The sequence below is a fragment of the Chanodichthys erythropterus genome, chromosome 18, assembly GCF_024489055.1.
Source record: "Chanodichthys erythropterus isolate Z2021 chromosome 18, ASM2448905v1, whole genome shotgun sequence".
Taxonomy (NCBI): Eukaryota; Metazoa; Chordata; class Actinopteri; order Cypriniformes; family Xenocyprididae; genus Chanodichthys; species Chanodichthys erythropterus.
The window spans coordinates 22,048,251-22,281,920 of record NC_090238.1 but is presented as its reverse complement, the minus strand read 5'-3'; the positions used below and the strand labels follow the sequence as shown (position 1 = coordinate 22,281,920).

At 38.0% G+C, this 233,670-nt stretch overlaps 12 protein-coding genes across 21 annotated transcripts; 5 read left to right on the top strand and 7 right to left on the bottom strand.

Moving 5' to 3' along the window:
- Positions 1-4,361: 4,361 nt before the first annotated feature.
- Positions 4,362-13,262, bottom strand: qrsl1 (glutaminyl-tRNA amidotransferase subunit QRSL1). The gene is made up of 11 exons (XM_067366618.1): positions 13,115-13,262; positions 12,623-12,782; positions 12,443-12,541; positions 12,249-12,345; positions 9,202-9,363; positions 8,701-8,876; positions 8,505-8,617; positions 7,701-7,893; positions 7,408-7,525; positions 6,027-6,232; positions 4,362-5,559 (listed from the first exon to the last, which is right to left on the bottom strand). Exons 1-11 carry the CDS (start codon positions 13,175-13,177, stop codon positions 5,342-5,344), a joined length of 1,605 nt encoding a protein of 534 aa, XP_067222719.1. The 5' UTR covers positions 13,178-13,262; the 3' UTR covers positions 4,362-5,341.
- Positions 13,263-13,290: 28 nt separating this feature from the next.
- Positions 13,291-23,577, top strand: rtn4ip1 (reticulon 4 interacting protein 1). Of its 2 annotated transcripts, none has more exons than XM_067366619.1 (9): positions 13,291-13,675; positions 15,814-15,965; positions 16,094-16,162; positions 16,315-16,439; positions 17,252-17,300; positions 19,869-20,005; positions 20,090-20,273; positions 21,557-21,649; positions 23,400-23,577. In XM_067366619.1, the coding sequence occupies exons 1-9, from the start codon at positions 13,444-13,446 to the stop codon at positions 23,520-23,522; spliced, it is 1,164 nt and encodes a 387-aa protein (XP_067222720.1). In that variant the 5' UTR covers positions 13,291-13,443; the 3' UTR covers positions 23,523-23,577. The 2 variants fall into 2 exon arrangements, with proteins under 2 accessions (XP_067222720.1, XP_067222721.1); XM_067366620.1 differs by lacking the exon at positions 13,291-13,675 and adding an exon at positions 13,975-15,527.
- A 6-nt stretch (positions 23,578-23,583) lies between these two features.
- On the bottom strand, positions 23,584-70,942 carry crybg1a (crystallin beta-gamma domain containing 1a). Of its 2 annotated transcripts, XM_067366616.1 has the most exons (22): positions 70,557-70,942; positions 47,401-47,548; positions 41,000-42,207; positions 35,643-39,831; positions 35,122-35,160; positions 34,807-34,925; positions 34,537-34,711; positions 34,223-34,362; positions 33,549-33,675; positions 33,403-33,438; positions 32,345-32,523; positions 32,072-32,198; positions 31,747-31,892; positions 29,431-29,557; positions 29,281-29,310; positions 28,922-29,034; positions 28,668-28,800; positions 28,011-28,150; positions 27,743-27,866; positions 27,171-27,329; positions 26,881-27,043; positions 23,584-25,612 (listed from the first exon to the last, which is right to left on the bottom strand). In XM_067366616.1, the coding sequence occupies exons 1-22, from the start codon at positions 70,856-70,858 to the stop codon at positions 25,524-25,526; spliced, it is 8,013 nt and encodes a 2,670-aa protein (XP_067222717.1). In that variant the 5' UTR covers positions 70,859-70,942; the 3' UTR covers positions 23,584-25,523. The 2 variants fall into 2 exon arrangements, with proteins under 2 accessions (XP_067222717.1, XP_067222718.1); XM_067366617.1 differs by lacking the exons at positions 47,401-47,548; positions 70,557-70,942 and adding an exon at positions 44,237-44,575 and having other exon boundaries at positions 23,585-25,612.
- Positions 70,943-71,757: 815 nt separating this feature from the next.
- clic4 (chloride intracellular channel 4) lies at positions 71,758-97,656 on the bottom strand. The gene is made up of 6 exons (XM_067367624.1): positions 97,286-97,656; positions 79,669-79,778; positions 77,313-77,438; positions 77,101-77,207; positions 74,735-74,916; positions 71,758-74,080 (listed from the first exon to the last, which is right to left on the bottom strand). Exons 1-6 carry the CDS (start codon positions 97,352-97,354, stop codon positions 73,916-73,918), a joined length of 759 nt encoding a protein of 252 aa, XP_067223725.1. The 5' UTR covers positions 97,355-97,656; the 3' UTR covers positions 71,758-73,915.
- Positions 97,657-100,285: 2,629 nt separating this feature from the next.
- On the bottom strand, positions 100,286-113,361 carry srrm1 (serine/arginine repetitive matrix 1). Of its 3 annotated transcripts, none has more exons than XM_067368451.1 (17): positions 113,246-113,361; positions 112,680-112,769; positions 112,186-112,308; positions 108,976-109,146; positions 108,718-108,812; positions 108,149-108,337; positions 107,745-107,936; positions 107,523-107,636; positions 105,346-105,524; positions 105,126-105,200; positions 104,738-104,824; positions 104,424-104,565; positions 103,681-103,773; positions 102,778-103,581; positions 102,515-102,698; positions 100,835-101,011; positions 100,286-100,667 (listed from the first exon to the last, which is right to left on the bottom strand). In XM_067368451.1, the coding sequence occupies exons 1-17, from the start codon at positions 113,264-113,266 to the stop codon at positions 100,557-100,559; spliced, it is 2,847 nt and encodes a 948-aa protein (XP_067224552.1). In that variant the 5' UTR covers positions 113,267-113,361; the 3' UTR covers positions 100,286-100,556. The 3 variants fall into 3 exon arrangements, with proteins under 3 accessions (XP_067224552.1, XP_067224554.1, XP_067224553.1); XM_067368453.1 differs by having other exon boundaries at positions 100,286-100,660; positions 113,246-113,360; XM_067368452.1 differs by having other exon boundaries at positions 105,346-105,521; positions 113,246-113,360.
- tdh2 (L-threonine dehydrogenase 2) lies at positions 113,256-134,126 on the bottom strand. Of its 4 annotated transcripts, none has more exons than XM_067368457.1 (10): positions 133,553-134,126; positions 133,200-133,356; positions 132,439-132,481; positions 132,140-132,210; positions 131,127-131,276; positions 130,778-130,950; positions 129,679-129,769; positions 122,611-122,891; positions 122,203-122,393; positions 113,256-113,395 (listed from the first exon to the last, which is right to left on the bottom strand). In XM_067368457.1, exons 2-10 carry the CDS (start codon positions 133,345-133,347, stop codon positions 113,350-113,352), a joined length of 1,194 nt encoding a protein of 397 aa, XP_067224558.1. In that variant the 5' UTR covers positions 133,348-133,356; positions 133,553-134,126; the 3' UTR covers positions 113,256-113,349. The 4 variants fall into 4 exon arrangements, with proteins under 4 accessions (XP_067224558.1, XP_067224562.1, XP_067224561.1 ...); XM_067368461.1 differs by having other exon boundaries at positions 122,622-122,891; XM_067368460.1 differs by having other exon boundaries at positions 113,269-113,399; positions 122,622-122,891.
- A 156-nt stretch (positions 134,127-134,282) lies between these two features.
- On the bottom strand, positions 134,283-143,925 carry zgc:154055 (uncharacterized protein LOC556036 homolog). Of its 3 annotated transcripts, XM_067368454.1 has the most exons (11): positions 143,457-143,924; positions 142,972-142,998; positions 142,275-142,383; positions 140,572-140,697; positions 139,741-139,914; positions 137,520-137,737; positions 137,267-137,428; positions 136,285-136,426; positions 135,889-136,109; positions 135,197-135,348; positions 134,283-135,013 (listed from the first exon to the last, which is right to left on the bottom strand). In XM_067368454.1, the coding sequence occupies exons 1-11, from the start codon at positions 143,639-143,641 to the stop codon at positions 134,832-134,834; spliced, it is 1,698 nt and encodes a 565-aa protein (XP_067224555.1). In that variant the 5' UTR covers positions 143,642-143,924; the 3' UTR covers positions 134,283-134,831. The 3 variants fall into 3 exon arrangements, with proteins under 3 accessions (XP_067224555.1, XP_067224556.1, XP_067224557.1); XM_067368455.1 differs by lacking the exon at positions 142,972-142,998 and having other exon boundaries at positions 143,457-143,925; XM_067368456.1 differs by lacking the exons at positions 142,275-142,383; positions 142,972-142,998; positions 143,457-143,924 and adding an exon at positions 140,918-141,007.
- Positions 143,926-143,952: 27 nt separating this feature from the next.
- On the top strand, positions 143,953-147,512 carry LOC137006274 (protein FAM167B-like). Its single transcript, XM_067366909.1, has 5 exons — positions 143,953-143,976; positions 144,062-144,203; positions 145,446-145,635; positions 146,942-146,966; positions 147,249-147,512. Exons 1-5 carry the CDS (start codon positions 143,953-143,955, stop codon positions 147,510-147,512), a joined length of 645 nt encoding a protein of 214 aa, XP_067223010.1.
- An 8,920-nt stretch (positions 147,513-156,432) lies between these two features.
- Positions 156,433-167,297, top strand: LOC137006107 (tyrosine-protein kinase Lyn-like). The gene is made up of 11 exons (XM_067366559.1): positions 156,433-156,589; positions 161,357-161,444; positions 163,482-163,583; positions 164,122-164,225; positions 164,682-164,831; positions 164,982-165,134; positions 165,375-165,465; positions 165,668-165,769; positions 166,232-166,335; positions 166,869-167,018; positions 167,174-167,297. The coding sequence occupies exons 3-11, from the start codon at positions 163,501-163,503 to the stop codon at positions 167,287-167,289; spliced, it is 1,053 nt and encodes a 350-aa protein (XP_067222660.1). The 5' UTR covers positions 156,433-156,589; positions 161,357-161,444; positions 163,482-163,500; the 3' UTR covers positions 167,290-167,297.
- A 2,978-nt stretch (positions 167,298-170,275) lies between these two features.
- On the top strand, positions 170,276-173,988 carry LOC137006108 (protein FAM167B-like). The gene is made up of 2 exons (XM_067366560.1): positions 170,276-170,981; positions 172,117-173,988. Exons 1-2 carry the CDS (start codon positions 170,601-170,603, stop codon positions 172,378-172,380), a joined length of 645 nt encoding a protein of 214 aa, XP_067222661.1. The 5' UTR covers positions 170,276-170,600; the 3' UTR covers positions 172,381-173,988.
- Positions 173,989-176,251: 2,263 nt separating this feature from the next.
- LOC137006106 (tyrosine-protein kinase Lck-like) lies at positions 176,252-199,767 on the top strand. Its single transcript, XM_067366558.1, has 13 exons — positions 176,252-176,562; positions 178,818-178,921; positions 181,313-181,376; positions 181,464-181,554; positions 181,757-181,858; positions 182,341-182,444; positions 182,841-182,990; positions 183,141-183,293; positions 185,859-186,038; positions 194,618-194,694; positions 198,511-198,664; positions 198,827-198,958; positions 199,071-199,767. Exons 2-13 carry the CDS (start codon positions 178,823-178,825, stop codon positions 199,274-199,276), a joined length of 1,512 nt encoding a protein of 503 aa, XP_067222659.1. The 5' UTR covers positions 176,252-176,562; positions 178,818-178,822; the 3' UTR covers positions 199,277-199,767.
- Positions 199,768-206,543: 6,776 nt separating this feature from the next.
- vsx1 (visual system homeobox 1 homolog, chx10-like) lies at positions 206,544-208,459 on the bottom strand. Its single transcript, XM_067368188.1, has 5 exons — positions 208,075-208,459; positions 207,537-207,615; positions 207,329-207,452; positions 207,063-207,243; positions 206,544-206,797 (listed from the first exon to the last, which is right to left on the bottom strand). Exons 1-5 carry the CDS (start codon positions 208,457-208,459, stop codon positions 206,544-206,546), a joined length of 1,023 nt encoding a protein of 340 aa, XP_067224289.1.
- Between the last annotated feature and the right edge of the window lie 25,211 nt (positions 208,460-233,670).

The following is a 233,670-nucleotide window of genomic DNA, read 5'->3' as shown; positions in this document are numbered from 1 at the left end:
AATTTCACCAAGCAATGAAACATGTGACTGCAACTTTACTAGAAAGGAAGCAGAGCTTATCGGTTCTGTCAAACCTCCCATATAGGGTCACCATGGTGTTCTAACCAGGGCCTCTGTTTTCATGTTTTACTGATATATTTTTAAAAAGAAGAATTTGATCACCATCATCTTTTTAAAGAAAACAGAATGACACACACTGACGTGTCTTCTAAAGATATTATTACACTGATGTCACTAACGGTTGCAAGTGGTTTTGTTTCGGCCTGTTGAAACTTAGGATCTAATTTGAGTCTGTATGAGAAAAGAAGTGCAAAAAAGCATTGACACACCCACAGCGGTCAAAGACAGTTGTTAAATCACCATGAAATCAAAATAACCCTCTCTTATTTTCACCACTTCTTATACCACTCTTATTTTTTGTAATATTGCAGTATTTATTATAAATGATTTATCCATGCACAACTCTTTCTTTAATTAATGTGCCCCCGTAATCTTTAAAACAAAATAACTTCCTCTTACTCTGCAAAGACATCTCTTCCCTTCTTTGTTAGATCATGACAAGAGCAAACCACAACAATCCAACCAATTTTAGATGGACAAAATCAAGTCCCGCCCAACATTGTTTCTTGATTGAGAAGCAATTTCACTTGAAAATGTGTCACAATAGCTCACAACAGATGTCAGAAAACTACTTATACATCTTATACACAACATACCCCTCCCCACCCCCCATTTAAAGGGGTGGTTAATAATGATTTCACTTTTTTAACTTTAGTTAGTGTGTAATGTTGCTGTTGGAGCATAGAGAACATCTGCAAAGTTACAACGCTCAAAGTTCAATCAAAAGGGAGATATTTTCTTTTAAAAAAATTCTCTGTTTAAGGACTACAACAAGCTTCTTCCCAGGTTAGTGACATTGTTTGTTTTAGTCGCCCAGTCCTGCCCGACCTTTTGCCACCCAATGAAGCACTGCATGCCAGGCCTCCCTGTCTTACACAAACCCAAATTCATATTCATTGTATCTGTGATGCTACCTAACCATCTCATCCTCTGCCTTCCCCTTCTCCGTGACATTACTAACCCTACAATTTACATAAACCCTGCCTCCCAAAACAGCTGCTTTAGAGAAGAGGAAGAGTTGTTGTAGTAAAGTGTTGCTGCCATGCCGTCATTTTACGCCAGACTGCTTCACAAACAAGGGTCAATTCAACGCTGGATTTGCACAAAAGAGTAACATGACAACACATGCTAGTCGATGAGTTGAATCAACTCCACAGCAATTACATTTATCCACTAACCATTCAGAAATGTCCAAATGCATTCTATAAGTTGTAACTTCTTCCTGAGTCTCTCCATTAGTGTCCGACTTCGGTTTGAACAATGTAAGGCTGAACACCAGCTTTGTTGTTGTTTGAACTGAAACTTCAATGACACATTCTTTTACAAGTCACCAATTCCAATATGACTTAAAAGTATCTGATTTTAAGAGTACTTAAGTATTTTACTCATACTGAATGTGCTCAGAGATGCACTAGTCCTCGATACCTAAGAGACATGCTGGTGAAAGTAAGAAACAATTGATTTCTAAAATCAAAATAAAACTGAACATCTCAATATTGCAATAAATCAAGGCAGACACAACAGCCTCTTAAACATCTACAAGTCTCAGTTAAGCTCAAGTTCTCAAAAATGAGTAAACCAATATTCTTCAAAAAGGCCTCTTCAACATAGCAGGTAAATAAAATAATGTTAAGTAAAATAAATAGTCAGTCTACATGCAATGTGTTGGTTTCGGACTCATGGCGATATCGCTTCTTTATTGCAGAAACAAACTGCTGCAGAAAAAGTTAGGTGCCATGTGAAATGTAATGTGTAATTGCATTACTCATCACAAATGTATTGGAGTAAAAAGTACATTTACTTGTTCAAAAATGTAGTCAAGCAGAGAATAAAAGTTGCTAATATATTTGATACTCAGTAAAACTACAAAGGTGCCAAAAAGATACTTAAGTACAGTAACTAATTGCACTGATTTACTCAAATGCTTTACACCACAAGTTGTTCAACTGAATTCACTGTGATGACCAACAGAAATTTCCTTTCTTTGAAAGCAACTTCTGTGTGAGCTATGTGTTGTGTGTGTACATTCATACTTATGACACTGAGGGGCTACAGATGGTCAGTAAATATATATATATATATATATATATATATATATATATATATATATATATATATATATATATATATATATATATATATATATATATATACACATACATATATATATAAAAAAAAAAAAAATTTTGCCAATGGAAATAAGCGTGCTTCTTCATTATCTAAATTAGACACACCAGCTTCCTGTTGTGCTGCTGAGAGAGTCACATTAAGTTTTTATAAAATAAAGAGCATAAATAATGAGTCAACTTGGGCTATTGTGGGAATGCATGTTTTTTCTGACTGCGATGTTAAATCTGTATGTGTCTGTGAGATCATTAGCACCTCGTCTTTCTCTCTCTAGACCACAGTTATGAGTGGCATCATGCAGAGCAACAGCCAGCAATGGCAGATACACAACATTAAAGACTTCTAACAAAAAAATAGAGAAAACAAAACAAAATTTTTTACCGATTTCAGACTTTTGAATGATAGTTTATATCCTTATATATTGCATTCTTTTTTAAAATTAATTTAAAGATTAACTTCCATGCTCTTTTGTAAAATTCAGAGCTCAAAAGATACTGCTGAACAAAAAATGACTTTCATTCCAGCTTCATTATACAAAAGACAACATTAAGCTTTATCCTGTGATAAATCACATTCTTTCATTTGTGTGAAGATGTTGTTTATCAGTGTTGAATGTTATATATATGCCGACAAAATTTCAACACACTATTTTGGTCTAACTTGACCATAACCATCTTAATGTAAAAATAGAAGTAAACATGTTACACTTTAATAAGTTTTAAAAAATGTGTGATGGAGAAACACTAAACTCTCTTTGTTCAGCCATAAAAAGAAATGACACATAATGTACAGAACTGAAGCTCGTTTCTAGTCTAAGAAAGCTTTACCATTCGTTAGAAACAGGATGTGTGCACTTTCATACCGTGGTTGGTTACACGCCGCCACAACAGCGGTTTTGCTTGTCGTGCAAACTTCTGCTTTGGTTGTGGTGCAAGCTGAATTCAGTACAACCATTCTTTTTTTTTTTTTTTTTTACAAGCTTGCCCATATTGTTTGACTGTATAAATGAGGATTATTTTACCTTCACTCAAGATTTTCCTCCCTGTATTATTTTCATGCTTTCATAAAATCTGCAATGTGACCACAGTTGTAGCAAAAGCTACAATGTAAGGATTACAGTAGATCATTTTAAGATCACAATAAGTTTATAACACAATGCTATATTTAATTTTTTTAAATAAATTATATATAATTGAATGTCGTGAAGGTGAAATATTACCACATGCATGTTTCGCAACCAGCTCAAGTTGTTCACACAAATTTTACCGGATTGACCAACAGGAAGCTCTGCTCAATACATCGCTACACTACTGACAATAAACCTTTTTGCCCACAAAATTTCACCATGAGTGCACACATGCTTTGATGACGAAAAATATAAAAAAAAGTTTGTGCTAGAACAGCTATTTGTGTTTCATATTTAAATTTTAAAAATACAGCATAGCAAAAAAAATAATAAAAAAAAAATAAAATAAATCGATGGCATGAGTTGTGTTGAGTTGAGTTAATAAGTTTATAATACAATGCTATGTTTCATTTAAAGCTGCTGTCCACGATTTTTGGCCCTCTAGCGGTTAATAAACAGAACTGCACGCGTCTTGCGGAGGAACATTCTAGCCGGAGCTACTTTTCTTCTTAACTTTGTGTCAGAAGTGGTGAACATTTATGTCAGATATGGGTTTCAGAATTAGATGTAGATGTAGCATGTAGAGGTATGAAATTCGGTAGACACATGTAACAGCCCAATACCTACAAAAAACTCTCATGTGGAAAATCTGAAAACCCAACAGGAAGTGAGATATTTTGAATTTTCTCTTCAAATTTTTTGCAGTTTTTGCTATTTCCAGACATTGTACCTTAACTAACTCTTCTTAGAGATTTTATCAGATAAACATCATATTTGATCAGTCTAATCTAAAGGCATTTGCGACGTTAAATTGCGAAAATCTAGAGTTTTCACTGAAGGGTGTGTCCGTGGTGGCATGACAATCTTCGATGTTTCGCCATGAAACAGGAAATTGTTGTAACTCAGGCATGTGTGTCCGATCTGCCCCAAACTTCACATGTTTTATTAGAGTCCTGACCTGAACACATCTACATGCCAATATTAAGTTACAGTCATAGTGCCACCTGGGGGCAAAAGGAAATGTCCTGTTTTACACTGTGATTAACTCCTCATAGAGATTTAACCAGAAGCACATCATATGTTATCAGTCTAATCTTAAGACATTAGTGATGATAAATATCAAAGATCTTGAGTTTTCGTTGAAGGGGCGTGTCTGTGGCGGACTGACAAAGTCTGATGTTTCGCCATGAAAGAGGAAGCTGTTGTAACTCAGGCATACAATGTCCGATCTGCCTCAAACTGTACATGTGTGATAAGAGTCCTGGCCTAAAGACATCTATATGATAGTTAGTCATAGCGCCACCTGCTGGTAACAGGAAATCACTGTAATTCACTCCCAGTAACATTTCATAATGCCACTAAGTACCAAACATGCTATAAACATGTTAAATCATGCAACACTTGGCTAAGTGCTAATGTGTGCGATTAACGGCACAAAACAGGAAGTTGTTGTAACTTAGTCTTTATGATGTCTGATCTGCTCCAAACTTCACACGTTTGATAATATTTCTGGCCTGAACACATTTATATCGCAATATTCAGTTAAGTTCAAAGCGCCACCTGTCGGCAGCAGGAAGTGTGGCACTTTGAAATGACTTGGCCATGATTCTGCTGTATTTACTCGCTTACATGCATTTCACCCACTGTTCGCCCGGGTGCGAGGGCCCTTTCATCGCTGCTCCCAAATATCATTTATACTTTATTGACTCCATAATGTTTGACAAATAAAATAGTTACAAAATAGGCTCTTGATACATTTGCAATTTTCCTTTTTCTTTGCCACTGCTGAATAAATGTCACTTAATAAATGATGCAGCCCACAGTCCAAAATAGAGACTCATATACATCCAGTGTGCGGTTACAGCATTTGCACTCACTTATGCTCTCACTTCATGCATCCTGATACTGAATTTAACTGTCAAAGGTTTCATTTCCTCTGAACTTTACCTGTTCAGTCTTTGTGTTTTGTTATAATCCTACTGTATGTGTCCTTTCGCTAACTGATCGGTCCAGCTCCCTCTCACTTGAGTTTTCATGAAAACGGATCATTGGAAAGTTGAGTTGTTGCTCCATCCACTGGGCTACTGTCAACAACTTCCAGTCCTGTAGTGTCTGACCAATCAGCTGCAGGCCAATGGGAAGACCTCGGTGTGAGAGGGCTGTTGGCACTGTCACAGCAGGCAAACCTGTGGCAGAAAGAGAGTAAATACATATTAATAAGGAACCATAATTATATAAGACATGGCTGAGAAAAAGATCAAAAGAATTGGATTTTTGTTCCCTTTCAATATGGTTCACTCGCATTGCATTCCCTATCCACGTCAGTTACTGGCACAATGCAAATGAACCGTATCCGAAAGGGAACCAAGGTTACGTTAGTAGCCGGAATGTTTTGTTGGTTTATTGATCCATTAAACTCAGCTGTGAGTTTGTTTATACTGCTTCAGGAAACAACCCTGCTGTACTCAGAGGTCATTTAGCTGGAGATCACATGCCCTTCATGTTTGTTGTGATCACACTAAACTCCCCGATTTACCTTAAATCAGATGAGACAAACTACATCTGGACAGGTAAAGGAAGATAAGGACATGCAGTGGAATCTTCCTCCACTGAAAGGAGTCATTTCTTTCTCATATCCACTTCCTGTGCATACCTGCCATGTTGACAGGCTGGGTAAAGACATCCTCCTGAGCGCTGCGTGTTCGGTTGTCTTCTAGTATGAAGTCAGAGTAGCGGGCTGCATCGCTCAGCGTTGTGGGTGTGAGGAGAACGTCTATGCCAGAGCGGAAAACGTTTTTAAAATCTTCAGCGATAAGACGGCGTATTTGCTGAGCCTTTACAAAGTAATGTTCGTAGTTCCTGAGAAGACAGAGAGTAAAGAGTGATTTGACACACTGATATCTTTAACCACAGAGCAAAACCAAGGCACAACAATTGATACCAATGTTTGTTTGTTTTTTAAACAAAGAAAGATATTATACCATGGTAAAATTTTAGAAGTGCTACTTTTTTGTACTAGTATACAGTATAAACCTACAATGTTCTGTCTATTGAAAATCTCTGTATAAGTGATTGACATTTCCTTTTTGGCATACTGTTGCTTACCAAAATTATTTTGCAGGTAGCTAAGACTCAAATTGAGAACTAATGTACACTACTGTTCAACAAGATTTTTTAAGGTCTTGAAAGAAATCTTTAATTCTCACCAAGACTGCATTTATTTGATCAAAAATACAGAAAAAACTACAGAGCCCCTAAAGGGACATGGTGATGGAAAAAATATGACATAGGACAAAAAAAAAAAAAAAAGTCATTCCCATGAGAACCTTTGCATTAGGTCACAAGGAATTCAAAAGTTTTGCAAGCATTGCATTGCATTACATTGTAATAACATTGACAAATAATTTTTCCCCCCATCTCATATTTTTTCCATCACCATATCCCTTTAGGGCTTCCATAAAAAAATTGTAATATTGTGAAATATTTTTACAATTTAAAATAACTACTCTCTGATTTAATATATTTTACAATGTAATTTATTCCTGTGATCAAATCTGAATTTTCAGCATCATTACTCCAGTCTTCAGTGTCACATTATCCTTCAGAAATCATTCTAATATGCGATTTGGTGCTCAAGAAACATTTCTTATTATTATCAATTTTGAAAACAGTTGTGCTGCTTAATATCTTTGTAGAAACCGTAATACATTTCAGGAAACTTTTGTCACAATGTAAAAGTACTGTCATTTTTGATCAGTTTAATGCATCTTTACTGAATAAAAATACTTATTTCTTAAAAAAATAATCTTACTGACCCCAAAGTTTAACATCTGTATAACTATAATATGCCAGTAATAATGTAGTACCAATGCAGTAGTAGAAATAAAGCAAGTGAGCAAATTGAAATAACTTACAACAGTTTACAGAGATTTGAACATCTTTAAACAGACTGTGTGTGAGAGGGGCTATAAAAACTATGAATAAACTGTACAACGGATCTGAGAAAAGTGTAGTTCTGTTTTTGAGGCCCTCACGATTTCAGTAGGAAGTAGTTCCCCGAGAGGATTCTTCTGCGGACCACATTGTTAAAGCCTTCATGTCGTGTGGTGGCGTACATGGCATCTGTGGAGCTGTCAACTGCACTGCGGTGGCCTGAGGAGAAAATTAAAAAAAAAATAATAATAATAAAAGCACTTTTCAAATGTAGATGTTAAAATTTTATTTTGTAATTGTAACTTTACAAATAACACCTCCTTTTCAAAACCCATCATATAGGTCTAATTGTTACAGTATGTGATAGTTTTGGGAATGTTTAGGCTTTAAATACCGTATTCAAGCCCATCGAAACGTGCCATGTTTGATGCAACCTCAGAACAACATAGGACGTGGTAACAGACAATGGAGTGCTGTGTGTGTGGAAGAGATACTTCTTGTACTCGTGCCCCCGCCTGCTCAAACATGGCTGCGACTCGACTCCACTGGGCCAGAGTGTCCTTAGACAGGCCCGGAGCATGATATTCCTAAGATCACAGAAACTCTATTACTCTATCCTAACAAAAAAAATCATACAAACATAGCTAAATCTTACAATCAAATTTATGGGCCATACTTCACCCCAAAATCAGAAAAAAAGAAAATGAAGACCATTTTTTTGTGACCATTATTATTATTTTTTTGCATTGTGACAGCATTATGACAGTCCATTTCAGTAATCCTGCCTATCATGATATATACTTAGCATTTTAATTTATAAATTTACTATGCAAAAATACTATGCAATTTTTTCACATTACAGTTACATAATAAATAAGATTAACTTTATGCAACTTTAAGTAAATAATTATTTAAACATAATCAATATTATATTAATAATTACTTAATTTAAACAATTGATATAATTAATACATTATAAAAACATAATAATTAGTCAAATTAAATATTGACATGAAATTTCTTATCCTTTTTTCACTTGACAGTGAGATTCTTTCAAATGCTGCATGTTAAATTGATGGTTACCTAAATATATCATTTTTTTGTATATGGTAAGATAATTTGTCCAGCTTTACAAACAATGCTTGTGTGAAACTTTGAGTTATCAGCCTAGACCCTGTTAACCACACTGAGCATTTACCTTTGGTATGCCAACACATATGTCTCTAATGTCAAAGTGTTCAGGAAGGCTAGGTGGGGTGCTGGGTGCCTGGACAGTCGTTGAGTCTCTCTCGTCTCGGCCCTGCAGAATTCCTGAAAAACAAAACCACCCGAAAACATGAAGTACAAATTTAAATCAGTGACTCTCACATGTCAATCAACAAAAGTTCTTCTACTCAAGACAGTGGCGGCATCATGGACACTCCTGGTCATGATTCCTGGCACGTCCATTGAGTTGACCAGAGGGATGAGTCCGTGACGAGAGAGTAGGCCATAAGTGGGTTTCAGAGCCACGACCCCACAGAGAGAACCAGGGTTTCGTGTAGACCCTCCTGTATCAGATCCCAAGGCTCTAAGAGAAAAAAAAAACATTGAATAAAGCCTTATGTAATAATGTTTTTTTGGTACATACATACATGCACGTGAACATCTCTTACGTAATAAATCAAATGCAGAGGACTACACTCTAATGAATTATGTCTACATCTGTTCTGGAATTAATGCTAAAATATTAGATTGTATAATATATTGTTTCAGATATACAGAGAACTGTTCCTCTGCTTTCATTTGAAAAATAAATATGCGAACTGAGCTTTATGAACATGCTTGTTTTGAAACAAGTCCAGGTGTATTTTTTGACTGATGAATGCTGTAGGATTCAGAATTATTACACTTACAGGAAGCTGCTGAGGGAAGCTACTGCCGCTGCACTACCTCCTGAACTTCCTCCTGTGATTGACCAGTCAGAATCTGGATGTTCTCTGCTCTGCTCACGGTATTGTATTGCATAGCTCCATGGGTTACGAACTGGACCAAACACCCCATCTGTACTGCCAGCTCTTAAGAGGGAGAGAGGGGAAATGCTCACTTGCAGACACAATCTATTCAATTGAAATAGATAAACAGGTTCTTATAAATTATTTAAGCTACAGTTTTCAGTTTTCAACAAAGAATTTTTCAAAGAATTCTCTTATGTTCACAAAGGCTCCATTTATTTGATCAAAAATACAGTAAAAATACAAAACAGTAATATTATTACAATTTAAAATGATTGTTTTCTTCTTTAATATATTTTAAAATGTCATTTATTCCTGTGAAAGAAAAGCTGAATTTTCAGCACCATTACTCTAGCCCATTGTTTCCCAACCCTGCTCCTGGAGGCATTCCAACAGTGCACATTTTCGATATCTCCCTTATCTGACCCATACATTTTTAGGTCTTGCAGTCTCTACTAAAGAGCCGATGAGTTGAATCAGGTTTGTTTGATTAGGAAGAGTTCGAAAATGTGTAGTGTTGGTGTGCCTCCAGGAACAGGGTTGGGAAACATTGCTCTAGCCTTCAGTGTAACATGATCCTTCAGAAATTATTCTAATATGCTGTTTTGGTGCTCTATTACATGATCTTGTGTTCTTCTGGTCTTGTGTGGACTGTTATTTCCTGTTCTGTGCCATGTTTGTAGTCCATTGTAGTTTTTCTTGTTGATTAGTTCTTTGATTGTTCCCAGGTATGTTCTGTTTAAAAATTACCACTTGTGTATTTAATCCCCAGTGTTTCACATGTTCCTTGTCTGGTGTTGTCCTATGTTGGATGTTTCGTTGAGGTTCTCCGTTCTTCTCCCTGGTTTTCTCGTGTATATTTTGGTTGTTATTATTTTAATAAAGTTCTCCTGCACATGGATCCTGCCTTCACTCATCTCTGAGAGCACTTGGTGTTACAGAACACCAGACCATTTATGGATCTAGCAGTGAGACTTATGTGTCTCCGACAAGATCGCTGTATAGAGAACTATATTGGATGTTATCGAGATGGCTTATTTGACAAACATGGACAAGGTATGCTTCATGATTTTTTTTTTTTTTTTAAGGGGGGCTATCTGAACTGTTTAGGTCAGTCATGCCATTGCACAACCCTAATTGGACCCTGGATTTTTACATTGATCTTGCATTGCAACTGAGTGACTCTACTTATACTGGGAGTCGCACGGCACTCCTGCAGTATCCAACACACCAGCGTCTCTTCAAAACATGGCCACCACACCAGAGTTTCCAGGCATCATGGCCGGCAAGTCAGAATTTTCAGGCATCATGAATGTTGCATCTGAGGCTTGCAAGGTGGTTCCAAGGTGTTCAAGACTGGCTTCCTGTTTGGCGGAGACGCCGTTAATGTCGGTGCGAGTCGGGGCCGCGAACGCTTCAGGTTTTTTCCGAGGTGGCGGCACCAGATCTAGTTTTGCTCAAGGTGGCGGCGTCTGCTCATGAATTTTCCGTTTGCCCATATACGACCACAGCGGTCACCCTAGAACCCTCTGCCCTACCTGATGCAACCACGGATGTTGTTCATAAACTTCCTGATACAACCTCTGGGCTCGTCCCTGAGTTTCCTGTCGTCCCGGACATGACCACGGAGGTCACCCTTGCCTGTCTTGTTGGGACTATGGAGGTTGTCCGTGAACTGCCTATCCGTCCTGTTATGACTAACGAGACCTTGTCTGAACCATGTGTGTTCCCTGTGATGGCCACAGAGGGCATTTCTAACCTCTCTGTGCTCTCTGTTACAGTCCCGCCTGCTCCGCCATGGTTGGCTTCTGCTCTTCTGTTGTGGTTTCTAGCTTCGCCTGCTCCACTGTGGTGGTCACCAGCCCTGTCTGCTCAACAGTGGGGTTCTATTTCACCACCATGGGGATCTACAGTCCTGTCTTCTATGCTATGGTGGTTCATAGCTTCTGTCATGATTCCAGCCTGTGTTCTCCTGTCCTGTTTTCTGTTTTGTAGTCCATTGTAGTTTTTCTTGTTGATTAGTTCTTTGATTGTTCCCAGGTATGTCCCAAATTACCCTTTTGTATTTAATCCCCAGTGTTTCACATGTTCCTTGTCTGGTGTTGTCCTTTGTTGGGTGTTTTGTTGAGGTTCTCAATTCTGCTCTCTGGTCTTATGTTTATTTTGACTTACTTTGGTTGTTACGGTTATACAAGTTCTCCTGAACATGGATCCTGCCTTCACACATCTCTGAGAGCACTTTGTGTTAAACTCAAGAAATATTTCTTATAGACCCTTTTCACATGTCCAGGTTTTTGAAGTGGAAGTCGTCATAGTTGGGTAAAATTCTATGGCGGTGAATGAGAGAATACATTAAATATATTTTTTGTGTCTCCATTTTCTCAAGTGGCAAAAGAAAAACTCAACAACATTGTTTCCACAACTTTCAAAAAGAGGAAAAAAATAGAGAGAGATTGATAACGGAGGTCATAATAGAGAAAGATGTCAACTTTACCCAGAGCCGCTGTATTAGAAACACCCTCACAGCAGTGTTAACTAGTTTTTTGGGGTTTTTTTGTAATTTAATGAAAAGGTAATACAATACTAAGTAAAGTGCTATAAATACAAATACAAACATAAAAAAAAATATATATATATATATATATATATAAATAAAAACTTGCAGGATTTACGATGTTGATGACCGTTCAAATGCACCATCACAGTCTGTGAAGGTCCATTATCAATGTTGAATTTTTTTTTTTTTTTTTTGTGGGAACCGATGGATTTATTCAAGATTCTTCAGAATTTATTTAAAAACATAAATATCTTTACTTTAATCAGCTATGTACATTATCCTTGCTGAATAAAATCGTTAATTTCTTTAAAAAAAATCTTACTGACCACAAACTTTTACAAAAACAGTATCCGTAAATTGAGATGTAGGTGCACACGTGGAGAGATCTTACCCCATTGCAAACTCATCTAAATTCGTTTTTCCAACAAGAACTGCTCCTTGATCCAGCAGCTTCTGCACAACTGTAGCATTGAACGGAGGAACGTAACCTACAAATCCAAACAGACTAAATGTAAAACGCTCACAAATCATCCGAGATGCAGTACATGATTCTAAGCTTCAGTCTTTTAATGTATTTTGTCTGACCTTTAAGCATGTTTGAAGCACAGGTGGTCTCAATGTCCTCCGTGCAGAAGTTGTCTTTAACAGAGAAGGGAATGCCATCCAGAGGGCCAAGAGGTTTACCTTGCAAGAAAATACATAGAGCACATGTAAATTATTATTCAGTCATGAATTAAATCTACATTTTATGTGACACATATATACCTGTGCGGAGCCTATTGTCTGCTCTCTGTGCTTGTTCCATAGCCACCTCCTCTGTAATGGTGATAAAAGCATTCAGGTAACGTGTCCTTTGTATTTGGTTGATGCATTTTCTGCAGAGCTCAGTGGCAGACACCCTTCCATCCCTCAGTGCCTGGGATACCTGTAGAAGGCATAAAATTTGGCTTATTGAGACATGTAAAGTGTTTTTTTTTTTATTATTTATTATTTTAGTAAGTAGTTATATAAATGCCATGTATCTGGATATTAAGCTAAATCTAAAAATCTCATTACACCCTGTTGTAAAACAGCATAAATTGCTTTGCTGGTCCTAGAAGGTCTACCAGTCGTGTCAGACTGAATTTAGAGAGGTTTTAAGTTGTAACATTACGTAACACAGTGCCAAGAAAAAGATCGCAGAGAATCCTCATAAAGTTTAATTCTTGTTTACACGAAAGCGTTATAAATTAATTTAAGGTTAAAGTAAGCACAGACCTCTCTAATGGACAGGCCGAGCATCGCTGTTGCCGGACGAAACGCCGCACTGGAGGCTGACATGACACTTTCTGTTGACCTGACCTCGCTGACGTTCCATTGTCTCTGCTCTCTGATTGGTCAATCGAAGAGAGCTGCAGCTTGTGATTGGTTCAGTGCGTCGTGTGAAAGTTCATCGGATTGTTTTGACTTTGCAGGACATGAGATGCACTGAACTTGTGAGTGTTATCAAAGATTTGTGTTTTATTTCTAATCGATGACGGGCTTATGAGACTGTCAGCGATATCCCCAGGAGGAGAGCCTTGGAATATTTTTATGATTGATCAACCATGCTAATGTGTAGACGGTGGTTGGTGTGCTCGCTGAGGGGTCAGTATAGGAGCTTCAGTTTCTCAGCCTCCCGCAGGACTGTGATGCCCGCATGGGTCATCGACAAATACGGGAAAAACGAGGTGTTGCGGTTCACCAAGAACGCGGCGCTTCCGATCATCCACTATCCCAATGAAGTGATCGTGAAGGTGCACGCTGCGGGTATTAACCCCATCGACATCAGTATGAGGGGTATGTGACGGTGTCTTAATGTGTTTATATCGTGTTATGTTGTGTAGAATAAATCAGAAAATTTTGACACTTTCATATAACTTGTGAATGAGTGACACATATTTCACATATTTCATGAAGATGTTTGAACTCAGGTTACTATACCATGCAATATATCATAATTGTGAATTGCCTAGTCATTTTAAGCTGTCATTAGTGTGGTGCTTGCTGAATACAGTCATTTTTATGTGCTTTTGTCATTTGTATTATATTTATATTTTACTTATTAGCTAATTTATTATTAAGTTTTAGTAATGTTATTACTTCAATTTCAAATTTTTATTTTATTTCAGCTTTATTTCAATCAATTATTTAATTATTTTTTATTATTTATAATCAATTAATTAAAAAGAATAATTGATTTTTTTTTGTTTTAGTTAACTATAGCTACACTGCTTACAGTATTTCAAAATAAACCTCAACACAGTGATCAGGTAATGTATCAACCTGTAGCAGTTCTTTTCCCCCCAAAAAAAGCTAAAATATATTCAAATTAATTATGTCAAATTAATATGAAAAGAGACAGACCGTGCAGTTGTCTATATGATGATAAATTATTCCTGAAAGCCCTAAACCTTGATATTTGTTCAACTTTAGCATTTGTGTCAAAACACCTTAGTAATGCCCTAGCAACCAGCAAAAACACTAGCATCTGCAGAGCAACAGCTTTTTGAAGAGGTTTGCATAGCCATGCACTACTTCCATATACTTCAGAAATGGTATGTACATGCACAGATTTTCTGAACTCTAAGATGAGGTGTTTCATGCACAAGCAAGGTTTTTTTTTAAAGTATCTTTACAACTGATTTATATCAGTGGCTTTTACTCAGCTGCTTAGTGAATTCTTCCTCACCTTTACACTAGTTTGCCTATATGCAAAGTCATGTAAAAACATACCACTTTATCATGTTATTTTGAAAGGATGGGTCACAAGGCATGTTGAGACCGGCCTGACTTTGTCTTTAACGCCATAAATCTGTATTACTCATTGCGCGGCTCGCAAGCCTCCTGTGGTTCACAAACTTTAATTTGTGGCTCGCATGGCAGTAAATAATACGGTGATATGATCATGCAGTCAATGCAGATATTTCATAAAACATTAAAAACTAACAGGGCTATAACATAACCCAGATAGCAAATGACATCTGGCCCAGTTGTGGCCCACATCTCCCACATTCTTCTGGCCCACATACCACATGAAATGGCGGCGATGACTCAACCTGAGTGTGCCTGGCAATAGCATACATATCCAGGCCTCATCAGGGCCAACTATGGCACAATTGGCCCAGTTCTGGCAGTGGCAATGGTCACATGGGCCACATCTGGGCCATAGACAGCAAGCCACAAACCCACATTAAAACCGGCTTGATGTGTGTGGGCCAGATACGGCCCATATGACCATTACCGCTGCCAGAAGATCTGAGCCATATGTGCCATAGTTTTAACTTTGGTGTGCATATGATACACATATGTTTGATGTGCATATAATACACACTTTTGACGTACATATAATACGCCCCCTACCCCACTCCACTACCACTATCTACCCATCGCGTATCATATCCACACAAAAAGTAATTTCAGTGTATAAATAGCACACCAAATACAAACATAAACTCTCAACCATGAACACCATAAAGAGGAAACAGAGAAACAGCCTCACCAATGAACATCTTGCATGCCTTACAAAGATTGCAACAACAAGCTACAAATAAAGTAAAGAAAATGCATGCATGCTTCCACTAATCCCAGGTAATCCTGCTTTTTTTTGTCATTAAGGGAAATCATCTTGTCTCAGTTACAGATTTGAATGGTAAATGATAATTTGTATTTATTGCATTGCATATTGTATGTTCAGGCATGACAGGTTGATTAGCAGACATGCTATTTATGACTGGATGTAACTTTTGATACTTTGCGGTAAAAGTGGCTCTCCTATTGACTTTGTCTTATCAGTGCGGCTCTCATGAAAAAAATTGTGAAGATTACTGGCATAAATAGTTAAAAGAAACCTATTTAATTTTAAAATGTTTTAAAAATATTTTCTAGGAAGAGCTTATGGTGTACGTAATAAAGTCTTTCTTTCGTGTTACTTATAGGTGGTTATGGAGCAGCTACTATGGCTATGAAACGTGACCCACTGAACATAAACCAGACAGGCAGTGAGTTTCCTCTAATCCTGGGGCGTGATGTATCCGGAGAGATCATGGAATGTGGGCTGGATGTGAACTACTTTAAACCAGGAGATCAGGTGCTCTATTCGGTTATTATTCCATATAATGTCATATCTGTATATTCAATGTCCAATAATTACCCTAAAATCATCAGTTATTGAGGCCATAGTCTACAATGGGATTTAAAAGTGTTTTTCTCTGTTAGGTGTGGGCCGCTATCCCTCCATGGAAGCAGGGCAGCCTTGCAGAGTTTGTAGTGCTTAGTGCCAATGAGGTAATGTTCAGATTCATGTTTTGTAGTATAAACATATAAAAGCATTCATTCATATATGTAGATAACAGTACAGCAGTTTTGACACGTCACATGACAACTGTTGTCCTTTACATAATTACATTACTCCTACATTGTTAATTTCTATGATTTAGGTGTCCCATAAGCCCAAATTGCTTAGCCACGTTGAAGCAGCATCCATCCCGTATGTGGCTGCAACAGCCTGGTCTGCCATCGTCAACACCGGTGGCCTGAACAAAGACAACTGTGCTAAGAAACGGCAAGTACTTCAGGTTCATCTTTCAGTGATTGCATCACATTGTCCAATGCTCCTATTGAGTCGAGTAGGAGCAGGTCTTAATTTCCTCTGATTAATAGGGTCATCTCACATAGAATCACATTTTTGATATTTCCTTGTTATAAAAACTATTTATTGAAATTGAGCTGCAAAAATTTCTTGTTTCTTTATTTTTTGCAACAGTATTGATAGTGATAGTATTGTTCCTAACACCAGAAGAATTAATGACGAGTAAAATGTTGGAAATGTTTGAAAAACTTTGAAATGCACAGCAGCATAAAACAATCAATTCAATCCTAAACGACAGAGAAAGCATGTTTAATAGTCATTATGAGTGTAAGCATTATAATATATATAATATCCTTTTATACTAAAACTACTTGTTCCTTTCTCCTTTTTGTTTTGTCTTGTCTTGTTCTGTCTCTAGTTTTATCTCCAGCATCTAATTGGTCTGATTTATTCTGTTAATTATGTCCTTATAGTATTAACTGAATTAGCATGTAACAAAATTAGATTAGGCATCCCAAAATAATCAAAAATGACATTAATTACCAGATTGAAGCATGTATTTACAAATGTGCTACGTTATTTAGCAGATTATTCTTATTTAAAGACAACTGTACATTATATGCAGAAAGTTCTGCTTTGCTTGAAACACAGTGATCTCAGCAATACTTGAACACAACAAGGGTGATTTTAAATAATTATTACTTACTTTAGAGGCTTAGATGAATCATAATAGATGTGCATTTGATTAAGGCTGGCTGTAACAGATCTATCCTTTCTTCATACAGTGTTCTTATCCTGGGAGGATCAGGAGGATTGGGAACCTTTGCTATACAGGTGATGATGATGATAATTTTTTTGCATGTAACATTACAAATTACTTTTCTAATGGGTAATAAAACATATAAAGCTCTGGAAAAAATTAAGAGACCACTTAACATTGATTTCTGAACTTGGAGTGGTCTCTTAATTTTTTCCAGAGCTGTAGGTCTGTTTTCACAGACATGGCTTAGATTAAAGGGTTAGTTCACCCAAAAATTACCCTCATGTTGTAAGACTTTCGTTCATCTTCAGAACACAAATGAAGATCTTTTTGATGAAATCTGAGAGTTTCTCCATAGACAGCAACACAGTTAACTTTGACGCTTCAAAATTTTAGCAAAACTAACTAATCCATAATTAAAGCTGCAAACAGCTGGCACCCGGTGGCCTTAAGGCCAGAACACACCAAGCCGTCGCTGACGAACTAGTGGCGATGAAAGCAGACTGCGGGGTTGGCTCACGTCGGCAGCGTCTGTGTCCAAAGTTGGCCTGACACACCAAACCAACGCTAAACAGCCGAGGGCCAAGCAGCACGTCGGTTCTGCGCCTGCATGAAATGCCTTTCTGAACCATCAGGTGGCAGTAGCTGAACAGCCAATCAGAATGATCAGATGGGCCGACGGACCGACGAGCTCCAACGGCGATTCAACATTTTGAATCGGCCGAAAAAAGCAGACGAGGACTAACTTCAGTCGACGGTGCGGAACACACTGAGAAAACTTAGTTGGCCATCAGCTTGGTGTGTTCTTTCCTTTTGGAAAACAGTGAATAGTGGCTGACATGCATGTAAGCGAGTCATTTCGACGTGCCACACTTCCTGCTGACAACAGGTGGCACATTGACTATTACTGAATGTTGCCATGTAGATATCTTCAGGCTAAGACTATTATCAATCATGTGAAGTTTGGAACAGATCGGACATTGTTTGCCTGAGTTACAACAACTTCCTGTTTCATGGCGTTAATCGCAAACATTAGCACTAGTCAAGTGTTGCATGATTTAATGTGTTTCTAGTATGTTTGGTACTTCCTGGCATATTTAAATGTGTTTCTGGGAGTGAATTATTGTGCAAAGCATGCCATTTCCTGTTGTCAGCAGGTGGCGCTATGACTAACTGAATATTGGCATAGAGATGTCTTCAGGCCAGGACTCTTATCACACAGGTGGTGCCATAACTGTGACTGAATATTGTCATGTAGATGTCTTCAGGTCAGGACTCTAATGAATCATGTTAAGTTTGGGGCAGATCGGACACACATGCCTGAGTTACAACAACCTCCTGTTTCATGGCGAAACATCGAATTTTGTCAGGCCACCACGGACACACCCTTCAGTGAAAACTCTAGATCTTCGCAATTTAACGTCGCAAAGGCCTTTAGATTAGACTGATCAAATATGATGTTTATCTGATTAAATCTCTAAGATGAGTTTGTTAAAGTACAATGTCTGGAAATAGCAAAAACTGCAAAAAAATTTGCAGAGAAAATTCAAAATATCTCACTTCCTGTTGGGTTTACAGATTTGCACAGAGGGACTTTTTTTGTAGGGATTGGGCTGTTACATGTGTTTACCGAATTTCATACCTCTATGTGAAATGTAGTGTGAAAGGCGCTTAATTGAAGTTTTGGAGGTGGCGCTATCAACCCATTTTGCCACACCTGACCATTCTGAAACCCATATGTTACGTAATTTTTCACCACTCCTAATGCGTATGCAAAGTTTCATGAGTTTCGAGCATGTTTAGGCCCTCAAATGCGATTCATTTCGGAGAAGAAGAAGAATTGACCGAGCAATTACAATAGGGTCTAAAAATTGAGTGTTTTAGTCCAAATTTTCGGAAGAGACTCAATCGCTTTTTATGAAGATCAGATTTAATTTAGGCTTTTGTTCGCATAAAAACATTGATCAGCGAACATAAATCGAGGCTCAACCGAACCTGAATGACACGCGAGAACAAACCTCTTCGGCAAGCTCAAACGTGCTGCGTAACACACGAGAATGAACCTCATTGGTTCTCGCACGTAATGCGAACATGCTTGAGCTTCTGTTTACCACAACTGATGTGTGATGAATGTTTAAATGTGAATAAAAGCCTAAATTCAATCTGTTCATCATATAAAGTGATCATGTCTCTTCAAAAAATTTGGACTAAACTGCTCAGTACCTATTGATTAGTTTTACGATCTCTTTATGAACTTTTTTGAAGTGTCAAAGTTTCAATTGTGTAGGCTGTCAATGGAGGCACAGAAAGATCTCAGATTTCATCAAAAAGATCTTCATTTGATGAAATGAGGGTGAGTAATTAATGACAGAGTTTTCATTTCTGAGTCAACTAAACCTTTAAGCCAGGATAAAGGTCTTAGTTCAATAAGGGTATTTAAGTAGCTTTTATAATCATGCCTAGAAGAAAAAACATTACTGGTGTGTATCTTGAGTATCTTGAAGTTGCTTTCAGCTCAAACATGCATTTTAGTCTAGGACTAGTCTAAGCCTCATCTGTGAACCCGGGGGATAATCATCTGTGTGTTACACTGCTGTATGATTGACATTTTGATTAAGATTTTGGTTTTTACTTCTCGACAGATGATAAAGGCCTGGGGTGCCCATGTGACTGTAACGTGTTCCCAGAATGCAGAGCGGCTGGTGAGAGATCTGGGCGCTGATGATGTCGTGGACTACACTGCTGGACCGGTTGAAAAGCAACTACAGACTTTAGAAAAGTTCGTTTTTGGGCAACTAGCCTGTGACTATTTTTTTGATGGAACTTGTATCAGAAGTTGAGTTTATTTCTTTCTCTCTTTCAGGTTTGATTTGATTCTAGACAATATTGGTGGTGAAACTGAGAAATGGGCACTAGATCTCCTAAGACCCTGGAATGGTGCTAAATATGTTACTCTAATAACACCGTTCCTGCATAACACAGACCGACTAGGCCTAGCAGACGGAATGATGCAGTCTGGAGTCACCATAGGATGCAAAGTGCTGAAGGTAGGGACTTCTTGTCCATGTGCCGGTGAAAAAACATCTAGAATGAGTTTCCTCTGCCACAGAGGCTGGAACCATTTTTTATGGTTTATCAGTTTATAGCCATGACCTTTCATACAGTAGGTCATGTATGTGCGTGAATTAGCAGTTTGTGTAAATCACTTAAGTTTCTTAAAAAATATTGAGAGACTTAAGGAAAAAGAACCTAAAAGTAGGTGAAAGTAAGTGAAGTTCCCCCACCCTACAAACCAGACTTTCATAGTCACACACACACTACTGTTCAAACGATTAGGGTCGATAAGATTCTTTAATGTTTTTGAAAGTGGTCTCTTATGCTCACCAAGGCTACATTAATGTGTTCATAAAAATAGTAAAACAGTAATATTGTGAAATATTATTACAATTTAAATTACATTTTCATTTATTCCTTTGGTGGCAAAGCTAAATTTTCAGCAGCCATTATTTCAGTCTTCAGTCTCACACGATCCTTTAGTTGATTTGGTGCTCAAGAAACATTTCTTACTATCAATGTTGAAAACAGTTGTGCTGCTGAATATTTTTGAAGAATAGAAAGTACAAAAGAAATAGCAAGCTTTTGTCACATTATAAATGTCTTTAGTGTTTTTTTTTTTTAACAATTTAATGCATCCTTGCTGAATAAAATTTTTTTTTTTTTTTTTTTTTTTTTTTAATTGTGCTGATGTCTTTGTATTCTGCAATGTATAGATGTAGCGATGTATTTTGTGGAAAGTTTTTTTTTTTTTTTTTTTTGTGGTTTGTCAGAACACCTTACTTGCAGTGGTTCATGTTTCAGCAGGAAATTCACACTCCTGTCCCTGTTAGTCTGGCATTAAGCCCACACAAAAATGCTTGTTTTTAATGTTTCTACTTGAGTAAACATTTCAGAAATTCTCAGTTGTTGGAATTTAAAAACTTTAGAGACCGGAACTGTCAAAATGTGTCATTTTCTCAGGGGACATTCCCGACATAAAAAATGAGCAGTGATCTCACTCCAGTGAATGGCATTCAGTTATCAAATACACTTTCCTTTCACTGCTGTGACCCATTAATGCTTCACACCACCCTGTCCTGTGGCGTAGGGACAGAAGAAATGATTTAATGAATGAAAATATACTGATCCAGAATGAAAGAACAATGGAGGATATGAAAGTATAGAAGGGTCAGGAACCTAAACCTGATTACCTGACACAATTTCATTCTTTTGTCAAGTTAGAGATGTGGAGGTAGAAGGTTGTTCAGTGCTATTTCTCTCTCTTCTTTCTCAGCATCTCAGGAAAGGAGTGCACTATCGCTGGGGTTTCTTTGCTCCAAGTGGCCCTACGCTGGACGAGATCAGCGAAATGGTTGATTCTGGAAAGGTACATCAGACTGAGTGTATTTCATGTTTGTGAGACTCTAGCTGCGTCTGAAAGCTGAAAAATGCTGCCTCTGCAGGCAGCATACGGAGGTAGTAGGACAACAAGGCACATTCAAATCCAGTGATCATGTCACATCCTATCTACTGATTGAGATACCTTCATCTGATTGATTTTTCATCTGATAGATATATCATCGCTGCCTTTGATATCCCACTATCCTGTGTTTTTCCTATTCCATGACATTTACTGTGTAAATGTATGTTTTTGACTAACACTTTCCACTTTAGATGCAAGTTCTAGTGAGAAATTAGTATTGCAGTAATTAAATATTTGCTTAGTTATCACCAAAGCTCTATTTTCCTGTAGCTCATCAAACCGTTAAGCTGCCTCAGAAGTCTGTCTGAAATCAGTTTGCACACATTCACACTTCCTGCAGAGTTATTACCTGATTTAGCTACAAGTCAGCTGCCTAAGATTTCTCCTTCCTGTCTCTTCACTTGTATACACGATTCTCAGTTGTGGCACATTGGATTGCAGATTTTAACTTTTTTGCAGGAAGAAAAATTATTCCATATCAAAATAGAATGACATAGATGTATTGCTGGTAAAAGATTAGATTCTGTGATCACAATTGCACATTTACCTGTGGTACCCCTAAGTCTTGTGCTGTTTATTTGAACACAGAAATGAGAGTCATCAGGCGCTTGTGTTATGACAACTTGACAGTTCCATGGTGAGAACAAAAGTGTGAAGGGCCACTAACCTCATGAAAGACATCAGATACAGCAAACACTGTACCAGACATATACACAAGACAGACACGTCATCGAAAGACTAGTTATGGAGCTGTGGGATTTTAATATCAGACATTACAGAAGAGAAAAAAACCCCAAAAGAATGTTATTAAAGTTACTATAATATTTCAGTATATCCTTTATACTTAAATGTTAAGCAGCATTTAAAGGAGCTTTTTCTATATTTGTAAGCAAAAAAGTTTTTCAAGCTAGAAACCTTTAACATATCTAAGTAAAAAAAAAAAAAAAAAAGGTTGTGATGCAGAGAGCAACAGACAGGAAATGTATCTCATCTTTTGTTTCCTTTAAAGCATTGTGCTGTTGTGCCTGCATGTCCTGTTTGTTTGGTAACCAGGTTTGTTTGTTTTCGCTCTCAACTTCAAGATTGTGGTGTTTTAGACAAGATATTCAATACGATAACTTTTTTCTTCCTTTTTTTTTCTTTTTTTTTTAACAATACAATATGATGTTTGGACAGACTTTTGGTCTTATTTGTAAGTTACATGTATTTGAAGTTTAATGTATTTATTTGTTCTTTTTAGTGTTATTAATGCTTCAGATTGTAGTTGTAATTGTAGTGAATCAGTTCACGTTTGGTAATAAGTTGAGATAAATCAGTTCAGCAGATTGTATATCTTTTCAAAGATGCCATAAACTCTTTCCAGAGACAGTCCCGGAACAAATTGTGCTCAAGGGCATAATGGTGACGATGAGAAATTGGTTCTTATGTGGGTCAAACCAGCAGCTTTCTGTTTACTAGCTCAGAATACTAACCTCTACACCACAGTGCACCCAACTTGAACTATTACTCACTCTAACATCAACTAATGCAGTATAAGCACACTTTATTTTGATTTTCAGGCTTTATATTCAGTGGATTTGTAGGCATTTTCAGTTAACCTGTAGGTCTTATGTCCTTTTAGTTTTAACTTTTGTTATCTGTTGTATCGTTATAGGTCCGTCCTGTGGTGGAGGAAGTTTTCTCATTTACTCAGGTGCCTCAAGCCTTTCAGAAAGTAGAGCAGGGTCATGCTCGTGGCAAAACTGTGGTCTCCATCACTGAGGAGCAGAAAGAGTAACTATGGCAACCAAAAACATACTTAAGCTGTTAAACATGGCACTTTTTTTAATGTCCGTTGAATTAAAAACATTTATCTAATGGCTACCGTGTTTTTATTCAGCATTAGAAAATTAGTAGGCGAACCTCAAGTTTTGTTTGTTACTTCAAAATATTACTATATCTTACTAATGAACAAGCCAAACAAACAATAAAAATGTTTTATTCTATATGTAACAGTATGGAAATCATGAACATATAAAAAAAATGCTAAAACAGATGACTAAACCTAGATGTATAGAAAATGTACAAACATACACAAACTACTATCAAAAAATCTTTATAAAAGAAAATAGAGAGAGACAGAAAATACTCTTGAGAGCAGATCAAGGATCAGCTGCCTTTCCAATAAATGCCAGTTTGTGACCGGATTGAACTGATGCCAGATCAGCATGAGAAGGAGATGGTATATAATGTTCAATGTGTGTTCAATATGTGCAATGGTGTTTTTTTTTTTTTCCTGATTTAGCAGAATAGTCTGACATGACATGTTAAACACTTAGTGCAGCAACTGTAAAATGGTATGAGTAAACATTTAGTTTTCAGTGAGTTTGAATGGCATATAAATGCTACCTTACATTCAGTGAAGTCTATAATACCTGGAGAAAACTATCCATTTGTATTCTCATTCATCTCAACAGCAGTTGCTCATCTGGTGCAGGAGACTTTGAATGTATGTCAAAATTTTACTCATGAGAGCTTAGTTCTGCAGCCAGGTTGTTTTGAGCCAATAATGCTGATTGGCTGATAGTACTTGCACAAGCCCTTTACTAGCAACCATCCTGAGATGTGACAAAGGCTTCAGACGAGGAAAAATAGTCTATTTAAAGCTTTTAAGAACCCTCAAAAAATAAGGCACTTGTAAAACATTCCTATACTATGATGATTAATGTAATTCTTACAAAAATAATTTAGTCAGAATACACAGCTACTTATGATTTGGAGGAAGATGCTTTTTGCTCAAAGCAAGGGGTTAACTGGGTCAAACTAACTAGCCAAACCATTATTATTTTTGCTAGTACAAGAAATGAACAAGGTCATCTAAAGTGCAGCTACATACAAATCTTAATGCTAGTGCTCCCCCCTTTGGTAATATCATGGCATTGCAAGCAGGATAGTTCTTGGTGATGCTGGGTCAATGGAGAGCAACAATAAAAAAGTGCTAGCACAAAAGACAGTGTGTGCGTCTCAGTCAGCTCCCTAGCTTCCGGGGGCATGAATCAATATATTGTGTACATGAATCTGGGCACTGGTAAGGACAGTAAGAAACGTGGCTCACTACACATTGGGATGCTTATGGCTCCATTTCCGACAACATGGCAAGATCCTTATTGTAAACTACTTGGTATTTGTGAAAAGCAGCAGCAATGATATCTTTCTCTCATTATTTTTTGATGTTATTTAAAGTACATTAGTACAAATACTTTGATTGTTACATATACGTGCAAGATTTCGTCTGTAAACAAATGTAAATGTTAGCCAAATTATGTTCATTACCTGTCTATGCTGAAATATAATGGATTGTATTTATTAGAAAAACTAAAAAGTGAGCATCAATGCTCCCTGGTTTTCACGGTGCATTGTGGGACTTTTTAGGAAACTAATGTTTCAGTGCACTGGAAGGATTTTGTGATTGAGACAGCTTTTAAAATGGCCGACTCCTTGAATCAGTGCCATGAATTCTGAACTAGGGAGCTGATTGAGACGCACCCAGTGAAATTCACCTTGATGTAGTCGAACTTCTGTTGAATATTCAAAGACACATCACTCATTCAGAGACTGATATAGATGATTCCAAGAGATTTGGTCCCCCACACATTCTCATCTTGGGATAAAATCCATCAGAGTCATTTTTGGGGGTTTAGATTCTCATCATCTTGAGGACTCAGAACAGCCTCAGATCTTTTAGGGTTTCTGCTGAACATCAGGAGTTACAGAATTGGTCTCTGTTGTGACTCAAGCACTAAAGGATTTCCACGGTCCATCTCTGGTTGGTTTTCTGCTCATCAAAGGTGTTGAGAATCACATGGTTTTTATCGTACTGTTGCCCACCTGGATGAAGAATAGATTAAGAAGTTCAAATATCTCTCAAGATTTTAAAGAGTACTAACTTTATTTTAAATTAATGCTGTTCTTTTGAACTTTATATTCTTCAAAAATAAAAATACTAAGCAGCACAACTGTTTATAACATTGATTATAATAAGAAAATGTTTTTTGAGCACCATATCAGCACATTAGAATGATTTCTGAAGGATCATGTAACACTGAAGACTGGAGTAATGGTGCTGAAAATTCAGCTTTGCCATCACAGGAATAAATTTACGTTTTTTTTAAATAATATATTAAAAATGTAAAGTCTTACTGACTCCAAACTGTTGGAACAGTAGTGTAACATGTACTTTATAGATGCTTTACGTTTACATTATTGCTGTGAGAAATGTTTTTTGTGTGATTTGAGATTCGAGAACCAGAACTGTTGTATAAGTATATTGGGTGTCTATATAATATATTATATATACACATACATACACGTTTTCAGCACTGAAATGGCCAAGCCAAAAGTGTGTAACACATTAAGTGACCACTAGATGGCAACAAAGTTCGGCTTCTGCTGAGCTGACTGATGTCAGGGTGGTGCTCAGGTTACAAAGTAATTTGAACCACAAACAGACTTATTCTGAATTCAGACAAACAAAAGGAGCCATACAGCAGTGATCTTTCATCAGAGATTACTGTCCCAGTCCAAATAAATAATTTACCCTCATCTTCTTGTTTGATGCCCCTGATCTCCTTATGCTTTACATGTAAAAATTAATTTACAAATTGTTCCCTTTCAAATGTTTTTAGCACCAGGAATCCAAAATTTTTACTTTTCTAATTAATTGTGATGGCTGTATACATAGGCAACTCATACTGACCAAATAATCTTTTTAAAATTTCATGAATTATACATTTTTAGAATATATTTTAATGCATTTATATTAATATTTTACTATAATAGTTTTCAGAATATTGTAAACTTTTAGTTGATATTCAGTTTATTGTTAAATAGTCACCATCTGTAGTACAGATTCAGACATATCTTTGCCTCTGACAGGATGTTGTGGAATGCATGTGTGAGGTTCGATGTAGTTGCCCAAGCAGATCGAGCACAGTTGCTAATAGAAATATCACACAGGTATGATGTGACATCAGAATGTGTCATCACTAAGAGATTATGAGCTTGTCAGTGGAGGGTGCAGTTTTATGACTGACAGACACACACGCCCCATGTGCATGTGAATATTTCTGTCTTTCTTCTTTCAAGCAAGTACTGACCTTTGACCTCCATCACAAGGTCGGGCTTGAGGTTGTTGCGTATGATTCCGTCTCCTGTGATGCTCCAGAACTGATTGTCTTTGCCTGGTTCAGGTGAGATATTCAACCTGCAACCTGCCATCACCACACCTCCAGATGTCTCCACACAACAGTCCTCTACCAGCTGAAGAGAAATTGAGAAAGATGGTGGTCATGATTAATAAACAGAGCCGGAACAGAGATCACACTTGTACTCAAGTTCAGGTGGAACAGTGTTTGAATCTGGAAAGGTGATTAAAAGTCTTGAGTACCTTGCAGCGCAGTAGTCCGTTCTCATAGACCCACATCTGTTCTGGACCACCAGATTCCTCCAGCACTTGAACCCGGAGCAGCTTAAAATCATCCAGGGGTCCTGACAGAGACATCAAGCAGCCTGTCTCTGCACTACGCAGCCGGAAATAAACACGTTTCTGTTGAGAAAGAAGATACATGGTTACGTTTGAATGAAAATTATCTACGGGAGAACTACTGTTGATATAGTTTGACTAAATCTTATTTAATAAACTCCACTAAACCATGTATTATTAGGCCATTATGAGGATTACTGATCTCGTTCCGGATTTACTGGAGTGTCTTTATGTGCACGTGTTGTAAATGTGTTGGGTTTGCCCTGCCTTCATATGTGCTGTTCCCAAATAATTAACTCTCACGCCTAAAAGCAAAACTATCCAACACCCCTGTGCATCTGAACACACACACAGCAAAGCACAAGTAATAACGCTTTCTGAGAATTAGCGATGTGCTAAATTAGTTGTTGGGTCATAATTTGCCATCTCCACCTCTATGAGATGATCTCCAATGGAGATGTGCTGGTGTTTTATACCTGTAGTAACGGACGCAGAGAGCCAATCTGCTCCCAGCCACTGAACTTTGGCCAATCACCGATCTCGCTGGGATGGAGCAGGAATTGTCGACCACGGAAGTTGCTGTATTCATACAACACCCAGCTGACAACAAAAATAAATAAATTACTTTTATATTATTTTCACATTCAACAAATTAATCATAAAGGAGACTAAATAACACTAACTTAGTGTTCACACTGAAACCAGACTGACTCTTGAGCTTTAAATGTGTCAGAAACCACTTACATTCCTCCATTGACCAATAGAGAGTTGACCCGCCCATCAATGCCAGCCAGAGTAAGGTTCAAAACGCCATCTGTCAACACTACTTTACGTCCTCTGAAGCCAGATTTACAGAAGAGTGTGATGGAGGGCATAGAAAACTCCTGACGCAGACAGAAACAAAGAACATGTTTATTATGAAATAAGAATCCTGTATTTAAAATGACATGACCGAAAACAAGGCTGTCCTTGGAATATGTTGTACTGTTGTGTACCAAGGTTTAGATCCTTCAGCAAACAAAACACTCAAGATACTTTATAATCACAAATTCCTCAAGGCATATTTCCTGCCAACCACAAACATGATCTATATTTTATCTTATGCCAGAAAAATATTTGTCATTACTTTTTTTTTTTTAACCAAAAAAGGTACAATGTAACTTCATGAAAAACTACTGCATATGGCGCAATTTAATTTTTTTCATTTATCATTTTCAAATTCATTCTAGATGTTTCCAAGACCATTGTTCGCTTCATTCATCTCTTTTAGCCAGATACATGTAAATAAAATGTTCAATGTTTAATTCCAAATGTTGGCAAGGTTAAAAAATAAAAATGTCCTCACAGCCTCATTTACAGTCGGATCAAATTAAATATTAATCTGACAAGCCTAGTACTTACATGTCCTACAGTGTGGACAGAACTGATTTTGCAATCTGAGTTGAGTAAGCCCAGAGCCTCAGGATTGGGGTATTCTCCTTCCTCCAGTACATACATGTTTTCAGTAAACTGTGGGCCGTCGAACACCACCCAGCTTCAAGCACAAACATGCACAGAGAAATGTATCGGTATTTTGAAACACCATCATATCCTGTTGATTATTTTGAGAAAAGTCCTATTGGATTTTCTTTGATAGCATTGAACTGGGTTCTCACCTCCCAGCCAAAACCTTGCAGGACATGGGCTGGAAGTCCTCTGTCAGGAACGCCACACTTTCATCTAAGGTCTGTACTGCTCCCTGGAACCCTGACTCAGCGAACAACTGCACCTGAGAACCAACAAGAGGTAGAGAGTTTCATTACAACATCCCATGAATGATGCATTCAAAATGGTGCTTCTTGCGTTTGTGGTCTGATGCATTCCCATGTGTATGAATGGAAGTCAATGGAACGAAAAGTGTGGTGTGACTGCCCCTTAACTGATTAATTAATTCAGATTCACAATCAATGCAGAAGATGTATATAACATGTGGAGATTTCATGTGGAACAATAACAGATATTCCATTAAACTCACCATATATCTGGACAGACCTTCAGCCTGATCCTGAGACAGAAAAAAAAAAAATAAGACGTCATGGGAATACAAATGCAAGCATGGTTTTATTAAGTAACAATGTAAGTATAACATTGCAAAAAAAGGGCAGATATTGCAGATAATGATTACCAAAATCACAGGCTGAAGAGACAAGATCTTGAAGTTGTGTGCTCCCCAATCCTCTGGACTGCCGTAGAGACCCTTCTCTAAAACATACAGCTCACCTGAGAAGCGTTCCTTCTCGAATGCTATCCACCTGTTCAGTCAGATGTTAAAGAGTTTCACTGACAGGCTTACTTTTTAACACACCAGATCTGGGGCCTGATGTAAAAACGTTGCGTACTCTCGAAAAAGCCATTGAAATGTGGGTTGCACTTTAAATTTACAGTATCTGCACTTACATGTACTTACAGTGTACTTACCTAAGAAAGTACTGGGTAATATAAGATAAGATAAGTTAAGGTTAGGTTTAGAGGTAGATTCAGGATTAGTACCTTGTTATTACCCAGTTATAAAATGTAAGTACATACTGTGTACATGAGGAACAGGACTGTCAAATTTTTTGCTACTGAAATGTGCTTACGCAATTTTCCAAGCGGAAAATTTATAAAAAATAAAGTGAAAATATGTGTGCACTGTCATATGCAGATGAGGATATGCATAGTAAAACTAGGCTTGTAAGCTCCATACATGGTTATTCTGGGGAGCAGACGGGGTGGAGATGCATGTCTGCATAATCTTCCACCTACTGGGTTTAATAAAGGGAATTTTGCGCAGGGCCTGGCGTATGCATGGCTTTAAAGATCCAAAAACTTTTGGGTGTACACAAAGTTTATATATATGAGGCCCCTGATCTCTAATATAAACCAAATTTACATCCACATTAATTTCCACAAAACTCACAATATGCCAGTGCCACAAATTTCACATCCAATAATGAATATACAGACAGTTGAATGAATCAGTCTCAGACAGTAGGCAAAATGTCACTTATTAATAAAAAGATAAAAAAAACAACAAACTTACAGTAGGCTATACAGAAATTTCTGTGATAGATACATAAAAGAGACACAATGACATTGTGAATCAGTGATAAATATGAATACTATTGTTTTACTCATCTCATAACTGATTTATTTAATCAAAGTACTTTATCTTATCAAAGTCTCACCCTTGACACTGACACTACAGTGACACGTGTGTACGTTTTGTTTGCATGTGAAGAGGAGAGAGATGGGGGTGTGGGTGTGCTTGCCACACCATGACTAAAAACTTTGTTTAAAAAAGATATCTAGAGTATGATTCTGCCTCAGGATATATGACACCTCACACTCATGTGCCACTCCTTTCATTAACACCAGAGCAGGTATGAACTTAAACCATAAAACAGCTTTAAAACATACCATTTATCAGAGTTACAGACAGAATTAGACAGCTGTAGTCCAAAAATTGTTTTCAGATCTAGTTTATAGATCTTACAGAACTAACTGACACAATCATCCTCCATTAATCATAAAATATATCCACACACTACTGTTCAAAAAAGTTTGTGGTCAGTAAGATTTTTTTATGCTTTTGAAAGAAATCTCCTATTATTAAGGCAGCATTTATTTGATAAAAAAAACAGTATTATAGTATATTAATTTTATAGGTTATAATTGTATTCTAGATTTAATATATTTTAAAATGTAATTTGTTCCTGTGATGGCAATGCTAAATTTTTAGAATCATTACTGCAGTCTTCAGTGGCAATCAGAAATCATTATAATATAGGGATTTGCTGCTCAAGAAACATTTCTTATTATCATCATCAATGTTGAAAACATTTCTGTCAGAGTGTTTGGCATGGTAATGGGTATAACAATGTTGATATGTTTGGTATTGGCGGAACAGATCTGCTACACTGCTGCTGCAGATCAAGTGCAGGACTTGCTAGTTGCTACTGCCAACACATGCAAAGTCTTTACTGTCACTTTTTTTAAGTGTAATGCATCCTTGCTGAATAAAACTATTACTTTCTGACCCCAAACTTTTGAATGTTAGTATATATTTGTCTTTTTGTCTGATTTCCTAACATCTTTTGCTTCAAAGATTGTAATGTTTTGATTCATCAAGTTGGTTAGTTTGGTTCATGACTCTGTATTAAAGATTTTCTTTTAATCCTGATGAAGAAAACAAATACTGCCAGAACCAAGACTGCTAAAAATGTGAGTGGTGACTGTTACACTCTTGAATAATCAGTTAAATAATGACAGAATTATCATTTTTGACTGAACTACTCCTGATTTAATCTCTGCAAGCAGCTGCCCACAAGAGGTAATAAACATTTCACTGACAGATTTACAGCCATACTAAAAGGTCAAAGTTTATGAAAGAAAGGAAGAAAAAGAGAGAGTGATGAAGATGAAGATGTAGATGAAGCTGAAGGAGCAAACAGACACTCACACTCCAGAGAGGACTTCCAGTGATTGGGTCTTTATGCCAAAGCCAGTGGTTTCCATGCTCATGACAGGTTCCAGCAGGTCCACATTCAGCCCTCTTTCACTGAAATCCCGCTCACTGAACATTCGCACGTGAGGAGTGATGAAATCCTACAGGACAGAAAACCATGAAATGACTTGCAACCTCCTTATTCCAAGAAAACATGAGTGTACTGCAAGTCAGAAAAACACAGTGCTACACATAGTTTATTAATAGGAGGACTTTATACTGTAAATTGTTTGTTTAATATTTATCTCTTTTGATTCAGAAATAGTCTCTGTGTACATACTGCTAACACAGGACGTATAGAGAGGAGCCTGTCTTCCAGTCCACCCCAGTCAGTGAAGTCTGCATACTCTCCTTCCTCCAGAAGATACTGGCGCCCCTCAAATCCTGGCACAGAGTATCCTACCCAGCTGTGTATGAACAATAACATGAATCACTGTCTGAGCCAGCTAAAGACAATACAATTAATAATTAAAGATAAGTGTTGATCTGCAGACTTTGTGAAAAACCAAATCCAACAATGTCAGCCATACTGTCAAAAAATGAGTATACTCACAGGCCACTCAGGATCTTCAATGAGCCGACAGAACAGAGTCTCTTTCTCCTGGTGTTGCCAGGACTCTCAGTCTCCTCTTCCTCATTCTTCTCCTCTTCCTCTCCTTCATCAAAGTTGTAAATGTCCCTTTCGATCTCCATGCACTCCCCTTGGAACATTGGATTTTCAAAGAGTACTGCCTAATTTCAGACAGAGAGAAAAACATTTTGAATTAATTGCACCAGTCAAAAAGATGGAGCAAAATGAACATTTTAAGCATGTCATAGCAGTTCAAGATATCTGTTTAGTGCATGTTTACACAGATAAACGATTAATGAATAGCAGACAGATGTAATAAAGCATCCTGTGTGAATAGCCCTGAACACACCATCCTAGACTATGACCAAAAGAAATGCTTTTCATACAGCAAAATACATGACATGCTCAATGTTTGCCTGGGGTTTGTTTATGTGTGTGCATACACTTGTAGGCAGAATATTCAGAATTCTGGAAATTCTTACTCCAGAGTTGATGAGCCTCTGGCAAATCCGACTCAAGGCCTGTATACTACACTCAGAGCCAGACATGAGTTCAGAAATGTCGGGAACTTTGTCAAATAAAGCCTTGAGAACCTTTGAGGCACAGTTCACACAAACTAACCCAGCTTCCCTAGTCCATTATATACTCTGCCATAACCTTTTACTGCTTCTTATAAGTAATATTTAGATGCAATTAAATCATTATGGGATCACATGCCTCTGCTGTGAGATACATGTTCTGCCAAAGTTTAGAGTGCAACTAACTGTAGTTTTAAAGCCAGACACAATGCCGCTGTTCTTTCACGGCTCAGAAATCAAAAGAACAAATGCTGGCAAATATCAAAGCACAAACCCTGCCTCTGGACATGCTCAATCTGGTCCAGACTACCTGCACCAACAGGTACATTTAATTCAAGGCTGTACAGAAAGTCTTTCACCGAATAAAAGTGCAAAATTAGTCTTTAGTCGTAACATTTTTTACAATGAACTACACCTATTGGCACAGTCAGTGTTCAATGAGATTTAACATGTACAGCTCACCTTAACTTCATTAGGATTTTCCACCTTAATTTCACCCTGTGAAAAGCATAAGGAAGAATTTTATATGAATCTATGTTCATGCATATATTTTGTTTATAAATGATAAAGATGGAATGAGTGTGTGAAAGTGAGTGGTATGTAATTACCATTTTCAAAGGCCGCAGGGATCCGACAAATGGGGTGGGAAAACCCCAGTCCTGAGGGCAGGGATATACTCCTTCCTCCAAAACAGCCAAAAGACCCTGGAAACCTGGATCACTAAAGATCAGCCATCTACAAACACACAACTTCAGTAAGAACAGATCTAAGAGGATTTTAACAGGATTTTTAAAAATAGTTTTAAGTATTGTGTTAAAGCCTGGCAAAGATAACTTTCATTTTGTAAATTAAAATCATGCTACTTGAAGTTTTGGCAAAGAACAAACATGCCAAGGCAGAAAAATAAATATTTCGAAAATGTCATCTCCATCCAACACGCAACAACAAGAAAACAACATTCCATTCAGACACACAGTCTCTTTCTCTCTCAAAGTCTCCCAACTCCAATAATAGGTCACATGCTTTAACCTCAAAATGTTCCACTTGATCATGCAACGAGGCTTGTGTCCTTCATCTCTTATTTTAGCTTTGAGAGATCAAAGTTTTGCTCCCATATACTAATGTTCAAGATTTTTGAAAGAAAGAAATTCAGCAAGGAAGTTTTTACTATATTTTTGATCAAATAAATGCAGCCTTTGTGAACACAAGAGACTTTGAAAAAACATTTCAGATCCCATATAAGCAGGTGTCAGCATTTATTTAAGATCATAACCTCACTTACACTCCACTGTGGACTTTAATGGACCCAGTATTCTGAGGAATACCAAATGAACAGGTTTCTATGGTGTCATCACAGAATGAAGACATTCGGCCCATCCCATTCAGCTCTGTGAACAGGTCTATTTTTGGTGTGCTGTAGTCCTGAGAGGCAAATATCAATGCAAATCAAAGATCAAAGCAGCACATTAGTGTTTCATTTGCATTTTTCAATGCATGTTATACTTTTTATTCAAGAGACTCTTTGGGTAATTTTACTGATTAGTCAGAGTACCGAGGTCAAATGTTGATGCATGTGACTCAAGATTTTAGACTTACCCTTAATGCAAGCCTAATAGAGCCAATAACCATGGGCGTAGTTGGAAGTGGCAAGCCGTTTGGCCCCACCTCCCCACTGGGCTCTGTCTCCGCCCACTCATTTGCTAAGTCTACTGGCCCCTCCTCGAGAGCGATGGATCGGCCCTGAAAGCCTGGCTTTTCATACAGCAGCCAGCTAAAAAGGACAAAACAGGAAACATTAGCAATCTTGCAATTTAAAATGTCACGAGATTTGTCACATTCTGAACACGAGGAAGTGATTACTCTTACCATCCTCTGACGACCTTTACGGAGATGAGCGGAGAGAGTTTAAGAGAGGTGGCATCCTCTATGTCTCTGAACACCTCATATGCCTCTCCTCCAAAATTAGACTGTTGGTATATAACAATCTGCAAGAAAGAATATTTAAACACTCGCCATAAATGTGTTACACCATTTCTCCTTGTTTATTTGAAGCACTGTAAGAATGGATAATAAACTGAAAAGTAACAGTAAACTAGCTGGACTAAAATATATACTAAATAAATATATTACTATAAACATTATAATTTATGATCAATTTTAGTATCTTCAGTTTTACAATACCTTTCCAGGGCGTCTGTGGAAGCCTCTGACACCTGATGTCTAGAAATCAAAAACAAATTAGTTGATATTCAAACATATTGCCATTTTAAACTTAAGAAAATTATGACATTTTTTAAAACTAATTTGAGAGACTGACTGGACCTTTGGTTTAAAAACAGCACAACACACTAAGGCACTGTGATCAGTGGTACCTATAAAAACAAATTGAAGCCTAGAGGGCTTAACATTCCTCTTAAACAGAACAACAAAAATTCCACTGATGACAGACCAGGCAGGTACAGACAACCTAAGAAGTTTCAAAAGGTGCGAATAAACTATAAACAAATGCTTTAAATATATTAAAGGGATGGTTCACCAATGTAAATTCTTTAAAATATCTTCTTGTGTGTTCAACAGAAGAATGAAACTCATACAGGTTCAACTATTAACAAGCAAGAAATAACTTTTGGGGCTCCTATGTATTACTCATAGGACACTTTTTTGAAACAGTGGACATTCAGTATTAAGAATCTCTCTCCTACCTCTGCATATGTTGGTGAGAGGCTGGTGGGTGTGAGAAGTGGAATCTGTTGAGTGCTGTTGGATGGAGATGTTAATCCTGATATGCCTTGCAGACCCATTTTTGAATTTGTGTTGGAGGTAAGACCTATATCCAGTGCAGGGAGAGAGCTAGTGTCAGGCCTTTGCTGACTTATTGTGTTGGATTCTTTGCCTTTATTCATGTATTTCTCCAATAAGTCAGGCAGCTTGACTTCTGTGAAAGTTGGAAGAGGAGGAGGTGATGATGGGCTCTTTACCGAATCACCAAGCCCCTCTTTTGGAGCTGTGAAAGCACGGGACAGCGGTATGCCCTTCTGCTCTCCTGGGGTTGGCACCTCCACTGGTGGTGGTGTTATGGGGGACTGAATGCCATTAATGAGAGAGCTTGGTTCATTTCTTGCTTTTCTTGACAGGTTTGGTGATTTCACAAGGTTTGAGATTATTGACATTCTTTCCAACCTTGAGGACATTTTTCCAGAGCCTTCTGTGATTGTTTTTTCTCCATCATTTTTCTCCTCAGTGATTGTGAGCTTTTTAGCTTTGTCTTGTTCCCGTCTAGATGAAAGACCTTTATAGAGCAGGCTGTCCTCAGCACGTTTGGACAGTGGCTTGGTTTTTGTCTCTTCATTTTTCTTCTTAATAATCATGGCTGGAGAGGGGTCTTTCGGTCCCGCAGTTTTTCTTGTCCCAAACTGGAACTGTTCTGGGTCAAGTATCTTCTCAAAGTGATCTTCTTTAATGGCCGGCATGGCAAAAGGTGGCGATGGCATCTTGCTCTGCCCATGTTTTCTTGGTGGCAAAGAGAAAGGGGAGCAGTTCTCTTTGATGTTACGAATGAAATCATCAAAGTCATTGGAAGTGTCAAGCTGATTGTCATCACTTGCAGAACAATCCATACGTCTCCCTGTTTTCTTTTTCTCAAAACTTTGGTCCACATCTAACCAACTAGATGGTGCCTTGCTATTTTGTGAAAGGCTTTTGGGGTCCAGAGGAAGATTCTGAGATGTAAATTGTTGAACGCTTTGGTTAGGTGGTGGTTTCAGCTTTTGCAAGTTTGTAGCTGGTAGTTTATCTTTAGTCTTTGTAAAATCCTTGAGTTTCAGGTTAGACTCTGTATTTTTAATTAGTACCTCACTCTTCCTGTCCACTTTGAGGGTCAGTTTATCTGGTATTTTTTTAACTGATGGAAGTTGCTGCTCTGAAGTCTGATCACCTTTTTGAACAGGTTCTGGTTTAGAAGCAGCCTCTGGAGTCGTGATCACTGCCACTGCTGTCTCATCAATTTGCTTTAATGCATTTGATTCATTCTGTTTGACACACTCTGGGTTTGTTTTATTTGAGTCTTCAGACTGAACCGGTTTCTGTGATACTTTGCATATACCACTTTCTTTATTTTTAACCTTTTCATCTATTTGTGTAGTTGTTTTTGGTTGTTTCAAATCTGAATTCAGAGCATTTTTCACACTGTGCTCTTTGGTCTCAGTCTTCTGGGTTGTCTTCTGGGATGAATTCTCTGAAATGACTAGAATGATTTGATCCTGAGAAGAGCAAGACTTCTCCATACCTTGAGCGCTCAGATTACTGGTTGTCTCTTTCTCAAACTCAACAAGAGACTCCTTTTTGACAACATCTGGCAGCTCATCGGATGCAACCGGCACATGTGATTCAGTTGAAACTGGTAAATTTGATTCTGTTGGGTGTTTTATGAATTGTAAATTATTTTCTGAAAGCGACCCATCCAGTTTAACTTTGGTTTCAGCAGCACCAGATTTTTCATGCTTCATTTCAGAAGAGGCTTTTGATTGTTTAACTGTCTTGGGTGTTGTAGAAATTCCATCTGTCTTAGTAAGGGCACATGTCTCTTCCTCAAATCCAACACACTTCTCTTTGACAACATCTGACTGCTTATCTGGCATAGTCTGGACATGTGACTCTGATGAAACTGGTAAATTTGATTCGGTCTGGCATTTTATGGTTTGCAAATTGTTGTTTTCTGAAAGCGACACATCCAGTTTGACTTTGGTTTCAGCAGCACAAGATTTTTCGCCCTTTGTTTTAGAAGTTTCTTTTGATTGTTTACAAATATCTTGAATACTCAGATCACTGGTTGTGCCCATCTCAGGTATTGAGGAAATGTCATTTTCCTTGGTAATGCCACACTTCTTCTTGAACCCAGTAAGCGGCTTCTCTTTGACTGATTGCTTATCTGGTACATCCTGGACATGTGGGCCTGATGAAATTGGTAGATTTGACTCTGTCTGATGTTTTTCAGAGTTTGAACCATTCTTTTCTGAAAGCGACACATCCAATGTGACTTTAGTGTCAGTGGCACCAGATTTTTCGCCATTCGTTTCAGAAGATGCTTTTGATGGTTTAGCCGTCTTGGATATTGCAGAAATTTCATCTGCTGTAGCAAAAGCACATGTCTTTTTTTCAAACTCAACAATATCCTTTTCTTTAGCAATATCTGTCTGATTATCTGATGCAACTTGCACATGTGGGTCTAATAAAATTGATATATTTGATTCTGTCTGTCGATTGGTTAGCAAATCATTGTTTTCTGAAAGTGCCATATCTGGTGTGACTTTGGTCTCAGCAGCATCAAAATTTTCACTCTCCATTTCAGAAATGTCTTTTGATTGTGTAAAAATATTTTCTCTTGTGTCAGATTTCAGAGCATCTGTGGGTGTGATGGACAAATTTGTCATCATCTTCTCACATTTGTCTATTTTTGAATCTGAAGCTGCAGTTGGCTCTGCCTTCCTAAAATCTTTCTTGGGTTTAAGTTTAGTGGGACTTTTGAGATGTGGTGCTGCTGACTGTAAATCACCCACGTCCTTAACAGGGCTTTTTAATTTGAGCTCCGGTGATACCCTGGCCACAACATTCCCAGTGGCTTGATCACATTTGGAAGATTTGCCATTACTGACAGGACCGTTAACCGGTGATGACTCATTTCTCTCTGGCTTGGTATGTGGCAGAGAGGCTGGTTCATATGACTCACTCTCTCCGTGGGCAACTTCTTCATCTGAGGGCTGTTTCCGAGGGCCCTGTGGTGCCGTTTGAGGCAGCTTCCTTCCTGTTGGTGACACATCAGTCATGAATTTTCTTGGACTCTTTGGCCCGCTTAGCTGGGTTTCGTTCACTGGCTTCTCCTTTTCATTTTTCTGCTCTGATTGGTCCATGCCAGGTGCTGAGGAAGAAAGTTTTGCCTGTGTTTTGTTGCCAGTGTCACCTGATTTGACTTTACTCTTTGAATAAGAAAAACTACTCTTTGATGTTGGACTTCTGTCACTGACAATCGTTGGTTGAGTTTTTGATTTTTGGATGTCTTTACATGCTTTGAACTCAGAGTTAAGCTTTGTTGAATTAGAATTCTCCAGCAAAGATGGGGAGGTTGGGGATTTATCATCAGAAAGTGATTTTTTTAGACTTCTTTCTCTTTTAGGCTTTGAAAGAGTGACCTGTTCTTTAGTGGGTTGAGAATTTTTGGTCATTAGTGAGGCATCCAAAACATCTCTCTCTTCCACTCTCTTTGTCGGTGACATTTTCTGCACTGGGCTTTTTAATCCTGCCTCATTCTGACGTTTGGTGGACATCTGTCTTTCAGCTTCTGTAGACACACTATACACTGTGACAACCTCCACCACCTTCTTTGGTTTTGTTTGAACATCTGGTGCAGTTTTCTTAGGAATTCTGTTCTTGGTGTCAATTGGTTTACTAAGTGTAACAGATTGGTCTTTTTCTGTCGGAGACCTGATCTCTTTTTGGTCTGTCTCTTTTTGCGAAAATCTCCGTACTGGAGGCACTTCCATCTTTGATGCCTCAGAGAGGCTTTTAATGCGAGACATTACAGCTTTTGTTTTGGGGGCAACTTGTGGTGGAGAGCTCTTTGCTTTAATTCCCTCATTTGGTCCACTTGCAGCTCTGTCCGTAAGCTTGGAAGGCAAAGATGAGTTTTGGTGACTGCTCATCACACTATTAAATGGTACTTTATTCAGTGGCATTTCTGGGAAATCAGCAGCGTCTCTATTCTTGGTTGAAATTTCAAAGGGGCTCTCTAGATCCTCATCGAGAGGCTGCTCTTGCATGAAAACAGCACAATCTCCTAGTGACTCATTTGTCTGTTGGTTGGACTGCTTGACATTCACACTTTTGGGGTTTGGTAATCTGTGAAAAGACAAAGGCAAACAGCAATGTTAAGAGACAGATATGGGAGGATCCATGCATTCATATGCTTTCAACAGCATGCATCACATTAATAAGAAATAATTTGAATTCTTCAAAAGTAAAAAAAACTCTTCAATCTTAAATTATTTCAGATCATTTCTAATGAACGTCTTTGGCATCATCACTGCACACAACTTTAACGGCTTAAACTCTTAACCATGACATAGAACGATATCTATTAATTGCGTAGACTTAAGATTACTCAGCTGTAAAGGGCTGATTAATCACAGGTGAACTTGCACAGAACTATTCAGGTAAATTTATTTTGTGTGAAGTAATGATCGAATCAAACAAAGGTTGCTGTAGAAACCCAAGCGATCCCTATCTTGACAGTAATTCACATGCACTTAATTTTCATTGTACGGGTGTTCATCTTTTATCACTGCTGTACATGATGATAAGATAATGAATGAGATTATCAAATCAAATCATATTACATAGAAACAGCATTTTTTAAACATTAGACAACACTCATTTATCGTTAGATCTATTCTTCCTCAAAGAAAGTCCACAACAGAATATAGCTAAAAACATCCAAGTATACTTTCATAAAAGGTTCAAAAGTTTCATGTGAGTACATTTTTTTTTTTTTTAAGAATATTTATTTAGCAAGGACGCATTAAATTGATCAAAAATGTTAAAGACGATTTTTATTTCAAATAAATGCAGCTCTTTATAACTTTCATCTTGGTTCCCTCAAAAAATATTAAGCAGCACAACTGATTTCAATAATAAATGTTCCTGGAGCAGCAAATTACCATTAATAAATTATATTTTAAAATACATTAAAATAAAAACTCTTATTTTAAAAATTGTAATAGTATCGCACAATATTACTGTTTTATTGTATGCATTGTGAGCATGAGAGACTTATTTCAAAAACATTAAAAAATCTTACCGACCCCTAACTTTTGTTTATACTGTATATACACAGAAACCTAAACCTATGGAAAGATCTGAGGATCATTGTGCATGCCATACTCAAAATCATGGGAACCCAAGTGTCATATTGCACACAGTCATCTGCACTGTACAGAATGAACAAAGACCTCGCTGCTCAGTAACCCAACACAGTCACACAAAAACAACACAAGACAAGAGTACTTACGTTTTCACCCTAACCTGCTGTACATTCTGCGTTATATCCAAGTTAGTCTCACTTTGGGTCTCAGTCTCAGCTTGTTCTTCCCCGTCTAGGCTTGATTGAGAACCAACAAACACTCTTTTAGCAAAGACTTTTTCGCTCTTTGACAGTTTCACGCTTCTGCGTTTCTCTTCATTGCTGTCAGCATGTCGGTGTTTAGGAATAAAGCTCTCTCGAGTTTCCTCCTCTGGTGGTTCAGTGCTGTCTTTTAAAGCATGTAAGGTGAAGTTGGCTGGCTCTGGAGCTTGAGAAGGACCAGGAGTGTTGCTGGCAGCTGCTCCAAGCACGGAATAACTCTCAGTTGGGCTGGTCAGAGCAGGTTCTGCAGAAGAAAGTGAGCCAGTAATGGAGCTCTCACTCTCCTCCTCTGTTAGGTGAGTTTCCGCCCACACTGCTCTGTGTACTTGACCAGGTGAAGGAGAAGATTGAGCTGACCTCTCCTCTGCCTCAGGGGAAGTGGTGTTCGTTGGGGCACGAAGCTCATTATTGCTTTCTTGATTGCTTAGTTTGCGTGATTTCCGTTTGGAGACGTTTTTCTTCCCCATGCTTTCAGTTACTGTCTGTTGTCCAGGCGGAATGTCGGAGGACGATGAGTTTCTAGAATGTGATCCCAGAGTCACCCCGACCAGCGCAGTGTAATTCCCGCTACCTGTGATTGTGGGTTTTAAAACAGTCTTTTTACTCTCCGTCCCACCTGAGGTTGCGGAAAACTTTGGTGTTTCAGGGGTGTGTATAGGGACATCTGCACATTTCTTTATTGTTGTGTCTGTTGTTTCCTCTAGGTACACCTTGAGCTTCCTGTTTACTTCCTGCACCAGATGTTTAGTCTTCTTGTCACTGGAGGTCTCAACCCTGCTCACCTTGATCACTTCCACCTCTTTTACACTTCCTCGTCCACTACTGCTGCTGTCAGCAAAAGGCAAGTCTCCTCCATCTGCGACAATGGAGGCTACGCTACACACGCTGGGACTTCTGTTCCCTGGACCAAACACGGAATCCTCAATCTCTCTGTGTTGAGTCCGTCTCAGTTCCTCTGATCCTGAGTACTTGGTGGGGCTGTTTGCCTCTGGCGACAAATTTTCATCCCTGTCATCCGATGTGGTTCTGCTTTTTTTCTTCCGAATGAAAAAACTTCCGATACGATTAAGAACTCCACTCTTCTCCTCAGAACTCTGGGTGATCAAGAATAGGAAAAGATAGGTAAGAACACCTAAATAAAATACAGATCTCAAATATATAATAACTATTATTAAACTTGAGTATGTAAAGCTCTGCTGATGGGGATTTTAAACATTTACAGCAATTTTAGTTCCAATGGGTAAATTATGATAAACGATCTTGATAAAATAACACCAACAATACACAAAAAATGAAAAGGAAGTAGAGTGCTATGTATTTCTGTATTACAATGGAAAATAAATCTTCTGAGTTCTGACATTTACTGATTTACACTTTACTTATTCAAAATATGCAAAGTAAAGAGTCACTGCATTGTTTGTATTTCCAGCAGTCTTATTTTAGCATATTTATTTCATTGGCTGGTAGGTAAAAAACCCAAATCTATTGAATACTTATGTGTATTTCCCACATACAAAAGCATAAATAGCTATGATAACTGGTATTTGCTTTTCTCCAGGTGCAAGAAGTTCTTCCTTGATGATTATATATCTATACAGCACAGCTTATCATACCTTATTGCTTCAAAATCAGTTATTCATGATTACATACTCACTTGGATATAAATGCACAAAACCTTAATTATAGTGTATAAAAGGATTCAACATAAGATAGAGCCACACACAATCATTAGAGAAAATATGTAAAATGTCTCCACAAGACTTGAGCCAAGTCCCATAACCTCCTCTTTACAATCAATGGATTTCAAAATCTGAACGAGACCAACCCAGACTTGGCGGGCACTTCGATACGAGTGATGTGCAAGAACAGAGAACAAGAGAGAACACCTCAACAGAACATTCAAGTCAGCACAGAACCCTAATCATAGCCTCCGACAAAATACCATATTTACAGTTATTGTTACTTAAACATGTGGTAATTTGGTATTGCTACTGACATCAGTTTTAATATTTTATTTTTGAAAGTGACATTAATGTAAAACGCTAAATATTATATTTTAAAAGAATAGAATATAACGATTGAAAAAACAGAATAATAAAATACATTCGATACATAATTACTTATAAATTAAGTAGCAGTGTTTAAGTTTGGGTAATTAACATCTGCCCCATCTTTCAGATAAACAAAAATATTAGCGGCGCCACGTTGACAAGAACATAAATTCCAGACTCCTGCGGCAGTTAAAAATCTGCATATAAAAAAATTCGTAGCACCCGAGGTGAAATGACTAACCTCATACCTGGCCAATTCCCCAATGATCTTTTCCACTACGGAGCAGTTCTCTCTGAAACACGTACCTCCTTTTTTTTTTTTTTTTTACCTCCACCTAACTTGAGAGACGTCCGATTCGAAAACGAATCATTCTTTGGAGTCGATACCTTTTAATGATTCGGTTCACAAAACACAATTCATAAATCGGATTTGACTGCAATAGCCAAACAATAGAAAAGTTACAAATTTAAAAAAAAAAAAAAAGAAGAAGAAGAAAAAACACTGTCTGGAATACATAAGACCTGACTGAATGATAGTTGTACCAACATGTGAACATGAAACGTTTTCAGCCGACGATGTAAATTAATTTTTATTGTAGTTGATTTGACTATGTTTTAAATCATGGCTGCAACATACCAAACTGGGCAACATTACATTACAATAAACACCATTATTATTCAAACCTAATCGAAAAAAGAATCCGACATGTGAATCGCCATGACGTAAAGAATCATTGAATCATTTTGAACCAGCTCTTTTGAACGAAGTGTTCAAAAAATTGATTCACAGGGTCATTATATACTATCACAAACTAGGACAAAGGCGGTGTCTCAAACCGACTGTTGTCTACTAAGACAGCATTTTGGACACCATAAGCGTGTTCCGATTCAGTTAAGCACGCGTTAATAACCAAACAGCACTTTTGGGAAAACATTACAAAATCTTGCTGGCATCTCACTTTGTTTTAAGACAGTCAAAAACTCTCTCCAAACACCATAAAACACCGAAAACAAACACAGATACTCTGCCTTAACATTGTATCTGTTTTAAACAAAATAGCCATCTCCTTACCATTTTATCCAGCTGATGGTGAGGACCGAGTTTGTCTTTTTTTTTTTTTTTTGTTTTATACAGTATGTACCGAAATCAGGACGCAGAAATCATTGTAAACGATCCAAAGTTCTCAGCAATAAAACAGAAAAGAAAGACATAGCCGACAGGGTATTAATCCAGCTCTTTCCTCGATTACAATCAAAATACAGGCCGTCTCATTCAATCGCTGTTCAGTCGCAGACTGCATGAGCCGAAAACATGACAGAACTTTTTGAAGTTGAAATCATGTTTTGTTTACTTTGGTGGCACCCCTCCAAAAGTAGTGCAGGTTATGCTACATGCAAGGGCGCACTCACTTTAGAGCTCTTGTGCAACTGGAAAAGTTAAACAACATTATTCATCCAGTCAATGTATAAAGACCGACCACATCCAACCAAATGCCACACCCTTCCTCTCTATCCAACGTGACTCTACAGACCACAAGCATAATAACACCAAATAATACAACTCATAATAATAATAATAATAATAATAATAATAATAAAAATAATAATTATTATTAAGTAACTTTATTAGCTATATGCAATTTATAATTAGAATTCAATTAAATATATTCAGTATTAAACCTAATAAAAAGACCTTTACAACAATTAACGATTATTTTACTGATTATTAATTTCTTTATTGCACTTGTCAGCTTGATTCTGTAACTTTATGTATATATCACTAGCATCAAGTGAAACTGCAGTGAATAAGTTAATCAAATATCTAATGTTTGATTATTACATTTAAATGCATGCTCAGTCCAAACTATGCAGTTCATGGGTCACACAAACTGGACTGAGCATGCAAGTAAATGTAATTATGATACATTAGATATTTGATTAAATCTTATTTAATTTTATTCACTGCAGTTTCACTTGATGCTAGTGACATATACATGAAAACTGGATAAGTTTGTCCGATCACAATCTAGGCATTGTTATTTAATTAAGTACAACACTGAACTGAATGAATATTCATTAATTTAAGTATTGCTTTGGATGAAAACATCTCCTAAATAGCAAATAACATAAACCATAAGCATTGCTAATAACTTTTTTTTTTAAAAGGGAAGGTGTGGTCTTTGTTTGGAATCAGGTGGTTATCCATGGAAGGATAAAACCTTGAAGTTCTCTTTGTCATGGACAACAGAAAGGCCAGCCTTCCTTAACACTACTATGAGGATTTTGTTTGACTTCACTGTTGTATGACTTTGACTTTAGTTTTCTCTCAGAAGGTCAAACAGAACAGTCTAATCTTTGGTAAAGAGACACCCAGAATAGAGTGGTGCAGGGAGGACATTTCCTTTGGGGTTTCATAATGGGGTTTTTCAATTTATAATTAAAATAAATTCATGTGGTAAACATAACTTGACAATACTTTGACATTTTGTTCTACAACGTAAACTACACATGCACACTCACACCCTGTCTTATCTAGTTACGTATTAGAAACATACGTTTTCAAAAATAAAGAACTACTTCGAAATTTGCATTTACGGTATGGGTGTGTGTAATTTACGTCGTAGAACAAAATATCAAACATCATCAAGTTATGTTTACTACAAGCTATATTTTACACATAAATTTCGAAAACCCCATAGGAAAATAGGGAACCGAATTAGTCTTCTGAGTTTAACCGTCATCCCTGCATTACTCTATTTCCGATCTATTTAGGTAATGAGCAACCTGACTAAAAGTGGACAGAGTATCATAGAAACATAAATTACAGGGCGTATATATGTTTTTTTGTGTATGGATAACTAACAAATGGACATGTGGACAAACTGACTTTTTAAAATAAATGTAATATATATATATATATATATATATATATATATATATATATATATATATATATATATATATATATATATATATTTGTATAAGGAAAAGTGTACACTTTAGATCTCTATATGATATTGACAATTTATAAATGGATTTTGTGATTACATAGCCTATGTAATATTTAATTATATATTTATATAATTCATTTAATGTTTAATTTCTATCCACATTTTTTTTTTGTTCTTTTGATGTCCATACATATTATAGATCTACTGTATTAATGTCTTTAATGTGTAGTTCATTCAGTTGTTCAGCCTGTGCTGCCCTCTGCAGGCTAATGTTGGAGTTAAAGGTATAGTTCACCCGAAATTGAATATTCATCATTTACTCACTCTATGAGTTTCTTTGTTCTGTTGAACACAAAAGAAGATATTTTGAAGAATGTTGGTGACCAAATAGTTGATGGTAGCCATTGACTTCCATAGTATTTTTTTCCTACTATGAAAGTCAATGGCTATCTGGTTACCAACATTCTTCAAAATATCTTTTTTTGTGTTCAACCAAAGAAAGAAACTCATACAGGTTTCGAACAACATAAGGGTGAGTAAATGATAAATGAATGAATTTTCAATTTCGGGTGAACTATACCTTTAACAACATCTGAAGCGGTTCAAGAGATGGTTACGTCATGAATGAAACTGAAACAGGTCAGCAAATTGGAAAACCAAATATAAATTACCTTGGCTTATATAACTACTTATTTCTCTAACATCAAACCATTTTTGTAAATAAATAGCCTACAATGATTATAAAATGAATGTTTAACAAATTGTAACTGTTTTTATCACTAGTTGCTTTGTAATAAGTATTTTTTGCATTAAGTTAAACCACAGCACAAGAAACAATATAAAAACAATGTCCTTTGTTTGTGAACACATGATTCAACCAAAGAGTGCACTTAACAAAAACCAAAACAAAAGAACCAAATAAAACACAGAGTAAATTTCAAACAGATTCAGCGTCTGTTAGTGTTTGTTGTACAAGGAGCTGTGACTGCTGTAATCTGATCCTCTGATGAAAGTAGAGCAGCAGCTGCCCAAGGCTATAGCAAACTAGTCTCAGCATAGGAAATCCAGTCAACTTCCTCTTCCTTACAGCAAACTTTAGTTATGTAATCAAGGTCAGTATGTTCCTTTTTTTTAACAGGACAAAGTATAAAGAGAATTTTAATATTCATGCAAGGATTAAAAGACATATCACCTCATGTGATGTCCATTTCATGTCCACATCACAAGATCCACAGCTTTACAGTCAGACAGACAGAGAAAGGTAGAGCTACCTGGATCTACCTACCTTCCTGTGTTTGCGAGTAGGAGAAGTTGGGTCTGTAAGGGATGCGAGATCCAGGCTTATTGTGGAATTGGACCGAGAGCGGACAGGGGTGGGGCAGGTGTCGGTCATCACATAGTCTCCCGTTTGGATGCTCACCTCATCAAAACTCCTGTGGAACAGAGAACCAATTGTTTCTGTAGTATGGAATGACTCCCAGATGCCTTAGTTTGAAGTATCATTGCAAAAGACTGAAAGTGGGCTCTATAAGACTGAATTTATTTTTTTCTGTATTAACTTGACAGATAATTTTCAAATTACTTTTCATTACAATTAAAAGAAGAAACAAAATCCTCTCGTGTGAATCACATGTAACCAGTAAAGAACATGTTCTTGTCACATTTCAACCCAAAAACAAAGCAGGAAAAAAAGAAACTATAGGAAAATCATAATATAATATAATATAATATAATATAATATAATATAATATAATATAATATAATATAATATAATATAATATAATATATAATATTTTTTACTCTTAAGAGTGTAGCACAATTTGAAATATCAGTGTGTTTTTATAAGCACATTTATACAGAATACCAAGCACAACAGCTGCACACACTAATAGGTGTTGTGACACTACAACAACAGGACGTCTATCTTTTAGCATTAAAGTGCAATATGAAGAATTCATGGGAACAGTTAAGCATGCAGCATTCAATTCACATTAAAGGGTTAGTTCACCCAAAAATGAAAATTTTGTCATTAATTTCGCACCCTCGTGTCGTTCCACACCCGTAAGACCTTCGTTGATATTCGGAACACAAATTAAAGTATTTTTGTTGAAATCCGATGACTCAGTGAGGCCTCCATAGCCAACAATGACATTTCCTCTCTCAAGATCCATTAATGTACTAAAAACATATTTAAATCAGTTCATGTGAGCACAGTGGTTGAATATTAATATTATAAAGCAATGAGAATATTTTTGGTGTGCTAAAAAAAAAAAAAAAAAAAAAAGACTTATTTAGTGATGGCCGATTTCAAAACACTGCTTCAGGAAGATTCAGAGCATAATGAATCAGTGTATCGAATCATGATTCGGATCGCGTGTCAAACTGCCAAACTGCCAAACTGCTGAAATCATGTGACTTTGGTGCTCCGAACTGCGGATTCGACACACTGATACATTATATAGCTTCCTGAAGCAGTGTTTTGAAATCGGCCATCACTAAATAATGCATTATTTAATGCACCAAAAATAGTAATAGTAATATTGAACCACTGTACTCTCATGAACTGATTTAAATATGTTTTTAATACATTAATGCATCTTGAGAGAGGAAGTGTCATTGCCGGCTATGCAGGCCTCACTGAGCCATCGGATTTCAACAAAAATATCTCAATTTGCGTTCCGAAGATTAATGAAGGTCTTACAGGTCTGGAATGGCATGAGCGTGAGTAATAAATGACAGAATTTTAATTTTTGGGTGAACTAACCCTTTAATTGTCATCTAGGTGTCAAAAGGGCTTCCTTGTGGAATAAAGTTTGACACTATAAAAACTGTTCTCAGAAAAGATTTCTCCATTCACTGTTGTGTCAGTTCTTAAAGAAAATGACCCACACTGGCTTCAAAAGTATAAAGTTAGAAAATCTTGTCTAGGTATTGTGCAAGTTAACTATTGTGCAATTGAACCACTTTGCAACATACTGTATAACCACCAGGGAGCAGTCTAAGATTAGTTTTGCTTGGTTACACAATTCTGCTATTGCCTTTTCCTTCACTGCATCCAAAATAACATACTTCCCTACTAATTAGTAGGTGAAAAACAGTATGTGACAAAAGAAATATGTCGAATTCACAGTACTCATAAAAGAGTGGGCAAAAAGAACCTGAATTACCTACTACTTCTGGCGAGATTATGCCGTGTGCATACGATGAACACTTTACTATCCCATGAGGCCACGGGAAAACTATTATTCAAAGTAATTATTCAAAATAAGTTCCTGCTCAAGAGATTATGCTATACACAGCCTTGGTGTTTATTCCAAATTATTATTCAAGTGACAATCAGTAGGATTGCTGTACAATAAACAGATTCAGATTTTAGTTTTTCAAAGAAAGTGATTTATTTCTCCTATCTTATAAGATAACTGGTATCAATCTCAGACAGGTTTGTTAAATAGTTAGCCAGATTTTCTTAGGTAAATGGAAAACCTACTTAAATTGGTTATTCCACATTATTAAGCAAGTCACAATCCTCAGGTAATATGGGGAGCAAGATCTTTCTGAAGATGAAAAGCAAGAAGTGGTGCAATGTCTTCCAAAAGGCATGAAAACAAATAATGCTTTAGAAAAACTGAATAGAGATTGACGAACTGTCTAAAGATTTGTGATTGATTTAGAGCACAGAAGAACCAGGTCAGATAAAGGCTTATTAAGGGAAGTTTCTGTCAAGTTTCCAGTTGGTGTAAAAATATATATTTTAAACATTTTTTTTGCAGTGGTATTTTTTGCAGCATGGGATAGTGCATTGTCTTGCATGAAAATCACTTTATATCATAATGCACAATCCTTCTTTTTATACCATACTATAGCATAAAATGGTCAGTTAGAAACTCCACATATCATGCAGAAGTCATTTGTTTGACAGAAACTTCCCTTATTAAGCCTTTATCTGAAAAGGTTCTTCTGTGCTATAAATCACTGACCAATCTTTTGACAGTTTGGCAACTTTATTCAGTTTTTGCAAAATATTAGTTGTTTTTATGCCTTTTGCAAGACATTGATTGCACCATTTCATGCTTTTCATCTTCAGAAAGATCTTTCTTGCTCTCCATATTGCATGAGAATTGTGACTTGCTTAATAGTGTGAAACAACCACTTTAAGTAGGTTTTCCACTTACCTAAGAAGACCTGTCTAACTACTTAAACCTGAAATAAAACAAACAAACACTTTCTTTGAAAATCTAAAATCTGAATGTTTATTGCACTAATATCCTACTGATATGCCACTTGCATAATAATTTGGAACACAGTGCATGAAAACTGTATAGGATATGGTACATTCGCCTTTGGGAATCATCATAGTTCTGCGACAACTTCTGTGCCCCATAGTGCAAACATCTGTTAGAAATATGAGGAAGATGCAGAAATGATCTGTATGTTTCCCTCCTTTTTCGAGAGAAAACAGTATCTGAATGAATAGTAAAAGCAAACTTTACAGCAGGAAGAAAACCTGAACACCATTCAGGGGAAAAAGACAAAAATGTTCTTCGACAGGTTTGGATAGTAAACGAAAGCCTCACAAATCTTCAGCTTGCAGCATGTCTGATCAAGTGGTTCTGATGCTTGACTCATCACATTAAAAAATTCACATTAATTCAACTGCAATAAGTGGCTAATGACATTCTGGTTTCTTAATCCAAACCATCAGCCCTGCTTTATCCTGCTAGTATCTGAACTGACAAGATATGGTTGTAGGCTTAAAAATCATGCTTCATATTGTGAATGACACCCATTTGTTTAGCTATGGCTTCAGAAAAGGGTTAATACTTCAATTTCCTCTTTGACTGTTTGAGCCCTCCAGGCAAATACATGAACTGGCATGTGTGTCAGTATGGGAAGCCATGATCTCAGGGCTATGGATGCTGAAAGCAAACAACCTGAGAGGCCTGCGGGTTTTCATATTTAATCTGAATAAGCCATGCTGTTTAAGATTTTGTATCATCTACAGATATCCATGAGTATTCATTTCAGTGCATTTTGAATTCTTTCATTGTTTACGTGACACACATACTGTCAATTTTCTGTCTTTTCAGTCGACCAAGCCTATTTACAGGATGACCCAATAACACAGATTCTGGATGTAAAATGAGATGCATCCAATTATGAAATATCGATACTGTGACTCAAATGTGTACAGCAATCTAAAAATTAAAAGGAATTGCCGATCTACTGAAACTTGTCTTTTCCCTGACTCACACAGATTTGAGTAATAATATGATGTGTGTTGACCTGTCACATACAAAATTTGATTATGTATAAAAAAAAACACGATCTTAACATAAGTGTTCATCCAAACACAAGTGCCGCCTTAGAAGTATAATTTTGTCATTATTACTGAATGATACAAGCATCCATGTGATCACAGCTCATCACGTGTATATTCAGCTTTTGTCCCTGCCACAAATTGTAGATGAGAGCATCCGCCAATTAAAATTAAATAAATGCAGGCGTGGCAGAGTTCTATGAATGACAGGCGTCTGAATTTCTGGAAATCTGTTGTGATTTCTGTGGAATTATGCTACTGTTCAAGCACTGCTTGTCAGTCTCACACCAACATACAACACAATGAACTATTAAAAATATTTTTCGTTACTTGAAATAAAGCTGAAATATAATAGAAATATTAGATGAAAAACTTTTGTGAATCACAGTCTTTAACTTCAGTTTTTGCTGCTGACATCTTAAATATTCAGCTAAATAAATAAAACTTGTCCTTTTTGGCCCGGTAAAATTATCACTAATACAGAGAACAACTGAACTGAATAAATTACTTCCAAATGATGTGAGAGCAGTGTTATTTATGGATTTTGGAAAAAATGATTCAATAACAGGACATTCAAACAATCAAACTTGGATTCTAAATCTATAATCAAAGAGCTTTATGTTATCATTACTTGGGACAATGCATTTGGGAGGGTTAGGGTTCTTTATTTAAGCAAGCAAATATTTGTAAGTGCTTTGCGCTAGTACAAAGATCCCCAGCAGAGGCTACTCTTACTAAGACCGCTGTCTGTAAGGAGCATTGGGCCGCACCTGACTGTTACATAACACTGACATTCTGACCCAAATCCACACACATTCTGACCGCCCCCCCAAAGACATAGAAAACAGTCTATGCTGCATAAGTTGCTTGCAAGATAAAAGTGTTTGTGTGTCGGGGTCATGTGTATATAAAGGGTTTTGTGTGTGTGTGCGCACACAGTGAAATCCAATGCTTTTGTGTACAAGGTCCACATTTTATGTTCATGTTTACATTCATCTGAGAGAGTGTGCCTTTTGTTCTATATATGATTGTGTCTGAAATTACTAGATAAACACATGCCAGCTTTTTTTTTTTTATCCTAATGTATAAATCAATATTCTTCAATACTTGATACTTATTAAAGACTAACACAAGTCCAAAACACATTATTTAAAGTGATAGTTCACCAAATTTCAATTCTGTTCACATTTACTCACACTTAGGTTGTTACAGACCTATGGTTTTCTTTCTTCAGTGGAACACGAAGGAGAAAAGAGAAATGTTGAATGCACTGGCCAATGTTTTTCAAATAATGAAAGTAAATGGTGAGCCAAGATGTTAAACTTCAAAATGACAAAAAGAAGCACTATAAAAATATCATAAAAGTAGTACATACCCTAGTAAAAAAATCTATTTAAAATACATTTATTTCATACTAAGCATACTTCAGATCCATTAACATATTTATTGACATATCACTTAAGACTTAATGATATAAAATTATAATTAAACTTTATTTGGAGTATTTCTTTATTGCGCAATGCACATTTCTTAATATTATGCCTAAAAAGTCTCACTATTCTTTATTCTTATTTGTGTTACACAGACGAAAGAAAATTATACAGGTTTGGAATGACATAAAGGCATATAAATGATTTTCATATTTGCGTGAGTTATCCCTTTAAAAAAACAAACTATAAATACGATTGTTATGAGGATAAATAAATGTGATCAGGTACAGTAAATGTGACCAGAAACTCATCTGATGCATCACTTGGCTTCATGGTACAGTTTCTACCCTAACCTTAAACAATTTAATGTGACAAATTACACACAATAAGCTGTTACACATAATGTTGGGAGAGCCACACCCCTTCATTACATAAAAACAGTTTGCATACAGAGCGTCAAGTGCTTCCATGCATTACTGAAAATTCAGGAGACAGGATGTGTGAAATCAAGCAAGGAAAGGCAACAGACCACAGGATCAGGATAAAATAAATAAACAAACAACAAAAAAAGCAATGCAAAATACAATTTCATGGAATAAGTACTGATGGCCAGTAAGTTTTCTTAATTCACTTAATAATAATGGCAGGTGTTGCAAAAACCTTAAACACAATTTTGAACTGCAGTTGTTATTCTTGAATAATAGCAAAAGTGTCTTCCTACTTTTAAAACAACAGTGCATATGAATACTTTTCAAAAACAGTATTAATGCATTGCAAGCTCATCATAAAAGATTCCTCTGAATCAGTGGTGTAAAGTATTTGAGTAAATATAGTTATTGTTCTTAATTATCTGTACTTTGACTGAGTATCAAGTCAATTTATTTAGCAACTTTTACTCTCTTCTTGACTACATTATTGATCAAGTATACAGTGGGAACGGAAAGTATTCAGACCCCCTTAAATTTTTCACTCTTTGTTATATTGCAGCCATTTGCTAAAATCATTTGAGTTAATTTTTTTTCCTCATTAATGTACACACAGCACCCCATATTGACAGAAAAACACAGAATTGTTGACATTTTTCCAGATTTATTAAAAAAGAAAAACTGAAATATCACATGGTCCTAAGTATTCAGACCCTTTGCTGTGACACTCATATATTTAACTCAGGTGCTGTCCATTTCTTCTGATCATCCTTGAGATGGTTCTACACCTTCATTTGAGTCCAGCTGTGTTTGATTATACTGATTGGACTTGATTAGAAAAGCCACACACCTGTCTATGTAAGACCTTACAGCTCACAGTGCATGTCAGAGCAAATGAGAATCACGAGGTCAAAGGAACTGCCTGAAGAGTTCAGAGAAAGAATTGTGGCAAGGTACAGATCTGGCCAAGGTTACAAAAAAAATTCTGCTGCACTTAAGGTTCCTAAGAGCACAGTGGCCTCCATAATCCTTAAATGGAAGACGTTTGGGATGACCAGAACCCTTCCTAGAGCTGGCCGTCCGGCCAAACTGAGCTATCGGGGGAGAAGAGCCTTGGTGAGAGAGGTAAAGAAGAACCCCAAGATCACTGTGGCTGAGCTCCAGAGATGCAGTCGGGAGATGGGAGAAAGTTGTAGAAAGTCAACCATCTCTGCAGCCCTCCACCAGTCAGGGTTTTATGGCAGAGTGGAAGACGGAAGCCTCTCCTCAGTGCAAGACACATGAAAGCCCGCATGGAGTTTGCCAAGATGGTGAGAAATAAGATTCTCTGGTCTGATGAGACCAAGATAGAACTTTATGGCCTTAATTCTAAGCGGTATGTGTGGAGAAAACCAGGCACTGCTCATCACCTGTCCAATACAGTCCCAACAGTGAAGCATGGTGGTGGCAGCATCATGCTGTGGGGGTGTTTTTCAGCTGCAGGGACAGGACGACTGGTTGCAATTGAGGGAAAGATGAATGCAGCCAAGTACAGGGATATCCTGGATGAAAACCTTCTCCAGAGTGCTCAGGACCTCAGACTGGGCCGAAGGTTTACCTTCCAACAAGACAGTGACCCCAAGCACACAGCTAAAATAACGAAGGAGTGGCTTCACAACAACTCTGTGACTGTTCCAACCCGATCTCACGGCAATTCGTACGTATTTTACGAGGTGGCTAAATCGTATGAATTCATACGACCTCACTCGTACTAATTCATACGTTTTTTGCTAAATCGTATGTATTTTACGAGTTGACAAATTCGTATGAATTCATACGAATTACCTACCCCAAACCCCGCCCCTAAACCTAACCGTCACTGGGGTTAAGACAAATCGTACGAATTCGCACGAGTGAGGTCGTATGAATTTATACGAAATAGCCACCTCGTAGAATAAGTACGAATTGGTCGTGAGATAGCGTTGACTGTTCTTGAATGGCCCAGCCAGAGCCCTGACTTAAACCCAATTGAGCATCTTTGGACAGACCTAAAAATGGCTGTCCACCAACGTTTATCCCCAAATCCAGGTGTGAAAAACTTGTTGCATCTTTCCCAAAAAGACTCATGGCTGTATTAGATCAAAAGGGTGCTTCTACTAAATACTGAGCAAAGGGTCTGAATACTTAGGACCATGTGATATTTCAGTTTTTCTTTTTTTAATAAATCTGCAAAAATTTCAACAATTCTGTGTTTTTCTGTCAATATGGGGTGCTGTGTGTACATTAATGAGGAAAATAGTGAAAATGAACTTGAATGATTTTAGCAAATGGCTGCAATATAACAAAGAGTGAAAAATTTAAGGGGGTCTGAATACGTTTCGTACCCATTGTATGTATTCTTTACACAATGAGCAATGCATGGCACCTAACTTTTTCTGCAGCACTTTATTTCTGCTACAAAAGAAGTTATATCACCATCAACAGAGCACTGAAGGTAATATCTTGTGTGTTTTGTTCTTACCCAAACTTGACAACAGGCCACTTTATGCGAATTGACTGTGAGTGAATTCACAGGTAGTTGCTGAATCACAGGTGTTTCATATATGAAATGACGACATGGCTGCATGTAGGCTTTGACTAGTTATTTTGCTTAACATTATTTTATTTATCAGTTATACGAAGAGACCTTTTTGAAGGATATTGGTTTATTTGTGCCCTTTTTGAGCACTTGAGCTTAACTGTGACTTGAGTGTTTGTAGACGTTTTAGAGACTCCTGTGTCAACATTGATTTATCAACTGATCACATCACTATCAACTCACAAATCAACTGTTTCTTGTTTTCTCTGGCATGTCTCTTGGGTACGAATTCAGTACTGTTAAAATCAGACACTCTAAGACTTTTACTCAAATGGTATTAAAATGGGTGACTTGTAACTTATAATGGAGACATTTTGACTGAACTTTTGACTCTACATTTATTGAAGTGTGGTTTTTAGATACTGCTTACACCAGTGTTTCTCAGCTGGTGGGTTGTTTTGAGTGGGTCAGTAGTGCGTGTAGTCAAAGAAACAACAACCATAACATAATAAATGAATGAAAATCTAAATGTTTTTCTGGTGCGATACATTTATTTTGAAAGAAGTGCATGAAAGCTTTTGACTCAACTTTCAGATATTTTACTGTACTCTTAAATTGCCCACACTGTATATCATATCACTATATGAAGAGTTTCGTTGCAAAACGAGATAAATCCATTTTTTTAATTTTTCAAAAATCTTGTTTTTTTGGTTGTGCATTCCAATTAATATCAATTCAACTGCAGTTGGTTTGTTTTGATTTAAACCTTCATAACTTAAAAATACAGCTAAGTAGCACCATAAAACAAAATAATAACATGATAACATAATAATAAACATGTTTTGACAAAAATGTTAAAAACGGATTTATCTCGTTTTGCAACGAAACTCTTCATATATAAAGTGCAAAATAAATGCAACGTCATAGTTATGTCATCAATTAGTATGTCATGAAATAGACAAAAAGTATCAATAAAGTATGGCTAACGCATGATGTACCACATGGCAGGTATGTCATTGGATTTGTATACAGGTGTGATGTTCATTCTATCCATGATCATTTTTGTTGTGTAGTTGCCATGGTAACTTTACTTCCCGTAACTTTAACCCAAAATAGCATTTTATTTTCATTTTTTGTTGTTTCTATATTTTTGATGACTGTGTCTCATTCCAATGTGACAAAACTAGTTTGGGACTGCTATTAGCTTCACCTTATACTGTTCATCAGTGTAAGTGATATTCTTAAAGTTGTGTGTCATATGCAAAGGAAAGTGGCAGGGTACTTGTTTGTATGTTAACCATTTTTGAGAAATAAATTAGCTTCAAATTCCTAAAAATTTGCAGCTTAATAAAAATGTGGGTTCCATGGCCAAACCAGTTTAGAACCACAGCTTTACACATCTGCTTTCAATCATTAGATTCAAAATGTAAGATGCTGAGCTGCCACTGGGGCTGTTTTCTTTCTTTCTTTCTTTCTTTCTTTCTTTCTTTCTTTCTTTCTTTCTTTCTTTCTTTCTTTCTTTCTTTCTTTCTTTTTCTATAGAGCAGTAATGACTCATTTAAAAAAAAAAAAAAAGTTTTCACCCTTGTTTTATCTTGAGCTGAAACTCCCATAACCTTTCATGATGATTTCATTTTAAACACACACCCACACTAAAAGGTTAACCTAAATATGGTCACGGTATTTAAACAATGTGGCCTGGTTGGTTTCACACAGTAGGCTTTACTGAAAACGTCAAATCAATCATTTTAATTTTTAAATGATTATTATCCAATTATTATTTTTGTGTGGTAATGGAGCAAAGAAGATTGGTAAATGAAAACTTCTATTGTGGCAGATGGAATGGGCATTACTCAGTACACTGTAACTGTCATCATTTACAAATGATAAAAATGAAAGGTTATGGGAGAAGCTGTCATTATATAACTTCAATCAGTATGCCTTTTGTGAGACACTTATTTAATATATATTAAAGGTGCAGTAAGTAGATTTTGAAAAACACTGTTTGGAAGTTAGTTGGGCCGACACCAACAACAAACATGTAACCAGTCAGCATTAGGGGTGTAGCTATAACAGTCGAGGAGACAAAATGAGCAAGGGGGAGATTTGAAAAAAAAAAAAAAAAAAAAACTGCAGAAAGAGAGATGATGAGACACAATACAAAAGAGCTCAAAAGAATATCACTGGAACGAAGGTTTATGTCTGGACAAGATCTTTAGGACCAGCGTTAACATTAGAAAAGCTTTCCAGAGCTGGAGAGAGCTAAGCGGGAAGGCCCGAAAACAGACGCAGAGGCTGCTTTGATTCCGCTTCACATGTGAGTAACATTGGGTTTGAGTGTCATTGATTGTCTGGAGCTGCTATACTTGGCGACAAACAACAAACTCCTGTGTGTATTTACTCTTGTGTACTGTACGTTAATTTTTTATGCTTCCTTGTCGTTCATTCATCAACTGCACTTTATTTTTTGTGAAGCATTTTGTTGCACTTCAGCTGTGATAAACAGACATCCTCTCTCCCATTGTGTGTGTAACAGTTTCCAGATAGTGAGAGTTGAGCAAGTAAACCACTGCACACTGACGACCATAGAGAATGAGGTGTTTAGCATCATTGTTAGTGCACTCGCCTGTCAGCAGCGATCGGGCCGGGGTTTGAGGCCGACTCGAAGCAGGGTGGTTAGGATTGGAGGGGTGGGTTTGTTTGGGTTGATTTCAAATATCAACAATGTCAAACAGTGTTTTTTAAAAATCTACTACCGCACCTTTAATGATATTAATGATATCAATGGTACTAAGGATAATATATAAATATATACTCTATAGAAATAAAGACTAAGGTATCTCTTAGAGTGGTAAGTGGGGAGTGGTAAGAGTTAACAAGTTTAAAGGTGAATCATTGTAATAATGGTTTGTTTGAGTCCAGTTCACCTCTTCTATCCAATGCTATTCTGCTACCTCTGTTACTAATCCGCTTACAAACACACAGTACAAAAAAGGCAGTACTCTGACCCATCTACATGTGTCTGTCAAATGTATGCATGGCTGAGTTCCTAAGCCTTCCAAGATAATTCCTTTAAGTTCCTTTCCTGTAAACACACGTCTCCCTGTGTCTGCATTCATCCCCCTGGGATTATGTGTCTTTTAGAATGTTTCAATTTTTGGTTTTGAATTCATGAGGTTATGGATGTCACTGAGTTTCCCCTCAGGATGTGGGTTTGATATCCCCACTAAAAACGTATTTGATGCAAACTACGCAGGATGAAAATCACTGAATCCGAGCATCATGTGACGATATCTCCTCTTACAGTAAATATGATATTCTCTCAGGTGTTTTGGAAATCGTCTCCAAAATAATAGATGCATTCATCCCAAATACATATTTTTTTGGTCTATAGCCCAGTATATAGGATTTTCATGAACAGAAGAACCAAACTAAATGTCTTTCCACCCTTGATAGATACATGATCAAGGTTTAAACCTCAATTTTGACTAAATTTGCAGTACTGTTCTTATTTTAAAGAATATGATATAAAAAAAATTACTATTAACAAAAAAACTTCCCTGACTCAACATGATTTTTTCCCCTTTATCCACCTTGTCATTAGTGATTCATAAGTAAGTACTAAATACAGTTTGTGAGGTGTACAGAATGGGAATGAGTGGATTCTCATCTTAATATTATAAGAAGAAAGGTAACAAATATGTTTTAGCGCTGCCAAGCGATTAATCGCAATTAATCACATTCAAAATACAAGTTTTACATAATATATGTGTGTATTTATATATACATAAATATACACAGCACACACACACACAAATTATGCAAACAAACTTTTATTTTGGATGTGATTAATTGCGATTAATCGTTTGACAGCACTAATCTGTTTATTTATTATTGTAAATGTATTTAAATTATCCCCTTACATTTGTTCTGAATAACTGCATTTATATACTAAAAGGTATCTAAACAGTGCATGATTAGATTCAAGAGAAACAGTCAGAGAACCATAACTACATTGATGACAATACCGTATTTGTCGAAACAAACTTTATTTATTTGATTTTACACTGTTGCACTTGCCGTGGACCCCCCAAGAGCTTGAACACAATACAAGCCTCTAACAAATAGAACCTTTATTTAATCAGATTTCTGTGAAACGTGTCTGGGCCGGTTGAAACATCTCTCAGTGAGCCTAAAAAGTAACTTTCAAACTCCTCTTAACAAATCTTGAATTTTGACAGCCTAGATATGCATCAGCCCTTCATATTCACATGCAGATAAGACAAAAATATGCATGATAAGGGGGGAAATTACAAGATTAAAATATCAGAAGCAAGTTATCACATTTTTATCAATAGGCAGCCAACTGCAACAAAAAGAGCCATAAATCACCTTGCTTTTGGCAAAAGCATCAATTGCCTTTGCCGAAGCTTAAAATAACAAAGCAGAACCGTTTTTGTGATATGCCAGACAATACAAACTGCATCATCACAAATGAATGAAAGCTGTTTTCTCATGTCTGTAAAAAGTTTGCAAACAGCATAAACAATATCATTTGTCAAAGTTGGAGATAATAACTTCCAGTTTTTAAGTCTGCCTTTATTATTATTATTATTATTATTATTATAAAAGTAGGTGCTGAAGAATCATATTTTTAGTAATTCTCCTCAAAAGTTACATGGAACACTATATTAAAAAAAAACTTCAGAGCAAAACTGGTTTCACTGGTTTTATTAGGAAGTTCTATTAAATCACAGCTTATAGAGTGATGATCACTTTGACAGGCAGACATGTAAAAATACAAAAAACACTGTTTGATATAAACTACAATGGGTAGGAGTGATCAGCTTCTGTTTTATCTCACTCACTGGGATATTTCCCAACCACTCTTTGCACATTCCTGCAGCATGAGTTTATGTGCTTATAGGAACATGCAGAGCTGCCCAAGACAAAGAGCTTTTCACACAAAAAGAGGGGTGAAAGTCAAGAGCACCCACCCTCCAGCACTTTTCACCAAGTTATTAAAACTGATGAAGAACTGATGGTCTGTGATGATCATCTCTGGTAAAAATATGAACCGTTTCATTGTCAGTGGCATGCAAACAAATGAACAATATAGGTCACATCCCCTTCTGTACATGTGTGAAATTTTCCTTAAAATAAAATGGTAACACTGTACATGTACAAGATAAGATTCTGTATATTAACATTGGTAAATGCAATTATGGCTAACATGACATAAAAGAGCATTTATTAATCTAGCTTATACAGTATACATTTTTATCATTTTAATTGTATAAATTAACCTTAGCTAATGTATTTTTAAAGAAGCGTGAATTAAAAAAATGAATAAAAGTAAATTAAAAAAAAGTTTTTCATTGTTACTTTGACCTAATGCATTAATAAATGTTAACCTTATTGTAAAGTGTTAGCAGTAGAATGTATACTGAGATACAGACATGTTCCCTTGATGTATTAAAAAAAAAAAAAGAAAGGAATCAAAACCAAAAGCTATCAACTGTCGTCAGGACTGTGCTGTTTATTTTGTGTGTGTGTGTGTGTTGCCTTGGCAGCAGAAAATTCAAAGCAGAAACATGATTTGTTTATCATGCCAAATCTGTAAAGAAACCCTAAATGTGTCTACTAAACAACATGAAAATATAGGTGCTTCAAGCAAAAAGATTGTTTCATAAAAACACTAAAGCTTTAAAACAATGGAAGAGATTTCCTGGAAGAAGATGCTAAAAAAACATGCTAAAAACTTTCATCTATGACTGTTCTGAGTGGAACAAATCCTTCTATTTTTGCTTTACAAAAGCATACAGTGTTGCACATCCAGATGTTTGCCAACCACAGTGAGTCACTGCTCATCCAGAGCTTACTAATATATGCCTGTTTTAGAACAAATCTGGCAACAGTAACAATTACTTTCTGATCGTGATCCAATCCATGCAGAATTTTCACTTAAAGGTGCAGTAAGCAATTTCTGAGAAACGCTGTTTATATTTGAAATCACCAAAACAAACACGCCCCTCCCCAAAAGGATCTCACCCCTATTTTGATCAGCCTCCAAATTCAAGAAAAACCGATGTAACTGATCGGTAAGAGTTGCCGCTTGCAGTTGGGGAGGAGCTGAAAACAGAGATGTCAAGTCAGACACTCTGCTTCCCGTAGTGATGCTCATACTATGTTTGCATACTTTATCAAAGATGAAAGGAATTAAATGCAATATTTGTCAAATACACAGACATTCAGAGATGTTCAACAAAAAGTTCAACATAAGCCAATAAATTCCATTGAAGTGGGGTCTATGTTTTTTTATCAGTTTAATTTTGATAAACATTACACAATATAACGTTGCAACTACATGAAAAGAGATTAAAATGTTTTATAAAACGGTTAGTTCCTGTGCTTGATTCTGATTGGTCAATAGCTGTGTTTTATTCACGATAAAACACGGCTATGACCGCTTCACCCAACGGTTCTGTGTATCACTACACAACAGCCTTAGCAACCACTCTTAGCAACGTAAACTGTATGTTCTCAATTGATATTGTTCATTATATCTTACTGTAAGCTTACTGTATTATGTGGAAGAGTGAGAAAGAAATTGATTGAGCGAGTTTATTACCTGCATTCAGATTTAGCATTTTCCTTCAGGTCAGTCCTATGTTCATTATAAAAAATCTATATAAATGTCAGATGTATTATCCTGTCCTTTTAACGGTTAAGGGGTTTTCCTGTGACTGACGAAGCTAGTCGAAGCATTTGTCAGTTGGGTCTTGTTCCACGTCTTTTCAATGCAAGTCTTTGCTACTGACTGACACACACATAAAGAGTGTGTCTTTACCCCCATCTAATGGCGTAATAATGTAACTTCTGTTGCTGTTCACGGTCAGGGACTATTTTTTTCCAGCGGAAGGAAGGCTTAAACTAAAAGTTTACTTCATGAAATTTGCATTGATGCATATTTCTGGCTTTAATATTTTTATTGTGTGGTAACCGTTTTATAAATGCAATAAGGTACTCAAGGCTAATGCTGTATCGTTAATAAGTTACGGCTGAAGGGCGTTGTTAGGCTTCGTGTCATGCCTGCAACTCCTTCAGCCGTGAATTATTCACGATACAGCACAGCCTCTCGTACCTTATTATAGACAAAATTTATAACTGGAAATTTCTAGCCTTCAAGTCAGGCACCAATCTGTTTGCGCAGCGCTGCATGAAGTGGAACAAGCCTTATGCAACACAGGCTCCTTCCCCCTAATGAGTTTATATGCCCCTTCCTGATGATTGGCTCAAATAGTGTTTTGGTGTTCAGTCCAATCCACTTTCAACAGCATTTTTCAGAAAATTGTTTACTGCACCTTTAAAACACACAGGTTTGGCTATGATTGTGAGGGTCTAATGTTTTTAGACTCACAAATATAGTCAAACATGCTGAAAACAGACTTTTAAGGACATTTTAACTATTTAAACATAAATCCCAAATAACCAAACAAATTTTTAATGTATTTATTTATTTATTTTAATATGGGCATGTTTTGTGTCTACTGATATTCAATAGGTTTGTGTGATGTTGGGTTTGGGTTTTGGCAAACATCACCTCTGTATAAAGAACATTGCATCTTAGAGTTGTCGCCACTAATAAAGAAAAACCACCATGTGTGTTTGTAGAAATGTGTTCTGTTAGCATGTTTATGTCATGACAACAAAGCTTTCAGCAAATATCAGTCATCATCATGAAGAGCTGGATTTCTCTCAACCCCCACCTGCCCGCAACACACACACAGACATACGCCCTGCCCACAGGCAACTTTAACTAGCTCACAGCAGCTCTTTCTCATTTTCAACTGATCAGTGTTTCCACACAGTGTGGTCATAAACAGTTTGGCCTGAGTTTTTAATGCCCTGAAAAGGCTAATGGACCTGCTGTGAGTCACTTTACTTTTTCAAACTGTCAAAGCTGCCAACTGTAAATGTATATACGTGTTTTTCTTTTAATGTATGCAGTCTGCTTCTGTTGTGTGAGTGACCCTCAATCTTTTCTCTGATCACACAGCTTTTTAGTGTTTAATAGAGGTGTTTAGTGTTTGATAGATGAATCCTGAAAAAAGCCTGATATTTGTGTAATCTGCACACAACAATCCCCTTGAATTCAGCTGAGCTGAATTAAAGGGTTAGTTCACCCAAAAACGAAACTTCTGTCATTAATTACTAACCCTCATGTCGTTCCACATCCCGCAAGACTTTCATTCATCTTCAGAACACAAATGAAGATCTTTTTGATGAAATCTGAGAGTTTTCTGTCCCTTCATAGTCAGCTACGTAACTTTACAGCTATAACACTTTAATGATTCAAAAAGTTCAAAAAGAGATTGTAAAACTAATCCATATTAATTGAGACGTTTAGTCTGAATTTTCTGAAGAGACACGATCGCTTTATATGATGAACAGATTTAATTTAGGCTTTTATTCACATATTTATCAACTCATCAGTTGTGGTAAACAGAACCTCAATCATGTTTACTTGACGTGCGAGAACCAGTTAGGGTCATTCTTATGTGTTACGCAGCACATTTGAGCATCTGGAATAGGTTTGTTCTCAAGCATGAAGCAGATTCGGTTGCGCTTCTGTTTATGTTCGCTGATCGATGTTTATTTTTGTCTCAGATTTCATTAAAAAAAATCTCCATTTATGTTCTGAAGATGAACGAGTTTTATTGGTTTGGAACGACATGAGGGTGAGTAATTAATGACAGAATTTTCATTTTTGGGCTTAACTAACCCTTTAACAATCACTGAGCAAATTAGATTATCAATCAATAAAATTAGTTATAAATCTAGTTATTTCAGAAGTGTCAGTTCATAAAATCAGATTAAGCCACAGCAGTATAATACATATAACTGTCTCTATAAATAGACAAAGTCTATATTTTGTATATATTAGATTTATAATGCTCTTTGTTCAGAAGGCTGTGACTCTTGCCTACAGTAGCAAGAAAATTCTTGCCAGTCCTCTTCATCTGTAGTCAGTGATGGCTTTACTTCCTTTAAAATTTGCCTTTAACAAATTACGCACATAATAATCTATAATCAAATCAAATTAGGCTACTATTCTGTCTCTCTTGCATCATCTGTTATGAAAGTAGGATGATATATCACTTATATCAGCCTACTTATTGAAGATTAAATACAAAACAAACTTTCCTTTCTATTTTGTCCCAGGTTTAACTTGGTTCTGTGACAAGTGAAAAAAAAAAAACTGAAAAGTGTCTAGTCGTGTGATGTAAAGTCATCTGCCCAACTGAACTCATTTCTACTCCTGCAGTGATACTATTTAGCTTATTCATATGAACATAAATTCATTTAAACAGACTCACTGAACAGTGCCAGGTGTAGTGGAAAGTGGCATAAGCATGGAAAAGCATCTCATAAATACTATTAAATACTATTGCAGAAATTGTTCATTATTGACAATAATAGTTATTTTTAGGTTATATGTCGTTATGCTTCCATACATGTAATCGGGAAAGAACAGACCACGGAATTATACAACAGATTTCTTTATTTTACTTACTAAAACAGAAGCACACGTGAGTCAATAAATCTAAAAAAGCACCAAACTTATACAGGAAGAAACCTGCTATTGAAATACAAGGATGTCTCATCCCAGTAAGCAAAAGGTGAGGGCCTAAACTAGTCAAGCAAAATCTTGCCACTTGAAAAAACAAAAGCATGTTTGTCTATTTAACGACATGTACTCTACATCAATTCAAACAAAGCTCCCCATCAATCTTGATTACACAAGATGAAATTAAATCAACAGTGGGATAATGAACACTGCTGAATCTTGTCGGATTCTGCTTTTGTGTCCAAACCCTTGATTGTTCAACACAGACGAAGCCTTGCTAGAATTGTGGGAATAAAGAGTGTTTTGAACACTGGCTCAGTGGAAGGCAACTAGTCTTTAGCGATTAGAAATGTAGCAAATCTTGAAATCACAGAGACGCGGGCTGATCAGCTCAATACAGATTCAACAGTGTTGTCAAACTGCTGACAGTCTTTCTGTCTTCACACTGTTATGTTATGATACAATCCTGAAATATATACAGGATGTCCTACTATTGTCTCCACTATGCTACTGTATAGTACATGGTACAGTACAGTCCACAATGTTGCCATTTTAACAGATAAACCTATGTCTAATTATGTACATATTACATATGTACATATGTACATATATGTACAATTAGACCAATGATACTTCAGTATATAATGTCAATATAGTGTAAAATCGAAGAATATATATATATATATATATATATATATATATATATATATATATATATATATATATATATATATATATATATATATATATATATATATATATACACACACACAGTGGGTATAGACCCACTTGCAGCCTGAAATGAAGACGGACACAGTTTTTGTTTTATCCATATGTATTTACTCAATTTACTGTGCAATTTATAACATCCAAGTAAAAGATATAACTTCAACATGTCATAAAAAAAACAAAAATAAATAAAAAACAGAATCACAGAGTTAGATAAAGGATCACCCCCTTGTGTCAGTATTTAGTTGAACCACCTTTTGCTTTAATTATAGCCTTTAGTCTGTTGGGATGTGTCTCTACTACCTTCGCACATTTAGACTTTGAAATATTTCTTCTTTGCAGAACTGCTCAAGTTCAGTTAAATTTGATGGTGAGCATTTGTGGACTGCAGTCTTCAAGTCATTCTTCAGAATATCGATGGGGTTTAAGTCTGGGCTCTGACTAGGCCATGCAAGGACATTCACATTTTTGTCCTTCAACCACTGTGTGCTCAGTTTTTCTCTGTGTTTTGGGTCATTGTCGTGTTGGAAGGTTAACCTTCTTTCCATTGACATCTTTCTGGCAGATTTTCCTCATTTCCTCATCCTATTGTTTTACTGTAGGAATGGTGTTATTTGGATGGTAAGCTGTATTGGATTTCCACCACACATATCGTTTGGTGTTGAGGCCAAAGAATTCAATTTTAGTCTCATCTGACCATAACACCTTTTTCCATGTGGTCTCAGAATCTTCAAGTTGTGACTGCATGTGGCCTTTCTTGAGGAGTGGCTTTTTTCTTGCAACCTTCCCACATTTGTGGAGAATTTGTGATATTGTTGCCACATGCACACAATGACCACTCTTTGTCATAAATTCCTGCAACTGCTTCAGAGTTGCTGTAGGCCTCTTGGTAGCGTCTCTGACCAGTTTCCTCCTGGTTCTTTCATCCAGTTTGGAGCAACGTCCTGATCCAGGGAGTCTGTGTTGTACCAAATACCTTCCACTTCATAATAATAGACTTCACTGTGCTTCTAGTTATTTATAAAGCCTTTGAAATGTTTTTGTATCCATCTCCTGACTTGTGTCTGTCCACAACTTTATCCCGGAGATCTTTTGACAGTGCCCACAGTTGACTGTTTGCTTCAGTTGCACTACCAAGGACTGAAATGTTCCAGGAAAGCTCTTTTCATGCTGAGCTAATCATAATGACCACATCTGATCACAGTTGAAAGTCAAATGACTTTGTGTGCCATTGAGAAGGTGTTTAGCTACACCTGATTGAGTTTTTAGTCATTTTTAGGAGGGGATGATCCTTTTTCCCACTCAGTGATTCTGGTTTTTAACTTTTTATTTTTTTTATGACATGTTGAAGTTATATCTTTCACTTGGATGTTATAAGTTGAGTAAATACAGATGTATAAAACAAAAACTGTGTCCTTCCTCATTTAAGGCTGCAAAGGCTGATTATTTTAAAAAAGAGGGGGGGGGGGGCTGCGTTCTATACATACATATATATATATTATATATATGTATATTATATATATATATATATATATATATATATATATATATATATATATATATATATATATATATTAGCCTACAGTGGTGATCAGAATTATTGGCACCCTTGGTAAATATGATAAATATGACTATAAAAATAAATCTGCATTGTTTATCCTTTTGACCTTTAATTAATAAAATTAGCAAAAATCTAATCTTTCATTGAAGGAAAAGAATTGAAAGTTGGGGGGAAAATCTCATTATGAAATAAATGTTTTTCTTCAAAACACGTTGGCCACAATTATTGGCACCCCTAGAATATTTATGAGTAAATTATCTCTGAAGTATATTCCCATTCATATTTACATTTTTTAGCACACCAGGGTGATCATGAACATGAAATTGTCCAGCCATGACTTCCTGTTCCAAAGGAGTACAAACATGAGGAAACACAAATGCCAAACTCCCTTAATCATTCATCACAATGAGAAAAAACAAAGAATATAGTTCTGATGTGTAGCAAATGATTGTCGAGCTTCACAAAATAGAAAGTGGCTGTAAGAAAATAGCTGAAGCAATGAAAATGCGTGGTGAGAAGGAAAGTTTGAGTGGCCAAAGACTCTCCAAGGATCACAGCTGGAGAATTGCAGAGATTAGTTGAGTCTTGAGTCTCAGAAAGCCTAAAAAAATGATCAAACAGCACCTACATCACCACAAGTTGTTCAGGAGGGTTTCAAGAAAAATCCTCTGCTTTCATCCAGAATCAATCTCCAGCATATTCAGTTGTTAGGCACAACTGGAACTTCAAATGGGACCGACTTCTATGATCAGATGAAACTAAAAAAGAGCTTTTTTGCAGCAAACCCACCAGATGGGTTTGGTGCACTGCACACATGAATAAAAAGTACCCCATGCCCACGGTTAAATACACTGCTGGATCTTTAATGTTGTGGGCCTATTTTTCTGCTGGAGGTCCTGGACATCTTGTTCAGATACATGGCTTCATGGATTCTATGAAATACCAACAGATAAAAAAAATCAAACCCTGGCCGCTTCTGCTAGAAATCCAATAATGGGCCATGGTTGGAGCTTCCATCAGGACAATGATCCAAAACAAACATCAAAACCAACACAAAAATGTGTCACTGAGCACAAAATGAAGCTTCTGCCATGACCATCCCAGTCCCCTGACCTGAACCCTAAAGAAAATGAGTGAAGTGAACTGAAGAGAAGAAGCACCAACATGGAGCTGGGAATCTGAAGGATCTGGAGAGATTCTGTATGAAGGAATGGTCTCTGATCTCTTCTCATGTGTTCTCCAAACTCATCAGTCATTATAGGAGAAAACTCTACCTTGCTGTTACCTTGGCAAAAGGAGGTTACAAAAAGTACTGAATAAAAGGGTGCCAATAATTGTGGTCAATGTGTTTTGGAGAAAACCATTTATTTCATAATGTGATTTTCCCCCCCACTTTCAATTCTTTTCCTTTAATGAAAGATTCGATTTTTGCTAATTTTATGAATTAAAGATCAAAAGGATAAACAATGCAGATTTATTTTTATAGTCATCTTTGATCATATTTACCAAGGGTGCCAATAATTCTGATCACCACTGTATATAGGACCATGTTGTTTGTGTGCCAGTTTGGTACCAAATTAATCTGATCTTCTCTCTTACCATCAGACCAGCAGGCCTTTAAGTTCATTGAATACTGTTGCTGTCGGTACCTAAGACATGCTTAAAACTTAAGGGGGGGATCGTGCATTTTCAGTTGCAGCTCCCTGTTTGTGGATCTGCCACTTCTGTAAACGTTTTTAAATCTTTGTTTAAGACATATCTTTTTAAAATGGCTTATGGGCTGGAGTAACTGCTGCATATGGTTTTATTTTGTGTGAATTTATTGTTGTCTACTTTTGTGAAATGTTTTATTCTCTTGTTTTATTGCTAGTTTAACTCATTTTGTCTGTGCAGCACTTTGGTCGGCCCTGTCATTATTAAATGCACTATATAAATAAATTAAACCGAAACTGATTTTTTTATTATTATTTATTTAACCCACATAAACAATGCATTTTTTTTTTTTTTTTTGGTAAATGTTGTTTTGCAATTTCAGTATTTTCAATGGGGATTCTTATTATATTCTCATAAAAGTAATTAGTTTTTTACATCAACATAAATAAAGATAGTAGGTGCAGCCAGCATATAAAAATATACATTTTTTGCAATTATTTTACAATTTCACAATGAGAATGAGACATTTTTCCATTATGAGGAAGGAGGAGGTGCTTAACTGTCATGATTCAAAAAATGCTTCATTGATGAATAATTCTGCAGTAAGGCTTCATTATCTTTATGCAAGTTTATATTTTATGCAAAATATAACTTATTTTGAATTTCAGTTGAAATATGACTTATTGACAGGTTTTGTGAAATTCACAAAAATTAAGATATAAATACTTATGAATCAAAGTTGTATATGAATCATGACATTTCCAAATGTTTAAATTAACAAATTATCTGTTGACCATATTTGTTAATGACAATGATAAGAAAGTTACCCTAACGAAAAGTTTTACCAACTCACTACTAACATGAAATACCCCACTGAAAAAAACAAAACAAAAAAAACAACAAACAGCCTTAGCTAGTTGAAAACCTGCCAGCCTGGCAAAGCTGGTGTTGAGTTTGTTTAGTTGGTACAGCTGGTCTCCCAGTCTGACCAGCTGAAAACTGACCCCAAAAAACTTGCGCTAGTGTAGCACCAGTGAACGTGGAGAGATGCATGCCAGCATATGGTCCTCATTGAAAAATTCCCATGACAGATATTTGTCAGAAAAGAGCATTAGAAATTATATGACAGATCACTCACCTGTGGTTGAACACAGAGTCCCCTTCTCCGGAACTGCTGAAAAACTGTTTATCTTTATTCCTACTTTTGGACCTCCAGGTCGGAAAACGTTTCTTTTTCTTCTCCCTGGGGCTGGGGGGCAGTGAGTGCGGGAATGAAGTGGCATCTTCAGGGTTCGACGGTAAAGTCATGGACGAATCTCTGATACTCGCGCGCTCGTCTTCGAGTGAAGTCCGCCACAGACCCTCAGTTCTTTCAGCATCCCTGGATTCCTTACCTACACTCTTTGACTTCCCAAACAGCTTCTTAATTCTAACGCTCATGATTAAGTATTTACGACATGTACAAAGATAAAAAGTTCCCTTTAGTCTAACGAAGGTGTCAAAACTGAAAGTTTGAAATGCGCACGCTTTGTTTGCCGCGCGCTGGAGATTTGGTGTTATTCACGCGCTCCTGAAGCTCACAGGAGCGTGTTGGGCGGAGCGCGCAGTTCAGGTTTGAACTTCGTTGATAATATCTTTCTTTTAAAGCAGAAGTTGGTCTGAGCTGTAAAATTTCACAAGAGTAGATTTTAAAAATGAACATACTGGAACTGGAATATATAAACATGTTCTGAATCATCTATTGTCAATTTACAGTGCTTATTTAATTAAATCCAATCTTCATTTGCAGTGTGAAGCAACCAGTCATTTTCTTTCGAATGGAAAAGGGTTATAGCGCCTTCTGGTGGTCTAAATATATTAAATGAAATCTGAAACTCGCAACTTGTAATTACATCATATTTTTTCACATTACAATCACAATGAAGTTAATATATTGTAGATGTCATATATATATATATATATATATATATATATATATATATATATATATATATATATATATATATATATATATATATATATATAATGTTCCTGTAACCCTTTAAATACGGTTTCATTTGTCAACGTGAACAAACCTTAATGTTTATTTCAACATTCAAAAACACATTTTTCAAATCAAAATTTGTATGTTAACATTAGTTAATGCACTGTGAACTAGCATGACTAATGAACAACTGTATTTTTATTAACGTTTACAAATGAATACTGTAAAAAGTGATGCTCATTTATATTATTCATTTGTAATGTTCATTTATATTAGCTAATGTTAACAATTCACAAATGAGAGTTTATTGTAAAGTGTTAGCAATATTCTAAACAAAACTTGTTTTCTTGGGAATTTGTTTTATTTGTAAAACATTATATTAGTCCCGTCTTCATTTTCACTTTCTTTTGTGATATCTTTTCAACAAAAGCATGTAACTCAATTCCTCAATGAGCAATGGCTAAATTTAGTTCTATATATCCATTCTGAAAGATTTTATATCTGTACTGCAGCCAAAACATGTGGATATCCTTAACATTGGAGAGAAGGACTGAAACAGACATAGTAGGTGGAAACAAAGGGTAAAAGAAATCTGTTGTGAAAGTGATATACTAAAATAATTCATACTCCAAATTTGTCATAGCTGCCAGCAGTTTATTTAATGAGAGTGCGATGGCATATGGCAAACATGCAATGTTTTTATAGTTAATGTCAAACCTGTTCCTTGCACGCACACACACAGGCCCAATCAGAAATCTACTGTGAGCAACATTTTAACACTCATGTTACTCAGAGATATGGGCTAAATAGTATGGAGGGAGCATCTCTCTCAAAAACAAAATAAAAAACAACACACTGCTGATTCCTTTAAATGCACAAAGCTGAAAACAGAATTTAAATAAGGTGGCCCTGATCGAACTTTCTAATAACGTGCCAACAATCTCCTGTAATGAACTCAAAGTGAAAAGATGGCAGGCTGGAAAAACAATCCCTACATTTTCACTCAACCATCCACTCCATTAATGGACTGGCATAAGCAGAGGAGTGGAAAAAGGAAATGGGGCCCCTACAACACATATAGATATATATTTCAATTAAACCATTTACTCTTATCCTGTCTCTTTTGTATTTGAGTTCATGCAAATTTTTATTTTTGTTTTTGCTACCTTGAGAAAATGTATAAGGCTAGAGGTGTCATTACAAGTCTGTATCATTCTGCTACATTCAGTCCGTGAATGTATAAAAGTTGCACGTTAATCTCTGAAAACCAAAAACAGTATTTACAATTCTCTATGATGAGAAGAACCAGAAAAACATATGGCAACAAATTTCGCTCATTTATAAATTTCATTATTATCTTTCTCCAAATCAGAAACATCAAGTTTACATTCAACATTGTATCAACATAAAATGCAGTTTTTTACTCTGAGCCTTTAATCGAACTTGGTAGACTAATCTGGCAAGACTATAAAGCCATTTTTCTGTCTATTTAGTCATCCTTCATAGCACCACATCTTAAAAACAATTCACCTTCTTTAAATGAGATGCCCTTTGTGAACCCCCCAAAAATATTTAGCTACTATTCAAATTGTTAAGGACACTTCATGTGAAGTGCAAGTGATGTAGTTCTACCTCTAGAGCTACACAGGCATTTCCCTTCAAATGTGTTTCGTGCCATGGGATGCAGTTATGATGATGCAGCACTCTTAACGTTAAATAATGAATCTAGAGTGAATAAGGCAGATCTATAGAATCCCTTCATGTATCTAGAGTCTCTGTTAAAGAGGCCTTTCCTTCATCAAAAGGCCACAGGTGCTGCTAATGTACTACATGGTATGTAAGGTGCCATTTCTGCAAACAACTGATGACTAATGTATATGATATGAACTTCATATATGAGTGTCGAACTTTGATATCAACATAAGTCAACATGCACTTCATTTAAACTTTAGTAAAGCGTCTTTTGAGACTTCTGTGTGTTCAGAGTGCTACACTGCTCTCTAAAACTCTCTGAAAATAAACACTGGAGCTTTCAACACTGTTCAAATGCGTTTAGATACAAACAAAACAAAAATGCTTCATAACTGTTCACGTTGCAAGCTTAGAAAAAGCATCGTTTTTCATATTTTAAATCCATAAAACAAAAGGCTGGTGAACCCACTCTTATTGCTACATAGTGTGGGTAAGAGGAATAGATATGCGTGAGCCACATACTCACACGCTGCTAGCCATCAATACACGGACAGTATCTGGCATTTCCTGCTTTAACACTTAAACTAGAAAAAAAAAAAAAAAAAAGTAAAGTGTGATAACAGCCTTTCGGACGCACCGAAAATGTATGATGTGTCCTAAAGAGCTTTAATGGATGAGCGAGAAATCATGCATTGGGTATTTACTCTAAATAAAAAAAGAGAAGGAAAAAAGGAGTCCATAGCTTGTTTTTTTCTCTTTCTCGTGTGATGGAAAATAAACAGTCCCAGCGCAAGGAGGGAAGTGGAGGAGATTTTGAGCCATTATTTGACAAGCCGTTTTGCTACATCAGCGTAGGCGATCTCGATCTCCTTGTCACTGGGGCATGTGTTGGTGAACTCCTCGCGCTTGTAGGCATTGTTCAGGTATCTCCAGATGCCCGTCATATCTTTAGGGATCTCAAAGCCTCTGTACTTCTTTGCCACCACCTGCAAACCGAATGAGAGAAAATTAACCGGTAAATCTTTCTGCTCAGTATCATAGAACATAATCATATTAAAAGATCATTTGAAGGCCAACTACAGTACAGCACATTAGTATTTTAACCCCCAAAAAACGGATTTAAGCCAGTTATTTATATAGTTTGCTGTAGTGTGTCTGTAAGAAATCTATTAATGACATTATTTTTGAAAGCATTCTCACTTTACAGCAATTTTACACTAGTGCCTAAAACTTTTCACAATACTGTAGCATTGGAGGAAGGTTTCTTCAAGCATATTTGAGACATTGCTGCAGTTCTTCTGGATTTAGTCTGTCTCAGTTTTTTCTGCTTATTCATGTAATCCCAGATAGACTCTGGGATAGATCTGATCTAGATGATGGTGAGATCAGATCTCCGTGTGGAGCACCGGCTGTTGTCAGATGCTTGTTCATACAAAAATCTCACTGGATTATTACAAAAGGAAAGTTTGGAAATGTAAACTGATATTTCCTACTAACACTACACAGCAAAAGATATAAATAACTGGCTTAAAAATTTTTTTTTTGTGAAAATAATAACGTGCCTAAGACTTTTGCACAGTACTGTATATTCTAAAATTCTGTTTAATGTTAGGCTGAGGTTGACCTGTTCGACACTTTACCTTAACAATGTGGAGTTTGGGCAGCAGATTGCAGTCAGCCAGCGTCATCTCTTCACCGTCTAAGAACCTGCGCACAGAGGCCTTCACCTCCTCCATGCTGTTGTGGTCGATCTCGTCAGGTAGAGGAGAGCACAGGTACTCATCTAACTTCTGCAAGGTCTTCAGCAGTCCCCTTTCCAATGCTATATGTCAACAACAATTAAGAGTTAGTTAGGTAGAACTTAAAAAAAAAAAAAAAAAGAAAAAAAAGAAAAGAAAACGTGCAGTGTGTTAATGCTAAAGATACTGAGGGGTTTTTTCACACTGTTTTAATTTATTTGCTGTTAACAAAAAGTATGTGAACACACCAAAAGAAATCTAAAGCACACCAAACTATGACCATCTCAGGTGGTCCACAGTACAGTTCACTTGTAGCATGTTGTGGAAAGAATGTGCAGTGAGTCTCAAACTCCATTGTTTCCTCCTTCTTATATAAATCTCATTTGTTTAAAAAACATCTGAAAAACAGGCGAATCTCAACATAACACAGACAGTTACGTAACAGTCGGGATTATTAATATGTACGCTCCCAATATTTGCATATGTCAGCCCATGATCTAGGCATTACACAAGGGCAGCCAGTGTTAACGTCTGGATCTGTGCACAGCTGAATCATCAGACTAGGTAAGCAAGCAAGGATAACAGCGAAAAAATGGCAGATGGAGCGATAATAACTGACATGATCCTTGATAACATGATATTTTTAGTGATATTTGTAAACTGTCTTTCTAAATGTTTCATTAACATGTTGCTAATGTACTGTTAATAATAATAATGTGGTAAATGTAATTTTAAAAATTAAAATTACCATCGTTTATTACTGTATTCACGGAGACAAGAGCCGTCGTTTTTTTTCCCATTATTAAACACTTGCAGTCTATATAATTCAGAAGCACAACTTCATTCTTTATAAATCTCTCCAACAGTGTAGCATTAGCCGTTAGCCATGGGTCACAGCCTCAAATTCATTCAGAATCAAATGTAAACATCCAAATAAATACAATACTCACATAATCCGAGGCATGCATGCAGTATGCATGTCGAACACTTTGTAAAGATCCATTTTGAGGGTTATATTAGCTGTGTATTAACTTTGTTTATGCACTGTTTAAGTCAAGCGCGAGCTCCGGGGGCGGAGAGCGCACGATTTAAAGGGGGCGCAACCTGAATCGGCGCATTTCTAATTATGCCCCAAAATAGGCAGTTAAAAAAATTAATTAAAAAAAAAAAATCTATGGGGTATTTTGAGCTGAAACTTCACAGACACATTCAGGGGACACCTTAGACTTATATTACATCTTGTGAAAAAACATTCGATGGCACCTTTAAATAAATGTAGCCTTGGTGAGAATGAGAGACTTCTTTCAAAAACATTTAAAAATATATATGTTTCCAACCTTTTGACATATAATATAATATAATAAAATAATTCACAAAATTAGAAATAAAACTGATTACAACAAAAGGAGTTCAAAAAAAAGAAAGAAAAAAAGAGAAAGAATAGTAATCTGCCCTCTAGAGGGAGAAAGTTCAAAAACAGAATTGCAGTGTTTGGTTGCACTTCTGCATAGCTGCCACAAAAGGGCATAATTACACTGCAGTGAAAGCTGATCCTGAGACTTCACATAATATCAGCATGCCACTGTTACAGGTTACTTGTTGAGCTCTACACTTTGTGACAAACAAATGCATTCTAGAATGCTAAGGCATTTTCCGCTCTCCATGAGAGGTCTACTAGCGATTCCTCTTGTGGACAGTGCTGTCTGGTCACACTGAGACTATGTTGACAGACTTCAGCTGGAATAGAGAGGCTGTTATCACCCACAGTCAACATTTCACAAGGGTGGAGACTCTTGAAGTTAGTTTATGTTCAGGGTCACTGCCAAATTGTTATTGAGCCGAAGAGTCTTGAGATTGTGTGACATTGCACCAAGGCAAATTCCTAGCGTATTTATCATTCTGATAAAAGTTCTACACCTTCTGATAAAAGAGCAGTCGCTGTTACTTTGAACAAAACTCATGTTTTATGTGAAGAGTGTTTACTCTGGAAGTTGATCTAACTATCAAATTGTAGCCCTGCCTATAGCACTAAAGCATGTAAATGAGACACTGGATCCAAGCCCTGCGTTATCTAAACTAGAGACAACACTGTTTACATACACAACATGAGACATGGCAACCATAACCAGATCTAATCTCTCAAACTAGAGCAATAGAAAGTATTTGTGTGGTTAAACTGAGCTTATCAAATGTGTGATTATTTCATTGAACAATGTACATCTGGTAGATTGTTTAGAGGTGAGAGAGTGTGAAATCTGTCTGGTTACCCTCATTAGCATCAGGTTTGGAGTTCTTGATGAAGGCAGAGAACTTGGCAAATATATCCATCCCTGCAGTGTTGGATTCTGGGTGCCTGGCACCAAGTTTAGTGTACCTAAGTGCACAAATACACACATAAAAGTATAATTTAAATAAATCCTCTGACTGGCTGTTGACAGACATCTGACACTTAAATACACAAACACACTCTTTCGCCTACTTTGGAGGGCAGAGGATGTCCTCTAGGAACTCTTCGATCTTGTTGACATCTGTCTTGACCTCACCATTAAAGGTGATGAAGGGAGGGTGGGTTCCTGGGGCCAGATTCTGCAGATCAGCTGGTTTTCTACAAAAAAGAAAAACATAAGTGCAACATTAATATGGCTATATTCACATTCACAAATCTCCATTAACCGGCAGCAGCTTTTATATCCAGGTGGAGAGTGGAAAATTTGAATCGTGCGTAGAAGAAAACTAACAGGAGCAGCTCATATCTGTGTGATTGTAAGTTACCGAAAGCACACATGAAAACCTCTAACACACGGTAGACACATGTTTGTGTGGCGTAGAGTGGCTCTCTTGCACTGTATGAAGTAACAGACAACTAGTTTTCCAGTCTAGTTCAGTATTCTGTTGTTGTGTGGCCTATGAATTCTTGTACTGATGAAATGATTGATTTTCACAGAGACCTTTCAGCTCATCTCAAAAAGTATGTTCGTCTATAAACTTAACTATGCTCAAACAAATGTGACGAAAGACCAAAGCCATAGGAACTGTAGAAATGTTTTATTACTGAACTACAACAGGAGGTCAGCATGGCAGAGCCCAAGGACATTTAGAATACAGGGCGATAAGATACTCTCGGGGGATGCATACAGTTCACACAATACAGGGGTTTTCCAGAGCACTCAAAGCCCAACACACAAACTTAGCTTTGTATACAACCAGTAGTGATAAATATAAACTATACCCCTAAAAGAAATATTTCTGCATTTACAAAAACCAAAAAAAAAAATTCTACATTAATCGTTTTTCCCAAATGAGGATGTTGCCGGATATCCACTGTGAAATATGAAAACACTTGAGGGTTCAGGAACAGAGGGGGGATATTTCCCATGAGGCCTTGCAGGCAGGAACACTCTGATCCTACCAACTACAACAACAGGAAATGACCTCACACCTCTGGCAAGAGCACAAGGAGCACCCTATCCCTGGGTTGGCACAAAGGAAAGGGCAAGAGAGAGAAGAAAACAAGCAGAAAGAAAGAAAGAAAGAAAGAAAGAAAGAAAGAAAGAAAGAAAGAAAGAAAGAAAGAAAGAAAGAAAGAAAGAAAGAAAGAAAGAAAGAAAGAAAGAAAGAAAGAAAGAAAGAAAGAAAGAAAGAAAGAAAGAAAGAAAGAAAGAAAGAAAGAAAGAAAGAACTGATGACTCAATAGTCAGTTTCAGTTGATTTCAGTCTAAGACAGGTCATAAAGGTCATAAACTTTAATCTGAACTGTGTTACAGCCTCATAAAACAGACTAAAGATGATATGTAGAAAGTCTGAACAGAAAGTGGGGGAGAGAGAAATAGCCCATAGGTGTGGAAGTCATCGTAGATAAATGTGATTTCACTTAACAACGTCACAGATTTCAAAAACAAGATAAAAGAAAGAAAGAAAAATAACCTTGCAATATTCAGACTGTAAAACTTGGTTAATCTATATAACCTCATTTAAAGCATGTAGGACTAACATATCTGCAGCACAGTGGATACTATATAATACTAATAGCAGGTTAAATTCACAACTAATATTAGCTGGCTTAACCTCATTTTCAGACAAGTTATGAAGTTTCAAAATGTTATCACAGATCATCAGTGACACACAGTTTTGCAGAATATAGAGTCTCTGCTGCCTCAACCATCACACTAATGTCTTAAATTCCTCAGTGATATACTTTTTCGAAATATATATAATTTTTTACAAATATCAAATCTCAGACTAGGGCTGGGCGATATATCGAATGCTTTTGTCACACGCATTTCATCAGTAAAGCCGGTTCCCTGATTACCACTAAATCGCCAAATGGAGCGGCATTTAATAGACAGAGCCGTAGTTCACTGACAAGCCACGCAATATCGCTTTCAATATCAACGTCGATTCATATCGATATTGAACGCGATATTGCGTGGCTTGTCAGTTAACTACGGCTCTGTCTATTAAATGCCGCTCCATTTGAAAGCAGGTAATGGCGATTTAGTGGTAATCAGGGAACCGGCTTTACTGACGAAATGCGCGTGACAATCGCATGCGATATATCACCCAGCCCTATCTCAGACTATGAGATGAGATATGAATTTCTAAGACTGTGAATGAAAATGTTAATTATCAGATCATTGTACATGTGACTTAACACGCACACACACACACGTGACACACTTTTGTATGCTAATTAATTTACTTACTTTTTTTTTTTTTTTTTTTTTTTAAATAGTTTTTCCAAATGTAGACAATGCTGTATGTCCCAATGAAACGTTTTAATCAGATTTAAGTCACTTTTGGGGAAATGTCTGTCTACAAACTACAAACACACATACCTCTTAAGGTCCACAGTGGTGACATTGAAGACCACACCCTTCAGCCACAGGATCATGAAGAGACGCTGAGAAAACGGACAGTTGCCGATACTTTCTCCATCACTGCCCGCCTGAAAAAGAAAGAAAACGTGTTAGTCTGACCTCAGAAATGTATATGAAACAAATAATTAAAACTGTCATCATTCCAATGAGTTGCTCCACATCAGCTGAAATTCCAGCAGTGAACATTTTGCAATCACGGGGTCATTATCGTACAACCCCGTTTCAGATTATAGCCAGAGAAAACAACTAAACCGCAACAAGAAAGATATTTTAACTGTTTAACAATCTTTTCCATGTTACTGAGATTTATTTGACAGAAAGACTCATTATAAACTGGTTTCTAACACACAAAACCCCTGACTTGAAACATGTTGTCCGTCTCCAGAATAATAATAATAATAAAAAAAGTGTATAGCAAGAGCTACATCACTCTAAACTAACATGGTGCCCTTTTAAAACTGAAGAGACCAACCTAAGACCTTAAAAGTTCTGAACATGTGTAGACAAACCTCTCTATACACATCTATGTATACAGCATACATTTATTCTGAGAGTAAATATGTTCAATAACAGTGGCTGCTCATGTGATTTTAATGTGAGGCTGTCCTATTGTGTTTTATGCATTTCTTTATTTTCTAACGAGAGAAGTGACAGTACCATTTTAAAATTTTAAAGCATGGTTATGCATGTTAATGAATGCATTTACTGGCATTAATTATCATGCCAATAAAGATTGATCTCAAATCTTCAGATAGCATGTGTATGTGTGAACATTTTTTTGAAAGACATGAATTCCACAGAGGAGATATCACCAGAGGAGCCAACCCTCCTCCTCCACATCTCTCGGCTGAATACCACACTGCGTGTGAACTCCAACACATAACAGAACTTCATGTTTTCTTTCTGTCTCTCATTTGTCCTCCGCCAATCTCCAGAAACAAGATGCGTATGACTCAGAGAATAGAAATGTTCCAGTGTGCTTCAGTAATTCAGCTAATTATGCATTGAGCTGACAGTGAGAATGACCTGACCTGAGAGAGAGAGACAGGTACGGAAACCACTTGAGCTGCCTTATAGGGAGCATTTTAAAGGCATCAGGGTGCTCAACAAAACATTCCAAAATAACCATTCCATAAATACTGTAAAATATTAATACAATTTAAAATAACTTTTCTATTCACATTTTAAAATGTAATTTATTCCTCTGATGGTGAAGCTGAAATTTTAGCATTCACATGAGCCTTTAGAAATTATAAATATGCTGATTTGGTGCACAAGTAAAACAGAAGAAACTTTCAGGATTCTTTGAACAAAGTTCAAAAGAACAATATTTCTTTGAAATGGAAATCTTTAGTAACATTATAAATGTTTTTCTGTCACTTATGATCAATTTAAAGTGTTTTTGCTGAAAAAAGTATTAATTTAACATATAGCCTACATTGACTCCAAACTTTGGATATTAGTGTATATCCTTCGTGGACTAGGCAATCTTACAATGCATTGCAATGTCTCAGTCAAAAATATAACTAGGATATAAATTATTCAATAACAAAAGGATTTCTAAAAATATTTAAATAAAAATTATTTTAACAGGCTCTTTATCAAAAATTGTGTGCTAAATATATTTGTGCTTTTCTATAATGTCTATATTGAAATTAAGAGCTTATGCATGTATCCAATATATGAATATATGAAATGCACAGGAAACTCGACTCAATTAAAGTCACAGCAGCCTAATAAACCTGCTGCTTTCTGTCATGTTAAAAGGTACAATATGTAATAATTTTGTCCGCTAGAGGTCGCTAGAAGCTCATTCAAAACAAAGGCGTAGCTTGATGATGCCAAGTTTTGGAGCAGAATCTTGGGACATGTGGTCTCCACCTCAACGGACGGTGCAAAAGAACAGGGATTTGAGTCGGGAAGAAATCACGCAATTATTAACGTTACTGTAGTATGAAGCAGAGCAGGACCTGAATGAGGCCACTGGAGCGATTGTGCAACACGAGCAGCTAGTGGTTAAACGGATCGTTGTTGATCTGTGATCTGTACGGACCAAGCCCCACGGTTCGGGACGCATGTGATTCACGGATCAAATGCAAGTTTAACGCAATAGAGTGAAAAGGTTATAATTTGAACGTGTTTTGTCTTTCTAGTTCACACATTAAATAGATATAAAACCATTCCAGTGCTAGAAAAGGCAAAAGAGGATTTAATTCGGTATCGCACGCAGCACTGTTATCGGTGTGCACACAGACGCATATACATACAAGGCTTGCGCGCACAAACATATAGAGAGAGCCATTTTTTAGATAGCTCACGATGTCCAAATTGATTTCTCTTTCGCGTCCTCAATGCATTTGGATGGGCACATACACGCATTATATCAGTATTCTCGTAAACACGTTCGGTTATGTCTGAACGAGGTGACAATTCGGATGTGTATCTATCGGATGTGTGCGTAGATGGAGTCTTACTCTTAAAGTGACAACAACCTATAAATACCTGCTGTTGTCTGTCATGTAAAACAACAAAACACAGCATTATCAAAGATTAATCTATATTAAATTCATACAGTGAACAGTGTCATTTTACATTTAATTATTACATTTCTGTAAATGAAAATTAATACTACAGTTAGACCTTATACTTTATTTGTATCTTTTATCTATGCTTGTAACTGTTGTACAGTATTTGTTCTTTTTATAGTCCGTTCACTTGCCTTTAATAATGTATTAGTTAGGCTAGTAGTTTCTGCTGTGGTATCAGAGTAGTTAAAGTGGGCTAAGTAATAAATGCAAAGTTAAGTTACAACCCAATTTATTATTTTTTATTTGTTTGTGCTGATCCGAAAAATGATCTGATCCGTGACTTCATAACCGTGATGTGATCCGAACCATGAGTTTTGTGATCCGTTGAACCACTACTGAATACTACTATTAGACCCACCTGAAAAACTTAAAGCCATGTTTATTTAATTTGTCTCTTTATTCAATTGTATTTATTTGTGATATAACTTACAATTTGTTTGTTCTTATTTTATTACTGACTACTTATGGACTTTTTTTCTTTTTCTTTTTTTAATGTAAATTTAGTTCAATGGTTCAAATAAAGCCTCCCTGTTCTGTATAAGCTATTACAACAAAATTACCCAAATTATCAAAAAATTATGAGATAATAAATTATCTGTATGGCTGTATATATGGCAGTTTTCCCCATGGTATCGAATATCGATATTTTCAAGGTATCGAAGTTGGAAATTCCAGTATTGTGCCACTACCACTAGGGAGTTATTGGATGAAATCCCATTCTGTAGCATTTCAGGAAGGCATTACACAATCATAAATTGTCTGTTCTGGATTCTAGCACATTCTCATTTCAATAAGCCTCACAGAGCACTATATCTGAATCAGCTCTTTTTCTTCAGCAGTGTATTGTTGTTCGCTCTCTTGTTATCTGGTTTTGCATGCTGAAAAGAATCCAACAGTCCAATAAAGAACAGAAGACTTTTCATTTTGCAATCACAGTTCTAGAGAGTTCCCTCTCTCTTTCATTCTTCCTCCATCTCTCTCCCGTCCAGACACCCTGCTGGCATCTCGTGTTCATACACTTTCTCTCTCTCTGGTGAACAAAAGCTTTACTTCTGTTCAGTGCTCATTGTGGCAGGTCCTTCTCCAGTTGACTCAGGGTTCATTAAAACATGCTGATAAAGACTGAATTTGTGCCCCTTTCACATGTATTATCTCACATACTCAAAATAACGTGTCGTTCTGGGAAAGAAAATGGCCATTATTCAGAGAGGCGAGTAAGAGTCAGATTTAATGGCTCAAAATTATTCAGTGATTCCTGGATTCTGCCCAATCAAAGATGCTTTAAGAGGGAACAGGAAGAGTATGTCTCACAGGGACAGGACAACGGTTTCCATAGAGACACACAGATGTAGTTTCTGTCCTGTAGAGTTCAGTCTATCAGTGCTGACAAAAGACTACACAAAACAACCTGTTACACAAACTCACAGTCAAGAACTGTAATAGTACAGAGAAAAAAAATTGGGTTATGAAGAAAACATTAAAATCAAAGCTTCTTTGCTGTGTGCTGCTGTGTGTGTCTGAAACCTTCAGCAGAAATGAAGTTATGATTGAAATAAAATAATGAATGCATATAAATTTGTAGACCAGGGGTTTTACATTTTTTAAATGCAACAGACCCCCAAATATGATCATCCTCGTGTGAGGGACCCCATCCTAAAATTTAAAAAGGCAGCTGTCTTTTAGAAACACCACATAAAATTAATATTATACATATATTTTTTTCTACTCGCTATAGTAAATGTACAATTAAATGTGCATAAATGTTTATTTAATTTTAATCTAATTTAATAGATTAATACTTTTTAATATCGTAATATTATTATTATTTTTTTTTACATTATCAGTGTTTAAAACAGAACATTAAGTTGTGCTGCTTAATATGTTTGTGGAAACCGTGATACATTTTTCATGATGAATAGAAAGTTTGAAAGAACAGCATTTATTTGAAATAGAAATCTTTTTATTATATTATCTATCTATTTGATGTCTTTCGATCAATTAAATGCATCCTTGATGAATACGTTTTTTTTATCTTATTGAACCCAAACTTTTGATTGTGTATATATAAAAAAAGAAAGATTAAAATATTTAAATATGCCTTCCTGTGCTCTAGATATCACAGGTAAAATATCGAAGGATTCCTCTATGATGATTGTGACGATCATTCATCTTAAGTGATTTATTGTCTGCAGTGCAAACATTAGAACATTATGGGCTTGAGATCATTATGGCTCTGTTTGTGTAAAAACAAAACCATTCAAATTTTAAGGAAGTCAAATAAATTGTTAAAATCAGAAAGAGTTTATCACAGAGGTCACAAACAGAGGTTAGTGTTTTCTTGTTGCAGTACCAGTAATGGCCTGCAGGTCACCACAGCTGTGGATTCCCCAGGGTGTGTTCTCTACTAATCTGCTCCTTTCATCACAACAGAAAGCAAACGGTCTTTCCTCAGAGATTTAATAATAAGGCCAACTGTTGGCATTAATGAGGGATGCAGAGAGAAATGCTCTCAAAAGGACATCATCCATTCATGTCCCTGCAGAATTTTATTTAAAAGGATCTACATTTAATTACTCAGGGGTTCTAAAACAACTCAAGGTACTTTTGAATCCAATTTTATAAAATAAGCTAATTCACTAACTACAACACATCTTCATATATAAAGCAACAAGACAAGACAAAAAGCATGAACAAAAGAGTAGGAGCAACAGGTGGGCTTTCAAAAACTTGGATTTGGGATTCTCTCCTGTTTACGTGTTAAACCCCATTCTGTCTTCATTTCTCCTCTTTTTGTTTTTTTTTTACTCCTCTTTTCTCTCACCTCCCCTTCTGTAAGGCCTCTGAGGATGGTGGGGAGGGAAGCAGAATATATTCCAGAAATGTCCGGCATGGGGTGTTGTAAGAAGGTTTTGTTTAGGTTTTGTAGCGTCGGCTGAGGGCAAGCATTTCCTCTGAGACAGCTGCTCACTCATGACTACAGCTCCACAACACAGGAGAATGTCTGTGCTGCATGTTGTTAATCTGCTAGTTTTTAACAGAACTGGTGTTGTCCCGTAAAATCGTAAGGGTCCAAATGACCTTTGAAAGATGCCCATGGCTAAAAATGAACAGCAGCAGCGTGTTTGCATTACTGTTTTCATAGAAGTTGCCCTCTATACACATCTCTCCATTCATGTCTCACTCCCTCTCTCTGATCCATATGGATGACTCTCCAAACACAAACAGAGCCCTTTTGTTCAACACCTCTTAAAAACACATTGGGTGCATCCAAAAGAAAAGAGGGAAAAAACAGATGGCAGTCTGAGGAAGTGAAAGACTGTGTACCTTATATGGCAACACAGAAACCTCTAAAACGGAAAGCTTATAAAAAATAAATAAAAATAGTAATAATAAAAAAAAAGCAATAAACCAATCAGAGATGGATAATAAAAGACTATTTATTGCTTTTCTGTTATAAACTTCCCAACTCTTTTTCCATTTTCCTGCTGAGGTTTGATTCCTTGACAAAGTTTAAAGTTTAAAAAAAAAAAAAAAAGTTTAAACTCCCTGCATACCAGATTTGTAGTAAAACGTTTTTTTTGTTTTTTTTTCTGATTAAATAAAAAATAATTTATACATGTATATTTTTAATAAAATATCTACATATACACTACTGTTGAAAAGCTGGGGTTTTTTTTTCTCCGAGGCTGAATTTATTTGATTAAAAAAGTGAAAAAGTAATATTGTGGATAAAATGTTAAAAAGAACAGCATTTATTTGAAACAGATTTGTGTGTAACAATATAATTGTCTTTACTGTCACTTATGATTAAATTGATTCTTACTGAATTATACAAAAATTAATTATACTAGTCTTTTTTAAAATCCCATTTCTCAGGTATCATTAAAAAGTATCTAGATATAATTTTTCACCTATATTACCCAAAAACCTTTTCACAATGTTCACTGTTAATATGCTTTCAGTTGCATTTTGCCACATTCTTTCTCAGGTGGATGCGAAGTGTTGCACAGTTTATTAAGAAACACTATCAGGGACAGGAGAAAGATGTGAACTCCCTAAAGGAGAAGCACACACAGCTACAGCTGTCCAGTGGAGACAGTGAGTCATGGTGCAGTAGCTGGTGAGCGTGTCACCGTCTCCATCTGATCTGCGCTCTCCATGAGTGATCTCATCTCTTCCAGCACAGTTCTAAATACATCACAGAGGACATCTCAATCTGAATACATGAAGGTGGAGTCTCTCTCTCTCTCTCTCTCAGACGCACACACGCACTTACGTTTGTTTCACTATATTAGTGAGGACATTGCGTTGACTTCCATTGATTTCATATCAGGTTAATGATATTTTCTATCGCCTACCCCAACCCTTCCCCCTAAACCTACCAATTACAGAATCATGTGCAAAACACTAGATTTAAATAAAAACATGTTTTGGCCAATTTATAAGCTTTTTTAACTAGTGAGGACCAGTAAAATGTCCTCACTAATCAGTTGTCATAATAGCATATTAGCCTGTTGCTAAACCTGCACACACACCTCAACACAATCAGACACATGCTCATGGCACAGCACCCACTCCTGCCCTCTATTTCAGCCTCCCTTGTTAGGCCACACTGCGAGATTCCCACAGGACAGAAATGTGTGTGTGTGTCTGGAGGTGGGGCTGAGGGGAAGTGCCCAGCAAACTAAATTTAGAACTTCAACCAGCCAAGCTCTTCACAATCACAATGTGCTCATTCTCCAGCCCCTGTGCACGATCTGACCACGGTGTTACCTTATAAGGAAGAAGGGAAGGAGAAAGAGAAAGAATAAGACATACAGAGAGAAAGTAGTAATTCCAATTTGAGAGAAACAGATTGAAACAAATGAGAGAAAGTCCAAATGATGTTCGAATAAGGAAATATATGATTTCATGTACTGATATGAATGGTATTATGGATGTTAAAAGGCACCCCTTTTAGTAATTACTTAGGTGGGAAGAAAGTCACGCTTTCTGGCGAACTTGTTATTCAATGAATCCTGGAAAAAAAATTATCACCATTTTCACAAAATTATTAATCAGCGTTTTTTTTTTAATTGTTAAGAAATATTTCTTGAGCACCAAATCAGCATATTAGAATGATTTATGAAAGATCATGTAATACTGTACTGGAATAATGATGCTGAAAATTACATTTTAAAAACATTAAAATAGAAAACTTATTTAAATTTTTTTCTAAATCAATACATTGTGAAACACAAATGTACCTACTCTGTTCACATGAAACTAAGAAAAAAAATCACTAAAGGTATATCCAGCTTTCAACTGTCAAAATTGTCTGTGTAACATGTAAGGGAGCTGAATGTAATACACTCGAATTGGTATCTAAAATATATTTATTCAAAAAACTCAGTTGCACTTCAAAACACTTATAATAAAGAAAACAACTGAACATTCAACAGAAAGAAAATTAATGACATTTGAATTCTGCATGTTCCAGATTCCACGCAGGCCTCCCGCACACCACTAAGTTTGTGCAAACATTCCCAGAACATTCCTCCTAACAAAAAAGCAGACCCCAGACTGATGACTCACAGCCACACTCCCAGCCTGTCATTGGTCACCAACAGCGCGTGCACACACGCACACACGCACACACACACACACACACACACACACACACGGTCACATGCAGAGTCTCATCTGACCTACACCACTGGTTACACAATATTGCACCAGCTGAATAAACAAGTGTTTTTCAAATGAACAAAAACCTGGAGATCGCTTTGTTCAGGAGACAAGAGCCAATCAGCTGTGAGATCTGACAAGATTAAACGCATGTAGATCAACGCCACAATCTAGACAAACCAAAATGACCTTACAGGCTAAACGACCACATTCACAGTCAAATCAGTCCTGCTAGAAGAACTTGGTCAAATTTGCCTACATTTAACATTTAAAACAAAATTCAAATGCTGGCAATGTTACAGGTGTCTTCATACAGTGGCAATGTCATAATGGCAATGGCACTTTCGCACAATCCACTTCAAGGGCTGTGAGGAAATCAGAGAGCCAGGCAGAGCTGACAAAGCTCCATATACTACTGAACTCACACTCATAAGCCTGTTACATATGGCGGCAAAAGGCTGTCACACACCAACACAAGTGTTGACCAAAAATAACTTTATTCAACAACTTCCAGCTTCTATGTCAGAATGCCGGCTCATTATTGGCCAGCTCCTGCATCAGCATCACACGCATGCGTCGTAGTGCTAACATGAACAGCGTCGGCCTATACTGAGCCGGCATAAAAGCTGGAAGCACTGTGTTTACTATGTGAACAGTGTAGGAGAATGACAGGGAAGAGAAGTTGTTGTTGAATAAAGTAAAGTTTTGTTTTGGCACACAAAAAGTATTCTCGCCACTTCATAACATTAAGGTTGAACAACTGTAGTCACATGGACTATTTTAACAATGTCTTTACTACCTTTCTAGGCCTTGAAATTGGTTATGATGTTGCTGTCTATTGGGAGGTCAGATATCTTCATTTGTGTTCCGAAGATGAATAAAAGTCTTACGGGTGTGGAACGTATCATGAAGGTAATTAATGACAGAAATTTCATTTTTGGGTGAACTAACCCTTTAAAAGAAAGAAATTATTTCACTTTAGCTAGGACTAAAAAAAAAAAAAAAAAAAAAGGTTTTAACTACCGTACTAATCTGTTTGTCAAATTTAAAAGCACTATCGAAAAACATGCCCAAATACTTCAGTAGTGGTTTCACACACAAAGACAAATGGCCAAAATTTAAGCATGGGGAAATAGCAGATAGGAGATAGCCGATAAAAAAAAATAAATAAATAAAAATAAATTAATTAATAAATATCACACTTTTTAATCAGAAAAACTACAATTAGATTTCTTCCCTAAACTGTGCAGCCATGGCACTGATAGCCTTGTGGGCAGCATGTTGTGCTTCGGGTGACCCGAGTTAAGAGTCTCGGCTCATGGACCTTTTCTGACCTGAAGATTTTATATTATTAAATATTTGATTTTTAATATATATATATCCACTAACTTCCTTGTTTAATTCGAGTTTTGGGGCATTCCCAGTAACTAAATATTTTGCATCAATCATCTGTTAAACACAAACCTCCTAGTGTACTCTGACTCGCACATTCTGTCTGCTGCCATAAAGGAGGAGCGACCGACATGACAAACTTTTCATTGGTTCGCAAATAAAAGACATTCCCACACACAAAGAACCAATACAAGAGGACACAATGGAGCTCCAAACAAAAGGATGAAACTTCATCATGAAGGCTCACTATCCTGAGATGACTGCAATGCAGCTTTCTGTTCAGATTTGAGCCATCTGTGAACATGACTGACTAAAGGACAAAAAGAGAGAGAGAGAAAAGTGGGGGTAAAGAGTTTGAGCATGTCTTTTGTCCTTCAGTAAGGACAGATCTCATGCAGTGAAAGCATTTGACTGGTGCAACTGGAGTAATAAAAGGCAGAGAATGTGTCCGTGTGTCTGCTTTAACGGTCCTGTATCATTGTGAGAACACCCGAAAACACACACAAACTTTTTCCAATCAGTAAACAGACACAATGGCGTTTTCTCACAAACCTTTTGGGGTATTTAAATATGTGTGTTTATCCAAGTTCCCATCTTGGCAGCTGATAAAAGACTGAATTGCATATTTAACAATCTGAAAAAGACTGACTAGTAGTTTGGGTTCAAAATGGAAGCTCTGAGAGATGAAAGGGCACTCTGAGCTGTGCCATAATCCTTCTCGAAACTCTTTATGTTTCAAAAGACATCACACTGTCTACAGCACAGTAGATCTGAACCTATGAACTCCTCATTTATATCAAAAATGATAAAATGAAACATTTCAACTCAGACTCGAGTCAGACTCAGCATATCCTGTTTATCATCAACGGCGCAATTGTTCCTTTAAAAATGCATACAAAGCTATAAATGTAAGGCCAAACGATGGCCTTGAATTCTTAAGCAGTGATTAAACTATAACTCTGCAGTCCACAGTTGCTAACATCAGCTTAAACAAAAATCAAACCACAGACAGTCATCTGACTTCACATCCAGCCTAAACAATAATTAATCTAAAGAGCCAATCAAAGCAGAGCAAGGGTTACTGTGGTTGCATCATCAGCACCTGGACTGTGTAAAGCACCTGAGTGACGGTGTCCTTCTGCAAAGAAAACATCACCACTGTCACATGGTGATCTGGCTGATTTTGCAGAGCAAACTACTCCATGTGCACACTGAGGTAGAGAACTGGATAGATCATAAATGATCTCTAAATTGTAAAGAAAATATGATCCATGAAACTCACACTGCTCGTCACAATTCCAGAGTGTTGATGATGGTTGCTTAAGATCATGTCCACATCTGTGCATTTTCATTTTAACATGGTGTTTTAAAATGAATATGATCCTTGTCTATACTGGCATTTCCACTGCATTTGAGAAAAGATCATTGTCTACACTACAGTACACAACCAAAAACACGCGTCTCATGACCATTCATGCACACCGGGCATGGGCGTACAAGTGTAACAGTTGCCGATTGCCCTAATAATAGTTTGTCTCTTGTGCATGTAGGCAGCAGCAGTATTATAAAATGCAGAGTTTAACTGCACAATGGCTGCTAAAAAGGACAAAAAAAGTCAGCAAAGCTAGCAGTTCCATCTCCAGGTTATCGTTTACATGGTCATCGAGGCTAGTCTGTTTTTGTTGTGTTTTGGTAGCATAATAGTCATATGATAGGGGCTTCTTCTTCAGAAGACCCAATCAGAGAGCAAATGTGGGCAGCCATGCCTTCATTTTCACAAAGTCTCAGTTTTGGTTTGTCTACATTGAAATGCAACCCCAGAGTTTTCAAACTAAAAAGGGGTCTGCAGCGTTTCAAAAACTCTGCTTTCAAGGGCCGAAAACTCCTGAGTAGTGTAGACGCCAGTTGTAACCTAGTGTTGTCAAAAGTACTGAATTCGATACCAAGTCGGTATCTGAAATTTAAGAGTGTGATACTTTGAGTGGATTACCTCTGATTGGCCATTGTGTTCACAGGTTCAACATATATGCCTGTGATTGGCTACAATGATCAACCCACAGGAGCGTTTGAAAGCACATGGAAGTGTTTCATTTTGAACGTTTTTGAAAGCGGGAGAAAGCAGGCGTCTATCAGCGGATGGTCCGCTGATAGATGCCTGATTTCAAACACTCCCATGTGTATCTGTGCAAGCACTCGGTGAAGAGCATCACTGATGTCCATTTACAACATTTTTTTGAAGCTTTGACCATTGTAGCCAATCACAGACATATCTGATGAGCGCATGAACACAATGGCCAATCAGAGGGGTTTATGAATCCGCTCAACAACGCTCAGTGTCACATTTTTAAAATTTCAGTACCAACACTAGTGTAACCGTAGCAAAAGTTAAGCATTTTAAAATGAAAACTCGCTAATGTAAACAGGGCTGTAGTCTCTACAAAAGTCAGATCCCAAAATTTGACTCGGGTTCCTCCTTTAAAAGGTTTTTATCACCAGACTCTGAAAATCAGCAGTTGCTTGATCTGAGCATAACTGGCAATGACATAATATTTGAATGCATTCTAAAAATATATATATATACTCCTTTTGAGATTTGCTCATTTAACAGTGTTTCCAAATGTTTACTGTTTTTATAGATTAACTTAGCATAAGCATTATGTGATGGCAAAGGTAATGCAAGGTAATTTACCACACGTTTAGATGTTGAAGTGATTCAGTGGAAAACCAAAATAAGTCTGACATTCAATAACCATGAGAACTGCAAATCTTCATTACTGCTGCATCATACTCTAAAGAAGTCACATCAATTTATAAGACACTGACCCCATTAAACCTCTGAGGCTGATCTCTAAATCTCAAATCCATTAGAGAACACTTAAAGAACCAACTAAAAGGAAGACAAACTGATCAGATTCAGCCACAAGAAGTGTGTTCAGAGCCCTTTTGAAATGCTTTGTATACTAAAACATGCTGCAGTGTGCTTTAACTGTGATCAAAGCAAAAATCCAAACATGCATGTGGTAAAGATGACCAGCAGGTGCGGCTGTACAAAGGGAGGGAGGAAAGGAGACGACTGCATTATCAGCTGCTTGCAGGGGCAAGGTTTGCCTGGTTTCTATGGCAACAAAGGGGATGGTCCTGCTGTGATGGTGTGCAGGAAGAAAAGGTGGAACAAAGATGCATTACATACATGCTGTTAATTATGAATGAGAGAGACAAACGACAGAAAGGGAGGGAAATAGGTCACCATTATCTATCTGTTGCAGTGTGTGTGCACTTTAAAGCAAATAATATAAAACTCTCTTTATCCAGGCGCTATAGAAACAAAACACACACAGTGTAAGTGTCACTGTAGCTCATCTGATACAAGCAGACTCTGTCAGAGCTGAAAGACTGTGACCTGCGGTCTCTCTTCATGCTGTTCCACATCAAAGCCACAATAGCAGAATTATTTTATTGCTGCTCATGTGCTAATATTGGATGCTGATTTCATATGTCATGATCACTGAACTGCAATGGGAAACACTGCTGTGTTTTCAAGCTGTGTCTAAATACATGACCAGCAGTTACAGACAATAACTTCCTGACTGCCCCATTCATAAAAATCGCATCACATGAGATAAGTACAGTAACACTGAGAATTACATCATTTTATCAGACCAATATCAAGCACTTAATACAGTATGAAACATCACAACAAAACCTTGAACTATACTCTTAAAAGGACACAAGAAAGAGAAAAATATGGTACATTTATATTAAAGAACCCATGAAATAAAGAACCGTGTTGTGAAAAATGAAAAATGTCATCCTTTGAAATGAGAATGACCCTATATATATATATTATTTTTAATGGTGTTATAGAAACACAAATATTAATTTTTAAAAAATATAAAGCATTATTTTAAAAAAATATATATATTTATACAGCAGTTCTTTCTGGTTCTCGAATCTGATCAGGTTTTTCCACTCATGCGGTACCAGTAATAATTAATAATGTAATGAACATTACTGCAGTTTGTCATGTTAGAAGACACTTGTGTAGGTCAGCTCTTATCGGAAGTTGTGAAGTGACCCTGCAAAACGTTAGAACAGACTCATGTATTTTAAATATAGGCTTTGTTTTCTAACAGATTTGAAACATGAGACAAATCCAAAAATCCAAAGTGAGACAAATCCAGAAGACTTGTGCCTACGGCCGAATCACAGCCGTGCTGATAAACAGCCATATCACACGGCTACTCATATACACGGCTCATATAGCTTTTTGTTTTATAAGGGTGTTCCAATCGATTGGGCGCCAATCGTTATTGGCCGAAAATAGCTTTATATAGTTTTATCAGTGGTCTCTACAAAGGCCTCTCTTTGCAGAGAGCGGAGACATTACAATGACAGCAACCCTACAGCAATAATGGCAAGAAGCTTTCCTTCACAGCGTTGCGCATTCTTTCCTCCCTAAAAGCCCAAACTCAACGTCCAAATCAGCTAGATCAGTGATTGTCCTAAAATGCAGTCTACTTTTGCTAAACTGCAGGATGTATTCAATGATAAAATGAGTTATTAAAACTGCATTAAGTGGAGAAAGTGATACTGTTCCTCAAGCAGTTTTCTATGTGTGCTGCGAGATGGAGTGGAACACAGACAAGCAAAGTGAACTTTGATCTTCAGGCTCAGACTTAAATGGTTAAATATGCACAGAAATTTGTCAAAATGCTAGGCTTGGTGAGTATTCTCTTAAACACCGTTGGTTATGTCTTAAGAGAACATAAACAGTTGGGGAATAGTCAGACTTAAAGTGACAGCAGCCTAATATTCCTGCTGCCATCTGTGTCATTTAAGGGGGGGTATAATGCTATTTCATGCATTCTGACTTATTCGCACTGTTAAAGAGTTGGATTATCATGCTAAACATGGCCAAAGTTTCAAAACACAAGTTGGATGTAAGATGGAGTATTTCTGTGCCAAAAATACTCTTTCAAATCTTCATAAACTTCGCTGTCTTTTTTTGGCGCTTATGGTTTCATAAACAAGGCCCAGTTCCACGCTGGATTTACAGATCATTTGAAACTGAAAGATGAGTGGTCACAGCGATAATGATCCAGGCCATGAGTCGGAACCACAGGTGGCGAGTAAAACTGCTTCAAATCTCTGTTTTGTTGGCAATAGGTGCCTAAGTGCATATAATGTAAACAACACGAACGTAGTGAATTCATAAATTCATTATTCATCATTCACTATACGCTATATTCATTGTAGTGATTCAATAGTTATCCAGGGATAATGCGATGTGCGGTGTGTTTAAATACATTTGTTTAGCTGACCATGGAAAGCTTGCAGCCGATCTCTACACAAAAGCTGCGCATGCTCGTCACTCTTTAGCTCCGCTCACGCAGCACGCCTCCAGACGCTCGGCTGTTTTCGGAAAGACTCGGTACAGCGAATGTATCTTTTATAAATATGATAAAACTAAAGACTTTTTGGAGATATGAAGAATGATATACTACTCTATAGGTACTCAAGATTAATATGAGATTGGCAGAAACTGTGTGTGATGTCATGCGTTTTAAGGCCAAAACATTTTTTTTGTCACATACAGCAAACATCTCCTCACTATCCGCTAGCTGCCTGTCCCCTGAACACACTGTAAAAAAAACGCGTTCTCTGTAGTCGCCACAAGCTCCAAAAACGGCAATAAAAACAAACTGGTGCAGCCTGGACCATGAAACATAATAAACATGCTCCAGCCAATAACCGACAAGAATGATTTTAAATGCGCGTTCATGACTGTTTCAGGAACCACGGAGGGGAGGGGAGGAGGAGGAGGAGGGAGGGTCTAGCTAGCCTCTGTTTTGTTTGACAACACTTCGAAAATCAACAGAAATTTACTCCACCCAGGATCACTTACGAGCACCTTTAATGTTAATGTTAATAGATAAAACAAGAAACAAAAAACTCAAGTAGATTCAGTAGGATTAATCTATATTTAATTTTTACAGTGAAGAGTATGCAGTGTTGTCTTGAATATGATTACTTTCTGTTGATAAAGACTGTTTTGTTTTTTATTTATTTCACAGGAATTCTATATTTGTAAAGCTCTAAGCCGTTCCTAATCGCATCTAAGAGAGGGAATGGAATATTTTGTACACGTTGCTTGCCAATAAATAATACTCTGGTGGCTTAAATTTTTTATACTTAAAATACATTATTGTTTAGAAAAGTATTATTTTGGTGATCGGTATCGGTGATCGTACATAGGCCCCAAAAATCCTGATCGGAGCACACTTATTGTTTATATTGTTTCATCTTTAAATAAACATGTGATTATTTAAAAAAAAATGAATTCTGAAATACTTTGATTTTAAATATTTATTGGCTTCTGGATTTGTCTCACTTGGGATTTTTGGATTTGTGTCATGTTTCAATAGGAAATCTGTTAGAAAACAAAGCCTATATTTAAAATACAGGAGTCTGTTCTAACGTTTTGCAGGGTCACTTCACAACATCCGATAAGAGCTGACCTACACAAGTGTCTTCTAACATGACAAACTGCACTAATGTTCATTGAATTATTAATTACAGTCCATTTAATACAGCAGAGGCATCCTTTAATTAAAGCCTAAGGAATCATAAACGCCTGGTCAGCATATTCAAGTTCGAGATCCAAAGTCCTTAGAGCTTTAACGCACTAGTAGTTTAGTAACCATGCGGCTCAGAGAGGAGAGCTTGTGTCGCACATTTCCAAACAGACATCAGACCCCAAACATCCACCGTTAGAAGCCCCCTCCTCTTTCTGTAATTCACTCCCCTCCTCCACTTCCCTTCTCTCCCTCCTTTCAGTGTTTCAGGAGTTTTCCCGCTCTGCCGGGCAGAAGGCCTTTGGAGGGAGAGAAAAAGAAGAGAAAAGCAAGGGAAAGAAAGAGGACAGCAGGGTTCCCAGCAGTGGAGAGGAATTCGAATAATTCCTGTTTGATTACTCAGAGATCCAGGAGGAGGACTGGATCCTTTCACTTCAGTTTATATTGGAACTAATGAAGGGTTCAGTCTTGAGAAGCATCCTAGCATCATCTCTGGTTACGTTAAACAGATTTAATTCTTGTATGGAGTTAAAATAAGGCACACTTATGAAGGCAAAACAATGTTGCAGCAGATAAAGAAAGGCGGGTTACATGTCTTCCATTCAAAGGGTTTTACATACAAGCACAATGCCCTTCTAAACAGACATATCTTGAACTCTAGCACAGCATTTGGGCTTTTTTTTGGCTCCGTTTAATTCAAGTCTGGGTTACTCTGTATCCTGGACCGGACGGATTTCCTGCAGTCGGGATTAGCAACTGCAGATGTACATTGTTGTCGGTTTCTCATGCAACCTCTCCTCAAACCCGCGTGGTTTGAGCATTTAGCTGAGAGAGAAAACTCTTATCCCTTCATTTTTGTCGCATATAACCATATAAATATAAAAGAAACCGCACATGGTCAAATATTGAGTGATATTGAGAAAACGCCTCCACCCATATGACATTCACATGGGCACAGTGTCATCATTCACTCTTACTGTAAAGCACAATGGCCGAATCATATTTCTGACATTGTTTTGGATATATTACGGGGTTATGAGATTGTGAATGATAAAAAAACAAACAGAAATATGATTTTAAAAGATAATATGATTCAAATTACAACAGAAGCCTATAGTTTGGGAGGTGTAGGTTAAACGTGAGGGACTGACATCCTCGCCATTCACTTTTATCTCATCTTTTTTCCCCATAATAATAAAAGTAAAGGTGACGAATGCTATCGTTCTGCCTAAAATCTTCTTAGTGTTCTCAAAAGAAAGTCTTTTGGGTGAGTAAATGATGGCAAAATGCGAATTTTGGGTGCACTGTCCCTTTAATATTTACTTCAATGATTGGAGTTTCTTTTAATCTTACCTTCACAAAAAGCTCGATGACGGGTTCGTTATCCCCCTTCACACCGTTCTGAGGTACCGAGAGAGACATCCCGAACTTTTGCCTTTATACGGACGCGTTCACAGCAAACCTCGATTTCTTCACCTTGGCACAAAAAGTTTTCCTTTCACGCCTCCCTCTTTCTCGAACCGAGTTTCTCGAACACAAATATCACTCTGCGGGTTTTCCAAGCGCAACCGAAATACAGAGAGTCCGATAAAATCAGGAAATTAGCTTTTCCACGAGATTCTGCTTCCTAGAAACACATCACTGAAAAAACCCGACCGAATCCGCTATGTCTCCTCCTCAAACTGCCCTTTCAGTCTCAGGATGGCGACGAAGAGGGGGAAAATCAACGGGAGTATTTAAGGCGGTGATGTCATGCGCAGTGGACTCAACGGGCGCGAGGGGAATCGGTACCGTGCCGCGTGCACATTCTGCACAAGAGCTAGAGCTTCTTGAATGTTTTTTTTCCTCCTGCTAAATGTGTATAGAAAAGTCATCTGACTTTTATTTTAATTCTCATTTATTGTAAGGCTAAAAGGAAAGCTTTTAACAACATAGTTACCAGAAAAGTCTTATTATTTTTTATTCTTCACAGAAGGTCGAATCTTTTGTTCACTTATCCGTTTAGTGACCTTTTCTATAAAATATCAAGTTAATTAAAAACTTAAAATGTCCTTATGCCATGTCTATTATTATTATTATTATTTGTGTATCCACAAATCTATTAACAAAGCAGATCTGCCACTTCCCCATCTGCTGCGCATGTTTTTTATTTATTTTTTATTCATTCCAAAATCAGCTTTCATTAAATTACACTAAGTATTGAACAACCCCAACAGCATTGTAGTTCGCACCCTGGGTCTAACCAATGTTTTTGCTCGTGAAAGAGAATGATTAAAGGATTAGTTCACTTTCAAATTAAAATTTCCTGATAATCTACTCACCCCCATATCATCCAAGATGTTCATGTCTTTCTGTCTTCTGTCGAAAAGAAATCAAGGTATCTGATGAAAATATTCCAGGATTTTTCTCCATATAGTGGACTTCAATGGCCTTCAAACAGTTGAAGGTCAAAATTACAGTTTCATTACAGATTCAAAGTGTTCTACACAATCCCAGACGAGGAATAAAGGCCTTATCTAGAGAAACCATTACTCATTTAAAAAAAAAAAAAAATTATACATTTTAACCATAAATGCTCATCTTGAACTACCTCTCTTCTTCTTCTCTATTAGAATTCCAGCAGTGTAGACAGTGCTGAGTGTAATACTGCCCTCCACAGGCCAAAGTTTGAACTAAATTGTCATATACAATATGCTAATGCAAGTATATAACAATTAGTTCAAACTTTGACCTGTGGAGGGCAGTAATACACTTAGCAGTGTCTACAACACTGGAATTCAAATAGAGAAGATGGCCTCATGTTTATCTCTTAAACACCCATGAGAGCTAATTCAAGATGAGCATTTATGGTTAAAACGTATATAATTTCTTATTTTATTTTTTAGAAAATGAGTGATGGTTTCTCTAGATTAGACACTTATTCCACATCTGGGATTGTGTAGAACACTTTGAAGCTGCAATGAAACTAATTTTGACCTTCAACCGTTTTGGCTCCACTGAAGTCCACTATATGGAGAAAAATCCTGGATTGTTTTCAAAAACTTTGATTTCTTTTCAACTGAAGAGAGAAGGACATGGACATCTTGGATGACAGGAGGGTGAGTAAATTATCAGGAAATTTTAATTTGACCGTGAACTAATCCTTTATTTCAAACGATTCACTTATGAATGTGGGATGTAAAGCCTTAAGATTTAAGATGCAGAGTAAACAATTACTTGGATAACAGATTAAGTTTAAGGCTATTAAATCCCAAACAGCTAAAATTGCAAATTTTCTTTTTTTTTTTTTTTTTTTGGGTGAACTATCCCTTTAAGATGGTCTTTGTAATTATCAATGACCTTCCAGCACACTGCAGGAGAAACAGCTGTTTTAGAAACACAGATCTCCATTACTCTAGGGACCTCTAGGGACAGTGTAAAGACAGACCTCATGTTTATCTCTTAAACACCCATGTATTCCCACAACGGCGTTTGAACAGTTGGAAGCAGGTGGCATTATAAAAACAACCAGAGCATAAACATTGTCGCCTTGGGTTGTTTTTTGCAGATCAGTCCTTGTTAACCACATTACACAATAAGAACTCACGAGCTTTCATCTGTGGTAGATTTGTCTTAAGTGTTGCCAAGGTGACAAGATAACAGGTACAGCAGATTATCATGTGTCATCACCAGACCTGGGACACCACAGGCTTTCCACAGAACCTTCTAGAAAACAATGAACTAGTAAACATATGTAAAATAGCCTTGCATACATTACATCCAAAACGTAATGTATTTAATGTTGTTTGAATCCAATTGTCACCATACTGATTTAGTTTTTACAGACACTTGTATTGAGGGAAACAAATCAAATTGACAATATGAACATTTATTCAACTCAAAGAAAAAGATTTGAGACAAAAATATTTTCTTACATTTTAATGTGACTTTGTTCAAAGCCAGAAATTACTGCAGGGATCAACATTTTCAAACACAACTTAGGTTACAAAAAATATAAAGCAAAAAAATAAAGGATGAAAACAGACTTTTCTGATTTGTTCTCATGTGCACAGTAGAGCACTCGTGCGTTGCCACAATGCTCAGATGAACAGAGAGAGCAGCCTGCTGGATCAGCTCTCTGGGCGTTTTGGTTTATGGATCATGCACACAAGAGGACAAACACGCTGGGGTCTGCCGTCCATGCAAACAAAACACTCGTAAAAAGTCCTGCTGAAGTGAAGCGAGAATCCACAGGCCAACTTGTACATTATTAACTCAGAACTGCAAATAAGCTTTTCATGTTTCATTGTGACTATAAAAGCAACATAGGAATCATGAGGGGGACTGGGGACTAAAAAAAGTAGTTTTTGGGGGGGATCGTTGTATTTGGAAATACAGTCGTTGACAGTATTTAAGGGTGGAGAAGGACAAAATCTGATCAAGAAGCTTCAGCTGCTCAATCATTTTCACATCATAAAACTCCTCAGCAATAAACATTCCAGAAAAGAAAAGAAAAAAAATCCAAAACAAACAAGTCTAGGGTGAATTTTAACAATTTGTACATTCTAAAGCTGAACCAACATCAAACATTTAAAATGCAGAGTGGAAGAAAAATAGGGAAATGTGGGGTGTGGTAGATAATCCCTCAGGACTGAGATGATGGAGACATCTGGGCCTTCCTCATTGAGCGAAGAGCTTTCTCACGTAGGTGCTTCTCCAGATCATCCAAACTGTCTTCTACTTCACTCTCTGATTCCTTCAAGAAAGGTAGCATTAATTATGTCTGACTCAAGCATAACTATTATGTTTAGGTTCTCACATTATATAGAACTTGTGTAAGTATGGTAAAACTGGAGATACACTTTTATACTCCTGGACTATTATATTCTCACTGTACAGCTAGCTTTAAAAGTGTAACTTCACCTTTTTCTGGTCAGAGTCTGGCTCTGCTTCCTGTCCGTGTCCTCCTGCCACCCCTCCACTCTTTTCTTCTCCACTCTTCTCCTTCTTCTGTTTCTTATGCTTCTTGTGTTTTTTCTCTTTCTTGTGTTTCTTCTCTTTCTTCTTTTTCTTCTTTTTACCACCTTCTGCATCTGAGTTCTACAGAACAAAGAGAAAATGTTTTGACTCATGCAATATAAAAAGTAACAGCATGCATAGCACAGTGATTTTAACACACTTTTGGCATTAATCGTAAATACTAGGGATGCTCCGACCGCAGATCGGTATCAGCTGATAATCACATTGTCAATCTGGAGACATAAAATAGGCCGATCTCACAAACCAGTTGCAAATTGATGTCTGACTTAAGCGCCCGCAGTCATGTCATCAGCAGTTATTACACAGTCTCAAGAAACAACTTTATACAATAGATTGCTTAAAATTAAGAAACTTTACTGTATAAAACATGAAAAACAGTCTCTCATTTCCTCAGAAGTATAAATTAATTTTTTTACTATAAAGCAGCTATTCAGTGTGTTGATGATTTCACTCACGGACATCTAACCTTGACGGACTGAACAGGAGAAATGAACCGGAAAAGATTTCCATGTGAAAGACGGCGGTGCCTCTGCGCATACCCACCTATTACAATCACCACAGACCAATAGTAGTACAAAGGTGTTTACCAGCCGTAGCAAACTTTTCTGGAAATTTCACTTTGGCATCATTTTAAAAACTCCCAAAACAAACAGTTTTGGCCTGATTTTGTACGAAATATCACATCAATTCATTCTTCGATTTCGCTTGAAGTACACTGGGGCCTTCAATCAAACGGTCTCTCATTGCTCTTAACTAAATCCCTATTGTAAAGATTACGTGCAGTTTTTGTACATTTGATTACTTTACACAATTTATGTTGTATTTCTATTTCTAGTGCTTTTCTAGAAGTTTTGCGCTCAAATTTATAAAGAGAATCCAGCGTTACCTACTTAAGTAGGACATATGAAGGAAGGACACAAATACTCAGAATGTGCTGAATATTCCTGATCAATTCTTATCAGACTACTCATTTTGTTCATTTAGGAGTTGCAGTGCTTTTATTTGCTTTTGTCCTCAGTCACATATTGGACAATGTTTAATTACACCTTATGGGTTGTAATTATGTTCAGTTTGAGTCTTGTAGGCTTTTTAATAAGCCAGAGTATCCCAATATGAATTGTGTTTTGCGTGAGCCCTGTTTTAAAGGCTTGTTAAAATGTTCATTGTAAAATTAACATTTGTTGTGCTTATTTGATTCTCAATTAAAGCGACAATCTATAGCATTACTGTAAATAAGGTCTGTGGTTTTACTTATCTGGGGAAAAAAAAAACACTGAAATTCAACAGAGCTTTTATTATTACTTATATAAAGCTTGAATTATCAGGATCTGTATCGGCCGATTAATAAATAAAAATCGGTAAACTATTGTCTGTAAAATTCCTGGTTGGAGCATCCCTAGTAAATACAGTAGTTTTAATAGGATCCATTTCTAAAAATGAACAACTGAAAAGTCTGGAAACTAAAATCAACCAAATACAAATTTGGTTTTTGAAGCCTCAAAGCTCTCTGAACTCAAGCAGTCTGGGGCAAGTAAGACCAAAGCTTAGGCAGGTGTGGCATACCTTGTTAGGTGATGGGCTCGGGGAGACACTGCTGTTCTTTTTGGCAGGTGGAGGTGGAGAACGGCTAGCAGAACGAGAGGGTGAGACTGAAGCAGTTCGCTTGTGAGCCGTGGGAGGAGGAGGAGGAGAAGCAGATGGTGAATGTGAAACCTGCCTCCTTACAGGCTGGGGGCTCTGAGAACCTCTACAAATGGAAAGGAACAGATTCAGTCAGATATTGTTTATCTGTAACAAATAGAACATGGGCTATAGAACAAATGTACCTCTGAGATTTGCGTGGTTCTGGTGTGCGGGAAACCCTGCGAATGGGTCTGGTGCTGTGAGATGGGGACGTCTGACGTCTTTGTCTCTGTGGTGATAAACTCGAGGGCCCGTATCGAGCTGGAGGACTGGAAGACACTCGAGTAGCATGGGCAGAGGGAGAGGAGCGGGCATCTCTGCCCCGTTGGGCTGCAGGGGGATTTGGAGAGCTTCTACGGTGGCGGGGTGGAGGCGAAACTGACGAGGGTGAAGTACCTCTTTTTCCTGGACTACTGCCACGGCTCCGTTTGGGGGATCGAGAGGAGCGACGTTTGGCCACAGGGGAGGGCGACCCTCTACGCTTCCCCACAGGGGAGGGGGATCCTCTACGCTTCGCCACTGGCGAGGGAGATGCCCTGCGTTTGGCCACTGGCGAGGGAGACGCCCTGCGCTTGGACATAGGTGAAGGAGACCCTCTACGCTTGGACATGGGTGAAGGAGACCCTCTGCGTTTGGACATGGGTGAAGGAGACCCTCTGCGTTTTGAAATGGGGGAAGGAGACCCTCTGCGTTTTGAAACGGGGGAAGGAGATCCTCTCCTCTTGGACAAGGGTGAAGGAGACCCTCTGCGTTTTGAAATGGGTGAAGGTGATCCTCTCCTCTTGGACAGAGGTGAAGGAGACCCTCTATGTTTGGATACAGGGGATGGAGACCTTCTACGTTTAGGAGGAGACACTGATGAGCGCCTTTTTTGAGCTAGGGGAGGGGAGGGACTGTATCTGCGCTGGATAGGAGGAGTGAAACGCCGATGAGGTGGAGATGGAGATCTGAAAAAGAAGGGACAGAAGAAAGGGATGAATATCCAAGTAGGTCAAGGAGTCTTCACAACCCAAAACCACAAAAACTATTCATAAACTAGACTTTACCTGCGTCTCGGGGGAGGAGAGGGTGACCTGCGGCGGCGAACAGGAGAGGGTGATCGATGTCTACGGCCAGCAGGTGATGGAGAACGTCTCTTTCTGAAAGAGAAAGGGAGTCAAACTCAGGGTCTGATTGTAATAAAGCAGTTAAGAGTAAACAACAGGGCTGGGTATAGATTCTGATTCCCAAGATCATATTTAATTCAATGCTACACAATGTAAACTCAGCCTTTAAATTCATTAAAGGGTTTGCACAACCAAATATGAAAATTCTGTCAAATTACTCACATGTTCCAAAACCATTAGACCTTTTAATTTTTGAAACAAGAATATTTTTAATGAATAAGTGAACCAATGAGGTTTGTTCTTGCATGTGATTCAAGCATGCTTGAGCTTCTGCAAAAAACCATAGGTTTGTTCTAGTGTTTGGATGAGCTCGTTTACCATTTTTGATGTGCTCCATGTGTGTGTGTTGATCAATGCTTAAATGTGAATAACAGTTTGAAAGTGTGTGCTAGAGCTGGGACAATTCATCGATTTTTCTGTATCTATTATATTTTCCGAATGTATTGATTCTGAACATAGTTATTAACCGCACTCTTAAATGCTCAAGAAGAAGAGTGCTGGACAGCGCTAGTGCATTCGGCTGAGTAAGTGGTGTAAGTGGTGAACAAAGCATCTGAGTAGTGACCTTAAGGGGGTAATCACATTTCAAATGCAAATGTCATGCAAATCTTGTTGATTTTCACCTTGGGGATGCATCTCTGTGTCGCCTCCGTGGTGATGCAGGTGAATGGCTTCGCCGCCTTCTGATTTCTCCATTCCTGGCACCTGCCCCCCTATTCTGCCTCCTTGGACCTTCATCTTCAGAAGAAGAGGATGAGCCAGTGTCTGTAAGCAAAAAAAAAAAAAAAAAACTTGATTACCAGTTCTAAATCAAACATCTACTAGCATACTTTTTCCAAATCCAACATGACTCACAGGTGCAAGCACAGGTGTGAGAGGAAGAAAGACAGTGGAAGTGAGAACAAACAAGTGTGATGGACAAAAAAACATTAGTAACCTGAAGAGGACTGCTGATTCTGTCTCCGATACTGACGGCGCTGCTGGACAGAATCTGCCGTTGACCCTTTGCCCACCTTCTCCTCTTCTGTAACACAAAGCAGTGGAGTCCTTCAGTGCCCGAGAAACACCCATGTGCCCACCAACACAAACCCATGATGTGTAAAAATACACAGCCACACACACACCCATGGCATGCACCCTCCCCTCATCTTTGGAATGAACAGAAGAGACTGAAGAGAATAGTGAAACGAGAGCTGCAGATTCCAAATCACTAGTTTGTGTTGTAGTATAACAAAAAGCCAGACAGACAGGGTTCTGCCTACAAGTCTTGGTCTGTAAACCTTTCTGGTATGCACACAAATGCATGTTTAAGAGCCAATTCTTACCAGACTCTGATGCATCGGACCGTCTAGGTTTTGGAGAAGGTGTGTCATTTCTTCCACCAGGCCTGTGCTTCACAGCTGAAATTTTCAGATGTATTACAGTCAGAATCATTTTCCTGCTTAATATCCAATAAACAACACGGCTCTGATAAGAAACCATTTCAGACTTATATCCAAAAAAAAAGAAAAATTACAGATAATAACAACACTTCTAGGAAACAACCTGAAGGGCTGGTGTCTGGTCCTGAAGGACTGCGGCCTCGTCTTCTGGAGGGGCTGGCGGGGTCTAAGCGCCGTGGAAGTTTTCTGGGCGGTGTAACTGACCTACGTTTCCCTGCTCTCTTATGGGGTGACCGAGAGGAGGAGCTGCCTGAGGAGGACCGGGAGCGAGAGCGCCGCCTGCTGGCCGAACAAGATCAGGTGAACACAAAAGCTGACTAAACTTCAAGCAGTTCATGTGAGGCAGATGAAAGACAGATTTTTATAAAAAGATGAAAAAGACATGAGAACATTTATAAAAATCAGTGTCACACCAGTATGGCTTTACCATTCAAATATTTGGGGTTGTGTTTATTAGGGCTGTCACTAATGATTATTTTAGTATTTTCGTAAATGGTCGATTATTTTGACAATAAATGGGAGTAATCTGATAGGTCTATTTTTATTACCACAAAATAAATGTAAGTGAACAATAGCCTTTAAAATGACTTAAAATACATATATTTAGCACATATACTTAAAGGGATAGTTTACACAAAAATGAAAATTACCCCACGATTTACTCACCTTCAAGCCATCCTAGGTGTATATGACGTGTGATGTATTGATGAACACGGAACCAAAACAAAACACTGGGCACAAATTAAAAGTCTAAAACAATTTTTTAAAGAGAAATGTCATGATTTTGAAATAAGAGAAGAGGAGCTTGAGTTTGTTGCCAGTCCTATTTGTTTGAACATCGAGGCATCTAAGCTTATGATACTCCTACATCCTACGTTGTGTCAGAGGTTACTTTTACGTTATAAATCGATGCGTAAGGCAGTCACCCGAAAGCTAGTTATTATAGTAAATGTTTTAAATATGGATATTTTTCTTACAAAAACCCATCACTTCACTTCAGAAGGCCTTTATTAACCCCCTGGAGCTGTATGGATTATTTTTAGGATGGATGGATGCACTTTTTTGGACTTTAAAATCAAAATTCACTACCATTATAAAGCCTGGAAGAGCTAGGGTATATTTTAATATAACTCTGATTGGGTTCGTCTGAAAGATGATGTATACACCTAGGATGGCTTGAGGGCGACTAAATCATGGGATAATCAATTTATGGGCAGATGATAAGCAAACTACATTTCTCATCTGGATAAAGCAAACCAGCTCAAAAATTGTCCCGTTTGGTATCACATCTAGACTTAAGCTCTTTGCTGTTGCACTGTACACATACTATATACATTGTGAATTCTGAAAAGCTTTTTTTCCCTGTAATGTTTTTTTTTCTTTTTTTTCATGGGTACTTTTGCATGCACAAATTTCTGAATAATATGGACTGCTTGTATCATTTGGTTAGCTTTGAGTTTCCAGGTTTCCTTTTTTGGAAAAACACCTACATTTCCCTTGAAAAAAGTTTTGTGAGAACCACTCTTCAATTGAATGGTTTACTTTGCTGAATATAGCAAATGATGACAAAACGAACATGAAATGGTGTATGCTTAATTTCACGATAAGTGTGCGATCACACAATTTTTTATTTTTATTTTAATCTATTGACAGCCCTATTTTAAATATATTGTAAATATAAGTATTTTGCTTGTTAATCGACATGGGTAAATTGCAATTAAGGATTTTTTTTTATTTTTTTTTTTTTAAATCAAATACTCAAATTTAACAGGAATTGTGACAGCCCTAGTATTTATTATTATTTTTCATGTTTTTGAAATAAGTCTCTTATGCCCACCGTGGCTGCATTTATTTGATCAAACATACTGTAAAAACAATGTATTGTGGAATATTAAAATTTAAAATAACCGTTTTCTATTTCAATATATTTTAAAATTTAATTTATTCATGAGATGCTGAAGCTGAATTTTTAGCAGCCATTATTTCAGTCTTCAGTGTCACATGATCCTTCAGAAATCATTCTAATATGCTGATTTGGTGCTCAAGAAACATTTATTAATAATGTTGAAAATAGTTGTGTTGCCTAGTATTTTTATGGAAACCAATATATTTTTCAGGATTCTTTAATGAATAGAAAGTTCTAAAGAACAGCATTTATTTGAAATAGAAAGGTTTTGCAACACTATAAAATTCTTCACTGAAATCTTTGATCAATTTAATGCATACTTGCAGAATAAAAGTATGAATTTCTAAAAAATACAAATATAAAAAAAGGCTGACCTGCGGACAGGTGAACGACTACGTCTATGCCTAGAGGGAGGTCGACGTCTAGGGGGGCTCCTACGTCTTGGAGAGATTCGCCTCCTGGGACTTCTGCGGCGAGGAGAGAACGACCTAGAAACAGAGACATTAGCTTATCCCCTAGTTCAATCATATTTGCAGGTAAACAAAATGATTTAAGATAAGTAATCATCTGACTTCAACATCGGAGACAAAACTCACCTAGAGCGGGATCGAGGTCTTTTGCGAGAGCGAGGAGAACGAGAGCGGTGGCGTGGGCGATCTCTCCGTCCATCCTTGTCTCTGTCCCGTTCTCTAGGTTTAGGCCTGTCTTCCGATTTGGATGTTTTGTCTGGAGAGGATTCTTTCACAGCCTCTGTTAAGGAGTCTGGCTTCATTTCACCCACCAGATCACTGACAGGAAAATGGGGGAAATAATTCAGTCTAAAAATTCATGATACTACAAAAAAAGCAATTTATTAACTATTTTAGCAAAGTTACTACATGTGGCACAAGGTGGAACTTACATAAATTAACATTTCAGATTCATATAAAAGTCTTTTTTTTGTCAATAGCAACTTGGAAGGACTAAAATATTAGGATTGCAGTCAGCTTTCCATAGTTACCTGGTAGAGGAAGCCTCCTGAACAAGTGGCTCTGGTTTGGAGCTCTCTGATTGGTCCGGTTCTTGCTTTGGTTCTTCTTTATTATTGGGCGGACTAGAAGGCGGCGAGGCAGCCGGGCTCGGTTTTCGGCGAGGAGAGCGAGAGGGACTGGATTTACGGTCACGCTTCACAGGGGAGCGGGACTTCCTCCTGGAATCAAAAGTGAACCAGGAAAAAACAAAAAACATTTAGCACATGGCCAGTTTACAACATTATCCATTATTTACACTTACAAATATACTAACCTAATTCTTGATGTCACCATGAATTCAGAATTGACAATTCTTATTTATCCATATACATAATTATTTTTCTTAACAACTTGCATGAAATGCATTATCGCCATAATTAGCAAATAATCAATGACAATGATCAAACAATCCCATCAATTCCCGTTCAAAATCAAGCACTGCCCTAAATGTTTTCATGTTTGAGAAGCCATTTAACTCAGATAGTCTTTTCTTCCCTATTTGCACTATCAAAATTTCCATTTTATGCCGACTTTAAGCAAAATGAAGGCCAAAACAAACCTTTTAGGGCTTTTTGACTGAGCTCGCTCTTTGATCTCCTTCTCCCTTTTATCTTCATCTATTTTTTTCAGAGAGGCGAGTTTCTCCTGTTCGATCTAAAACAGCGAATAGAAAAACTGTTAAACACTCAATTTGTAGTTTACAATCATGTTGTACACATGCCCAAGTCAATTATTACAACACAAAATGTCCAGCCATAAAAAAAATCCAATCACAATCAGTATGTAAGTTTGTAACTTCTCAGCTCTTCATCATCACCTGTCTCTGTTTGATCTCCTCTTTCTTTTGCTCCAGGAAGGCAGACGGGATACCGGCGATGTTCTCCTGGGCACTTAGCAACAGCGGCCAGAGGTCCTTCATGAATTCCCGAGCGTTCTTCCCATTCAAAAACCCTGTCAAATTAATCTGCATCATCTTCCCATCTGGATTCTGCAACACAAACAGCAGGGAGGAAGAGAGAGGGGAGGAAACCATGCAGTTAATACTGACACAGAACCAGAGTGCTGAGCTCTGAAAGTCTACCTACACCTTCCCTTCCTGAACATCCAGTAAACAGCTGCTTTTCAACAAGAGCCCAGTACCTGTGGGCCTCAAATGTCTCTAAAACCAACTAACAATTGAATTTTATTTTTACTCATAAACCAATTGATAAAAGGATCAAAAACACTTCTAAAATGAATACACTCCCTTTGAGCATGCATTACATGTTTACATGTTATTATCTGAACTGAGATGTACCCTCCCAGTTCACATCCCCTCGTCAAGGAGCAATAAGTCCCTCCCCCACCACTAGGGCTGTCTCTTCCTGTGCAATATCAAACTCCTGAGAGATAGAAACATTACAGTCCACAAACAGAGTGCATCAAAACCCCAAAAAGCAAGAACAGTCCAGTTGTCTTCAGTGTGAGTGGCGCAGGCTCTGTGGGCTGGGGGGGCGGAGAAAGGCGCTCCATTGGCTGGCCTCCGCCTCACTACCGCATCACACTCAATCACCTTGAGTTTAATGCTATATCATTTATCTAAATTGCAAGAGACGAACAAGCAATAATGAGTACACAAGGCATGGAAAACTCTTTATTTACAACAAAATGAAGAGGAAAATAAACCTATGAGATCCATGTGCTAAGACAGGGATGCCGAATCGTGCTCCTAAAGATGTACGTTTTGTTGTAAGAATAGGGATGGACTGGACCTAAATTTTGCAATTAAGTAGATCTCCAAGAGCAGGACTAAGCACCCGTTGTCCTAAAATGAGTGTTAAATTAACATTTCTGGTTCAATGAAGGTTAAACTCCATCAACAGCATCTGTGGAATAATTTAAGAGAGTTACATTTTTGATGCCAGGGACCAGCAAATATGATGATTTGCTTGCCCTCTTCAGACATATTGTCATGTATATGGACCCATTTAGATGGAGTACAGAAAATAAGTGATATTAAAAAGAGAACATGTTAGCAATTTTTTTCTTTGAATATTTTACTGTACTTTTTTGTATACATTACTGTACTGAAGCAATTATCTATCCAAGTAATTATTATAAATATCTAAAAAAATTGTTCATATTGTATTTCTAATCACTACTAAAGTTACGTATACATCTGAAGATTTTTTTTAATTATATGCACATTTATATAGCACTTTTTAGCTTTAAAGCTAATAAAGAATGTGTAAAAAATATATTTAAATTATTATTATTAATCAGATTATTGTGATTATTTTTGAGATTCTATATTAGATATAATAAAATAATGGTTATCAAAGAGGGAAAAGAAACATATGCCTGGTTTCACAAACAGAACTTATATTAAGCCAGGATTAGGCCTTAGTTCAATTAGGATATTTAAGTAGCTTTTATAAACATGCCTTAGAAAAAGAACATGACTGGTGTGCATCTTGAGACAAAACGATGGCACTGACATATTTTAGGATATGTCAGTGCAAGCTGCTTTCAGTTAAAAAAGCACAAACATGCATTTTAGTCTGCATTCACAAGGCTTAAGCCTTGTCTGTGAAACCAGGGCAGGGGATAAAGTTTACATCGAGATTTTTTTTGTGAATATAAATAAACTCATCCTGTGGCCCTTGTGGAGGTTTGCTGAGGCCCCTTGGTTGAAAAACACTGCCCTAGAACCCTTTTGTGGACCTCTGGTGGTGTGGTTTAAAACCCCCAGGGAATAATCAGTTTCCACTGATAGGAACTACAGGTTTGTCCACCCAGAGCAGTAGTCAAATTGCAAAAATTATGATTTAGGCAACTTTTTAGCTCAAACAACATTTTTATAGAATTAAAGTGCTTAAATGTATGAGCCTCACAATTCAGTCTTTAAACCCTTCAAACCCTAGCACGGTTATTAAGTGCCATTCTGTCACTGCAATTTTTTTTTTTTAGAAAACAAAAACAAACTAAAGAAAGCCTTCATTATTCTCTGAGGTAACTGACATTATTCCACAAATGCTGCAGATCAAACCTAAACTGTATTTAACCTGAAACATTACTTTAAGTTATTGTATGTCTATGTAATTACAAAAACTGAAAGCACCTTTTTAAAGAAACACCTGTACGTATCATTAATAGGAGCAAATACCTCTCTGGAATCCAAGGAAAGGCTTCCTGAAAATCAAATCTTTAGAGACTAAAAAACAGTGACTAATAAACAGAGCTTAGCTAAATGAATGAAAACGCTAAATGTGTCTCATGTCTCTCTTTGTTATTTCTATCATTTTGCGCAAATGCACAATCATACAAAAAAAATAAATAAATAAAATCTTTATAACTGACAGTTGAGCCTAATAAAATCCCTTGAAAAAAAAAATTCCCATCCAATGTCGTACTGCATTATCCCACATGCAATGTTACATTTTTCTGTTGCATTCTTTACTGGTTGTATGTTGTTTCTAAAAATGGTCATTAAATTAGGCCTTTGTGTTTGAGATGTATTGCTGAACTTTGACTTTCAAAGGCACAAATGATAAAGCTGAAATGACTCTACCACTGGCACAATGTCAAGCCCTGCTTATAACTCACCTCAAAAATTAAAGCTCATCATCAAGGGAGAGTTGGATTCAGAGAGACTTTGGGCTCAGGTGAGATCTAATTAGGAGTTGGTGCTATACTTCAGATGCAAGGAATAAGATCCATATTGGTTCAGGCCTTTTAAATCATAAATCACATCAACATTAGAACATTGCTGTTCAGAAGGAACGGTGTCACAAATCATATCTTCAGAGAGAGAGAAAATATCATTTTTACCCCCTTTTCTGTCTTTTTAAAGCCAGACAGACACTTAAAGACTGATGTTAGATGTTTTCTGCTGTTACATCTACACATGACAAATGTTTCAAATAACTGTCAGCGGAACTATTCACTGATCTTCAAACCTTCTCTCATCTTCCCAAAGAACAAAACACATCTAATATATAATTGCAGCATGTGTGAAAAGCGCGGGAAGAGCAGAGTGGCCGTCTACCTTTTCCTCCAGCTGGTTGAAGACAAATTCGATGACGACATCATCCTCAAATCCAAGGATCTCCGTCACACGCTGGGTGATCCAGGGCTTGATGACTTCCAGGTTGACCTTGGTCATATCCACCTAACAACACATCAGAAAACAATGAACAACAGAATTTTCCATATATTTTTAGGGTCAACTTTTATTTTAATTAAAAATTATTCAATATTAAATGGTCCTTCAGGGTTCAGTTAAAATGCTGGTGCACAAAAATATTTTGAAAACAGTTGTGCTGCTTAATAGTTTTGTGGAAACTGTATACATTCTTTTTTAGAAGGTTCAAAAGAACAGCATTTATTTGAAATACAAATCTTACATAAAAAAAAAGATTCTACTAACATGATGGAACATAATTTAAAAAATAATGAGCAGCAATGTGCAGCATGTTTATAGTAATATGATGCTGTGAACACATTTACACCAAATAAAATAAGTATATCCATATTTTCTACCTTCTTCTCCAGACATTCTGCAAACTTCAGCTGCTTCAACAGCTTCTTATGTTTGTTGCTGAAGCGGTTATCCTGCTCCGCACTGGTGCCCTACAAAAAAAAAAAAACGTTAATTCATAAAACATCATGTGATACAGAATTTTTTTTTTTTTTTTCCCTGTATCTGAAGTTAATATAAAATTTCCAGGATGAGGCTAATGAAAAACTGAATTATTTATACATCAATACACACAGTCTAATAATGTACATAAGTCAATCTGTAACGTTACTTCACAAATGTAACTACGATACCTCGACCACAAATGACTTTATAACGCGATAGTGGACTTTATCTGTAATAATAAGAACGATAATATGAAAAACTAATTCCTTAAATCGGTTGTTCCTGTTTAATCTGTTGAGTATTTTCAGATTCTCTCACGCAGCCGCCATTACAGCCACACTCCAATGAACACACCAAATACAGCCTAAAAACAACCAACCAGTCAACCAACTGACGAATAACATATAGTAACAACGTATTCGACATCTATAGTGTAGTATTTGTGAAAGAATATAACACTTACGCGGAAAAACCCCGCGTCCATTTCTGTCGTGTGTCAATATGGCACGATGTCCCAAAATCCACTGCGGCGCGGCAGCTTTTCCGTCACTTCCGGAGGATGAGTGGTCACGTGCCTGAAATCTGCTGGACTGCGTCTGCAAGCTGAAAAATGCTGCCTCCGCAGGCAGCATAGAGGTAGGAGGGTGAATCCAATGATCGAGGCACATTCTGTCATCTGATGCATTTTTAAAGGCGGCATAGATGTTTCTTTCGCTGCCTTTGATATCCCACAATCCTTTAAACAATTTATTTTATTATTTTATTATTATCTCCCCTGGCACCCCTTTTTTCCCCTTTTATTTTTATATAATAGCTGTTTTTTTCTTTTTCCCCCCCTTCTTTTTTCTGTTTTGTATTGTGCATGATGGCATGTTTAAAGGTGCTAAAGAGGATGTTCCCTTTCGATACTTCACTCGTACTGCGTATGGGGAAAGGTCTCCCTTTTTCCCCGCTGCTGAAGCCTTTTTCAATAACGCAGTGTAACTGCACCGTCATTGGTTCACTCATAGACAAGTTGTTGAACCAATGGCGGCGCGGCATAGCTGCGCGGCCTATGGCGACAAAGCGCGCGAATATTCCCGCCGAAATGGGCGGGGTATAGGGCTATATAAGCAGGCGTTTCGCCATAGGATTTCAGTGTTTTCTCCTTCAGCGACGACATCTACTTCTCTTCGCTGATCTCCGCCTGAAGCCGAAGAAGCTCGCCGCCTTCTGCTCTCGCCGCCGTCTGAAGAGGCTCCCGCAGCGGACTCGCCTGGACTCGCCGGTGGAAGAAAGCGCCGGCGCCCTCGCGGACTGCAGCTTCTAGCGCCGTCGCCGAGCCGCCGCCTCCCGCTTCCCGCTTCCGGCCGCTTCCTGTGCGTCCCCTGCCGCCATCCGGCGCGCCGCCTGAGAGCTTCATCCGCGGCTTAAACGCCGCTCTAAAGAGCGATTTCCAGCGGTTTTCACCGCTTTAAGAGCTTCCGCGGCCCTCGCCGCTCTAAAAGAGCCACCCAATTGCCGTTTTCACGGCAGCGGCGTCTCACGATGCCCCGCCACTCATGTGGTACTTGCAGGGCCCCCCTGCACGACGACGATGGACACAGCGAGTGTGTCGCTTGCCTGGGCAAGCCCCACGCAGACGGCGCGCTCGCTGGAGACTCATGCCCGCACTGCGAGTGTATGAGTCTCGCTTCCCTGCGCTCGCGGGTCGCCTTCTTCACTGAGGGCGATCTCGCCGCTCGCGCCCTCCCGTCTCCTTCCTCCCGCGGTCCGGCGAGGAAAAGACAGCGGGGTAGAGCGACTCAGCGCCAGGAGTTGAGCGAGCTCACGCCGGCCCAGCCCCCGCGTGCCTCGCCCTCTCCTCCCAGGGAACTCTCTCCAGTTCTGTTCTCTCGCCCTGAGCAGCGTCCCTCCGCAGAAGCGAGTGACCTCGTCTCATTCGGGGGAACAGACGACGAACAAGACGACTCCATGTCTCTTGCGGCTTCCGAAGCGGAAGGATGGGCTGGCGAGCCGGAAGACCCCGCTCCACCGCCTCCCTTGGAACCCATCGAGCATGGCCAGGGCATGGATGCCGAGCTCTTCCGCATCCTGTCTAGAGCCGTTGAAGAGCTGGACCTCGAGTGGGCCCCTCCAGAGGAGCCGTCTCGCAGCCGCCTGGACGAATGGTTTCTGCCAGGCCGCCGCCAAGCACCTCGCCAGCGTTCAGCGCCCTTCTTTCCTGAGGTCCACGAAGAGCTGACGAAGTCGTGGCGCGCTCCTTACTCTGCCCGCCTCCACACTACGCACCGCTCCGCCCTCACCGCCGTCGACGGCGCCGAGGAGAAGGGATACGAGCGCTTGCCACCCCTAGATGAAGCGGTGGCTGCTCACCTCTGTCCTCCCGCGGCTGTGGGTTGGAAGACGAAGAGGGCCCTTCCTTCCAAGCCCTGTCGGACCACCTCTACTCTGGCTGGACGGGCTTACACCTCGGCGGGCCAAGCTGCCTCTGCGCTCCACACCATGGCCATATTTCAAGCATTCCAGGCCAAACTCCTCCGCTCTCTGGATGAGTCTGGAATCGACGCGCCAGCCTTCAAAGATCTCCGCAGCGCCACGGATCTTGCCCTGCGAGCTACGAAGGCTACGGCCCAGGCCATCGGTCGTTCCATGGCCAGCCTGGTCGTGTTGGAGCGCCACCTGTGGCTCAACCTAACGGAGATCAAAGACCTAGACAAGACGGCCTTCTTAGACGCCCCGGTCTCGCCTTCTGGTCTCTTCGGGCCTGCAGTGGATGGCTTCACTGAGCGCTTTACTGCCGCGCAGAAATCGTCTCAGGCTATGAGGCATTTCTTGCCTAAGCGCTCCAGCTCCGCTTCTGCGTCTAGCCGCCCCAGGACTGCGCCGGCTCAGCAGAACAAACCAGCCCCACCTGCAACACAGGCAGCGCCGCCCCAGGAGCATCGCCAGCGCTCGCGCCCTGCGAAGCGCCCTCCCTTCCCGAGGCGCCAGGGACCCCGGCCCAGGATTGTGCTGGACCCGGTGCCTCCGAAGTCGTCCTGATTCGTCGGACAGGAAGAGGATGGGGGACCGTCCCGTTACGACCGGACCACCCCAAAAGCTCCCACGGGTAATTTCCCCTCCGCCTCGTTTATTTCCGGGCGTGGGAAACATACTCCAAGTGACAGCTGGGCCCACACCTGTTGCGCCCACTCCAAACGCCGTTTTCACGGCGGACAAATTTTTACCTCATCACAAAAAGAGCAAATTTCCTCTTCCACCCCTCGCGGTGTACGACCCTCTCAACGGCGGTCTGTCACCCAACATTATTCAACCCCTAGCCACTCGGGCCGAGGCCTGGCAGGCCATCCCCGATGTGTCAGAATGGGTCATGGGGATCGTAAACCAGGGCTACTCGCTCCAGTTTGCACGACGGCCCCCCCGCTTCGCCGGGGTGCTTCAAACATCGGTCAATCCGGACGACGCTCATGTCCTCCGGGCCGAAGTCATGTCGTTGCTGGAAAAAGGAGCTGTGGAAATGGTTCCTCCGTCAGAGAGCGAGACAGGCTTTTACAGCCGCTACTTTCTGGTCCCCAAAAAGGATGGCGGTCTCAGACCCATCCTAGACCTCAGGCTTTTGAATCACTCCCTCATGAGACGGAAGTTCAAAATGCTGACGCTGAAGCAGATCCTCGCGCACATTTGCCCCGAGGACTGGTTCTGCTCGCTGGACCTGAAGGATGCGTATTTTCACATCCAGATAGCCCCCCGTCACAGACGATTCTTGAGATTCGCATACGAAGGGGTGGCATACCAATATACGGTCCTGCCCTTCGGGCTGTCTCTGGCTCCCCGCACTTTCACCAAGTGCATGGACGCGGCGCTTTCCCCTCTGAGACAGATGGGAATCCGGGTTCTGAATTACCTCGACGACTGGCTCATCTTAGCCCGTTCGCGAGACGAGCTGGAACGCCACAGATCCGTGCTCCTCAGCCATCTACAATGCCTGGGTCTCAGGGTCAACTTAGCCAAGAGCTCGCTATGCCCCACTCAACGAATTTCGTTTCTGGGAGCAGTTTTCGACTCGGTCCGTATGACGGCAGTAGTCTCGCCAGAGCGCGCCCTGGCAATTCAGCAGCTCACGGCATCTGTCACGAACAAAGCCTATCTCCCTCTGAAGTTTTTCCAGAGGCTGCTAGGGCTGATGGCTTCCGCCTCCCCGGTGCTGCAGCTAGGCCTTCTTCGGATGCGGCCTCTTCAGTACTGGTTGAAGTTCCGGGTTCCTCCCAGCGCATGGCGGCACGGCCGCCTATGTCTCAAGGTCAATCGGGCCTGTCTTCTAGCCCTGAAACCTTGGATGGATCCAGTATGGTTCCAACGCGGAGTCCCCTTACAGGCGGTCTCACGGAGGACGGTGCTCTCAACAGACGCCTCCAACTTGGGCTGGGGCGCTGTGTGCGAGGGCAGACCGGCCTTCGGCTCGTGGAGCCACGAGGAAAGCCATCTACACATCAACTGTCTAGAGATGCTAGCAGTGATGAAAGCCCTTCAGTTCTTTCAGGCTTACTTGACGGGACGTCATGTTCTAGTTCGGTCAGACAGTATGACGGTGGTGTCATACCTGAACCACCAAGGCGGTCTTTCGTCCAGCCGCTTATGCGCTCTGGCGAAACGACTGCTGGAATGGGCTCTTCCGAGGCTTCAGTCGCTCAGAGCGACTCATGTTCCTGGCAGGAACAATCTGGGTGCGGACATGTTGTCACGGAGCAACATCCCCTCCGACGAGTGGATGCTCCACCCCCAAGTGGTCCTCACGATCTGGGAGTTCTTCGGGAAGGCAGAGGTAGACCTCTTCGCCTCAGAAGACAACTCTCATTGCCCAACATTTTTCTCGAAGGAAGTAGATGCTCTGGCCCACACATGGCCCAGCACGCTCCTTTATGCTTTCCCTCCGATCGCACTGATCCCCCAGGTCATCAGGCGTATCAGAGAAGACCAGCACAGAGTCCTTCTGGTGGCCCCGCTCTGGAGGAACCAGGTTTGGTCCTCAGAGCTATTCAGGCTCTCTCTAAGAGCCCCGTGGCCGATTCCCCTGAGACGGGACCTCCTCTCTCAGGCAAACAGAACAATCTGGCACCCACAGCCGCAGCTCTGGGCTCTGCACCTCTGGTCCCTCGATGGGAGCCGACTAGCCTCCCCGAGGACGTCCTAAATACCATTTCTCAGGCTAGAGCCCCATCTACGAGGCGCCTCTACGACCAGAAGTGGTCAGTCTTTGTTGATTGGTGTTCAACACGCAACATAGACCCTGTGGAGAGTGACGTATCTTCCATACTGTCTTTCCTCCAAGAACGCTTGGAAATGGGGCGCTCCCCTTCCACGCTTAAGGTTTACGTAGCAGCCATTGCAGCGTTCCACGCTCCTATTGCTGGCCAATCGGTGGGACGAAACGGGCTCGTGATCCGTTTTTTGAGAGGTGCTAGGCGTTTGAATCCTCCTCGCCCTCTCACTATTCCCTCCTGGGACCTCTCGTTGGTCCTCAGGGCCTTGAAAGGAGCCCCATTTGAACCAATGGGTTCAGCCGACCTCAGGCCCCTAACACTAAAAACCGCTCTGCTACTAGCACTAGCATCGGTAAAGCGTGTTGGCGATTTGCAGGCCCTCTCTGTGAACCCTGCATGCCTCGAATTCGGGCCTGGTGACTCTAAGGTCGTTCTGAAACCTAGGCATGGCTACGTCCCTAAAGTGCTCTCAACTCCGTTTAGAGCTCAGGTCATCTCGCTCTCTGCTCTTCCTCCCTCGGCGGACGAACCAGAGCTGCAGCTACTCTGCCCAGTCAGGGCATTGAGGACCTACATAGACCGATCACAGTCTTTCAGACTGTCGGATCAGCTCTTTGTTTGTTTTGGCGGCCGCACCAAAGGGTCTCCGGTCTCGAAACAACGCATTTCCCGTTGGATAGTGGATGCTATTAACCTGTGCTACTCCTCACTGGGCACTAATTGCCCCATAGGAGTCAGGGCCCACTCCACTAGAGGAATGGCTTCCTCGTGGGCTTGGTCCAACGGAGTTTCCATCCAAGACATCTGTGAGGCGGCCGGCTGGTCTTCGCCGTCCACCTTTGTCAGGTTCTATCACCTCGATGTCCCGACCTTACAAGCTCGGGTCCTGTCGGTGTGATTAGCGGCTTCCAACAGGTCCCGCTTCACGCCACCATAGGAAGTATCTTCCTTCAGTGTAACCATGGGTTCGGTTAGGCTTTGCCTCCGCTTGTCCTTTTTGCCCCCCTCTGGGTGGCCAAATGCAAGCTATATCGTTCCCAGCCGTGGCACGGCGTGGTTGAATTCGTTCCCCATACGCAGTACGAGTGAAGTATCGAAAGGGGAACGTACTCGGTTACTAACGTAACCTCGGTTCCCTGAGATACGGAACGAGTACTGCGTCACTTGCCGTGCCACGAGGCTGCGGCTCAGGGTCGTCGCTTCAGTCGATTGACACTGAAATCCTATGGCGAAACGCCTGCTTATATAGCCCTATACCCCGCCCATTTCGGCGGGAATATTCGCGCGCTTTGTCGCCATAGGCCGCGCAGCTATGCCGCGCCGCCATTGGTTCAACAACTTGTCTATGAGTGAACCAATGACGGTGCAGTTACACTGCGTTATTGAAAAAGGCTTCAGCAGCGGGGAAAAAGGGAGACCTTTCCCCATACGCAGTACTCGTTCCGTATCTCAGGGAACCGAGGTTACGTTAGTAACCGAGTACGTTTTGTTTTATACATTTTTGCAATATTACTCGAAACTGTCTTTACTAACTGATAAAAGACTATTTATTAGGTGCACTGAAAGGAACAATAATATACATCATCTGTGCACGAGGTAGGGCCTTAAAAACATCAGCCAATCGTTTACACGTAAACGATTGGCCCTCTGGCTTGTCAATCACTGCCATTACGTTCCTTGTTAGAGACGAGCGCGGCTGCGCGCTCCGGTAACTTTCCACACTCCACAGGCGCCGCATGCAATGTTTTTGTCCGGAGACAGGAGTAACAACTGCAGATTATGAGTTACCTGTGGTGAGTCCGACATAATGAATCCACTAACACGACACAGCGAATGCCGGTGGTAAACACTCGTGTTCCAGTACTCGTGCACAAGTTTTGGGAGGCGTTCCCTTGAAAGGAGGGGGGTTGTTCTTACGCATGCGCTCATTTCAAAAACTCAGTAACAGTCTTTGGTTTCTCAGTCGACGAAAAGATCCTCTGTAACACCTTTAATACTTGCATTTGTACAAAAATATAGGCCTATTTCATGTTGTGTCAATAAAAAAAAAATCTATTTAATAGGCCTACAAGTTTATATTTCATAATTATTTATGGGCATATATTTTAAAGAAAAAACATATATTTTGTCTTAATCTTTTGTAATTTAAGGCGCACGTTTTTCCTAAATAAATAGCTGTTTGTTGTTAATGCTGCTGTTGGTTTTCCAATATTTTTAGTTCACTGCTGCAATTGATTTGAAAAATCTCTTATTAGTATGCTATATAAGTCCTTGAATGGTCTGGCGCCGTCCTGTCTCTCAGATCTCTTGACTGAGTGTCTAAAACACTAAGATCAACAAGTCAAAGGCTATACTAGTTCTGAGATCCAGTCTAATAAAACAAAGGCAAGTTTAAATCACACCTTAAAAACATATTTTTTATGGCTTTAAACCCACTAACTGTTTATGTGTTTTCATGTATTATTTGTGTTAGTATCTTACTGTTTTTGCTTTTTGTAAGTTATGTAAAGCACATTGATTAGCCTGTGTTGTTTTAATTGTTCTATAGCCAATAAATAAAATGACATTGACATTATCTCTCACTACTGAAGAAGTCAAAATCTAATATTATTACCGCAAAAATACAGATTTCTTTTTTCATATTTTACAGGATTCATTTTAAAACAGCATTGAACAAATCCATAAACTGTTTGCTGTATTAAAGTCATTTATTTGACATACACTGCAATTTTCCACCAGTTCTGAATGAGATTCATTAGCAACTTTTGAGGTTAAATGATAACTGAAAATTAAGGCAGTTTCAACTTTGAACACAATATGTTTTGTCCAGAAATCACACTTGCTTTTGGAAGGGAGGTTAGTCATTCTACATATTATCTTAGTTAAGAGTCATTTTTATTTTTCTGCACTAGGCAATAAGATGGCAGACAGACAGGAAGAAGCCAAAGAACTCTCCCCTTTCTGTTGCAAGGCCGCATTGGCTGTTTTATCCTGTAGTTTTGCTGTTCTGAGTTAACAAAAATGTAAAAAAAAATATCTCTTCACAGTGTATAAATAATACATCAGCAATGCTGAGTGATTAAGTAGACTACTTAATTCACACCACCACACTATACATTGTGAATCCAGAGCCATTTGATAACTGACTCTAAATAAATAAAGCCAATACAGGCTAGTGGGTTTAACAGAACCCAAAATTCAGGCAACTGTGAATTCCTTACAGATAGCAGTTGGAACAATCGCAGTATCATCTTTTGATTCACACTAGAGCTGGTAGTGATTTGAAGGTTTTTCTTCCCATGGCTGTGTTCAAACTGAGTTACACAGTACATGGTCTAGAGCACTGTAAAGTGAAAGGTGTCTAATCGTCCTTACTGTACAAAAATAGCATCTGTGGGGTCAAAATTGAACTCTTCCCAAAAAGAATGTGAGGATTAGATAAGATAAGGACAACAGTGTTTTAATTATAACATCAGATCATTGAAAGTCTTTAACGGAAAACTGGGGCCAGAACTTTTCTCAGCGCTGTAGTTAAAATAAAAGAAGTGTGGTTTCTCTATAATAATTAAATTGGACTTTCATCTATAATGTGTGCAATTATAATTATTATTATTATTATCAGCAGCATTTTATTGTTTCCTTGTTGTTCCCCTGTCCCATGACAACTATGTAAGAATAGATCACAGAGTAGAAAGACAGACCCTGCATCCAAATATGCCAACTTCAATACTATATAGTAGGCAAAACTGTATGTGAACCAAGTCCAAATTCATAAACACTAAGCTGAAAAGTACCCGAATGACCTACTACTTCGGGCAAGATTTTGAAGTGCACATCCACTGGCAACTGACGCTGTAGGTCACATGACAGTGACAACATGGCAGATGTAGTATGTCCGAATTTCATTCATACTACACACATTCTCACTATATCAGAACATACATTTTTAATGGTCACAAAGCAGGTATCAACCCAAATGTAGTGCCTACAATACAGTATGTGATTTTGGACGCAGCAAGAGTCTCCTGAGCGGTGAGAGAATGTGAGTTTTCACTGTTGGTTTACATGTTTTCTTCACAAGCATACGTTTATAGAGAACTGTCTGTGTCAGCAGTTCTCTAACTGACAGAGAGTCCTGGTCTAAAGAAATTTGAGATAGATGAGTTTAGAAATGTACTGGAAAGATGCTGGTGATTTGTGCTTCAGTCCCTGAGAAGACCTGCTAGCTGACAGGTAGTCCTGCATTGGTTCTCTTTTCACGGATGGAAGCCAACATGTCTGTAACCATCTCTGACAGGCCGTACGCAGGCTTCCAGCCCCAATCCTGACGTGCATTAGAGTCATCAAACCGCACAGGCCAGCTGTCCGCTATGGAAGGAACATAACATTTTATGAATATTTAGATCATTGCTTTTATGGATTGTTATAAAGGCTTTTATAGACTTTATTTGTACTTTTTGAATTTTAAAATACATGTATAAGGCTTTAATTTGATTTAAAAAAAAAATTGATAATTAACTACTAACTACATACAGTCTACAATAAAACAAGAACATTAAATTATTTCAAAAGGTCATTCACTCACGCTGTTCTTACCAATAGTCTGCCGGATGGTATCAGGATTGTACGTGACCCTCAGGTGGGGCAGGTGTTTACGGATCTCTTCTGCCACTTCCTCAGGCGTGAAACTCATGGCTGCGATGTTATAAGTACGCAGTGAAAGTCGGCTTTCAGGAGCCTGCATGAACTCAACGGTGGCCCTGTGGCAGTCAGAGATGTGCATCATGGGTAGCCGAGTGTTGGAACGCAAGTAACATTCATGGTGGCCGGTGCTGAGGGCATCGTGAAAGATCTGGACAGCATAATCTGAGGAGAAGAGGACATAAAATTAAGTGAAAGTGAAAATTGAAGTGAAGGCCAAGTATAGAAACCCATATTCAGAATTTGTCCTCTGCATTTAAAGGGATAGTTCACCCAAAAATTCAAATTCTGTCATTAATTACTCACCCTTATGTTGTTCCACACCTGTAAGACCTTTGTTCATCTTTGAAACACAAATTAAGATATTTATTCATAAAATCTGATGACTCAGTGAGGCCTGCATTGCCAGTAAGACAATTAACACTTTCTATGCCTATAGCTACTAAAGACATATTTAAAACAGTTCATGGAACGAGTACTGCGTATGGGGGAAAAGTCTCCCTTTTTCCCCGCCACTGAAGCCTTTTCAATAACGCAGTGTAACTGCACCGTCATTGGTTCACTCATAGACAAGTTGTTGAACCAATGGCGGCGCGGCTCAGCTGCGCGGCCTATGAGAAGAGAGCGTGCGCACATTCCCGCCAAAAGTGGCGGGGTAATGTGCTATATAAGCGAGCGAATCACCATAGGCCATCAGGCCATATCGACTGAAGCGACGACCTAAGCCGCAGCCTCGTGGCACGGCAAGTAACGCAGAACTCGTTCCATATCTCAGGGAACCGAGGTTACGTTAGTAACCGAGTACGTTCCCTTTCGATATTTCACTCGTACTGCGTATGGGGGAACAAATTCAACCGCGCCGTGCCACGGCTGGGGAACGTCAGAACTTGAACAGGCACCAGAAAAGGCCGAGGACAAGTGAAGGCCGAAGCCGTCGTACCCTGTTACACTACGGAGGAGAGAACTCCTGAGTTTGTGATGTGCAAAAAGCGGAATATTAAGGGGCCGCAATTTTACACTGAAAGACGCGCAAAGCCCTAACGGGGCATAGTGATTCTAGCTCTGGCTCATCCGATGAACGGGGAAGCGCAGAGAGTGAGATCACTTGTGCTCTGAACGGCGTAGAGAGCACCTTGGGAACGTAGCCAACCCTTGGTTTAAGCACGACCGTAGAGTCGTTAGGCCCGAATTCAAGGCATGCAGGGCTCACAGAGAGTGCCTGCAGATCGCCAACGTGTTTAACCGATGCCAATGCAAGTAGCAGGGCGGTTTAAAACGTTAAGGGCTTGAGGCCTGCTAGACTTAATGGCTCAAAAGGAGGACTTTTAAGAGCCCTGAGGACCAGAGAGATCCCAGGGGGGAACAGTGAGGGGACGAGGAGGATGCAATCGCCTAGAACCCCTCAGAAACTTAATAAACAAGTCGTTCCGTCCTACAGATTGTCCAGCAATGGGCGAGTGAAACGCCGCAATGGCTGCTACGTAAACCTTAAGCGTGGAAGGGGCTCGCCCCGAGTCCAGTCGCTCTTGGAGGAAAGTTAGGGTTAGTATGGAAGATACTTCACATTCCTCCGGGTCTATGCTGTGTGTGGAACATCAGCTAGCAAAGACCGACCACTTCTGGGCGTAGAGACGTCTCGTGGATGGAGCTCTTGCCTGAGAAATGGTATCTAGCACATTCCTGGGGAGGTCAGACGGCTCCCGTCGAGAATCCACAGATGTAGAGCCCAAAGCTCCGGCTGTGGGTGCCAGATTGTTCTGTTTGCCTGAGATTGGAGGTCCCGTCTCAGGGGAATTGGCCATGGGGCTTTCGTGGAAAGCCGAAACAGCTCCGAGGTCCAAACCTGGCTCCTCCAGAGTGGGGCCACCAACAGAACTTTGTGTCCATCCTCTCTGATCCGTCTGACGACCTGAGGGATCAGGGCGATCGGAGGAAAGGTGTAAAGAAGGGTATTGGGCCAGATGTGGGCCAATGCGTCGTCCTTCTTTGAGAAATAGGTTGGGCAATGAGAGTTGTCTCCTGAGGCAAAGAGGTTTGAACAGTCTGGGGGTGGAGCATCCACCCGTCCGAGGGGATGTTGTTCCGAGACAGCATTTCTGCTCCCAGATTGCTTTTCCCAGGTATATGAGTCGCTTTGAGTGAGCGAACCATTCCAGAAGGCGTTTTGCCAGAGCGCATAAGCGGCTGGACGAAAGACCCCCCTGGCGATTTATATATGAGACCACTGTCATACTGTCCGATTGGACTAGGACGTGGCGATCCGTCAGACGAGAATGGAAGGCTTGGAAGGCTCGTATCACTGCCAATAATTCGAGGCAGTTGATGTGAAGGTGGCTTTCCTCGTGTGTCCACGAGCCGAAAGCGGGGCTGCCCTCGCACAGGGCGCCCCAACCTGAGTTGGATGCGTCTGTCGAGAGAACCGTCCTTCGTGTTACCGCCTATAGGGGTACTCCTAGAGTGAACCAAGTAGGGTTCATCCAAGGTTTCAGAGCCATCAAACAGGCCTGATTGACCTTGAGGCGAAGGCACCCGTGACGCCAAGCGTAAGGAGGGACCCGGGTTTTCAGCCAGTACTGCAGGGGCCGCATGCGAAGCAGGCCGAGCTGGAGCACTGGGGAGGCAGAAGCCATGAGCCCTAGCAACCTCTGGAAGAGCTTCAGAGGGAGGTAGGCCTTGTTCTTGACGGAAGCCGCGAGCTGCTGAATGGCCAGAGCGCGCTCTGGTGAGACTACGGCCGTCATGCGGACCGAGTCGAACACTGCACCCAGGAACAAAATTCGTTGAGTGGGGAGTAGTGAGCTCTTGGCTAGGTTGACCCTGAGACCCAGGCACTGTAAGTGGCTGAGGAGCACGGATCTGTGGTGTTCTAGTTCCGAACGCGAGCTGGCCAGGATGAGCCAGTCGTCGAGGTAATTCAAAACTCGTATTCCCATCTGTCTCAGAGGGGAAAGAGCCGCATTCATGCACATCGTGAAAGTGCGGGGGGCCAGGGAGAGCCCGAAGGGGAGGACCGTGTACTGATAAGCCATACCCTTGAATGCAAATCTCAAGAATCGCCTGTGATGGGAGGCTATCTGGATGTGAAAGTAAGCGTCTTTCAGATCCAGCGAGCAAAACCAATCCTCGTGGCAAATCTGCGTGAGGATTTGTTTCAGCGTCAGGACTTTGAACTTTCGCTTCATAAGGGAAAGGTTCAACAACCTGAGGTCCAAAATGGGTCTGAGACCGCCATCTTTCTTTGGTACCAGAAAGTAATGGATGTAAAAGCCCGACTCGCTCTCTGGAAAGGGGACTGTTTCTATAGCCCCTGTCCTGAGTAGAGTTAAGACCTCGGCTCGGAGGGCCAGACACCAGGAGGGATGGAAGAGGAAATTTGCTCTTTTGTGAAATATTTAAAAATAGGGTCGCCATCGCTTCGTCTGCTGAGCCGGCGCAGGCCTGGGGCGGCTAGAAGCAGACGCAGAGCTTGAGCGCTTGGGTAAGAAGTGTCTCATGGCCTGAGACGACTTCTGTGTAGCTGTGAAGTGCTCCGTGAATCCCTCCACTGCTGGCCCAAAGAGTCCTGACGGGGAGACGGGGGCATCCAAGAAGGCCGTCTTGTCCTGATCCTTAATTTCCATCAGGTTTAGCCACAGGTGGCGCTCCAGCACAACGAGGCTGGCCATGGATTTACCAATGGCCTGGGCCGTGGCCTTCGTGGCCCAATGAGCGGAGGAGTTTGGCCTGGAATACTTGGAAGATGGCCATGGAGTGTAGTGCTGAAGCGGCTTGGCCTGCTGAGGCGTAGGCCCTTCCTGCCAGGGCGGAGGTCCTCCTGCAGGGTTTGGACGGGAGGGCTCTCTTCGTCTTCCATTCCACAGCCGCGGGAGGACAGAGGTGAGCGGCCACTTCTTCATCCAGGGGCAGCAGATGCTCGTAGCCCTTTTCTTCCGAGCCGTCCACAGAGGTGAGGGCTGAGCGGTGCAAAGTATGCAGGCAGGCAGAGTAAGGGGCGCGCCACGACTTCGTGAGCTCCTTATGGACTTCTGGGAAGAAGGGAGCGGAGCGCTGGCGAGGGGCCTGACGACGACCTGGGAGGAACCACTCGTCCAGGCGGCTCCGCGATGGCTCCTCTGGGGGGGGCCAGTCGAGGTCGAGGTCTTCGACGGCCTTGGACAGGACACGGAAGAGCTCGGCGTCCATGCCCGTACCGTGGTCAATGGGCTCCAAGGAAGGCAGGGGGGCGGGGTCGTCCGACTCGCCAGCCCAGGCTTCTGGCTCAGAGGCTGCCATGGACACAGAGTCGAAGACGGGCTCTTCGTCGGATCCACCAAATGAGACGAGGTCACTCGCATCTGCTGAGGGACGCTAGTCAGGGCGGGAGAACAAGACGGGGGATTGCTCTCTGCTGGGAGGGGGTGAGGCACGTGGGTGCTGAGCCGACGTGGGCTCGCCCATCTCCATTCGCTGAACCGCTCTGCCCCGCGGTCTCTTCCTCACAGGAGAGGGGGACGGGAGGGCGCGAGCGGCGGGGTCTTCCTGTTTGAAGAAGGCGGCCCGTGAGCGCAGAGACGCGAGACTCATAGACTCGCAGTGCGAGCATGAGCCGCCAACGAGCGCGTTATCCGCGTGAGACTTGCCCAGACATCCCACGCACTCGTTGTGCCCGTCTTCTTCGTGCAGAGGGGCTCTGCACATGCCACAGGAGTGGTGTGGCATTTAGAAATGCTGTGCGCCGTGAAAACCGCGATTGGGAGGCTCTGACGGCGAGGGCCGGTGCTCGAAGCGGTGAAAACCGCTGGAAATATGCTCGAGAGCGGTTACTGTAACCGCGGGAGGACGCAGGGAGGGCGCGCCGGATGGCGGCAGGAGACCCGCTGAGAAGCGGCCGGTCGCAGGAAGCGGGAGGCGGCTCGTCGACAGCGCGAAGGCGGCAGTCAGTGAGGGCGCGGGTGCTGCGGGGATCCGGCGAGTCGGCTGGGTCCGCTGCAGGGCCTTGTCAACGGCGGCGAAGCGTTTTCTCAGGCAGCGAGCTTCTTTCCCGGCGAGCAGGCTTCGGTGAGGATCAGCGAAGAGAAGTTCAGTGGTTGCTGAAGGAGAAAGGACTGATGGACTATGGCGATTCGCTCGCTTATATAGCACATTACCCCGCCCCTTTTGGCGGGAATGTGCGCGCGCTCTCTTCTCATAGGCCGCGCAGCTGAGCCGCACCATCATTGGTTCAACAACTTGTCTATGAGTGAACCAATGATGGTGCAGTTACACTGCGTTATTGAAAAGGCTTCAGTGGCGGGGAAAAAGGGAGACTTTTCCCCCATACGCAGTACGAGTGAAATATCGAAAGGGAACTAAATAACGGCTTTATTCAACAATATCTAATGATGGGTGAATTAAAAAAACTGCTTCCTGAAGCTTTGAAGCTGTCACGATCACCGTCTGCTCCCGTCACTTCCCGGACTACATTCCCCATAATCCTCTCTGCCAATCACCTGCACTCACTCCACCAATCACTACACTAATCACCACACCCAGCTGCAGCTCATTACCAGGACTATAAAGGACTGTCACACACACCACCTCACCGCGAAGTCTTGCAATTCTGAGCGTTATTATCCTGTCTTATACCATTCCTTCCTGTTACCTGTTCTACGATCCTTTGCTGCCTACCTCTGACTTGTGCCTTGTTTACCCACCTGTGAGTGATATCTGCCTGTCCTGATCTTTGCCTGTTTCCTGACTATGACTCTGCCTGTCCCTTGCTGTTCCTGTTTGCCCCTGTTCAACCCAGCCTGTACGACTATGCTCACTTTAAATAAAAGCTTGCAGATGGATCTCTGCCTGAGTCCCGATTCGTTACAGAAGCTTTACGAATCTTTTGTTTCGAATACCAGTCACATCCCCCAGTGGTGAACCATTGAAATTTCGATACACTTATGACATAATGAAGCCTCATTTACTGAAATCACATGACTTTGGCAGTTTGATACACGCTCTGAACCACCGATTCTAAACAAAAGATTTGTAAACCTTCAAATCTTCATGAAGCAGTGTTTTGAAATCACCCATCACTAGATATTGTTGAATAAAGTCATTATTTTGTTTTTTCCGCGCACAAAACATATTCTTGTCGCTTCATAACATTAAGGTTAAACCACTGTAGTCACATGAACTGTTTTAAATATGTATTTAGTAGCTTTCTGGGCATTGAAAGTGTTAATTGTCTTACAGACCACACTGCGCCATTGGATTTGAAAAATATCTAAATTTGTGTTTCGAAGATGAACGAAGGTCTAACGGGTGTGGAACGACATGAGGGTGAGTAATTAATGACAGAATTTTTATTTTTGGGTGAACTAACCCTTTAACTCATCTAAGTTAATGCACACACATTAGGAGCAGTGAGTAGTGAACACACACACGGGTTTGTTTTTGTGAATTGTGGGGACATTCCATAGGCGTAATGGTTTTTATACTGTACAAACCGTATTTTCTGTCACTATACACCAACCCTACCCATAAACCTACTCATCACAGGAAACTTTGCACATTTTTACTTTCTCAAAAATACTCATTCTGTATGATTAAGTCACCCTCTCCTTGTAATACCTATGTCATACCCATGTCATTATACAAATGTGTGTCCTGATATGTTACAAAAACACACACACACACACACAGCAAACCATGTATACACCCAGAGCAGTGGGCAGCCATTTGCAGTGGCACCCGGGGAGCAACTGGAGGTTGGTATTGAGGGTGTAAGAGAGCGCTGTTTATTCACTCCCCCAACTACATTTTCTTGCTGATATTGAGGTTACCAGTCTGACTCACTAACCATTAGGCCATGAATGCCCCAAATAGGTCAGATTAAGTGTGTTGATTTATTGTAAGTAAACAACAATTCTATGAATAAGTATGGAGGTGTATGTCTTTATGTAAACTAAAGATTGTGTCTGTAAGTGAAGCTGGTTACCAGTGGTGCCTCCTCCTGGCTTGGTGTGGGCAGAAACGACTCCTGGGTATCGCAAGCATCGGAAATCCAGGCCATATTTATGGTGGAGATACTGATCCAATCAGAACACAGTTAGGATGTTAGCATTTCATAATTACATAATGTAAGTCAGGGGTTCCTAAACTTTTTTGGTCAATTTTGTCAGCCTCTGCCGTAATATATTTACTTGAAGTTAATTTATTTTACAACACATTTGCATGTTCACAGTTCTCTGATGTTGATAATAATAATAATAATAATTAAGAATACTTTTGTTTAATTAAATTGAAGCCTTTGATTTGATCATCTCACTAAGCTATATTGTGATTATCATGCAGTCTCATTTATTCATTTACATTAAAGAGTTAGTTCACCCAAAACAAAAAATTCTGTCATTAATTACTCATCCTCATGTCATTCCACATCTGTAAGACCTTCGTTCATCTTCAGAACACAAATGAAGATATTTTTATTGAAATCTGAGAGCTTTCTGTCCCTCCATAGAGATTCAATGCAACTATACTTTCAAGGTCCAGAAAGGTACGAAAGACGCCATTAAAGTACTCCATGTGACGCCACTGGTTTAACCTCAGTTTTATGAGTGCTTTGTTTGCACAAAATAACATAATTTACCACTTTATTTACAAAAATATTTATGCATGTTGTATTCAGACTTGCGCACCAACAAAGCACACACTTTGGATAATATTATTCTGTAAATAAAGTGGTAAATTATGTTTTTTTTGCACAAACAAAGCATTGCAGTTAAACCACCGGAGTCACATGGAGTACTTTAATGATGTCTTTCATACCTTTCTGGACCTTGAAAGTGGTAGTTGCTTTGGATTTCTACGGAGGAACAGAAACCTCTCGTTTTTATTAAAAATATCTTCATTTGTGTTACGAAGATGAACGAAGGTGTTACGGATGTGGAACCCTTTTTAAGCTTATGAAGTACATATGCATTATACACTATTTAGACATACTAATTTCTGTTACAATGAACCTTTACACAATTATTATTAATTAATTAATTAATTTCCCCAGACTAACTAGAGCATAAAAAAACATCAATCTTTACTTCCCCCATCAGCTCTGCATGGACTTTGGAAACTCCATAAATGGTGCGAGGTCTCTGGATGCAGAGGTCAGGGGCCGGGTCGCGGGGAGACGAAGGGCCAAATGCTCCGATGGTACTGGGTACAAACAGTCGCAAGCAGTTCTCCAGAGCCAGATCTAACACATTATGCAGACCTAAAGGAAGAGGAGTGGGTGAGGGGAAGAGAAGAGAAGATATCAGGACGGGCAACAGGAGAAGGACAGAATGTGGGACGTCAGGGATAGTGGAAACCTTACGTTGTAAATTATGCAGTCATATAACATTTAGCATCTAATCCTAACGCTTAAAACATGTGACTGAGTTGTCCCACCTGTTATATTGATGGTGCGGGCAAGAGCCATGTTAGCTTCCCCGACAGCACTGAGCAATGCGCTGTAATGCACCAGCCAGGTGATTCTGTTGTTCACAACTAGCTCCCTCAGGTTTTTATAGTCCAGCACATCAGCGTACACAAATGGACCTGTGAGGTAAATCACACACCAGAGAAATATGAATCAGGCCAAGTGATTGAAATGTAAATAAGGTTCAATTTGTTAACATGATCGTGAACTAACAATAAACAATATTTATCACAGCATTTACAACATGAATCTAGGCTAGTGTTCATTCATAAATATACTATTGCTCATAGTTAAATTCATGTTTGTTAAAGTTGAAACGTTAAAAATACAACATTCAAAAGTTTGGGGTCGGAACTTTTTTTAAATGTTTTTGAAAAAAAGTCTCTTATGCACACTAAGGATGCATTTATTTGATTAAAAATACAGCAAAAACATACATAATAATATATATTGTGAAATATTATTACTATTTTGAAAAACTGTTTTCTATTTTGATATATTTTAAAATGTAATTTATTCCAGTGATGGCAAAGCTGAATTTTCAGAAGCCATTACTCCAGTCTTCAAGTGATCCTACATTTTTTTTTTTTTCAGGATTGATGATTAGAAACTTCAAAAGAAAAGCATTAATCACTTTTGATCAATTTAATGCATTGTTATTAAAAAACATTAACTTTTGAACTGAAAACCCAAACTTTTGAATGGTAATTGAGTCTGTAAGATTAATAAATGCTTTAAAGATTTATTTTATTATTCCATCTTAGCTATTGTATTATTTAATGTTAACATACAGAGCCTTTTTGTACACCGTTACTGGAATGTATTTGGAGAGTTGAAATGTAAGAGCCACACGATGAATAAACTTATACTGTAAACTCTAACAGCCAGTTCAAGGCACCACACTATCCATGTGTCTCTATATATATGTTGCACCTGATGCAACCGCCTGCCTATATCAGAGCCGTATTGAGAGTCAACATACCCATGTTATAAACTTCAGCTGGAGGCCTCCTAATATCTGACAGGATGACATTTTCCTTTCCATACTGCTGCCTGATGTAAAAGGAGTTAAACATGATTATGAAACAAAATAGACAAAAATAAAAGTGAAATTATCATTCAGCATTTGCAGATTTTCACAGAATCTACTTCAGAAAATTAAAAAGGGTTAAATTTGTGCAGCAAATATCTATGTAAACCAAGGCAAATATCCAATCTATGCAAAGTTGTAAAAACTTTCAATTTTCTCTCATGCTACACATCATTCAGCTGTTCACTAACCTCAGCATTTGAGCTAGACCAACTCCAAGCTGTCCTAAGCCACCTTTTAACAGGAGAAAAACACATTCAACAATGAAAGGAGTTTAAACACACTACAGTAACAGACATTTTACCACCACTCACAATGCCACAAATGAGCAGCAAGTAAGCCGAATAAAATACCTAAATCTAAACATCAATTAAAAATGTCACTTTTATGTGTATTTTTTTTTTTAATGAATACCCCAATACTGGAGGTGCAGGTGAATGCACAATAAAAGAAAATATGATACCACACATCATGTGTGTCATACAACTTTAGTATACAACTAAAAATCATTTAATTTATATTACAATGATTGCTTTAGACTGATGCCACATAGGCTAAGTATAGGATTATTGTGAAGATTTTGGCGAGTACTCAAAAGAGCTAAAAGCACACAAATGGCAGTGCAGTTTCATAAACAGGCCAAAGAAATTTAAAAAAAAGGCTCCGTGATTGTTATTGTCCAGACATTTTTTAACTCCACTTTAACTGACAGCCCATTTACTCACTCTTTACACGCTATTGCACAAGCATAAAACAGCCGCGCGCTCTATTGTGCGCACGCGGAGCGCTTTTAACACTGTTTATTCCCAACCTATTGTCATGGCGATCAATAGGATTGACTCTTACGAGGCATGGAAAACAAACACAGAAGACGGGATGGAACTGCTGACTTTTCCATCAAAACATTACAGTTTGTCTCACACGTTATATTAAGCTGGGAAACAGATGGCACCTGTGATTAGGACTCGGGGACTGTCCGTAGGAGGCTCGGAGGACTCGTTGCTCGGCCATCGGTTGATTTGACGCGGCGACAAACTCATGCCGCGAACCGACCAACCTTTACACAACGAGCGAACACACAACCGGACACCTGACAGCATGTCGTCTATCTGTCAGTTAATAAACATATCAGTCATCAAACCGAATGGACGGTTCAGGAAGAACATAGGCTATAGTAGCCTAACAATTGTACAGTTTTCTTTAATAAAACTGAAAGCTAAGTAGTTATTTCATCTTTAAAAGTGAGTTGATTCATAGACGATTAACATGTAAATCAGTAGTTCAGGAAAAAGCGCAACATCTCACCTTGAGCTTATCAAAACTTGAAATCCGTGATGATGTAAAACACGTGTCTTGCACCAAAATCACAACATTGCTGTAGTGTAGACCTATCCGGAGGTGGAAAATTGAGTAAGTAAATAGTGCTGATAAGAGGGATTTTCATGGTATTTAACCATTAGAATTAAGAGATTACTGTCCGATTGGTTGCCAGAGGAGCGCATCGAATGACCATTGGATAAACAAGCTGCCGGAGCAGAGAATGCTGGGAAATGTAGTTTTGACGTTATGCTAGCACATACTATCGCGTGATAATGACTGCGGCGTCCATTAACGCTACAAGAGGGCAAACTTGCTGACGGGCTGCCCACTCCGGATTTATATTGTGTGGGTGAGTTTAGCTGAGCTGGGGCTTTACTCTGAGGACTTCATTGGCCAGTGAGATGTTATTGTCTCTCTCTCTCTCACTCTCTCTGTGTGTGTGTGTGTGTGTGTGTGTGTGCGCGCGCGCGCAAATTCTCTTTCATATTTTTATAGTCAAATAATATATATTTAAAATATTCTCTAATGTCAAACATGTAAAACAATAACATAGCCTAATATAATCATTGATGAATAGAAAGAATATGTCTGTTATATATTCGATAAAATGAAAATAAATTCTAAAATCAAATAAAAAGTAAATGTATCAAAATGTCACAATACAAACACTCTGCAAGGAAACATTTTAATAATATTTATTAAAATATTTCCCTAGACAACAGTCATTATTGAAAATATCTGAACTCTGAATGCAGCAATTAACTAATCAGAACCAAGTAGGCTACTTTGCAATAATTGATTATAAACCATGTTCCGATGGCAAATGCTGTTTGTTACTTCTCAAACATGTATAAAATCATCTTCTAGTAGGTCTTCAAACTTCTCACATTCACCTGATTCTACATTCAGCTGTCTGTAACAGTGTGAAAAATGTTTACAATAAAACACAATTATTGATGTAGACTCATATAATCACAGTAAATTCCAACAACAAACTATTCATACACACTACAATAAACACATTTTACCACTATTTGGGATCATTTATATTAGCAATTTGCTTGAAAGTGAGGCAGATGGCTGTCAATATGCGTGATCTTCAAATGCATGTATGTCTGATTTCTATTCAATGATAGAACATCAGATTGTTTCGTAAATTACATTATATCTGATATATCTGATTGACAGTGATACTAATTTTGTTAGTCCAATTGCCAAGAAAAGCATAATAGTAACAGTCTACAATGTCCTTTCTACCATGAGGTCACAAAATAGTCAACTCATCCATGAGGTTCTCAAATGGGGTCAAGGTGTCACAGTGTGTACTGGGTGTTTTATTGGTCCGGTCAGGTCCAGCTTTCTCACGGTGCTCTTTCATAATGCTCCACATCTCCTCTCGAGCTTCCTCCATGTTCTGAGCATACTCAGTCCACCTGAGGAACAGCCCTACCCACAAACCCGTACAGAGATAATGAGGACCCTGTGACATTAAGGATGGAAGTGTATGTGTATTTTCTCTCAAAATCAGACTCTACACACTAATAATACCAATAAACTCCAATAACATTATCACACCACAGCTGTAACTTTGTATTCATGTGTGTATTTATTGAATGATCTGGACCTAACCTGTCCATAGTTGTAAGGACTGAGGATGCACTGAAGGCCAAATGGCCAAATCCGTGGGTTCATACAGTGGATTGAGGTACTGCTCTTCAATATCAGGACTCAGTAGGGACTGAAACAAACAGTGTGTGTTCTCCTTCACTCCTGCAGCACATCTATTCCAGGCAAAAAAAATAAAAAATAAAAAATAATAATAATAAATTATACAATATACATGCACTACTGCTCAAAGGTTTGGGGTCAGTAATTTTTTAAAGAAATTCATATTTGTATTCTAGCATGACATATTAAATTGAGCAGAAGTGACTTTAAAGACTTTTACATTACAAAATATTTCTATTTTAACTTTCTGTTCATCCATGTAAATTTAAGTAATAAAAATGTATCATGGTTTTCACAAAAATATGAAGCAGCACAAAGCACAAAACCGAAAATAATATGCTTCCTGAGCACCAAATCAGCATGAAGCATGAATTTTTGCCATCATAGGAATAAGTTACTTTTTAAATTATACTGAAATCAAACACAGTTATTTTACATTGTAATAATATTTCACAATATTATTTTTACTGTATTTTTAATCAAATAAATTCAGCCTTGGTGAGCATTTTTTTTTTTTTTTTTTAAACAAAAAATAATTGAACTTTTGAATGGCGCATTATAATGTGTGTCATATAAGGATAATTTGTGCCCACCTCTCCTGTTCGTTGTTACATAGAAAGGTTCCATAGTTAGAAGCGTAAACCTCTTGTGCTAATCGGAGCAGCAGGGCCTCACTAAACTCCAGTGCCAGAGGAAATTGCCGCCACACCTGCCACACACAGTCAAGCAGCAGGAGGAAGGACGGACACTCCTGCTTTAGACGGGCATGAGAGTATGCCGAATGGGCACAGCGCTGCTGGAATGGGTGTCCAGCCTGAGAAACAACAACCATACAATTCATCAACCTTCTGACAAACAGTTCTGCGACACCTATTAGATGTAGTTTAATAGTAAAGTGACTTTGTTGGCACAATGCATCCGTAAACATTCACAAATTTCACAAACACACAAGCCTGAGCACAAATGATGTCACACAAACAAACATTCACCTGTATCCAGTCCCTCTCCAGTAGACAGAGGAAGCCAGTGAGAGTTCTAGAGGCGGGGTCTAGGATAAGTTGAGCCAATGAGCTCACCAGCAGTGTACTGTCTGTCCCTTCAGAGCCATGCACAAGCACAGAGTGACCATCCCTGCAAAAACAGAACAATACATCCCAGAGCCATGCATAAGCACATGACTTAAAAATCAACAGAACTAATATACAGTCAAACCAAAATGTATTCAGACACTTTGAACATTTCATTCATTATTTCAGTTTATTCTCTATAGTTTAAAAAATGGTAATAAAATATGACAAGATCTCAGAGTTAACCTGTGTCAGAAAAAAATAATCTTAATTATGTCACATAATACTTAAGCAAAATATGGTCAGGTCAAAGTGTCAGTAATTTTTGGTTTCAAATTTATATCAATTTTACTGGTAGTCCACTGTATGAAGAATGCTTCTTGAGCAGCAAATCAGCATGTTAAAATGATTTCTGAAAATTCAGCTTTGCCATCACAAGAATAAATTACATTTAAAAATGTTGTAAAATAGAAAACAGCAAAAAAAAAAAAGGAAAAAAAATAAGAAACTCATCAAAAATTCATAGATATGAGGGTCAACCAAAATTGACAACAAAAGCTTCAATACAATACAAAACATCTGTTAGTTACACAAAGGCAGTAAATAAAATAATAAGAGAGAATGTGAAAAGCAAACCACAATAATAGTTAAAGGTACACTACAGAGAATTTTTTTTATTTTATAATATTATTTAATTTAATTTTTCATTGGAAATTAATTATTGAGCCAGTATATAAATAAAAAAAATTGTGTTAAACTGTGTCATTGCCTTATTCTGAGTCAATAAAGAAAACCTACAATAATTTAATAAGACTGCAATTTTATGTTTCAACCACAGATGGTGAAAGGGAGCGCAGAATTCTGAAGCATCCCATTAAAACACCAAAGTAATAGAACTTCCCACCTCTCCACACACTCTACCACCAGTCCTGCAGTGGATAACGCACTGTGAACATGAGAAAGCCATTTGGAGTTCTCCAATTTACTGAGCCATCGGTCCACACTATGAGACGGGTCACTACACGCTTCCACCAGCTTAATAAGACTCTCCTGCAGAACCTTACCCCTGTAAACACACATGATGACATGTAAAATCAAAGTCAAAAGTGTCACATAATTTCAGACAATTAAAAATGTCTTGTAATATTCCCTCTCACCTTTCATGGTGTCTATGGATTCTTTTCCAGTAGCTATAACAGGATTTAGACTCAAAACCTCCTCCTGTCATCCGGGCCTGCTGGGCTTGCTGGGCAGAACGCAGATCGATGATGTAACCCAACTCTGACCCATCAATCACAGCCTGGAGAAGGAGCTCATCCTCCTTACATCTCTTCCTATTGGCTCCTGTCAAGGGCTGGCTGCTTCGCATGATCACCTAAGGAAAAGATACAAATAACTTTTACTTTGTATAATTTATTACAAAATTTTAAATTGAGCTGTATGATGCATTTTTCGCTTTGTTACACCTTTGTACTGTCTTACTGTTGCACTGTTCTTTCCAACCAGTACAGCTACATACGCTTATATTTGAGATATGGCCGTAGCCAGCTATCTAAGTAAGTTCTCTGAATGACTAATTAGGCATTTAAAACTCCTATGAATGCCTGCATGTATAATTCACTTTAGACAGTTTGATAGATTGTTTAGTGTCCATGGAGTGAAAATAATGGAGAAGTATTCATGTTGCTGCGAGACACTGGCAGAGCGAACAGGGTGTTGCAATATAAAATTATCATAAGGGTCTTTAGACTTGCTTTTTTTTTTCAAAAACAGTATCATAGTGTAGAACAAGTAGGTTACAGAATGAAATATGCCAAATATGCAATGCAAACACTGGCCATGAGGAAGGCTATGCTATTTTATTCAGTTTAGTAGTTAAAAGTTTAGTTCACCCAAAAATGAAAATTCTGACATTAATTTCTCACCCTCATGTCATTCCAAACTAATAAGACTTTCGTTCATCTTCAGAACACAAATGAAGATCTTTTTGATGAAATCTGAGAGCTTTCTGTCCCTCCATAGACTGCCAATGCAATTTGACGCATAGTCAAGTCAAGTCACCTTTATTTATATAGCGCTTTTTACAATGCACATTGTGTCAAAGCAGCTTTACAGTGATAACAGGTGAATAATTTTGGCTGCTTAGCAGCTCTTAAAGAAAATGATGTCATTGTCCAGCTTAAGTAATTTCAGTATTGATTCATTCCCTTGTAAAAATCAATAGCTATTAAAGGTGCTACAGAGGATGTTTTGTTTTATACAATAAATTGCAATATTTATTGCAATATTACTTGAAACTGTCTTTACTAACTGATAAAGGACTATTTATTAGGTGCACTGAAAGGAATAATATTAATATACATCATCTGTGCACGAGGTAGGGCCTTAAAAACATCAGCCAATCGTTTACACGTAAACGATTGGTCCTCTGTCTTGTCAATCACTGCCATTACGTTCCTTGTGAGAGACGAGCGCGGCTGCGCGCTCCGGTAACTTTCCATACTCCACAGGCGCCGCATGCAATGTTTTTGTCAGGAGACAGGAGTAACAACTGCAGATTATGAGTTACCTGTGGTGAGTCCGACATAATGAATCCACTAACACGACACAGCGAATGCCGGTGGTAAACACTCGTGTTCCAATACTCGTGCACAAGTTTTGGGAGGCGTTCCCTCGAAATGAGCTGTGAAGGAGGGGGGTTGTTCTTACGCATGCGCTCATTTGAAAAACTCAGTAACAGTCTTTGGTTTCTCAGTTGACGAAAAGATCCTCTGTAGCACCTTTTTTGGCGCACCAAAAGTATTCTCGTCGCTTTATAATATTAATATTGAACCACTGTACTTACATGACCTGATTTAAATATGTTTTTAGTTAAATTTTCAGTTGCATAGCTGTCAATGGAGGGACAGAAAGCTCTCAGATTCCATCAAAAAGATCTTTATTTGTGTTCCGAAGATGAATGAAAGTCACCAAACCCGACATGACGGTGAGTAATTAATTTTTGGGTGAACTAACCCTTTAAGTTTTACAAAGTCATGCTAAAAACATTCATAAGAGCACTAGACAAAGTTCTTATCATTTATCATCCATATATAGCAATGCTTATTGAAGCTTATTAAAACTATTACAGTAATAAGTATTGTTACATGAATAATAAACAAATAATAAAATTACCTAGCCTATAGTAAATTATTAACAAATTGTGAAAATTTAACAATTTAACAATGTCTGTTGACCCCCCAAAACAGACAGTACAGAGAAAGTGTACCCAAAGTGTAGAATAGCAAAAAGGTTCTGACAAAATAACCCAGACCTCACTAATTTTCAAACCCTGGTTACGGCCATGATTTGAGACACAGGAAAACATGATACACTCACCATTCCGTTCCTAAGGTGACAGTAGGAGAGCACAGGAAATCTGCCACCCTGTCTGAACCGGGCTGACTGGACCAGCTTCTCATCATCCACCTCGCGAGGCACAATGACCGCACGTGGATACGATGGGCATACAGAGAAATCTGAGTTTACTGTACTGACTCTCCACCTGTCCCACTGCTCACACACACATGCACATACAAACCATGTACATATATACAGTTAAATATACATACATATATACACGTTTATTTAAACAGTTATAAATATATTCTTATAAATAATAGATTTTATATAAGATAGTCACAGCATATAAAACTGATGAATGACAAGTAAAAAACACTGCAATTATGATACAAATATGATGTCGTGCCAAAAGGACAGGAAGTCAAGGGACGAGAGATAAACATCTACAGCTATGGACAGAAATGAAGGCCCGTGAAACAGCTGTGAGATGACAATGGGTGATAATTAAAGCCATGGAAACAAACAAGGCATAGAAAAAAGAAATCAGAAATAATAATTATTAAAAAAAATGCATACGGGTGAAATATTTGTAACTGACTATAGCAAAAGAAAACACATTGTATTTAATTTTAGTGTCACACATCTCTCGCAAGTGTCACACATTTCCTGTGGCAAACAAAGTGCTTCCTGTCTGACTTCCTTTCAGGAAACAAAGCAATAGCTTATATTAAGTAATGATTTTAAAGATCATTTGTTTGTGTTTGTCTATTTCATTGTGTGTCTCTCAAAGTGAGAGAAAAACAGGATGACATTAACTGCTCTGAAGCAAGGGGAAGTAAAAGTGAAAGAAAGAAAAATACAGCTCACCAGTCTTTCTGTTTGTTTGTAATATTGCTCTGTTGAGGACAGGCCCCACGGGCCATGCAGATTAAGGTGTGACGGTCTATAAAAAAAGGGATACGTCTCTGTCACACTTTCCAGAGCCGAGAGAGCCTGCAGAGACATGAGACAATATCAGAATCTACTCTCATTTAAGATGAGGCAGTGCTGGTCTCAACATTCATTTTACTGACAGTGTCTAGAGTGAAGATTGGCTTGTTCTTTCAGAATATATGCTTGATGGCATCTTTAGTCATCTTTTAAGGAACACTCCACTTTTTTTGAAAATAGGCTAATTTTCCAACTCCCCTAGAGTTAAACAGTTGAGTTTTACCGTTTTCGAATCCATTCAGCTGATCTCCGGTTCTGGCGGTACCACTTTTAGCAGAATCAAGGAACTTTGCTGCCGTATCATGGCTGCAGCAGTGCAATGATATTACGCAGTGCCCGTGAGCCCCTGCTTGCACAGGGAACGTGCCTTGCAACCATGGAGATTCTTGTGAGAGACGCTGCGTAATATCATTGCGCCTGCTGCAGCCATGATACGGCAGCAAAGTTCCTTGATTATTACGCCTGAATGAGAGTATAGTTCCTAGCCATATCAGCCTAGAAAATCGCAACTTTTTCTTTTTCCGCCGGTCTTAGTACACGATTTAACTACAGAAGAGTCAAGTTTTAAATAGGAAAAATATCAAAACTCTTTGGTCATTTTTAAGCGCGATGCTAACGGTCTAATCAGATTCAATGAACTATGCTAAGCTATGCTAAAAGTGGTACCGCCAGAACCGGAGATCGGCTGAATGGATTCGAAAATGGTAAAACTCAACTGTTTAACTCTAGGGGAGTTGGAAAATTAGCCTATTTTCAAAAAAAGTGGAGTGTTCCTTTAAGAGACTAATCTATAATGACAACTTGCAATGACCCATAGTATTTAAGATTTTCCAGGATGCTTTACTACTGACAGTAGGAAAACTTTTGTAGATATTAAAGATTTTCTTAATAGATTCATTTTTAATTTAATGGTATCGGCCAATATTGGATATTTAATTGTGCGTGGTAATTTCCCCAATTTGTACATTTGGATAAACTCTTTGCCATCACCTAATACTAATTCAAAGTGATTTTTTTAAACATTTATAATAATATAATAACACTGCTTAATCTAATCTTTATTAAATCTCAGAATAAATCTTAATTTTACATACTGCACATTATGTTATGAAGCCTAAATGTTTTTATATAAAATAGTACAGAATTTTATTATCTGGCAACATTTATTAGCTATAATATGAGAGGCAGAAATGTATAGGTGCAACCCGAATTTGATTGTATTAGTGTATTATTGTATACTGTTCGCAAGTTGAATTACATGATCAATCAAAGTAATCACACACATCTCTTCAACAAACTGCTTGATTTGAGGTTTATTTTATGTCCATAGCACAAAATGGTTGCGTGCCAACTTTTAATACTTAGGGTTAGAGGTTTGTTCAAATGTAGCACCATTCAAATGTTTGGGGTCAGTAAGATTTGTTTATTTACTTACAGTATGTTTGATCAAAGAAATGCAGACTTCTTTTGAATAATTAAAAAAAAAAATCTGTCTCAACAGACAGTAGAGTGCCTATTCCTAAAAACAAGCAATAGTAATACTTGTTGCAAGTGCAACAAGTGATAGCTATATTTAGTACCTCTATAGAACTGGCTATGTTCAGACATTCCTCCATTCCAGGAATTTCCAACTGAAGAACAAGCAGGTCCTTACATTTAATGGTGATAGTACCAGAGGATCCCATAGTCCTGTATTAGACACACCGCCACACACATTTTTAAGAACACGCCTTGCTCACATTCTCAAATTCAATACATTCATCCCCATTGGGGCCTCAGTAGAGACAGAAGCAGGAAGCAAAAACAAGCCAGGCTAGCAGTGAGATAAAATGTGAGGTATGACTAAGCTCTAAACAGAACTTTATAGAATGTAAGCTAACAATCCCTCTCGTTGTATTTCCATATGTGGACATTAGATTACAAACATAAATATATATTGTACATCATGTACATGAATATTGCTGCTTTGCCTGTATTCAAAACACAAAAAGCATATCAGAGTGTTATGATCTTTCACATAAATGCTCACTGCAAAGCACAAAAGATCTTGCAAAATGCTCATTGTTCTCCTCCCTGCCAAGAACACATTGCCAGCGCAGCTCATTTTAGAAGTTGCCTTCTTATGCTGAAATGAGATGCTGTCCACTGCCACTGCTCTCCTCATTTCTTAACACTACTGTATAAATTAATGACAGATCCCAGATCAGAATAAAACGGCAGCTTCAATGAGCAATGACAGTCCACACATCAAACATTGGGCCTGCTTTAGAAGTGTACCTGGGGTATCCGAAAAGATTCTCGACACTGATACACAGGAAAAGTGATGATGAGAAAGAGAGAATTAGAGTTTAATAATAGAAGCAGGTCAATTCAGGGAAAACACACACACACAATTTTCTAACCTTATCTGGTATGAACCAAATGTGATTCAAAGAGTTGATGGACAAATTAATGAGAATATGAATTATGCATTTACAAAGGAAAGGTGGATTATTTTTCTGAACATGTTTCAGCATTGACAACAATAAGCTACATACATGAAACAAGTGCTGCTGAAACAAAAGCGTGTGATATGGTAACAGTAAACAATAAATAAACAAAAAATATTACTTAACATAAGTGAATCAACTTAAATATTTTTGGTTACACCAACAAAACGAAACTGAAATACCAGCAAACCAATTTAGGCTGGTTTATGGTGGGCTTTCCGCCCCAGAAGAGAATAATTAAACTCCAGCTGATGAGAACAGCTGTCTCTCTACCTTTTCTCAATGGCATCGATGTTCCTGAGGAGAATGAGAAGTTGCCAGGAAGCTTCATCCTTTCTGTCTGAGAACAGAAGATGGTGGCTGGTAACGCACAGGGTTCCTCTGAGCGCTGGATGGAAGGGTCTTCTCAGGGTAACATCTTCAACATTAGCCGTCTTGATGTGCTCCGACAACTCCATTTCACAAGGACAACAACCACCATCTGGTGGCTCTCACGCTGAGTTTAGAGAGCTGGTGGGCGAGCCACTACTCCGGTCTCTGTCTTCCGCAAATCTTATAAGTTAATCCTCTATAAAACTGTGTCCACCCCTCGATGTTAAAGTACGATGTTATAAAACTTAGGCTACCGGCGTCTGGCAAATATAAAATACCACTAAGCGACTGAGCGCGAGCGGCGGGAGGTGTGTCTGCTCGTGCGATTCATAAGCATTTTTTTGCTTCTTTGCTTTCGTTTCCGTTCTTGAAGTCCCAGCCCTCTTCTCTTTTTGTGATGTTTCTGCTTATTGTTGTGGCTGTTTTTTTCAGAGTGTTAATAATTACAAAACACAGGCCTTTATAACTTGTTAAGCAATTTGTTACAGTTTTTGGTGATCTTACAGCTGAGGTCCTTGAGGGTGTCTCTGCACCATGCTGATGGTGATGGTGATGATGGTGGTGATGATGATGGTGATGATGATGGTGGTGATGATGATGATGATGGTGGTGGTGGTGGTGATGATGATGGTGATGATGATGATGGTGGTAGCAACAGGAAAAATGAAGATGGAGGGCATAAGCTACTGCCAATTAATTAAGAAAAACACGAATAAGACAAGAAAAATGTTTACAAAAATAAGTGACAAAAATGCTGAATGCAGTGTCATTTTCAGCATGCACAGTGACTAATGTTGACTGAACTGAACTAATACAAAGTCAGTGTAAGTTAAGTATTTTAAAAATGTAGTCTGGTTTAGACAACTAAAATAAAGATAATGTTGGATACGTTGGATAGAAAAAACTTTTTCTTTATTTTTTTGTCAGGATTGAACCTGTTTTCCTTTTTAAAAATCAATTAAATATTTGTTTTCAATAATATTCAAACATTTTGATGCCACAAACCATCAAACATGAAAATCATTTTATACTGTGAAAAATATAGGCTAATATCTAGAAAATATTTACTTTCTGTTAAGTTTTGTTTTGTAAGTTTTGTTGCTTTTTATCTTTCAATAGAATTAATGTGTGCTTAACAGTCTTCATTAATGTTTCTGTATTAATAATATTAAATATTAATTATATTCTCAATATTATTTTTCTAAATATTTGTATGTTTTTTTTAAACATAATTTTTCTTTGAACTTTTTGAGGATTCCCTAGCACCCCCTTGCGGCTCTCTGGGCGTCCCGGCTGAGGCCCTGTTTGAAAAAAAAACACTTACAGGCCTATCATTGGTTTTAGAATAGCCTAATAAATTATATCTGACTGATTCTGATGCTAGATTCGAATGGATTCTCCCTGCAATTCCTCAACATCAGCAGAAGATGGAGACATTCTGTTATAAAACAGTTGCAAAGACTCACATTTGATATAATTGCAGTCGCTCTGACTTGTTGATATGTAAAAAGTTTGATTCAGCTTTAGGCCACAAAATACATAAATATTTACCGTCATTTCTTAGTTGAATTTGAGAAACCATATTGTTTGATGAAAACTGTCCTGTCCTGGAACTTAACATTTTTTTCACTTTAGCCAACGAGATTTTTGAGGTGTGTGAGAAGCTGTTTACTATAGGTTTTAAGGGTGTCAGTGACCCCGTGCCACTTAAATAGTTTCACATGAACACGAAATATCACGTCTGGCCGCAACATACAAGTTCAGACTGTCTAAAGTTCTCAGATTAAACTCTGATCATGTCATTTGGCTGCAGAACATGGGCGGTCACTTTTCTGTATAAACATGAGCACAGCACACCGCTTGAGATTAATCACTCATGCACATGATCAGGCACACAGTGCACAAGACCGTCGTACTTAGAATGGAAGGAGCGACTGCAGGCTCGACCGTGGATTGATGCCACAGACAGTTCAAATGTCAGCAGCCCAGGATCTGTGGAGAAGGACACCCAGCTATCTGACGACTGGAAAGATAGGATGCCTTATAAGAATATATGCGGCATTGGCTCAGAAACTAACTGGTATTGTATTTATATTTCATAAGCTTTGTGTTTTTAACTTTTGTCGAAGTTTAGATAATAGTCATTGTCTAGAAAGTGTATAATAATGAATATAATAAACTATATATCTATCTATCTATCTATCTGTCTGTCAATCAGTCAAGTCAAGTTTTGTCAAGCCATGTCAAGTCACGTCTGTGTTCATGTTCCTGTTCATGTTTTGGATTATTGTTAATAAACTGCACTTGGGTTCTGCCTACGCTCGCCTCCAGTGGACTCCTTACGTTACACTGATGCAGAAAAGTTAGTTCATGCTTTCATGATGTCTAGACTAGATTACTGTAATGCATTACAAGCTGGTTGTCCTGCTTCCTCAAACAAGCTACATATACAAAATGCAACTGCTAGAGTTCTTACCAGGTCAAGAAAATATGATCATATAACACCAATTTTATCATCTGGTTACCTATTAAGTTCCGTATCGATTATAAAGTATTGCTACTGACAAGGCTCTTAATGGTTTAGCTCCTGTGTACTTAACCGATCTTCTATTGCCCTACAATCCTTCACACTCTTTAAGATCACAAAACTCTGGACTTCCGGTTGTACCTAGGATATCTAAGTCCACTAAAGGAGGGAGAGCGTTTTCACATTTGGCTCCTAAACTCTGGAATAGCCTTTCTGATAATGTTCAGGCCTCAGACTCACTCACCCAGTTTAAATCTAGATTAAAGACGCATCTCTTTAGCCAAGCATTCACTTAATGCATCAGATAAATTGCATATGACTATCTTTGCTTAATGTTATGAACAGCAGCTATGCTAATTATTCTCCATTTGCTTTAGAGTTACTGTGACTACATCAGCTTCAGTTTGGATCCAGCCTCTTAAGAAGACCTCAGATGACCAACACCTTTGAAGACGGTGCCAACTCCTGCAAGGACTTCAGATGACGCAATATCTGGATCAAATTTCTATATATCCTAATTATTGTTAATATGTAATTCATTATTTCCAGGAGCTCATTGCTTCTACCTTCAATTAAACTGCTAACAGTGATTGTAAATTAAATTGCCTAAATTATTACATTATTAGCTAACTGCATTCTCTAAATTGTAATGTTGACATGCATTCTCTGTAAAGCTGCTTTGAAACGATATGTATCGTGAAAAGCACTGTACAAATAAATGTGAATTGAATTGAATTGAACTTTTTTCCATTGAGATGAATTGGAAAAATTGTCCCAATCAACCTGAATTCACCCTATATATAAATAATACACTGTACATATAGTATAAAATTACATAATATTACAGCTAAGCAGTCAGTTTGATTTGGCTAAAGAGGCAGACTGCTGTGAAGTGAGATACATGTCAACTGATGTTGAAATCTTTGGCGTAGTACAACACAGGTGGCATGACTCTAGTCTCTCGGCGTATTACACTTAAATGCCACACAACTGCAGAAACTTGAGTGGGTGTTCGACAGAAAGGTGTGGACAATTCCCTGCATGTGTGACTGCTGTTCTGAATCTAATAACTACTGCAGGTTATCTAAGTATCTGGATTTAATTTATTAGTATCTAGTCTTTAAAATCATTCTCACTCTCTCTTTCTCTCTCTAATTTCTCCTCAGAGAGAGATGCAGATGCAGGATAACCATCTCGCACGGCAGTTGATTCGCTTACGGGGGGAGATCCACAGGCTGAAGGTGGAGCAGGTGTGTCACCGTCACAAAGAGATGCTGGATGACGCCACGTATGAGCTGGAGGAGTGTGAGGAGGAATCAGACCTGCTGTGTGACATCCCCATGAAAGCCGCCTTCACTCTTTCCACAACTCTCAGACATCTTGGTCTCACCAAAATGAACCTCAATACCAGACGATTCTCACTCTGTTGAGAGGCAGACGCCCCTCAAGAAAACTCAGGCAAGTTCAAGCAGAATTTCTATTGTATTACTGACACTGGACAATTTGTCACCTTGTCTATTAAAACCTAAAAATAACCCACACTCTAAGGCTTAGAGCTGCAACAAGTGAGAAGCTTTTCAGCCCACTGTCGGTGGTTGGTCTAACATATGTTTTTTCTTGATGTTTAAGAATGTTGTGCTTTGGAAACTTTCATATAAACAGTGAGGTTATATATATATCAAATATGGTCATATAATTAGAATATCATCAAAAAGTTGATTTATTTCACTAATTCCATTCAAAAAGTTAAACTTGTATATTATATTCATTCATTACACACCGACTGATATATTTCAAATGTTTATTTCTTTTAATTTTGATGATTATAACTGACAACTAAGGAAAATCCCAAATTCAGTATCTCAGAAAATTAGAATATTGTGAAAAGGTTCAATATTGAAGACACCTGGTGCCACACTCTAATCAGCTAATTAACTCAAAACACCAGCAAAGGCTTTTAAATGGTCTCTCAGTCTAGTTCTGTAGGCTACATAATCATGGGGAAGACTGCTGACTTGACAGTTGTCCAGAAGACGACCATTGACACCTCGCACAAGGAGGGCAAGACACAAAAGGTCATTGCAAAAGAGGCTGGCTGTTCACAGAGCTCTGTGTCCAAGCACAGTAATAGAGTCTGCCGTACCAGACTCACGAAATGGCAACGACAACAAGGTTTAATCATGTTACTGCTGTCATTCCCGAGACTTATTTCGCGGCTGATGCTTTAAAGTCCATTCACACTGCAGTTCACACTGCACGCCAGAGCCATGCCATGTCTCGTCTGACTCTCCAGAGCCCCGTCACGTCTCAGCAGATCTTCCAGAGCCTTGTCACGTCTCAGCAGATCTTCCAGAGCCTCGTCACATCTCAGCAGATCTTCCAGAGCCTTGTCACGTCTCAGCAGATCTTCCAGAGCCTCGTCACATCTCAGCAGATCTTCCAGAGCCTTGTCACGTCTCAGCAGACCTTTCAGAGCCCTGTCACGTTTCAGCAGATCTTCCAGAGCCCTGTCACGTCTCAGCTGACCTTCCAGAGCCTCGTCACATCTCAGCAGATCTTCCAGAGCCTCGTCACATCTCAGCAGACCTTTCAGAGCCCTGTCACGTTTCAGCAGATCTTCCAGAGCCCTGTCACGTCTCATCAAACCTTCCAGAGCCTCATCACATCTCAGCAGACCTTCCAGAGTCACATCACGTCTCAGCTGATCATCTAGAGTCACGTCACGTCTCAGCTGATCATCCAGAATTGTGTCACGTCACAGCTGATCAGCTGGAGTCTGGTCATGTCCTGTCTGTTACACCCAAATCTTTGAGGTTAGTTCTTCGGTATCCCAGTCTGGTATCCAGTGTGAGGGATACACCGCTGGTGTCAGCATGTGCCGCTGGTATCCCCAAATCAGCTCCCTCTAGCCCTCCTGCTCCTGAACTGATTCCCCTGTCCGTAGTGCTCCCCATAATGGGGTTGCTTTATGGTATATCTGGGCCACATACACCACCGTTGAATCTCCAGAGGTGGCAGCTTATGCTGCAGAACCTCTGATGGTAGCGGAGCCCGCTGCAATTTCCCTAGAGGTGGCGGCATATGCTGCAGAACCTCACAAGGCGGCGGCGCTCGCTTTAGCTCCTTGCATGCTGGTGGCGTCCAGCGATACACTCTCTGCCTATCGTGTCGTGGTCGAAGAGACCATTACTGAATCCTCCCTGTTTCCCGATGTTACTGCTGTAGAACCTCCAGAGGTGTCCTGATTACCCGCCTGTCTTGGATTTCTCTCTTGTCTTGTCATCTGGATTCTGTTCGCCCCTTTCTTAGTTTTTTATGATCTGTCTATGAATTTCCCACTTGCCTCAACCTTTGGATTACGTTCGCCATTGATTGACCTACGCCTCTTTGTCGGATTACTCTTCTGTCTTGCCCTCTACATACCTGTAAGCCATTGTCAGACCCTTGCCTGTTTAGACTGTTTTTGAATAAAGCTTTGCACATGGATCCGCACATTTCTCATCTCAGTCGCCCTGTAACACTTACGGACCCCAATCTTTTGAACGGTAATGTATATAATATGTTTTTTGATTAATCAAAGGTTTGATGTATAAATATTTAGTGCACTGTTAAGGGTGTAAAACATGCTTTTGCTTTAAATCAACCTGTTTACTGAAATTGAACACAATGACTGATTTTTTTAATCTAAAATCTAAAAAGTGCTTTAAAAGTTGCCTTAAATTAATAAAGATGCCTGGCTGGGGCAGCAGCATCCTGTACACCTCAGTGGCAGGCAAGGACGCAATAGAGCCTGTCCCTCCAGCAAAGACGAAGTCAGGGTTTACAGCTCGTACTTCATAATACCCAAGAAAGGCGAGGGGTTACGGCCAATCTTGGATTTGTGTGTCTTGAATCGGGCCCTTAATAAGCTCCCGTTCAAGATGCCAACACTAAAACGCATCCTCACGTGCGTTCGCACCCACAATTGGTTTGCAGTGATCGGCCTGAAGGACGCGTACTTCCATGTCTCGATCCTCCCTCGACACAGACCATTTCTACGCTTTGCGTTTGAGGGTCAGGCATGCCAGTAAAAGATCCTACCCTTCGGGCTGTCCCTGACTCCCCGTGTCTTTACCAAAGTCGTGGAAGGTGCCCTTGCCCCGCTCAGGGAAGTGGACATTCGCGTACTCAACTACTGGCTCATCTTGGCCCAGTCTCGAGATCAGTTGTGTGAACACAGGTACTTGGTGCTCAAGCACCTCAGCTGGTTGGGCTTCAGGTCAACTGGGAAAAGAGCAAACTCTCCCCCATGCAGAGTATCTCTTTTCTCGGTGTGGAGCTGGACTCTGTCAACATGACGCCGCGTCTCATCAACGAGCACACACAATCAATGCTGAACTGCCTGAATACGTTCTTGCAGAAAACAGCGGTTCTATTGAAGCAGTTTCAGAGGCTCCTGGAGCATATGGCATCCGCGGTCACACTGCTCGGATTGCTGCACATGAGACCGCTTCAGCAATGGCTACACAGCCATGTCCCGAGTTGGGCATGGTGCCATGCCATGCTCTGTGTGGTCATCACACCGTGTTGTCGCCGTACATTCAGCCCGTAGCCAAGAGGCTCTTCCAAGATGGCTCCTCCGGTTGAGGGCAGCCGGCAGCGAGTCCCCCGTCCCCTGCTCCTCCCCTTCATGGCGGACGGCAGTAGGCTCCGGCCCACGGCGGACGACGGCGACTCCTCCGCTCCCTCCTGGACGGCAGCCACCCCACCTCGTCCCAGGAGCACGGCATCCGGGTCTCCGTCCCACCTTTCACAAGGCTCCAGTACCACCACCTCGGGCAGCCTCTCGCGGTATTCACTCCCGTGCTGCCCGAACTCTGCAGCACCGCGATCCCCCTCAGCAGCGAGGGCTCTCCGACAGCATGTCCCTCCTTCCTCCCGGGTTTCGGAACCAATGTAATAACAGTTCGTAAATATGGGAAGAAGGAGGCGGGAACCGGCGAACATTCAACAAAACTTTAATATGAAATAAACAAAGAACAATACGAAAGTAATGCCGGCAGACCCTCGCGGACGTCTGCCGGCCAAACAAACATAAAACATAAAATAATATCCAGGCCTGGTCCTCTCTCGTCCTTCACGGTTGTCGCTCCTCCTTTTATGCTCCCGGAGCTCCTCCGTGAGAGACTCAAGGCCGGTTAACTAGCGCCACCGGCCTCGCGCCGTTCCCTCACGGCTCTCGCCCGCCCTGGTCACCACAGCCGCCATTGCAGCACATCACAATGTGGTCGGTAGCAGGTCACTAGGAATGTACGACCTGATCATCAGGTTCCTGAGAGGCACCAGGAGGTTATCTATCTTTTGAGGGAATCTAATTAGGTAATAGGCCTATATATTATTAATATTTTTTACCGTAACACCCCCCACATGCACCCCACCCACCCCTGAAACCACAACAACTATTTCTGCTGTGATCATTGGACTCACCACATGAAAAACCTTGTCAAAAGTCACATTGGGTAACATAAATCAAAATAAATACAAATGAAATAGCAGGCTTGGGCATTTAGTGTCTAAATTAAGATGAGTGTTCCTGCAATAGAAAGTTAAAAAGGTACCTCATTTCCTTTTAATGTTTGGGCTGTGACTTACTGCAAATGCATGCTCTATCTGCAGCCTGATGCCACAACAAAAGTGTGCGGTCTGCTCGGAGAGAGCAAGAAACAGAGAGAGAGAGACAGCGAACAGGTTTAAGAGACAGATAATGAAGAGAGACATGAGATGGGTTAGCATCATATCCAAGTAGCTGGTTGGAAAAAAAATTTAATTTTAGTTTACCTCAAAATTTCCATTTGCATGTTAGTTTACTATTGCGTACTTAATTGGGCTATTGCAAATTGCATATTAGGCCTATTCTCTAACAGAGCATTGACATTTGCTTCAAAGTGAATCAGAGGCCTGATTTTTTGTTGTTTTGTTGTTGTTTTTGCAAATGGGCACAAATGCAGCATAGAATAGCAATGTACATAACATTTTTAAGCATAATATATTCAAATGTAAAGTTTTGTGGCTCTATTCAGTACAAGTACAAGCCAAAAACCCATGAGTGCCGTTAAAGTTTCCACTCTTTGACATCATGGCGCCACAAAAACAGGTGACAAGTGGAGTCCTGACCCAGAATCCTTTTCCTTACCTTTTTTTTAACCTTTTCCTACTCTAAAAAGAAAAGGTTAAAACATTTCAAAACACTGCTTCAAAGCTTTACGGATCTTTTGTTTCGAATCAGTGGTTCGGATCCCGTAAACAAAGCCTCATTTACTGAAATCACGTGACTTTGGCGCTCCGAACCACTGATTTGAAACAAACATTTCGTAAAGCTTTGTTTTGAAATCGCCCATCACTATTGTTGGCATCACCACATATTGTTGAAAAGTCATTATTTCAGTGACCTTGCTGGCAATAGAGGCCTCACTGAGCCATCGGATTTAATCAAAAATATCTTAATTTGTGTTCCGAAGATGAACGAAGGTCTTACAAGTGTGGAACGAAATGAGGGTGAGTAATAAATGACATTATTTTCATTTCTGGGTGAACTAACCCTTAAAAGGTTAATTTTTGGACCTTTTTTGAAAATGTTTTATTTGGAACCTCAACTTAAAGGTGCATTAATGACCCATTAAGGTTCCTTTTTAAACCTGTTTCTTGATAGCAATAACATTATTATTATCAACATTATTATTAATATAGTATTTAATCCCATTTCACAATATAGACAGAACACAATGATTGTCCATAAAATGTTTAATACATAAATATAAAATATGAGCACAGACAAACAGAGATTTGCTTGAAAAAAGGAATATTGCCTTTCATCAAATAAATAAATAAATAAATGAATTAATCTATAAATTTCTCCCAACCTTTAACAAAATGTAGCTGAATATCTTCAATATTTAGAAAATAAGAATGTTTAAAACAGGACACCACTGGGCAAATAGAGACTTACTTAAAACAAAGGAATATTGTATTTCATGAAAATCCGACAACAATCAATTTCATTCAACAGGTATAAGAATATAACTGAATATTTAGAATATTTAGAAAATAAGATAATGTTTAAAACAGGACACTCCTATTAACATCACATATTTATATATATAGTTTTTTGTAGTGAGTATACTGTGATTTTTCCCTCCTAGCCTCATACTCACCTATCCCAGAGCGACACTCCATAAGCACCTCCACACTCACTAATATGAATATAGTATGCATCTGATCTAGGCTACATGTAATTGAAAGCATTCTGAAACAATGCTTATGTGTGTTATCAACATGTCAATTTATTATAAGCAACACAGGACTTTAACAGCCAATGACATTTATAGCTGGAGAGACTGGACTGATTTTCTACTGTTTAGTGTCAATCACCATCTAAATCAGAGAGTTGGGATCTACATTTAGCCTTAGATGTTATATGAATATGGTCCCTGGAACATAAGTTTTATCAGCTGCCAATTTTCAATGCACATTTAAGAGTGCAAGTTGCAACTATTAACAATGGAAAGATGAGGTTTATCAGTATATCGCAATATCCCCGTTTTGTTTTCTGTTTTGCACCATTTCCTGCCAGTTATGCATTTTGATTCACAAGCTTACAATTTGAGTCAATATCAGTTATTCTGGATATACTCTATATCAGGTAGGCAACAGTACATGGCAAATTTTCTCAAGAAAAAAAAAATCTTTCAACTAATGCTGTAAAATATCCATGGGAATCAGTTGGGTACTACATAAATATTGAAGGTTAAAATGAATCAATTTGTATACAAGCTTAAATTACACTTAAGGAAATGTTTGTAATAATACAGTTTTAATAGGCCTACTAAATGTAAAATTAATTTCTACTCCTATTAATTTTTTGAAATATAAACATTATGTCAATGTCACACAATATCACATTTACCACAGAAAAACATTCGGTTACCATAAACTCATTAGTCAACTAGAAAAATTAACACTAGAGAGCAGCATTCTGATTAATATAGCTATGCACGTTACATATATTCATTATAATTTTTAAATGTTCTTCAATATTTAATGCATGTTTGAATAAACCAGTGATGACAGCCACGATTTAAATGTTTATATTTAAAAAAAAATTAGTTGGAGTAGAAATATGATTATATAAATCTAAACTTTATTTATTATTAAAAAAAACATCATTGAGTGTAATTGAAGTGTTTGTAAATAAGTTAATTTTAACCTTCAATATTATTATAGTAGTACCATCTGACTCCCATGTGTAGTTTTTTCCACTGGAAAATTTGGCATATACTGTAACTGATCCAAAATAATCGATTTTGAATCGAATCGAAATCATAATCTAATCAAAAGCATGTGAATAGAAATCGAATCGAATCATGAAAATGATGTCAATACCCAGCCCTACAGAGAAATATTGCAATTTAGAAAACAATGTGTTATAAAATATGAATAAAACAATTTTTTTTACACAAAATTACCTTTTGTCATTTATGAAAATCACATATTCTCTCTCTCTCTCTCGCACGCATACACACACACACACACACACAATAGCGTTACAAAACGGAAAAATATCTTGAAATAGTTCCTACTTGTGGAAAAGGTGTTGTAACCGTTGTACACACAGAATAATTAGGCCGTTAAATTGACAATATTGTGGCCGCATTAACATGACGTGTGTGCTTGGCCCGTCGTCCTTTATTCATTATTGACACACACTCTAATGTTATTATGACATTAAATAGGTGTTATTTTCATAGCTTTTCAAAAAGTTCATAGTTTTTTGACAGGTTATGTTGTCTTACCTCAGATTTTTGTGTTGTTCCGCTCAGTCCCGCTGCTGCCGCTTGAAAGTTTGTAACGGTTTTTCCACGTGACCACTGACATCATTGCGCGAGAGTGACTTCAGTGCATTGTGTTGCGTACCAAGCACAAATAGAGAAAACATTTAAAGGGGCTCTATGTAGGAATGACACCCAGTGGTCGAAATAGGTACTGCAGTCCAAATTCAAAATATTGTTTGCTCTGCCCCCTCATTCAAAGATGCGGGTGGCCAGCTTGAGGACATGCAACAAGAGGGAGCAATGAAAGCTGAGGAGACTTGAGTTGATTTATCTGTGTTTTTAATATGCTGTCGTTCATAGAGATTTTTAGATGGCTGCAGAGGCTTTTTAGGTCAGGTAGAATCTGCGATTCTCTGACCCGTTTGTTTGCTGGTTTCCATGGCTGCAATACGCTGTGTTTTCTGCCAACTGGCAACCTGTGATGTCAAAATACTATTGGATAAACTGGCAGCACACGGTTTCACACAGACCAAAACAAAGACAGACATTCCGACACAGAACGCACATTTCAAAGTAGAATATCTGGCTGTAGCATTGTTTTTCTGAGAAACAAGCAGGTGAACAGTATTTTTCCTAAATATGTTTATGCTTTATTAAAGTAAAAATCTTACATAAAGCCCCTTTAAGGCAATTTGAAGGATTTGTTTATTTCATTCTTAAAAATTCTTGAATAACTTGGCTGTGCATCACACCTGACCCATGATTTTCATTCCAAAAATGCATAGTGGGGAATATTTAAAGGACGTACGGTTGTCTAATGTGAAGATATTGAATGCAATCTATTTTGTAGGGCAAGAATTTCACTTACCCTCTCCATTTAACATTGAACAGCTTCTTGTCAATTTATGAATGTAAAACTGAACTTTCATTCTTGTTATCTTTAATTTAAGTAAATGATTTAAAAATCATTTGCTCTAAAAAATGACAAAAACGTGGTGCCTTTCAAGGTTATCATGCAATTTATAGAAATGTGCGGGGAGGTCAGGGGGGTACAGATGAAATACTATCAACTGTAGCATACTCACAGTAGAATCCAATCATCTTAGAAAAGGTTAATGAACGAATCTTAACTACACACAGTTTCTAATATGAACCATGTTACCACAACAAAGGTTCTAAAAAGAACTTCCAAATAACCAGTGGATCATTATAGAACCTGTAAGTTCAACTTTGAACCTTTTTGAGAGTTAGACATTCATATTTGCACTTTGAAGTTCTTTATTGAACTCTAAAGGTTTGATCTCTCCTAAGAGTGACAGCTGCTAGTGCACCTGCTGAAAAAATATTAAATATCAGCTCAAACATTTCAACGAATGGAAGCTCTATCATCAGCTTGCTTTGCAGCATTGTGGTGTGCGTGTGTGTGTGCGTGCGTGCGTGTGTGTGTGTGTGAGTGATGCTTTCTCAAATGCTATGCTTTTGTTAAGGTGGGAAGACAAACTGTGACGTGACTTGCACAACTTTAGCAGCACATGTCATCGAAACACGTCGAAGCTTTACAGATCTCGTTGCTTTGTTTGTAATCTTGGTTTAGATGCATGTGGCAAAATGTGTTCTTCATAAAATATAAAGCAAACGACATGGCAATGCCTGCTGAGCTGGCCCAACACTGAAATCAGCATCTTCTGTCGACAGAAAAGGTGAGTTTTACTTGCAGGTTGCTACTTTTTCTTCACTTAAATCGAGACCCAGATGAATTTTAATGAGTATTGGCTATCAGGCATGTACAAGTATTCTCAGTCAATTTATAAATAATAAATGATCTATTGGATGAGACTTTACAGGCTAAACTAAAGCCTCAGACAGTCTGAGATAGCTGACTGATATCAGTATAGAGAGTGGATTATACTCTCTTAAAAATCATTTCATAAGGCTTAAGAAATTAAAAAGAAAAGAAATCAAAAAGAGTTTCAAGCTGAGCTCATAATATTTGCAAAATAGAATTTTTTTATTTTCTGAAAATAAAACATTTAGTAAATTATTATAAAGTACATTTTAAATGCAGGCATAAAATATTACTATTCTGAAGTAGAAAAGTAGATGTGAGTGTGTTCAGATTGAAATAATATCTATGCACTGTTTAAATCAAAATTTCTAGAACACTATTACGTTAGAAACTAAGCAATCAAAATTTGTTACATTTTTTTATTTTGATTTTGGATTGAGTTTTGACACTATTAATATTAAAACAGTAAAACAGAAAAATCCTCATAGATTAAAACTGGTGGCATTTATTTATTTATTTATTTATTTATTTATTTATTTATTTATTTATTTATTTTTAAAAGGAAATTCCCTGCCTTAAAAGGCAGTCACTTTAAATCTTAATTTACAAATTACAATCTTGCCCTATTCCTATAATGCAGGTAAAACTATCATGAATTATGTGTTAAGATCATTTATATATTTATTTGGGCAATTGTCAGTCATAAATAGTACACCTCTTTTCTTGTGCAGGAGAACAGCTAAATCATTGAGGTAAAATAAAATAATATATAATACAAAAGTTTGTATAAATAAAGACCGTAAAAACCAAGCCTATTTTTTGGCTTAACTTTGACTGTTTGGTGTGAATCAGTGAAATTTATCCCTCGTGTCTGAACCTCTTGACCTCTGCTTGCTCTCCAGTATAATATTGAGACAGTGATATATAAAAAACATGTGATTGTGTCAGTGGGATTCCAGAAGCATTTGATCTTTTTGACTTCATTTCAAACCTATAAAAACAAATCCTATATGTAACAGGAGAATCTGGAGGCCTAAATGAACAAAAAACCATCTGTCATCGTTAATTCATCCTCATGTCGTTCTATGACTTTCTTTGTCCTGCATAACACAAAAAATATATATATATATTTTTGTCTATATAGTAAATCCATAACAACAATGGACCGCACTATCCCTTCAAGTGATTAAAAAGGTCTAGAAGCGCCTATGTCATACAAACATAAACTATGCTTGGAATCTTCATAAAGCAATATGAACCTAAAACATGTGACCTTGCCGTGCATCTCTCGAGACTCATTTGCACTGATACTAGTCGGGTCAGGAACAGGCCGGAGGTCAGTGGAAATTCTTGTCTTTGTTTACAGATTCTGCTTTGATTTGGGCTGTTCTCCCAAACAATCCCAAGAGCTCACAGTGTACAGTTTGACCCCAAAGGGTTGAGCTTTTCCTGACCCAACAACACAGTTTCTCACGGATCCAAACCCCAAAGTGACATGCACATTGTGTTAGCACATTAACTGTGATTATTTATCTGCTTAATGGTAATGCTTTTGTGCTTGTGTCTTTACATATGGATAAACTGCAGTACAGCGCAATCTTAAGCCGAGTTCAGACTGCACGATTTTAGCCCTGATTTTGGCTCGCCGACAGGTTTTGAGAAATCGCCGACAAATGCCCGAAATCACAGGCAAATCGGTGCTCGTTCACGCGAGTGACAATCACGTAGTGTGAATGAGCAACGATGCGATCTGATAGAATCGCCGACGAGTCGCAGACGCCCGTGAGATATTTGGCATGCTAAATAACTGGACCTGTCGGCGATTCAAAATCCTGCAGTGTGAAAAGTGTTCTGACTGAAAACTACACAGTAAAAAAAACCCTGTTGGTTCTACGGAAAAATACCGGCAGCTATGGTTACCAGAACAATACTGTAAAAATGACGGAGTTACATGTGAATTTTACATTTTAAATATGTATATTTAACATTGTATTTCAGTACACTGTAAAAAACATCCCAGTAAAATTTACAGTAAAATAACATATTTCATTAACTGATATAATGTTAATTTACCAACCTAATGAAGTACTAATATCTGTTTTGTATCTTTATAATACACTGACAGTCACCAAACACAGTGGTGATAAGAGTCACATGATGAATCAAAGTTAGTTCATTTTCCACAAGCTGAGGAGGACAATACTAATATATAGAAGGTGCACACAGTGTCATTCACACACACACTAAACACCATCATGGTAACATGCATGAAATTTTAAAAATGCAATTATCATTAATTTAACAACATTAGATGTAACATAAAACCCTAATGTACATAACGGATTAGAAAAAAATGAGAAAAACTAAGAAGAAACAGAGTTATTTCAACAAAAATATATCAAATGTGAAGTGTCACGCAGGGAATTGTGGGAATGTCAATTTACGGTTTTTCACTGTAAATTTTACAATTAATTGTTATTTTTCACTTTCAAAAACTGTGAATTTAACGGTATTTTACGTAAAATTACATTTAATGTACCGTTAGATCTATTACATTTATTCACCATATATAGTACGGAAACTTTCTGTAAACCAATTAACAGTTTTTCACCGCAGCATTTTTACAGTCTTTTACTGTTTAAATCACGGTAATTTTTTACAGTGTACATCGGCGATGACCGACTGCCAATGAGAGAGCAAGATACAGAGCAGCGGGGAGTTCGGGGAGGGGTTATAGACCACAATATCAGCAAGCATGGCTTCATTCACATAAACATTACAATTATATCAAACAGAAACAAAGCACAAACATTTGCTTGACCATCCGCAACAGCAGCACATTGAAAAGTTATGTATTTACTTCCAACTCTCATTGCAGAACACACAATCCACAGTCTCCCCAAACATTTCCTCCTCCATATTTTTCTTTTCTTTTTCTTGTTTTCGCTACAAATTAACGCACCGGCAATACATATTGCAAGCTTCTTGCGGGCTACCGTTTTTAATAATAACAATAACTCCGGTCTTGCACGCGTGATATCGCGTTGTTTCCTTGTCACATCTCGCGTGTGTTTGGTTGTGAAACGTAGTTTGCGTGCCAGACAGAGTTGTCGGCGATTCTTCCTATTGTAAAGTCATGCAGTGTGAAACCTTCTGTCGCCGATCCATCGTGCAGTATGAACGCAGCAGCGACTGAATGCTGGCCAAGATAGTCATGCAGTGTGAAAAGAACAATGACCCGACTACTTTGAAAATCGTGCAGTCTGAACTCGGCTTAAGTCGTTAAGAAAACTGTCTGAAACTTAGTGGGCCTCATTTATCAATCTAACATAGAAACTAGCCTTTTATGCCTTTCTTTAAGGTTCTTAATATTGTTTTGGGAGTCTCCTACAACAGGTTTACATGCATGCAAGATCAAAAAACTCGTTTTCACATAATATACATTTAATTTCACCTCAGTTCTCAGTTCTCGTAAACGATTCGTTAGAAGCAGTTTGAAGAATCGGTCTGTCTAAACCCATCCTTTCCGTGAGCCTACACTACTCTGATTGGTCAGATGCCCATCGCCATAACTGAATGACAGCTATCAATTCACAAGACATTGTATACAATGTATGGACAGAAAAGATAGTATCGATTTTACCTTATCAATGCCTGAGTCCGACAATGAAACGTCTGAAGTAGTCGATCATCCAGAAACCAGAAGTCTAGTCCAGAGTCTGTAGTCTAGTTTTTTGTAGTGAGTATACTGTGATTTTTCCCTCCCAGCCTCATACTCACTCCATAAGCACCTCCACACTTACTAATATGAATATAGTATGCATCTGATCTAGGCTACATGTAATTGAGAGCATTCTGAAACAATGCTTATGTGTGTTATCAACATGTCAATTTATTATAAGCAACACAAGACTTTAACAGCCAATGACATTTATAGCTGGAGAGACTAGACTGATTTTCTACTGTTTAGTGTCAATCACCATCTAAATCAGCCAGTTAGGATCTACATTTAGCCTTAGATGTTATATGAATATGGTCCCTGGAGCATACGTTTTATCAGCTGACAATTTTCAATGCACATTTAAGAGTGCAAGTTGCAACTATTAACAATGGAAAGATGAGGTTTATCAGTATATCGCAATATCCCCGTTTTGTTTTCTGTTTTGCACCATTTCCTGCCAGTTATGCATTTTGATTCACAAGCTTGCAATTTGAGTCAATATCAGTTATTCTGGATATACTCTATATCAGGTAGGCAACAGTACATGGCAAATTTTCTCAAGAAAAAAAAAAATCTCTCAACTAATGCTGTAAAATATACATGGGAATAAGTTGGGTACTACATTAATATTGAAGGTTAAAATGAATCAATTTGTATACAAACTTAAATTACAAACTTCAGGAAGCATCGGAGCACAAATTAATCAGTGTGTCGAATTTGCTGTTCGGAGCGCCAAAGTCACGTGATTACAGCCGTTGGCAGTTTGACACGCGATCTGAATCATGATTTGACACACTGATTCATTTGTGCTCTGATGCTTTATGAAGCAGTGTTTTGAAATCGGCCATCACTAAATAAGTCATTATTTTGTTGTTTTTTGCGCACCAAAAATATTCTTGTCGCTTTGTAATATTAATATTGAACCACTGTACTCATGAACTGATTTAAATATGTTTTTAGTATTAATGGATCTTGAGAGAGGAAGTGTCCATTGCTCCATATGGAGGCCTCACGGAGCCAGGTCTTACGGGTGTGGAACGGCATGAGGGTGAGTAATAAATGACAGAATTTTCATTTTTGTCTGAACTAACCCTTTAAGATCGTTTACAGTTAGCTAGCTGTTTGTAATGTAGGCTCAAGATATTTCTGTAGGAACCCCCATGGAAGTCATTGAATAATTCACTCAATGAGCATTAGAAAATGTGGCAGTTTTTTTTATTTATTTTATATATTGTTCCAGAATTGTGAGACGGTTAAGAACAGGCAGGTTGTAATGTGAGGCAGTGACTGAAGTCACAAAATATGTAAGGAGACGAGAGAAAGGAAGTGGTGGAGCCATTCTCTACATTAAAGTCATGCATTACAAATTTCTGTGGTTTATAACATAAGACAAAACAAAACACAACAATGTCTCACAAAGAGCTACACAAAGCATTTCTTAAAAGTGCCTAGCTGAAACTGAAATAGAATGTGTGTTTTCAGGTGATCTTTCAAAATGAAATGGCATGATGTTTAATTTAGTTTAGTGTAGTAAAAAATGTGGAAAATCATTTATGTTACTGATAAATGACGATCTTGGGTTTGAGAAGGGAAGATAATGAAAATCCTATAAATTCATATTCATATTCATTCAGACTGACAGTCTCTTCAGATTATTTAAACATTTTCTATTGGGTTTTGATAAGTTTAAAGGTGCCATAGAATGTCCACTTCACATGTAATATAAGTCTAAGGTGTCCCCAGAATGTGTCTGTGAAGTTTCAACTCGAAATACCCCATAGATTTTTTATTATACCATGTTTTAACTGCCTGTTTTGGGGTGGGATTAAAAATGTGCTGATTTGGTGTGTGTATACCTTTAAATGCTCGCGCTCCCCACCCCCAAGCTCGCGACTCAATTAAACATTGGATAAATAATACAGAAGTTCACACAGCTAATATAACTCTCAAAATGGATCTTTACAAAAGTTCATGATGCAGCATATCAGATCACGAACATATGGCATGTATGTGGATGCTTGCTAAAATTCGATTCTGAATGAGTTTGATAGTGTGTTGCATGGCTAACGGGGCTAAAGCTACACACTGTTGGAGAAACTCAATAAGAATGAAGATGTGTTTATGAATTATACAGACTACACACGTTTTTCGGTTAAAAATGAAAATAACGACATGGCTCTGGTCTTTGTGAATACAGTAAGAAACGATGGTAACTTTAACCACATTTAACAGTACATTAGTAACATGCTAACGAAACATTTAGAAAGACAATTTACAAATATCATGATATCATGGATCATGAACAGTTATTATCAATCCATCTGCCATTTTTGCTATTTTCCTTGCTGCTTGCTTCACAACTTTTGATGATTCAGCTGTGCAGCTCCACGACATACTGGCTTGCCTTGAACATGGGCAGGTATATGCAAATTTTGGGGGCGTAAATAATAATGATCCCAACTGTTGCGTAACTACTTCTTGGTGCTACCTCTCCTCTTCAGACCTTTAAGTTTCAACTTAAAACTCATCTATTCACTTTGCTCTGTAAATAATTCTTTCTCCTTCCTTCTTCTCTGTCGTCCTTTTTTCTGTTTGTATGTTACACGACCACTCTCTTGATATAAGCTAATAGTGATGTTTATCATCTGATTGCCTGACCTCTCATGTTTATTATCTGTAGTTCTTTGTTGTCAACTTCTGTTCTTCTGAATGTCCCTTCTGATTGTCTGTTATATTTTGTTTGTCAATTGATTGTATTATTGTTTGTCTATTGATTTTGTGAAGCGACCTTGGGTTCTTGAAAGGTGCTATAAAAAATAAACATATTATTATTATTATTATTATTATGTTGAGATTCACCCTTTTCCTGTGGTGTTTTTCATGCACGAGATTTACATATGAAGGAGAGAACAATGGTGTTTGAGGCTCACGTTATGTCATTTCTATGTACAGAACTCTTATTATTATATACTATGGCACCTTTAATTGAACTAAATGTCGCTGTTTTAGTTTCACTTGTTTAGAGTCAGGGTTTCCCACTGTCTTGGTATAAACTATAATGTAAGTATATATGTGTGTTTCTTAGAGATGATCTTGAATGGTACATGGCGGAGTCTCTGTTTACCGGGCAGAAGGGATACATACCACAGAATTTTGTAGCAAAACTAAACAGCATGGAGACAGAACCGTAAGTAAAGTAACAATCAATTGCATTTGGAGCGCACACACTCATGTATATGCAAACAAATCCATAATTTAAAGCACGATTAAATGTATGTATGCAGATCAGCTGATGTGGGTTTTTGAACAAAGAAGATCAAATCAGCTTCCCCACAATGAGATTTGGGAAATGCCACCCAAAACTGTGGCTGAAAGGTTGATTCATTCAGGTTACACCTCGTCGCTTATAATTTGCATGGTGTCAGTAATGGAAAGAGAAGAAAAAAATTACTCCCACAAATCACACAAGTTTCTGAGTATCACTATGCTAAACTGCTGACACCACATTTCTGCGTATGTTCAGGTCTAAAATCTTTAAGATCTTGGGAGGAGTGAAACGTCCCAACCCTGTATCTAAAAATTACTAAACTAAGAATTAAACAATTTAAACTCAAAATAAACTAACAATTAACAATTTAAACAATTTAAACTCAAAATAAACAATCCCAAATGAGATAATTAATGAGTCAAAGCCCTCATAAAATGACACTAATGTTGTGTTGCAGGTGGTTCTTTAAAAATCACTCCAGGAATGATGCCATGAGGCAATTACTGGCCCCGGGTAACACACAGGGCTCCTTCCTCATCAGAGAGAGTGAGACCACACCAGGTATGAAACAACACATTGCTCCACACACAACAGAAAAAAACATACAAACAAACACACACTTATCTCATGAGGGCACATCAGACACTGCTACAGTCCTGTAACCAGAACACAGGACTCATAGCCAGGCCATATCACATTACAGTGCTGGATCAGAATATTTTGATTTTCTAGTTTCACTATAAATTAAAAAAAAAAAAAAAAAAAAACATAAAATTTAAAATAAATTAAATAAAAGAATAATTAAAAAAATATTATTAAAATAAAAATATTTAAATACATTTTAAATAAGTTATTGTGTCAGGAAACTCTTTAGAATAATTCAAGGGTGAATTTTAGAACATTTTCTACATGTCATTCAGTGTAAAATGACTCCAGTCTAGAAATTCTCAGTGTTGTGAAGGTAAATGTGACTATACAGTATGTGCCTCTGATTGTCTTCTTGTTCTGGTGCCTCAGGTAGTTTCTCTCTATCTGTGAGAGACCTTGACCACACACAGGGCGACGTCATCAAGCACTACAGAATCCGCAACCTGGACGCAGGCGGATTCTACATCACCACCAAGATCTCCTTCAGTTCCCTCTCAGAGCTGGTCAAACATTATTCACGTATGTTCGAGTGTTCATATGTGCCTTAGACAAATCGCTTGTCTTGGCTATTTATAAAAGATATAAAACAACAACAGTTTGACCAGGCTGTTTATAAGACGTCAAGTGTGGACGAAAAGTGACGCCATTTGTTTATCTTTGTTCACGCAGGAGAGGCTGATGGACTATGCACTCGACTGGTGAAGCCGTGTCAGACCCGAGCCCCTCAGAAGCCCTGGTGGCAGGATGAGTGGGAAGTACCCCGTGAGTCTCTCAATCTAGAGCGCAGACTGGGGCAGGGGCAGTTTGGAGAAGTATGGATGGGTAAGAAGTGTTTTACTTCATATTTCTCAACTGTATTACAGAATTGACTCAATTTTTACAGTGGGGTTTAATGGTGAATGATTCAAAGGCATTTTCTAGATGAATAACTATAAAGCATATTTTACACACCTCCACCATCATCACCTCTTCCAGGTGAGATGACACATCAAACACCTGTCCTACATACATGTTCTTAATGTGTGTTGTAGATAGCTCACTCTTGTCATCTGTGTATTCCAGAAAACCTGGTGGTAGCCGTATACAAATATGAGCCATGCCACAGTGATGACCTTGGGTTTGAGAAAGGGGAGAAGATGAAAATCCTAAATGCGTAAGAAACACCTAAAACAGATTGACACTCTATGCAAATTATCTAAATATGGTTGACTTGTGGGTTTTGAGAAGATAAATTAAACTAAGTGTCACTTATATGTTTAGATCAGAGTCTGGGTTTCCCCGTTTCAATTTTTGTGTCGTTTTAAAACACTGTCCTGGTATAAACTATAATGTAAGTATATATGTGTGTTTCTTAGAGATGATCCTGAATGGTACATGGCGGAGTCTCTGTTTACCGGGCAGAAGGGATACATACCACAGAATTTTGTAGCAAAACTAAACAGCATGGAGACAGAACCGTAAGTAATGTAACAGTCAATTGCATTTGGAGCGCACACACTCATGTATACGCAAACAAATCCATAATTTAAAGCACGATAAAATGTATGTATGCAGATCAGCAGATGTGGGTTTTTGAACAAAGATCAAATCAGCTTCCCCACAATGAGATTTGGGAAATGCCGCCCAAAACTGTGGCTGAAAGGTTGATTAATTCAGAGTATCCCTTGTCACTTATAACGAATGATTTACGTGGTATCAGTAATGGAAAGAGAAGAAAAAAAAATAGTTTCTGAGCATACGCTAAACTGCTGATGCCACATTTCTGTGTATGTTCAGGTCTAAGATTTTTATGATCTTGGGAGGAGTGAAACGTCCCAACCCTGTATCTTTAGAACAATTTAAACCCAAAATTAACGATCCCAGATGAGATAATTAATGAGTCAAAGCCCTCATAAAATGACAATAATGTTGTGTTGCAGGTGGTTCTTTAAAAATCTCTCCAGGAACGATGCCATGAGGCAATTACTGGCCCCGGGTAACACACAGGGCTCCTTCCTCATCAGAGAGAGTGAGACCACACCAGGTATGAAACAACACATTGCTCCACACACAACAGAAAAAAAACCAAACAAACAAATAAACAAACACACACACACACACACACACACACACACACACACACACACACACACACACACACACACAAAAGCATGAGGGCACATCAGGCCATATCACATTACAGTGCTGGATCAGATTGTTTTGCTTTTCTAGTTTCACTATGAATAAAAAAAAAAAAAAAAACAACAACAACAAAAAAAACGTAAAAATAATTAATAATAAAAATCTTAATAAAAATTACAAAATTAAAAAAAATAATAATAATAATTCTAGAAATATTATTAAAATAAAAATATTTAAATACATTAATAAATGTATAAATACATTTTAAATAAGTTATTGTGTTACCCTTTAGAATAATTCAAGGGTGAATTTTAGAACATTTTCTACATGTCATTCAGTGTAAAATGACTCCAGTCTAGAAATTCTCAGTGTTGTGAAGGTAAATGTGACTATACAGTATGTGCCTCTGATTGTCTTCTTGTTCTGGTGCCTCAGGTAGTTTCTCTCTATCTGTGAGAGACCTTGACCACACACAGGGTGACGTCATCAAGCACTACAGAATCCGCAACCTGGACGCAGGTGGATTCAACATCACCTCCAAGATCTCCTTCAGTTCCCTCTCAGAGCTGGTCAAACATTATTCACGTATGTTCGAGTGTTCATATGTGCCTTAGACAAATCGCTTGTCTTGGCTATTTATAAAAGATATAAAACAACAACAGTTCGACCAGGCTGTTTATAAGAGCTCAAATCCAATGTGGTCAAAAAGTGACGCCATTTGTTTATCTTTGTTCACGCAGGAGAGGCTGATGGACTATGCACCCGCCTGGTGAAGCTGTGTCAGACCCGAGCTCCTCAGAAGTCCTGGTGGCAGGATGAGTGGGTATGGAGCGGAAAAGAGACTAGACGTGTTTAAGAGAGGCTCCTGGAAATAACCCAATTTTCTCATTAAAACTAGCACTTTTTTTTTTAGATAAATCTTAGGTATTCAAAAGAATGACAAAGCCTAAACCCACAAAAAGAGTTGAAAAGATGGATAAACCTGCAGAGAAGCAGAAGGAGTAGCAAGACGACCAGGCCTCAAGCAGCAACTTTGGAAAGATGGCTGAAGGATTCACTCTAATGCCTGCTAATCCTTCCACTGCGGATATTATGGACAGTTTTTCCAAACTTCATAAAAATTTGGATGCCAAATTTAATAATATTGGCTGAGTTACCTGTGGTAGTGGATCATGCCCATCGATCTCTCTGGTCCCCAGATCTGCAGAAGGACAACATCCAAGGCCTTTATTATTAAAATCTATCTGCGTACACTCATGACACATTTAGAAAGCAAGAGAGAAAGAGAATAAATAAAGGTGTGCGTTTGTGTGTTATAAAGTCAAATGTGTGCGCGGAGGATATGGTTGAAAAGAAATCTGATTGGCTAGTTGAGTTTTGTTGCTTTTTCCACACATTAAAAATGACATTACAGATAGTTACTGTTTAAAATGATTAAATGCTCTCTAAAACAGCTAAATTCAATTGAAACATTTGCAAAAAAGCCTAAAACTATAGTAGGGATGGAGAAATGAAGCCTCTTAAATCTTTGAAGCTTTTCTCTAAATGTTTCGGGAAAAGTTTCAAAGCATCAAGAGTGGCAGCCCCATAGATTTCCAGGCATCCTGAAAATATGCATTGAGGTTCCTGCAGGGGCTGGGCTTACATGCAAAAGAATGCCTTAGCCCCCTTCCCGCCAGGAACTTCCGGAGACAGGCATATTACTCCTCTGTCAAGGCGATCTGTGCGGTGCCGAATGCCTGGTTGGTCTTGTGTGTGTAGATCTGTGGAAACATAAAAAACTGGTGTGACTGCTTGTGAAGATTTTAACGAGAGAACTTTACAGAGACTGAGAAAAACACTTACGTTAATTACATATGAGCCATCGGTGGAGCCCTTTTTTGCCCCCTTCACCTCCTCGATCAAAGACACCTCTCCGGTGTCCGTATAAGTGGGCGAGGCCGTGAGGTGGCCATAGAAGCTCCATTGGTCTCTCTATATAGCTAATATTTAGACATTAGATTACAAACATAAATATATACTGCACATCATGTACATGAATATTGCTGCTTTGCCTGTATTCAAAACACAAAAAGCATATCAGAGTGATATGATCTTTTACATAAATGCTCACTGCAAAGCACAAAAGATCTTGCTCATTGTTCTCCTCCCTGCCAAGAACACATTGCCAGCGCAGCTCATTTAAGAAGTTCTTATGTTAGTTCTTGTTTAGAAGTCCTTCTTATGCTGAAATGAGATGCTGTCCACTGCCACTGCTCTCCTCATTTCTTAATATCACTGAATACATTAAAAGCAGATCCCAGATCAGAATAAAACGGCAGCTTCAATGAGCAATGACAGTCCACAAAAGATTCTCGACACTGATACACAGGAAAAGTGATGATATTAGAGAAAGAGAGAATTAGAGTTTAATATTACAGAAGCAGGTCAATTCAGGGAAAACACACACACAATTTTCTAACCTTATCTGGTGTAATTATGAACTAAATGTGATTCAAAGAGTAAATGGACAAATTAATGAGAATATGAATTATGCATTTACAAAGGAAAGGCATATTATTTTTCTGAACATGTTTCAGCATTGATCAACAATAAGCTACATACATGAAACAAGTGCTGCTGAAACAAAAGTGTGATATGGTCACACTGAACAATAAGCAAAAATATATTGAATCAACTTAAATATATTTGGTTAAACCAACAAAACGAAACCGAAATACCAGCAAACCAATTTAGGCTGGTTTATGATGGGCTTTCCGCCCCAGAAGAGAATAATTAAACTTTCCTTTCTGTCTGAGAACAGAGCTTGAACTTGTTAAGCAATTTGTTACAGTTTTTGGTGATCTTACAGCTGAGGTCCTTGAGGGTGTCTCTGCACCATGCTGATGGTGATGGTGATGATGGTGATGATGATGATGGTGATGAGGATGATGATGGTGATGATGGTGGTGATGGTGATGATGATGGTGGTGATGATGATGATGATGGTGGTGATGATGGTGGTGGTTGTAGCAGAAGGAAAAATTAAGACGGAGAGCATAAGCTACAGCCAATTAATTAAGAAAAACATGAATAAAACAAGAAAAATGTTTACAAAAATAAGTGACAAAAATGCTGAATGATGAAGTGTCATTTTCACCATGCACAGTGACTAATGTTGACTGAACTGAACTATTACAAAGTCAGTGTAAGTTAAATATTTTTAAAATGTAGTCTGGTTTAGACAACTAAAATAAATTAATTCAGATAATGTTGGATACGTTGAATAGAAAAAACATTTTCTTTATTTTTTGTCAGGATTGAACCTGTTTTCCTTTTTAAAAATCAATTAAATATTTGTTTTACAATTAATAATGTAAGTCTTCAAACATTTTGATGCCACAAACCATCAAACATGAAGATCAATTTAAACTGAAAATATTTACTTTCTGTTTTTTTTGTTTTGTTTTTGCTTTTTGTCTTTCAATAGAATTAATGTGTGCTTAACAGTCTTCATTAATGTTTCTGTAATAATAATAGTAAATATTAATTATATTCTCAATATTATTTTTCTAAATCTTTGTATGTCTTTTTAATTATAATTTTTCTTTGAACTTTTTGAGGACTCCCTAGCACCCCCTTGCGGCTCTCTGGGGGTCCCGGCCGAGGCCCTGTTTGAAAAAAAAAAAAAAAACACTTACAATGGATTCTCCCTGCAATTCCTCAACATCAGCAGAAGATGGAGACATTCTGTTATAAAACAGTTGCAAAGACTCACATTTGATATAATTGCAGTCGCTCTGACTTGTTGATATGTAAAAAGTGTGATTGAGCTTTAGGCCACAAAATACATAAATATTTACCGTCATTTCTTAGTTGAATTTGAGAAACCATATTGTTTGATGAAAACTGTCCTGTCCTGGAACTTAACATTTTTTTCACTTTAGCCAACGAGATTTTTGAGGTGTGTGAGAAGCTGTTTACTATAGGGTTTAAGGGTGTCAGTGACCCCGTGCCACTTAAATAGTTTCACATGAACACGAAATATCACGTCTGGCCGCAACATACAAGTTCAGACTGTCTAAAGTTCTCAGATTAAACTCTGATCATGTCATTTGGCTGCAGAACATGGGCGGTCACTTTTCTGTATAAACATGAGCACAGCACACCGCTTGAGATTAATCACTCATGCACATGATCAGGCACACAGTGCACAAGTCTGAGCAGTCACAAGTCTCGCCCAGCTGGAATGAAAGCAGCACAGTGATGGAGTTCAGAGAGCTGGGAGCAGACGAGAACACTAAGGGCGATATGGAGGATCTGGATAGTGTGAAAGCCCTGGCAGAGAAACTCAAACTCCAAACGCGCAGACCGTCGTACTTAGAATGGAAGGAGCGACTGCAGGCTCGACCGTGGATTGATGCCACAGACAGTTCAAATGTCAGCAGCCCAGGATCTGTGGAGAAGGACACCCAGCTATCTGACGACTGGAAAGATGGGATGCCTTATAAGAATATATGCGGCTTTGATACTATAGACGACGCGTTACAGTGGCTCAGAAACGAACTGGTATTGTATTTATATTTCAAAAGCTTTATATTTTTTATATAATATAAAGCTAAGTTTAGATATGGTCGTTGTTTATAGGATATAATGAATAATTATCTATCTATCTATCTATCTATCTATCTATCTATCTATCTATCTATCTATCTATCTATCTATCTATCTATCTATCTATCTATCTATCTATCTATCTATCTATCTATCTATCTATCTATCTATCTATCTATCTATCTATCCATCTGTCTGTCTGTCCACATACACCATGATCAGTGGTTTTGGGATATTTAAAATATCTTTGGGTCATTTTGGGAACTAAAAGCATTTTTTTTTTTTTTTATGTTGGTTGCAAACATGCAAGAAACAATACCATTCAAAAGTTTGGGTTCATTATTTTTTTATTATTATTATTATTTTTTTTTTTTGGAAACAAATAAATACTTTTATTCAGCATTAATATAGCATTTTATTTGATTGCATTAATATAATCAAAATGTAAAGACATAATGTTGCATAATATTTTTATTTCAAACAAAATGCTGTTCTTTTGAACTTTCTATTCATCAAAGAATCAGCTTTGACATCACAGGAATAATTAGAAAACAAATTCAAATATAAAGTTATTTTAAGTTGAAATAATATTTCAGAATAGGTATATTAATGTTTTTTACTGTTTTATCATTATTATTATTATTATTATTATTGTTATTTTTTAATCAAATAAATGCAGACTTGGTGAGCATAAGAGACTTCTTTCAAAAAAATGTAAAAATCGTATAGACTCCAAATATTTGAACAGTATAAAAAGCCAAATTACTAATGTTTAGCAGTCAGTTTGATTTGGCTAAAGAGGCAGACTGCTGTGAAGTGAGATACATGTCAACTGATGTTGAAATCTTTGGCGTAGTACAACACAGGTGGCATGACTCTAGTCTCTCGGCGTATTACACTTAAATGCCACACAGCTGCAGAAACTTGAGTGGGTGTTCGACAGAAAGGTGTGGACAATTCCCTGCATGTGTGACTGCTGTTCTGAATCTAATAACTACTGCAGGTTATCTAAGTATCTGGATTTAATTTATTAGTATCTAGTCTTTAAAATCATTCTCACTCTCTCTTTCTCTCTCTCATTTCTCCTCAGAGAGAGATGCAGATGCAGGATAACCATCTCGCACGGCAGTTGATTCGCTTACGGGGGGAGATCCACAGGCTGAAGGTGGAGCAGGTGTGTCACCGTCACAAAGAGATGCTGGATGACGCCACGTATGAGCTGGAGGAGTGTGAGGAGGAATCAGACCTGCTGTGTGACATCCCCATGAAAGCCGCCTTCACTCTTTCCACAACTCTCAAACATATTGGTCTCACCAAAATGAACCTCAATTCCAGACGATTCTCACTCTGTTGAGAGGCAGACGCCCCTCAAGAAAACTCCAAGCAGAACTTCTATTGTATTACTGACACTGGAAGCCAGTTTTATTTCATTAAAATTGGACTATAGTAATAAAAAAAACTTCCATTTTCTTCAAATCACTTAGCCTTATTGAACTTTGTTTGACCAGACTGGTGGTCATATCTGGAAATGCAGTAACCAGCAATACAACAGCAAGCCATGATCTTCACCTCTATTATTAAACCACTTGTGAAAGTGGACTCCCCACAGGTCTGAGAAAGTCCTCAGAGTCGGGGAAGAGTTTATATTTACATTTGAAAATATCTGAAGTAATCTAAGAATCAGGAGGAACCTGCTTCTGTGTCAAAAGGCGTGTGACCGGCACACACTCCCTTCAGTGATCCCGACTGCTCACGAGATAAAACACTCTCCCGACGGCTTGGCTGTGATCCCGAGCAGCAGCCTCACAGGAAGTGTGAGTTTGTGTTCAGACAATTTGTCACCTTGTCTATTAAAACCTAAAAATAACCCACACTCTAAGGCTTAGAGCTGCAACAAGTGAGAAGCTTTTCAGCCCACTGTCGGTGGTTGGTCTATGTTTTTTTCTTGATGTTTGAGAATGTTGTGCTTGTGAAACTTTCATATAAACAGTGAGTTTACTAGATTTAAATGTTTATATATTTAATATATATATATATATATTTACAAATTTTATCTTGGGACTGAATGTGCATTAACAATTTGTTAAAAAATAGATGTATGAAATGAATACTTCTATTCAGCAAAGATGCATTAAATTGATTAAAAGTGAAAGAAAAGGCTTTTACATTGTTTAAAAAAAGGATCATGAGACACTGGAGTAATGGCTAAACAGTTGTCATTACAGGCACTTAATTTGAAAACATAAAAAAAAATATGGACCCCAAACGTTTGAACAGTTATGTATATAATAATATTTTTTGATTAATCAAATGTTTGATGTACAAATATTTAGTGCACTGTTAAGGGTATAAAATATGCTTTTGCTTTCAATCAACTGGTTTATTGAAATCGAACACAATGACTGACTTTTTATCTAAAAACTAAAACGTGCTTTAAAAGTTGCCTTAAATTAATAAAGATGCCTTAAAATTAATTTGAAGAGATATTGTATTGGATATTGTAATTCAAGAGAAAGGGGGAAAAAACATCCTTCACTGTAACTCACTTTTGTTTAGGGTCCAATTCTCATTATTAACTAGTTGTTTATTAGCATGCAGTATGCGCTGTTTATTAGTACCTATAAATCACACATTAATTCTGCATGACCAAATTATACATCCCTTAATCCTACCCAATACCTAAATGTAACAACCACCATACCAACTATTAATAAGCTGACATTAGGAGTTTATTGAGGCAAAATTCATAGTTAATAGAAAAATTGGACCAAAATCTAAAGTGTGACCAAAAATGTATAAATCTTTTGAACATCATTGTTGCTTTAAATTTGTTAATAAATTTATATTTGTATCTTGGAAATGTATTCACAGTATTGTGTTGATTTATGTATTTGTGTAATTATCCAAACTGTTCAGTTCTTATCTTGCTTTAATTCTTCCATCTTGCACATTCTGACAAGAATAAACTCAGAGGGTTTTAGCAGTGTTGTCACAGGAATGAAAATAGAGGGTATTTATCAGTCAAGGATGAATTTATCACTAAATGAGTCAAACAATGGACCAATTGCTTCATTGATTGTAACTGCAGAGACAGGACTGGCTGACATAAGGAGCCATGTGACTGCCTAGAAATGATCTCATGCTAGATAAATATATGGAGAGAGAGAGAGAGAGAGACGTGAAAGAGAAAGTTTTCTTTCTTAAAGCTGTTCTCAACACTGATATTACAAGCTTTTGTAGTTTATATCTTATAAACCCAATGGCATTAGGGCAAGTAATCTTCATTCAACACCTCACATGAGGGCTGCTTTAGATTCCGCCTTTTAACAGAAACATGAACTATTTAGGTCACCTGAGAAGACACAAAAAGTGTTTAGTTTTGTTCCAGATACAGATTTCCTCGAGGCCTAGAATAGAAAACAAACACTGCTGTGGAAAGTGTCATTACGCTTTGCAGAGTTTAAATGAAACCATCACGATAACCTACCTAACCTTACTTTTATTTGACGTAAATTCAAATTGTTATGTTACATATATAGACTATTTGCATGTTACATGGGATAAATAAACATTATTTAACGTGGGGAAAAAAATTATTTACATGCAATACGTTAACATTTTTTTCAGCCCAATAAGAAGTGAAATATATTCAAATTTATTTGCATATATCTTTTTGCATAGCACTATTTTTTGACCAGCAATATTTATAACCATTTATAATTCTTACAATATTTAATAATAATAATCATTTTAATTCATATTTTTCCAAAGCAGCTTTACAGAAAATAGTAGCATACAATTAGTGAGACAACAATAGCAAAGAAAATCTCTCTAGAAAGAGACATAAATAAAATACTTGAATTATTATTGAATGTGTGTTGAAAAGAAGGAGAAATGAACACTTATCACATAACTATGCATATTGGTTGTTTAGTTTTTGTGTTAAAGCATAAAATATTTATAATTGCATACATTTTCCATAGATGTCCTAGCACCCCCTTGTGGTCCCTGGGGGGTCTCGTGACCCCAGTTTGAAAAGTTTTGGTATGGATTCACAATCTCAAATCATCAAATAAACATTTGCTCTCACAAGAGATGTAACTGTGAATGTGTAACTGCCTGTTAAGATGATCTGCCCCACTCAACAACATCCCCCCTCCCTTCAAACCCCCCTCTTTTCAACCACAAGACCCCCAAAGAATGGAAAAACAAGCCATTGTTTCACTCTTTTATATTCAAATTGAGAACCAAAAGCTAAACAAGAAATCCAGAAAGGATTTGATGTACTGTTTCAAAACTGACCCTTATGTGGTTCAGCCTTTGAGGGAATCTAATTAGGTAATAGGCCTATATATTATTAATATTTTTACCATGTAACACCCCCCACATGCAGCCCACCCACCCCTGAAACCACAACAACTATTTCTGCTGTGATCATTGGACTCACCACATGACAAACCTGGTCAAAAGTCACATTGGGTAACATACATCAAAATAAATACAAATGAAATAGCAGGCTTGGGCATTTAGTGTCTAAATTAAGATGAGTGTTCCTGCAGTAGAAAGTTAAAAAGGTACCTCATTTCCTTTGAATGTTTGGGCTGTGACTTCCTGCAAATGCATGCTCTATCTGCAGCCTGATGCCACAACAAAAGTGTGCGGTCTGCTCGGAGAGAGCAAGAAACAGAGAGAGAGAGACAGTGAACAGGTTTAAGAGACAGATAATGAAGAGAGACATGAGATAGGTTAGCATCATATCCAAGTATCTGGTTGAAAAAAAAATGTAAAATTTACTTTACCTCAAAATTTCCATTTGCATGTTAGTTTACTATTGCGTACTTAATTAGGCTATTGGATATTAGGCCTATTCTCTAACAGAGCATTGACATTTGATTCAAATTGAATCAGAGGCCTGATTTTTTGTTGTTTTGTTGTTGTTTTTGCAAATGGGCACAAATGCAGCTTAGAATAGCAACGTACGTAGCACTTTTAAGCATAATATATTCAAATGTAAAGTTTTGTGGCTCTATTCAGTACAAGTACAAGCCAAAAACCCATGAGTGCCGTTAAAGTTTCCACTCTTTGACATCATGGCGCCACAAAAACAGGTGACAAGTGGAGTCCTGACCCAGAATCCTTCACTCCAATGACACCAGCTGCTCAGAGTAGTGTGCACCTGCTGAAAAAAATGTTAAATATCAGCTCAAACACACAAACGACAGGAAGCTCTATCATCAGCTTGCTTTGCAGCACTGTGGTGTGCGTGTGTGTGTGTGAGTGTGTGTGTGAGTGATGCTTTCTCAAATGATGTGCCTTTGTTAAGGTGGGAAGTCAAACTGTGACGTGACTTGCACAACTTTAGCAGCACATGTCATCGAAACACGTCGAAGCTTTACAGATCTCGTTGCTTTGTTTGTAATCTTGGTTTAGATGCATGTGGCAAAATGTGTTCTTCATAAAATATAAAGCTAACGACATGGCAATGCCTGCTGAGCTGGCCCAACACTGAAATCAGCATCTTCTGTCGACAGAAAAGGTGAGTTTTCCTAGCGGGTTGCTACTTTTTCTTCACTTAAATCGAAGCCCTGATGAATTTTAATGAGTATTGGCTATCAGACATGTACAAGTATTCTCAGTCTGTCTATATATAATAAATTATCTATTGGATGAGACTTTACAAGCTAAAACTAAAGCCTGAGACAGTCTGAGAAAGCTGACTGATAGCAGAGAGTATAGAGGGCGGATTATACTCTCTTAAAAATCATTTCATAAGGCTTAAGAAATTAAAAAGAAAAGTAATCAAAAAGAGTTTCAAGCTGAGCTCATAATATTTGCTAAATAGAAAAAATGTCAAGCTTTTATTTTCTGGAAAGAAAATGCAATAGAACATTCAAATGTAAAATATTAATATTGTACATTTTAAATGCAGGCATAAAATATTACTATTCTGAAGTAGAAAAGTAGACGTGAGTGTGTTCAGACTGAAATAATATCTATGGACTGTTTAAATCGAAATTTCTAGAACACTATTATGTTGTTGGCTCCTTAGCGATCAAAATTCATTACATTTTTTATTTTTATTTTGAATTAATTGATTTAGTTTTGACACTTTTAATATTAAAACAGTAAAATAGAAAATCCTCATAGATTAAAACTGGTGGCTTTTTTTTTTTTTTTGAAAAGGGGGATTTTTATAAATGTTGGGGCAGTGATTATAAAAAGGAAATTCCCTGCCTTAAAGGCAGTCACTTTAAATCTTCATTTACAAATTACAATATTGCCCTAATGCAAATCATACTATCATGATATATATCTTTCTTAAGATCATTTATTTATTTAATTATTTATTTATTTGGGTAATTGTCAGTCATAAATAGTACACTTTTCTTGTGCAGTAGAACAGCTAAAACACTGAGGTAAAATAAAATAACATAGAACACAATAACTCGGTATATAATAAAGACCGTAAAAACCAAGCCTATTTTTTGGCTTAACTTTGACTGTTTGGTGTGAATCAGTGAAATTTATCCCTCGTGTCTGAACCTCTTGACCTCTGCTTGCTCTCCAGTATAATATTGAGACAGTGATATATAAAAAACATGTGATTGTGTCAGTGGGATTCCAGAGGCATTTGATCTTTTTGACTTCATTTCAAACCTATAAAAACAAATCCTATATGTAACAGGAGAATCTGGAGGCCTAAATGAACACAAAACCATCTGTCATCGTTAATTCATCCTCATGTCGTTCAAATGACTTTCTTTGTCCCGCGTAACACAAAATATATATATATATATATATTTTTTTTTTTTTGTCTATATAGTAAATCCATAACAACAATGCACCGCACTGACTATCCCTTCAAGTGATTAAAAAGGTCTAGAAGCGCCTATGTCATACAAACATAAACTATGCTTGGGATCTTCATAAAGCAATATGAACCTAAAACATGTGACCTTGCCGTGCATCTCTCGAGACTCATTTGCACTGATACTGGTCGGGTCAGGAACAGGCCGGAGTTCAGTGGAAATTCTTGTCTTTGTTTACAGATTCTGCTTTGATTTGGGCTGTTCTCCCAAACAATCCCAAGAGCTCACGGTCTACAGTTTGACCCCAAAGGGTTGAGCTTTTCCTGACCCAACAACACAGTTTCTCACGGATCCAAACCCCAAAGTGACATGCACATTGTGTTAGCACATTAACTGTGATTATTTATCTGCTTAATGGTAATGCTTTTGTGCTTGTGTCTTTACATATGGATAAACTGCAGTACAGCGCAATCTTACATACAAACACTTCTGTACAGAGATTTTTTTAATGAATGTGCTATATTCGAAATGCAAACACAATACATTCAAGACAAGTGAAAAACAAACACACATGGACACGGATCACTGTAATCCAAATCCCTTAGTTCATTAGGAAAACTGTCTGAAACTTAGAGTGTGAGTTGGAAAAAGTGTGTCTAGAATTCCTAAAGAGGATTAACCTCCTTTACAGATCTGGTCCAGAACTGTTTTTGTTGTTTGTTTTGTTTTGTTTTACAGACAGAACAGTTTGTTTTACCCTGCGGAGGCAAATTAATTGTTGAATATATAAACTGAATGTTTTTGGCTCTTTTTTTCTCTGTTAAAACAGGAAATACACTCTATATTGATTCCCTCTTTGTTTACCAGGAGCTAGATCGATACACTTATTGCACTTGAATATATCCGTTACGTCCCTCGTTAATTATAGGATGAATTTATTGTCAGAATTATTACAGTTGTCACTGTTTTCTCTCATTCTTAGTAAATATGGGGAACTGCGGCTCTTTTGATCCTGATGATGAATTCTCCTACCATCCAGATGAATGGTGTGATCAATGTAACTGTCCAAAGCCTCCAGCCAGTCAGGTACGTGTCTGCTGCTGAAGAGAATATCATGTCACGGTTAGCTACACATAGGCCTAATACTTCTCTTTTTTTCTTTTTACATGCAAGTATATCAATAACCACAAAGTTAGATTGTAAGATAGTAAGGGTTAAATTGAAGCTCGCAAAAATAAATTGCATTTTTTGGCGTGTAACCATAGCATCTGTATCTTGGCTCCTTCCGTAGAAACTGTTTCAAAATGGAAGGGAAAAAGTATCGGAAGGTAAAGCGTCAAAGCATACCGTGCTAAGTGCTTGTCTTATTTTCCACTATATTATAGATTTACACGTCACATATATATATACATACATACATACATATACATACATACATACATACATACATACATACATACATATATATATATATATATATATATATATATATATATATATTAAAAACTATGACACATTTCCACAGTTATCAACAAAACAAATGAATGCTGCTGCGAAGGTGTTTCTAAAAGGTCTACAACAGCTTAGGGAGTGACAGCAAATTTGACACCTTTCTCTCTTCCACTTTTCCTTCTTTTGGAAAGTTGTGGAAATGCTATCGTGGATTTTTTCTTGTGCTTTTAGAGCAAATGCAAACACAAAAATTATATTTGCTGTCATCTCTCATTCACCACTATAGAAGTTTATCAACTATGACTACTGCTTCTGAGAACCCTGAAAAGGGCTTATTTAGCATTTGTTCCCCCCTAAATGTATTTAAGATCGCCTACGGTTAGCTAGCTGTGCTAGGCTCATTAAAATATATTTGGGTTGAAGAACCAAGATCTTTACACCCCAAAAAATTCATCATAGTCATTGAATAATTCACACTGAGCATTAGAAAATGTGCTAGTTTTTTTTATATTCATAAAAAACATTAATATATTGTTCTAGAATTGTGAGACGGTTAAAAACAGGCAGACTGCAATGTGAGGCAGTGACTGAAGTCACTAAATATGTAGGGAGACAAGAGAGAAAGGAAGTGGTGGAGCCATTCTCTTCACTAAAGTCATGCATTACAAATTTCTGTGGTTTATAACATAAGACAAAACACAACGTCTCACAAAGAGCTACACAAAGCGTTTTTGAAAAATGCCTAGCTGAAACTGAAATAGAATGTCTGTTTTCAGGTGGTCTTTGAAAATGAAACTGCATGATGTTAAATTTAGTTTAGTTCAGCAAAAATGTGTAAAATCATTATTATGTTACTAATAAATGGTGATCTTGGGTTCGAGAAGGGGAGAAGATGAAAATCCTGAATGCATAATGTTAAAACAGACTGTCAATCTCAGTAGATCTTCTAAACATGGTTAAATGGTTGACCACTGACCCCACACGTGAGGTGATAAAAATAACAACCAGTGTAGCATATTATCTACAATACAATAATACAATAAGTGTTTAGATCCATTAAAGCCATTTTAATTACGAGGACTCCTGGAATGTCCTCATAAACCACGTTTATGTTGTAATACCAGTGTAATACCTATGTCATTATACAAATTTGTGTCCTCGTAAATCATATAAACAAGCACACTCACACACACACACACACACACACACACACACACGTGCGTATACAGAATGTTTTTAAAAAATGATCAGCCTAGCTGAAGCTGAAATAGAATATTTGTGTTTTCAGGGGATATCTTAATCTGAAAATGCACAATGTTTAATATAGTTTAGTTTAAAAATGAAAAAAAGTGGAAAATGATTTATGAATTTAATTTTCTGATTAAATTAGGCTCAAATAAACATTCGTTGTGGCTAAAACATGTATTAATTAATTTGATCTGTTCCTACTGTGGTCCTTCTGCATTGACGTTGATGTTCTTCTGACGGGTCAGCCCACTCAGGGTTACATAATTTGAGGGAAATGAGCCTTTGTGTTGGTAATCAATTGGAGACTAAAACTTCCAGCTAAATTTACGGCTCATTTCCTCGTGATTTGTTTTTATTGAAGTAGAATAGAAATTAAAGAGAACAACACATGTTGTTAATGCATAACGGGAATTATGGAATGTTTACTTTTACAGTGGTAGTTATTTCATATAGGCCGTGAGAGAAGAAAATAAGAACAGTTCCACCCTGTTTAGGGAAGTGGCTTTGTGTGTTTTATGACATTATTAAATTATTGACATAGATTAAAGGATCCAGATATTGAGGTTTTGATATCATAAAAAGCTCATTAAAACTGCTATCCTTCAGACAATTTCTAAAATCTTATTTGATATTTGTGTGTTTTTAGAGTTGATCATTTTAATGGCCATTACTGTTCTGAGTATTAAAGTCTGTTTTTAGTTATTGCCATCTGTTGTTTTTTTAGGTTTTTATTCATACTGGATTTTGACATTGTTTTCTCTCCTTTCTCTCACACAGAACTTTGATCCTCTGATTCCATATCCGTCCCAGTACACACCTCCACCATCATCACCTCTTCCAGGTGAGATGACACATCAAACACCTGTCCTACATACATGTTCTTAATGTGTGTTGTAGATAGCTCACTCTTGTCATCTGTGTATTCCAGAAAACCTGGTGGTAGCCGTATACAAATATGAGCCATGCCACAGTGATGACCTTGGGTTTGAGAAAGGGGAGAAGATGAAAATCCTAAATGCGTAAGAAACACCTAAAACAGATTGACACTCTATGCAAATTATCTAAATATGGTTGACTTGTGGGTTTTGAGAAGATAAATTAAACTAAGTGTCACTTATATGTTTAGATCAGAGTCTGGGTTTCCCCGTTTCAATTTTTGTGTCGTTTTAAAACACTGTCCTGGTATAAACTATAATGTAAGTATATATGTGTGTTTCTTAGAGATGATCCTGAATGGTACATGGCGGAGTCTCTGTTTACCGGGCAGAAGGGATACATACCACAGAATTTTGTAGCAAAACTAAACAGCATGGAGACAGAACCGTAAGTAATGTAACAGTCAATTGCATTTGGAGCGCACACACTCATGTATATGCAAACAAATCCAAAATTAAATGTAGTAAATGTATGTATGCAGATCAGCTGATGTGGGTTTTTGAACAAAGAAGATCAAATCAGCTTCCCCACAATGAGATTTGGGAAATGCCGCCCAAAACTGTGGCTGAAAGGTTGATTCATTCAGGGTATCCCTTGTCGCTTATGACAAATAATTTGCGTGGTGTCAGTAATGGAAAGAGAAGAAAAAAAATACTCCCACAAATCACAAAGTTTCTGAGCATCACTACGCTAAACTGCTGACGCCACATTTCTGCGTATGTTCAGGTCTAAAATCTTTAAGATCTTGGGAGGATTGAAACGCCCCCACCTTTTATCTTTAGAACAATTTAAACCCAAAATAAACGATCCCAAATGAGATAATTAATGAGTCAAAGCCCTCATAAAATGACAATAATGTTGTGTTGCAGGTGGTTCTTTAAAAATCTCTCCAGGAACGATGCCATGAGGCAATTACTGGCCCCGGGTAACACACAGGGCTCCTTCCTCATCAGAGAGAGTGAGACCACACCAGGTATGAAACAACACATTGCTCCACACACAATATCAAAAACAAACACAAAAGCTGGGGGGGTTGAGATCGTCATAGCCAGGCCATATCACATTACAATGCTGGATCACAATGTTCTGCTTATAGTATCACTATAAAAAAAAAATTAAAATGTAAAAAATAAATAATAATTTAAAAAATATTAATAAAATTAGAAATATTATTAAAATAAAAATATTTAAATACATTTTAAATAAGTTATTGTGTTACCCTTTAGAATAATTCAAGGGTGAATTTTAGAACATTTTCTACATGTCATTCAGTGTAAAATGACTCCAGTCTAGAAATTCTCAGTGTTGTGAAGGTAAATGTGACTATACAGTATGTGCCTCTGATTGTCTTCTTGTTCTGGTGCCTCAGGTAGTTTCTCTCTATCTGTGAGAGACCTTGACCACACACAGGGCGACGTCATCAAGCACTACAGAATCCGCAACCTGGACGCAGGTGGATTCTACATCACCACCAAGATCTCCTTCAGTTCCCTCTCAGAGCTGGTCAAACATTATTCACGTATGTTCGAGTGTTCATATGTGCCTTAGACAAATCGCTTGTCTTGGCTATTTATAAAAGATATAAAACAACAACAGTTTGACCAGGCTGTTTATAAGACGTCAAGTGTGGACGAAAAGTGACGCCATTTGTTTATCTTTGTTCACGCAGGAGAGGCTGATGGACTATGCACTCGACTGGTGAAGCCGTGTCAGACCCGAGCCCCTCAGAAGCCCTGGTGGCAGGATGAGTGGGAAGTACCCCGTGAGTCTCTCAATCTAGAGCGCAGACTGGGGCAGGGGCAGTTTGGAGAAGTATGGATGGGTAAGAAGTGTTTTACTTCATATTTCTCAACTGTATTACAGAATTGACTCAATTTTTACAGTGGGGTTTAATGGTGAATGATTCAAAGGCATTTTCTAGATGAATAACTATAAAGCATTTTTTTTTTTATCGAGATCATATCAGACCACATGGAACACCAATATAAGAATAAACAAACCACAAAAAAAAAAAAAAAAAAATTAAAAAATCTTTTCAGCATCCAGGTGTTGTGCCTGGCCAGGTCTGTCTGTGCTTGTCTGGAAATGTTTGCGAGTGAGCAAATATTGTGAATTGAACCATCACAAAAGGGTATAGATAAACATGCGTCTACAGGCTAGCTAGTGTGTATGTGCTGCTCTTACCAGTTTTATGAGTGTGTCTTTCATGTCAGAACTGTAAATACAGTAAGCTTGTTGGAATGTTTGACAAATGTTTAGCACTGAAGACAGTCTGAGCACTGTAAATGAGCACATTCAGCATTTGGTCTCACTCATCCTGTGATTTAAGACACTCATACACATGGGTGTGCGCTTAAACTCACTCATACACACACAACACAACTAACAATTTTTAAAGCTGAATTTTGGGTGAAATTAACACATTTGTGGTAGCTATTGTATTATCTATCTAGACCAGTGGTTCTTTTAGACTGTTGTTGTCCAACACAAAATTCAAAGCAAAGATATTTTTATTATTTCTGCTGTAATTATGACAAAGACGCTTGTTTTAGAAGTCACTTGTTTTAGTTTTTTCTTGCCAATTGTGACGTATAGCTAAGTAAAACAGCTTCTTGAACAAGAAAAAATGTAGAGAATTGATTGGTTTGTTGTGGTGTGCTATAGCGGTGTTTTCATGTGAGTGACAAGTTGTCTTGGGGCCAGTTGCATAAACATAACCACTAAGTTAAGACTGTGTCTTAAGAACTAGTCTGACGAACTAGCAGTTAGTTAGGGCTCATCAGTCTTTCTTTTTGGAATCAAATTAGACCAATCTACCTTTTCATGTAACTGAAAAATTAGATGACTAACTTGTAAGACTAGTCTAAGCAGTTTATGCAACCAGCCCCTGTGCTTACGCCGAAAAACACATCATCAGAGAAGAGAAGAGAAGAGAAGAGAAGAGAAGAGAAGAGAAGAGAAGAGAAGAGAAGAGAAGAGAAGAGAAGAGAAGAGAAGAGAAGAGAAGAGAAGAGAAGAGAAGAGAAGAGAAGAGAAGAGAAGAGAAGAGAAGAGAAGAGAAGAGAAGAGAAGAGAAGAGAAGAGAAGAAGAGAAGTCAGGAGGGAAAGTTATTTTGAATTTTTAAAAAAAATTGATGTGCAGGGATAAATTATTTATAATAAATACCACAATATTCCATAAAAAAAGAATTGTCAATATTGATAACATGGTGACTTTATATTAACCAACTAATTTTGTGATTACAGAAGTTTCAAGAACTATATGTATACTTGAAGAAGAACAATAGTTTTTGAGGGGGACAACAGAAATATGATTTCAGTTTATATCTTGAATTTATTTGTTTGTTTGTTTTTTTAAGCATTTTAATTTACATACATGATATAGAATATAAGTATATTAATATATTAGGATATATATAGTTTTGTTTAGTTACCAACAGGATGCCACAGTTTGTATTTACAGTAGCATCGTCATATATGGCCTACACTCATGTGTTATAATTATGTTCATATGTTTAGAAGATTTAAATGTGTCCAGTTTTAAAACATACCAACTTCAACTGTGAAATCATACTTGTCTTGTGTTGACCCTAAAAATAGAACTGTAGAAGTCACATCAATGCTTTAGATTTACCACTTCCTGTCCCTGGTTGCCAAAGCAACTGACTTGTTACCCTCACTGCCTGTCAGCTCCGTGACCATGAGAGCCCGCATCATAGCTGCCATTTTGTTCGTTTTTTTTTGTTCTGTTCATTAAACCTCAGTCATTTTCATTTGTGAGATAACATCACACAAATCAACCCCATAGAAATAAAGTCAACCGGTTATCAAGCAGTCAGACAATGTGAAGCCAAAGAAACTCAGTGAAGGAGAACATTGTGAATTTCTCAAACAGCAAACTCTTTAAAAACACCCTTATGCAAAAACATTCTCATGATAAGGAAATAGTAGTAGTTTGGCCACTCTTATTTCTAAACATGTGATCCAAACAGAAAGATTAAATTCAGACCTTAATGAAATAGTTCGGTTTGAAGCACATCAATCTTGGTGAATTTTCGAAAATCAGATTATTGAGCCTAAAAGGGATAGCTCAAACACACACACACACACAAAAACAACAACAATTCTATCATAACTTACTCACCCTTATGTTCCAAAACAGTATGACTTTGTTTTTCTGCGGAAAACAAAAGAAGATAAATTGAGAAATGTCATAACGCAACAATACTGTTTGGTTAGCAGCATTCTTCTTTTATGTCATACAGGTTTGTGTCAACATGAGAAATTTGATGACAGAATTTTCATATGGTTGAACTACCCCTTTAAATTAAGACATTATTCTCTAAGACATTATTAATAAATTATTTTTCACTCTCTCCATTTATAGGGCTGTATAACAACAACCGTAGAGTGGCTATCAAGAGTCTCAAGCCAGGTACCATGTCCATCAGTGCTTTCCTGGCTGAAGCAAACCTGATGAAGGCCCTGCAGCACCCTCGACTCGTGCGACTTTTCGCTGTGGTTACACAGGAGCCCATTTATATCATCACAGAGTACATGGAGAACGGTGAGACACGCAAATGCACTTACACACTCGTGCAAACAAAGGAGGGTGAGAGTTCAATGAAATGACAAAGCCTTCATAGTACTAAATGATTCATCCCTGCATTTCACCTGAACTTTCTTTACACAGATCCTCTCATTGAGTAAATTTCCATTTAAACATTCATCAGGGTTTCATGATCTAACAGGTCTGAGTAGTATCAGGACAGTCTGAGCACTGTCTGAGTGTTGTTTGTGTGTGTTATGCCCACAGCACTTCCACAGTGGTGTCCGCTCTGTGAAAACAAAGCTTTCTCATGGCTTTGAACATAATGAAGGCATCTCAAAATGCATCCCTCACTCACCTGAATGATTCTCAGCAGAGCAACATCAAACAGCCTCTTTGATTGTGCAGTATTTTTGAGGGCCAACTTTTTTCGGTCTCTTTAATTGCCCGCAGTGTTTTTACATTCACAGACATTTGGTGTGCCTCTTTTATATGTACGAATGCACAGCTATGAACATTTTAAGTATGATCATACATACATCTTTGTAAACATACAACACTTACATAACCCAGTTTATTAATAAAATGGAGATTTAGAAATAGAAAAACATACACTACAATTCAAAAGAACTCTTATATGCTTATTTGATCGAAAACACAGTAAAAACTAACATTGTGAAATGTTATAACAATAAAAAAAAAAACTCTTGTATTTTAATATATTGTAAAATATAATTTTTTTCTATAATGGCAAAGCTAAATTTTCAGCATAATTACTCCAGTCTTCAAGGGTAAGCTCACCCCAGAATGAAAATTCTGTCATTAATTACTCACCCTAATGTCAGTCCAAATTTGTAAGACTTTCGTTCATCTTCGGAACACAATTGAAGATCTTTTTGATTAAATCTGAGAGATCTGAGTCTGTCTCTCCATAGACTGCCTTTGCACATTGATCTTTGACGCTTCAAAGAGTTTATAAAGAGATCGGAAAACTAACCCATATGAATCGATAGATTTGGTCCAAATTTTTATGATGATCAGATTTAATTTAGGCTTTTACTCACCTTGATCAGTGAACATAAACAGATGCTCAACCAAACCTGAATGATGCACGAGAACAAATCTCTTTCGAAAGCTAAAACGTGCTTCATAAAGAGGTTCATTCTCGTGTGTTACGCAGCATGTTTGAACTTCTGGAAGAGGTTTGTTCTCTCGCGTAATGAGTAATTAATTACAGAATTTTTATTTTGGGGTGAACTAACTCTTTCAGGGTCACATGATCCTTCAGAAATCATTCTAATATGCTGATTTGGTGTTCATTAAATATTTCTTATTATCACAGTTAAAAACAGTTATGTTGCTATAATATTTTTTTTGAGAAACTGTAATTTTTTAGATTATTTGATTATTGACAAAGTTCAAAATGACAAAATTACATTTAATTCGATCCTTGCTAAAAAAAAAAAAACAAACAAAAAACCCAAAGCATACATTTGACCCCAAACATTTGAATGGTAGTGTGAATCTTCAATATTAAAGGGATAGTTCACCCAAAAATGAAAATTTGATGTTTATCTGCTTACCCCCAGGGCATCCAAGATGTAGATGACTTTTTTTCTTCAGTTGAATGCAAATTATGATTTTTAACTGCAACCGCTGCCATCTGTCAGTCAAATAATAGCAGTGATTGGGAACTTGAACAATAAGAGTCGAAAAAACTTTCATAGACAAATCCAAATTAAACCCTGCAGCTCGTGACGGCACATTGATGTCCTAAGACACGAAACGATCAGTTTGTGCGAGAAACCGAACAGTATTTATATAATTTTTTGCCTCTAATACACCACTATGTCCAACTTCGTTCAGCTTCCGGCTAGTGAGGTCTGATCGCGCTCTGACAACGGAAGTGATGTCTCACGCTCATTGAAGTATATTTTTTTGTATACGTATACGTTTTTTGACCTCACTAACAGGAAGCTGAACGAAGTTGGACATAGTGGTGTATTAGAGGTAAAAATTATATAAATAATGTTCGGTTTCTCGCACAAACCGATCGTTTCGTGTCTTAGGACATTAATGTGTCGTCACGAGCCGCAGGGTTTAATTTTGATTTGTCTATGGAAGTTTTATTTACTGTTATAGTTGAAGTTCCCATCCACTGCTATTATTTGACTGACAGACGGCAGCGGTTGCAGTTAAAAATCATAATTTGCATTCGACTGAAGAAAAAAAGTCACCTACATCTTGGATGCACTGGGGGTAAGCAGATAAACATCAAATTTTCATTTTTGGGTGAACTATCCCTTTAAGGAGGGACCAAATGTAAAACTTGCAGTAACATTGCCCAACCACTAAACTGAATATTTGAGGGGACATGTCCCCCTCATTATCTATGCATATACGGCCCTGGGCCTGTATTTATCAAGCCTCTGAGAATTACTCACAAGAACACTCCTAAGAACTGACTTAAGAGTAAAAAAATTCTTAGCTCAAAGCTGCTCTTAAAAGTTAGTTATCAAGCATCTCATTCGTACTTTAAGTGAAGTGTAGGACTGACTGAGTGTCCGTCTTAGAGATGATTCACGACACTTTGCTGTGCCACAAACGGAATTTTGGATGATGAAACAGGCATGGACCAATCACTGAATAGATTTCCTTATTTAATATATATAAATATAATAATGAAATTCCTAAGGCGAGTTTACATTCAAGACACTTTTGACAATAAAGAATTTTCAAGAGAATACATTATACACATTGGAAATGAAAGATAAACACGTTTTCCACTATGTTTTAATTAAAGTTTAAACCGGTGTGCTGTTAACTAACCTGCCTATACATAGCCCAGATTTTATGATATAATCAGCCACCATGGAATCCAAAAGAAAACTGAACTGGCGGGAGGAACAAGCGCTATGGCTTGCTGAATTAGTCAAACAAGTTCAGCCCAACATTAACCAGCGCTGGCAAAAGATGATGCCTGCTCTGTTCAAACGATACCGTTTGATTAACTGCTCGTCGCTGAACATTTTCAAAAACATTCTTCCTCTCCTGAAAAATGTGCACATATCTCTGTCTCCTCAGTGCCATCACAAGCCCCTATTGGCAACTCCTAACCACTTGAGAGACCTCTCGAGCTGACTTAAATAACTGGGAGAGTAAGAGTGATACTTAGCTTTAAAGGGTTAGTTCAACCAAAAATGAAAATTCTGTCATTTATTACTTAACCTCATGTCGTTTCACACCCGTAAGACCTTCGTTCATCTTTGGAACACAAATTAAGATATTTTAGTTGAAATTTGATAGCTCCGTGAGGCCTCCATAGGGAGCAATGGACACTTCCTCTCTCAAGATCAATAATAAAGGTACTAAAAACATATTTAAATCGGTTCATGTGAGTACAGTGGTTCAATATTAATATTATAAAACGACAAGAATATTTTTGGAGCATCAAAAAAACAAAATAACGACTTATTTAGTGATGGCCGATTTCAAAACAATGCTTCATGAAGCATCGGAGCACAGATGAATCGGTGTGTCAAATCTGCTGTTCAAAAATGTTCCCGTCGTTTTATAATATTAGTATTGAACCACTGTACTCACATGAACCGATTTAAATATGTTTTTAGTAACTTTATGGATCTTGAGAGAGGAAGTGTCCATTGCTCCCTATGGAGGCCTCACAGAGCCACTGGATTTCAATTAAAACATCTTAATTTGTGTTCTGAAGATGAACGAAGGTCTTACGGGTGTGAAACGGCATGAGGGTAAGTAATAAATGACAGAATTTTCATTTTTGGGTGAACTAACCCTTTAAGAAATTTGATAACTTGCTTTTATACTTAAGTTTGAAAGTAGGAGTAAATTTCATCAATTCTCAGCACTTAAGACTAAAATGTCACTTTGAGAAACTTGATAAATACGGCCCCTGATGTTTATTTCTTCATAATGGCTGGTGTTTAATCAAACTTACTGATTCATGCCTGTCATTGTTCAGCGGTTCTGATGTCTCTCATATCCCTCTTGTAAATGGCATGCAGAACTTCATATCTGGCATTCCCTCCTTGAGTGTTCTAGAACATAAAATGACCCACTTCAGTTTAGTAGAACACATTAAGTCCTTGTGTTTTGTGTCATATCATTCTATTTTAGTTCTCAGAATGTTCTTGTTATTGTAATACTCAGGTCAGATGCACATTTCTTTTCTTTTTTTTAAACTCGTTTAACCAATTTTCCATCTGTTACCACCCCTTTTTTCCTAAGTATTAGTTCACCCAAAATGTAAATTCTGTCATCATTTACTCACCCTCATGTTGTTCATAAATCATATGACTTTCTTTCTACTGTAGAACAACAAATATGTTTACCAGGCTGTATAAAGCTGCTCAGAGTAAAATTTTAGTCTTAAATGTGTCAAAATTCTAAGAATTTCAAAATTCTACGAGAGCCGTGAAGGAACGGCGCGAGGCCGGTGGCGCGAGTGTTAATGAGCTTCACCTGGGAGGCGCACCGGCCTTGAGTCCCTCACGGAAGAGCTCCGGGAGCATAAAAGAAGGAGGCAGGAACCGGCGAACGTTCAACAAAAGTTTAATTCAAAATAAACAAAGAACAAAACGAAAGTAATGCCGGCAGACCCTCGCGGACGTCTGCCGGCCACACAAACATAATAAACCATAAAATAAAGTCCAGGCCTGGTCCTCTGTCGTCGTCGCTCCTCCTTTTATGCCTCCGGAGCTCCTCCGTGAGAGACTCGAGGCCGGCGCGCCACGCAGGTGATGCTCATTATCAGGGACGTGCACAGGAATTTTGAGGGGCAGTTGCTCTGACCTAAAAAAAGGGCACTCTCTCTCCCAGTTTCAGTTAACGATGATGTTTTTCCCACCTAGTTTTTGTTTTTTCGTTCGTTGTCGTTAACGATTATAACCTTACTCACCTTTCCGACAACGTTAAGTCGTCTCACCCGACAACCGCGACAATCTCCTTCTAGTGCCGCTCATGCAGGCTCAGCTCAGGTGCTGGTGGCGTGCAGCGCTGTAGCCACGTAAAGAGTTTGCCCTTCCCCTACTGACTTTCACTTTCGGACGGGTGCCCGAATATGGAAGTGAATGAGGCTTTGCGATTATTATTATTATTATTTTTTATCTAGGCCTACGTGAAATTCTGCATCCATTGTACGATTTTTTTATTTATTTTTTTCCACCTCGGAAGGGCAACGTGAGTCGAGAAGGGCATATGGGCAGTTGCCCGGGCAACCTGAGCAACCCCCCTGTGCACGTCCCTGCTCATTATCAATCGCGTCACCGGCCTCGCGCCGTTCCCTCACGTCTCTCGCCCACCCTGCTCGTCACAGTCTCCTAACCTAGTTAGGAGTAATAAGATGGCAGCAAAGAAGACGGGATACACGCTTTCCAATAAAAATATGATGTATTGAAGTTATATGATGACATAGAGTTGATAAAATTATATAAACTTGATTGACAATTCTTTTTGCAACTGACCTAATAATAAATGTAATAACTTTAAATAAATGTAATACATTTAATAAATATTACTTAAACAATAATTAATATTTTTAATACATTTTAATACATTTAATGAGTTTGAATAAACTTTTTTTAAATAAACTTTATATGTAACAACTTCTCCCACTCTACAAATCAATGCTCTGACTGTAGAAATGAAATCGTATTACCTTTTTTCTTTTCATTTCTTTTTTTAATATGACCCTACAATTTTGCTTAAACATCAAAATATGAGGAAAATATTATTATATTTATATTATTTAAATGTTTTAAAATATGAAGGAAGAATAAAACACTAAGCAAAGGTATTTATCTGACAACATTTTCTGAAAAAAAAAGAGGAAAACTATAGCTACAGGTTTCAGAAAAACAAAAAAGCTCAGAAGAAAACACACATTAACTAAAGCATCAGTTTTTAATATTTCATTGGTCCTCTTGTTTTTGCATGTGTTCATAATTTCTTTGTATGACAGCCTGGCCAAAAATATATTTTTTAAATAATTTGAAATTTAATTTCATTATCACACATGAAACAATTGACTCCCAGCGATATACTTACATCTTTTAACACATTTTAAAAAAAAATATTTGAATTAAGGTTGAAGATGTAAATTTTCATATGGCTGGACATCATTGGCCACTACTCTGACATATATCAATAGAAAAAGATTCCAATCTATCATTACTAATTTGTGATAATTTTGCACAATGCAAAGCTATTTTTAAAAATAAATTTAAATATTAAAATATTTCAGTGTCTTTTTAAATGATTTTTTTTTAAATAATAACATTAAATTATTGGTGTTGTGCTGCTGTGACTTCATCCTTGCAGGCTCGCTATTGGTTGATTCCTAAGTTGTGGGGAGTCAACATTTTGAGTTGAGTTGACATCATTGTAGTCCATCAGTGTAGTCCTTAGTAGATGTCAACATTTTGAGTTGACATCATTGTAGTCCTTAGTTCACAACACTTAAGTCAGCACTAAAGAATCAGTCTTAGACTTTACTAAAAGTTGCTTTTTGCTTCTTTATAAAAATCTCCTTAGAAAAGTCCTACTTTTTACTAAGAATTTTCTGACACTTAAGTCAAAACTTAAGACTATACTTAAGAGCATTTCTGAGAAGTTTTGTACATACGGGCCCAGAATGTTTATGCTGCTTTTTTCTATGTGATCACAAAATGACTTCAAATGAAAAGGAAAATGTTGCACAAGTCCTAAGGACTACTTTTATGGTGCTTTTAGAATGTCATTTTTGGAGCTTGACAGCAGCTGGTATCCATTCACTTTCACTGTATTTCTCTCCTTCATAGAGAAAAATGTGTTCCACTGATAAAAGAAAACCATGCAGGTTGAAAGCACCATGATGACAGATTGAATTCTAGGTGAACTATTCCTTTAAAGGCTTGAGATGCTATAATATTGTTTGATTCCCTTTTATTTTGTGATGAGAAACCTTTTATCCTGAGAAGCAAATGCGCCCTTAAAGCAGTTTGTCTCAGAGGAGTTAAAGATCTTTATAGCTGCAGCTCTGTTGCTCTATGTTTCTCTAACTACTAATGCATAATAAAACCCTCATGCATACTCAGCATCTCACTGCAAACTACTTAGAACAATGCACAGGACCATCAAAAGCAGACTTCAAATAGAAAGCAGGGTCACAGTTATAGCGTGAATTCCATCACATTAAAAAGAGTGAAGCAGAAAACATATGGAGAAAGAGAGAGAGAGAGGAAATGGCAGATACAATGTGAGGTATAGAAAGAGAGTCTTTGTTCCAAAGGCTGGTATCGGGAATGCTTACTAGTTTAGAGCCAACCACCCAGAAACTCACTACAACAAATCAGACTCATAAATGGTCACCATGGTCACAGGTGTTCACAGAAAAGACCTCCACACCCTATCTTTTCTCTTTTTAACGCAACAATAGCACCTCGGGTCGTCATCGCAGGCGTATTCCGATGCACGTTATTCCATGTGTAACCCAGTATGGATTGTTTGTTGCTCTCATTGCCCCTTAAGAGGATTGCTGGCCCTCCAGAATGTCATATTGAGGCCGACAGTAACAAAAGACTCTAAGAGGAACAGCCATGTTACTACAACGTCAGCGCGCCGGTGGTGCAGCTCGTGAATGGTCCTGCTTTGTGTTCCCTCTTTAAGGAAACTGATGGAACACTACACTCTGCTTGGAAACCTCCCAATTCTTTGTTTAGGAAAAGTACAATTGTTGTCTGTGTTGTTATTTTAAAGAAGAGGTTGATGTGCCCTTTTTCCACCCCTCTGTCATTTTAACAATGGAGACAATGACAGAATGATCCAAAACATTGGAACTTCATCTAAACTTAACCCACGACCTTGAATTTTACACCCTGATGCGATCTGAGATCAAAGGAACGTATGCGCCGCTTGTTATTAGAGTTCCTAACGGGGCATTTTCCGCTGCACCTTTGTGGGAATTTCCTTCAGGGTCAGTCAGTTCTTCTTTTTCCAACACAGCTTGTCGTCTCAAAAGCAACAACTTTGGCCTTTAACACCAAATGTCTTAGCGGCTGATCCAAACTGGCAGCACTAATTTCCTGCAGTTGTTATGTTCTAGTTCTTGGATCTAATCTGAGTGCCGTTGTTTGCGCTTCTAGCAAACTTTGAGAAGAGCTTACAGTACGTTTTAAGTACCAAAATAACAGCATTCATATATCTGCTGTTTCCTTTTGCCTTTGAACTAAAATGACTGATGGAGAAAGCGTTCTTCCGGTAACATTCAGTTGTGGTAAAAGAATGTTTAAAAAAAAAGGCTGTTGAAGACAAGACAGAAGACTTATGAACTATAATTAAAATGTAAAACAAAAAAAAAAAATTGAAGCAATTTTTTACCATATGATTTTCAATTCAGTCTATTGCAGAGCATGCAACCCTGGTCAATCTCACTAGTGCTAACTAGTGACGTTTCATAGCCAGCTTAGTTCTTTGAGCATATTTACATTTTATTGTTTGCAGTGAAATATTACTAAATTCTGTCATAGATTTTTTTTTCTGTATATAAAATATATGTTAAAATGTCATGTTGATTCTGGTTTTAGGCAGCCTGGTGGATTTTTTGAAGACTCCAGAAGGATCTAATTTAACCATCGGTACTCTGATCGACATGTCCGCCCAGGTAGGCTGCATGTGACCCCATCATATGTTTTTTTTTTTTTTTTTTACTGTATTCAAAACATCAGGGATAAGACATTTGTGCCTCACAGGGAAAAAAAACAGACCCAAATTTGTACTTGTTACAAGCTCAAGTCTACATTTCAGCCCCTTTCTGTTTATCACTCATTCCTCTATTTGACCACTGTCTCTAAGCTGGTGACGGCAGCATTACTCAGCTGCTGTTCTGCTTCCTAATCTCTTGGTTAACAATGAGCACGACTGTGTGTGCTGGAACGAGTCTAGACACCTTAATACAACAACAGTTACCCAAGCCAATCTAGAAACAGACTAGATGAACAAACAGTACACATGTGTTTGCATATACTGTACAAAATAAATTCTTCCTTTAAATTACATTGGTTAAAATGTATAAATCATCTTTGTCATCACAAGAATAATATTGTGTTTTCATGTTTTATGGGGACATTCCATAGATATAATGGTTTTCATACTACAAACTGCATGTTCTATGCCCCTATACTAACCTTACCCCTAAACCTACCCAGAAACACAGAAAACTTTCTTCTATTTTCGATTTTCAAAAAAGATTGTTCTGCATGATTCATAGATTTAAGCTTGTTTCCTCATGGGGACCCAACAAAATGTCCCCACAAGGTCAGAATTTACTGGTATTACTATACTTGTGGGGACATTTGGTCCCAATAATGTATGGAATACCAGGACCACACACACACACATTCATATATATATATATATATATATATATATATATATATATATATATATATATATATATATATATATATATATATATATATACAGTACAGTCCAAAAGTTTGGAACCACTAAGATTTTTAATGCTTTTAAAAGAAGTTTCATCTGCTCACCAAGGCTACATTTATTTAATTAAAAATACAGTAAAAACAGTAATATTGTGAAATATTATTGCAATTTAAAATAACTGTTTTCCATTTGAATATATTTCACAAAGTAATTTATTCCTGTGATGCAAAGCTGAATTTTCAGCATCATTACTCCAGTCTTCAGTGTCACATGATCCTTCAGAAATCATTCTAATATGTCAATTTGCTGCTCAAGAAACATTTAATGTGTACAATTGTACAAAATATTTGTGTACAATATTTTTTTTCTGGATTATTTGATAGTTTATCTGAAATCTAATCTTTCGTGACATTACAAATGTCTTTACTGCCACTTTTGATTGATTTAATGCATCCTTGCTGAATAAAAGTATTCATTTCTTTAATTTCTTTTAAAAAAATAAAAATAAAATTTTACTGACCCCAAACTTTTAACCGGTAGTGTATATTGTTACAAAAGCTTTGTATTTCAGATAAATGCTGTTCTTTTGAACTTTCTATTCATCAAGGAATCCTGAAAAAAAAAGTACACAACTGTTTTCAACATTGAAAATAATCATAAATGTTTATTGAGCAGCAAATCAGCATATTAGAATGATTTCTGAAGGATCATGTGACACTGAAGACTGGAGTAATGATGCTGAAAATTCAGCTTTGCATCACAGGAATAAATTACTTTGTCAAATATATTTAAATAGTACACAGTTATTTTAAATTGTAATAATATTTCACAATATTACTGTTTTTTACTGTATTTTTAATTAAATAAATGTAGCCTTGGTGAGCAGACGAAACTTCTTTTAAAAACATTAAAAATCTCAGTGGTTCCAAACTTTTGGACTGTACTGTGTATATATATATATATATATATATATATATATATATATATATATATATATATATATATATATATATATATATATAAATGCAAATCAGGCTTTATTTCTTACTGGCATTACATTTACATTCACAGACCAAACATACAGTTCTTTGTTTGTTTGCTAGGAAATATTGTACAGATAGATTGTGAGGACATAATTTAAGTCACAGTAATTCTTGACCTAATTAATGACACTCCATGCTTAATTAAAGAACATCTAATTATTATGTGAAAAGTAAATCCATGAATCCATGAACAGACAGTAATTTCTGAGTAGACAGTTTGCGCTTTGATTCAGCTCTAGGTTTTCTGCTAGAATCGACTGATCGGGTTAAAAATTAGGCTGTCAGATGGTCTTGATCATTCATGGTATGAATGTCTCTAATAGTGAGAGTGTTTCATGCGCTCAGTGTGCGAGTGATTGGAGTGTGAAGATGAGGAAATACTGATGTTATTGAGCAGCGTTTCAGGTCAGAGGTTCACAGGGATCGTGTGACATGGGATAGATGTAAGGAGATGGTCTTTCTTTCTCTTGGTAATGTGAAGAAACGATGATATCGTTTTTCAGCAAGGTATTCAATGAAATGTTGGCGGTGAAAGGATAAGAGGGAAAGTGAGAGACAGAATCTTTTGAAGTGTCATTAAAAAGAGATGTTTTGCTTTAGGGATCAGCTTAGATGTTGTATGATATTTTTCAGCTATTCTTCTCCATAAAGTGAATGAGGTCATTCAGGGCTTTTAAAATGTCTTGGCAAAATTACTACATGCTTCTTATTAGCACACACACACACAAATTAGATGCATGCCTGCGCATTTATGCAAACCTGTCAATTCTGAGGCAAAACTGTCAGGCACGTTCACATCAAACCGACACGTATTTCTACTTAAGCATAACACTTCCTTGAACAAACACGCGCATGGTGTCATAGTGCAACATCCTCTATAAAAATCAGACAGCGCTGCAACAAATGAAAATCACACTACCATCATGCATCACCCATAATGCATCTGCACACACACACATTGAAACCATGATAGTATATGGCCTAAATCACAGATCACAGTCTAATTTCATTTAAAAAAGAATATGCTCCTTCCCTCTCATTCTGACTGCGGGCCGATAGCAGACCTCTTGGGAAGTTTAGAAGCCATCACTGTTCTGAGATCAGGCAAAACTGGAGCTAGCTCAAACATGGGGAAAATATAAAAGATGATGCATCAGACATCAGGAAGTATAGCAGCAAGCCAACCTTCTATATGAAACTTATGGTTTTGTGCTGGGTGGAGTGGAGCAGTGGAGGTTAAAAGTCAAATCAAAGGAAGCAAAAAGCAAGGCCCTCCCTGTCTCAGGAACTGACCTCTGTCTGTGTGTGTAATGTGTTATGTTTGGAATGAAATACTAGCCTACTGCGCACTGTTTTGTAAAAATAGTATGTGAAACTTTTATGCAACAATAAGCTGCTATATTGTTGTCACATGACTTCATGTTGTTGCACATTCCATTAGTTTTTTTAAAGAAATTAATACTTTTATTCAGCAATGATACATTAAACTGAACAAAAGTGACAGTAAAGACACATATAATGTTACAAAAGATTTCCATTGCAAATAAATCATGTTCTATTGAACTTTCTGTTCAGTGAAGAATCTTGTATTGCAGATTATAAATATTTAAAAAGAAAACAGTTGTTTTGAATTGTAATAATATATCACATTATTACTGATTTTACTGTATTTTTTGACCTCAAACTTAATTAGAATAAAATGTGTTTGACAGTTTGATAAAATAATGATTTGACGAGGAAATATGATTTTTTTTTTTTTTTTTACACCGGTAATGGAAAGGTCAAGCATATACCACTTTGTGAGATACAGTATCTAGCACAGTATTCTCTATTATATACACCAAATGTGGTACATCATCTCAGTATTTCATGAATACTTTGCATGGTATACATATTACATACTTCAGAAATAATAGCATAGTGGTAGGCTATTCTGAACATAGCCATGATCACACACAGCCTTGTTATTAACGCTTTACTGCCCCCTTCAGGTCGCAGAGGGAATGGCTTACATAGAGCAGAAGAACTACATCCATAGAGATCTGAGAGCTGCCAACATTTTAGTGTCTGATGAGCTCATTTGCAAGATTGCTGACTTCGGCCTTGCCCGCCTCATCGAAAATAACGAATACACTGCCAGAGAGGGTAAGGTAGCATCAACTGCATCATGGTCTGTTCTATCCTGTCAGTTTAACATAGCATTAGGCTACATCACCAAAGAATCTCAGTTTATGCAACAAAAAAAAAGTCTGGCTGTAATACTTTAAAAGAAACCTAAAAAGATGCCTTTTGCTTTAAATCACACAGGTGCAAAGTTTCCTATCAAATGGACGGCACCTGAGGCCATAAACTATGGCACCTTTTCGATCAAATCAGATGTCTGGTCGTTTGGAGTACTGCTGACAGAGATTGTTACCTATGGAAGAATCCCATATCCAGGTAACAAACAAGCTCAATGTGCTTCCTGTTTGACCTCATTTTGAAATGCATTGTGAAGTCATTTTGTCATATCTCAGAATTTCTTTACATATTGTTACTCCTGATCTTTCAGGGATGACAAACCCAGAGGTGATCGCAAACCTTGAGAGAGGGTACCGCATGCCTTGCCCCGATAACTGCCCTGAGGATCTCTATGTGATCATGAAACACTGCTGGACAGAGAACCCAGACAACCGGCCCACCTTTGAGTACCTGCGCAGTGTTCTAGAGGACTTTTTCACCGCCACAGAAAGACAGTACCAGGAGCAGCCCTGCTGAAAAGATTCCTCTTACAAACAACAAAATTGGGAAAAAATGACAGTCCACGGGGTCACTTTAAAAACTTGCATTGGAAAATATTTAAATTACAGTTTAAGTGTAATTAAAAGAAAGAAAAAAACTGAGATTTTATGCCTTATTCTAATCGAAAAGTCTTCAATAATCATGATTAAGAGTTTAAACATTGATTTTGTCCAGGCTTTGTCCACAGAATCTATTATGTATAAACCAGGTGCATGCATAGTTTTTTAGCAGTTGGGAAAATATGTATATTTTTAAATGGCAAACCAAACAGAAAAAAAAAATTGCCTACAATTCGTCAGTTCTGAGTGTGCTCTCAATGCTTTGTGTTCTCACTCCATAGCTTTTAGTATTTCTGCTTTCTGTGCATTCTGCTCTTTTATTTGCCTTTTTATTTTTTTATAAATATCTGCATCCTGAACTACTGAACCAGTAAAACAGTCCAAGAGAAAAACTGGCCTCATTCTGTCTCATTTCAGCTATTTAGACAGCTCTTTTACAGATCAGAATCAAAATGAGCTTTATTCGCCAAGTGTACACAAACACACAAGGAATTTGTTGTGGTTTCCAGGAGCTCTGGATCCATCAATCCATATATCCATCCATACATCCATTCATCACTTTAAAAAATGCTGGTTTAAAACAACTCAAGTTGGTTTGAAAATGGACAAACCCAGAGGTTGGGTTAAATGTTTGTAAAAAATTACTATATGGCTGCCTTAAAATTAGGCAAGGCAATTTTATTTGTATAGCACATTTCATACACATTGGCAATTCAAAGTGCTTTACAGAAAGAGGAAGAATAAAAATAGAACATAAGAAATAGAAATAACAGTAAACACAGAGAATTTTGTTATCTGGATGGAAGAGCTAGGAAGTTTCAGGGAGTTTTTGTTGTTGTTGTTGTTGTCCGTCAGAGTGGATCTAAACGGATCTATCCATCAGAGCCGCTCTAACTGGATCTTCCTCACACATCAGGACCGCTGTCTAGCTCTACCTGTTAAGGCACCTTGAACTAATAAACAAAGTTTCAATCTCCCCTTTTGCCAAGACACTTCAAACTGTGCCACACAGCCCCAATCCCCCTTCCGGAGATATCTTATCTATGCAACGCAGTTCAAATTTCCCCTTTGGAAAGTATCCTGACTGTAATCCAGAGATATCTTAACCATGCACCACAGCTCAAATTTCCCCATGGTTTGTCCAAATGTACCAAATTTGAACCTAATCACAAAGGCTTTCTTCCTAATTCTCCCAGCTCTTTTAACCAGACAGCAATATTTAAGTTCCATAAAAGTCAGGAATAACAAGATGATACATAAAAGATATAAAATACATTAAAAATGAAATAAAAACAGGAAAGGAATTAAAAAAAAAAGAAAAAGATAATACGTATAAAATAAAAAATGCAAACAGTTCGGACATAGCACAGTGCTCAATCAGCAAATGCATAGGTAAAAAGATGTGTTTTGAGGCTGGATTTGAATGTGGCTACTGTTGGAGCACATCTGATCTCTTCTGGAAGCTGGTTCCAGCTGCGGCTGGCGTAACAGCTAAAAGCAGACTCTCCTTCCTTTGAGTGAACCCTTGGTATTTCTAAGTGACTTGATCCTGATGATCTGAGTGATCTGTTTTTTTATGGTTTATATTCTATGAGCATATCTGCAATGTATTGAGGTATTGAGGTAGAGGTATTGTATTGGAAGCCAGTGCAAGGACCTGAGGACAGGTGTGATGTGTTCATATTTTCTGGTTCTGCTCAGAATCCTGGCAGCAGCGTTTTGTACGAGCTGCAGCTGTCTTATGGTCTTTTTGGGAAGGGCAGTGAAGAGCCCATTACAATAATCCACTCTGCTGGTGATGAAAGCTTCTCTAAGTCTTGACTGGAGACAAAACATCTAATTCTTGCAATATTTTTGAGATGATAATATGCTGATTTAATTATTGTCTTTACATGACTATTGGAACTCAGGTCTGACTCCAAAATCACGCCAAGATTCCTAACTTGATTTTTTGTTGTTTGACCCCTAGAGTGAAGGTAAGTGTTCACTTTGAGAACTTCATCTTTGTTTCCAAACGCAATGACTTCTGTTTTGTCTTTGTTTAACTGAAGGAAGTTTAGGCACATCCAGTTTTTAATTTCATCAATGCATCACCACAGGGAGTCAATGGGGCTGTAGTCGTTAGGTGATAGGGCTAGGTAAATCTGGGTGTCATCTGCTTAGCTGTGATATGCAATTTGGTTCTTTCTCATTATTTGGCTCCGTGGCAGCATATATAGGTTGAACAGGAGGGGTGCAAGTAGTTTACCACTTCTAGGAGATCTGCTTCTAAACAGTTAAACACGCTTTTGAAAAAAGATGTGGGAAGTGTTTCAAGGGCTCAGGTTAAGGTTTTAAGGTGCTGTACTGTTTCTTCCAAAATTTTACCATCAATTGCTTCGAAAACAGACATAATAGCTACTTAACCCAAAATAGGTTGGAAATTAAAAATCAGACACATAAGAGGGAACAAAAATAATCAAAAGGTGAACATTTATTAATAAGCAGTTTAAAGGCCTTCTGAAGTGTATTGGAATGCGCAGCATTATTCAATGTGTTGACGTAATGGACTACTTGCACAATTACTTCCGCGTTCTACTTATTACAGCTGTATATTTGCCGTTGAATTCTGCAACCATTAATGTGCATTTGATCATTGTTTGTGTCAAGTTCAGAGGTTATGACCCTAACATCAATTTAGTGTCCACATCTGGTCAGTGTGTAATCCACATGTACCAGATGTGGGCCGGATTTGGGCCACACTACGCTGCTGTCTGGGGAGTGCAAGCACATGTAAAGAGTTTTCTCTCTTCTTTCAAATGTAGCTGTATACGTTATTATTTTATTATTATACTAAGCAAAAGACATGCAATGATATTTGGGCTACAGATGCCAGAAATAATGCTTGTCTCTTCTGTGTTTGTTGCAAAGATATCTAATTATGATAATAATTTAAATATCCATCTAAATAATAACATGCTACTGTATTGTGTATTTTACTCCAGTAGCCTACAGTTTTTGGATACTCTACCCACCTCTGTTTAAGACAAACCACGAGCAAATTCATAAGTCAACACCATTGCTGAGTATTTTCTATTTAAAACTGCTGTAAACCATGAGCAGTCTGAGTATTATCAGTTAAAGGTGTTCAAAACACACAAATAACTGCTTTATTGTGGATATATCCTGCAATGAACTTGTTAGGGAACTGTTAATATGTGTTTGGCGTCGAATGTGTTATTTTATATCGAGTTATTTTGACTTTGTATTACGAGGCCCAATCGTAATTAATTTGTACATTGTTTTTGTTATATGTAGAACTGATTTATTCTCCATGCAGTTTCCCTTATTTCCACGTTTTCATTGTGAAGGTATGTTGTAAAATGTTGTTTTAATGTATTTAATGGATTAATTATTGATTCGAATTGAATTGCACATGTTCACCGCTAGATGGGGATGTTTCCCCTCACATTGAATTTAATTGAATTGTTAAGTATTCCATTGATTTGTGATTAATTTAAAATGTCTAATATAATTGTCACACAAAATTGTACACACTTATACGATCACAACGCTAAAAGATTTCATTGATTTAAAAAGATTAAAAAGAAAGTAGGCCTACTGTTTTTAAATAAACATAAGCAGAGAAACGAGACATGCGTAACTGCTTTATTCTCCATTCAGTTTCCCTTATTTCCACATTTTCTATCTCCATTGTGCAGCTCCATTCTGCAGAAAGACCGCCCAGGCAAGACTGTCACACTAGGAGCGTGTATGCTGGGATGTGTAGGTTATGCAGCGACACTTAACTTTAAACTATTTCATGGAAGTCTATTTATATGTGGTTTTAAAGGGGAAGCGCATCTCCTTAATCTTACCCTGGAGTTGCTTTACCCTCCGGCCTCCACCTAATGTGTGTATGTAACGATAAATGATAAACTGACGTTGAACAACCTATAAAGTGATTTAGAATTAATCAACTGTAAAATAAATAAATAAATAAATAATACATGTAGATGTAACCCCAAATATAGCCTATTAAACATGAAGGAAAGGGGACTGGAAGGGCAGAGTGTTTAGTGGATGGGTGGTAAGGGATTACTCTAGGCCTAATTCATTTTTGATGCAGGATGCAGATGTTCTGTGTGCTAATCGCAAATTATAGCTAATCCCAATAAACAACATATCAGACAGAATTACTGCCTGCATCCTCTGCTGTGGACTACACTTCACTGTGGTGTGTGTTACATGTTTATTGTTTGAAAATAATCTCCTTTTGTTTTTGTAGTTATGTGTCCATATCGTTCATATCACTTGTTTGTCATGTATGTTCAGAGATACTTTCATGTAATATATGTTACTAATACAAGATCATTGTTCCCTTGGAGTAATTTTATAACATATACATACATACATATATATATATATATATATATATATATATATATATATATATATATATATATATATATATATATATATATATATATATATATATCACTATTTGTTATTATATTATATTATATTATATTATATTATATTATATTATATTATATTATATTATATTATATTATATTATATTATATTATATTATTAATACACATCCTCAGGTTATATTTTATTTATTTATTTATTGCAGTTGGGTTTGAGGCCTTCTTTCATATGGCCACTAGATGGTAGCACTGCAGATTCAAAACAACCTCGTTATTGCATTATAGTCCTTTATAGGCATGTTGCGTCTCATTGACTTTAAATTCTGGACATTTTAAAAATGTACATTTATAAATGATATGTCTGTCACCTCCCACTGATCGCAAAAACAAACTATTATTAGTGTGTTTGTTTACCAGTTGATATGGACGTGCACAGATGATGCTGTCTGATAGAGAACCTTTAGCAGCTAAATCACGAACATTGCAACATGGCTTTCCTTCATCAGGAAAATGCTGGACCAAATCAGCTTTGTTCAGATATGTGATTCCACAGGGCTTGCCAAAGGACTGCTGTGTGCCAAATGCACATCCGTATGTTTAGAGCTCTTTGCGCTACTAAGCTACTTACAAATTAGCAGTGGACATAATATTTTCTATTCATCATTTTCATAAACAGCACAGCTTTGATCTCTGCCAATCCCTTCAGCGTTCTCTCTCCATTACACACGGGCACATACAGAAAGTACAACAAACATGGCTAATTTTTACAACTAGGTCTTGGCTCTGAAGCATCTGAAAATCTCCTGTTTGAGGTTGTTAAGCCTATTACCAGAACAGACGCTGTATTGGGAATTTATTTATTTTATCTTGTGGATGTTTTGAGTCACGCGGCTCTCTGGAATAGGCCTTGTTTCCGTTTGTTGTATCGTGACATTCAGCTGTCTGATATTTCGCCATCGTCCAATCAAATGTTGGAACTACTGTCAGAAAGCGAAAATAATAACCTTGTCATAAGTCACACTGTGCTTACAGGTGTTTATGTAACTCTTCTTTGATAGCTAGGCCCTAAAATCAGGTTATTTAATTCTGTTTTTCATTAATGGCCATTTCCAACAATAGGCAGGATTATCTTTCTGTCTAACCCTGTGCATAATAGTTTAAAAAGGACCCATCATCTATAATTGTTATTTTGTTAAGGGCAGTTGGCACGAAAGATTATTGGGATGAACAGTGATTGATAATATTTTAATAGATTTAATTCCTAGGTCCTGAGCTTGTCTCAGGCTGAAGTGTTTTTAATCTCTGTTTTCATGCCCCTCTCCTCTGCTAATCTGTTTTTCTATTATTCTCTTTAAAGCTCTAACAAAACAATTACTTTCCTAATGTCCTATTATTGAGATTAGATGCTATCAAATTGTTTATATAGCCATAATAAATGATAGTAAATTTCATATAAACTTTATACTAACATGCCAATTCAAATAATAATGATAATAATCATTACTGTGATCTTTGTTATTGTTTTTTTTAATATTTAAGCAAAGAAATTTGTGTTATGTATTAGTGTGATCTGATAGAATATGAATTATGATGATTATGCTATGGAGTAAGTGCTAAACCTTTACACTAAACAACTGGATATGATATTTATGAATAATGATAAACTAAATATAATAAAACACTGGGTTTATACGTTTTATATTGACCATAATGTGACTGTAAATAAGTCCTCAGAGATAGAATTAAAAAAAAAACATCTGCACTTCTGTTGCAAGATGACGTGTTTGGTTTGGAATGGTGATTTAACACATCTGCAGAGGAGTAGAGCCTGTGTTGAGGTTGTTTAAATACAAATATCTGGACAAAGCTCATAAAAGCAGGCTGACATGAATTAAAGATGATTGGGCTATTGAATATTCTGACAGTTTCTGGGAAACAAACTGCTTAACCTAGTTGTTGTTTGGCTTAAATGTACCTTTTTTTTCTTTCTTTTTTCCCCCCAGATTTTAGGGGTGTAACAGACCATTTAACGGGTCAGAGCATCCATACTGGGAGCCTTCTTTATGCCTTTCTCATGTCTTTGACAGCAAAAAGACTGACCCCAGTGATGAAATGACCCAATTCCTTAATTTCTTATCCTTCCATGTAGCAAGTCAAGGTAATTCTCTATGACATATTTTTATTTTTGGTCTACTGAAACAATAATAAAAAAACAGAAAGCAGGAGTCAAAAGCATAAAATGTTTAATTTTTTTTTTGTCATGATCTGGATTTGTTTTTGCTGGTATTATATTGCTCTGTTGATGACATTGATCAATGCAAAACATTCATCATCACAGCAGGTAAAGTGCTTTAGAATCCTTTCTTGGAACTTTCTGGCCCCCAAGACACATGCCATATTACAACAGGGAAATATTATGACATTCAGAATAGTGGTGCTGAACAAGTGGTCACCCTGAAGCAACTGATTTTTTTTTTTTTTTTTTTTGACTGAACAAGAAATAAACATTTAAGATTTATGAATAATGCCCATGGACATAACATAAAACATGTAATTTAACTCTTTTTACATTAATCATTTTTACACATCAAAGATAAAATAATTCAGAATAAAACAGTCTCTAGTATTCAAATATTTGATAAACAAAACAAAAAAAAAAAAAAAACATAACACAGGAATGCTGACAAACAAAGCCATTGTGAAAAGGTGAGACATTGTAAACTGATAGTCCTTGTATGTGCTCTTCAAAATTGTCCATATTTGTTTGCATGTTTAACTCTCATTTTCAGAATCACTGCTGTCTTCTGTTCGAGGTGGTGATCTTTTCAAAGTGCTTTTACTCTCTTGTTTCGAAGTGCTGGACAAGTCTATTGCCATGTCCTCTGAGTCATCTGCTCCATTGGCTCCACTTGACCATGTCATGTCGCTGTCTTTCCCCTTGTGTTCCTCTGAATACGAATCTGAGTGCGTCGAATCAGGTGTGCCGGGAGCTTTCTTTGCTATTTCCAAAGACTTTTTGTGCATTCCTAAAAAAATATAATTCGGACACAATCAAATATTGATCTTAAGCTGCTGAATACTTATAGCTCTTCATTTAATTGCAATTGCAAGAGAAATTTTAAGTCAGGCCAAGGGCCTGTTTAAGCCTAATTTACATATATTTAAGTCTATACATTCAAGTATGGACAACATCAGACAGACATTCACAAGACACCTCAGCTATGTATTCAAGTGATCAAATACATATTTGAGTCTTTGAGTACTGAATAGGAAAACCACCTGCTGGCTCACCTAGAAGCCAGGGAGCGCATGAGCCCATCATTCCATTCTTGGCCGAGTTGATAATGGATTCTGGAAGTGGAATCGAGTGACGGACCATGGCACCATACAGCCCATATTCTGCCATGACACTGCTGCGGCCCCAGCACTTCTCCCTTTTCCTCCACTTAGCACGGCGGTTTTGAAACCATACCTGGACAAAAACAAACCTGGGCATTAGCTATTTGTGAGAGAAAGTTCAAGAAAGAAAAAGAGGACATAACTGAAAGTCATCCTACCTGTATCCTGTCCTCTGGTAGCTCTGTTTTCATGGCCAGCATTTCTCTTGCATAAACATCTGGATAGTGCGCTTCATGGAAGGCTTTCTCCAGCTCCTCAAGCTGATGCGAGGTGAAAACTGTCCTAAAAATCAAAACAAAATGCATGATTGAAACAATGAATCATCAGATCCTTACATTTAATGGGACATTTCATTTCATTACATACCTGTGCCTACGCTTCTTCCTTTTTTGAGAGTTCCCTGAGTTTTTTCCATCATTGTGATCCCCCGAAAGACAATCATCATCTGTAATGAAATTATTATTTTTTGTTAATAACAAAATTAACATATGCTGGTCAAAGGACAAAGATACATATAAAAATAAATAAATTAATTAAATGTACACTTTTTAGTAACAAAAATGTGCTTTATGTTATTCAAATAAATATTTAATATTACTGAATCAAGCTGCCAACATTTGGCTACATAAACATTACTATTTTTTTAAGCAGAAATCTGTTAGAGGTTACCAGTTTTCAAAACGTATTAATAATAAAAAAATAAAAAAATAATAAAAATAATAAAAATCTAATTCCATTCAATAAGTAGGCCTAAACAAAATCACACAATTATTCGTTAATCAAAAAAAAAAAAAAAAAAAATCCACTGCAAGTAAAGAAACGTCAATTTTTTAGGACCACTTTCAGCACCAGTTTCTGTGAACAGCTCTTTGGCTCATTCATAACCAAATAAAGTGATTTGTACCGGAATAGGCGTCCCGTTGCTGTTCAATATTCTGCATGAAGTGGCTCTCTGTCCGTGACTGCAGGAGCGGGATGTGGCTCGGAAGAAAACACGGGGTTCCGGGAGGTTGTTGTGCCGCCAAACTACAGAGAAAACCCAAGCCGAGCGGCAAAGAGCCACCCGGGAAGGCAAATCCTCCTACCGCCGCGCTCTGCCCCTCTCCATTGGCCCCTGCGCCAGGACCGGACTGATGCGGCTGAAGTTCCGACTCCAGACCGAGCAGGTCTGTGATTGCGAAACCTTTGGACCTGAATCCAGATCCACTGAGGCGTGATTTGTCGATTCCGAACGAGGGATACAGTTTAACCTTAGGTTTTTCATCTATAGTCTCTTCTCTTCCCGTCATGGTGGCAGTTTGTTTAATTCACTTTCTCTCTGCGGAGGTCAGGCTGGTGGGACGGTTAAGCGCTCTGGCGGGACCATTTATCCTTCTGTCCAATCCAGAAGATCATCTCACTGCCCAATCAGATCCAACGTCAGATATGTCTTCCATGAGGAGGCGTTTCCCTTTTTCAATCACAAAGGATTAATTGCCACCAATTTTCCCTTTAATCCGATAAGGATTTTCCTCCGCTCTCTGAATTGGTCCTAAGTAGTTTTTCCCTTTAGATGGAAGATTTCACTCATGTGCGCAGCCTCCAGTTATTGAAAACGTTTAATATGTGGACTTTCAGTTGAAGTCCGAATGTAAAATTATTAAAAATGAGAAGCCAGAACGAGATCAATATTCAACATTTTAGTGGCTAACTATGTATGACTCTAACCTATAGTTTCGTGACATTTATCTAATGGATGCATTACTTTGTAAACAGAAACAAACATAAAAAAATGAAAAGGAAAAAAAGCGAAAAAAGCCATTTCTCCAAGTGTTATAACCATAACTAATTTTACATCTCATTGCTCATTAAATCTCACTACAAGCTTGCACTGAATTAGACATTTAATTTGATTATGAATACAATTTTATCTGGGCTTCTTCACACATCGCCGTTTTTGCTTTTTGAAGAAATTATTTCGTTGCCATAAAAGTTCACACTGTATAGACCTAGCCAGCTATTTTCTAAAAGAACAGGCTATTGTTCATCAGGCTTAGGCCTAACTTCTATGCAAAACAATAACAACATGGCAACATTATACCATGAAATTATATTGGTGAATAGCTTAATAATAATAAAGTATTATTATTATTATATAGCTTAATAAAAATATAATAAAGTATTATTATTATTATTATTATTATACAAAAGCTTAATAATAATAAAGTAGTAGTATTAGCCTACTATTATTATTATTATATTTACTATGATAACCGTTTTATAATTTATTTTAGATGTAGCGTATACGATTTATAATTATTTGAAGCCTAAAAATGTATCAGTGAATCAATATGAATGAATCTGTATTTATACAAGACTAAAACAGCTAATAAACTAGTCATAATGTGCATTTATATTTTTACACAATAAAATGTTCTCGCCGTTGCTTGTTTTTTATATTCGCAACATGATTTGACATTCCTCACGAAGATACTTTCACTCCACCAAACCAGTCTCCATTCGTAGTTATATCTAACAATTCCATCTTCCACCTATTTTCCTGTATGGAAAGATATTGTAATTAAAAAAAATAATAATTATCGTGACATTGTCAAAGAATCTGCTTTATTTCCCCTCATTGTAATATTGCGTCAGCAATGAGGTTCCCTATGAGTAAATATTTTGGGAAATGAGGTCAAAGTTACGGTGATGCTGTCAGGTCGAGATGATGTGCAGAGGCCATCCCAGGTGTTTCAATAACAGCAGGCAAAAACGGTCAACATCTCAGCCAGTCTGTTTCAAAAAGAAGCAATTAGAGAAATCGTCTTACACAAGATAATTAAATGAAGTACATTAAATTCGTTTACAACACTAATCTGTCATATAAAGAGCTCGACTCTGTAAAATCTGCTTTTAGGGCCCGTTTCCACCAGGACGTCCTCCAGCGTTTTAACTGGCATTTAACAGAGCTGCTGCAGTAATCCTCATAACTGTAGCCTAACACAACGTTAACTAAAACTGAATGCGATCATACGAGAGAAAATGAGGGAGAGATCATTAGTGATCATGCTGGAGAATAATCTCGGGCCATTATATTTACATTTATTTTTAATAATACTTAGGCATATTACTATTTTTTTATTATCATTATTATGTTTTAATAGCTAGCTAATAATAAACAGCCTAGTGCAACAGCAACAATACCAATGAATAATAATTTATTATTATTATTAGGCTATTATCATTATTATATACTATGTTGTAGGCCTAATTATTTTTATTATAATTTTATTAAAACATCTTATTAAGCTATTTCTTAGATCAACAAAATAAAAAAAGTCCTTAAAACGGATTTTAATGAAGTATTTATTTATTTATTTGTTTGTAGAAATTGTTTCACATATTTTGAAATAACGAAAATTGCCATCACGAAAATTCATGAAAACGTTCTCATTTTAAGCGCAGTTTTTTATTTTTTATTTTTTTTAATAATATTTGTGTGTTTAATTAAGCCTAATGATTAGGCTATACGTTCTGATTCCTTAATAGGCTACTCATATTCGTTGACCAACAGGTTGCAATTTAACACTACAACAGCCTTGTAAATTGTCAAGCAAAATATTCAATTAGCCTAACAATTTTTGTTAAATAATTCTGAAAACATTTCAATATCGTATCTTTCAGAGTAAACGCAAAACTTGGCCGTTGGTTTCTGGTCCTCCTGTTGTTTTTAAGCAGACTGGAACAAACACACCTCAATGGAAACGGACAAATGAAACAAATAATTGTAAATAATTCATGGCGCTAAGTAACCGAATCGAACAACACACTTAAACTGCACTCGCTGTAAAGCGAGGAAATAAATTGTTATTTTAAAGGCCAGATTACAAGGCTGGGTTTCATGGTGTCATCAGATAGGATAATCCTGGATTAAACTAATCAGTAAATGTTTCTCCGCTCATTATTTTCCAGAGAAGATTTCCAACCGATTCTCCACCGCCAAGATTATTAATCTCTTAAAGAGCGTAACATCAAAAAATCGCTCTTTGCTCTAATTTCCTCTGGCCGTGGCGCACGGCACATGGAGGTTGTTTGACTAATAGACATGCCACGTGCCCTAATTCTGAGTAGGATCCCGCCACTGGGAATAGCAGCAGTCCCGCACGCGCGCGCGAACCTCACCTACCCCACCCACCTCTGAGAAACTGGCTGCCAGCAGAATGGCTATTAAGCAATGGGATTTCATAAAGATTTTACATTTGATATGATGGGCAAAATGTAGATTTTACAAGTCAAACGAGGTTAAAAGGATATCCTACCCAATAATAAGGACCACACAACCTTCAAATGTTTTCTTTAATGGCTTTTTTGGAAACAAGATCCTTAAAAAACTTAATCATGGATTCCCCTTGTCACTGATGCTTTTTGTCACTTTACAACATTGGGCAGATGTTCAAATCTCAATCTAAATCCTCGATTCTTGGGTAGTTGTGTGTGTCTGTTCTTAAGGGTCGGAGGGTCTTACGCGTTTGTTGTGCAAACATCTGGGCCCTTAGATCTCCAGATGTTTCATCCAATCTATTAAGATCCCAGCTGATCATCACAACACACCGCCATTTAAACTGAGTCCGACCAGTGGTCAGAGAGCATATCACAACGACTTCCCATCACTCTGGCACTCATTGCTTTTCAACAACACTGGATGATCCCTCCTGACAACTTGTTTAATGTTCCACAAATACATCGCGAGGATCACTTAGTAGTCTAAGAAATTCAGTCAGAAGAAAGCTGCACCGTCAAGGTCAGCTGCTGTCTGCTGCACATAAGCTTCATCCTGAAACAGCAAACAAGCTGTAACCCTGCATCCTATTTGTCCCAAATCAGGACAAAATAAAGCGTATATTAATTGTAAGCAAAATGAAAAGCCCTTATCCCAACCCTATATAATCTTTTATATAATAATAATAATAATGAAAAACCGATGCAGATGTCCATTCGGCTGCTTTCAAACATGCAAAGGGAGACCAGCTAGATAATCATTTTGCTGTATTAGAGGAGAACAGGCTTAACAGCATTTGAGCACAAAATTTCAAACTTACTGAGGGCAACGATTTGCCTTTTGACGGGTTAATATGTTGTAAGCTGCTGATCGTTTTTTTGGAACGTATGCCACATTAATGCCGTGAATTGTAATCACACCAGTGAAGTATTCATCCTCGAGTGGTAAATAATTTTTGTTGAGATTAGGTTTTTGCATTCTTAGCTGCTGGCAGCTTATCTGTCGAAGCACAAATCTATGAGATTTAGTAATTCATGTTCTCTGTTTTTAAAATTGGTTTGCCTTTTGTTTCCTCACTATCCTTACATTTACTCTAATGAATGCCCATCGGCGCCTGACGTTTATTTCCATTGGATCTTTTGGAAGTCCAGTAATAAATGTGCTTCCAAACAAAAAATATTTGTTTCACATTGAATCAGTAATCATCTTTGTAGAGGTTTAATTAAAATGCTAGTTCATCCAAAAATGAACGTTCTGTAATCATTTACTTACCTTCATGTGTGTGTGTGTGTGTGTGTGTGTGTGTGTGTGTGTGTGTGTGTGTGTGTGTGTGTGTGTGTGTGTGTGTGTGTGCAAAAAAACAAAAATAACAACTTTATTCAACAATTTCTTGTCTTCCATGTGAGTCTCTGCACTGTTCACGTGACGCATGCCTGTGATACTGGAGCTGGCCAATACTGAGTTGGCGTCCTAACGCAGAAGCGCTGCACTGTGTTTACAATGCGAACAGCATCAGAGACTGACACAGAAGAGAAGAAATTGATGAAAAAAGTCATTATTTTTGTTTTGTTTTTGTTTTTTTGCTTGCAAAAAGTATTCTCATGACTTAACATTCAGGTTGAACCACTGTAGTCACATGGACTATTTTAACAATGTCTTGACTACATCAGAAAGCTCTCGGATTTTAACCCTTTAAACATCATCGAACACTATTGACTTAAACACATTTTTCAAAATATCTTTGTTAACTTCCACAGAAGACACAAAAGCTGTTTAGAATGACACAAGGGTTTTAGGTGGACACTCTTTAAATTTGTATACATGTTAGTGCCATGGACCAAGTTGTGGGGTAATGAATACTTGATGACTTGTTGATCACTATTAAATGTGTTTCCTGCTATAGACAAAAATCTTTAGAATCTGATACCAACCACTGAGAGCAATGAAGGCAAAAAACAAATACACACCCACTCACACTCTCAAATAGCCACATTGTGTGAGGACGTGTGCTACAGAGAGCGTGTGAGGCGTTGGGACGCGGTTTTCTCCCTCTGGGGAATGAGTACAAAAGCGTGCAAGAGCCCACTTGGGACTAAGAGAGCTGGGTTAATTAAAAATCTTCTGCACCCACACACTCATATTCACACACAGACACAGAAGGACATCAGAGGTCATCTGATCAGTTACACTGAAAAGCAAAGAGAAATTGGCTAGTCAGTTAGAGCTGTGAATCACTTGTGTTGTGAATCTGCCCCTGGGGAAGACACTCCAAATTAAGCTGAAATGCTGCTTTAAAATGGATTTTTTTTTTTTGCACCTATGCTGGAGAATACTAGAACATGAATTAGTAATGTCTAATGTAAGTAGTTTTAGAGCATGTTGCAGATAGGTTTTCAATAAATTGTTTTATATACTATTAAGTGTTTTAAGAAAGAAATGCATGGTTTGGAACAACACAAGTGTGAGTAAATTAATCTTTTTGGTGAACTACACTTTTAAAGGGATAGTTTACTCAAAAATGGAAATTCTGTCATTTACTCACCCTCATGTTATTTCAATTCTGTGATGCATTTCCTGTACAATGACATAACTCACTGTTTAACCACCATGCATCGTTGTAGAAACTAACTAGCTAGTCACAAACTCTTTACCGAACCAGTCGCACCTCTGTCACTTTAAACCATGTTAGTTGAATAATATAGGACAGGTGGTGGAGTAATAACTTCTGCTAATTAACTGATTTGATAATATTATAGTTAATTTAAACAACAGAAAGTTGTTCATTTTTAATTACAACACGCAGTAGCCTATTTGATGTTCACTTTACACACATATACATGCGGTTCATTCAATAAGAAGTTTTTCTACAACATAATTTTTGCTTACATGTTGCTGTAACGAAAATGCACCTGAAAACTAATAAGGTTTTGTTCCCTGTCATTTTGTTTTTATTTTATGTTTGATTCTTCATGGGTTCCCTCTTACGTCATACTCTGGGGTTCCTTATCCACATTCTTCAAAAAAATATAATGTTCCACAGCAGAAAAAAGGTTTGTACAACAAGAGGGTGAGCAAATAATGATTATAATGAATAAGTGAAGAATTAATAATTTTTTACCTTTAGGTATCATTATAGCAAGATAATTTATAATTACATTTATTAAAATATCCTTCAAAAGAATCAACAAAATCTTTATTGTTTAAAGACAAGGCAATTTGGCAGATGGTAAAGGAACTGTTTCATAATTTGGACCTTGCATGTTTGCATGCCACATTGTAAACGATAGCAGTAATTGCTATAATTCTATATCCAGACAGTGATTATGTCCTGGGTCATCTTCAACAATGCCCTATAAACACCAGACCCCACTGAGTTTGTTTTTAATTGTTTAGCTGGTCCATTGTTTATGCTAGATAAGGGGGCAACAATAGTCTGGCCACGCGTCACCCCCGCCAATCACACCCCATTCACCGCCTCTGGCCCACTAATTATTCAAAAATGCACATTTATGCAAATAGCCCTTCTTGTAGATTAACCTAATTCAGTGATGTAAACAATGGGTAGTCATGGGATTAAAGTTTTGTAAATTAGTCGAGGCCACTAATGATCTCTGATGTCTGTAATTCTGGGGTTTTGGTCTCCTTAGAGCTTTATAGTCTTGTGGTAATCTCACGTCTGAAGTGAGGTCACGCCACGCAGCCCAAGACACGTTAAAAATCTGTCAAAAAAATAAATAATATAACTGCACTCGCCGTTATGCGTAACTGTTCAGGATTAAAAATTACTGGAGGATGCACAAGGTCAGAGGCATTTTATAAACATTGTTAAACCTCTATTAGCCTTCCTTTGTTATTGCTGTATGTGCATTTTTTTTTTTATGGAAATAAGCCACGTGCCATCCTTATATACAAAGCCTGATTCTAGGAAGAGGCTAGTTTTGAAATTTAAAAGGATAGTCCACCAAAAAAAGAAATCTTAATCTCATGTCATTCCCAACCTGTATGATTTCCTTTCTTCTGTGAAACACACAAAAATGCAAAAACGTTAAAACAAATCATTTTTACAAAATGTGTGTATATATATTAGTTATTATTAATTCTTATTTTTAATTCTTAAATTATCAATATATGATAAATATATACATTTTTGCAAAGCATTAAAACATAAGTCACACTCGCAGGTTAATCAAGGAGTAGTTCTGACTGAGTCTTTAATCCTCTGGACCATTGCTTAAGTATCCCATCTCCAACACTTTCGCTAAAGCTGACCATCACAGCTTGGGTCATCCTGAGTCACACATGATTAACAAAGTTTTGTGACCCTGATATAATGCGCACACATTCAATAATGGAAAATTTTCTTTTCTGCAAATATTCCTATTAACCAAATAAGGGCTGAAATAGTGTTTTTAAAATAAACAACTTATTTTAGTTTGTCAAGCTACAAGATGATCACAATTGGAAATGGTTCAATTACAGTTAAACTGCCATATTGAAGAATTTGTTAGCTACAAACTACCAACAAAAAGCACCAAACAACACTGAGACTGCACTACCATATTGATTTTTAGATGTTTTTGAAAGCTCTTATGCTCAACAAGGATGGATTTATTTGATCAAGATATATTCTTCAGTGTCACCTATAGAAATCTTTCTAATACGATGATTTGGTGCTCAAGAAAAAATACTTATAAATATTTGAATGACAGTTGTGCTGTTTAATATTTGTGGAAATAATTTTGTAGAAAGTTTTTTTTTTGTAATATTTTTTAAAGCATTTATTTGAAATATAAATATTTAATAACATTATAAATGTCTTAATATCTATAACTGCACTTTTGATCAATTTAATGCAGACCCCATATTATATACAGTCGGTACGGAAAGTATTCAGACCCCCTTAAATTTTTCACTCTTTGTTATATTGCAGCCATTTGCTAAAATCATTTAAGTTCTCTTTTTTTTTTTCTCATTAATGTACACACAGCACCCCATATTGACAGAAAAACCCAGAATTGTTGACTTTTTTGCAGATTTATTAAAAAAAATAAAAACTGAAATATCACATGGTCCTAAGTATTCAGACCCTTTGCTCAATATTTAGTAGAAGCACCCTTTTGATCTAATACAGCCATGAGTCTTTTTGGGAAAGATGCAACAAGTTTTTTTACACCTGGATTTGGGAATCCTCTGCCATTCCTTCTTGCAGATCCTCTCCAGTTCTGTCAGGTTGGATGGTAAACGTTGGTGGACAGCCATTTTTAGGTCTCTCCAGAGATGCTCAATTGGGTTTAAGTCAGGGCTCTGGCTGGGCCATTCAAGAACAGTCACAGAGGTAAACCTTCGGCCCAGTCTGAGGTCCTGAGCACTCTGGAGAAGGTTTTCGTCCAGGATATCCCTGAACTAGGCCACATTCATCTTTCCCTCGATTGCAACCAGTCTTCCTGTCCCTGCAGCTGAAAAACACTCCCACAGCATGATGCTGCCACCACCATGCTTCACTGTTGGGACTGTATTGGACAGGTGATAAGCAGTTCCTGGTTTTCTCCACACATACCGCTTAGAATTAAGGCCATAAAGTTCTATCTTGGTCTCATCAGACCAGAGAATCTTATTTCTCACCATCCTGGCAAACTCCATGCAGGCTTTCATGTGTCTTGCACTGAGGAGAGGCTTCCGTCTTCCACTCTTCCATAAAGTCCCGACTGGTGGAGGGCTGCAGTGATGGTTGACTTTCTACAACTTTCTCTCATCTCCTGACTGCATCTCTGGAGCTCAGCCAGAGCCTTTTTTGTAACCTTGGCCAGATCTGTGCCTTGCCACAATTCTTTCTCTGAGCTCTTCAGGCAGTTCCTTTGACCTCATGATTCTCATTTGCTCTGACATGCACTGTGAGCTGTAAGGTCTTATATAGACAGGTGTGTGGCTTTCCTAATCAAGTCCAATCAGTATAATCAAACACAGCTGGACTCAAATGAAGGTGTAGAACCATCTCAAGGATGATCAGAAGAAATGGACAGCACCTGAGTTAAATATATGAGTGTCACAGCAAAGGGTCTGAATACTTAGGACCATGTGATATTTCAGTTTTTCTCTTTTCAGTTTTACTCCCCCTAGATACAGTTAAATACATTTAACTGTAAATAAATAAATAATAAATAGTAAATAAATACAAATAAACTACATTTATCTTTAGCATTTATCTTCATTTTTTCCCAGTATATATTGGAAAAGATGAAGATAAATGACAAAGACAAATGATGCAGTTTATTTATTTGTATTTATTTACTTATTTGTCCTCAAGAGGAAATTTCTTTCCACCGTAGATGTGTACATAACACAAACACAACACAAAACATGTTAACTTAACTTATACAATCAAAACAATCACAGACTAACAAAAAAAGCGAGAGCATAAATGATGTATGGCTGATTTCCTAAAGTTTGTATAGCAGCTACAGGAACAAAACTCTTACTATAGCTGGCCTTAGTAGTGACATCACTGCCTTTATCTAGTTACAACACTGGTTAGTACTAAACACAGAGACTAGACATAGAAAAACCTGTGGGGGAGGAAAAGTAAGATTATCAGACAGAAGAAGGGAAAAGATAAAGGTAACATAGAAAGTAGGATACCATAACCACCAGCTGAGCACTGGTTTGTGTAACGAGTAAGCCAGTCCACTAATGACCTTTGTGCGTCCTGTTCAGTTAGCCTTGCTAACAAAGACACTATTCACACGCCATCACAGGCCTGTCTGACTCACTTAACCTATTAGACAGTGATCACTGTCTTTTTCTTTCCCCCAGTCCCACTCCTTCCCTCTCCCCCTCACTCCTATTTCGCTCTTACTTTCTTTCTCTTTTCTCTCTCCACTTCCTTAAAGTGTGCTAATTAAAAGGAATCAGGTCAATTATAAGATGGAGACTCATTATGAGGTAGTGATCAGGGACACATTGTGATGTCCAGACAACCAACCGTCATTGTGCCTCACCATGGAGAAAAAGAGCGAATGCACTCTTTACCTTAAAAAGGGTAAAAAAAAACTTCTGTGTCAACTATCTTGTCTAATACAATAACATTAATAAATAATTTTAAAATCACCTCAAATAAATATTCCTTACTTACATCAAGTGAGTATCCTTACATCAAATCTTCCATTCATTATACCATTCATATACTAGATTAAGAAAAACAAAACAAATTAATTAATCAATACCTTTATTCAGCAAAGACACAATAAATTGTTTAAAAGTGAGAGTAAAGACATTTATAATATTACACAATATTTCTATTTCAAATAAATGCTGTTCTTTTGAACTTTCTATTCATCAAAGAATCCAGAAAAAATAATCAGTTTCCACAAAAATATTTAGCAGTACAACTGATTTCAACAGTGATAATAATATTAATGTTTCTTGAGCAGCAAATCAGCATATTAGAATAATTTCTGAAGTATCATGTGATACTAAAGACTGGATAATGATGCTGAAAATTCAGCTTTCCAACAAATTACATTTTAAAATATATTAAAATATACAATTGTTATTTTAAATTCTGATAATATTTCACAGTAGTTTTACTTCTACCTTATTTTTATCAAATAAATGCAGACTTGATGAGCATAAGAGAATTCTACTTCTATAATAATAAAAAAAAAATCTTACAAACTTTTGAGCTGTGTATTTATGCAAATTTACTTATACTGCATACATTTTACCAGTATTTCTTCCCTGGAAATCAAACCAATGACCTTAGTGGAGCCAGTTGCATTTTTCGAATAAAATTACTTCTTTGCTCTTCACCAGTTACAGTATGAGGTACAGTATCTTACAAAAGTGAGTACACCCCTCACATTTCACCATTTTAGTATATCTTCTCAAGGGACAATACTATAGAAATGAAACTTGGATATATTTTAGAGTAGTCAATGTGCTGCTTGTATAGCAGTACAGATTTACTGTCCTCTGAAAATAACTTAACATATAGCCATTATTGTCAAAATAGCTGGCAACAAAAGTAAGTACACCCTAAGTAATAACAGTTGTATGTTGTTTAACCATGCAAAGCCACATGTCCTATTCATCACGTTCATGTTTTTGTCTGCTTGACAGGACCATACAAATGTGTGGATCTTGTATTAGAGCAGTTAAAATGTGGTGCTTTGAGTACAATTCTCTCATACTGATCACTAGATGTTTAACATGGCACCTCATAGAACTCTCTGAGAATTTAAGAATTAGAATTGTTGCTCTCCACAAAGGTGGCCTAGGCTATAAGAAGATCATTTACACCATGAAACTGAGTTACAGAACATTGGCCAGGGTCATAGAGAGAGGTTTTCCAAGACGGGTTCCACTCAGAACAGGCCAAAGAAGTTGAATCAAAACCTTGTGCTGTGTGTCAGGTGCAGAAGTTGGCTTCAAAAAACAGAGGCATGAGTGCTGCCAGCATTGCTTTAGAGGTTGCAGGAGCGGAAGGTCAGCATGTCAGTGCTCAGGCCATACTGCAGCAAGTTGATTTGCATGGCTGTCGTCCCAGAAGGAAGCCTCTTCTGAAGCTGGCTCACAAGAAAGCCTGCAAACAGTCTTCTCAAGACAACCTGTCCAAGAGCATGAATTACTGGAACCATGTCCTGTGGTCTGAAGATAAACTTGTTTGGCTCAGATGGTGTCCAGCCTGAGTGGCGACGCCCTGGTGAGGAGTACCAACAAAATTGTGTCTTGTGTCTTGCCTACATTTAATTTATATAGTATTGTCCCTTGAGAACATATAATGATTGCTGAAATGTGAGGGGTGTACTCACTTTTGTGAGATATTGTATATTTTAGAGGAACAAACTTGAAACAAACAGACCTTTGGTATGATTTTAAATTTTGCAACACAAGACCTTTTGAACTAAATAAAGCAAAGACAGATGTAGATTAAAACTGCGCATTTCACCATATTAGAAATTTGGAAAAGAAAAACTTAATTCGACCCAGTGCACCCCTGTCCTCAATAGGAGGAGAGGAGGGGTTTAGCTTTAGCTGGCAGAGGACTTTTCTGAAAGTGATAGGGAGAAATCATAAGAGTATTATAAAAGAACAATGAAAACAAAATCTGCCTGTTATTTGAATAATAGTTGTGATATTAAATCGGTCGAAGGGATTATTAAAAGAGTGGAGTGACTATTGTCCTTTTTTATGTCCATCTTAAAAATAATCACATATGTTATGAGGCATATGGTTCATATCTGTGTGGAGAGGAATGGAAAGAGCAATCTAGAACATGGATTACCAACTTATATCTGTAAGTATCTTTTCTCGCAATGATGTGATTATAGTTCAACATCCACTAACTATCTAAATATTTCATTCTCATACAGAGGGTTAACAAATCTTTTCACATTTATATTTATATAAATAGATCATATATATTTAAAAAAAATAATAATAATATAAAATCACCTGTCTGAGGGCAGAGGAAGATATACTTTGCATGATATGAGAAAACTTAAGGAATGAAGAAAAAAAATCACATCAACTCCATTAATTAGGGGAACACAGCGCTTGATGAAGTGTCCTAAGCCCTTTGGCGTTTGGTGCTGAGTGGCAGATGTCATGTGTTAACATTCAATAACTAACCTTGAGGAGTGGGACAGCCTTGCAAGTTCCTATCCCTTGTCAGAACATTTCCCAATCTGGCTCCAATCTGTCACATACGCAGAAGTGGGGCTCCATGAGTGCACAGGCTTCCCTTTCCCCAAGGCCATCCCATCCACCTCATTCTCATACTGTAAGACCTAAAGACCAGCTGTATAATATATAAAAGCATCTTTTCTCCAAGAATGACAAGATAACTAAATTATTTTGGACTCTGGATTGAGATTCTACAGCCTCAAAATTCACTTAAGCTGCCTTTTCAGAGCAAATATGGAAGGGCTTAGAGGAATGATGATATTATCTGAATAGTAAATATGGCTCACATCAAACTTCAACATTCTCTTACCATTTTACATAAATCATGCAAGGAAAAATTTGAAGGTGAGTTGTAAGTGAATTCTTGCAACCAACCACAACCTGTATATGAGGGCATGTACGATACATTCAGCTCATTTTCTCAGCTAAGTGCCATTACCCATAATCTACCATAAGCACTGGAGAGCGCCTATTGCCATGACCCTCTGAGTCCCTCTCACCCTGCTGTACCACCATCCACTCACCCTCTGCAGCTACCCCACCCTCTTTGGTGACAGGATTAGGCCAAATGAGGCTAAGAACAGATTGAAAAAAAGAGGAAAAGGAAAATAAGAAGAAAATCGGTTTTAAAAAATGCAAACACTAATTCACAATGGATGACGATGGCTCTGTCACGTCCCTGTGACAGAGCCCCCTCCCTGTGAGCGACTCCTGACACGAAGAGGCACACGACGCCGGGGTCTCCCACGTGGTCGAGGGGCTGGTTTTGTGGATCGGTTCGGTGGATTTCCTCCATGAGATTGGGGTCGAGTATGTCGGCAGCGGCGACCCAGGAACGTTCCTCCGGGCCGTACCCCTCCCAGTCGACCAGATACTGGAGAACTCTTCCCCGGCGCCTGGAGTCCAGCAGTTCTTGGACTCGATAAGCCTCCTCGCCTTCCACCATGATGGGTAGGGGACCCTGATCACCAGACACCTCCTCCCCCACCTCGCCGGGACCAGCAGCTGGCTTGAGCAGAGACACATGGAATGTGGGAGAAATGCGATAAGTGCTAGGCAGAGCAAGGCGGAAAGAAACAGGTGTAATTTGACAGACTATTTGAAATGGACCCACGTACCTGGGACTGAGTTTCTTGCAGGGAAGACGGAGACGTAGAGCTCGGGTAGATAGCCAGACCCATTGACCGGGGTGATATTCAGGGCCGGGACGGCGATGACGGTCAGCCTGTTCCCTCTGTCGGCGAATGGCATGCTGGAGGTGAGTGTGAGCCTGGTTCCATGTGGCTTTGCTCCTGTGCAGCCAATCATTGAATGCAGGAACATCTGTGGGTTCTGCTGACCATGGAAACAAAGGGAGTTGGAATCCAAGAACGCACTGTAAGGGAGTCATTCCTGTAGCGGCCTTTTGAATGGAATTCTGGGCGTATTCTGCCCAAATCAGGTAACGGTCCCAGTCATTCTGATGTTGATTACAATATGAGCAGAGGAAGCAAATAAGTTCTTGATTCAGTCTCTCAATCTGACCGTTGGACTGGGGGTGGTATTCGGACGTCAGGCTTACATTAATGTCAAGTGACCTGAAGAATGCCGACCAGAGGCGTGAGGTGAACTGAGGACCTCTGTCGGAAACTATGTCCTCTGGCAAGCCATAGAACCGAAATACCCAATTGCATAGATGTTCGGCTGTCTGCATGGTGGTGGGAAGCTTGGGTAGCAGTATCAGACGGCAGGCCTTGGAGAATCTGTCGATGACCGTAAGGATGGTTGTGTGACCGTTGGATACTGGCAGGTCTGTGACAAAGTCAATAGCGAAATGTGACCAGGGACGGTGTGGGAGGGGCAAAGATTGAAACAGACCAGCAGGCAGTAGTCGTGATGGTTTCTGCATGTTGCAGATCTGGCATTGATGTACAAACGCAGTGGCATCTGAGCACAGCGTCGACCACCAGAATCGGTTCTGCAGGAGATGGATGGTAGTCGTAATACCAGGATGACCGGAAGAGGGCAGACAATGAACCTGATCCAATACCCGCTTCTGAAGGATTTCAGGAACAAAGACTTTATCGGGAGGAAAGTCAACTGGAATTTCCGTCTGAGCGTTAGTTTGTTCGATCTCTGTCATGATGTCCCACTGTATAGGTGTAACGATGATTCGGGTAGGCATAATTGTTTCAGGAGGATGAGGGGTGTGACCATGTTCATGCTGTCTGGAGAGAGCATCTGCTTTGGTGCTCTTGGATCCAGGACGATAGGTGACCACAAAGTTGAAGTGGGTAAAGAAAAGTGACTAGCGTGCCTGCCTGGGGTTAAGTCTCTTGGCTGTTCTCAAATATTCTAAGTTCTTGTGGTCAGTGAGAACGGTAAACTGGTGTGTGGATCCCTCCAACCAGTGACGCCACTCTTCAAAGGCGGCCTTCATGGCCAGAAGCTCTCTGTCCCCCACGTTGTAGTTCCGTTCTGCTGCAGTTAGTTTCCTGGAGTGAAAGGCACAGGGATAGAGTTTAGGTGGAGTGTCCTGTCTCTGTGACAGAATGGCACCCAGGCCAGAACTGGAGGCATCAACCTCTACAACGAAGGTGAGATCAGGGTCGGGGTGGTGCAGGATGGATGCTGAGACAAAGCGTTGCTTGAGGTCCTTGAATGACTGAATGGCAGGACCAGATCATACAAGACTCTTGATTCCCTTTTTGACCATAGACATGAGTGGGCTGGCTACTGAGCTGAAATTTCTAATGAAACGTCTTTCAAATTTGGCAAACCCCAGGAAACGTTGTAGCTCCTTTAGTGTGGTGGGTTGCGGCCAATTGAGACGGCACTGACCTTGTGCTCGTCCATTGTGATGCCTTCTGGACTGATGACGTACCCCAAGAATGCGGTGGAGGTTCTGTGGAACTCGCATTTCTCCGCCTTGGTGTACAGCTGGTGCTGAATTAGTCTCTTGAGTACTGCTCTGATATGATGAATATGTTTGCTAAGGGTGTCAGAATAGATTAAGATGTCATCGATGTAGACTATGACCATCTTGTTGAGCAAGTCTCTGAATACGTCGTTGATAAATGACTGAAAGTATTATGCTCAATGTTAACCTTTGGTTCAATGAAAAAACTGACTAAATTGACCAAAATATTCTTCTTCAAATCCATTTATTTATTATAAGTTGTTTACAACCAAGTTGCCAAAATACGATGAATACACAATGAGCAAAACCCAACACACAACAGTAAATCTATTAGCCTTATTACAGTTCACACTTCTGCTTATCACAATGTTAACTGTTGTTGGTGTGGGTGACTTTTTAATATCCAACATGTAAGTTAACTTTAACAGTCATGTAAGGATGAGAAGCTATTCAATGTGGAAGGGACGTGAAGTGAAAAAAATGACCTAAGAAAAAAACTTTCTATATCTTCGGACTGAAGCGAATGTAGGCTACTTCAAATTTCCCACAATCGAAGAGGGTGCTAATACGCATGTACAAAACAAATATCACAGATCAGACTTGTTGTATGCATGTTATTTAAGGTATTTCAACTGTACCCCTGTACCAACTGTACCTGGTCTACTCGTACACACGCAAGAGAATATGCGCTTTCAGGACACAATAAAATGTAGTGATGGCTGATTTCAAAACATTGCTTCAGGAAGCTTCGGAGTATAATGAATCAGTGTGTCGAATCATCTGTTCAGAGCGCCAAAGTCACGTGATTTCAGCAGTTTGGTGGTTTCACACGCGATCCGAATCATGATTCGATATGCTGATTCATTATGCTCCGAAGCAGTGTTTTGAAATCGGCCATCACTAGTCGTTATTTTTGTTTGTTTGTCGCTTTATAATATTAATATTGAACCACTGTACTCACATGAACTGATTTAAATATGTTTTTAGTACCTTTATGGATCTTGAGAGAGGAAACATCATTGCCCCCTATGTAGGCCTCACAGAGCCATCGGATTTCAACTAAAATATCTTAATTTGTGTTCCGAAGTCTTACGGGTGTGGAACGGCATGAGGGTAAGTAATAAATGACAGAATTTTCATTTTTTTGGGTGAACTAACCCTTTAAACTTCTGACAAAAAAAACCTAATTTAAAGTCAAAATTGGTAAGCTAAATGCGTTATTTAAATTTTTGCGCAATTTAAAAAACTTAAAAAATTAAGCATGTGTATCAGTGCACCAATTATGATAGCTCTAATTTAATATATAAAAGTGATCGGAGAATAGATCTGGTTCTTCTTCATGTTTCCAGTGAGGCAGTACTAGTTGTGGCACTCGTCAGACTGCATGTCTGTAGTGCGGTCTGCAAGGTTGGCATGAGGATGCAGTGGGGCATGCACGGCAGCGTTAGAGACCCGTCTGTCTCCCTCCCTGGGGTAAGACCGGCACTCTGTGGCTAATTTTGCGCATATGCTCGATGACAGGCAGCCGGCGTCCTCTGCAGCTGCCAGGACAGAGAGATGGTGATCAGGCAATTTATGATTTTTTTTCTTGAAGGACATTCTGCTTGCCTGTGAATAATTTTGTTAATCTGAAATAGGCCATGCAACTCTTTTCAACATTGATAATAAGAAGAAATGTTTCTTGAGCACCAATTCAGCATATCAGAGTGATTTCTTTACGATCATGTGACACTGAAGACTGGAGTGATGACTGCTGAAAATTGAGCTTTACCATCAAAGAGATAAAGTGTCTAAACATTTTTGGGGCCACTGTATGTAAAATCTTAATTTTGCTCAAAAGAATGCTCGATATAAATTGTTCATGATATGTGTGTACAGTTACAAAAATGAAAGCATAAATTAAAACATGCATTCCCATTGGATAGACTGAAAGCCTGTGCCTCAGCCGATTCTTTCACTGTGTGCATCAAATGCTTGCAAAGCTGAAAATGTGAGCAATATTTAAATATCTTTTAATGACAAACGATAGAGTATCTTACTGATGGAATATCGCTTAATTTTATAGCTTATCTCATTGCAGGCCAGAAATCCAAGTTAACACGGATTAAAATGTCACAGGAAAGACATCAGGAGACAGACATCTCTATGAGTTAATCTTTTCACCCACTAATGAGTCTTCTACAGGATTGCTTAAATTAAAAGCAAATGTGAAGAGTGATTTGGCTGGCTTGCTGAGAGCCTGCCCCACTCCGTAATGCATTAAGTGATTTGATTTCGCTCTCATTACTGTAATAATGCCCTGTTAGGACTAAACAATGAAATGACCAGGTTATCCGGATATTAAACTGTTCCTGTTCAGAGCTCAATCAGGGTTAATGACAATAGGGTTGCAAAGCTGAACAAATGAAGACTTTGGGAGAGGGATATGAGATTTAAGGGTTGAGTACTACTTGAGCTGCTTGATATTATTTCATATTTATTGACTTTAAATAGTGTGTTTAGTATAATATAGTTTAATATGTGTAAATGAGTAAACATTTCATCCTAAACAGAAGGTCTCCTTCCACTGCAGCAAGTCAGCTAAATTGTACAATGTCTAACAAAATCTGAATGCAATTTCTCTCAAATCTGATTGGAACAGCTTTTTGCTGTTGCCTGTTGCTCTTAATATTAAAAAGAAAGAAAGAAAAGAAACACACTGACAGGCTATAGGGTTAAGGATGCTTATTTAAGCCCTACCATGATAAATCAGAAATATGCTTTTGTTATACTTCTGCTTAAAGATCATAGATTGCTGCTTCAGCGCTGATCTTTGTCTGCCGGCTGGTTTCCTGGTGCATGTGAAGGGGATTTTACACAGTGACAGTTATCATCCCCTTTATCACTGTCCTTTCATTTTAGAACAAAGAACAACTAATCCTCATAATTTTTATTGCTAATACCAAAGCATTGTTTTTCCCCCTTTTTTCTCTTGTTGTAAAGCATGAAATTGGTAGGGAAAGAAATGTTAAAGTGGACTGACCATTAAATCTATTTTATAAATACCAGATTTGTCCCTGAAATCCACAAATACACGCACTGCAAGGAAAATATATGCAAAGTAAAGAAATGATATTACCATAATTTTAAATGACAGATTAGTTTAACTAAATTGGTGTATCAATTCATTATTATACAAAAGCTAATAAATTAATTTTAACATACTATTTCTGTTTTGTTATTTCAGTTTATCAAGTTTCAACCAAATTGTCAAAACATAAGAAAACTGTTATTGTTTGATCATAGGTTGAAGATCTATTGCACCCGATGTGCCGAGGTCAGAAAAGATGGGCTAAATTCACCTTTGACCTCTGCACAATTATTCTTCATGTGGGTTTCATTGTTATTACATGCTAAATTTAACACATTTTCAAGTGTTTCAGGCTTTTAGTGTGTTTTGGTGGAAGAACAGATAATGTAGCTGTAGTCTTGTCCAAATGAACTAAAGTGATTGGTGATGAGAGAGTCAGAGAGGATTTGCTTTTAGTTGGGATTCTCCCTGTTTTTGTGATTTACGGAACGTTCCCTTCAGATTAGCCAGCCCACGCAGAGCACATTAACTAAAGTAAATTTATTTAAATTATTCCATTATTATTATTATAATTTCCCTTGTCTGCTCTCAAAAAAACATTATATAATGAATCAAAAAGGCATTAGCTGCTTTATCCTTTTATTTTCCATCTATAAAAGGTAGTATGTTGGTGGATGAGAATTGGATTTGAACAGGCTAATGCCATCCATAACAAATGAGAGTCTGGGTGAGGTTTTAATGTACAGCAGAGGATCACGGGAAATTTCAGAGCTGTTACCTCCACTAAGGACAAAGGATATCTTTTTCATTTTTTCTTTTTTAAATCGAAAACCATTTCATGGTGGTATATACCAAAATTATAATTTTATTAAATAATAATGCTAAAAAATGTGATTGCTGATTGAGGTTTGGAACACAAGTTAATCCATCTTGATACAGCTTGAATTATATTTTTTTGAGTCGAACCACAAGCGTAGAAAGGTTGGATAAATGTATGGTTTTCAATAGACATGAATAATTAAATATTTATTAATCTAATCACAAATTTTAAGTCATTGCAACTGCATATTATAAATTCAGCCAATATATTGTCTTAAAATAAGTAAATGAGTTAAATTTTAAAAAGCCATGAATTGTTACCTTGATTTTTTAAGTTTTACGAACACCTCATTATTTACCGTGTAAGACTTCTATCTTCTTTGACTTTTAATTTATAATTGTTGTTGCTTGAATGATCTCAGGTAACGTTACATCAACCTTTTTATGTAATAGTGGTTCTAGGTAATAATCTCTCTGCCATTTTAAATACATCTATAAATACTTTGCCTTAATCAGAAAATACTGGAAGACGGGCTATTCCATGTAACCCCCCCCTTCTCTTCATGTACACTCTTTCACATACATGTAATACACATGATGCTGGAAGGAGGATTATTAGAAAGGATTTAGAGCAGGATTTCATTCGAAATAAGTATAATCGATGACTCCTATTACATCTCTTAAATCCTCAGTTTGAGAACATTTAATAATTACTTCAATTTATCCTGCAGTTATATACGTCATATATGTAGTCCATGCAGGACATGGACAATTATTAAATGTGACTAAACCTGTTTCTCATGGTCAGATATGTGGTGGTACAGTTTGGTTGTATTTGCTTGTGTGTCATTTGTCTCTGCTCATTCTGTTACATAGAGAGCAACAGTGTTAGACCGTTTCTTAAGAGCCTAAAATGAAAGTATTTGAAAGGACAAAAAAAACAAAACAAACATGACCTAATCCCATTGGATTATTTACGCTGCCTTCTACACGATTAAGCTACAAAAATGAAATTAAAATGTGTGTTCAATGGGATTTTCAGGGAATTTCCTGCGATGTTGCTTGAAAAAAAAAATCCTCTGATAATAAGGAACAATAACTAATTCTGTTATAGTAGATCTAATGTTATTCCGACCCCCAACCCAGTCTTGAATTCTCAGATTAACCAATGAGAGCAGGATTAAATTGTTTCATTCTAGGAAGATCTTAGATAATGTCTTATTTTTTGTGTGTGCATTAAAGCTGTGAAAAAAAGAAATCTACGCTATAGTCTGTAATAAAGAAATGGATTCAAAAGACTTGTACACGGACAAGGGGTTTAAACATCAGGATTAAGTACAGGTTTACACAGAAGTGATCACATTACTGCATGTACATAATCTATTGAATGGCATTTAATTAGAAGAAAAATATGTTTTGATAGTTCAAATATACAAATGTGTGATTTAAATATGCAGCATGCACATTCATTGAATTAAATTCAACAAATTTAGACTGTGGTAAATCCGTCTGGATTATTGTAACTTGTTTACTTGTTTTGAAGTTATGAAACAACTTCATATGAATCACTGTTTCGCTTTTAAAAAACTTTTTGCTCAAAAGTACAAGGCAGATTAATGTTCGTGTACATATGGGTCTGTTTTGGTGTTTTTTATGTTCATGGTTCATGTCTTTTATTTGGCTCCTTTGTTTCCTGGAGTTGTCATGTGATTCCCTTATCCCATCATGTGATCCTGTCATGCACTTCCCTAGTCTCAAGTGTCATGTTCTGATTGGTTACCTTATTTTATGTGTCACATTCTTATTAGTTCTTTGCTTCATTGTGTTCAGGTGTTTCTTGTTAAGTCATTAGTACATGTATATTTTAGGGGTGTTGAAATTAATTGTTTCTACGATGCATTGCTATGCGTGGACAATTCTGCAGTAACAGACCGCAATCGATTATAGCCTACTGACGTTTCTCTGACGTCATTCATCACATACGCGCTTCTCAGGCTAGCGTAAAATGCCGTAGGGAGGTGAAACTTAAAAGCGAGTAATAAACATAATGCACCCACTATTTAAACACACTTTACAGCGTGTGAGCGTGTGAAGTGAGTGTGTGCGAGCGAGCGTATGTGTGTGCACAAGTGTATGTGAGCGTTATTGTAACCTAAGTACACTACTACTTGACAGTTTCATGTGCTTTTAGTATTTACTAGTGTTTATTTCTTCTAAAAGTCGTATGCTGTGTTCCGACTTTAGTTTTGTTTGATATTTGCTACATTCAGGAAGTGTACTTTCTTGGAGCAGATAAAATAAAAAGGGGTTCATATATCTGACTGCTTGTATTTATTGACGAAAACATAGCCATGTGCAGTAATATTGAAAATGGAGGATACGATGCATCGTGATGACATGATAATCATTATCGAATTTAGGCCCCGTCCACACAAAGCCAGATCTTTTTATCTGCGTAGCCTACACACGAAGCCGCTGAAACCGAAACTCCTATACGATGCAAAAATTTTGCATATACACCTAAACGCGTCTCCGTGTGGACGGGGCCTTAATTGTGAGACCAGTGACGATACACACCCCTAGTATATTTAAGCCCTATTGTTTGCATTACATTGTCGTGTTTTGTTAGTGTCTACCTGCTGTTGGTGACTCTCATGTTTCTTTGTCAAGTCAAGTCTTTGTTCACATTTGGATGAATAAAACTACACATGGGTTCTTCAACTCGCTTACAGTGGACGTTTGTGACAAAATACACAACCAATAACAATGAACCCATCAGTTGCCCTCCTGCGTCTACGTCAGGGGGATCATCCCCTGGAAGCTAATGTTTAGGACTTTTGTGGACTGTTTTATGAGATGGGATTTATCGAAGTTGCCCTTAAAGGCATCTTTTGCAATGGTCTTAATAACCTTTTGAATTACTTGATGCCTGAAAGTGATGATTTGGGTATTACATCAACTATGCCTGGTTGTTACTCTGGGAGATACAGATGAGGAACCCTTCAATTCCACAGCACCCACCATGCCAGAGACTTCCCATGCCACAACCGCCATGTCAGGATTTCTTCACGTTAAGACCCCCACGCCCCACGCCATGGCCCCCATGCCAGAGCCTCTTCACGTAATGGTCGCCATGCCAGAGCCTCCCAAAGAAATTATTTCCGGACAGAGAGGTCGGTCCCATGTTGACCGTGGCCCACGCACCAATGCTCCCAAGTCCAGTGGTTCCAAGTCGGTTGGTCCTGGAAATTATCCCTCTGTCCATGGCGCTGCCTGTGATGGAAACATCACATGTGTGTCTGGGCTAAACACACACTTCCCCAGAGGTGGCGGCGACCTCAGCTCCTCCTGAGGAGGCGACGGTGACCGCTACAGCTCCTCTCGAGGCTTCATGTCTGCCTACCCTGTGATGGCCAAGGAAGCCATCTCTGAAACCTCTGCCTGCCCTGGCCCGCCACTGCTCCACAGTCCAGGCCCACCACCATAACATGATCTAGGTCCTGTTCCCCTTCACCTCCATCCCTCCCCTTGGACCACCTTTGATCCACCACCCTCCTGGACATTTGTGTTCTGATTTATGTTCGTTTAGTGCATATAGAGTCATGTGATTCCCTTATCCTGTCATGTGATCCTGTCAAATGCTTCATATGTCATGTTCTGATTGGTTCCCATGTTTGTGTCATGTTCTCATTGGTTCTTTTGCTTATTTGTGTTCAAGTGTTTTTTGTAAGTCATTAATCCATGTATATTTAAGCCCTCTTGTTTGACTAGTTACCTTGTTGTGTATTGTTAATGTTTACTTGTGAGTGGTGTAACGGTGAGTCTCATGATTCTTTGCCAAGCTATGTCAGGTGTTTGTAATTGTTCACGTCTGGATTGCATAAAACTACACGTGTGTTCTTCAACTCGCCTATAGTGGATGTTTGTGACACGGTGAAGATCTGTTTATTTCCACCCATTTTACGTCAGTGGGGTCCAAGTGAACTGGATTAGTGGTCTTTTTATAGAGAGTGACTCTTAATAATGTGACGTAATTGCTATGAATTCACTTTGTTTATGAATGTTTATGCAGACCACATCACTAATGGTCTAATCATTATAGTTAAAAATGTGAGCGAGAGATTAAGGGACCATTAAACATTAAATTGCTAAAAGCTATTAAGAGCTTACATGCTAAATTACATATACACTCTGATCATGTATAGAGGAATTTGAGTACGAGTGGAAGAATTGTTTGTTTAACCTGTTAGCTAAAATTGAGCCTGCTAAAAGGTTTTTAAAGTACTGTTTCCAAGGTAATGCAATGTCCAATTTCAAAACGTTTATAACAGGATGGTTTTTGAATGTTTAAGCTTTTGAATGATACCTAATGTGTGATGATTATGTAAAAAAGCACAACATATGTCCTGCTACCAGGACACTGACCGTTAACAGGCTAAACAAACACTGTTATTGGAAGATGAATTAATAAATCTTGTGGTGGAGCTAAATATATGTAGCTAAATATCTCTTCAGCTAAATGAAGAAAATAAACAGCAGAAGCTTTGTGAAAACACCTTTTATTACAAATACATTTGTTGATCTTCCCTCCCTTTTTTCTCCATTCTTCACAATCCCTGTGCAGTATGCAAACTGCTACTCAGCCCATTATTGGTGAGTAAAAAGACAGAGATCAGGTCATTTATTAAGGGCTGAGGGGGCACAAGGAGGGGCGTTTTGCTTTCTGCTGCAACTGTTGAGGTACATCTGTAATGACTGCTTAAGTTATAATGAAGGATGTCATGTATGCATCGCTCTTTGAGGGGGGCGGTCAGAGTGCAACAGTTTGGAGGGATGGCCATCGTCCCCTTCCCCCTCAAAAAGTCCGCCCACATTGATTTTTGATAAGTGAGAATGGTCTTATATTAGGCGGTCCGTTACCCCTCACCCCCTGCTGGACCTTGTGTCCTAGATAGATGCGTGCACACACATACACACGTAAAAAGAGAGCATATGGTCCTTTCAAGCTTGCACTGTGCTTGCAGACACACTCAATGGAAAGCGCCAAATGAATATCATCAAAACCATCTCCATCCCCCTCACAAGGACCTCTCATTATAGGTCACTCATTGGCTGAAATTCAAGCTCAGATGGGAGTGTCGCATGTTGCATGAGAAAGTGTAGGAGGGAACCACAGATTGGCCCATATAGCAGGCCTAATGATGGTTAATTAAGGTAATGAATGGAGATGCACCACAGGTCATGTAGCTGCCACAGCCTGGTAAACTTTAACAAAACTCACAGGTCCTCAGTGGAGAGACCAGCTGGTGCCATATTGAAAACAGCACAATGAAAGTGTAATTGGCTCTCTGGGTCTCAGGAGGTTAAGAGGGAAGCATTAGACAGTGGAAATGGGGCTTGAAAATGGCAAAGGTAACTTTAAAGAAGTTGTGCTGAAACTGTTGCTCTTATAACACAAAAAACAAGCACACATTTCAAGCAAAATAAATTCATAAATAGAGGATTGTTTGGCTGTCAATTACAAAGCAATAGATGTACCATTTAAAATGAAGACAAAATAAATTTGGACTAATGCCAAAATTTGTTTGCAGATGCTACTTGGTTTGATATTTTGTTTTCTAATGCAATGAAAATTCAAACATTTTAAATGTAGCTTAAGCTCAATTCAGATGGATTCAGCTCAAATGAAATGAATCAAAGAATTCAAATTATGCGAGTAGAACATTTTTGGATGCAATTCAGGACCAATCAGGCTACTTTCCTTGGGATTTAA

Coding starts and splice junctions, on each gene's coding strand:
- qrsl1 (XM_067366618.1), bottom strand. CDS start 13,177: ATGTCAGCCTCCAGTGCGGCGTTTCGTCCGGCAACAGCGATGCTCGGC. Junction 7,894..8,504: donor TATGTGTTGGCATACCAAAG/GTAAATGCTCAG, acceptor CTGTGATCTTAG/GAATATCATGCTCCGGGCCT. Junction 5,560..6,026: donor CCAGCCTGTCAACATGGCAG/GTATGCACAGGA, acceptor TTTCTGCCACAG/GTTTGCCTGCTGTGACAGTG.
- rtn4ip1 (XM_067366619.1), top strand. CDS start 13,444: ATGCTAATGTGTAGACGGTGGTTGGTGTGCTCGCTGAGGGGTCAGTAT. Junction 13,676..15,813: donor CATCGACATCAGTATGAGGG/GTATGTGACGGT, acceptor TGTTACTTATAG/GTGGTTATGGAGCAGCTACT. Junction 20,274..21,556: donor TAGGATGCAAAGTGCTGAAG/GTAGGGACTTCT, acceptor CTTCTTTCTCAG/CATCTCAGGAAAGGAGTGCA.
- crybg1a (XM_067366616.1), bottom strand. CDS start 70,858: ATGAGCGTTAGAATTAAGAAGCTGTTTGGGAAGTCAAAGAGTGTAGGT. Junction 32,199..32,344: donor TTGAAGATCCTGAGTGGCCT/GTGAGTATACTC, acceptor GTTCATACACAG/CTGGGTAGGATACTCTGTGC. Junction 29,035..29,280: donor AAGGTCTGTCCAGATATATG/GTGAGTTTAATG, acceptor GTTGGTTCTCAG/GTGCAGTTGTTCGCTGAGTC.
- clic4 (XM_067367624.1), bottom strand. CDS start 97,354: ATGTCTCTCTCGGTACCTCAGAACGGTGTGAAGGGGGATAACGAACCC. Junction 77,208..77,312: donor GACATCCTCTGCCCTCCAAA/GTAGGCGAAAGA, acceptor TTGTGCACTTAG/GTACACTAAACTTGGTGCCA. Junction 74,081..74,734: donor CCAAACTCCACATTGTTAAG/GTAAAGTGTCGA, acceptor TTCGGTTTGCAG/GTGGTGGCAAAGAAGTACAG.
- srrm1 (XM_067368451.1), bottom strand. CDS start 113,266: ATGGACGCGGGGTTTTTCCGC. Junction 105,525..107,522: donor AGTCGTTCACCTGTCCGCAG/GTCAGCCTTTTT, acceptor TTGTTCGGCCAG/CAGGCGGCGCTCTCGCTCCC. Junction 103,582..103,680: donor TCTCCTCCCCCGAGACGCAG/GTAAAGTCTAGT, acceptor CTTCTTTTTCAG/ATCTCCATCTCCACCTCATC.
- tdh2 (XM_067368457.1), bottom strand. CDS start 133,347: ATGCTGTCAGGTGTCCGGTTGTGTGTTCGCTCGTTGTGTAAAGGTTGG. Junction 122,892..129,678: donor GCCAGGAGGAGGCACCACTG/GTAACCAGCTTC, acceptor TCTTCTCCTCAG/ATTATGCTGTCCAGATCTTT. Junction 113,396..122,202: donor AAATCACCAGCATCTTTCCA/GTACATTTCTAA, acceptor CTGCGGAGGCAG/CATTTTTCAGCTTGCAGACG.
- zgc:154055 (XM_067368454.1), bottom strand. CDS start 143,641: ATGGAGTTGTCGGAGCACATCAAGACGGCTAATGTTGAAGATGTTACC. Junction 142,384..142,971: donor AATCTTTTCGGATACCCCAG/GTACACTTCTAA, acceptor TGTCTAATACAG/GACTATGGGATCCTCTGGTA. Junction 136,427..137,266: donor GTGGTAGAGTGTGTGGAGAG/GTGGGAAGTTCT, acceptor CTGTTTTTGCAG/GGATGGTCACTCTGTGCTTG.
- LOC137006274 (XM_067366909.1), top strand. CDS start 143,953: ATGTTTCTGCTTATTGTTGTGGCT. Junction 143,977..144,061: donor TTCTGCTTATTGTTGTGGCT/GTTTTTTTCAGA, acceptor GTGATCTTACAG/CTGAGGTCCTTGAGGGTGTC. Junction 144,204..145,445: donor TGGTGATGATGATGATGGTG/GTAGCAACAGGA, acceptor GCACATGATCAG/GCACACAGTGCACAAGACCG.
- LOC137006107 (XM_067366559.1), top strand. CDS start 163,501: ATGGCGGAGTCTCTGTTTACCGGGCAGAAGGGATACATACCACAGAAT. Junction 165,466..165,667: donor AAGATGAAAATCCTAAATGC/GTAAGAAACACC, acceptor TGTGTTTCTTAG/AGATGATCCTGAATGGTACA. Junction 165,770..166,231: donor AACAGCATGGAGACAGAACC/GTAAGTAATGTA, acceptor GTTGTGTTGCAG/GTGGTTCTTTAAAAATCTCT.
- LOC137006108 (XM_067366560.1), top strand. CDS start 170,601: ATGCACATGATCAGGCACACAGTGCACAAGTCTGAGCAGTCACAAGTC. Junction 170,982..172,116: donor AGTGGCTCAGAAACGAACTG/GTATTGTATTTA, acceptor ATTTCTCCTCAG/AGAGAGATGCAGATGCAGGA.
- LOC137006106 (XM_067366558.1), top strand. CDS start 178,823: ATGGGGAACTGCGGCTCTTTTGATCCTGATGATGAATTCTCCTACCAT. Junction 194,695..198,510: donor TGATCGACATGTCCGCCCAG/GTAGGCTGCATG, acceptor TGCCCCCTTCAG/GTCGCAGAGGGAATGGCTTA. Junction 198,959..199,070: donor TGGAAGAATCCCATATCCAG/GTAACAAACAAG, acceptor CTGATCTTTCAG/GGATGACAAACCCAGAGGTG.
- vsx1 (XM_067368188.1), bottom strand. CDS start 208,459: ATGACGGGAAGAGAAGAGACTATAGATGAAAAACCTAAGGTTAAACTG. Junction 207,616..208,074: donor GCAACGGGACGCCTATTCCG/GTACAAATCACT, acceptor ATTTCATTACAG/ATGATGATTGTCTTTCGGGG. Junction 207,244..207,328: donor TACCAGAGGACAGGATACAG/GTAGGATGACTT, acceptor GTTTTTGTCCAG/GTATGGTTTCAAAACCGCCG.